This window comes from Triturus cristatus, chromosome 10 (genome assembly GCF_964204655.1).
Source record: "Triturus cristatus chromosome 10, aTriCri1.1, whole genome shotgun sequence".
NCBI classification, from domain to species: Eukaryota; Metazoa; Chordata; class Amphibia; order Caudata; family Salamandridae; genus Triturus; species Triturus cristatus.
Genome location: NC_140593.1, coordinates 793947538 through 794235895, shown reverse-complemented (window position 1 = coordinate 794235895; position 288358 = coordinate 793947538).

Sequence of the window (288358 nt, the reverse complement as noted above, 5' to 3'; positions counted from 1 at the left end):
TTTTGTTCCAAAAGTGATAATTTACATGGAATAGTCATTTGCAGTCAAAAAATTAATCATTAAAAAATTTCCATTTCTGACCATCTGGAGAAATTTCGACAGGTCACGGGTCATCGTTTTTCATCAGAAAATTGATTTTTTGGACTGTAGAAAAATTGATTCAAAATGTCATTTGGATTGTGCCTCATGTTGACTAACTACTTTGTAAAGCCTCAATGTGACCAAAATTCCTATTATTACAGAATTTTTCTCCTATTCAGAAGCTTCTATTTCGACCACTTTCAGGCATTAAAGTGACTTTAAACAAACTTATTTTAGTTCCAAAAGTGATAGTTCACATGGAATTGTCATTTACAGTAAAAAACATTAAACATTAAAAAATTTCCATTTCTGACCATCTGGAGAAATTTCGACAGGTCACGGGTCATCGTTTTTCATCAGAAAATTGATTTTTTGGACTGTAGAAAAATTGATTCAAAATGTCATTTGGATTGTGCCTCATGTTGAATAACTATTTTTTGAAGCCTCAATGTGACCAAAATTGCCATTATTACAGACTTTTTCTCCTATTCAGAAGCTTCTATTTCGACCAATTTCAGGCATTAAAATGACTTTAAACACACTTATTTTATTTCCAAAAGTGACAGTTCACATGGAATAGTCATTTACAGTAAAAAACATTAAACATTAAAAAATTTCCATTTCTGACCATCTGGAGAAATTTCGACAGGTCACGGGTCATCGTTTTTCATCAGAAAATTGATTTTTTGGACTGTCGAAAAATTGATTCAAAATGTCATTTGGATTGTGCCTCATGTTGAATAACTACTTTTTGAAGCCTCAATGTGACCAAAATTGCCATTTTTACAGACTTTTTCTTCTATTCAGAAGCTTCTATTTCGACCAATTTCAGGCATTAAAGTGACTCGAAACACACTTATTTTTGTTCCAAAAGTGATAATTTACATGGAATAGTCATTTGCAGTCAAAAAATTAAACATTCAAAAATTTCCATTTCTGACCATCTGGAGAAATTTCGGCAGGTCACGGTTCATCGTTTTTCATCAGAAAATTGTATTTTTGGACTGTAGAAAAATGTATTCAAAATGTCATTCGGAATGTGCCTCATGTTGAATAACTACTTTTTAAAGCCTCAATGTGACCAAAATTGCCATTATTACAGACTTTTTCTCCTATTCAGAAGCTCCTATTTCGACCAATTTCAGGCATTGAAGTGACTCTAAACACACTTATTTTTGTTCCAAAAGTGATAATTTACATGGAATAGTCATTTGCAGTCAAAAAATTAAACATTAAAAAATGTCCATTTCTGACTATCTGGAGAAATTTCGACAGGTCACGGGTCATCGTTTTTCATCAGAAAATTGATTTTTTGGACTGTAGAAAAATTGATTCAAAATGTCATTTGGATTGTGCCTCATGTTGACTAACTACTTTGTAAAGCCTCAATGTGACCAAAATTCCTATTATTACTGAATTTTTCTCCTATTCAGAAGCTTCTATTTCGACCAATTTCAGGCATTAAAGTGACTTTAAACACACTTATTTTAGTTCCAAAAGTGATAGTTCACATGGAATAGTCATTTACAGTAAAAAACATTAAACATTAAAAAATTTCCATTTCTGACCATCTGGAGAAATTTCGACAGGTCACGGGTCATCGTTTTTCATCAGAAAATTGTATTTTTGGACTGTAGAAAAATGTATTCAAAATGTCATTTGGAATGTGCCTCATGTTGAATAACTACTTTTTAAAGCCTCAATGTGACCAAAATTGCCATTATTACAGACTTTTTCTCCTATTCAGAAGCTCCTATTTCCACCAATTTCAGGCATTGAAGTGACTCTAAACACACTTATTTTTGTTCCAAAAGTGATAATTTACATGGAATAGTCATTTGCAGTCAAAAAATTAAACATTAAATAATGTCCATTTCTGACCATCTGGAGAAATTTGGACAGGTCACGGGTCATCGTTTTTCATCAGAAAATTGATTTTTTGGACTGTAGAAAAATGTATTCAAAATGTCATATGGAATGTGCCTCATGTTGAATAACTACTTTTTAAAGCCTCAATGTGACCAAAATTGCCATTATTACAGACTTTTTCTCCTATTCAGAAGCTTCTATTTCGACCACTTTCAGGCATTAAAGTGACTTTAAACACACTTATTTTAGTTCCAAAAGTGATAGTTCACATGGAATAGTCATTTACAGTAAAAAACATTAAACATTAAAAAATTTCCATTTCTGACCATCTGGAGAAATTTCGACAGGTCACGGGTCATCGTTTTTCATCAGAAAATTGATTTTTTGGACTGTAGAAAAATTGATTCAAAATGTCATTTGGATTGTGCCTCATGTTGAATAACTACTTTTTGAAGCCTCAATGTGACCAAAATTGCCATTTTTACAGACTTTTTCTCCTATTCAGAAGCTTCTATTTCAACCAATTTCAGGCATTAAAGTGACTCTAAACACACTTATTTTTGTTCCAAAAGTGATAATTTACATGGAATAGTCATTTGCAGTCAAAAAATAAAACATTCAAAAATTTCGATTTCTGACCATCTGGAGAAATTTCGACAGGTCACGGTTCATCGTTTTTCATCAGAAAATTTTATTTTTGGACTGTAGAAAAATGTATTCAAAATGTCATTTGGATTGTGCCTCATGTTGAATAACTACTTTTTGAAGCCTCAATGTGACCAAAATTGCCATTTTTACAGACTTTTTCTCCTATTCAGAAGCTTCTATTTCGACCAATTTCAGGCATTAAAGTGACTCTAAACACACTTATTTTTGTTCCAAAAGTGATAATTTACATGGAATAGTCATTTGCAGTCAAAAAATTAAACATTCAAAAATTTCCATTTCTGACCATCTGGAGAAATTTCGACAGGTCACGGGTCATCGTTTTTCATCAGAAAATTGTATTTTTGGACTGTAGAAAAATGTATTCAAAATGTCATTTGGAATGTGCCTCATGTTGAATAACTACTTTTTAAAGCCTCAATGTGACCAAAATTGCCATTATTACAGACTTTTTCTCCTATTCAGAAGCTCCTATTTCGACCAATTTCAGGCATTGAAGTGACTCTAAACACACTTATTTTTGTTCCAAAAGTGATAATTTACATGGAATAGTCATTTGCAGTCAAAAAATTAAACATTAAAAAATGTCCATTTCTGACCATCTGGAGAAATTTCGACAGGTCACGGGTCATCGTTTTTCATCAGAAAATTGATTTTTTGGACTGTAGAAAAATTGATTCAAAATGTCATTTGGATTGTGCCTCATGTTGACTAACTACTTTGTAAAGCCTCAATGTGACCAAAATTCCTATTATTACTGAATTTTTCTCCTATTCAGAAGCTTCTATTTCGACCAATTTCAGGCATTAAAGTGACTTTAAACACACTTATTTTAGTTCCAAAAGTGATAGTTCACATGGAATAGTCATTTACAGTAAAAAACATTAAACATTAAAAAATTTCCATTTCTGACCATCTGGAGAAATTTCGACAGGTCACGGGTCATCGTTTTTCATCAGAAAATTGATTTTTTGGACTGTCGAAAAATTGATTCAAAATGTCATTTGGATTGTGCCTCATGTTGAATAACTACTTTTTGAAGCCTCAATGCGACCAAAATTGCCATTTTTACAGACTTTTTCTCCTATTCAGAAGCTTCTATTTCGACCAATTTCAGGCATTAAAGTGACTCTAAACACACTTATTTTTGTTCCAAAAGAGATAATTTACATGGAATAGTCATTTGCAGTCAAAAAATTAAACATTCAAAAATTTCCATTTCTGACCATCTGGAGAAATTTCGACAGGTCACGGGTCATCGTTTTTCATCAGAAAATTGATTTTTTGGACTGTAGAAAAATGTATTCAAAATGTCATATGGAATGTGCCTCATGTTGAATAACTACTTTTTAAAGCCTCAATGTGACCAAAATTGCCATTATTACAGACTTTTTCTCCTATTCAGAAGCTCCTATTTCGACAAATTTCAGGCATTAAAGTGACTCTAAACACACGTATTTTTGTTCCAAAAGTGATAATTGACATGGAATAGTCATTTGCAGTCAAAAAATTAAACATTAAAACATTTCCATGTCTGAGCATCTGGAGAAATTTCGACAGGTCACGGGTCATTGTTTTTCATCAGAAAATTGATTTTTTGGACTGTAGAAAAATTGATTCAAAATGTCATTTGGATTGTGCCTCATGTTGACTAACTACTTTTTAAAGCCTCAATGTGACCAAAATTCCTATTATTGCAGAATTTTTCTCCTATTCAGAAGCTTCTATTTCGACCAATTTCAGGCATTAAGTGACTTTAAACACACTTATTTTAGTTCCAAAATTGATAGTTCACATGGAATAGTCATTTACAGTAAAAAACATTAAACATTAAAAAATTTCCATTTCTGACCATCTGGAGAAATTTCGACAGGTCACGGGTCATCGTTTTTCATCAGAAAATTGATTTTTTGGACTGTAGAAAAATTGATTCAAAATGTCATTTGGATTGTGCCTCATGTTGAATAACTACTTTTTAAAGCCTCAATGTGAACAAAATTGCCATTATTACAGAATTTTTCTCCTATTCAGAAGCTCCTATTTCAACCAATTTCAGGCATTAAAGTGACTCTAAACACACTTATTTTTGTTCCAAAAGTGATAATTTACATGGAATAGTCATTTGCAGTCAAAAAATTAAACATTAAAAAATTTCCATTTCTGACCATCTGGAGAAATTTCAACAGGTCACGGGTCATCGTTTTTCATCAGAAAATTGATTTTTTGGACTGTCAAAAAATTGATTCAAAATGTCATTTGGATTGTGCCTCATGTTGAATAACTACTTTTTGAAGCCTCAATGTGACCAAAATTGCCATTTTTACAGACTTTTTCTCCTATTCAGAAGCTTCTATTTCGACCAATTTCAGGCATTAAAGTGACTCTAAACACACTTATTTTTGTTCCAAAAGTGATAATTTACATGGAATAGTCATTTGCAGTCAAAAAATTAAACATTCAAAAATTTCAATTTCTGACCATCTGGAGAAATTTCGACAGGTCACGGGTCATCGTTTTTCATCAGAAAATTGATTTTTTGGACTGTGGAAAAATTGATTCAAAATGTCATTTGGATTGTGCCTCATGTTGACTAACTACTTTTTAAAGCCTCAATGTGACCAAAATTCCTATTATTACAGAATTTTTCTCCTATTCAGAAGCTTCTATTTCGACCAATTTCAGGCATTAAAGTGACTTTAAACACACTTATTTTAGTTCCAAAAGTGATAGTTCACATGGAATAGTCATTTACAGTAAAAAACATTAAACATTAAAAAATTTCCATTTCTGACCATCTGGACAAATTTCGACAGGTCACGGGTCATTGTTTTTCATCAGAAAATTGATTTTTTGGACTGTCGAAAAATTGATTCAAAATGTCATTTGGATTGTGCTTCATGTTGAATAACTACTTTTTGAGGCCTCAATGTGACCAAAATTGCCATTTTTACAGACTTTTTCTCCTATTCAGAAGCTTCTATTTCGACCAATTTCAGGCATTAAAGTGACTCTAAACACACTTATTTTTGTTCCAAAAGTGATAATTTACATGGAATAGTCATTTGCAGTCAAAAAATTAAACATTCAAAAATTTCCATTTCTGACCATCTGTAGAAATTTCGACAGGTCACGGGTCATCGTTTTTCATCAGAAAATTTTATTTTTGGACTGTAGAAAAATGTATTCAAAATGTCATTTGGAATGTGCCTCATGTTGAATAACTACTTTTTGAAGCCTCAATGTGACCAAAATTGCCATTTTTACAGACTTTTTCTCCTATTCAGAAGCTTCTATTTCGACCAATTTCAGGCATAAAAGTGACTCTAAACACACTTATTTTTGTTCCAAAAGTGATAATGTACATGGAATAGTCATTTGCAGTCAAAAAATTAAACATTCAAAAATTTCAATTTCTGACCATCTGGAGAAATTTCGACAGGTCACGGGTCATCGTTTTTCATCAGAAAATTGATTTTTTGGACTGTAGAAAAATTGATTCAAAATGTCATTTGGATTGTGCCTCATGTTGACTAACTACTTTTTAAAGCCTCAATGTGACCAAAATTCCTATTATTACAGAATTTTTCTCCTATTCAGAAGCTTCTATTTCGACCAATTTCAGGCATTAAAGTGACTTTAAACACACTTATTTTAGTTCCAAAAGTGCTAGTTCACATGGAATAGTCATTTACAGTAAAAAACATTAAACATTAAAAAATTTCCATTTCTGACCATCTGGACAAATTTCGACAGGTCACGGGTCATTGTTTTTCATCAGAAAATTGAATTTTTGGACTGTCGAAAAATTGATTCAAAATGTCATTTGGATTGTGCCTCATGTTGAATAACTACTTTTTGAGGCCTCAATGTGACCAAAATTGCCATTTTTACAGACTTTTTCTCCTATTCAGAAGCTTCTATTTCGACCAATTTCAGGCATTAAAGTGATTCTAAACACACTTATTTTTGTTCCAAAAGTGATAATTTACATGGAATAGTCATTTGCAGTCAAAAAATTAAACATTCAAAAATTTCCATTTCTGACCATCTGTAGAAATTTCGACAGGTCACGGGTCATCGTTTTTCATCAGAAAATTTTATTTTTGGACTGTAGAAAAATGTATTCAAAATGTCAGTTGGAATGTGCCTCATGTTGAATAACTACTTTTTAAAGCCTCAATGTGACCAAAATTGCCATTATTACAGACTTTTTCTCCTATTCAGAAGCTCCTATTTCGACCAATTTCAGGCATTGAAGTGACTCTAAACACACTTATTTTTGTTCCAAAAGTGATAATTTACATGGAATAGTCATTTGCAGTCAAAAAATTAATCATTAAAAAATTTCCATTTCTGACCATCTGGAGAAATTTCGACAGGTCACGGGTCATCGTTTTTCATCAGAAAATTGATTTTTTGGACTGTAGAAAAATTGATTCAAAATGTCATTTGGATTGTGCCTCATGTTGACTAACTACTTTGTAAAGCCTCAATGTGACCAAAATTCCTATTATTACAGAATTTTTCTCCTATTCAGAAGCTTCTATTTCGACCACTTTCAGGCATTAAAGTGATTTTAAACAAACCTATTTTAGTTCCAAAAGTGATAGTTCACATGGAATTGTCATTTACAGTAAAAAACATTAAACATTAAAAAATTTCCATTTCTGACCATCTGGAGAAATTTCGACAGGTCACGGGTCATCGTTTTTCATCAGAAAATTGATTTTTTGGACTGTAGAAAAATTGATTCAAAATGTCATTTGGATTGTGCCTCATGTTGAATAACTATTTTTTGAAGCCTCAATGTGACCAAAATTGCCATTATTACAGACTTTTTCTCCTATTCAGAAGCTTCTATTTCGACCAATTTCAGGCATTAAAATGACTTTAAACACACTTATTTTATTTCCAAAAGTGACAGTTCACATGGAATAGTCATTTACAGTAAAAAACATTAAACATTAAAAAATTTCCATTTCTGACCATCTGGAGAAATTTCGACAGGTCACGGGTCATCGTTTTTCATCAGAAAATTGATTTTTTGGACTGTCGAAAAATTGATTCAAAATGTCATTTGGATTGTGCCTCATGTTGAATAACTACTTTTTGAAGCCTCAATGTGACCAAAATTGCCATTTTTACAGACTTTTTCTCCTATTCAGAAGCTTCTATTTCGACCAATTTCAGGCATTAAAGTGACTCGAAACACACTTATTTTTGTTCCAAAAGTGATAATTTACATGGAATAGTCATTTGCAGTCAAAAAATTAAACATTCAAAAATTTCCATTTCTGACCATCTGGAGAAATTTCGGCAGGTCACGGTTCATCGTTTTTCATCAGAAAATTATATTTTTGGACTGTAGAAAAATGTATTCAAAATGTCATTTGGAATGTGCCTCATGTTGAATAACTACTTTTTAAAGCCTCAATGTGACCAAAATTGCCATTATTACAGACTTTTTCTCCTATTCAGAAGCTCCTATTTCGACCAATTTCAGGCATTGAAGTGACTCTAAACACACTTATTTTTGTTCCAAAAGTGATAATTTACATGGAATAGTCATTTGCAGTCAAAAAATTAAACATTAAAAAATGTCCATTTCTGACTATCTGGAGAAATTTCGACAGGTCACGGGTCATCGTTTTTCATCAGAAAATTGATTTTTTGGACTGTAGAAAAATTGATTCAAAATGTCATTTGGATTGTGCCTCATGTTGACTAACTACTTTGTAAAGCCTCAATGTGACCAAAATTCCTATTATTACTGAATTTTTCTCCTATTCAGAAGCTTCTATTTCGACCAATTTCAGGCATTAAAGTGACTTTAAACACACTTATTTTAGTTCCAAAAGTGATAGTTCACATGGAATAGTCATTTACAGTAAAAAACATTAAACATTAAAAAATTTCCATTTCTGACCATCTGGAGAAATTTCGACAGGTCACGGGTCATCGTTTTTCATCAGAAAATTGATTTTTTGGACTGTCGAAAAATTGATTCAAAATGTCATTTGGATTGTGCCTCATGTTGAATAACTACTTTTTGAAGCCTCAATGTGACCAAAATTGCCATTTTTACAGACTTTTTCTCCTATTCAGAAGCTTCTATTTCGACCAATTTCAGGCATTAAAGTGACTCGAAACACACTTATTTTTGTTCCAAAAGTGATAATTTACATGGAATAGTCATTTGCAGTCAAAAAATTAAACATTCAAAAATTTCCATTTCTGACCATCTGGAGAAATTTCGACAGGTCACGGGTCATCGTTTTTCATCAGAAAATTGTATTTTTGGACTGTAGAAAAATGTATTCAAAATGTCATTTGGAATGTGCCTCATGTTGAATAACTACTTTTTAAAGCCTCAATGTGACCAAAATTGCCATTATTACAGACTTTTTCTCCTATTCAGAAGCTCCTATTTCGACCAATTTCAGGCATTGAAGTGACTCTAAACACACTTATTTTTGTTCCAAAAGTGATAATTTACATGGAATAGTCATTTGCAGTCAAAAAATTAAACATTAAAAAATGTCCATTTCTGACCATCTGGAGAAATTTCGACAGGTCACGGGTCATCGTTTTTCATCAGAAAATTGATTTTTTGGACTGTAGAAAAATTGATTCAAAATGTCATTTGGATTGTGCCTCATGTTGACTAACTACTTTGTAAAGCCTCAATGTGACCAAAATTCCTATTATTACTGAATTTTTCTCCTATTCAGAAGCTTCTATTTCGACGAATTTCAGGCATTAAAGTGACTTTAAATACACTTATTTTAGTTCCAAAAGTGATAGTTCACATGGAATATTCATTTACAGTAAAAAACATTAAACATTAAAAAATGTCCATTTCTGACCATCTGGATAAATTTCAACAGGTCACGGGTCATCGTTTTTCATCAGAAAATTGATTTTTTGGACTGTCGAAAAATTGATTCAAAATGTCATTTGGATTGTGCCTCATGTTGAATAACTACTTTTTGAAGCCTCAATGTGACCAAAATTGCCATTATTACAGACTTTTTCTCCTATTCAGAAGCTCCTATTTCGACCAATTTCAGGCATTGAAGTGACTCTAAACACACTTATTTTTGTTCCAAAAGTGATAATTTACATGGAATAGTCATTTGCAGTCAAAAAATTAAACATTAAAAAATTTCCATTTCTGACCATCTGGAGAAATTTCGACAGGTCACGGGTCATCGTTTTTCATCAGAAAATTGATTTTTTGGACTGTAGAAAAATTGATTCAAAATGTCATTTGGATTGTGCCTCATGTTGACTAACTACTTTGTAAAGCCTCAATGTGACCAAAATTCCTATTATTACAGAATTTTTCTCCTATTCAGAAGCTTCTATTTCGACCACTTTCAGGCATTAAAGTGACTTTAAACACACTTATTTTAGTTCCAAAAGTGATAGTTCACATGGAATAGTCATTTACAGTAAAAAAACATTAAACATTAAAAAAATTCCATTTCTGACCATCTGGAGAAATTTCGACAGGTCACGGGTCATCGTTTTTCATCAGAAAATTGATTTTTTGGACTGTAGAAAAATTGATTCAAAATATCATTTGGATTGTGCCTCATGTTGAGTAACTACTTTTTGAAGCCTCAATGTGACCAAAATTGCCATTATTACAGACTTTTTCTCCTATTCAGAAGCTTCTATTTCGACCAATTTCAGGCATTAAAATGACTTTAAACACACTTATTTTAGTTCCAAAAGTGATAGTTCACATGGAATAGTCATTTACAGTAAAAAACATTAAACATTAAAAAATTTCCATTTCTGACCATCTGGAGAAATTTCGACAGGTCACGGGTCATCGTTTTTCATCAGAAAATAGATTTTTTGGACTGTAGAAAAATTGATTCAAAATGTCATTTGGATTGTGCCTCATGTTGAATAACTACTTTTTAAAGCCTCAATGTGACCAAAATTGCCATTATTACAGAATTTTTCTCCTATTCAGAAGCTTCTATTTCGACCACTTTCAGGCATTAAAGTGACTTTAAACACACTTATTTTAGTTCCAAAAGTGATAGTTCACATGGAATTGTCATTTACAGTAAAAAATATTAAACATTAAAAAATTTCCATTTCTGACCATCTGGAGAAATTTCGACAGGTCACGGGTCATCGTTTTTCATCAGAAAATTGATTTTTTGGACTGTAGAAAAATTGATTCAAAATGTCATTTGGATTGTGCCTCATGTTGAATAACTACTTTTTGAAGCCTCAATGTGACCAAAATTGCCATTTTTACAGACTTTTTCTCCTATTCAGAAGCTTCTATTTCGACCAATTTCAGGCATTAAAGTGACTCTAAACACACTTATTTTTGTTCCAAAAGTGATAATTTACATGGAATAGTCATTTGCAGTCAAAAAATTAAACATTCAAAAATTTCCATTTCTGACCATCTGGAGAAATTTCGACAGGTCACGGGTCATCGTTTTTCATCAGAAAATTGATTTTTTGGACTGTAGAAAAATTGATTCAAATTGTCATTTGGATTGTGCCTCATGTTGACTAACTACTTTGTAAAGCCTCAATGTGACCAAAATTCCTATTATTACAGAATTTTTCTCCTATTCAGAAGCTTCTATTTCGACCACTTTCAGGCATTAAAGTGACTTTAAACACACTTATTTTAGTTCCAAAAGTGACAGTTCACATGGAATAGTCATTTACAGTAAAAAACATTAAACATTAAAAAATTTCCATTTCTGACCATCTGGAGAAATTTCGACAGGTCACGGGTCATCGTTTTTCATCAGAAAATTGATTTTTTGGACTGTAGAAAAATTGATTCAAAATGTCATTTGGATTGTGCCTCATGTTGAATAACTACTTTTTGAAGCCTCAATGTGACCAAAATTGCCATTATTACAGACTTTTTCTCCTATTCAGAAGCTTCTATTTCGACCAATTTCAGGCATTAAAATGACTTTAAACACACTTATTTTACTTCCAAAAGTGACAGTTCACATGGAATAGTCATTTACAGTAAAAAACATTAAACATTAAAAAATTTCCATTTCTGACCATCTGGAGAAATTTCGACAGGTCACGGGTCATTGTTTTTCATCAGAAAATTGATTTTTTGGACTGTCAAAAAATTGATTCAAAATGTCATTTGGATTGTGCCTCATGTTGAATAACTACTTTTTGAAGCCTCAATGTGACCAAAATTGCCATTTTTACAGACTTTTTCTCCTATTCAGAAGCTTCTATTTCGACCAATTTCAGGCATTAAAGTGACTCTAAACACACTTATTTTTGTTCCAAAAGTGATAATTTACATGGAATAGTCATTTGCAGTCAAAAAATTAAACATTCAAAAATTTCCATTTCTGACCATCTGGAGAAATTTCGACAGGTCACGGGTCATCGTTTTTCATCAGAAAATTGTATTTTTGGACTGTAGAAAAATGTATTCAAAATGTCATTTGGAATGTGCCTCATGTTGAATAACTACTTTTTAAAGCCTCAATGTGACCAAAATTGCCATTATTACAGACTTTTTCTCCTATTCAGAAGCTCCTATTTCGACCAATTTCAGGCATTGAAGTGACTCTAAACACACTTATTTTTGTTCCAAAAGTGATAATTTACATGGAATAGTCATTTGCAGTCAAAAAATTAAACATTAAAAAATGTCCATTTCTGACCATCTGGAGAAATTTCGACAGGTCACGGGTCATCGTTTTTTATCAGAAAATTGATTTTTTGGACTGTAGAAAAATTGATTCAAAATGTCATTTGGATTGTGCCTCATGTTGACTAACTACTTTGTAAAGCCTCAATGTGACCAAAATTCCTATTATTACAGAATTTTTCTCCTATTCAGAAGCTTCTATTTCGACCACTTTCAGGCATTAAAGTGACTTTAAACACACTTATTTTAGTTCCAAAAGTGATAGTTCACATGGAATAGTCATTTACAGTAAAAAACATTAAACATTAAAAAATTTCCATTTCTGACCATCTAGAGAAATTTCGACAGGTCACGGGTCATCGTTTTTCATCAGAAAATTGATTTTTTGGACTGTCGAAAAATTGATTCAAAATGTCATTTGGATTGTGCCTCATGTTGAATAACTACTTTTTGAAGCCTCAATGTGACCAAAATTGCCATTTTTACAGACTTTTTCTCCTATTCAGAAGCTTCTATTTCAACCAATTTCAGGCATTAAAGTGACTCTAAACACACTTATTTTTGTTCCAAAAGTGATAATTTACATGGAATAGTCATTTGCAGTCAAAAAATAAAACATTCAAAAATTTCGATTTCTGACCATCTGGAGAAATTTCGACAGGTCACGGTTCATCGTTTTTCATCAGAAAATTTTATTTTTGGACTGTAGAAAAATGTATTCAAAATGTCATTTGGATTGTGCCTCATGTTGAATAACTACTTTTTGAAGCCTCAATGTGACCAAAATTGCCATTTTTACAGACTTTTTCTCCTATTCAGAAGCTTCTATTTCGACCAATTTCAGGCATTAAAGTGACTCTAAACACACTTATTTTTGTTCCAAAAGTGATAATTTACATGGAATAGTCATTTGCAGTCAAAAAATTAAACATTCAAAAATTTCCATTTCTGACCATCTGGAGAAATTTCGACAGGTCACGGGTCATCGTTTTTCATCAGAAAATTGTATTTTTGGACTGTAGAAAAATGTATTCAAAATGTCATTTGGAATGTGCCTCATGTTGAATAACTACTTTTTAAAGCCTCAATGTGACCAAAATTGCCATTATTACAGACTTTTTCTCCTATTCAGAAGCTCCTATTTCGACCAATTTCAGGCATTGAAGTGACTCTAAACACACTTATTTTTGTTCCAAAAGTGATAATTTACATGGAATAGTCATTTGCAGTCAAAAAATTAAACATTAAAAAATGTCCATTTCTGACCATCTGGAGAAATTTCGACAGGTCACGGGTCATCGTTTTTCATCAGAAAATTGATTTTTTGGACTGTAGAAAAATTGATTCAAAATGTCATTTGGATTGTGCCTCATGTTGACTAACTACTTTGTAAAGCCTCAATGTGACCAAAATTCCTATTATTACTGAATTTTTCTCCTATTCAGAAGCTTCTATTTCGACCAATTTCAGGCATTAAAGTGACTTTAAACACACTTATTTTAGTTCCAAAAGTGATAGTTCACATGGAATAGTCATTTACAGTAAAAAACATTAAACATTAAAAAATTTCCATTTCTGACCATCTAGAGAAATTTCGACAGGTCACGGGTCATCGTTTTTCATCAGAAAATTGATTTTTTGGACTGTCGAAAAATTGATTCAAAATGTCATTTGGATTGTGCCTCATGTTGAATAACTACTTTTTGAAGTCTCAATGTGACCAAAATTGCCATTTTTACAGACTTTTTCTCCTATTCAGAAGCTTCTATGTCGACCAATTTCAGGCATTAAAGTGACTCTAAACACACTTATTTTTGTTCCAAAAGTGATAATTTACATGGAATAGTCATTTGCAGTCAAAAAATTAAACATTCAAAAATTTCCATTTCTGACCATCTGGAGAAATTTCGACAGGTCACGGGTCATCGTTTTTCATCAGAAAATTGTATTTTTGGACTGTAGAAAAATGTATTCAAAATGTCATTTGGAATGTGCCTCATGTTGAATAACTACTTTTTAAAGCCTCAATGTGACCAAAATTGCCATTATTACAGACTTTTTCTCCTATTCAGAAGCTCCTATTTCGACCAATTTCAGGCATTGAAGTGACTCTAAACACACTTATTTTTGTTCCAAAAGTGATAATTTACATGGAATAGTCATTTGCAGTCAAAAAATTAAACATTAAAAAATGTCCATTTCTGACCATCTGGAGAAATTTCGACAGGTCACGGGTCATCGTTTTTCATCAGAAAATTGATTTTTTGGACTGTAGAAAAATGTATTCAAAATGTCATATGGAATGTGCCTCATGTTGAATAACTACTTTTTAAAGCCTCAATGTGACCAAAATTGCCATTATTACAGACTTTTTCTCCTATTCAGAAGCTTCTATTTCGACCACTTTCAGGCATTAAAGTGACTTTAAACACACTTATTTTAGTTCCAAAAGTGATAGTTCACATGGAATAGTCATTTACAGTAAAAAACATTAAACATTAAAAAATTTCCATTTCTGACCATCTGGAGAAATTTCGACAGGTCACGGGTCATCGTTTTTCATCAGAAAATTGATTTTTTGGACTGTAGAAAAATTGATTCAAAATGTCATTTGGATTGTGCCTCATGTTGAATAACTACTTTTTGAAGCCTCAATGTGACCAAAATTGCCATTTTTACAGACTTTTTCTCCTATTCAGAAGCTTCTATTTCAACCAATTTCAGGCATTAAAGTGACTCTAAACACACTTATTTTTGTTCCAAAAGTGATAATTTACATGGAATAGTCATTTGCAGTCAAAAAATTAAACATTCAAAAATTTCCATTTCTGACCATCTGGAGAAATTTCGACAGGTCACGGGTCATCGTTTTTCATCAGAAAATTATATTTTTGGACTGTAGAAAAATGTATTCAAAATGTCATTTGGAATGTGCCTCATGTTGAATAACTACTTTTTAAAGCCTCAATGTGACCAAAATTGCCATTATTACAGACTTTTTCTCCTATTCAGAAGCTCCTATTTCGACCAATTTCAGGCATTGAAGTGACTCTAAACACACCTATTTTTGTTCCAAAAGTGATAATTTACATGGAATAGTCATTTGCAGTCAAAAAATTAAACATTAAAAAATGTCCATTTCTGACCATCTGGAGAAATTTCGACAGGTCACGGGTCATCGTTTTTCATCAGAAAATTGATTTTTTGGACTGTAGAAAAATTGATTCAAAATGTCATTTGGATTGTGCCTCATGTTGACTAACTACTTTGTAAAGCCTCAATGTGACCAAAATTCCTATTATTACTGAATTTTTCTCCTATTCAGAAGCTTCTATTTCGACCAATTTCAGGCATTAAAGTGACTTTAAACACACTTATTTTAGTTCCAAAAGTGATAGTTCACATGGAATAGTCATTTACAGTAAAAAACATTAAACATTAAAAAATTTCCATTTCTGACCATCTGGAGAAATTTCGACAGGTCACGGGTCATCGTTTTTCATCAGAAAATTGATTTTTTGGACTGTCGAAAAATTGATTCAAAATGTCATTTGGATTGTGCCTCATGTTGAATAACAACTTTTTGAAGCCTCAATGTGACCAAAATTGCCATTTTTACAGACTTTTTCTCCTATTCAGAAGCTTCTATTTCGACCAATTTCAGGCATTAAAGTGACTCTAAACACACTTATTTTTGTTCCAAAAGTGATAATTTACATGGAATAGTCATTTGCAGTCAAAAAATTAAACATTCAAAAATTTCCATTTCTGACCATCTGGAGAAATTTCGACAGGTCACGGGTCATCGTTTTTCATCAGAAAATTGTATTTTTGGACTGTAGAAAAATGTATTCAAAATGTCATTTGGAATGTGCCTCATGTTGAATAACTACTTTTTAAAGCCTCAATGTGACCAAAATTGCCATTATTACAGACTTTTTCTCCTATTCAGAAGCTCCTATTTCGACCAATTTCAGGCATTGAAGTGACTCTAAACACACTTATTTTTGTTCCAAAAGTGATAATTTACATGGAATAGTCATTTGCAGTCAAAAAATTAAACATTAAAAAATGTCCATTTCTGACCATCTGGAGAAATTTCGACAGGTCACGGGTCATCGTTTTTCATCAGAAAATTGATTTTTTGGACTGTAGAAAAATGTATTCAAAATGTCATATGGAATGTGCCTCATGTTGAATAACTACTTTTTAAAGCCTCAATGTGACCAAAATTGCCATTATTACAGACTTTTTCTCCTATTCAGAAGCTCCTATTTCGACAAATTTCAGGCATTAAAGTGACTCTAAACACACGTATTTTTGTTCCAAAAGTGATAATTTACATGGAATAGTCATTTGCAGTCAAAAAATTAAACATTAAAAAATTTCCATTTCTGAGCATCTGGAGAAATTTCGACAGGTCACGGGTCATTGTTTTTCATCAGAAAATTGATTTTTTGGACTGTAGAAAAATTGATTCAAAATGTCATTTGGATTGTGCCTCATGTTGACTAACTACTTTTTAAAGCCTCAATGTGACCAAAATTCCTATTATTACAGAATTTTTCTCCTATTCAGAAGCTTCTATTTCGACCAATTTCAGGCATTAAAGTGACTTTAAACACACTTATTTTAGTTCCAAAAGTGATAGTTCACATGGAATAGTCATTTACAGTAAAAAACATTAAACATTAAAAAAATTCCATTTCTGACCATCTGGACAAATTTCGACAGGTCACGGGTCATTGTTTTTCATCAGAAAATTGATTTTTTGGACTGTCGAAAAATTGATTCAAAATGTCATTTGGATTGTGCCTCATGTTGAATAACTACTTTTTGAGGCCTCAATGTGACCAAAATTGCCATTTTTACAGACTTTTTCTCCTATTCAGAAGCTTCTATTTCGACGAATTTCAGGCATTAAAGTGACTCTAAACACACTTATTTTTGTTCCAAAAGTGATAATTTACATGGAATAGTCATTTGCAGTCAAAAAATTCAACATTAAAAAATTTCCATTTCTGAGCATCTGGAGAAATTTCGACAGGTCACGGGTCATCGTTTTTCATCAGAAAATTGATTTTTTGGACTGTAGAAAAATTGATTCAAAATGTCATTTGGATTGTGCCTCATGTTGACTAACTACTTTTTAAAGCCTCAATGTGACCAAAATTCCTATTATTACAGAATTTTTCTCCTATTCAGAAGCTTCTATTTCGACCAATTTCAGGCATTAAAGTGACTTTAAACACACTTATTTTAGTTCCAAAAGTGATAGTTCACATGGAATAGTCATTTACAGTAAAAAACATTAAACATTAAAAAATTTCCATTTCTGACCATCTGGAGAAATTTCGACAGGTCACGGGTCATCGTTTTTCATCAGAAAATTTTATTTTTGGACTGTAGAAAAATGTATTCAAAATGTCATTTGGAATGTGCCTCATGTTGAATAACTACTTTTTAAAGCCTCAATGTGACCAAAATTGCCATTATTACAGACTTTTTCTCCTATTCAGAAGCTCCTATTTCGACCAATTTCAGGCATTGAAGTGACTCTAAACACACTTATTTTTGTTCCAAAAGTGATAATTTACATGGAATAGTCATTTGCAGTCAAAAAATTAATCATTAAAAAATTTCCATTTCTGACCATCTGGAGAAATTTCGACAGGTCACGGGTCATCGTTTTTCATCAGAAAATTGATTTTTTGGACTGTAGAAAAATTGATTCAAAATGTCATTTGGATTGTGCCTCATGTTGAATAACTACTTTTTGAAGCCTCAATGTGACCAAAATTGCCATTATTACAGACTTTTTCTCCTATTCAGAAGCTTCTATTTCGACCAATTTCAGGCATTAAAATGACTTTAAACACACTTATTTTAGTTCCAAAAGTGACAGTTCACATGGAATAGTCATTTACAGTAAAAAACATTAAACATTAAAAAATTTCCATTTCTGACCATCTGGAGAAATTTCGACAGGTCACGGGTCATCGTTTTTCATCAGAAAATTGATTTTTTGGACTGTAGAAAAATGTATTCAAAATGTCATTTGGAATGTGCCTCATGTTGAATAACTACTTTTTAAAGCCTCAATGTGACCAAAATTGCCATTATTACAGACTTTTTCTCCTATTCAGAAGCTCCTATTTCGACCAATTTCAGGCATTAAAGTGACTCTAAACACACTTATTTTTGTTCCAAAAGTGATAATTTACATGGAATAGTCATTTGCAGTCAAAAAAATAAACATTAAAAAATTTCCATTTCTGACCATCTGGAGAAATTTCGACAGGTCACGGGTCATCGTTTTTCATCAGAAAATTGATTTTTTGGACTGTCGAAAAATTGATTCAAAATGTCATTTGGATTGTGCCTCATGTTGAATAACTACTTTTTGAAGCCTCAATGTGACCAAAATTGCCATTTTTACAGACTTTTTCTCCTATTCAGAAGCTTCTATTTCGACCAATTTCAGGCATTAAAGTGACTCTAAACACACTTATTTTTGTTCCAAAAGTGATAATTTACATGGAATAGTCATTTGCAGTCAAAAAATTAAACATTAAAAAATTTCCATTTCTGACCATCTGGAGAAATTTCGACAGGTCACGGGTCATCGTTTTTCATCAGAAAATTGATTTTTTGGACTGTAGAAAAAGGTATTCAAAATGTCATATGGAATGTGCCTCATGTTGAATAACTACTTTTTAAAGCCTCAATGTGACCAAAATTGCCATTATTACAGACTTTTTCTCCTATTCAGAAGCTCCTATTTCGACCAATTTCAGGCATTAAAGTGACTCTAAACACACGTATTTTTGTTCCAAAAGTGATAATTTACATGGAATAGTCATTTGCAGTCAAAAAATTCAACATTAAAAAATTTCCATTTCTGAGCATCTGGAGAAATTTCGACAGGTCACGGGTCATCGTTTTTCATCAGAAAATTGATTTTTTGGACTGTAGAAAAATTGATTCAAAATGTCATTTGGATTGTGCCTCATGTTGACTAACTACTTTTTAAAGCCTCAATGTGACCAAAATTCCTATTATTGCAGAATTTTTCTCCTATTCAGAAGCTTCTATTTCGACCAATTTCAGGCATTAAAGTGACTTTAAACACACTTATTTTAGTTCCAAAATTGATAGTTCACATGGAATAGTCATTTACAGTAAAAAACATTAAACATTAAAAAATTTCCATTTCTGACCATCTGGAGAAATTTCGACAGGTCACGGGTCATCGTTTTTCATCAGAAAATTGATTTTTTGGACTGTAGAAAAATTGATTCAAAATGTCATTTGGATTGTGCCTCATGTTGAATAACTACTTTTTAAAGCCTCAATGTGACCAAAATTGCCATTATTACAGAATTTTTATCCTATTCAGAAGCTCCTATTTCGACCAATTTCAGGCATTAAAGTGACTCTAAACACACTTATTTTTGTTCCAAAAGTGATAATTTACATGGAATAGTCATTTGCAGTCAAAAAATTAAACATTAAAAAATGTCCATTTCTGACCATCTGGAGAAATTTCGACAGGTCACGGGTCATCGTTTTTCATCAGAAAATTGATTTTTTGGACTGTAGAAAAATTGATTCAAAATGTCATTTGGATTGTGCCTCATGTTGACTAACTACTTTGTAAAGCCTCAATGTGACCAAAATTCCTATTATTACTGAATTTTTCTCCTATTCAGAAGCTTCTATTTCGACCAATTTCAGGCATTAAAGTGACTTTAAACACACTTATTTTAGTTCCAAAAGTGATAGTTCACATGAAATAGTCATTTACAGTAAAAAACATTAAACATTAAAAAATTTCCATTTCTGACCATCTGGAGAAATTTCGACAGGTCACGGGTCATCGTTTTTCATCAGAAAATTGATTTTTTGGACTGTAGAAAAATGTATTCAAAATGCCATTTGAAATGTGCCTCATGTTGACTAACTACGTTTTAAAGCCTCAATGTGACCAAAATTGCCATTATTACAGAATTTTTCTCCTATTCAGAAGCTCCTATTTCGACCAATTTCAGGCATTAAAGTGACTCTAAACACACTTATTTTTGTTCCAAAAGTGATAATTTACATGGAATAGTCATTTGCAGTCAAAAAATTAAACATTAAAAAATTTCCATTTCTGACCATCTGGAGAAATTTCAACAGGTCACGGGTCATCGTTTTTCATCCGAAAATTGATTTTTTGGACTGTCGAAAAATTGATTCAAAATGTCATTTGGATTGTGCCTCATGTTGAATAACTACTTTTTGAAGCCTCAATGTGACCAAAATTGCCATTTTTACAGACTTTTTCTCCTATTCAGAAGCTTCTATTTCGACCAATTTCAGGCATTAAAGTGACTTTAAACACACTTATTTTTGTTCCAAAAGTGATAATTTACATAGAATAGTCATTTGCAGTCAAAAAATTAAACATTCAAAAATTTCCATTTCTGACCATCTGGAGAAATTTCGACAGGTCACGGGTCATCGTTTTTCATCAGAAAATTGTATTTTTGGACTGTAGAAAAATGTATTCAAAATGTCATTTGGAATGTGCCTCATGTTGAATAACTACTTTGTAAAGCCTCAATGTGACCAAAATTCCTATTATTACTGAATTTTTCTCCTATTCAGAAGCTTCTATTTCGACCAATTTCAGGCATTAACGTGACTTTAAATACACTTATTTTAGTTCCAAAAGTGATAGTTCACATGGAATAGTCATTTACAGTAAAAAACATTAAACATTAAAAAATTTCCATTTCTGACCATCTGGAGGAATTTCGACAGGTCACGGGTCATCGTTTTTCATCAGAAAATTGATTTTTTGGACTATAGAAAAATTGATTCAAAATGTCATTTGGATTGTGCCTCATGTTGAATAACTACTTTTTGAAGCCTCAATGTGACCAAAATTGCCATTTTTGCAGACTTTTTCTCCTATTCAGAAGCTTCTTTTTCGACCAATTTCAGGCATTAAAGTGACTCTAAACACACTTATTTTTGTTCCAAAAGTGATAATTTACATGGAATAGTCATTTGCAGTCAAAAAATTAAACATTAAAAAATTTCCATTTCTGACCATCTCGAGAAATTTCGACAGGTCACGGGTCATCGTTTTTCATCAGAAAATTGATTTTTTGGACTGTAGAAAAATGTATTCAAAATGTCATATGGAATGTGCCTCATGTTGAATAACTACTTTTTAAAGCCTCAATGTGACCAAAATTGCCATTATTACAGACTTTTTCTCCTATTCAGAAGCTCCTATTTCGACCAATTTCAGGCATTAAAGTGACTCTAAACACACGTATTTTTGTTCCAAAAGTGATAATTTACATGGAATAGTCATTTGCAGTCAAAAAATTAAACATTAAAAAATTTCCATTTCTGAGCATCTGGAGAAATTTCGACAGGTCACGGGTCATCGTTTTTCATCAGAAAATTGATTTTTTGGACTGTAGAAAAATTGATTCAAAATGTCATTTGGATTGTGCCTCATGTTGACTAACTACTTTTTAAAGCCTCAATGTGACCAAAATTCCTATTATTGCAGAATTTTTCTCCTATTCAGAAGCTTCTATTTCGACCAATTTCAGGCATTAAGTGACTTTAAACACACTTATTTTAGTTCCAAAATTGATAGTTCACATGGAATAGTCATTTACAGTAAAAAACATTAAACATTAAAAAATTTCCATTTCTGACCATCTGGAGAAATTTCGACAGGTCACGGGTCATCGTTTTTCATCAGAAAATTGATTTTTTGGACTGTAGAAAAATTGATTCAAAATGTCATTTGGATTGTGCCTCATGTTGAATAACTACTTTTTAAAGCCTCAATGTGACCAAAATTGCCATTATTACAGAATTTTTCTCCTATTCAGAAGCTCCTATTTCGACCAATTTCAGGCATTAAAGTGACTCTAAACACACTTATTTTTGTTCCAAAAGTGATAATTTACATGGAATAGTCATTTGCAGTCAAAAAATTAAACATTCAAAAATTTCAATTTCTGACCATCTGGAGAAATTTCGACAGGTCACGGGTCATCATTTTTCATCAGAAAATTGTATTTTTGGACTGTAGAAAAATGTATTCAAAATGTCATTTGGAATGTGCCTCATGTTGAATAACTACTTTTTAAAGCCTCAATGTGACCAAAATTGCCATTATTACAGACTTTTTCTCCTATTCAGAAGCTCCTATTTCGACCAATTTCAGGCATTGAAGTGACTCTAAACACACTTATTTTTGTTCCAAAAGTGATAATTTACATGGAATAGTCATTTGCAGTCAAAAAATTAAACATTAAAAAATGTCCATTTCTGACCATCTGGAGAAATTTCGACAGGTCACGGGTCATTGTTTTTCATCAGAAAATTGATTTTTTGGACTGTAGAAAAATTGATTCAAAATGTCATTTGGATTGTGCCTCATGTTGACTAACTACTTTGTAAAGCCTCAATGTGACCAAAATTCCTATTATTACTGAATTTTTCTCCTATTCAGAAGCTTCTATTTCGACCAATTTCAGGCATTAAAGTGACTTTAAACACACTTATTTTAGTTCCAAAAGTGATAGTTCACATGGAATAGTCATTTACAGTAAAAAACATTAAACATTAAAAAATTTCCATTTCTGACCATCTAGAGAAATTTCGACAGGTCACGGGTCATCGTTTTTCATCAGAAAATTGATTTTTTGGACTGTCGAAAAATTGATTCAAAATGTCATTTGGATTGTGCCTCATGTTGAATAACTACTTTTTGAAGCCTCAATGTGACCAAAATTGCCATTTTTACAGACTTTTTCTCCTATTCAGAAGCTTCTATGTCGACCAATTTCAGGCATTAAAGTGACTCTAAACACACTTATTTTTGTTCCAAAAGTGATAATTTACATGGAATAGTCATTTGCAGTCAAAAAATTAAACATTCAAAAATTTCCGTTTCTGACCATCTGGAGAAATTTCGACAGGTCACGGGTCATCGTTTTTCATCAGAAAATTGTATTTTTGGACTGTAGAAAAATGTATTCAAAATGTCATTTGGAATGTGCCTCATGTTGAATAACTACTTTTTAAAGCCTCAATGTGACCAAAATTGCCATTATTACAGACTTTTTCTCCTATTCAGAAGCTCCTATTTCCACCAATTTCAGGCATTGAAGTGACTCTAAACACACTTATTTTTGTTCCAAAAGTGATAATTTACATGGAATAGTCATTTGCAGTCAAAAAATTAAACATTAAATAATGTCCATTTCTGACCATCTGGAGAAATTTGGACAGGTCACGGGTCATCGTTTTTCATCAGAAAATTGATTTTTTGGACTGTAGAAAAATGTATTCAAAATGTCATATGGAATGTGCCTCATGTTGAATAACTACTTTTTAAAGCCTCAATGTGACCAAAATTGCCATTATTACAGACTTTTTCTCCTATTCAGAAGCTTCTATTTCGACCACTTTCAGGCATTAAAGTGACTTTAAACACACTTATTTTAGTTCCAAAAGTGATAGTTCACATGGAATAGTCATTTACAGTAAAAAACATTAAACATTAAAAAATTTCCATTTCTGACCATCTGGAGAAATTTCGACAGGTCACGGGTCATCGTTTTTTATCAGAAAATTGATTTTTTGGACTGTAGAAAAATTGATTCAAAATGTCATTTGGATTGTGCCTCATGTTGAATAACTACTTTTTGAAGCCTCAATGTGACCAAAATTGCCATTTTTACAGACTTTTTCTCCTATTCAGAAGCTTCTATTTCAACCAATTTCAGGCATTAAAGTGACTCTAAACACACTTATTTTTGTTCCAAAAGTGATAATTTACATGGAATAGTCATTTGCAGTCAAAAAATAAAACATTCAAAAATTTCGATTTCTGACCATCTGGAGAAATTTCGACAGGTCACGGTTCATCGTTTTTCATCAGAAAATTTTATTTTTGGACTGTAGAAAAATGTATTCAAAATGTCATTAGGATTGTGCCTCATGTTGAATAACTACTTTTTGAAGCCTCAATGTGACCAAAATTGCCATTTTTACAGACTTTTTCTCCTATTCAGAAGCTTCTATTTCGACCAATTTCAGGCATTAAAGTGACTCTAAACACACTTATTTTTGTTCCAAAAGTGATAATTTACATGGAATAGTCATTTGCAGTCAAAAAATTAAACATTCAAAAATTTCCATTTCTGACCATCTGGAGAAATTTCGACAGGTCACGGGTCATCGTTTTTCATCAGAAAATTGTATTTTTGGACTGTAGAAAAATGTATTCAAAATGTCATTTGGAATGTGCCTCATGTTGAATAACTACTTTTTAAAGCCTCAATGTGACCAAAATTGCCATTATTACAGACTTTTTCTCCTATTCAGAAGCTCCTATTTCGACCAATTTCAGGCATTGAAGTGACTCTAAACACACTTATTTTTGTTCCAAAAGTGATAATTTACATGGAATAGTCATTTGCAGTCAAAAAATTAAACATTAAAAAATGTCCATTTCTGACCATCTGGAGAAATTTCGACAGGTCACGGGTCATCGTTTTTCATCAGAAAATTGATTTTTTGGACTGTAGAAAAATTGATTCAAAATGTCATTTGGATTGTGCCTCATGTTGACTAACTACTTTGTAAAGCCTCAATGTGACCAAAATTCCTATTATTACTGAATTTTTCTCCTATTCAGAAGCTTCTATTTCGACCAATTTCAGGCATTAAAGTGACTTTAAACACACTTATTTTAGTTCCAAAAGTGATAGTTCACATGGAATAGTCATTTACAGTAAAAAACATTAAACATTAAAAAATTTCCATTTCTGACCATCTGGAGAAATTTCGACAGGTCACGGGTCATCGTTTTTCATCAGAAAATTGATTTTTTGGACTGTCGAAAAATTGATTCAAAATGTCATTTGGATTGTGCCTCATGTTGAATAACTACTTTTTGAAGCCTCAATGCGACCAAAATTGCCATTTTTACAGACTTTTTCTCCTATTCAGAAGCTTCTATTTCGACCAATTTCAGGCATTAAAGTGACTCTAAACACACTTATTTTTGTTCCAAAAGAGATAATTTACATGGAATAGTCATTTGCAGTCAAAAAATTAAACATTCAAAAATTTCCATTTCTGACCATCTGGAGAAATTTCGACAGGTCACGGGTCATCGTTTTTCATCAGAAAATTGATTTTTTGGACTGTAGAAAAATGTATTCAAAATGTCATATGTAATGTGCCTCATGTTGAATAACTACTTTTTAAAGCCTCAATGTGACCAAAATTGCCATTATTACAGACTTTTTCTCCTATTCAGAAGCTCCTATTTCGACAAATTTCAGGCATTAAAGTGACTCTAAACACACGTATTTTTGTTCCAAAAGTGATAATTGACATGGAATAGTCATTTGCAGTCAAAAAATTAAACATTAAAAAATTTCCATGTCTGAGCATCTGGAGAAATTTCGACAGGTCACGGGTCATTGTTTTTCATCAGAAAATTGATTTTTTGGACTGTAGAAAAATTGATTCAAAATGTCATTTGGATTGTGCCTCATGTTGACTAACTACTTTTTAAAGCCTCAATGTGACCAAAATTCCTATTATTGCAGAATTTTTCTCCTATTCAGAAGCTTCTATTTCGACCAATTTCAGGCATTAAGTGACTTTAAACACACTTATTTTAGTTCCAAAATTGATAGTTCACATGGAATAGTCATTTACTGTAAAAAACATTAAACATTAAAAAATTTCCATTTCTGACCATCTGGAGAAATTTCGACAGGTCACGGGTCATCGTTTTTCATCAGAAAATTGATTTTTTGGACTGTAGAAAAATTGATTCAAAATGTCATTTGGATTGTGCCTCATGTTGAATAACTACTTTTTAAAGCCTCAATGTGAACAAAATTGCCATTATTACAGAATTTTTCTCCTATTCAGAAGCTCCTATTTCAACCAATTTCAGGCATTAAAGTGACTCTAAACACACTTATTTTTGTTCCAAAAGTGATAATTTACATGGAATAGTCATTTGCAGTCAAAAAATTAAACATTAAAAAATTTCCATTTCTGACCATCTGGAGAAATTTCAACAGGTCACGGGTCATCGTTTTTCATCAGAAAATTGATTTTTTGGACTGTCAAAAAATTGATTCAAAATGTCATTTGGATTGTGCCTCATGTTGAATAACTACTTTTTGAAGCCTCAATGTGACCAAAATTGCCATTTTTACAGACTTTTTCTCCTATTCAGAAGCTTCTATTTCGACCAATTTCAGGCATTAAAGTGACTCTAAACACACTTATTTTTGTTCCAAAAGTGATAATTTACATGGAATAGTCATTTGCAGTCAAAAAATTAAACATTCAAAAATTTCAATTTCTGACCATCTGGAGAAATTTCGACAGGTCACGGGTCATCGTTTTTCATCAGAAAATTGATTTTTTGGACTGTAGAAAAATTGATTCAAAATGTCATTTGGATTGTGCCTCATGTTGACTAACTACTTTTTAAAGCCTCAATGTGACCAAAATTCCTATTATTACAGAATTTTTCTCCTATTCAGAAGCTTCTATTTCGACCAATTTCAGGCATTAAAGTGACTTTAAACACACTTATTTTAGTTCCAAAAGTGATAGTTCACATGGAATAGTCATTTACAGTAAAAAACATTAAACATTAAAAAATTTCCATTTCTGACCATCTGGACAAATTTCGACAGGTCACGGGTCATTGTTTTTCATCAGAAAATTGATTTTTTGGACTGTCGAAAAATTGATTCAAAATGTCATTTGGATTGTGCTTCATGTTGAATAACTACTTTTTGAGGCCTCAATGTGACCAAAATTGCCATTTTTACAGACTTTTTCTCCTATTCAGAAGCTTCTATTTCGACCAATTTCAGGCATTAAAGTGACTCTAAACACACTTATTTTTGTTCCAAAAGTGATAATTTACATGGAATAGTCATTTGCAGTCAAAAAATTAAACATTCAAAAATTTCCATTTCTGACCATCTGTAGAAATTTCGACAGGTCACGGGTCATCGTTTTTCATCAGAAAATTTTATTTTTGGACTGTAGAAAAATGTATTCAAAATGTCATTTGGAATGTGCCTCATGTTGAATAACTACTTTTTGAAGCCTCAATGTGACCAAAATTGCCATTTTTACAGACTTTTTCTCCTATTCAGAAGCTTCTATTTCGACCAATTTCAGGCATAAAAGTGACTCTAAACACACTTATTTTTGTTCCAAAAGTGATAATGTACATGGAATAGTCATTTGCAGTCAAAAAATTAAACATTCAAAAATTTCAATTTCTGACCATCTGGAGAAATTTCGACAGGTCACGGGTCATCGTTTTTCATCAGAAAATTGATTTTTTGGACTGTAGAAAAATTGATTCAAAATGTCATTTGGATTGTGCCTCATGTTGACTAACTACTTTTTAAAGCCTCAATGTGACCAAAATTCCTATTATTACAGAATTTTTCTCCTATTCAGAAGCTTCTATTTCGACCAATTTCAGGCATTAAAGTGACTTTAAACACACTTATTTTAGTTCCAAAAGTGCTAGTTCACATGGAATAGTCATTTACAGTAAAAAACATTAAACATTAAAAAATTTCCATTTCTGACCATCTGGACAAATTTCGACAGGTCACGGGTCATTGTTTTTCATCAGAAAATTGAATTTTTGGACTGTCGAAAAATTGATTCAAAATGTCATTTGGATTGTGCCTCATGTTGAATAACTACTTTTTGAGGCCTCAATGTGACCAAAATTGCCATTTTTACAGACTTTTTCTCCTATTCAGAAGCTTCTATTTCGACCAATTTCAGGCATTAAAGTGATTCTAAACACACTTATTTTTGTTCCAAAAGTGATAATTTACATGGAATAGTCATTTGCAGTCAAAAAATTAAACATTCAAAAATTTCCATTTCTGACCATCTGTAGAAATTTCGACAGGTCACGGGTCATCGTTTTTCATCAGAAAATTTTATTTTTGGACTGTAGAAAAATGTATTCAAAATGTCAGTTGGAATGTGCCTCATGTTGAATAACTACTTTTTAAAGCCTCAATGTGACCAAAATTGCCATTATTACAGACTTTTTCTCCTATTCAGAAGCTCCTATTTCGACCAATTTCAGGCATTGAAGTGACTCTAAACACACTTATTTTTGTTCCAAAAGTGATAATTTACATGGAATAGTCATTTGCAGTCAAAAAATTAATCATTAAAAAATTTCCATTTCTGACCATCTGGAGAAATTTCGACAGGTCACGGGTCATCGTTTTTCATCAGAAAATTGATTTTTTGGACTGTAGAAAAATTGATTCAAAATGTCATTTGGATTGTGCCTCATGTTGACTAACTACTTTGTAAAGCCTCAATGTGACCAAAATTCCTATTATTACAGAATTTTTCTCCTATTCAGAAGCTTCTATTTCGACCACTTTCAGGCATTAAAGTGACTTTAAACAAACTTATTTTAGTTCCAAAAGTGATAGTTCACATGGAATTGTCATTTACAGTAAAAAACATTAAACATTAAAAAATTTCCATTTCTGACCATCTGGAGAAATTTCGACAGGTCACGGGTCATCGTTTTTCATCAGAAAATTGATTTTTTGGACTGTAGAAAAATTGATTCAAAATGTCATTTGGATTGTGCCTCATGTTGAATAACTATTTTTTGAAGCCTCAATGTGACCAAAATTGCCATTATTACAGACTTTTTCTCCTATTCAGAAGCTTCTATTTCGACCAATTTCAGGCATTAAAATGACTTTAAACACACTTATTTTATTTCCAAAAGTGACAGTTCACATGGAATAGTCATTTACAGTAAAAAACATTAAACATTAAAAAATTTCCATTTCTGACCATCTGGAGAAATTTCGACAGGTCACGGGTCATCGTTTTTCATCAGAAAATTGATTTTTTGGACTGTCGAAAAATTGATTCAAAATGTCATTTGGATTGTGCCTCATGTTGAATAACTACTTTTTGAAGCCTCAATGTGACCAAAATTGCCATTTTTACAGACTTTTTCTTCTATTCAGAAGCTTCTATTTCGACCAATTTCAGGCATTAAAGTGACTCGAAACACACTTATTTTTGTTCCAAAAGTGATAATTTACATGGAATAGTCATTTGCAGTCAAAAAATTAAACATTCAAAAATTTCCATTTCTGACCATCTGGAGAAATTTCGGCAGGTCACGGTTCATCGTTTTTCATCAGAAAATTGTATTTTTGGACTGTAGAAAAATGTATTCAAAATGTCATTCGGAATGTGCCTCATGTTGAATAACTACTTTTTAAAGCCTCAATGTGACCAAAATTGCCATTATTACAGACTTTTTCTCCTATTCAGAAGCTCCTATTTCGACCAATTTCAGGCATTGAAGTGACTCTAAACACACTTATTTTTGTTCCAAAAGTGATAATTTACATGGAATAGTCATTTGCAGTCAAAAAATTAAACATTAAAAAATGTCCATTTCTGACTATCTGGAGAAATTTCGACAGGTCACGGGTCATCGTTTTTCATCAGAAAATTGATTTTTTGGACTGTAGAAAAATTGATTCAAAATGTCATTTGGATTGTGCCTCATGTTGACTAACTACTTTGTAAAGCCTCAATGTGACCAAAATTCCTATTATTACTGAATTTTTCTCCTATTCAGAAGCTTCTATTTCGACCAATTTCAGGCATTAAAGTGACTTTAAACACACTTATTTTAGTTCCAAAAGTGATAGTTCACATGGAATAGTCATTTACAGTAAAAAACATTAAACATTAAAAAATTTCCATTTCTGACCATCTGGAGAAATTTCGACAGGTCACGGGTCATCGTTTTTCATCAGAAAATTGTATTTTTGGACTGTAGAAAAATGTATTCAAAATGTCATTTGGAATGTGCCTCATGTTGAATAACTACTTTTTAAAGCCTCAATGTGACCAAAATTGCCATTATTACAGACTTTTTCTCCTATTCAGAAGCTCCTATTTCCACCAATTTCAGGCATTGAAGTGACTCTAAACACACTTATTTTTGTTCCAAAAGTGATAATTTACATGGAATAGTCATTTGCAGTCAAAAAATTAAACATTAAATAATGTCCATTTCTGACCATCTGGAGAAATTTGGACAGGTCACGGGTCATCGTTTTTCATCAGAAAATTGATTTTTTGGACTGTAGAAAAATGTATTCAAAATGTCATATGGAATGTGCCTCATGTTGAATAACTACTTTTTAAAGCCTCAATGTGACCAAAATTGCCATTATTACAGACTTTTTCTCCTATTCAGAAGCTTCTATTTCGACCACTTTCAGGCATTAAAGTGACTTTAAACACACTTATTTTAGTTCCAAAAGTGATAGTTCACATGGAATAGTCATTTACAGTAAAAAACATTAAACATTAAAAAATTTCCATTTCTGACCATCTGGAGAAATTTCGACAGGTCACGGGTCATCGTTTTTCATCAGAAAATTGATTTTTTGGACTGTAGAAAAATTGATTCAAAATGTCATTTGGATTGTGCCTCATGTTGAATAACTACTTTTTGAAGCCTCAATGTGACCAAAATTGCCATTTTTACAGACTTTTTCTCCTATTCAGAAGCTTCTATTTCAACCAATTTCAGGCATTAAAGTGACTCTAAACACACTTATTTTTGTTCCAAAAGTGATAATTTACATGGAATAGTCATTTGCAGTCAAAAAATAAAACATTCAAAAATTTCGATTTCTGACCATCTGGAGAAATTTCGACAGGTCACGGTTCATCGTTTTTCATCAGAAAATTTTATTTTTGGACTGTAGAAAAATGTATTCAAAATGTCATTTGGATTGTGCCTCATGTTGAATAACTACTTTTTGAAGCCTCAATGTGACCAAAATTGCCATTTTTACAGACTTTTTCTCCTATTCAGAAGCTTCTATTTCGACCAATTTCAGGCATTAAAGTGACTCTAAACACACTTATTTTTGTTCCAAAAGTGATAATTTACATGGAATAGTCATTTGCAGTCAAAAAATTAAACATTCAAAAATTTCCATTTCTGACCATCTGGAGAAATTTCGACAGGTCACGGGTCATCGTTTTTCATCAGAAAATTGTATTTTTGGACTGTAGAAAAATGTATTCAAAATGTCATTTGGAATGTGCCTCATGTTGAATAACTACTTTTTAAAGCCTCAATGTGACCAAAATTGCCATTATTACAGACTTTTTCTCCTATTCAGAAGCTCCTATTTCGACCAATTTCAGGCATTGAAGTGACTCTAAACACACTTATTTTTGTTCCAAAAGTGATAATTTACATGGAATAGTCATTTGCAGTCAAAAAATTAAACATTAAAAAATGTCCATTTCTGACCATCTGGAGAAATTTCGACAGGTCACGGGTCATCGTTTTTCATCAGAAAATTGATTTTTTGGACTGTAGAAAAATTGATTCAAAATGTCATTTGGATTGTGCCTCATGTTGACTAACTACTTTGTAAAGCCTCAATGTGACCAAAATTCCTATTATTACTGAATTTTTCTCCTATTCAGAAGCTTCTATTTCGACCAATTTCAGGCATTAAAGTGACTTTAAACACACTTATTTTAGTTCCAAAAGTGATAGTTCACATGGAATAGTCATTTACAGTAAAAAACATTAAACATTAAAAAATTTCCATTTCTGACCATCTGGAGAAATTTCGACAGGTCACGGGTCATCGTTTTTCATCAGAAAATTGATTTTTTGGACTGTCGAAAAATTGATTCAAAATGTCATTTGGATTGTGCCTCATGTTGAATAACTACTTTTTGAAGCCTCAATGCGACCAAAATTGCCATTTTTACAGACTTTTTCTCCTATTCAGAAGCTTCTATTTCGACCAATTTCAGGCATTAAAGTGACTCTAAACACACTTATTTTTGTTCCAAAAGAGATAATTTACATGGAATAGTCATTTGCAGTCAAAAAATTAAACATTCAAAAATTTCCATTTCTGACCATCTGGAGAAATTTCGACAGGTCACGGGTCATCGTTTTTCATCAGAAAATTGATTTTTTGGACTGTAGAAAAATGTATTCAAAATGTCATATGGAATGTGCCTCATGTTGAATAACTACTTTTTAAAGCCTCAATGTGACCAAAATTGCCATTATTACAGACTTTTTCTCCTATTCAGAAGCTCCTATTTCGACAAATTTCAGGCATTAAAGTGACTCTAAACACACGTATTTTTGTTCCAAAAGTGATAATTGACATGGAATAGTCATTTGCAGTCAAAAAATTAAACATTAAAACATTTCCATGTCTGAGCATCTGGAGAAATTTCGACAGGTCACGGGTCATTGTTTTTCATCAGAAAATTGATTTTTTGGACTGTAGAAAAATTGATTCAAAATGTCATTTGGATTGTGCCTCATGTTGACTAACTACTTTTTAAAGCCTCAATGTGACCAAAATTCCTATTATTGCAGAATTTTTCTCCTATTCAGAAGCTTCTATTTCGACCAATTTCAGGCATTAAGTGACTTTAAACACACTTATTTTAGTTCCAAAATTGATAGTTCACATGGAATAGTCATTTACAGTAAAAAACATTAAACATTAAAAAATTTCCATTTCTGACCATCTGGAGAAATTTCGACAGGTCACGGGTCATCGTTTTTCATCAGAAAATTGATTTTTTGGACTGTAGAAAAATTGATTCAAAATGTCATTTGGATTGTGCCTCATGTTGAATAACTACTTTTTAAAGCCTCAATGTGAACAAAATTGCCATTATTACAGAATTTTTCTCCTATTCAGAAGCTCCTATTTCAACCAATTTCAGGCATTAAAGTGACTCTAAACACACTTATTTTTGTTCCAAAAGTGATAATTTACATGGAATAGTCATTTGCAGTCAAAAAATTAAACATTAAAAAATTTCCATTTCTGACCATCTGGAGAAATTTCAACAGGTCACGGGTCATCGTTTTTCATCAGAAAATTGATTTTTTGGACTGTCAAAAAATTGATTCAAAATGTCATTTGGATTGTGCCTCATGTTGAATAACTACTTTTTGAAGCCTCAATGTGACCAAAATTGCCATTTTTACAGACTTTTTCTCCTATTCAGAAGCTTCTATTTCGACCAATTTCAGGCATTAAAGTGACTCTAAACACACTTATTTTTGTTCCAAAAGTGATAATTTACATGGAATAGTCATTTGCAGTCAAAAAATTAAACATTCAAAAATTTCAATTTCTGACCATCTGGAGAAATTTCGACAGGTCACGGGTCATCGTTTTTCATCAGAAAATTGATTTTTTGGACTGTGGAAAAATTGATTCAAAATGTCATTTGGATTGTGCCTCATGTTGACTAACTACTTTTTAAAGCCTCAATGTGACCAAAATTCCTATTATTACAGAATTTTTCTCCTATTCAGAAGCTTCTATTTCGACCAATTTCAGGCATTAAAGTGACTTTAAACACACTTATTTTAGTTCCAAAAGTGATAGTTCACATGGAATAGTCATTTACAGTAAAAAACATTAAACATTAAAAAATTTCCATTTCTGACCATCTGGACAAATTTCGACAGGTCACGGGTCATTGTTTTTCATCAGAAAATTGATTTTTTGGACTGTCGAAAAATTGATTCAAAATGTCATTTGGATTGTGCTTCATGTTGAATAACTACTTTTTGAGGCCTCAATGTGACCAAAATTGCCATTTTTACAGACTTTTTCTCCTATTCAGAAGCTTCTATTTCGACCAATTTCAGGCATTAAAGTGACTCTAAACACACTTATTTTTGTTCCAAAAGTGATAATTTACATGGAATAGTCATTTGCAGTCAAAAAATTAAACATTCAAAAATTTCCATTTCTGACCATCTGTAGAAATTTCGACAGGTCACGGGTCATCGTTTTTCATCAGAAAATTTTATTTTTGGACTGTAGAAAAATGTATTCAAAATGTCATTTGGAATGTGCCTCATGTTGAATAACTACTTTTTGAAGCCTCAATGTGACCAAAATTGCCATTTTTACAGACTTTTTCTCCTATTCAGAAGCTTCTATTTCGACCAATTTCAGGCATAAAAGTGACTCTAAACACACTTATTTTTGTTCCAAAAGTGATAATGTACATGGAATAGTCATTTGCAGTCAAAAAATTAAACATTCAAAAATTTCAATTTCTGACCATCTGGAGAAATTTCGACAGGTCACGGGTCATCGTTTTTCATCAGAAAATTGATTTTTTGGACTGTAGAAAAATTGATTCAAAATGTCATTTGGATTGTGCCTCATGTTGACTAACTACTTTTTAAAGCCTCAATGTGACCAAAATTCCTATTATTACAGAATTTTTCTCCTATTCAGAAGCTTCTATTTCGACCAATTTCAGGCATTAAAGTGACTTTAAACACACTTATTTTAGTTCCAAAAGTGCTAGTTCACATGGAATAGTCATTTACAGTAAAAAACATTAAACATTAAAAAATTTCCATTTCTGACCATCTGGACAAATTTCGACAGGTCACGGGTCATTGTTTTTCATCAGAAAATTGAATTTTTGGACTGTCGAAAAATTGATTCAAAATGTCATTTGGATTGTGCCTCATGTTGAATAACTACTTTTTGAGGCCTCAATGTGACCAAAATTGCCATTTTTACAGACTTTTTCTCCTATTCAGAAGCTTCTATTTCGACCAATTTCAGGCATTAAAGTGATTCTAAACACACTTATTTTTGTTCCAAAAGTGATAATTTACATGGAATAGTCATTTGCAGTCAAAAAATTAAACATTCAAAAATTTCCATTTCTGACCATCTGTAGAAATTTCGACAGGTCACGGGTCATCGTTTTTCATCAGAAAATTTTATTTTTGGACTGTAGAAAAATGTATTCAAAATGTCAGTTGGAATGTGCCTCATGTTGAATAACTACTTTTTAAAGCCTCAATGTGACCAAAATTGCCATTATTACAGACTTTTTCTCCTATTCAGAAGCTCCTATTTCGACCAATTTCAGGCATTGAAGTGACTCTAAACACACTTATTTTTGTTCCAAAAGTGATAATTTACATGGAATAGTCATTTGCAGTCAAAAAATTAATCATTAAAAAATTTCCATTTCTGACCATCTGGAGAAATTTCGACAGGTCACGGGTCATCGTTTTTCATCAGAAAATTGATTTTTTGGACTGTAGAAAAATTGATTCAAAATGTCATTTGGATTGTGCCTCATGTTGACTAACTACTTTGTAAAGCCTCAATGTGACCAAAATTCCTATTATTACAGAATTTTTCTCCTATTCAGAAGCTTCTATTTCGACCACTTTCAGGCATTAAAGTGATTTTAAACAAACCTATTTTAGTTCCAAAAGTGATAGTTCACATGGAATTGTCATTTACAGTAAAAAACATTAAACATTAAAAAATTTCCATTTCTGACCATCTGGAGAAATTTCGACAGGTCACGGGTCATCGTTTTTCATCAGAAAATTGATTTTTTGGACTGTAGAAAAATTGATTCAAAATGTCATTTGGATTGTGCCTCATGTTGAATAACTATTTTTTGAAGCCTCAATGTGACCAAAATTGCCATTATTACAGACTTTTTCTCCTATTCAGAAGCTTCTATTTCGACCAATTTCAGGCATTAAAATGACTTTAAACACACTTATTTTATTTCCAAAAGTGACAGTTCACATGGAATAGTCATTTACAGTAAAAAACATTAAACATTAAAAAATTTCCATTTCTGACCATCTGGAGAAATTTCGACAGGTCACGGGTCATCGTTTTTCATCAGAAAATTGATTTTTTGGACTGTCGAAAAATTGATTCAAAATGTCATTTGGATTGTGCCTCATGTTGAATAACTACTTTTTGAAGCCTCAATGTGACCAAAATTGCCATTTTTACAGACTTTTTCTCCTATTCAGAAGCTTCTATTTCGACCAATTTCAGGCATTAAAGTGACTCGAAACACACTTATTTTTGTTCCAAAAGTGATAATTTACATGGAATAGTCATTTGCAGTCAAAAAATTAAACATTCAAAAATTTCCATTTCTGACCATCTGGAGAAATTTCGGCAGGTCACGGTTCATCGTTTTTCATCAGAAAATTATATTTTTGGACTGTAGAAAAATGTATTCAAAATGTCATTTGGAATGTGCCTCATGTTGAATAACTACTTTTTAAAGCCTCAATGTGACCAAAATTGCCATTATTACAGACTTTTTCTCCTATTCAGAAGCTCCTATTTCGACCAATTTCAGGCATTGAAGTGACTCTAAACACACTTATTTTTGTTCCAAAAGTGATAATTTACATGGAATAGTCATTTGCAGTCAAAAAATTAAACATTAAAAAATGTCCATTTCTGACTATCTGGAGAAATTTCGACAGGTCACGGGTCATCGTTTTTCATCAGAAAATTGATTTTTTGGACTGTAGAAAAATTGATTCAAAATGTCATTTGGATTGTGCCTCATGTTGACTAACTACTTTGTAAAGCCTCAATGTGACCAAAATTCCTATTATTACTGAATTTTTCTCCTATTCAGAAGCTTCTATTTCGACCAATTTCAGGCATTAAAGTGACTTTAAACACACTTATTTTAGTTCCAAAAGTGATAGTTCACATGGAATAGTCATTTACAGTAAAAAACATTAAACATTAAAAAATTTCCATTTCTGACCATCTGGAGAAATTTCGACAGGTCACGGGTCATCGTTTTTCATCAGAAAATTGATTTTTTGGACTGTCGAAAAATTGATTCAAAATGTCATTTGGATTGTGCCTCATGTTGAATAACTACTTTTTGAAGCCTCAATGTGACCAAAATTGCCATTTTTACAGACTTTTTCTCCTATTCAGAAGCTTCTATTTCGACCAATTTCAGGCATTAAAGTGACTCGAAACACACTTATTTTTGTTCCAAAAGTGATAATTTACATGGAATAGTCATTTGCAGTCAAAAAATTAAACATTCAAAAATTTCCATTTCTGACCATCTGGAGAAATTTCGACAGGTCACGGGTCATCGTTTTTCATCAGAAAATTGTATTTTTGGACTGTAGAAAAATGTATTCAAAATGTCATTTGGAATGTGCCTCATGTTGAATAACTACTTTTTAAAGCCTCAATGTGACCAAAATTGCCATTATTACAGACTTTTTCTCCTATTCAGAAGCTCCTATTTCGACCAATTTCAGGCATTGAAGTGACTCTAAACACACTTATTTTTGTTCCAAAAGTGATAATTTACATGGAATAGTCATTTGCAGTCAAAAAATTAAACATTAAAAAATGTCCATTTCTGACCATCTGGAGAAATTTCGACAGGTCACGGGTCATCGTTTTTCATCAGAAAATTGATTTTTTGGACTGTAGAAAAATTGATTCAAAATGTCATTTGGATTGTGCCTCATGTTGACTAACTACTTTGTAAAGCCTCAATGTGACCAAAATTCCTATTATTACTGAATTTTTCTCCTATTCAGAAGCTTCTATTTCGACGAATTTCAGGCATTAAAGTGACTTTAAATACACTTATTTTAGTTCCAAAAGTGATAGTTCACATGGAATATTCATTTACAGTAAAAAACATTAAACATTAAAAAATGTCCATTTCTGACCATCTGGATAAATTTCAACAGGTCACGGGTCATCGTTTTTCATCAGAAAATTGATTTTTTGGACTGTCGAAAAATTGATTCAAAATGTCATTTGGATTGTGCCTCATGTTGAATAACTACTTTTTGAAGCCTCAATGTGACCAAAATTGCCATTATTACAGACTTTTTCTCCTATTCAGAAGCTCCTATTTCGACCAATTTCAGGCATTGAAGTGACTCTAAACACACTTATTTTTGTTCCAAAAGTGATAATTTACATGGAATAGTCATTTGCAGTCAAAAAATTAAACATTAAAAAATTTCCATTTCTGACCATCTGGAGAAATTTCGACAGGTCACGGGTCATCGTTTTTCATCAGAAAATTGATTTTTTGGACTGTAGAAAAATTGATTCAAAATGTCATTTGGATTGTGCCTCATGTTGACTAACTACTTTGTAAAGCCTCAATGTGACCAAAATTCCTATTATTACAGAATTTTTCTCCTATTCAGAAGCTTCTATTTCGACCACTTTCAGGCATTAAAGTGACTTTAAACACACTTATTTTAGTTCCAAAAGTGATAGTTCACATGGAATAGTCATTTACAGTAAAAAAACATTAAACATTAAAAAAATTCCATTTCTGACCATCTGGAGAAATTTCGACAGGTCACGGGTCATCGTTTTTCATCAGAAAATTGATTTTTTGGACTGTAGAAAAATTGATTCAAAATATCATTTGGATTGTGCCTCATGTTGAGTAACTACTTTTTGAAGCCTCAATGTGACCAAAATTGCCATTATTACAGACTTTTTCTCCTATTCAGAAGCTTCTATTTCGACCAATTTCAGGCATTAAAATGACTTTAAACACACTTATTTTAGTTCCAAAAGTGATAGTTCACATGGAATAGTCATTTACAGTAAAAAACATTAAACATTAAAAAATTTCCATTTCTGACCATCTGGAGAAATTTCGACAGGTCACGGGTCATCGTTTTTCATCAGAAAATAGATTTTTTGGACTGTAGAAAAATTGATTCAAAATGTCATTTGGATTGTGCCTCATGTTGAATAACTACTTTTTAAAGCCTCAATGTGACCAAAATTGCCATTATTACAGAATTTTTCTCCTATTCAGAAGCTTCTATTTCGACCACTTTCAGGCATTAAAGTGACTTTAAACACACTTATTTTAGTTCCAAAAGTGATAGTTCACATGGAATTGTCATTTACAGTAAAAAATATTAAACATTAAAAAATTTCCATTTCTGACCATCTGGAGAAATTTCGACAGGTCACGGGTCATCGTTTTTCATCAGAAAATTGATTTTTTGGACTGTAGAAAAATTGATTCAAAATGTCATTTGGATTGTGCCTCATGTTGAATAACTACTTTTTGAAGCCTCAATGTGACCAAAATTGCCATTTTTACAGACTTTTTCTCCTATTCAGAAGCTTCTATTTCGACCAATTTCAGGCATTAAAGTGACTCTAAACACACTTATTTTTGTTCCAAAAGTGATAATTTACATGGAATAGTCATTTGCAGTCAAAAAATTAAACATTCAAAAATTTCCATTTCTGACCATCTGGAGAAATTTCGACAGGTCACGGGTCATCGTTTTTCATCAGAAAATTGATTTTTTGGACTGTAGAAAAATTGATTCAAATTGTCATTTGGATTGTGCCTCATGTTGACTAACTACTTTGTAAAGCCTCAATGTGACCAAAATTCCTATTATTACAGAATTTTTCTCCTATTCAGAAGCTTCTATTTCGACCACTTTCAGGCATTAAAGTGACTTTAAACACACTTATTTTAGTTCCAAAAGTGACAGTTCACATGGAATAGTCATTTACAGTAAAAAACATTAAACATTAAAAAATTTCCATTTCTGACCATCTGGAGAAATTTCGACAGGTCACGGGTCATCGTTTTTCATCAGAAAATTGATTTTTTGGACTGTAGAAAAATTGATTCAAAATGTCATTTGGATTGTGCCTCATGTTGAATAACTACTTTTTGAAGCCTCAATGTGACCAAAATTGCCATTATTACAGACTTTTTCTCCTATTCAGAAGCTTCTATTTCGACCAATTTCAGGCATTAAAATGACTTTAAACACACTTATTTTACTTCCAAAAGTGACAGTTCACATGGAATAGTCATTTACAGTAAAAAACATTAAACATTAAAAAATTTCCATTTCTGACCATCTGGAGAAATTTCGACAGGTCACGGGTCATTGTTTTTCATCAGAAAATTGATTTTTTGGACTGTCAAAAAATTGATTCAAAATGTCATTTGGATTGTGCCTCATGTTGAATAACTACTTTTTGAAGCCTCAATGTGACCAAAATTGCCATTTTTACAGACTTTTTCTCCTATTCAGAAGCTTCTATTTCGACCAATTTCAGGCATTAAAGTGACTCTAAACACACTTATTTTTGTTCCAAAAGTGATAATTTACATGGAATAGTCATTTGCAGTCAAAAAATTAAACATTCAAAAATTTCCATTTCTGACCATCTGGAGAAATTTCGACAGGTCACGGGTCATCGTTTTTCATCAGAAAATTGTATTTTTGGACTGTAGAAAAATGTATTCAAAATGTCATTTGGAATGTGCCTCATGTTGAATAACTACTTTTTAAAGCCTCAATGTGACCAAAATTGCCATTATTACAGACTTTTTCTCCTATTCAGAAGCTCCTATTTCGACCAATTTCAGGCATTGAAGTGACTCTAAACACACTTATTTTTGTTCCAAAAGTGATAATTTACATGGAATAGTCATTTGCAGTCAAAAAATTAAACATTAAAAAATGTCCATTTCTGACCATCTGGAGAAATTTCGACAGGTCACGGGTCATCGTTTTTTATCAGAAAATTGATTTTTTGGACTGTAGAAAAATTGATTCAAAATGTCATTTGGATTGTGCCTCATGTTGACTAACTACTTTGTAAAGCCTCAATGTGACCAAAATTCCTATTATTACAGAATTTTTCTCCTATTCAGAAGCTTCTATTTCGACCACTTTCAGGCATTAAAGTGACTTTAAACACACTTATTTTAGTTCCAAAAGTGATAGTTCACATGGAATAGTCATTTACAGTAAAAAACATTAAACATTAAAAAATTTCCATTTCTGACCATCTAGAGAAATTTCGACAGGTCACGGGTCATCGTTTTTCATCAGAAAATTGATTTTTTGGACTGTCGAAAAATTGATTCAAAATGTCATTTGGATTGTGCCTCATGTTGAATAACTACTTTTTGAAGCCTCAATGTGACCAAAATTGCCATTTTTACAGACTTTTTCTCCTATTCAGAAGCTTCTATTTCAACCAATTTCAGGCATTAAAGTGACTCTAAACACACTTATTTTTGTTCCAAAAGTGATAATTTACATGGAATAGTCATTTGCAGTCAAAAAATAAAACATTCAAAAATTTCGATTTCTGACCATCTGGAGAAATTTCGACAGGTCACGGTTCATCGTTTTTCATCAGAAAATTTTATTTTTGGACTGTAGAAAAATGTATTCAAAATGTCATTTGGATTGTGCCTCATGTTGAATAACTACTTTTTGAAGCCTCAATGTGACCAAAATTGCCATTTTTACAGACTTTTTCTCCTATTCAGAAGCTTCTATTTCGACCAATTTCAGGCATTAAAGTGACTCTAAACACACTTATTTTTGTTCCAAAAGTGATAATTTACATGGAATAGTCATTTGCAGTCAAAAAATTAAACATTCAAAAATTTCCATTTCTGACCATCTGGAGAAATTTCGACAGGTCACGGGTCATCGTTTTTCATCAGAAAATTGTATTTTTGGACTGTAGAAAAATGTATTCAAAATGTCATTTGGAATGTGCCTCATGTTGAATAACTACTTTTTAAAGCCTCAATGTGACCAAAATTGCCATTATTACAGACTTTTTCTCCTATTCAGAAGCTCCTATTTCGACCAATTTCAGGCATTGAAGTGACTCTAAACACACTTATTTTTGTTCCAAAAGTGATAATTTACATGGAATAGTCATTTGCAGTCAAAAAATTAAACATTAAAAAATGTCCATTTCTGACCATCTGGAGAAATTTCGACAGGTCACGGGTCATCGTTTTTCATCAGAAAATTGATTTTTTGGACTGTAGAAAAATTGATTCAAAATGTCATTTGGATTGTGCCTCATGTTGACTAACTACTTTGTAAAGCCTCAATGTGACCAAAATTCCTATTATTACTGAATTTTTCTCCTATTCAGAAGCTTCTATTTCGACCAATTTCAGGCATTAAAGTGACTTTAAACACACTTATTTTAGTTCCAAAAGTGATAGTTCACATGGAATAGTCATTTACAGTAAAAAACATTAAACATTAAAAAATTTCCATTTCTGACCATCTAGAGAAATTTCGACAGGTCACGGGTCATCGTTTTTCATCAGAAAATTGATTTTTTGGACTGTCGAAAAATTGATTCAAAATGTCATTTGGATTGTGCCTCATGTTGAATAACTACTTTTTGAAGTCTCAATGTGACCAAAATTGCCATTTTTACAGACTTTTTCTCCTATTCAGAAGCTTCTATGTCGACCAATTTCAGGCATTAAAGTGACTCTAAACACACTTATTTTTGTTCCAAAAGTGATAATTTACATGGAATAGTCATTTGCAGTCAAAAAATTAAACATTCAAAAATTTCCATTTCTGACCATCTGGAGAAATTTCGACAGGTCACGGGTCATCGTTTTTCATCAGAAAATTGTATTTTTGGACTGTAGAAAAATGTATTCAAAATGTCATTTGGAATGTGCCTCATGTTGAATAACTACTTTTTAAAGCCTCAATGTGACCAAAATTGCCATTATTACAGACTTTTTCTCCTATTCAGAAGCTCCTATTTCGACCAATTTCAGGCATTGAAGTGACTCTAAACACACTTATTTTTGTTCCAAAAGTGATAATTTACATGGAATAGTCATTTGCAGTCAAAAAATTAAACATTAAAAAATGTCCATTTCTGACCATCTGGAGAAATTTCGACAGGTCACGGGTCATCGTTTTTCATCAGAAAATTGATTTTTTGGACTGTAGAAAAATGTATTCAAAATGTCATATGGAATGTGCCTCATGTTGAATAACTACTTTTTAAAGCCTCAATGTGACCAAAATTGCCATTATTACAGACTTTTTCTCCTATTCAGAAGCTTCTATTTCGACCACTTTCAGGCATTAAAGTGACTTTAAACACACTTATTTTAGTTCCAAAAGTGATAGTTCACATGGAATAGTCATTTACAGTAAAAAACATTAAACATTAAAAAATTTCCATTTCTGACCATCTGGAGAAATTTCGACAGGTCACGGGTCATCGTTTTTCATCAGAAAATTGATTTTTTGGACTGTAGAAAAATTGATTCAAAATGTCATTTGGATTGTGCCTCATGTTGAATAACTACTTTTTGAAGCCTCAATGTGACCAAAATTGCCATTTTTACAGACTTTTTCTCCTATTCAGAAGCTTCTATTTCAACCAATTTCAGGCATTAAAGTGACTCTAAACACACTTATTTTTGTTCCAAAAGTGATAATTTACATGGAATAGTCATTTGCAGTCAAAAAATTAAACATTCAAAAATTTCCATTTCTGACCATCTGGAGAAATTTCGACAGGTCACGGGTCATCGTTTTTCATCAGAAAATTATATTTTTGGACTGTAGAAAAATGTATTCAAAATGTCATTTGGAATGTGCCTCATGTTGAATAACTACTTTTTAAAGCCTCAATGTGACCAAAATTGCCATTATTACAGACTTTTTCTCCTATTCAGAAGCTCCTATTTCGACCAATTTCAGGCATTGAAGTGACTCTAAACACACCTATTTTTGTTCCAAAAGTGATAATTTACATGGAATAGTCATTTGCAGTCAAAAAATTAAACATTAAAAAATGTCCATTTCTGACCATCTGGAGAAATTTCGACAGGTCACGGGTCATCGTTTTTCATCAGAAAATTGATTTTTTGGACTGTAGAAAAATTGATTCAAAATGTCATTTGGATTGTGCCTCATGTTGACTAACTACTTTGTAAAGCCTCAATGTGACCAAAATTCCTATTATTACTGAATTTTTCTCCTATTCAGAAGCTTCTATTTCGACCAATTTCAGGCATTAAAGTGACTTTAAACACACTTATTTTAGTTCCAAAAGTGATAGTTCACATGGAATAGTCATTTACAGTAAAAAACATTAAACATTAAAAAATTTCCATTTCTGACCATCTGGAGAAATTTCGACAGGTCACGGGTCATCGTTTTTCATCAGAAAATTGATTTTTTGGACTGTCGAAAAATTGATTCAAAATGTCATTTGGATTGTGCCTCATGTTGAATAACAACTTTTTGAAGCCTCAATGTGACCAAAATTGCCATTTTTACAGACTTTTTCTCCTATTCAGAAGCTTCTATTTCGACCAATTTCAGGCATTAAAGTGACTCTAAACACACTTATTTTTGTTCCAAAAGTGATAATTTACATGGAATAGTCATTTGCAGTCAAAAAATTAAACATTCAAAAATTTCCATTTCTGACCATCTGGAGAAATTTCGACAGGTCACGGGTCATCGTTTTTCATCAGAAAATTGTATTTTTGGACTGTAGAAAAATGTATTCAAAATGTCATTTGGAATGTGCCTCATGTTGAATAACTACTTTTTAAAGCCTCAATGTGACCAAAATTGCCATTATTACAGACTTTTTCTCCTATTCAGAAGCTCCTATTTCGACCAATTTCAGGCATTGAAGTGACTCTAAACACACTTATTTTTGTTCCAAAAGTGATAATTTACATGGAATAGTCATTTGCAGTCAAAAAATTAAACATTAAAAAATGTCCATTTCTGACCATCTGGAGAAATTTCGACAGGTCACGGGTCATCGTTTTTCATCAGAAAATTGATTTTTTGGACTGTAGAAAAATGTATTCAAAATGTCATATGGAATGTGCCTCATGTTGAATAACTACTTTTTAAAGCCTCAATGTGACCAAAATTGCCATTATTACAGACTTTTTCTCCTATTCAGAAGCTCCTATTTCGACAAATTTCAGGCATTAAAGTGACTCTAAACACACGTATTTTTGTTCCAAAAGTGATAATTTACATGGAATAGTCATTTGCAGTCAAAAAATTAAACATTAAAAAATTTCCATTTCTGAGCATCTGGAGAAATTTCGACAGGTCACGGGTCATTGTTTTTCATCAGAAAATTGATTTTTTGGACTGTAGAAAAATTGATTCAAAATGTCATTTGGATTGTGCCTCATGTTGACTAACTACTTTTTAAAGCCTCAATGTGACCAAAATTCCTATTATTACAGAATTTTTCTCCTATTCAGAAGCTTCTATTTCGACCAATTTCAGGCATTAAAGTGACTTTAAACACACTTATTTTAGTTCCAAAAGTGATAGTTCACATGGAATAGTCATTTACAGTAAAAAACATTAAACATTAAAAAAATTCCATTTCTGACCATCTGGACAAATTTCGACAGGTCACGGGTCATTGTTTTTCATCAGAAAATTGATTTTTTGGACTGTCGAAAAATTGATTCAAAATGTCATTTGGATTGTGCCTCATGTTGAATAACTACTTTTTGAGGCCTCAATGTGACCAAAATTGCCATTTTTACAGACTTTTTCTCCTATTCAGAAGCTTCTATTTCGACGAATTTCAGGCATTAAAGTGACTCTAAACACACTTATTTTTGTTCCAAAAGTGATAATTTACATGGAATAGTCATTTGCAGTCAAAAAATTCAACATTAAAAAATTTCCATTTCTGAGCATCTGGAGAAATTTCGACAGGTCACGGGTCATCGTTTTTCATCAGAAAATTGATTTTTTGGACTGTAGAAAAATTGATTCAAAATGTCATTTGGATTGTGCCTCATGTTGACTAACTACTTTTTAAAGCCTCAATGTGACCAAAATTCCTATTATTACAGAATTTTTCTCCTATTCAGAAGCTTCTATTTCGACCAATTTCAGGCATTAAAGTGACTTTAAACACACTTATTTTAGTTCCAAAAGTGATAGTTCACATGGAATAGTCATTTACAGTAAAAAACATTAAACATTAAAAAATTTCCATTTCTGACCATCTGGAGAAATTTCGACAGGTCACGGGTCATCGTTTTTCATCAGAAAATTTTATTTTTGGACTGTAGAAAAATGTATTCAAAATGTCATTTGGAATGTGCCTCATGTTGAATAACTACTTTTTAAAGCCTCAATGTGACCAAAATTGCCATTATTACAGACTTTTTCTCCTATTCAGAAGCTCCTATTTCGACCAATTTCAGGCATTGAAGTGACTCTAAACACACTTATTTTTGTTCCAAAAGTGATAATTTACATGGAATAGTCATTTGCAGTCAAAAAATTAATCATTAAAAAATTTCCATTTCTGACCATCTGGAGAAATTTCGACAGGTCACGGGTCATCGTTTTTCATCAGAAAATTGATTTTTTGGACTGTAGAAAAATTGATTCAAAATGTCATTTGGATTGTGCCTCATGTTGAATAACTACTTTTTGAAGCCTCAATGTGACCAAAATTGCCATTATTACAGACTTTTTCTCCTATTCAGAAGCTTCTATTTCGACCAATTTCAGGCATTAAAATGACTTTAAACACACTTATTTTAGTTCCAAAAGTGACAGTTCACATGGAATAGTCATTTACAGTAAAAAACATTAAACATTAAAAAATTTCCATTTCTGACCATCTGGAGAAATTTCGACAGGTCACGGGTCATCGTTTTTCATCAGAAAATTGATTTTTTGGACTGTAGAAAAATGTATTCAAAATGTCATTTGGAATGTGCCTCATGTTGAATAACTACTTTTTAAAGCCTCAATGTGACCAAAATTGCCATTATTACAGACTTTTTCTCCTATTCAGAAGCTCCTATTTCGACCAATTTCAGGCATTAAAGTGACTCTAAACACACTTATTTTTGTTCCAAAAGTGATAATTTACATGGAATAGTCATTTGCAGTCAAAAAAATAAACATTAAAAAATTTCCATTTCTGACCATCTGGAGAAATTTCGACAGGTCACGGGTCATCGTTTTTCATCAGAAAATTGATTTTTTGGACTGTCGAAAAATTGATTCAAAATGTCATTTGGATTGTGCCTCATGTTGAATAACTACTTTTTGAAGCCTCAATGTGACCAAAATTGCCATTTTTACAGACTTTTTCTCCTATTCAGAAGCTTCTATTTCGACCAATTTCAGGCATTAAAGTGACTCTAAACACACTTATTTTTGTTCCAAAAGTGATAATTTACATGGAATAGTCATTTGCAGTCAAAAAATTAAACATTAAAAAATTTCCATTTCTGACCATCTGGAGAAATTTCGACAGGTCACGGGTCATCGTTTTTCATCAGAAAATTGATTTTTTGGACTGTAGAAAAAGGTATTCAAAATGTCATATGGAATGTGCCTCATGTTGAATAACTACTTTTTAAAGCCTCAATGTGACCAAAATTGCCATTATTACAGACTTTTTCTCCTATTCAGAAGCTCCTATTTCGACCAATTTCAGGCATTAAAGTGACTCTAAACACACGTATTTTTGTTCCAAAAGTGATAATTTACATGGAATAGTCATTTGCAGTCAAAAAATTCAACATTAAAAAATTTCCATTTCTGAGCATCTGGAGAAATTTCGACAGGTCACGGGTCATCGTTTTTCATCAGAAAATTGATTTTTTGGACTGTAGAAAAATTGATTCAAAATGTCATTTGGATTGTGCCTCATGTTGACTAACTACTTTTTAAAGCCTCAATGTGACCAAAATTCCTATTATTGCAGAATTTTTCTCCTATTCAGAAGCTTCTATTTCGACCAATTTCAGGCATTAAAGTGACTTTAAACACACTTATTTTAGTTCCAAAATTGATAGTTCACATGGAATAGTCATTTACAGTAAAAAACATTAAACATTAAAAAATTTCCATTTCTGACCATCTGGAGAAATTTCGACAGGTCACGGGTCATCGTTTTTCATCAGAAAATTGATTTTTTGGACTGTAGAAAAATTGATTCAAAATGTCATTTGGATTGTGCCTCATGTTGAATAACTACTTTTTAAAGCCTCAATGTGACCAAAATTGCCATTATTACAGAATTTTTATCCTATTCAGAAGCTCCTATTTCGACCAATTTCAGGCATTAAAGTGACTCTAAACACACTTATTTTTGTTCCAAAAGTGATAATTTACATGGAATAGTCATTTGCAGTCAAAAAATTAAACATTAAAAAATGTCCATTTCTGACCATCTGGAGAAATTTCGACAGGTCACGGGTCATCGTTTTTCATCAGAAAATTGATTTTTTGGACTGTAGAAAAATTGATTCAAAATGTCATTTGGATTGTGCCTCATGTTGACTAACTACTTTGTAAAGCCTCAATGTGACCAAAATTCCTATTATTACTGAATTTTTCTCCTATTCAGAAGCTTCTATTTCGACCAATTTCAGGCATTAAAGTGACTTTAAACACACTTATTTTAGTTCCAAAAGTGATAGTTCACATGAAATAGTCATTTACAGTAAAAAACATTAAACATTAAAAAATTTCCATTTCTGACCATCTGGAGAAATTTCGACAGGTCACGGGTCATCGTTTTTCATCAGAAAATTGATTTTTTGGACTGTCGAAAAATTGATTCAAAATGTCATTTGGATTGTGCCTCATGTTGAATAACTACTTTTTGAAGCCTCAATGTGACCAAAATTGCCATTTTTACAGACTTTTTCTCCTATTCAGAAGCTTCTATTTCGACCAATTTCAGGCATTAAAGTGACTCTAAACACACTTATTTTTGTTCCAAAAGTGATAATTTACATGGAATAGTCATTTGCAGTCAAAAAATTAAACATTCAAAAATTTCCATTTCTGACCATCTGGAGAAATTTCGACAGGTCACGGGTCATCGTTTTTCATCAGAAAATTGTATTTTTGGACTGTAGAAAAATGTGTTCAAAATGTCATTTGGAATGTGCCTCATGTTGAATAACTACTTTTTAAAGCCTCAATGTGACCAAAATTGCCATTATTACAGACTTTTTCTCCTATTCAGAAGCTCCTATTTCGACCAATTTCAGGCATTGAAGTGACTCTAAACACACTTATTTTTGTTCCAAAAGTGATAATTTACATGGAATAGTCATTTGCAGTCAAAAAATTAAACATTAAAAAATGTCCATTTCTGACCATCTGGAGAAATTTCGACAGGTCACGGGTCATCGTTTTTCATCAGAAAATTGATTTTTTGGACTGTAGAAAAATTGATTCAAAATGTCATTTGGATTGTGCCTCATGTTGACTAACTACTTTGTAAAGCCTCAATGTGACCAAAATTCCTATTATTACAGAATTTTTCTCCTATTCAGAAGCTTCTATTTCGACCACTTTCAGGCATTAAAGTGACTTTAAACACACTTATTTTAGTTCCAAAAGTGATAGTTCACATGGAATTGTCATTTACAGTAAAAAATATTAAACATTAAAAAATTTCCATTTCTGACCATCTGGAGAAATTTCGACAGGTCACGGGTCATCGTTTTTCATCAGAAAATTGATTTTTTGGACTGTAGAAAAATTGATTCAAAATGTCATTTGGATTGTGCCTCATGTTGAATAACTACTTTTTGAAGCCTCAATGTGACCAAAATTGCCATTTTTACAGACTTTTTCTCCTATTCAGAAGCTTCTATTTCGACCAATTTCAGGCATTAAAGTGACTCTAAACACACTTATTTTTGTTCCAAAAGTGATAATTTACATGGAATAGTCATTTGCAGTCAAAAAATTAAACATTCAAAAATTTCCATTTCTGACCATCTGGAGAAATTTCGACAGGTCACGGGTCATCGTTTTTCATCAGAAAATTGATTTTTTGGACTGTAGAAAAATTGATTCAAATTGTCATTTGGATTGTGCCTCATGTTGACTAACTACTTTGTAAAGCCTCAATGTGACCAAAATTCCTATTATTACAGAATTTTTCTCCTATTCAGAAGCTTCTATTTCGACCACTTTCAGGCATTAAAGTGACTTTAAACACACTTATTTTAGTTCCAAAAGTGACAGTTCACATGGAATAGTCATTTACAGTAAAAAACATTAAACATTAAAAAATTTCCATTTCTGACCATCTGGAGAAATTTCGACAGGTCACGGGTCATCGTTTTTCATCAGAAAATTGATTTTTTGGACTGTAGAAAAATTGATTCAAAATGTCATTTGGATTGTGCCTCATGTTGAATAACTACTTTTTGAAGCCTCAATGTGACCAAAATTGCCATTATTACAGACTTTTTCTCCTATTCAGAAGCTTCTATTTCGACCAATTTCAGGCATTAAAATGACTTTAAACACACTTATTTTACTTCCAAAAGTGACAGTTCACATGGAATAGTCATTTACAGTAAAAAACATTAAACATTAAAAAATTTCCATTTCTGACCATCTGGAGAAATTTCGACAGGTCACGGGTCATTGTTTTTCATCAGAAAATTGATTTTTTGGACTGTCAAAAAATTGATTCAAAATGTCATTTGGATTGTGCCTCATGTTGAATAACTACTTTTTGAAGCCTCAATGTGACCAAAATTGCCATTTTTACAGACTTTTTCTCCTATTCAGAAGCTTCTATTTCGACCAATTTCAGGCATTAAAGTGACTCTAAACACACTTATTTTTGTTCCAAAAGTGATAATTTACATGGAATAGTCATTTGCAGTCAAAAAATTAAACATTCAAAAATTTCCATTTCTGACCATCTGGAGAAATTTCGACAGGTCACGGGTCATCGTTTTTCATCAGAAAATTGTATTTTTGGACTGTAGAAAAATGTATTCAAAATGTCATTTGGAATGTGCCTCATGTTGAATAACTACTTTTTAAAGCCTCAATGTGACCAAAATTGCCATTATTACAGACTTTTTCTCCTATTCAGAAGCTCCTATTTCGACCAATTTCAGGCATTGAAGTGACTCTAAACACACTTATTTTTGTTCCAAAAGTGATAATTTACATGGAATAGTCATTTGCAGTCAAAAAATTAAACATTAAAAAATGTCCATTTCTGACCATCTGGAGAAATTTCGACAGGTCACGGGTCATCGTTTTTTATCAGAAAATTGATTTTTTGGACTGTAGAAAAATTGATTCAAAATGTCATTTGGATTGTGCCTCATGTTGACTAACTACTTTGTAAAGCCTCAATGTGACCAAAATTCCTATTATTACAGAATTTTTCTCCTATTCAGAAGCTTCTATTTCGACCACTTTCAGGCATTAAAGTGACTTTAAACACACTTATTTTAGTTCCAAAAGTGATAGTTCACATGGAATAGTCATTTACAGTAAAAAACATTAAACATTAAAAAATTTCCATTTCTGACCATCTAGAGAAATTTCGACAGGTCACGGGTCATCGTTTTTCATCAGAAAATTGATTTTTTGGACTGTCGAAAAATTGATTCAAAATGTCATTTGGATTGTGCCTCATGTTGAATAACTACTTTTTGAAGCCTCAATGTGACCAAAATTGCCATTTTTACAGACTTTTTCTCCTATTCAGAAGCTTCTATTTCAACCAATTTCAGGCATTAAAGTGACTCTAAACACACTTATTTTTGTTCCAAAAGTGATAATTTACATGGAATAGTCATTTGCAGTCAAAAAATAAAACATTCAAAAATTTCGATTTCTGACCATCTGGAGAAATTTCGACAGGTCACGGTTCATCGTTTTTCATCAGAAAATTTTATTTTTGGACTGTAGAAAAATGTATTCAAAATGTCATTTGGATTGTGCCTCATGTTGAATAACTACTTTTTGAAGCCTCAATGTGACCAAAATTGCCATTTTTACAGACTTTTTCTCCTATTCAGAAGCTTCTATTTCGACCAATTTCAGGCATTAAAGTGACTCTAAACACACTTATTTTTGTTCCAAAAGTGATAATTTACATGGAATAGTCATTTGCAGTCAAAAAATTAAACATTCAAAAATTTCCATTTCTGACCATCTGGAGAAATTTCGACAGGTCACGGGTCATCGTTTTTCATCAGAAAATTGTATTTTTGGACTGTAGAAAAATGTATTCAAAATGTCATTTGGAATGTGCCTCATGTTGAATAACTACTTTTTAAAGCCTCAATGTGACCAAAATTGCCATTATTACAGACTTTTTCTCCTATTCAGAAGCTCCTATTTCGACCAATTTCAGGCATTGAAGTGACTCTAAACACACTTATTTTTGTTCCAAAAGTGATAATTTACATGGAATAGTCATTTGCAGTCAAAAAATTAAACATTAAAAAATGTCCATTTCTGACCATCTGGAGAAATTTCGACAGGTCACGGGTCATCGTTTTTCATCAGAAAATTGATTTTTTGGACTGTAGAAAAATTGATTCAAAATGTCATTTGGATTGTGCCTCATGTTGACTAACTACTTTGTAAAGCCTCAATGTGACCAAAATTCCTATTATTACTGAATTTTTCTCCTATTCAGAAGCTTCTATTTCGACCAATTTCAGGCATTAAAGTGACTTTAAACACACTTATTTTAGTTCCAAAAGTGATAGTTCACATGGAATAGTCATTTACAGTAAAAAACATTAAACATTAAAAAATTTCCATTTCTGACCATCTAGAGAAATTTCGACAGGTCACGGGTCATCGTTTTTCATCAGAAAATTGATTTTTTGGACTGTCGAAAAATTGATTCAAAATGTCATTTGGATTGTGCCTCATGTTGAATAACTACTTTTTGAAGTCTCAATGTGACCAAAATTGCCATTTTTACAGACTTTTTCTCCTATTCAGAAGCTTCTATGTCGACCAATTTCAGGCATTAAAGTGACTCTAAACACACTTATTTTTGTTCCAAAAGTGATAATTTACATGGAATAGTCATTTGCAGTCAAAAAATTAAACATTCAAAAATTTCCATTTCTGACCATCTGGAGAAATTTCGACAGGTCACGGGTCATCGTTTTTCATCAGAAAATTGTATTTTTGGACTGTAGAAAAATGTATTCAAAATGTCATTTGGAATGTGCCTCATGTTGAATAACTACTTTTTAAAGCCTCAATGTGACCAAAATTGCCATTATTACAGACTTTTTCTCCTATTCAGAAGCTCCTATTTCGACCAATTTCAGGCATTGAAGTGACTCTAAACACACTTATTTTTGTTCCAAAAGTGATAATTTACATGGAATAGTCATTTGCAGTCAAAAAATTAAACATTAAAAAATGTCCATTTCTGACCATCTGGAGAAATTTCGACAGGTCACGGGTCATCGTTTTTCATCAGAAAATTGATTTTTTGGACTGTAGAAAAATGTATTCAAAATGTCATATGGAATGTGCCTCATGTTGAATAACTACTTTTTAAAGCCTCAATGTGACCAAAATTGCCATTATTACAGACTTTTTCTCCTATTCAGAAGCTTCTATTTCGACCACTTTCAGGCATTAAAGTGACTTTAAACACACTTATTTTAGTTCCAAAAGTGATAGTTCACATGGAATAGTCATTTACAGTAAAAAACATTAAACATTAAAAAATTTCCATTTCTGACCATCTGGAGAAATTTCGACAGGTCACGGGTCATCGTTTTTCATCAGAAAATTGATTTTTTGGACTGTAGAAAAATTGATTCAAAATGTCATTTGGATTGTGCCTCATGTTGAATAACTACTTTTTGAAGCCTCAATGTGACCAAAATTGCCATTTTTACAGACTTTTTCTCCTATTCAGAAGCTTCTATTTCAACCAATTTCAGGCATTAAAGTGACTCTAAACACACTTATTTTTGTTCCAAAAGTGATAATTTACATGGAATAGTCATTTGCAGTCAAAAAATTAAACATTCAAAAATTTCCATTTCTGACCATCTGGAGAAATTTCGACAGGTCACGGGTCATCGTTTTTCATCAGAAAATTATATTTTTGGACTGTAGAAAAATGTATTCAAAATGTCATTTGGAATGTGCCTCATGTTGAATAACTACTTTTTAAAGCCTCAATGTGACCAAAATTGCCATTATTACAGACTTTTTCTCCTATTCAGAAGCTCCTATTTCGACCAATTTCAGGCATTGAAGTGACTCTAAACACACCTATTTTTGTTCCAAAAGTGATAATTTACATGGAATAGTCATTTGCAGTCAAAAAATTAAACATTAAAAAATGTCCATTTCTGACCATCTGGAGAAATTTCGACAGGTCACGGGTCATCGTTTTTCATCAGAAAATTGATTTTTTGGACTGTAGAAAAATTGATTCAAAATGTCATTTGGATTGTGCCTCATGTTGACTAACTACTTTGTAAAGCCTCAATGTGACCAAAATTCCTATTATTACTGAATTTTTCTCCTATTCAGAAGCTTCTATTTCGACCAATTTCAGGCATTAAAGTGACTTTAAACACACTTATTTTAGTTCCAAAAGTGATAGTTCACATGGAATAGTCATTTACAGTAAAAAACATTAAACATTAAAAAATTTCCATTTCTGACCATCTGGAGAAATTTCGACAGGTCACGGGTCATCGTTTTTCATCAGAAAATTGATTTTTTGGACTGTCGAAAAATTGATTCAAAATGTCATTTGGATTGTGCCTCATGTTGAATAACAACTTTTTGAAGCCTCAATGTGACCAAAATTGCCATTTTTACAGACTTTTTCTCCTATTCAGAAGCTTCTATTTCGACCAATTTCAGGCATTAAAGTGACTCTAAACACACTTATTTTTGTTCCAAAAGTGATAATTTACATGGAATAGTCATTTGCAGTCAAAAAATTAAACATTCAAAAATTTCCATTTCTGACCATCTGGAGAAATTTCGACAGGTCACGGGTCATCGTTTTTCATCAGAAAATTGTATTTTTGGACTGTAGAAAAATGTATTCAAAATGTCATTTGGAATGTGCCTCATGTTGAATAACTACTTTTTAAAGCCTCAATGTGACCAAAATTGCCATTATTACAGACTTTTTCTCCTATTCAGAAGCTCCTATTTCGACCAATTTCAGGCATTGAAGTGACTCTAAACACACTTATTTTTGTTCCAAAAGTGATAATTTACATGGAATAGTCATTTGCAGTCAAAAAATTAAACATTAAAAAATGTCCATTTCTGACCATCTGGAGAAATTTCGACAGGTCACGGGTCATCGTTTTTCATCAGAAAATTGATTTTTTGGACTGTAGAAAAATGTATTCAAAATGTCATATGGAATGTGCCTCATGTTGAATAACTACTTTTTAAAGCCTCAATGTGACCAAAATTGCCATTATTACAGACTTTTTCTCCTATTCAGAAGCTCCTATTTCGACAAATTTCAGGCATTAAAGTGACTCTAAACACACGTATTTTTGTTCCAAAAGTGATAATTTACATGGAATAGTCATTTGCAGTCAAAAAATTAAACATTAAAAAATTTCCATTTCTGAGCATCTGGAGAAATTTCGACAGGTCACGGGTCATTGTTTTTCATCAGAAAATTGATTTTTTGGACTGTAGAAAAATTGATTCAAAATGTCATTTGGATTGTGCCTCATGTTGACTAACTACTTTTTAAAGCCTCAATGTGACCAAAATTCCTATTATTACAGAATTTTTCTCCTATTCAGAAGCTTCTATTTCGACCAATTTCAGGCATTAAAGTGACTTTAAACACACTTATTTTAGTTCCAAAAGTGATAGTTCACATGGAATAGTCATTTACAGTAAAAAACATTAAACATTAAAAAAATTCCATTTCTGACCATCTGGACAAATTTCGACAGGTCACGGGTCATTGTTTTTCATCAGAAAATTGATTTTTTGGACTGTCGAAAAATTGATTCAAAATGTCATTTGGATTGTGCCTCATGTTGAATAACTACTTTTTGAGGCCTCAATGTGACCAAAATTGCCATTTTTACAGACTTTTTCTCCTATTCAGAAGCTTCTATTTCGACGAATTTCAGGCATTAAAGTGACTCTAAACACACTTATTTTTGTTCCAAAAGTGATAATTTACATGGAATAGTCATTTGCAGTCAAAAAATTCAACATTAAAAAATTTCCATTTCTGAGCATCTGGAGAAATTTCGACAGGTCACGGGTCATCGTTTTTCATCAGAAAATTGATTTTTTGGACTGTAGAAAAATTGATTCAAAATGTCATTTGGATTGTGCCTCATGTTGACTAACTACTTTTTAAAGCCTCAATGTGACCAAAATTCCTATTATTACAGAATTTTTCTCCTATTCAGAAGCTTCTATTTCGACCAATTTCAGGCATTAAAGTGACTTTAAACACACTTATTTTAGTTCCAAAAGTGATAGTTCACATGGAATAGTCATTTACAGTAAAAAACATTAAACATTAAAAAATTTCCATTTCTGACCATCTGGAGAAATTTCGACAGGTCACGGGTCATCGTTTTTCATCAGAAAATTTTATTTTTGGACTGTAGAAAAATGTATTCAAAATGTCATTTGGAATGTGCCTCATGTTGAATAACTACTTTTTAAAGCCTCAATGTGACCAAAATTGCCATTATTACAGACTTTTTCTCCTATTCAGAAGCTCCTATTTCGACCAATTTCAGGCATTGAAGTGACTCTAAACACACTTATTTTTGTTCCAAAAGTGATAATTTACATGGAATAGTCATTTGCAGTCAAAAAATTAATCATTAAAAAATTTCCATTTCTGACCATCTGGAGAAATTTCGACAGGTCACGGGTCATCGTTTTTCATCAGAAAATTGATTTTTTGGACTGTAGAAAAATTGATTCAAAATGTCATTTGGATTGTGCCTCATGTTGAATAACTACTTTTTGAAGCCTCAATGTGACCAAAATTGCCATTATTACAGACTTTTTCTCCTATTCAGAAGCTTCTATTTCGACCAATTTCAGGCATTAAAATGACTTTAAACACACTTATTTTAGTTCCAAAAGTGACAGTTCACATGGAATAGTCATTTACAGTAAAAAACATTAAACATTAAAAAATTTCCATTTCTGACCATCTGGAGAAATTTCGACAGGTCACGGGTCATCGTTTTTCATCAGAAAATTGATTTTTTGGACTGTAGAAAAATGTATTCAAAATGTCATTTGGAATGTGCCTCATGTTGAATAACTACTTTTTAAAGCCTCAATGTGACCAAAATTGCCATTATTACAGACTTTTTCTCCTATTCAGAAGCTCCTATTTCGACCAATTTCAGGCATTAAAGTGACTCTAAACACACTTATTTTTGTTCCAAAAGTGATAATTTACATGGAATAGTCATTTGCAGTCAAAAAAATAAACATTAAAAAATTTCCATTTCTGACCATCTGGAGAAATTTCGACAGGTCACGGGTCATCGTTTTTCATCAGAAAATTGATTTTTTGGACTGTCGAAAAATTGATTCAAAATGTCATTTGGATTGTGCCTCATGTTGAATAACTACTTTTTGAAGCCTCAATGTGACCAAAATTGCCATTTTTACAGACTTTTTCTCCTATTCAGAAGCTTCTATTTCGACCAATTTCAGGCATTAAAGTGACTCTAAACACACTTATTTTTGTTCCAAAAGTGATAATTTACATGGAATAGTCATTTGCAGTCAAAAAATTAAACATTAAAAAATTTCCATTTCTGACCATCTGGAGAAATTTCGACAGGTCACGGGTCATCGTTTTTCATCAGAAAATTGATTTTTTGGACTGTAGAAAAAGGTATTCAAAATGTCATATGGAATGTGCCTCATGTTGAATAACTACTTTTTAAAGCCTCAATGTGACCAAAATTGCCATTATTACAGACTTTTTCTCCTATTCAGAAGCTCCTATTTCGACCAATTTCAGGCATTAAAGTGACTCTAAACACACGTATTTTTGTTCCAAAAGTGATAATTTACATGGAATAGTCATTTGCAGTCAAAAAATTCAACATTAAAAAATTTCCATTTCTGAGCATCTGGAGAAATTTCGACAGGTCACGGGTCATCGTTTTTCATCAGAAAATTGATTTTTTGGACTGTAGAAAAATTGATTCAAAATGTCATTTGGATTGTGCCTCATGTTGACTAACTACTTTTTAAAGCCTCAATGTGACCAAAATTCCTATTATTGCAGAATTTTTCTCCTATTCAGAAGCTTCTATTTCGACCAATTTCAGGCATTAAAGTGACTTTAAACACACTTATTTTAGTTCCAAAATTGATAGTTCACATGGAATAGTCATTTACAGTAAAAAACATTAAACATTAAAAAATTTCCATTTCTGACCATCTGGAGAAATTTCGACAGGTCACGGGTCATCGTTTTTCATCAGAAAATTGATTTTTTGGACTGTAGAAAAATTGATTCAAAATGTCATTTGGATTGTGCCTCATGTTGAATAACTACTTTTTAAAGCCTCAATGTGACCAAAATTGCCATTATTACAGAATTTTTATCCTATTCAGAAGCTCCTATTTCGACCAATTTCAGGCATTAAAGTGACTCTAAACACACTTATTTTTGTTCCAAAAGTGATAATTTACATGGAATAGTCATTTGCAGTCAAAAAATTAAACATTAAAAAATGTCCATTTCTGACCATCTGGAGAAATTTCGACAGGTCACGGGTCATCGTTTTTCATCAGAAAATTGATTTTTTGGACTGTAGAAAAATTGATTCAAAATGTCATTTGGATTGTGCCTCATGTTGACTAACTACTTTGTAAAGCCTCAATGTGACCAAAATTCCTATTATTACTGAATTTTTCTCCTATTCAGAAGCTTCTATTTCGACCAATTTCAGGCATTAAAGTGACTTTAAACACACTTATTTTAGTTCCAAAAGTGATAGTTCACATGAAATAGTCATTTACAGTAAAAAACATTAAACATTAAAAAATTTCCATTTCTGACCATCTGGAGAAATTTCGACAGGTCACGGGTCATCGTTTTTCATCAGAAAATTGATTTTTTGGACTGTCGAAAAATTGATTCAAAATGTCATTTGGATTGTGCCTCATGTTGAATAACTACTTTTTGAAGCCTCAATGTGACCAAAATTGCCATTTTTACAGACTTTTTCTCCTATTCAGAAGCTTCTATTTCGACCAATTTCAGGCATTAAAGTGACTCTAAACACACTTATTTTTGTTCCAAAAGTGATAATTTACATGGAATAGTCATTTGCAGTCAAAAAATTAAACATTCAAAAATTTCCATTTCTGACCATCTGGAGAAATTTCGACAGGTCACGGGTCATCGTTTTTCATCAGAAAATTGTATTTTTGGACTGTAGAAAAATGTGTTCAAAATGTCATTTGGAATGTGCCTCATGTTGAATAACTACTTTTTAAAGCCTCAATGTGACCAAAATTGCCATTATTACAGACTTTTTCTCCTATTCAGAAGCTCCTATTTCGACCAATTTCAGGCATTGAAGTGACTCTAAACACACTTATTTTTGTTCCAAAAGTGATAATTTACATGGAATAGTCATTTGCAGTCAAAAAATTAAACATTAAAAAATGTCCATTTCTGACCATCTGGAGAAATTTCGACAGGTCACGGGTCATCGTTTTTCATCAGAAAATTGATTTTTTGGACTGTAGAAAAATTGATTCAAAATGTCATTTGGATTGTGCCTCATGTTGACTAACTACTTTGTAAAGCCTCAATGTGACCAAAATTCCTATTATTACAGAATTTTTCTCCTATTCAGAAGCTTCTATTTCGACCACTTTCAGGCATTAAAGTGACTTTAAACACACTTATTTTAGTTCCAAAAGTGATAGTTCACATGGAATAGTCATTTACAGTAAAAAACATTAAACATTAAAAAATTTCCATTTCTGACCATCTAGAGAAATTTCGACAGGTCACGGGTCATCGTTTTTCATCAGAAAATTGATTTTTTGGACTGTCGAAAAATTGATTCAAAATGTCATTTGGATTGTGCCTCATGTTGAATAACTACTTTTTGAAGCCTCAATGTGACCAAAATTGCCATTTTTACAGACTTTTTCTCCTATTCAGAAGCTTCTATTTCAACCAATTTCAGGCATTAAAGTGACTCTAAACACACTTATTTTTGTTCCAAAAGTGATAATTTACATGGAATAGTCATTTGCAGTCAAAAAATAAAACATTCAAAAATTTCGATTTCTGACCATCTGGAGAAATTTCGACAGGTCACGGTTCATCGTTTTTCATCAGAAAATTTTATTTTTGGACTGTAGAAAAATGTATTCAAAATGTCATTTGGATTGTGCCTCATGTTGAATAACTACTTTTTGAAGCCTCAATGTGACCAAAATTGCCATTTTTACAGACTTTTTCTCCTATTCAGAAGCTTCTATTTCGACCAATTTCAGGCATTAAAGTGACTCTAAACACACTTATTTTTGTTCCAAAAGTGATAATTTACATGGAATAGTCATTTGCAGTCAAAAAATTAAACATTCAAAAATTTCCATTTCTGACCATCTGGAGAAATTTCGACAGGTCACGGGTCATCGTTTTTCATCAGAAAATTGTATTTTTGGACTGTAGAAAAATGTATTCAAAATGTCATTTGGAATGTGCCTCATGTTGAATAACTACTTTTTAAAGCCTCAATGTGACCAAAATTGCCATTATTACAGACTTTTTCTCCTATTCAGAAGCTCCTATTTCGACCAATTTCAGGCATTGAAGTGACTCTAAACACACTTATTTTTGTTCCAAAAGTGATAATTTACATGGAATAGTCATTTGCAGTCAAAAAATTAAACATTAAAAAATGTCCCTTTCTGACCATCTGGAGAAATTTCGACAGGTCACGGGTCATCGTTTTTCATCAGAAAATTGATTTTTTGGACTGTAGAAAAATTGATTCAAAATGTCATTTGGATTGTGCCTCATGTTGACTAACTACTTTGTAAAGCCTCAATGTGACCAAAATTCCTATTATTACTGAATTTTTCTCCTATTCAGAAGCTTCTATTTCGACCAATTTCAGGCATTAAAGTGACTTTAAACACACTTATTTTAGTTCCAAAAGTGATAGTTCACATGGAATAGTCATTTACAGTAAAAAACATTAAACATTAAAAAATTTCCATTTCTGACCATCTAGAGAAATTTCGACAGGTCACGGGTCATCGTTTTTCATCAGAAAATTGATTTTTTGGACTGTCGAAAAATTGATTCAAAATGTCATTTGGATTGTGCCTCATGTTGAATAACTACTTTTTGAAGCCTCAATGTGACCAAAATTGCCATTTTTACAGACTTTTTCTCCTATTCAGAAGCTTCTATGTCGACCAATTTCAGGCATTAAAGTGACTCTAAACACACTTATTTTTGTTCCAAAAGTGATAATTTACATGGAATAGTCATTTGCAGTCAAAAAATTAAACATTCAAAAATTTCCATTTCTGACCATCTGGAGAAATTTCGACAGGTCACGGGTCATCGTTTTTCATCAGAAAATTGTATTTTTGGACTGTAGAAAAATGTATTCAAAATGTCATTTGGAATGTGCCTCATGTTGAATAACTACTTTTTAAAGCCTCAATGTGACCAAAATTGCCATTATTACAGACTTTTTCTCCTATTCAGAAGCTCCTATTTCGACCAATTTCAGGCATTGAAGTGACTCTAAACACACTTATTTTTGTTCCAAAAGTGATAATTTACATGGAATAGTCATTTGCAGTCAAAAAATTAAACATTAAATAATGTCCATTTCTGACCATCTGGAGAAATTTCGACAGGTCACGGGTCATCGTTTTTCATCAGAAAATTGATTTTTTGGACTGTAGAAAAATGTATTCAAAATGTCATATGGAATGTGCCTCATGTTGAATAACTACTTTTTAAAGCCTCAATGTGACCAAAATTGCCATTATTACAGACTTTTTCTCCTATTCAGAAGCTTCTATTTCGACCACTTTCAGGCATTAAAGTGACTTTAAACACACTTATTTTAGTTCCAAAAGTGATAGTTCACATGGAATAGTCATTTACAGTAAAAAACATTAAACATTAAAAAATTTCCATTTCTGACCATCTGGAGAAATTTCGACAGGTCACGGGTCATCGTTTTTCATCAGAAAATTGATTTTTTGGACTGTAGAAAAATTGATTCAAAATGTCATTTGGATTGTGCCTCATGTTGAATAACTACTTTTTGAAGCCTCAATGTGACCAAAATTGCCATTTTTACAGACTTTTTCTCCTATTCAGAAGCTTCTATTTCAACCAATTTCAGGCATTAAAGTGACTCTAAACACACTTATTTTTGTTCCAAAAGTGATAATTTACATGGAATAGTCATTTGCAGTCAAAAAATAAAACATTCAAAAATTTCGATTTCTGACCATCTGGAGAAATTTCAACAGGTCACGGTTCATCGTTTTTCATCAGAAAATTTTATTTTTGGACTGTAGAAAAATGTATTCAAAATGTCATTTGGATTGTGCCTCATGTTGAATAACTACTTTTTGAAGCCTCAATGTGACCAAAATTGCCATTTTTACAGACTTTTTCTCCTATTCAGAAGCTTCTATTTTGACCAATTTCAGGCATTAAAGTGACTCTAAACACACTTATTTTTGTTCCAAAAGTGATAATTTACATGGAATAGTCATTTGCAGTCAAAAAATTAAACATTCAAAAATTTCCATTTCTGACCATCTGGAGAAATTTCGACAGGTCACGGGTCATCGTTTTTCATCAGAAAATTGTATTTTTGGACTGTAGAAAAATGTATTCAAAATGTCATTTGGAATGTGCCTCATGTTGAATAACTACTTTTTAAAGCCTCAATGTGACCAAAATTGCCATTATTACAGACTTTTTCTCCTATTCAGAAGCTCCTATTTCGACCAATTTCAGGCATTGAAGTGACTCTAAACACACTTATTTTTGTTCCAAAAGTGATAATTTACATGGAATAGTCATTTGCAGTCAAAAAATTAAACATTAAAAAATGTCCATTTCTGACCATCTGGAGAAATTTCGACAGGTCACGGGTCATCGTTTTTCATCAGAAAATTGATTTTTTGGACTGTAGAAAAATTGATTCAAAATGTCATTTGGATTGTGCCTCATGTTGACTAACTACTTTGTAAAGCCTCAATGTGACCAAAATTCCTATTATTACTGAATTTTTCTCCTATTCAGAAGCTTCTATTTCGACCAATTTCAGGCATTAAAGTGACTTTAAACACACTTATTTTAGTTCCAAAAGTGATAGTTCACATGGAATAGTCATTTACAGTAAAAAACATTAAACATTAAAAAATTTCCATTTCTGACCATCTGGAGAAATTTCGACAGGTCACGGGTCATCGTTTTTCATCAGAAAATTGATTTTTTGGACTGTCGAAAAATTGATTCAAAATGTCATTTGGATTGTGCCTCATGTTGAATAACTACTTTTTGAAGCCTCAATGTGACCAAAATTGCCATTTTTACAGACTTTTTCTCCTATTCAGAAGCTTCTATTTCGACCAATTTCAGGCATTAAAGTGACTCTAAACACACTTATTTTTGTTCCAAAAGTGATAATTTACATGGAATAGTCATTTGCAGTCAAAAAATTAAACATTCAAAAATTTCCATTTCTGACCATCTGGAGAAATTTCGACAGGTCACGGGTCATCGTTTTTCATCAGAAAATTGTATTTTTGGACTGTAGAAAAATGTATTCAAAATGTCATTTGGAATGTGCCTCATGTTGAATAACTACTTTTTAAAGCCTCAATGTGACCAAAATTGCCATTATTACAGACTTTTTCTCCTATTCAGAAGCTTCTATTTTGACCAATTTCAGGCATTAAAGTGACTCTAAACACACTTATTTTTGTTCCAAAAGTGATAATTTACATGGAATAGTCATTTGCAGTCAAAAAATTAAACATTCAAAAATTTCCATTTCTGACCATCTGGAGAAATTTCGACAGGTCACGGGTCATCGTTTTTCATCAGAAAATTGTATTTTTGGACTGTAGAAAAATGTATTCAAAATGTCATTTGGAATGTGCCTCATGTTGAATAACTACTTTTTAAAGCCTCAATGTGACCAAAATTGCCATTATTACAGACTTTTTCTCCTATTCAGAAGCTCCTATTTCGACCAATTTCAGGCATTGAAGTGACTCTAAACACACTTATTTTTGTTCCAAAAGTGATAATTTACATGGAATAGTCATTTGCAGTCAAAAAATTAAACATTAAAAAATGTCCATTTCTGACCATCTGGAGAAATTTCGACAGGTCACGGGTCATCGTTTTTCATCAGAAAATTGATTTTTTGGACTGTAGAAAAATTGATTCAAAATGTCATTTGGATTGTGCCTCATGTTGACTAACTACTTTGTAAAGCCTCAATGTGACCAAAATTCCTATTATTACTGAATTTTTCTCCTATTCAGAAGCTTCTATTTCGACCAATTTCAGGCATTAAAGTGACTTTAAACACACTTATTTTAGTTCCAAAAGTGATAGTTCACATGGAATAGTCATTTACAGTAAAAAACATTAAACATTAAAAAATTTCCATTTCTGACCATCTGGAGAAATTTCGACAGGTCACGGGTCATCGTTTTTCATCAGAAAATTGATTTTTTGGACTGTCGAAAAATTGATTCAAAATGTCATTTGGATTGTGCCTCATGTTGAATAACTACTTTTTGAAGCCTCAATGTGACCAAAATTGCCATTTTTACAGACTTTTTCTCCTATTCAGAAGCTTCTATTTCGACCAATTTCAGGCATTAAAGTGACTCTAAACACACTTATTTTTGTTCCAAAAGTGATAATTTACATGGAATAGTCATTTGCAGTCAAAAAATTAAACATTCAAAAATTTCCATTTCTGACCATCTGGAGAAATTTCGACAGGTCACGGGTCATCGTTTTTCATCAGAAAATTGTATTTTTGGACTGTAGAAAAATGTATTCAAAATGTCATTTGGAATGTGCCTCATGTTGAATAACTACTTTTTAAAGCCTCAATGTGACCAAAATTGCCATTATTACAGACTTTTTCTCCTATTCAGAAGCTCCTATTTCGACCAATTTCAGGCATTGAAGTGACTCTAAACACACTTATTTTTGTTCCAAAAGTGATAATTTACATGGAATAGTCATTTGCAGTCAAAAAATTAAACATTAAAAAATGTCCATTTCTGACCATCTGGAGAAATTTCGACAGGTCACGGGTCATCGTTTTTCATCAGAAAATTGATTTTTTGGACTGTAGAAAAATGTATTCAAAATGTCATATGGAATGTGCCTCATGTTGAATAACTACTTTTTAAAGCCTCAATGTGACCAAAATTGCCATTATTACAGACTTTTTCTCCTATTCAGAAGCTTCTATTTCGACCAATTTCAGGCATTAAAGTGACATTAAACACACTTATTTTAGTTCCAAAAGTGATAGTTCACATGGAATAGTCATTTACAGTAAAAAACATTAAACATTAAAAAATTTCCATTTCTGACCATCTGGACAAATTTCGACAGGTCACGGGTCATTGTTTTTCATCAGAAAATTGATTTTTTGGACTGTCGAAAAATTGATTCAAAATGTCATTTGGATTGTGCCTCATGTTGAATAACTACTTTTTGAGGCCTCAATGTGTCCAAAATTGCCATTTTTACAGACTTTTTCTCCTATTCAGAAGCTTCTATTTCGACGAATTTCAGGCATTAAAGTGACTCTAAACACACTTATTTTTGTTCCAAAAGTGATAATTTACATGGAATAGTCATTTGCAGTCAAAAAATTCAACATTAAAAAATTTCCATTTCTGAGCATCTGGAGAAATTTCGACAGGTCACGGGTCATCGTTTTTCATCAGAAAATTGATTTTTTGGACTGTAGAAAAATTGATTCAAAATGTCATTTGGATTGTGCCTCATGTTGACTAACTACTTTTTAAAGCCTCAATGTGACCAAAATTCCTATTATTACAGAATTTTTCTCCTATTCAGAAGCTTCTATTTCGACCAATTTCAGGCATTAAAGTGACTTTAAACACACTTATTTTAGTTCCAAAAGTGATAGTTCACATGGAATAGTCATTTACAGTAAAAAACATTAAACATTAAAAAATTTCCATTTCTGACCATCTGGAGAAATTTCGACAGGTCACGGGTCATCGTTTTTCATCAGAAAATTTTATTTTTGGACTGTAGAAAAATGTATTCAAAATGTCATTTGGAATGTGCCTCATGTTGAATAACTACTTTTTAAAGCCTCAATGTGACCAAAATTGCCATTATTACAGACTTTTTCTCCTATTCAGAAGCTCCTATTTCGACCAATTTCAGGCATTGAAGTGACTCTAAACACACTTATTTTTGTTCCAAAAGTGATAATTTACATGGAATAGTCATTTGCAGTCAAAAAATTAATCATTAAAAAATTTCCATTTCTGACCATCTGGAGAAATTTCGACAGGTCACGGGTCATCGTTTTTCATCAGAAAATTGATTTTTTGGACTGTAGAAAAATTGATTCAAAATGTCATTTGGATTGTGCCTCATGTTGAATAACTACTTTTTGAAGCCTCAATGTGACCAAAATTGCCATTATTACAGACTTTTTCTCCTATTCAGAAGCTTCTATTTCGACCAATTTCAGGCATTAAAATGACTTTAAACACACTTATTTTAGTTCCAAAAGTGACAGTTCACATGGAATAGTCATTTACAGTAAAAAACATTAAACATTAAAAAATTTCCATTTCTGACCATCTGGAGAAATTTCGACAGGTCACGGGTCATCGTTTTTCATCAGAAAATTGATTTTTTGGACTGTCGAAAAATTGATTCAAAATGTCATTTGGATTGTGCCTCATGTTGAATAACTACTTTTTGAAGCCTCAATGTGTCCAAAATTGCCATTTTTACAGACTTTTTCTCCTATTCAGAAGCTTCTATTTCGACCAATTTCAGGCATTAAAGTGACTCTAAACACACTTATTTTTGTTCCAAAAGTGATAATTTACATGGAATAGTCATTTGCAGTCAAAAAATTAAACATTCAAAAATTTACATTTCTGACCATCTGGAGAAATTTCGACAGGTCACGGGTCATCGTTTTTCATCAGAAAATTGTATTTTTGGACTGTAGAAAAATGTATTCAAAATGTCATTTGGAATGTGCCTCATGTTGAATAACTACTTTTTAAAGCCTCAATGTGACCAAAATTGCCATTATTACAGACTTTTTCTCCTATTCAGAAGCTCCTATTTCGACCAATTTCAGGCATTGAAGTGACTCTAAACACACTTATTTTTGTTCCAAAAGTGATAGTTCACATGGAATAGTCATTTACAGTAAAAAACATTAAACATTAAAAAATTTCCATTTCTGACCATCTAGAGAAATTTCGACAGGTCACGGGTCATCGTTTTTCATCAGAAAATTGATTTTTTGGACTGTCGAAAAATTGATTCAAAATGTCATTTGGATTGTGCCTCATGTTGAATAACTACTTTTTGAAGCCTCAATGTGACCAAAATTGCCATTTTTACAGACTTTTTCTCCTATTCAGAAGCTTCTATGTCGACCAATTTCAGGCATTAAAGTGACTCTAAACACACTTATTTTTGTTCCAAAAGTGATAATTTACATGGAATAGTCATTTGCAGTCAAAAAATTAAACATTCAAAAATTTCCATTTCTGACCATCTGGAGAAATTTCGACAGGTCACGGGTCATCGTTTTTCATCAGAAAATTGTATTTTTGGACTGTAGAAAAATGTATTCAAAATGTCATTTGGAATGTGCCTCATGTTGAATAACTACTTTTTAAAGCCTCAATGTGACCAAAATTGCCATTATTACAGACTTTTTCTCCTATTCAGAAGCTCCTATTTCGACCAATTTCAGGCATTGAAGTGACTCTAAACACACTTATTTTTGTTCCAAAAGTGATAATTTACATGGAATAGTCATTTGCAGTCAAAAAATTAAACATTAAATAATGTCCATTTCTGACCATCTGGAGAAATTTCGACAGGTCACGGGTCATCGTTTTTCATCAGAAAATTGATTTTTTGGACTGTAGAAAAGTGTATTCAAAATGTCATATGGAATGTGCCTCATGTTGAATAACTACTTTTTAAAGCCTCAATGTGACCAAAATTGCCATTATTACAGACTTTTTCTCCTATTCAGAAGCTGCTATTTCGACCACTTTCAGGCATTAAAGTGACTTTAAACACACTTATTTTAGTTCCAAAAGTGATAGTTCACATGGAATAGTCATTTACAGTAAAAAACATTAAACATTAAAAAATTTCCATTTCTGACCATCTGGAGAAATTTCGACAGGTCACGGGTCATCGTTTTTCATCAGAAAATTGATTTTTTGGACTGTAGAAAAATTGATTCAAAATGTCATTTGGATTGTGCCTCATGTTGAATAACTACTTTTTGAAGCCTCAATGTGACCAAAATTGCCATTTTTACAGACTTTTTCTCCTATTCAGAAGCTTCTATTTCAACCAATTTCAGGCATTAAAGTGACTCTAAACACACTTATTTTTGTTCCAAAAGTGATAATTTACATGGAATAGTCATTTGCAGTCAAAAAATAAAACATTCAAAAATTTCGATTTCTGACCATCTGGAGAAATTTCGACAGGTCACGGTTCATCGTTTTTCATCAGAAAATTTATTTTTGGACTGTAGAAAAATGTATTCAAAATGTCATTTGGATTGTGCCTCATGTTGAATAACTACTTTTTGAAGCCTCAATGTGACCAAAATTGCCATTTTTACAGACTTTTTCTCCTATTCAGAAGCTTCTATTTCGACCAATTTCAGGCATTAAAGTGACTCTAAACACACTTATTTTTGTTCCAAAAGTGATAATTTACATGGAATAGTCATTTGCAGTCAAAAAATTAAACATTCAAAAATTTCCATTTCTGACCATCTGGAGAAATTTCGACAGGTCACGGGTCATCGTTTTTCATCAGAAAATTGTATTTTTGGACTGTAGAAAAATGTATTCAAAATGTCATTTGGAATGTGCCTCATGTTGAATAACTACTTTTTAAAGCCTCAATGTGACCAAAATTGCCATTATTACAGACTTTTTCTCCTATTCAGAAGCTCCTATTTCGACCAATTTCAGGCATTGAAGTGACTCTAAACACACTTATTTTTGTTCCAAAAGTGATAATTTACATGGAATAGTCATTTGCAGTCAAAAAATTAAACATTAAAAAATGTCCATTTCTGACCATCTGGAGAAATTTCGACAGGTCACGGGTCATCGTTTTTCATCAGAAAATTGATTTTTTGGACTGTAGAAAAATTGATTCAAAATGTCATTTGGATTGTGCCTCATGTTGACTAACTACTTTGTAAAGCCTCAATGTGACCAAAATTCCTATTATTACTGAATTTTTCTCCTATTCAGAAGCTCCTATTTCGACCAATTTCAGGCATTAAAGTGACTTTAAACACACTTATTTTAGTTCCAAAAGTGATAGTTCACATGGAATAGTCATTTACAGTAAAAAACATTAAACATTAAAAAATTTCCATTTCTGACCATCTGGAGAAATTTCGACAGGTCACGGGTCATCGTTTTTCATCAGAAAATTGATTTTTTGGACTGTCGAAAAATTGATTCAAAATGTCATTTGGATTGTGCCTCATGTTGAATAACTACTTTTTGAAGCCTCAATGTGACCAAAATTGCCATTTTTACAGACTTTTTCTCCTATTCAGAAGCTTCTATTTCGACCAATTTCAGGCATTAAAGTGACTCTAAACACACTTATTTTTGTTCCAAAAGTGATAATTTACATGGAATAGTCATTTGCAGTCAAAAAATTAAACATTCAAAAATTTCCATTTCTGACCATCTGGAGAAATTTCGACAGGTCACGGGTCATCGTTTTTCATCAGAAAATTGTATTTTTGGACTGTAGAAAAATGTATTCAAAATGTCATTTGGAATGTGCCTCGTGTTGAATAACTACTCTTTAAAGCCTCAATGTGACCAAAATTGCCATTATTACAGACTTTTTCTCCTATTCAGAAGCTCCTATTTCGACCAATTTCAGGCATTGAAGTGACTCTAAACACACTTATTTTTGTTCCAAAAGTGATAATTTACATGGAATAGTCATTTGCAGTCAAAAAATTAAACATTAAAAAATGTCCATTTCTGACCATCTGGAGAAATTTCGACAGGTCACGGGTCATCGTTTTTCATCAGAAAATTGATTTTTTGGACTGTAGAAAAATGTATTCAAAATGTCATATGGAATGTGCCTCATGTTGAATAACTACTTTTTAAAGCCTCAATGTGACCAAAATTGCCATTATTACAGACTTTTTCTCCTATTCAGAAGCTCCTATTTCGACAAATTTCAGGCATTAAAGTGACTCTAAACACACGTATTTTTGTTCCAAAAGTGATAATTTACATGGAATAGTCATTTGCAGTCAAAAAATTAAACATTAAAAAATTTCCATTTCTGAGCATCTGGAGAAATTTCGACAGGTCACGGGTCATTGTTTTTCATCAGAAAATTGATTTTTTGGACTGTAGAAAAATTGATTCAAAATGTCATTTGGATTGTGCCTCATGTTGACTAACTACTTTTTAAAGCCTCAATGTGACCAAAATTCCTATTATTACAGAATTTTTCTCCTATTCAGAAGCTTCTATTTCGACCAATTTCAGGCATTAAAGTGACTTTAAACACACTTATTTCAGTTCCAAAAGTGATAGTTCACATGGAATAGTCATTTACAGTAAAAAACATTAAACATTAAAAAATTTCCATTTCTGACCATCTGGACAAATTTCGACAGGTCACGGGTCATTGTTTTTCATCAGAAAATTGATTTTTTGGACTGTCGAAAAATTGATTCAAAATGTCATTTGGATTGTGCCTCATGTTGAATAACTACTTTTTGAGGCCTCAATGTGACCAAAATTGCCATTTTTACAGACTTTTTCTCCTATTCAGAAGCTTCTATTTCGACGGATTTCAGGCATTAAAGTGACTCTAAACACACTTATTTTTGTTCCAAGAGTGATAATTTACATGGAATAGTCATTTGCAGTCAAAAAATTCAACATTAAAAAATTTCCATTTCTGAGCATCTGGAGAAATTTCGACAGGTCACGGGTCATCGTTTTTCATCAGAAAATTGATTTTTTGGACTGTAGAAAAATTGATTCAAAATGTCATTTGGATTGTGCCTCATGTTGACTAACTACTTTTTAAAGCCTCAATGTGACCAAAATTCCTATTATTACAGAATTTTTCTCCTATTCAGAAGCTTCTATTTCGACCAATTTCAGGCATTAAAGTGACTTTAAACACACTTATTTTAGTTCCAAAAGTGATAGTTCACATGGAATAGTCATTTACAGTAAAAAACATTAAACATTAAAAAATTTCCATTTCTGACCATCTGGAGAAATTTCGACAGGTCACGGGTCATCGTTTTTCATCAGAAAATTGATTTTTTGGACTGTAGAAAAATTGATTCAAAATGTCATTTGGATTGTGCCTCATGTTGAATAACTACTTTTTGAAGCCTCAATGTGACCAAAATTGCCATTTTTACAGACTTTTTCTCCTATTCAGAAGCTTCTATTTCAACCAATTTCAGGCATTAAAGTGACTCTAAACACACTTATTTTTGTTCCAAAAGTGATAATTTACATGGAATAGTCATTTGCAGTCAAAAAATAAAACATTCAAAAATTTCGATTTCTGACCATCTGGAGAAATTTCGACAGGTCACGGTTCATCGTTTTTCATCAGAAAATTTATTTTTGGACTGTAGAAAAATGTATTCAAAATGTCATTTGGATTGTGCCTCATGTTGAATAACTACTTTTTGAAGCCTCAATGTGACCAAAATTGCCATTTTTACAGACTTTTTCTCCTATTCAGAAGCTTCTATTTCGACCAATTTCAGGCATTAAAGTGACTCTAAACACACTTATTTTTGTTCCAAAAGTGATAATTTACATGGAATAGTCATTTGCAGTCAAAAAATTAAACATTCAAAAATTTCCATTTCTGACCATCTGGAGAAATTTCGACAGGTCACGGGTCATCGTTTTTCATCAGAAAATTGTATTTTTGGACTGTAGAAAAATGTATTCAAAATGTCATTTGGAATGTGCCTCATGTTGAATAACTACTTTTTAAAGCCTCAATGTGACCAAAATTGCCATTATTACAGACTTTTTCTCCTATTCAGAAGCTCCTATTTCGACCAATTTCAGGCATTGAAGTGACTCTAAACACACTTATTTTTGTTCCAAAAGTGATAATTTACATGGAATAGTCATTTGCCGTCAAAAAATTAAACATTAAAAAATGTCCATTTCTGACCATCTGGAGAAATTTCGACAGGTCACGGGTCATCGTTTTTCATCAGAAAATTGATTTTTTGGACTGTAGAAAAATTGATTCAAAATGTCATTTGGATTGTGCCTCATGTTGACTAACTACTTTGTAAAGCCTCAATGTGACCAAAATTCCTATTATTACTGAATTTTTCTCCTATTCAGAAGCTTCTATTTCGACCAATTTCAGGCATTAAAGTGACTTTAAACACACTTATTTTAGTTCCAAAAGTGATAGTTCACATGGAATAGTCATTTACAGTAAAAAACATTAAACATTAAAAAATTTCCATTTCTGACCATCTGGAGAAATTTCGACAGGTCACGGGTCATCGTTTTTCATCAGAAAATTGATTTTTTGGACTGTCGAAAAATTGATTCAAAATGTCATTTGGATTGTGCCTCATGTTGAATAACTACTTTTTGAAGCCTCAATGTGACCAAAATTGCCATTTTTACAGACTTTTTCTCCTATTCAGAAGCTTCTATTTCGACCAATTTCAGGCATTAAAGTGACTCTAAACACACTTATTTTTGTTCCAAAAGTGATAATTTACATGGAATAGTCATTTGCAGTCAAAAAATTAAACATTCAAAAATTTCCATTTCTGACCATCTGGAGAAATTTCGACAGGTCACGGGTCATCGTTTTTCATCAGAAAATTGTATTTTTGGACTGTAGAAAAATGTATTCAAAATGTCATTTGGAATGTGCCTCATGTTGAATAACTACTTTTTAAAGCCTCAATGTGACCAAAATTGCCATTATTACAGACTTTTTCTCCTATTCAGAAGCTCCTATTTCGACCAATTTCAGGCATTGAAGTGACTCTAAACACACTTATTTTTGTTCCAAAAGTGATAATTTACATGGAATATTCATTTGCAGTCAAAAAATTAAACATTAAAAAATGTCCATTTCTGACCATCTGGAGAAATTTCGACAGGTCACGGGTCATCGTTTTTCATCAGAAAATTGATTTTTTGGACTGTAGAAAAATGTATTCAAAATGTCATATGGAATGTGCCTCATGTTGAATAACTACTTTTTAAAGCCTCAATGTGACCAAAATTGCCATTATTACAGACTTTTTCTCCTATTCAGAAGCTCCTATTTCGACAAATTTCAGGCATTAAAGTGACTCTAAACACACGTATTTTTGTTCCAAAAGTGATAATTTACATGGAATAGTCATTTGCAGTCAAAAAATTAAACATTAAAAAATTTCCATTTCTGAGCATCTGGAGAAATTTCGACAGGTCACGGGTCATTGTTTTTCATCAGAAAATTGATTTTTTGGACTGTAGAAAAATTGATTCAAAATGTCATTTGGATTGTGCCTCATGTTGACTAACTACTTTTTAAAGCCTCAATGTGACCAAAATTCCTATTATTACAGAATTTTTCTCCTATTCAGAAGCTTCTATTTCGACCAATTTCAGGCATTAAAGTGACTTTAAACACACTTATTTCAGTTCCAAAAGTGATAGTTCACATGGAATAGTCATTTACAGTAAAAAACATTAAACATTAAAAAATTTCCATTTCTGACCATCTGGACAAATTTCGACAGGTCACGGGTCATTGTTTTTCATCAGAAAATTGATTTTTTGGACTGTCGAAAAATTGATTCAAAATGTCATTTGGATTGTGCCTCATGTTGAATAACTACTTTTTGAGGCCTCAATGTGACCAAAATTGCCATTTTTACAGACTTTTTCTCCTATTCAGAAGCTTCTATTTCGACGAATTTCAGGCATTAAAGTGACTCTAAACACACTTATTTTTGTTCCAAGAGTGATAATTTACATGGAATAGTCATTTGCAGTCAAAAAATTCAACATTAAAAAATTTCCATTTCTGAGCATCTGGAGAAATTTCGACAGGTCACGGGTCATCGTTTTTCATCAGAAAATTGATTTTTTGGACTGTAGAAAAATTGATTCAAAATGTCATTTGGATTGTGCCTCATGTTGACTAACTACTTTTTAAAGCCTCAATGTGACCAAAATTCCTATTATTACAGAATTTTTCTCCTATTCAGAAGCTTCTATTTCGACCAATTTCAGGCATTAAAGTGACTTTAAACACACTTATTTTAGTTCCAAAAGTGATAGTTCACATGGAATAGTCATTTACAGTAAAAAACATTAAACATTAAAAAATTTCCATTTCTGACCATCTGGAGAAATTTCGACAGGTCACGGGTCATCGTTTTTCATCAGAAAATTGATTTTTTGGACTGTCGAAAAATTGATTCAAACTGTCATTTGGATTGTGCCTCATGTTGAATAACTACTTTTTGAAGCCTCAATGTGTCCAAAATTGCCATTTTTACAGACTTTTTCTCCTATTCAGAAGCTTCTATTTCGACCAATTTCAGGCATTAAAGTGACTCTAAACACACTTATTTTTGTTCCAAAAGTGATAATTTACATGGAATAGTCATTTGCAGTCAAAAAATTAAACATTCAAAAATTTCCATTTCTGACCATCTGGAGAAATTTCGACAGGTCACGGGTCATCGTTTTTCATCAGAAAATTGTATTTTTGGACTGTAGAAAAATGTATTCAAAATGTCATTTGGAATGTGCCTCATGTTGAATAACTACTTTTTAAAGCCTCAATGTGACCAAAATTGCCATTATTACAGACTTTTTCTCCTATTCAGAAGCTCCTATTTCGACCAATTTCAGGCATTGAAGTGACTCTAAACACACTTATTTTTGTTCCAAAAGTGATAATTTACATGGAATAGTCATTTGCAGTCAAAAAATTAAACATTAAAAAATGTCCATTTCTGACCATCTGGAGAAATTTCGACAGGTCACGGGTCATCGTTTTTCATCAGAAAATTGATTTTTTGGACTGTAGAAAAATTGATTCAAAATGTCATTTGGATTGTGCCTCATGTTGACTAACTACTTTGTAAAGCCTCAATGTGACCAAAATTCCTATTATTACTGATTTTTTCTCCTATTCAGAAGCTTCTATTTCGACCAATTTCAGGCATTAAAGTGACTTTAAACACACTTATTTTAGTTCCAAAAGTGATAGTTCACATGGAATAGTCATTTACAGTAAAAAACATTAAACATTAAAAAATTTCCATTTCTGACCATCTGGAGAAATTTCGACAGGTCACGGGTCATCGTTTTTCATCAGAAAATTGATTTTTTGGACTGTCGAAAAATTGATTCAAAATGTCATTTGGATTGTGCCTCATGTTGAATAACTACTTTTTGAAGCCTCAATGTGACCAAAATTGCCATTTTTACAGACTTTTTCTCCTATTCAGAAGCTTCTATTTCGACCAATTTCAGGCATTAAAGTGACTCTAAACACACTTATTTTTGTTCCAAAAGTGATAATTTACATGGAATAGTCATTTGCAGTCAAAAAATTAAACATTAAAAAATTTCCATTTCTGACCATCTGGAGAAATTTCGACAGGTCACGGGTCATCATTTTTCATCAGAAAATTGATTTTTTGGACTGTAGAAAAAGGTATTCAAAATGTCATATGGAATGTGCCTCATGTTGAATAACTACTTTTTAAAGCCTCAATGTGACCAAAATTGCCATTATTACAGACTTTTTCTCCTATTCAGAAGCTCCTATTTCGACCAATTTCAGGCATTAAAGTGACTCTAAACACACTTATTTTTGTTCCAAAAGTGATAATTTACATGGAATAGTCATTTGCAGTCAAAAAATTCAACATTAAAAAATTTCCATTTCTGAGCATCTGGAGAAATTTCGACAGGTCACGGGTCATCGTTTTTCATCAGAAAATTAATTTTTTGGACTGTAGAAAAATTGATTCAAAATGTCATTTGGATTGTGCCTCATGTTGACTAACTACTTTTTAAAGCCTCAATGTGACCAAAATTCCTATTATTGCAGAATTTTTCTCCTATTCAGAAGCTTCTATTTCGACCAATTTCAGGCATTAAAGTGACTTTAAACACACTTATTTTAGTTCCAAAATTGATAGTTCACATGGAATAGTCATTTACAGTAAAAAACATTAAACATTAAAAAATTTCCATTTCTGACCATCTGGAGAAATTTCGACAGGTCACGGGTCATCGTTTTTCATCAGAAAATTGATTTTTTGGACTGTAGAAAAATTGATTCAAAATGTCATTTGGATTGTGCCTCATGTTGAATAACTACTTTTTAAAGCCTCAATGTGACCAAAATTGCCATTATTACAGAATTTTTATCCTATTCAGAAGCTCCTATTTCGACCAATTTCAGGCATTAAAGTGACTCTAAACACACTTATTTTTGTTCCAAAAGTGATAATTTACATGGAATAGTCATTTGCAGTCAAAAAATTAAACATTCAAAAATTTCCATTTCTGACCATCTGGAGAAATTTCGACAGGTCACGGGTCATCGTTTTTCATCAGAAAATTGTATTTTTGGACTGTAGAAAAATGTATTCAAAATGTCATTTGGAATGTGCCTCATGTTGAATAACTACTTTTTAAAGCCTCAATGTGACCAAAATTGCCATTATTACAGACTTTTTCTCCTATTCAGAAGCTCCTATTTCGACCAATTTCAGGCATTGAAGTGACTCTAAACACACTTATTTTTGTTCCAAAAGTGATAATTTACATGGAATAGTCATTTGCAGTCAAAAAATTAAACATTAAAAAATGTCCATTTCTGACCATCTGGAGAAATTTCGACAGGTCACGGGTCATCGTTTTTCATCAGAAAATTGATTTTTTGGACTGTAGAAAAATTGATTCAAAATGTCATTTGGATTGTGCCTCATGTTGACTAACTACTTTGTAAAGCCTCAATGTGACCAAAATTCCTATTATTACAGAATTTTTCTCCTATTCAGAAGCTTCTATTTCGACCACTTTCAGGCATTAAAGTGACTTTAAACACACTTATTTTAGTTCCAAAAGTGATAGTTCACATGGAATAGTCATTTACAGTAAAAAACATTAAACATTAAAAAATTTCCATTTCTGACCATCTAGAGAAATTTCGACAGGTCACGGGTCATCGTTTTTCATCAGAAAATTGATTTTTTGGACTGTCGAAAAATTGATTCAAAATGTCATTTGGATTGTGCCTCATGTTGAATAACTACTTTTTGAAGCCTCAATGTGACCAAAATTGCCATTTTTACAGACTTTTTCTCCTATTCAGAAGCTTCTATTTCAACCAATTTCAGGCATTAAAGTGACTCTAAACACACTTATTTTTGTTCCAAAAGTGATAATTTACATGGAATAGTCATTTGCAGTCAAAAAATAAAACATTCAAAAATTTCGATTTCTGACCATCTGGAGAAATTTCGACAGGTCACGGTTCATCGTTTTTCATCAGAAAATTTTATTTTTGGACTGTAGAAAAATGTATTCAAAATGTCATTTGGATTGTGCCTCATGTTGAATAACTACTTTTTGAAGCCTCAATGTGACCAAAATTGCCATTTTTACAGACTTTTTCTCCTATTCAGAAGCTTCTATTTCGACCAATTTCAGGCATTAAAGTGACTCTAAACACACTTATTTTTGTTCCAAAAGTGATAATTTACATGGAATAGTCATTTGCAGTCAAAAAATTAAACATTCAAAAATTTCCATTTCTGACCATCTGGAGAAATTTCGACAGGTCACGGGTCATCGTTTTTCATCAGAAAATTGTATTTTTGGACTGTAGAAAAATGTATTCAAAATGTCATTTGGAATGTGCCTCATGTTGAATAACTACTTTTTAAAGCCTCAATGTGACCAAAATTGCCATTATTACAGACTTTTTCTCCTATTCAGAAGCTCCTATTTCGACCAATTTCAGGCATTGAAGTGACTCTAAACACACTTATTTTTGTTCCAAAAGTGATAATTTACATGGAATAGTCATTTGCAGTCAAAAAATTAAACATTAAAAAATGTCCCTTTCTGACCATCTGGAGAAATTTCGACAGGTCACGGGTCATCGTTTTTCATCAGAAAATTGATTTTTTGGACTGTAGAAAAATTGATTCAAAATGTCATTTGGATTGTGCCTCATGTTGACTAACTACTTTGTAAAGCCTCAATGTGACCAAAATTCCTATTATTACTGAATTTTTCTCCTATTCAGAAGCTTCTATTTCGACCAATTTCAGGCATTAAAGTGACTTTAAACACACTTATTTTAGTTCCAAAAGTGATAGTTCACATGGAATAGTCATTTACAGTAAAAAACATTAAACATTAAAAAAATTCCATTTCTGACCATCTAGAGAAATTTCGACAGGTCACGGGTCATCGTTTTTCATCAGAAAATTGATTTTTTGGACTGTCGAAAAATTGATTCAAAATGTCATTTGGATTGTGCCTCATGTTGAATAACTACTTTTTGAAGCCTCAATGTGACCAAAATTGCCATTTTTACAGACTTTTTCTCCTATTCAGAAGCTTCTATGTCGACCAATTTCAGGCATTAAAGTGACTCTAAACACACTTATTTTTGTTCCAAAAGTGATAATTTACATGGAATAGTCATTTGCAGTCAAAAAATAAAACATTCAAAAATTTCGATTTCTGACCATCTGGAGAAATTTCGACAGGTCACGGTTCATCGTTTTTCATCAGAAAATTTTATTTTTGGACTGTAGAAAAATGTATTCAAAATGTCATTTGGATTGTGCCTCATGTTGAATAACTACTTTTTGAAGCCTCAATGTGACCAAAATTGCCATTTTTACAGACTTTTTCTCCTATTCAGAAGCTTCTATTTCGACCAATTTCAGGCATTAAAGTGACTCTAAACACACTTATTTTTGTTCCAAAAGTGATAATTTACATGGAATAGTCATTTGCAGTCAAAAAATTAAACATTCAAAAATTTCCATTTCTGACCATCTGGAGAAATTTCGACAGGTCACGGGTCATCGTTTTTCATCAGAAAATTGTATTTTTGGACTGTAGAAAAATGTATTCAAAATGTCATTTGGAATGTGCCTCATGTTGAATAACTACTTTTTAAAGCCTCAATGTGACCAAAATTGCCATTATTACAGACTTTTTCTCCTATTCAGAAGCTCCTATTTCGACCAATTTCAGGCATTGAAGTGACTCTAAACACACTTATTTTTGTTCCAAAAGTGATAATTTACATGGAATAGTCATTTGCAGTCAAAAAATTAAACATTAAAAAATGTCCCTTTCTGACCATCTGGAGAAATTTCGACAGGTCACGGGTCATCGTTTTTCATCAGAAAATTGATTTTTTGGACTGTAGAAAAATTGATTCAAAATGTCATTTGGATTGTGCCTCATGTTGACTAACTACTTTGTAAAGCCTCAATGTGACCAAAATTCCTATTATTACTGAATTTTTCTCCTATTCAGAAGCTTCTATTTCGACCAATTTCAGGCATTAAAGTGACTTTAAACACACTTATTTTAGTTCCAAAAGTGATAGTTCACATGGAATAGTCATTTACAGTAAAAAACATTAAACATTAAAAAATTTCCATTTCTGACCATCTAGAGAAATTTCGACAGGTCACGGGTCATCGTTTTTCATCAGAAAATTGATTTTTTGGACTGTCGAAAAATTGATTCAAAATGTCATTTGGATTGTGCCTCATGTTGAATAACTACTTTTTGAAGCCTCAATGTGACCAAAATTGCCATTTTTACAGACTTTTTCTCCTATTCAGAAGCTTCTATGTCGACCAATTTCAGGCATTAAAGTGACTCTAAACACACTTATTTTTGTTCCAAAAGTGATAATTTACATGGAATAGTCATTTGCAGTCAAAAAATTAAACATTCAAAAATTTCCATTTCTGACCATCTGGAGAAATTTCGACAGGTCACGGGTCATCGTTTTTCATCAGAAAATTGTATTTTTGGACTGTAGAAAAATGTATTCAAAATGTCATTTGGAATGTGCCTCATGTTGAATAACTACTTTTTAAAGCCTCAATGTGACCAAAATTGCCATTATTACAGACTTTTTCTCCTATTCAGAAGCTCCTATTTCGACCAATTTCAGGCATTGAAGTGACTCTAAACACACTTATTTTTGTTCCAAAAGTGATAATTTACATGGAATAGTCATTTGCAGTCAAAAAATTAAACATTAAATAATGTCCATTTCTGACCATCTGGAGAAATTTCGACAGGTCACGGGTCATCGTTTTTCATCAGAAAATTGATTTTTTGGACTGTAGAAAAATGTATTCAAAATGTCATATGGAATGTGCCTCATGTTGAATAACTACTTTTTAAAGCCTCAATGTGACCAAAATTGCCATTATTACAGACTTTTTCTCCTATTCAGAAGCTTCTATTTCGACCACTTTCAGGCATTAAAGTGACTTTAAACACACTTATTTTAGTTCCAAAAGTGATAGTTCACATGGAATAGTCATTTACAGTAAAAAACATTAAACATTAAAAAATTTCCATTTCTGACCATCTGGAGAAATTTCGACAGGTCACGGGTCATCGTTTTTCATCAGAAAATTGATTTTTTGGACTGTAGAAAAATTGATTCAAAATGTCATTTGGATTGTGCCTCATGTTGAATAACTACTTTTTGAAGCCTCAATGTGACCAAAATTGCCATTTTTACAGACTTTTTCTCCTATTCAGAAGCTTCTATTTCAACCAATTTCAGGCATTAAAGTGACTCTAAACACACTTATTTTTGTTCCAAAAGTGATAATTTACATGGAATAGTCATTTGCAGTCAAAAAATAAAACATTCAAAAATTTCGATTTCTGACCATCTGGAGAAATTTCAACAGGTCACGGTTCATCGTTTTTCATCAGAAAATTTTATTTTTGGACTGTAGAAAAATGTATTCAAAATGTCATTTGGATTGTGCCTCATGTTGAATAACTACTTTTTGAAGCCTCAATGTGACCAAAATTGCCATTTTTACAGACTTTTTCTCCTATTCAGAAGCTTCTATTTTGACCAATTTCAGGCATTAAAGTGACTCTAAACACACTTATTTTTGTTCCAAAAGTGATAATTTACATGGAATAGTCATTTGCAGTCAAAAAATTAAACATTCAAAAATTTCCATTTCTGACCATCTGGAGAAATTTCGACAGGTCACGGGTCATCGTTTTTCATCAGAAAATTGTATTTTTGGACTGTAGAAAAATGTATTCAAAATGTCATTTGGAATGTGCCTCATGTTGAATAACTACTTTTTAAAGCCTCAATGTGACCAAAATTGCCATTATTACAGACTTTTTCTCCTATTCAGAAGCTCCTATTTCGACCAATTTCAGGCATTGAAGTGACTCTAAACACACTTATTTTTGTTCCAAAAGTGATAATTTACATGGAATAGTCATTTGCAGTCAAAAAATTAAACATTAAAAAATGTCCATTTCTGACCATCTGGAGAAATTTCGACAGGTCACGGGTCATCGTTTTTCATCAGAAAATTGATTTTTTGGACTGTAGAAAAATTGATTCAAAATGTCATTTGGATTGTGCCTCATGTTGACTAACTACTTTGTAAAGCCTCAATGTGACCAAAATTCCTATTATTACTGAATTTTTCTCCTATTCAGAAGCTTCTATTTCGACCAATTTCAGGCATTAAAGTGACTTTAAACACACTTATTTTAGTTCCAAAAGTGATAGTTCACATGGAATAGTCATTTACAGTAAAAAACATTAAACATTAAAAAATTTCCATTTCTGACCATCTAGAGAAATTTCGACAGGTCACGGGTCATCGTTTTTCATCAGAAAATTGATTTTTTGGACTGTCGAAAAATTGATTCAAAATGTCATTTGGATTGTGCCTCATGTTGAATAACTACTTTTTGAAGCCTCAATGTGACCAAAATTGCCATTTTTACAGACTTTTTCTCCTATTCAGAAGCTTCTATGTCGACCAATTTCAGGCATTAAAGTGACTCTAAACACACTTATTTTTGTTCCAAAAGTGATAATTTACATGGAATAGTCATTTGCAGTCAAAAAATAAAACATTCAAAAATTTCGATTTCTGACCATCTGGAGAAATTTCGACAGGTCACGGTTCATCGTTTTTCATCAGAAAATTTTATTTTTGGACTGTAGAAAAATGTATTCAAAATGTCATTTGGATTGTGCCTCATGTTGAATAACTACTTTTTGAAGCCTCAATGTGACCAAAATTGCCATTTTTACAGACTTTTTCTCCTATTCAGAAGCTTCTATTTCGACCAATTTCAGGCATTAAAGTGACTCTAAACACACTTATTTTTGTTCCAAAAGTGATAATTTACATGGAATAGTCATTTGCAGTCAAAAAATTAAACATTCAAAAATTTCCATTTCTGACCATCTGGAGAAATTTCGACAGGTCACGGGTCATCGTTTTTCATCAGAAAATTGTATTTTTGGACTGTAGAAAAATGTATTCAAAATGTCATTTGGAATGTGCCTCATGTTGAATAACTACTTTTTAAAGCCTCAATGTGACCAAAATTGCCATTATTACAGACTTTTTCTCCTATTCAGAAGCTCCTATTTCGACCAATTTCAGGCATTGAAGTGACTCTAAACACACTTATTTTTGTTCCAAAAGTGATAATTTACATGGAATAGTCATTTGCAGTCAAAAAATTAAACATTAAAAAATGTCCCTTTCTGACCATCTGGAGAAATTTCGACAGGTCACGGGTCATCGTTTTTCATCAGAAAATTGATTTTTTGGACTGTAGAAAAATTGATTCAAAATGTCATTTGGATTGTGCCTCATGTTGACTAACTACTTTGTAAAGCCTCAATGTGACCAAAATTCCTATTATTACTGAATTTTTCTCCTATTCAGAAGCTTCTATTTCGACCAATTTCAGGCATTAAAGTGACTTTAAACACACTTATTTTAGTTCCAAAAGTGATAGTTCACATGGAATAGTCATTTACAGTAAAAAACATTAAACATTAAAAAATTTCCATTTCTGACCATCTAGAGAAATTTCGACAGGTCACGGGTCATCGTTTTTCATCAGAAAATTGATTTTTTGGACTGTCGAAAAATTGATTCAAAATGTCATTTGGATTGTGCCTCATGTTGAATAACTACTTTTTGAAGCCTCAATGTGACCAAAATTGCCATTTTTACAGACTTTTTCTCCTATTCAGAAGCTTCTATGTCGACCAATTTCAGGCATTAAAGTGACTCTAAACACACTTATTTTTGTTCCAAAAGTGATAATTTACATGGAATAGTCATTTGCAGTCAAAAAATTAAACATTCAAAAATTTCCATTTCTGACCATCTGGAGAAATTTCGACAGGTCACGGGTCATCGTTTTTCATCAGAAAATTGTATTTTTGGACTGTAGAAAAATGTATTCAAAATGTCATTTGGAATGTGCCTCATGTTGAATAACTACTTTTTAAAGCCTCAATGTGACCAAAATTGCCATTATTACAGACTTTTTCTCCTATTCAGAAGCTCCTATTTCGACCAATTTCAGGCATTGAAGTGACTCTAAACACACTTATTTTTGTTCCAAAAGTGATAATTTACATGGAATAGTCATTTGCAGTCAAAAAATTAAACATTAAATAATGTCCATTTCTGACCATCTGGAGAAATTTCGACAGGTCACGGGTCATCGTTTTTCATCAGAAAATTGATTTTTTGGACTGTAGAAAAATGTATTCAAAATGTCATATGGAATGTGCCTCATGTTGAATAACTACTTTTTAAAGCCTCAATGTGACCAAAATTGCCATTATTACAGACTTTTTCTCCTATTCAGAAGCTTCTATTTCGACCACTTTCAGGCATTAAAGTGACTTTAAACACACTTATTTTAGTTCCAAAAGTGATAGTTCACATGGAATAGTCATTTACAGTAAAAAACATTAAACATTAAAAAATTTCCATTTCTGACCATCTGGAGAAATTTCGACAGGTCACGGGTCATCGTTTTTCATCAGAAAATTGATTTTTTGGACTGTAGAAAAATTGATTCAAAATGTCATTTGGATTGTGCCTCATGTTGAATAACTACTTTTTGAAGCCTCAATGTGACCAAAATTGCCATTTTTACAGACTTTTTCTCCTATTCAGAAGCTTCTATTTCAACCAATTTCAGGCATTAAAGTGACTCTAAACACACTTATTTTTGTTCCAAAAGTGATAATTTACATGGAATAGTCATTTGCAGTCAAAAAATAAAACATTCAAAAATTTCGATTTCTGACCATCTGGAGAAATTTCAACAGGTCACGGTTCATCGTTTTTCATCAGAAAATTTTATTTTTGGACTGTAGAAAAATGTATTCAAAATGTCATTTGGATTGTGCCTCATGTTGAATAACTACTTTTTGAAGCCTCAATGTGACCAAAATTGCCATTTTTACAGACTTTTTCTCCTATTCAGAAGCTTCTATTTTGACCAATTTCAGGCATTAAAGTGACTCTAAACACACTTATTTTTGTTCCAAAAGTGATAATTTACATGGAATAGTCATTTGCAGTCAAAAAATTAAACATTCAAAAATTTCCATTTCTGACCATCTGGAGAAATTTCGACAGGTCACGGGTCATCGTTTTTCATCAGAAAATTGTATTTTTGGACTGTAGAAAAATGTATTCAAAATGTCATTTGGAATGTGCCTCATGTTGAATAACTACTTTTTAAAGCCTCAATGTGACCAAAATTGCCATTATTACAGACTTTTTCTCCTATTCAGAAGCTCCTATTTCGACCAATTTCAGGCATTGAAGTGACTCTAAACACACTTATTTTTGTTCCAAAAGTGATAATTTACATGGAATAGTCATTTGCAGTCAAAAAATTAAACATTAAAAAATGTCCATTTCTGACCATCTGGAGAAATTTCGACAGGTCACGGGTCATCGTTTTTCATCAGAAAATTGATTTTTTGGACTGTAGAAAAATTGATTCAAAATGTCATTTGGATTGTGCCTCATGTTGACTAACTACTTTGTAAAGCCTCAATGTGACCAAAATTCCTATTATTACTGAATTTTTCTCCTATTCAGAAGCTTCTATTTCGACCAATTTCAGGCATTAAAGTGACTTTAAACACACTTATTTTAGTTCCAAAAGTGATAGTTCACATGGAATAGTCATTTACAGTAAAAAACATTAAACATTAAAAAATTTCCATTTCTGACCATCTAGAGAAATTTCGACAGGTCACGGGTCATCGTTTTTCATCAGAAAATTGATTTTTTGGACTGTCGAAAAATTGATTCAAAATGTCATTTGGATTGTGCCTCATGTTGAATAACTACTTTTTGAAGCCTCAATGTGACCAAAATTGCCATTTTTACAGACTTTTTCTCCTATTCAGAAGCTTCTATGTCGACCAATTTCAGGCATTAAAGTGACTCTAAACACACTTATTTTTGTTCCAAAAGTGATAATTTACATGGAATAGTCATTTGCAGTCAAAAAATAAAACATTCAAAAATTTCGATTTCTGACCATCTGGAGAAATTTCGACAGGTCACGGTTCATCGTTTTTCATCAGAAAATTTTATTTTTGGACTGTAGAAAAATGTATTCAAAATGTCATTTGGATTGTGCCTCATGTTGAATAACTACTTTTTGAAGCCTCAATGTGACCAAAATTGCCATTTTTACAGACTTTTTCTCCTATTCAGAAGCTTCTATTTCGACCAATTTCAGGCATTAAAGTGACTCTAAACACACTTATTTTTGTTCCAAAAGTGATAATTTACATGGAATAGTCATTTGCAGTCAAAAAATTAAACATTCAAAAATTTCCATTTCTGACCATCTGGAGAAATTTCGACAGGTCACGGGTCATCGTTTTTCATCAGAAAATTGTATTTTTGGACTGTAGAAAAATGTATTCAAAATGTCATTTGGAATGTGCCTCATGTTGAATAACTACTTTTTAAAGCCTCAATGTGACCAAAATTGCCATTATTACAGACTTTTTCTCCTATTCAGAAGCTCCTATTTCGACCAATTTCAGGCATTGAAGTGACTCTAAACACACTTATTTTTGTTCCAAAAGTGATAATTTACATGGAATAGTCATTTGCAGTCAAAAAATTAAACATTAAAAAATGTCCCTTTCTGACCATCTGGAGAAATTTCGACAGGTCACGGGTCATCGTTTTTCATCAGAAAATTGATTTTTTGGACTGTAGAAAAATTGATTCAAAATGTCATTTGGATTGTGCCTCATGTTGACTAACTACTTTGTAAAGCCTCAATGTGACCAAAATTCCTATTATTACTGAATTTTTCTCCTATTCAGAAGCTTCTATTTCGACCAATTTCAGGCATTAAAGTGACTTTAAACACACTTATTTTAGTTCCAAAAGTGATAGTTCACATGGAATAGTCATTTACAGTAAAAAACATTAAACATTAAAAAATTTCCATTTCTGACCATCTAGAGAAATTTCGACAGGTCACGGGTCATCGTTTTTCATCAGAAAATTGATTTTTTGGACTGTCGAAAAATTGATTCAAAATGTCATTTGGATTGTGCCTCATGTTGAATAACTACTTTTTGAAGCCTCAATGTGACCAAAATTGCCATTTTTACAGACTTTTTCTCCTATTCAGAAGCTTCTATGTCGACCAATTTCAGGCATTAAAGTGACTCTAAACACACTTATTTTTGTTCCAAAAGTGATAATTTACATGGAATAGTCATTTGCAGTCAAAAAATTAAACATTCAAAAATTTCCATTTCTGACCATCTGGAGAAATTTCGACAGGTCACGGGTCATCGTTTTTCATCAGAAAATTGTATTTTTGGACTGTAGAAAAATGTATTCAAAATGTCATTTGGAATGTGCCTCATGTTGAATAACTACTTTTTAAAGCCTCAATGTGACCAAAATTGCCATTATTACAGACTTTTTCTCCTATTCAGAAGCTCCTATTTCGACCAATTTCAGGCATTGAAGTGACTCTAAACACACTTATTTTTGTTCCAAAAGTGATAATTTACATGGAATAGTCATTTGCAGTCAAAAAATTAAACATTAAATAATGTCCATTTCTGACCATCTGGAGAAATTTCGACAGGTCACGGGTCATCGTTTTTCATCAGAAAATTGATTTTTTGGACTGTAGAAAAATGTATTCAAAATGTCATATGGAATGTGCCTCATGTTGAATAACTACTTTTTAAAGCCTCAATGTGACCAAAATTGCCATTATTACAGACTTTTTCTCCTATTCAGAAGCTTCTATTTCGACCACTTTCAGGCATTAAAGTGACTTTAAACACACTTATTTTAGTTCCAAAAGTGATAGTTCACATGGAATAGTCATTTACAGTAAAAAACATTAAACATTAAAAAATTTCCATTTCTGACCATCTGGAGAAATTTCGACAGGTCACGGGTCATCGTTTTTCATCAGAAAATTGATTTTTTGGACTGTAGAAAAATTGATTCAAAATGTCATTTGGATTGTGCCTCATGTTGAATAACTACTTTTTGAAGCCTCAATGTGACCAAAATTGCCATTTTTACAGACTTTTTCTCCTATTCAGAAGCTTCTATTTCAACCAATTTCAGGCATTAAAGTGACTCTAAACACACTTATTTTTGTTCCAAAAGTGATAATTTACATGGAATAGTCATTTGCAGTCAAAAAATAAAACATTCAAAAATTTCGATTTCTGACCATCTGGAGAAATTTCAACAGGTCACGGTTCATCGTTTTTCATCAGAAAATTTTATTTTTGGACTGTAGAAAAATGTATTCAAAATGTCATTTGGATTGTGCCTCATGTTGAATAACTACTTTTTGAAGCCTCAATGTGACCAAAATTGCCATTTTTACAGACTTTTTCTCCTATTCAGAAGCTTCTATTTTGACCAATTTCAGGCATTAAAGTGACTCTAAACACACTTATTTTTGTTCCAAAAGTGATAATTTACATGGAATAGTCATTTGCAGTCAAAAAATTAAACATTCAAAAATTTCCATTTCTGACCATCTGGAGAAATTTCGACAGGTCACGGGTCATCGTTTTTCATCAGAAAATTGTATTTTTGGACTGTAGAAAAATGTATTCAAAATGTCATTTGGAATGTGCCTCATGTTGAATAACTACTTTTTAAAGCCTCAATGTGACCAAAATTGCCATTATTACAGACTTTTTCTCCTATTCAGAAGCTCCTATTTCGACCAATTTCAGGCATTGAAGTGACTCTAAACACACTTATTTTTGTTCCAAAAGTGATAATTTACATGGAATAGTCATTTGCAGTCAAAAAATTAAACATTAAAAAATGTCCATTTCTGACCATCTGGAGAAATTTCGACAGGTCACGGGTCATCGTTTTTCATCAGAAAATTGATTTTTTGGACTGTAGAAAAATTGATTCAAAATGTCATTTGGATTGTGCCTCATGTTGACTAACTACTTTGTAAAGCCTCAATGTGACCAAAATTCCTATTATTACTGAATTTTTCTCCTATTCAGAAGCTTCTATTTCGACCAATTTCAGGCATTAAAGTGACTTTAAACACACTTATTTTAGTTCCAAAAGTGATAGTTCACATGGAATAGTCATTTACAGTAAAAAACATTAAACATTAAAAAATTTCCATTTCTGACCATCTGGAGAAATTTCGACAGGTCACGGGTCATCGTTTTTCATCAGAAAATTGATTTTTTGGACTGTCGAAAAATTGATTCAAAATGTCATTTGGATTGTGCCTCATGTTGAATAACTACTTTTTGAAGCCTCAATGTGACCAAAATTGCCATTTTTACAGACTTTTTCTCCTATTCAGAAGCTTCTATTTCGACCAATTTCAGGCATTAAAGTGACTCTAAACACACTTATTTTTGTTCCAAAAGTGATAATTTACATGGAATAGTCATTTGCAGTCAAAAAATTAAACATTCAAAAATTTCCATTTCTGACCATCTGGAGAAATTTCGACAGGTCACGGGTCATCGTTTTTCATCAGAAAATTGTATTTTTGGACTGTAGAAAAATGTATTCAAAATGTCATTTGGAATGTGCCTCATGTTGAATAACTACTTTTTAAAGCCTCAATGTGACCAAAATTGCCATTATTACAGACTTTTTCTCCTATTCAGAAGCTTCTATTTTGACCAATTTCAGGCATTAAAGTGACTCTAAACACACTTATTTTTGTTCCAAAAGTGATAATTTACATGGAATAGTCATTTGCAGTCAAAAAATTAAACATTCAAAAATTTCCATTTCTGACCATCTGGAGAAATTTCGACAGGTCACGGGTCATCGTTTTTCATCAGAAAATTGTATTTTTGGACTGTAGAAAAATGTATTCAAAATGTCATTTGGAATGTGCCTCATGTTGAATAACTACTTTTTAAAGCCTCAATGTGACCAAAATTGCCATTATTACAGACTTTTTCTCCTATTCAGAAGCTCCTATTTCGACCAATTTCAGGCATTGAAGTGACTCTAAACACACTTATTTTTGTTCCAAAAGTGATAATTTACATGGAATAGTCATTTGCAGTCAAAAAATTAAACATTAAAAAATGTCCATTTCTGACCATCTGGAGAAATTTCGACAGGTCACGGGTCATCGTTTTTCATCAGAAAATTGATTTTTTGGACTGTAGAAAAATTGATTCAAAATGTCATTTGGATTGTGCCTCATGTTGACTAACTACTTTGTAAAGCCTCAATGTGACCAAAATTCCTATTATTACTGAATTTTTCTCCTATTCAGAAGCTTCTATTTCGACCAATTTCAGGCATTAAAGTGACTTTAAACACACTTATTTTAGTTCCAAAAGTGATAGTTCACATGGAATAGTCATTTACAGTAAAAAACATTAAACATTAAAAAATTTCCATTTCTGACCATCTGGAGAAATTTCGACAGGTCACGGGTCATCGTTTTTCATCAGAAAATTGATTTTTTGGACTGTCGAAAAATTGATTCAAAATGTCATTTGGATTGTGCCTCATGTTGAATAACTACTTTTTGAAGCCTCAATGTGACCAAAATTGCCATTTTTACAGACTTTTTCTCCTATTCAGAAGCTTCTATTTCGACCAATTTCAGGCATTAAAGTGACTCTAAACACACTTATTTTTGTTCCAAAAGTGATAATTTACATGGAATAGTCATTTGCAGTCAAAAAATTAAACATTCAAAAATTTCCATTTCTGACCATCTGGAGAAATTTCGACAGGTCACGGGTCATCGTTTTTCATCAGAAAATTGTATTTTTGGACTGTAGAAAAATGTATTCAAAATGTCATTTGGAATGTGCCTCATGTTGAATAACTACTTTTTAAAGCCTCAATGTGACCAAAATTGCCATTATTACAGACTTTTTCTCCTATTCAGAAGCTCCTATTTCGACCAATTTCAGGCATTGAAGTGACTCTAAACACACTTATTTTTGTTCCAAAAGTGATAATTTACATGGAATAGTCATTTGCAGTCAAAAAATTAAACATTAAAAAATGTCCATTTCTGACCATCTGGAGAAATTTCGACAGGTCACGGGTCATCGTTTTTCATCAGAAAATTGATTTTTTGGACTGTAGAAAAATGTATTCAAAATGTCATATGGAATGTGCCTCATGTTGAATAACTACTTTTTAAAGCCTCAATGTGACCAAAATTGCCATTATTACAGACTTTTTCTCCTATTCAGAAGCTTCTATTTCGACCAATTTCAGGCATTAAAGTGACATTAAACACACTTATTTTAGTTCCAAAAGTGATAGTTCACATGGAATAGTCATTTACAGTAAAAAACATTAAACATTAAAAAATTTCCATTTCTGACCATCTGGACAAATTTCGACAGGTCACGGGTCATTGTTTTTCATCAGAAAATTGATTTTTTGGACTGTCGAAAAATTGATTCAAAATGTCATTTGGATTGTGCCTCATGTTGAATAACTACTTTTTGAGGCCTCAATGTGTCCAAAATTGCCATTTTTACAGACTTTTTCTCCTATTCAGAAGCTTCTATTTCGACGAATTTCAGGCATTAAAGTGACTCTAAACACACTTATTTTTGTTCCAAAAGTGATAATTTACATGGAATAGTCATTTGCAGTCAAAAAATTCAACATTAAAAAATTTCCATTTCTGAGCATCTGGAGAAATTTCGACAGGTCACGGGTCATCGTTTTTCATCAGAAAATTGATTTTTTGGACTGTAGAAAAATTGATTCAAAATGTCATTTGGATTGTGCCTCATGTTGACTAACTACTTTTTAAAGCCTCAATGTGACCAAAATTCCTATTATTACAGAATTTTTCTCCTATTCAGAAGCTTCTATTTCGACCAATTTCAGGCATTAAAGTGACTTTAAACACACTTATTTTAGTTCCAAAAGTGATAGTTCACATGGAATAGTCATTTACAGTAAAAAACATTAAACATTAAAAAATTTCCATTTCTGACCATCTGGAGAAATTTCGACAGGTCACGGGTCATCGTTTTTCATCAGAAAATTTTATTTTTGGACTGTAGAAAAATGTATTCAAAATGTCATTTGGAATGTGCCTCATGTTGAATAACTACTTTTTAAAGCCTCAATGTGACCAAAATTGCCATTATTACAGACTTTTTCTCCTATTCAGAAGCTCCTATTTCGACCAATTTCAGGCATTGAAGTGACTCTAAACACACTTATTTTTGTTCCAAAAGTGATAATTTACATGGAATAGTCATTTGCAGTCAAAAAATTAATCATTAAAAAATTTCCATTTCTGACCATCTGGAGAAATTTCGACAGGTCACGGGTCATCGTTTTTCATCAGAAAATTGATTTTTTGGACTGTAGAAAAATTGATTCAAAATGTCATTTGGATTGTGCCTCATGTTGAATAACTACTTTTTGAAGCCTCAATGTGACCAAAATTGCCATTATTACAGACTTTTTCTCCTATTCAGAAGCTTCTATTTCGACCAATTTCAGGCATTAAAATGACTTTAAACACACTTATTTTAGTTCCAAAAGTGACAGTTCACATGGAATAGTCATTTACAGTAAAAAACATTAAACATTAAAAAATTTCCATTTCTGACCATCTGGAGAAATTTCGACAGGTCACGGGTCATCGTTTTTCATCAGAAAATTGATTTTTTGGACTGTCGAAAAATTGATTCAAAATGTCATTTGGATTGTGCCTCATGTTGAATAACTACTTTTTGAAGCCTCAATGTGTCCAAAATTGCCATTTTTACAGACTTTTTCTCCTATTCAGAAGCTTCTATTTCGACCAATTTCAGGCATTAAAGTGACTCTAAACACACTTATTTTTGTTCCAAAAGTGATAATTTACATGGAATAGTCATTTGCAGTCAAAAAATTAAACATTCAAAAATTTACATTTCTGACCATCTGGAGAAATTTCGACAGGTCACGGGTCATCGTTTTTCATCAGAAAATTGTATTTTTGGACTGTAGAAAAATGTATTCAAAATGTCATTTGGAATGTGCCTCATGTTGAATAACTACTTTTTAAAGCCTCAATGTGACCAAAATTGCCATTATTACAGACTTTTTCTCCTATTCAGAAGCTCCTATTTCGACCAATTTCAGGCATTGAAGTGACTCTAAACACACTTATTTTTGTTCCAAAAGTGATAGTTCACATGGAATAGTCATTTACAGTAAAAAACATTAAACATTAAAAAATTTCCATTTCTGACCATCTAGAGAAATTTCGACAGGTCACGGGTCATCGTTTTACATCAGAAAATTGATTTTTTGGACTGTCGAAAAATTGATTCAAAATGTCATTTGGATTGTGCCTCATGTTGAATAACTACTTTTTGAAGCCTCAATGTGACCAAAATTGCCATTTTTACAGACTTTTTCTCCTATTCAGAAGCTTCTATGTCGACCAATTTCAGGCATTAAAGTGACTCTAAACACACTTATTTTTGTTCCAAAAGTGATAATTTACATGGAATAGTCATTTGCAGTCAAAAAATTAAACATTCAAAAATTTCCATTTCTGACCATCTGGAGAAATTTCGACAGGTCACGGGTCATCGTTTTTCATCAGAAAATTGTATTTTTGGACTGTAGAAAAATGTATTCAAAATGTCATTTGGAATGTGCCTCATGTTGAATAACTACTTTTTAAAGCCTCAATGTGACCAAAATTGCCATTATTACAGACTTTTTCTCCTATTCAGAAGCTCCTATTTCGACCAATTTCAGGCATTGAAGTGACTCTAAACACACTTATTTTTGTTCCAAAAGTGATAATTTACATGGAATAGTCATTTGCAGTCAAAAAATTAAACATTAAATAATGTCCATTTCTGACCATCTGGAGAAATTTCGACAGGTCACGGGTCATCGTTTTTCATCAGAAAATTGATTTTTTGGACTGTAGAAAAGTGTATTCAAAATGTCATATGGAATGTGCCTCATGTTGAATAACTACTTTTTAAAGCCTCAATGTGACCAAAATTGCCATTATTACAGACTTTTTCTCCTATTCAGAAGCTTCTATTTCGACCACTTTCAGGCATTAAAGTGACTTTAAACACACTTATTTTAGTTCCAAAAGTGATAGTTCACATGGAATAGTCATTTACAGTAAAAAACATTAAACATTAAAAAATTTCCATTTCTGACCATCTGGAGAAATTTCGACAGGTCACGGGTCATCGTTTTTCATCAGAAAATTGATTTTTTGGACTGTAGAAAAATTGATTCAAAATGTCATTTGGATTGTGCCTCATGTTGAATAACTACTTTTTGAAGCCTCAATGTGACCAAAATTGCCATTTTTACAGACTTTTTCTCCTATTCAGAAGCTTCTATTTCAACCAATTTCAGGCATTAAAGTGACTCTAAACACACTTATTTTTGTTCCAAAAGTGATAATTTACATGGAATAGTCATTTGCAGTCAAAAAATAAAACATTCAAAAATTTCGATTTCTGACCATCTGGAGAAATTTCGACAGGTCACGGTTCATCGTTTTTCATCAGAAAATTTATTTTTGGACTGTAGAAAAATGTATTCAAAATGTCATTTGGATTGTGCCTCATGTTGAATAACTACTTTTTGAAGCCTCAATGTGACCAAAATTGCCATTTTTACAGACTTTTTCTCCTATTCAGAAGCTTCTATTTCGACCAATTTCAGGCATTAAAGTGACTCTAAACACACTTATTTTTGTTCCAAAAGTGATAATTTACATGGAATAGTCATTTGCAGTCAAAAAATTAAACATTCAAAAATTTCCATTTCTGACCATCTGGAGAAATTTCGACAGGTCACGGGTCATCGTTTTTCATCAGAAAATTGTATTTTTGGACTGTAGAAAAATGTATTCAAAATGTCATTTGGAATGTGCCTCATGTTGAATAACTACTTTTTAAAGCCTCAATGTGACCAAAATTGCCATTATTACAGACTTTTTCTCCTATTCAGAAGCTCCTATTTCGACCAATTTCAGGCATTGAAGTGACTCTAAACACACTTATTTTTGTTCCAAAAGTGATAATTTACATGGAATAGTCATTTGCAGTCAAAAAATTAAACATTAAAAAATGTCCATTTCTGACCATCTGGAGAAATTTCGACAGGTCACGGGTCATCGTTTTTCATCAGAAAATTGATTTTTTGGACTGTAGAAAAATTGATTCAAAATGTCATTTGGATTGTGCCTCATGTTGACTAACTACTTTGTAAAGCCTCAATGTGACCAAAATTCCTATTATTACTGAATTTTTCTCCTATTCAGAAGCTCCTATTTCGACCAATTTCAGGCATTAAAGTGACTTTAAACACACTTATTTTAGTTCCAAAAGTGATAGTTCACATGGAATAGTCATTTACAGTAAAAAACATTAAACATTAAAAAATTTCCATTTCTGACCATCTGGAGAAATTTCGACAGGTCACGGGTCATCGTTTTTCATCAGAAAATTGATTTTTTGGACTGTCGAAAAATTGATTCAAAATGTCATTTGGATTGTGCCTCATGTTGAATAACTACTTTTTGAAGCCTCAATGTGACCAAAATTGCCATTTTTACAGACTTTTTCTCCTATTCAGAAGCTTCTATTTCGACCAATTTCAGGCATTAAAGTGACTCTAAACACACTTATTTTTGTTCCAAAAGTGATAATTTACATGGAATAGTCATTTGCAGTCAAAAAATTAAACATTCAAAAATTTCCATTTCTGACCATCTGGAGAAATTTCGACAGGTCACGGGTCATCGTTTTTCATCAGAAAATTGTATTTTTGGACTGTAGAAAAATGTATTCAAAATGTCATTTGGAATGTGCCTCGTGTTGAATAACTACTCTTTAAAGCCTCAATGTGACCAAAATTGCCATTATTACAGACTTTTTCTCCTATTCAGAAGCTCCTATTTCGACCAATTTCAGGCATTGAAGTGACTCTAAACACACTTATTTTTGTTCCAAAAGTGATAATTTACATGGAATAGTCATTTGCAGTCAAAAAATTAAACATTAAAAAATGTCCATTTCTGACCATCTGGAGAAATTTCGACAGGTCACGGGTCATCGTTTTTCATCAGAAAATTGATTTTTTGGACTGTAGAAAAATGTATTCAAAATGTCATATGGAATGTGCCTCATGTTGAATAACTACTTTTTAAAGCCTCAATGTGACCAAAATTGCCATTATTACAGACTTTTTCTCCTATTCAGAAGCTCCTATTTCGACAAATTTCAGGCATTAAAGTGACTCTAAACACACGTATTTTTGTTCCAAAAGTGATAATTTACATGGAATAGTCATTTGCAGTCAAAAAATTAAACATTAAAAAATTTCCATTTCTGAGCATCTGGAGAAATTTCGACAGGTCACGGGTCATTGTTTTTCATCAGAAAATTGATTTTTTGGACTGTAGAAAAATTGATTCAAAATGTCATTTGGATTGTGCCTCATGTTGACTAACTACTTTTTAAAGCCTCAATGTGACCAAAATTCCTATTATTACAGAATTTTTCTCCTATTCAGAAGCTTCTATTTCGACCAATTTCAGGCATTAAAGTGACTTTAAACACACTTATTTCAGTTCCAAAAGTGATAGTTCACATGGAATAGTCATTTACAGTAAAAAACATTAAACATTAAAAAATTTCCATTTCTGACCATCTGGACAAATTTCGACAGGTCACGGGTCATTGTTTTTCATCAGAAAATTGATTTTTTGGACTGTCGAAAAATTGATTCAAAATGTCATTTGGATTGTGCCTCATGTTGAATAACTACTTTTTGAGGCCTCAATGTGACCAAAATTGCCATTTTTACAGACTTTTTCTCCTATTCAGAAGCTTCTATTTCGACGGATTTCAGGCATTAAAGTGACTCTAAACACACTTATTTTTGTTCCAAGAGTGATAATTTACATGGAATAGTCATTTGCAGTCAAAAAATTCAACATTAAAAAATTTCCATTTCTGAGCATCTGGAGAAATTTCGACAGGTCACGGGTCATCGTTTTTCATCAGAAAATTGATTTTTTGGACTGTAGAAAAATTGATTCAAAATGTCATTTGGATTGTGCCTCATGTTGACTAACTACTTTTTAAAGCCTCAATGTGACCAAAATTCCTATTATTACAGAATTTTTCTCCTATTCAGAAGCTTCTATTTCGACCAATTTCAGGCATTAAAGTGACTTTAAACACACTTATTTTAGTTCCAAAAGTGATAGTTCACATGGAATAGTCATTTACAGTAAAAAACATTAAACATTAAAAAATTTCCATTTCTGACCATCTGGAGAAATTTCGACAGGTCACGGGTCATCGTTTTTCATCAGAAAATTGATTTTTTGGACTGTAGAAAAATTGATTCAAAATGTCATTTGGATTGTGCCTCATGTTGAATAACTACTTTTTGAAGCCTCAATGTGACCAAAATTGCCATTTTTACAGACTTTTTCTCCTATTCAGAAGCTTCTATTTCAACCAATTTCAGGCATTAAAGTGACTCTAAACACACTTATTTTTGTTCCAAAAGTGATAATTTACATGGAATAGTCATTTGCAGTCAAAAAATAAAACATTCAAAAATTTCGATTTCTGACCATCTGGAGAAATTTCGACAGGTCACGGTTCATCGTTTTTCATCAGAAAATTTATTTTTGGACTGTAGAAAAATGTATTCAAAATGTCATTTGGATTGTGCCTCATGTTGAATAACTACTTTTTGAAGCCTCAATGTGACCAAAATTGCCATTTTTACAGACTTTTTCTCCTATTCAGAAGCTTCTATTTCGACCAATTTCAGGCATTAAAGTGACTCTAAACACACTTATTTTTGTTCCAAAAGTGATAATTTACATGGAATAGTCATTTGCAGTCAAAAAATTAAACATTCAAAAATTTCCATTTCTGACCATCTGGAGAAATTTCGACAGGTCACGGGTCATCGTTTTTCATCAGAAAATTGTATTTTTGGACTGTAGAAAAATGTATTCAAAATGTCATTTGGAATGTGCCTCATGTTGAATAACTACTTTTTAAAGCCTCAATGTGACCAAAATTGCCATTATTACAGACTTTTTCTCCTATTCAGAAGCTCCTATTTCGACCAATTTCAGGCATTGAAGTGACTCTAAACACACTTATTTTTGTTCCAAAAGTGATAATTTACATGGAATAGTCATTTGCCGTCAAAAAATTAAACATTAAAAAATGTCCATTTCTGACCATCTGGAGAAATTTCGACAGGTCACGGGTCATCGTTTTTCATCAGAAAATTGATTTTTTGGACTGTAGAAAAATTGATTCAAAATGTCATTTGGATTGTGCCTCATGTTGACTAACTACTTTGTAAAGCCTCAATGTGACCAAAATTCCTATTATTACTGAATTTTTCTCCTATTCAGAAGCTTCTATTTCGACCAATTTCAGGCATTAAAGTGACTTTAAACACACTTATTTTAGTTCCAAAAGTGATAGTTCACATGGAATAGTCATTTACAGTAAAAAACATTAAACATTAAAAAATTTCCATTTCTGACCATCTGGAGAAATTTCGACAGGTCACGGGTCATCGTTTTTCATCAGAAAATTGATTTTTTGGACTGTCGAAAAATTGATTCAAAATGTCATTTGGATTGTGCCTCATGTTGAATAACTACTTTTTGAAGCCTCAATGTGACCAAAATTGCCATTTTTACAGACTTTTTCTCCTATTCAGAAGCTTCTATTTCGACCAATTTCAGGCATTAAAGTGACTCTAAACACACTTATTTTTGTTCCAAAAGTGATAATTTACATGGAATAGTCATTTGCAGTCAAAAAATTAAACATTCAAAAATTTCCATTTCTGACCATCTGGAGAAATTTCGACAGGTCACGGGTCATCGTTTTTCATCAGAAAATTGTATTTTTGGACTGTAGAAAAATGTATTCAAAATGTCATTTGGAATGTGCCTCATGTTGAATAACTACTTTTTAAAGCCTCAATGTGACCAAAATTGCCATTATTACAGACTTTTTCTCCTATTCAGAAGCTCCTATTTCGACCAATTTCAGGCATTGAAGTGACTCTAAACACACTTATTTTTGTTCCAAAAGTGATAATTTACATGGAATATTCATTTGCAGTCAAAAAATTAAACATTAAAAAATGTCCATTTCTGACCATCTGGAGAAATTTCGACAGGTCACGGGTCATCGTTTTTCATCAGAAAATTGATTTTTTGGACTGTAGAAAAATGTATTCAAAATGTCATATGGAATGTGCCTCATGTTGAATAACTACTTTTTAAAGCCTCAATGTGACCAAAATTGCCATTATTACAGACTTTTTCTCCTATTCAGAAGCTCCTATTTCGACAAATTTCAGGCATTAAAGTGACTCTAAACACACGTATTTTTGTTCCAAAAGTGATAATTTACATGGAATAGTCATTTGCAGTCAAAAAATTAAACATTAAAAAATTTCCATTTCTGAGCATCTGGAGAAATTTCGACAGGTCACGGGTCATTGTTTTTCATCAGAAAATTGATTTTTTGGACTGTAGAAAAATTGATTCAAAATGTCATTTGGATTGTGCCTCATGTTGACTAACTACTTTTTAAAGCCTCAATGTGACCAAAATTCCTATTATTACAGAATTTTTCTCCTATTCAGAAGCTTCTATTTCGACCAATTTCAGGCATTAAAGTGACTTTAAACACACTTATTTCAGTTCCAAAAGTGATAGTTCACATGGAATAGTCATTTACAGTAAAAAACATTAAACATTAAAAAATTTCCATTTCTGACCATCTGGACAAATTTCGACAGGTCACGGGTCATTGTTTTTCATCAGAAAATTGATTTTTTGGACTGTCGAAAAATTGATTCAAAATGTCATTTGGATTGTGCCTCATGTTGAATAACTACTTTTTGAGGCCTCAATGTGACCAAAATTGCCATTTTTACAGACTTTTTCTCCTATTCAGAAGCTTCTATTTCGACGAATTTCAGGCATTAAAGTGACTCTAAACACACTTATTTTTGTTCCAAGAGTGATAATTTACATGGAATAGTCATTTGCAGTCAAAAAATTCAACATTAAAAAATTTCCATTTCTGAGCATCTGGAGAAATTTCGACAGGTCACGGGTCATCGTTTTTCATCAGAAAATTGATTTTTTGGACTGTAGAAAAATTGATTCAAAATGTCATTTGGATTGTGCCTCATGTTGACTAACTACTTTTTAAAGCCTCAATGTGACCAAAATTCCTATTATTACAGAATTTTTCTCCTATTCAGAAGCTTCTATTTCGACCAATTTCAGGCATTAAAGTGACTTTAAACACACTTATTTTAGTTCCAAAAGTGATAGTTCACATGGAATAGTCATTTACAGTAAAAAACATTAAACATTAAAAAATTTCCATTTCTGACCATCTGGAGAAATTTCGACAGGTCACGGGTCATCGTTTTTCATCAGAAAATTGATTTTTTGGACTGTCGAAAAATTGATTCAAACTGTCATTTGGATTGTGCCTCATGTTGAATAACTACTTTTTGAAGCCTCAATGTGTCCAAAATTGCCATTTTTACAGACTTTTTCTCCTATTCAGAAGCTTCTATTTCGACCAATTTCAGGCATTAAAGTGACTCTAAACACACTTATTTTTGTTCCAAAAGTGATAATTTACATGGAATAGTCATTTGCAGTCAAAAAATTAAACATTCAAAAATTTCCATTTCTGACCATCTGGAGAAATTTCGACAGGTCACGGGTCATCGTTTTTCATCAGAAAATTGTATTTTTGGACTGTAGAAAAATGTATTCAAAATGTCATTTGGAATGTGCCTCATGTTGAATAACTACTTTTTAAAGCCTCAATGTGACCAAAATTGCCATTATTACAGACTTTTTCTCCTATTCAGAAGCTCCTATTTCGACCAATTTCAGGCATTGAAGTGACTCTAAACACACTTATTTTTGTTCCAAAAGTGATAATTTACATGGAATAGTCATTTGCAGTCAAAAAATTAAACATTAAAAAATGTCCATTTCTGACCATCTGGAGAAATTTCGACAGGTCACGGGTCATCGTTTTTCATCAGAAAATTGATTTTTTGGACTGTAGAAAAATTGATTCAAAATGTCATTTGGATTGTGCCTCATGTTGACTAACTACTTTGTAAAGCCTCAATGTGACCAAAATTCCTATTATTACTGATTTTTTCTCCTATTCAGAAGCTTCTATTTCGACCAATTTCAGGCATTAAAGTGACTTTAAACACACTTATTTTAGTTCCAAAAGTGATAGTTCACATGGAATAGTCATTTACAGTAAAAAACATTAAACATTAAAAAATTTCCATTTCTGACCATCTGGAGAAATTTCGACAGGTCACGGGTCATCGTTTTTCATCAGAAAATTGATTTTTTGGACTGTCGAAAAATTGATTCAAAATGTCATTTGGATTGTGCCTCATGTTGAATAACTACTTTTTGAAGCCTCAATGTGACCAAAATTGCCATTTTTACAGACTTTTTCTCCTATTCAGAAGCTTCTATTTCGACCAATTTCAGGCATTAAAGTGACTCTAAACACACTTATTTTTGTTCCAAAAGTGATAATTTACATGGAATAGTCATTTGCAGTCAAAAAATTAAACATTAAAAAATTTCCATTTCTGACCATCTGGAGAAATTTCGACAGGTCACGGGTCATCATTTTTCATCAGAAAATTGATTTTTTGGACTGTAGAAAAAGGTATTCAAAATGTCATATGGAATGTGCCTCATGTTGAATAACTATTTTTTAAAGCCTCAATGTGACCAAAATTGCCATTATTACAGACTTTTTCTCCTATTCAGAAGCTCCTATTTCGACCAATTTCAGGCATTAAAGTGACTCTAAACACACTTATTTTTGTTCCAAAAGTGATAATTTACATGGAATAGTCATTTGCAGTCAAAAAATTCAACATTAAAAAATTTCCATTTCTGAGCATCTGGAGAAATTTCGACAGGTCACGGGTCATCGTTTTTCATCAGAAAATTAATTTTTTGGACTGTAGAAAAATTGATTCAAAATGTCATTTGGATTGTGCCTCATGTTGACTAACTACTTTTTAAAGCCTCAATGTGACCAAAATTCCTATTATTGCAGAATTTTTCTCCTATTCAGAAGCTTCTATTTCGACCAATTTCAGGCATTAAAGTGACTTTAAACACACTTATTTTAGTTCCAAAATTGATAGTTCACATGGAATAGTCATTTACAGTAAAAAACATTAAACATTAAAAAATTTCCATTTCTGACCATCTGGAGAAATTTCGACAGGTCACGGGTCATCGTTTTTCATCAGAAAATTGATTTTTTGGACTGTAGAAAAATTGATTCAAAATGTCATTTGGATTGTGCCTCATGTTGAATAACTACTTTTTAAAGCCTCAATGTGACCAAAATTGCCATTATTACAGAATTTTTATCCTATTCAGAAGCTCCTATTTCGACCAATTTCAGGCATTAAAGTGACTCTAAACACACTTATTTTTGTTCCAAAAGTGATAATTTACATGGAATAGTCATTTGCAGTCAAAAAATTAAACATTCAAAAATTTCCATTTCTGACCATCTGGAGAAATTTCGACAGGTCACGGGTCATCGTTTTTCATCAGAAAATTGTATTTTTGGACTGTAGAAAAATGTATTCAAAATGTCATTTGGAATGTGCCTCATGTTGAATAACTACTTTTTAAAGCCTCAATGTGACCAAAATTGCCATTATTACAGACTTTTTCTCCTATTCAGAAGCTCCTATTTCGACCAATTTCAGGCATTGAAGTGACTCTAAACACACTTATTTTTGTTCCAAAAGTGATAATTTACATGGAATAGTCATTTGCAGTCAAAAAATTAAACATTAAAAAATGTCCATTTCTGACCATCTGGAGAAATTTCGACAGGTCACGGGTCATCGTTTTTCATCAGAAAATTGATTTTTTGGACTGTAGAAAAATTGATTCAAAATGTCATTTGGATTGTGCCTCATGTTGACTAACTACTTTGTAAAGCCTCAATGTGACCAAAATTCCTATTATTACTGATTTTTTCTCCTATTCAGAAGCTTCTATTTCGACCAATTTCAGGCATTAAAGTGACTTTAAACACACTTATTTTAGTTCCAAAAGTGATAGTTCACATGGAATAGTCATTTACAGTAAAAAACATTAAACATTAAAAAATTTCCATTTCTGACCATCTGGAGAAATTTCGACAGGTCACGGGTCATCGTTTTTCATCAGAAAATTGATTTTTTGGACTGTCGAAAAATTGATTCAAAATGTCATTTGGATTGTGCCTCATGTTGAATAACTACTTTTTGAAGCCTCAATGTGACCAAAATTGCCATTTTTACAGACTTTTTCTCCTATTCAGAAGCTTCTATTTCGACCAATTTCAGGCATTAAAGTGACTCTAAACACACTTATTTTTGTTCCAAAAGTGATAATTTACATGGAATAGTCATTTGCAGTCAAAAAATTAAACATTAAAAAATTTCCATTTCTGACCATCTGGAGAAATTTCGACAGGTCACGGGTCATCATTTTTCATCAGAAAATTGATTTTTTGGACTGTAGAAAAAGGTATTCAAAATGTCATATGGAATGTGCCTCATGTTGAATAACTACTTTTTAAAGCCTCAATGTGACCAAAATTGCCATTATTACAGACTTTTTCTCCTATTCAGAAGCTCCTATTTCGACCAATTTCAGGCATTAAAGTGACTCTAAACACACTTATTTTTGTTCCAAAAGTGATAATTTACATGGAATAGTCATTTGCAGTCAAAAAATTCAACATTAAAAAATTTCCATTTCTGAGCATCTGGAGAAATTTCGACAGGTCACGGGTCATCGTTTTTCATCAGAAAATTAATTTTTTGGACTGTAGAAAAATTGATTCAAAATGTCATTTGGATTGTGCCTCATGTTGACTAACTACTTTTTAAAGCCTCAATGTGACCAAAATTCCTATTATTGCAGAATTTTTCTCCTATTCAGAAGCTTCTATTTCGACCAATTTCAGGCATTAAAGTGACTTTAAACACACTTATTTTAGTTCCAAAATTGATAGTTCACATGGAATAGTCATTTACAGTAAAAAACATTAAACATTAAAAAATTTCCATTTCTGACCATCTGGAGAAATTTCGACAGGTCACGGGTCATCGTTTTTCATCAGAAAATTGATTTTTTGGACTGTAGAAAAATTGATTCAAAATGTCATTTGGATTGTGCCTCATGTTGAATAACTACTTTTTAAAGCCTCAATGTGACCAAAATTGCCATTATTACAGAATTTTTATCCTATTCAGAAGCTCCTATTTCGACCAATTTCAGGCATTAAAGTGACTCTAAACACACTTATTTTTGTTACAAAAGTGATAATTTACATGGAATAGTCATTTGCAGTCAAAAAATTAAACATTCAAAAATTTCCATTTCTGACCATCTGGAGAAATTTCAACAGGTCACGGGTCATCGTTTTTCATCAGAAAATTGATTTTTTGGACTGTCGAAAAATTGATTCAAAATGTCATTTGGATTGTGCCTCATGTTGAATAACTACTTTTTGAAGCCTCAATGTGACCAAAATTGCCATTTTTACAGACTTTTTCTCCTATTCAGAAGCTTCTATTTCGACCAATTTCAGGCATTAAAGTGACTCTAAACACACTTATTTTTGTTCCAAAAGTGATAATTTACATGGAATAGTCATTTGCAGTCAAAAAATTAAACATTCAAAAATTTCCATTTCTGACCATCTGGAGAAATTTCGACAGGTCACGGGTCATCGTTTTTCATCAGAAAATTGTATTTTTGGACTGTAGAAAAATGTATTCAAAATGTCATTTGGAATGTGCCTCATGTTGAATAACTACTTTTTAAAGCCTCAATGTGACCAAAATTGCCATTATTACAGACTTTTTCTCCTATTCAGAAGCTCCTATTTCGACCAATTTCAGGTATTGAAGTGACTCTAAACACACTTATTGTTGTTCCAAAAGTGATAATTTACATGGAATAGTCATTTGCAGTCAAAAAATTAAACATTAAAAAATTTCCATTTCTGACCATCTGGAGAAATTTCGACAGGTCACGGGTCATCGTTTTTCATCAGAAAATTGATTTTTTGGACTGTAGAAAAATTGATTCAAAATGTCATTTGGATTGTGCCTCATGTTGAATAACTACTTTTTGAAGCCTCAATGTGACCAAAATTGCCATTATTACAGACTTTTTCTCCTATTCAGAAGCTTCTATTTCGACCAATTTCAGGCATTAAAATGACTTTAAACACACTTATTTTAGTTCCAAAAGTGACAGTTCACATGGAATAGTCATTTACAGTAAAAAACATTAAACATTAAAAAATTTCCATTTCTGACCATCTGGAGAAATTTCGACAGGTCACGGGTCATCGTTTTTCATCAGAAAATTGATTTTTTGGACTGTCGAAAAATTGATTCAAAATGTCATTTGGATTGTGCCTCATGTTGAATAACTACTTTTTGAAGCCTCAATGTGACCAAAATTGCCATTTTTACAGACTTTTTCTCCTATTCAGAAGCTTCTATTTCGACCAATTTCAGGCATTAAAGTGACTCTAAACACACTTATTTTTGTTCCACAAGTGATAATTTACATGGAATAGTCATTTGCAGTCAAAAAATTAAACATTCAAAAATTTCCATTTCTGACCATCTGGAGAAATTTCGACAGGTCACGGGTCATCGTTTTTCATCAGAATATTGTATTTTTGGACTGTAGAAAAATGTATTCAAAATGTCATTTGGAATGTGCCTCATGTTGAATAACTACATTTTAAAGCCCCAATGTGACCAAAATTGCCATTATTACAGACTTTTTCTCCTATTCAGAAGCTCCTATTTCGACCAATTTCAGGCATTGAAGTGACTCTAAACACACTTATTTTTGTTCCAAAAGTGATAATTTACATGGAATAGTCATTTGCAGTCAAAAAATTAAACATTAAAAAATGTCCATTTCTGACCATCTGGAGAAATTTCGACAGGTCACGGGTCATCGTTTTTCATCAGAAAATTGATTTTTTGGACTGTAGAAAAATTGATTCAAAATGTCATTTGGATTGTGCCTCATGTTGACTAACTACTTTGTAAAGCCTCAATGTGACCAAAATTCCTATTATTACTGATTTTTTCTCCTATTCAGAAGCTTCTATTTCGACCAATTTCAGGCATTAAAGTGACTTTAAACACACTTATTTTAGTTCCAAAAGTGATAGTTCACATGGAATAGTCATTTACAGTAAAAAACATTAAACATTAAAAAATTTCCATTTCTGACCATCTGGAGAAATTTCGACAGGTCACGGGTCATCGTTTTTCATCAGAAAATTGATTTTTTGGACTGTCGAAAAATTGATTCAAAATGTCATTTGGATTGTGCCTCATGTTGAATAACTACTTTTTGAAGCCTCAATGTGACCAAAATTGCCATTTTTACAGACTTTTTCTCCTATTCAGAAGCTTCTATTTCGACCAATTTCAGGCATTAAAGTGACTCTAAACACACTTATTTTTGTTCCAAAAGTGATAATTTACATGGAATAGTCATTTGCAGTCAAAAAATTAAACATTAAAAAATTTCCATTTCTGACCATCTGGAGAAATTTCGACAGGTCACGGGTCATCATTTTTCATCAGAAAATTGATTTTTTGGACTGTAGAAAAAGGTATTCAAAATGTCATATGGAATGTGCCTCATGTTGAATAACTACTTTTTAAAGCCTCAATGTGACCAAAATTGCCATTATTACAGACTTTTTCTCCTATTCAGAAGCTCCTATTTCGACCAATTTCAGGCATTAAAGTGACTCTAAACACACGTATTTTTGTTCCAAAAGTGATAATTTACATGGAATAGTCATTTGCAGTCAAAAAATTCAACATTAAAAAATTTCCATTTCTGAGCATCTGGAGAAATTTCGACAGGTCACGGGTCATCGTTTTTCATCAGAAAATTGATTTTTTGGACTGTCGAAAAATTGATTCAAAATGTCATTTGGATTGTGCCTCATGTTGAATAACTACTTTTTAAAGCCTCAATGTGACCAAAATTGCCATTATTACAGAATTTTTATCCTATTCAGAAGCTCCTATTTCGACCAATTTCAGGCATTAAAGTGACTCTAAACACACTTATTTTTGTTACAAAAGTGATAATTTACATGGAATAGTCATTTGCAGTCAAAAAATTAAACATTCAAAAATTTCCATTTCTGACCATCTGGAGAAATTTCAACAGGTCACGGGTCATCGTTTTTCATCAGAAAATTGATTTTTTGGACTGTCGAAAAATTGATTCAAAATGTCATTTGGATTGTGCCTCATGTTGAATAACTACTTTTTGAAGCCTCAATGTGACCAAAATTGCCATTTTTACAGACTTTTTCTCCTATTCAGAAGCTTCTATTTCGACCAATTTCAGGCATTAAAGTGACTCTAAACACACTTATTTTTGTTCCAAAAGTGATCATTTACATGGAATAGTCATTTGCAGTCAAAAAATTAAACATTCAAAAATTTCCATTTCTGACCATCTGGAGAAATTTCAACAGGTCACGGGTCATCGTTTTTCATCAGAAAATTGATTTTTTGGACTGTCGAAAAATTGATTCAAAATGTCATTTGGATTGTGCCTCATGTTGAATAACTACTTTTTGAAGCCTCAATGTGACCAAAATTGCCATTTTTACAGACTTTTTCTCCTATTCAGAAGCTTCTATTTCGACCAATTTCAGGCATTAAAGTGACTTTAAACACACTTATTTTTGTTCCAAAAGTGATAGTTCACATGGAATAGTCATTTACAGTAAAAAACATTAAACATTAAAAAATTTCCATTTCTGACCATCTGGAGAAATTTCGACAGGTCACGGGTCATCGTTTTTCATCAGAAAATAGATTTTTTGGACTGTGGAAAAATTGATTCAAAATGTCATTTGGATTGTGCCTCATGTTGAATAACTACTTTTTAAAGCCTCAATGTGACCAAAATTGCCATTATTACAGAATTTTTCTCCTATTCAGAAGCTCCTATTTCGACCAATTTCAGGCATTAAAGTGACTCTAAACACACTTATTTTTGTTCCAAAAGTGATAATTTACATGGAATAGTCATTTGCAGTCAAAAAATTAAACATTAAAAAATTTCCATTTCTGATCATCTGGAGAAATTTCAACAGGTCACAGGTCATCGTTTTTCATCAGAAAATTGATTTTTTGGACTGTCGAAAAATTGATTCAAAATGTCATTTGGATTGTGCCTCATGTTGAATAACTACTTTTTGAAGCCTCAATGTGACCAAAATTGCCATTTTTACAGACTTTTTCTCCTATTCAGAAGCTTCTATTTTGACCAATTTCAGGCATTAAAGTGACTCTAAACACACTTATTTTTGTTCCAAAAGTGATAATTTACATGGAATAGTCATTTGCAGTCAAAAAATTAAACATTCAAAAATTTCCATTTCTGACCATCTGGAGAAATTTCGACAGGTCACGGGTCATCGTTTTTCATCAGAAAATTGTATTTTTGGACTGTAGAAAAATGTATTCAAAATGTCATTTGGAATGTGCCTCATGTTGAATAACTACTTTTTAAAGCCTCAATGTGACCAAAATTGCCATTATTACAGACTTTTTCTCCTATTCAGAAGCTCCTATTTCGACCAATTTCAGGTATTGAAGTGACTCTAAACACACTTATTGTTGTTCCAAAAGTGATAATTTACATGGAATAGTCATTTGCAGTCAAAAAATTAAACATTAAAAAATTTCCATTTCTGACCATCTGGAGAAATTTCGACAGGTCACGGGTCATCGTTTTTCATCAGAAAATTGATTTTTTGGACTGTAGAAAAATTGATTCAAAATGTCATTTGGATTGTGCCTCATGTTGACTAACTACTTTGTAAAGCCTCAATGTGACCAAAATTCCTATTATTACAGAATTTATCTCCTATTCAGAAGCTTCTATTTCGACCACTTTCAGGCATTAAAGTGACTTTAAACACACTTATTTTAGTTCCAAAAGTGATAGTTCACATGGAATAGTCATTTACAGTAAAAAACATTAAACATTAAAAAATTTCCATTTCTGACCATCTGGAGAAATTTCGACAGGTCACGGGTCATCGTTTTTCATCAGAAAATTGATTTTTTGGACTGTAGAAAAATTGATTCAAAATGTCATTTGGATTGTGCCTCATGTTGAATAACTACTTTTTGAAGCCTCAATGTGACCCAAATTGCCATTATTACAGACTTTTTCTCCTATTCAGAAGCTTCTATTTCGACCAATTTCAGGCATTAAAATGACTTTAAACACACTTATTTTAGTTCCAAAAGTGATAGTTCACATGGAATAGTCATTTACAGTAAAAAACATTAAACATTAAAAAATTTCCATTTCTGACCATCTGGAGAAATTTCGACAGGTCACGGGTCATCGTTTTTCATCAGAAAATAGATTTTTTGGACTGTGGAAAAATTGATTCAAAATGTCATTTGGATTGTGCCTCATGTTGAATAACTACTTTTTAAAGCCTCAATGTGACCAAAATTGCCATTATTACAGAATTTTTCTCCTATTCAGAAGCTCCTATTTCGACCAATTTCAGGCATTAAAGTGACTCTAAACACACTTATTTTTGTTCCAAAAGTGATAATTTACATGGAATAGTCATTTGCAGTCAAAAAATTAAACATTAAAAAATTTCCATTTCTGATCATCTGGAGAAATTTCAACAGGTCACGGGTCATCGTTTTTCATCAGAAAATTGATTTTTTGGACTGTCGAAAAATTGATTCAAAATGTCATTTGGATTGTGCCTCATGTTGAATAACTACTTTTTGAAGCCTCAATGTGACCAAAATTGCCATTTTACAGACTTTTTCTCCTATTCAGAAGCTTCTATTTTGACCAATTTCAGGCATTAAAGTGACTCTAAACACACTTATTTTTGTTCCAAAAGTGATAATTTACATGGAATAATCATTTGCAGTCAAAAAATTAAACATTCAAAAATTTCAATTTCTGACCATCTGGAGAAATTTCGACAGGTCACGGGTCATCGTTTTTCATCAGAAAATTGATTTTTTGGACTGTAGAAAAATTGATTCAAAATGTCATTTGGATTGTGCCTCATGTTGACTAACTACTTTTTAAAGCCTCAATGTGAACAAAATTCCTATTATTACAGAATTTTTCTCCTATTCAGAAGCTTCTATTTCGACCAATTTCAGGCATTAAAGTGACTTTAAACACACTTATTTTAGTTCCAAAAGTGATAGTTCACATGGAATAGTCATTTACAGTAAAAAACATTAAACATTAAAAAATTTCCATTTCTGACCATCTGGAGAAATTTCGACAGGTCACGGGTCATCGTTTTTCATCAGAAAATTGATTTTTTGGACTGTCGAAAAATGTATTCAAAATGCCATTTGAAATGTGCCTCATGTTGACTAACTACGTTTTAAAGCCTCAATGTGACCAAAATTGCCATTATTACATAATTTTTCTCCTATTCAGAAGCTCCTATTTCGACCAATTTCAGGCATTAAAGTGACTCTAAACACACTTATTTTTGTTCCAAAAGTGATAATTTACATGGAATAGTCATTTGCAGTCAAAAAATTAAACATTAAAAAATTTCCATTTCTGACCATCTGGAGAAATTTCGACAGGTCACGGGTCATCGTTTTTCATCAGAAAATTGATTTTTTGGACTGTCGAAAAATTGATTCGAAATGTCATTTGTAATGTGCCTCATGTTGAATAACTACTTTTTAAAGCCTCAATGTGACCAAAATTGCCATTATTACAGACTTTTTCTCCTATTCAGAAGGTCCTATTCCGACCAATTTCAGGCATTAAAGTGACTCTAAACACACGTATTTTTGTTCCAAAAGTGATAATTTACATGGAATAGTCATTTGCAGTCAAAAAATTAAACATTAAAAAATTTCCATTTCTGACCATCTGGAGAAATTTCGACAGGTCACGGGTCATCGTTTTTCATCAGAAAATTGATTTTTTGGACTGTAGAAAAATTGATTCAAAATGTCATTTGGATTGTGCCTCATGTTGACTAACTACTTTGTAAAGCCTCAATGTGACCAAAATTCCTATTATTACAGAATTTATCTCCTATTCAGAAGCTTCTATTTCGACCACTTTCAGGCATTAAAGTGACTTTAAACACACTTATTTTAGTTCCAAAAGTGATAGTTCACATGGAATAGTCATTTACAGTAAAAAACATTAAACATTAAAAAATTTCCATTTCTGACCATCTGGAGAAATTTCGACAGGTCACGGGTCATCGTTTTTCATCAGAAAATTGATTTTTTGGACTGTAGAAAAATTGATTCAAAATGTCATTTGGATTGTGCCTCATGTTGAATAACTACTTTTTGAAGCCTCAATGTGACCCAAATTGCCATTATTACAGACTTTTTCTCCTATTCAGAAGCTTCTATTTCGACCAATTTCAGGCATTAAAATGACTTTAAACACACTTATTTTAGTTCCAAAAGTGATAGTTCACATGGAATAGTCATTTACAGTAAAAAACATTAAACATTAAAAAATTTCCATTTCTGACCATCTGGAGAAATTTCGACAGGTCACGGGTCATCGTTTTTCATCAGAAAATAGATTTTTTGGACTGTGGAAAAATTGATTCAAAATGTCATTTGGATAGTGCCTCATGTTGAATAACTACTTTTTAAAGCCTCAATGTGACCAAAATTGCCATTATTACAGAATTTTTCTCCTATTCAGAAGCTCCTATTTCGACCAATTTCAGGCATTAAAGTGACTCTAAACACACTTATTTTTGTTCCAAAAGTGATAATTTACATGGAATAGTCATTTGCAGTCAAAAAATTAAACATTAAAAAATTTCCATTTCTGATCATCTGGAGAAATTTCAACAGGTCACGGGTCATCGTTTTTCATCAGAAAATTGATTTTTTGGACTGTCGAAAAATTGATTCAAAATGTCATTTGGATTGTGCCTCATGTTGAATAACTACTTTTTGAAGCCTCAATGTGACCAAAATTGCCATTTTACAGACTTTTTCTCCTATTCAGAAGCTTCTATTTTGACCAATTTCAGGCATTAAAGTGACTCTAAACACACTTATTTTTGTTCCAAAAGTGATAATTTACATGGAATAATCATTTGCAGTCAAAAAATTAAACATTCAAAAATTTCAATTTCTGACCATCTGGAGAAATTTCGACAGGTCACGGGTCATCGTTTTTCATCAGAAAATTGATTTTTTGGACTGTAGAAAAATTGATTCAAAATGTCATTTGGATTGTGCCTCATGTTGACTAACTACTTTTTAAAGCCTCAATGTGAACAAAATTCCTATTATTACAGAATTTTTCTCCTATTCAGAAGCTTCTATTTCGACCAATTTCAGGCATTAAAGTGACTTTAAACACACTTATTTTAGTTCCAAAAGTGATAGTTCACATGGAATAGTCATTTACAGTAAAAAACATTAAACATTAAAAAATTTCCATTTCTGACCATCTGGAGAAATTTCGACAGGTCACGGGTCATCGTTTTTCATCAGAAAATTGATTTTTTGGACTGTCGAAAAATGTATTCAAAATGCCATTTGAAATGTGCCTCATGTTGACTAACTACGTTTTAAAGCCTCAATGTGACCAAAATTGCCATTATTACATAATTTTTCTCCTATTCAGAAGCTCCTATTTCGACCAATTTCAGGCATTAAAGTGACTCTAAACACACTTATTTTTGTTCCAAAAGTGATAATTTACATGGAATAGTCATTTGCAGTCAAAAAATTAAACATTAAAAAATTTCCATTTCTGACCATCTGGAGAAATTTCGACAGGTCACGGGTCATCGTTTTTCATCAGAAAATTGATTTTTTGGACTGTCGAAAAATTGATTCGAAATGTCATTTGTAATGTGCCTCATGTTGAATAACTACTTTTTAAAGCCTCAATGTGACCAAAATTGCCATTATTACAGACTTTTTCTCCTATTCAGAAGGTCCTATTCCGACCAATTTCAGGCATTAAAGTGACTCTAAACACACGTATTTTTGTTCCAAAAGTGATAATTTACATGGAATAGTCATTTGCAGTCAAAAAATTAAACATTAAAAAATTTCCATTTCTGACCATCTGGACAAATTTCTACAGGTCACGGGTCATCGTTTTTCATCAGAAAGTTGATTTTTTGGACTGTAGAAAAATTGATTCAAAATGTCATTTGGATTGTGCCTCATGTTGACTAACTACTTTGTAAAGCCTCAATGTGACCAAAATTCCTATTATTACAGAATTTTTCTCCTATTCAGAAGCTTCTATTTCGACCACTTTCAGGCATTAAAGTGACTTTAAACACACTTATTTTAGTTCCAAAAGTGATAGTTCACATGGAATTGTCATTTACAGTAAAAAACATTAAACATTAAAAAATTTCCATTTCTGACCATCTGGAGAAATTTCGACAGGTCACGGGTCATCGTTTTTCATCAGAAAATTGATTTTTTGGACTGTAGAAAAATTGATTCAAAATGTCATTTGGATTGTGCCTCATGTTGAATAACTACTTTTTGAAGCCTCAATGTGACCAAAATTGCCATTTTTACAGACTTTTTCTCCTATTCAGAAGCTTCTATTTTGACCAATTTCAGGCATTAAAGTGACTCTAAACACACTTATTTTTGTTCCAAAAGTGATAATTTACATGGAATAGTCATTTGCAGTCAAAAAATTAAACATTCAAAAATTTCCATTTCTGACCATCTGGAGAAATTTCGACAGGTCACGGGTCATCGTTTTTCATCAGAAAATTGTATTTTTGGACTGTAGAAAAATGTATTCAAAATGTCATTTGGAATGTGCCTCATGTTGAATAACTACTTTTTAAAGCCTCAATGTGACCAAAATTGCCATTATTACAGACTTTTTCTCCTATTCAGAAGCTCCTATTTCGACCAATTTCAGGTATTGAAGTGACTCTAAACACACTTATTGTTGTTCCAAAAGTGATAATTTACATGGAATAGTCATTTGCAGTCAAAAAATTAAACATTAAAAAATTTCCATTTCTGACCATCTGGAGAAATTTCGACAGGTCACGGGTCATCGTTTTTCATCAGAAAATTGATTTTTTGGACTGTAGAAAAATTGATTCAAAATGTCATTTGGATTGTGCCTCATGTTGACTAACTACTTTGTAAAGCCTCAATGTGACCAAAATTCCTATTATTACAGAATTTATCTCCTATTCAGAAGCTTCTATTTCGACCACTTTCAGGCATTAAAGTGACTTTAAACACACTTATTTTAGTTCCAAAAGTGATAGTTCACATGGAATAGTCATTTACAGTAAAAAACATTAAACATTAAAAAATTTCCATTTCTGACCATCTGGAGAAATTTCGACAGGTCACGGGTCATCGTTTTTCATCAGAAAATTGATTTTTTGGACTGTAGAAAAATTGATTCAAAATGTCATTTGGATTGTGCCTCATGTTGAATAACTACTTTTTCAAGCCTCAATGTGACCCAAATTGCCATTATTACAGACTTTTTCTCCTATTCAGAAGCTTCTATTTCGACCAATTTCAGGCATTAAAATGACTTTAAACACACTTATTTTAGTTCCAAAAGTGATAGTTCACATGGAATAGTCATTTACAGTAAAAAACATTAAACATTAAAAAATTTCCATTTCTGACCATCTGGAGAAATTTCGACAGGTCACGGGTCATCGTTTTTCATCAGAAAATAGATTTTTTGGACTGTGGAAAAATTGATTCAAAATGTCATTTGGATTGTGCCTCATGTTGAATAACTACTTTTTAAAGCCTCAATGTGACCAAAATTGCCATTATTACAGAATTTTTCTCCTATTCAGAAGCTCCTATTTCGACCAATTTCAGGCATTAAAGTGACTCTAAACACACTTATTTTTGTTCCAAAAGTGATAATTTACATGGAATAGTCATTTGCAGTCAAAAAATTAAACATTAAAAAATTTCCATTTCTGATCATCTGGAGAAATTTCAACAGGTCACGGGTCATCGTTTTTCATCAGAAAATTGATTTTTTGGACTGTCGAAAAATTGATTCAAAATGTCATTTGGATTGTGCCTCATGTTGAATAACTACTTTTTGAAGCCTCAATGTGACCAAAATTGCCATTTTACAGACTTTTTCTCCTATTCAGAAGCTTCTATTTTGACCAATTTCAGGCATTAAAGTGACTCTAAACACACTTATTTTTGTTCCAAAAGTGATAATTTACATGGAATAATCATTTGCAGTCAAAAAATTAAACATTCAAAAATTTCAATTTCTGACCATCTGGAGAAATTTCGACAGGTCACGGGTCATCGTTTTTCATCAGAAAATTGATTTTTTGGACTGTAGAAAAATTGATTCAAAATGTCATTTGGATTGTGCCTCATGTTGACTAACTACTTTTTAAAGCCTCAATGTGAACAAAATTCCTATTATTACAGAATTTTTCTCCTATTCAGAAGCTTCTATTTCGACCAATTTCAGGCATTAAAGTGACTTTAAACACACTTATTTTAGTTCCAAAAGTGATAGTTCACATGGAATAGTCATTTACAGTAAAAAACATTAAACATTAAAAAATTTCCATTTCTGACCATCTGGAGAAATTTCGACAGGTCACGGGTCATCGTTTTTCATCAGAAAATTGATTTTTTGGACTGTCGAAAAATGTATTCAAAATGCCATTTGAAATGTGCCTCATGTTGACTAACTACGTTTTAAAGCCTCAATGTGACCAAAATTGCCATTATTACATAATTTTTCTCCTATTCAGAAGCTCCTATTTCGACCAATTTCAGGCATTAAAGTGACTCTAAACACACTTATTTTTGTTCCAAAAGTGATAATTTACATGGAATAGTCATTTGCAGTCAAAAAATTAAACATTAAAAAATTTCCATTTCTGACCATCTGGAGAAATTTCGACAGGTCACGGGTCATCGTTTTTCATCAGAAAATTGATTTTTTGGACTGTCGAAAAATTGATTCGAAATGTCATTTGTAATGTGCCTCATGTTGAATAACTACTTTTTAAAGCCTCAATGTGACCAAAATTGCCATTATTACAGACTTTTTCTCCTATTCAGAAGGTCCTATTCCGACCAATTTCAGGCATTAAAGTGACTCTAAACACACGTATTTTTGTTCCAAAAGTGATAATTTACATGGAATAGTCATTTGCAGTCAAAAAATTAAACATTAAAAAATTTCCATTTCTGACCATCTGGACAAATTTCTACAGGTCACGGGTCATCGTTTTTCATCAGAAAGTTGATTTTTTGGACTGTAGAAAAATTGATTCAAAATGTCATTTGGATTGTGCCTCATGTTGACTAACTACTTTGTAAAGCCTCAATGTGACCAAAATTCCTATTATTACAGAATTTTTCTCCTATTCAGAAGCTTCTATTTCGACCACTTTCAGGCATTAAAGTGACTTTAAACACACTTATTTTAGTTCCAAAAGTGATAGTTCACATGGAATTGTCATTTACAGTAAAAAACATTAAACATTAAAAAATTTCCATTTCTGACCATCTGGAGAAATTTCGACAGGTCACGGGTCATCGTTTTTCATCAGAAAATTGATTTTTTGGACTGTAGAAAAATTGATTCAAAATGTCATTTGGATTGTGCCTCATGTTGAATAACTACTTTTTGAAGCCTCAATGTGACCAAAATTGCCATTTTTACAGACTTTTTCTCCTATTCAGAAGCTTCTATTTCGACCAATTTCAGGCATTAAAGTGACTCTAAACACACTTATTTTTGTTCCAAAAGTGATAATTTACATGGAATAGTCATTTGCAGTCAAAAAATTAAACATTCAAAAATTTCCATTTCTGACCATCTGGAGAAATTTCGACAGGTCACGGGTCATCGTTTTTCATCAGAAAATTGTATTTTTGGACTGTAGAAAAATGTATTCAAAATGTCATTTGGAATGTGCCTCATGTTGAATAACTACTTTTTAAAGCCTCAATGTGACCAAAATTGCCATTATTACAGACTTTTTCTCCTATTCAGAAGCTCCTATTTCGACCAATTTCAGGCATTGAAGTGACTCTAAACACACTTATTTTTGTTCCAAAAGTGATAATTTACATGGAATAGTCATTTGCAGTCAAAAAATTAAACATTAAAAAATGTCCATTTCTGACCATCTGGAGAAATTTCGACAGGTCACGGGTCATCGTTTTTCATCAGAAAATTGATTTTTTGGACTGTAGAAAAATGTATTCAAAATGTCATATGGAATGTGCCTCATGTTGAATAACTACTTTTTAAAGCCTCAATGTGACCAAAATTGCCATTATTACAGACTTTTTCTCCTATTCAGAAGCTCCTATTTCGACAAATTTCAGGCATTAAAGTGACTCTAAACACACGTATTTTTGTTCCAAAAGTGATAATTTACATGGAATAGTCATTTGCAGTCAAAAAATTAAACATTAAAAAATTTCCATTTCTGAGCATCTGGAGAAATTTCGACAGGTCACGGGTCATTGTTTTTCATCAGAAAATTGATTTTTTGGACTGTAGAAAAATTGATTCAAAATGTCATTTGGATTGTGCCTCATGTTGACTAACTACTTTTTAAAGCCTCAATGTGACCAAAATTCCTATTATTACAGAATTTTTCTCCTATTCAGAAGCTTCTATTTCGACCAATTTCAGGCATTAAAGTGACTTTAAACACACTTATTTCAGTTCCAAAAGTGATAGTTCACATGGAATAGTCATTTACAGTAAAAAACATTAAACATTAAAAAATTTCCATTTCTGACCATCTGGACAAATTTCGACAGGTCACGGGTCATTGTTTTTCATCAGAAAATTGATTTTTTGGACTGTCGAAAAATTGATTCAAAATGTCATTTGGATTGTGCCTCATGTTGAATAACTACTTTTTGAGGCCTCAATGTGACCAAAATTGCCATTTTTACAGACTTTTTCTCCTATTCAGAAGCTTCTATTTCGACGAATTTCAGGCATTAAAGTGACTCTAAACACACTTATTTTTGTTCCAAGAGTGATAATTTACATGGAATAGTCATTTGCAGTCAAAAAATTCAACATTAAAAAATTTCCATTTCTGAGCATCTGGAGAAATTTCGACAGGTCACGGGTCATCGTTTTTCATCAGAAAATTGATTTTTTGGACTGTAGAAAAATTGATTCAAAATGTCATTTGGATTGTGCCTCATGTTGACTAACTACTTTTTAAAGCCTCAATGTGACCAAAATTCCTATTATTACAGAATTTTTCTCCTATTCAGAAGCTTCTATTTCGACCAATTTCAGGCATTAAAGTGACTTTAAACACACTTATTTTAGTTCCAAAAGTGATAGTTCACATGGAATAGTCATTTACAGTAAAAAACATTAAACATTAAAAAATTTCCATTTCTGACCATCTGGAGAAATTTCGACAGGTCACGGGTCATCGTTTTTCATCAGAAAATTGATTTTTTGGACTGTCGAAAAATTGATTCAAAATGTCATTTGGATTGTGCCTCATGTTGAATAACTACTTTTTGAAGCCTCAATGTGTCCAAAATTGCCATTTTTACAGACTTTTTCTCCTATTCAGAAGCTTCTATTTCGACCAATTTCAGGCATTAAAGTGACTCTAAACACACTTATTTTTGTTCCAAAAGTGATAATTTACATGGAATAGTCATTTGCAGTCAAAAAATTAAACATTCAAAAATTTCCATTTCTGACCATCTGGAGAAATTTCGACAGGTCACGGGTCATCGTTTTTCATCAGAAAATTGTATTTTTGGACTGTAGAAAAATGTATTCAAAATGTCATTTGGAATGTGCCTCATGTTGAATAACTACTTTTTAAAGCCTCAATGTGACCAAAATTGCCATTATTACAGACTTTTTCTCCTATTCAGAAGCTCCTATTTCGACCAATTTCAGGCATTGAAGTGACTCTAAACACACTTATTTTTGTTCCAAAAGTGATAATTTACATGGAATAGTCATTTGCAGTCAAAAAATTAAACATTAAAAAATGTCCATTTCTGACCATCTGGAGAAATTTCGACAGGTCACGGGTCATCGTTTTTCATCAGAAAATTGATTTTTTGGACTGTAGAAAAATTGATTCAAAATGTCATTTGGATTGTGCCTCATGTTGACTAACTACTTTGTAAAGCCTCAATGTGACCAAAATTCCTATTATTACTGATTTTTCTCCTATTCAGAAGCTTCTATTTCGACCAATTTCAGGCATTAAAGTGACTTTAAACACACTTATTTTAGTTCCAAAAGTGATAGTTCACATGGAATAGTCATTTACAGTAAAAAACATTAAACATTAAAAAATTTCCATTTCTGACCATCTGGAGAAATTTCGACAGGTCACGGGTCATCGTTTTTCATCAGAAAATTGATTTTTTGGACTGTCGAAAAATTGATTCAAAATGTCATTTGGATTGTGCCTCATGTTGAATAACTACTTTTTGAAGCCTCAATGTGACCAAAATTGCCATTTTTACAGACTTTTTCTCCTATTCAGAAGCTTCTATTTTGACCAATTTCAGGCATTAAAGTGACTCTAAACACACTTATTTTTGTTCCAAAAGTGATAATTTACATGGAATAGTCATTTGCAGTCAAAAAATTAAACATTAAAAAATTTCCATTTCTGACCATCTGGAGAAATTTCGACAGGTCACGGGTCATCGTTTTTCATCAGAAAATTGATTTTTTGGACTGTAGAAAAAGGTATTCAAAATGTCATATGGAATGTGCCTCATGTTGAATAACTACTTTTTAAAGCCTCAATGTGACCAAAATTGCCATTATTACAGACTTTTTCTCCTATTCAGAAGCTCCTATTTCGACCAATTTCAGGCATTAAAGTGACTCTAAACACACGTATTTTTGTTCCAAAAGTGATAATTTACATGGAATAGTCATTTGCAGTCAAAAAATTCAACATTAAAAAATTTCCATTTCTGAGCATCTGGAGAAATTTCGACAGGTCACGGGTCATCGTTTTTCATCAGAAAATTGATTTTTTGGACTGTAGAAAAATTGATTCAAAATGTCATTTGGATTGTGCCTCATGTTGACTAACTACTTTTTAAAGCCTCAATGTGACCAAAATTCCTATTATTGCAGAATTTTTCTCCTATTCAGAAGCTTCTATTTCGACCAATTTCAGGCATTAAAGTGACTTTAAACACACTTATTTTAGTTCCAAAATTGATAGTTCACATGGAATAGTCATTTACAGTAAAAAACATTAAACATTAAAAATTTCCATTTCTGACCATCTGGAGAAATTTCGACAGGTCACGGGTCATCGTTTTTCATCAGAAAATTGATTTTTTGGACTGTAGAAAATTGATTCAAAATGTCATTTGGATTGTGCCTCATGTTGAATAACTACTTTTTAAAGCCTCAATGTGACCAAAATTGCCATTATTACAGAATTTTTATCCTATTCAGAAGCTCCTATTTCGACCAATTTCAGGCATTAAAGTGACTCTAAACACACTTATTTTTGTTACAAAAGTGATAATTTACATGGAATAGTCATTTGCAGTCAAAAAATTAAACATTCAAAAATTTCCATTTCTGACCATCTGGAGAAATTTCAACAGGTCACGGGTCATCGTTTTTCATCAGAAAATTGATTTTTTGGACTGTCGAAAAATTGATTCAAAATGTCATTTGGATTGTGCCTCATGTTGAATAACTACTTTTTGAAGCCTCAATGTGACCAAAATTGCCATTTTTACAGACTTTTTCTCCTATTCAGAAGCTTCTATTTCGACCAATTTCAGGCATTAAAGTGACTCTAAACACACTTATTTTTGTTCCAAAAGTGATAATTTACATGGAATAGTCATTTGCAGTCAAAAAATTAAACATTCAAAAATTTCCATTTCTGACCATCTGGAGAAATTTCGACAGGTCACGGGTCATCGTTTTTCATCAGAAAATTGTATTTTTGGACTGTAGAAAAATGTATTCAAAATGTCATTTGGAATGTGCCTCATGTTGAATAACTACTTTTTAAAGCCTCAATGTGACCAAAATTGCCATTATTACAGACTTTTTCTCCTATCAGAAGCTCCTATTTCGACCAATTTCAGGTATTGAAGTGACTCTAAACACACTTATTGTTGTTCCAAAAGTGATAATTTACATGGAATAGTCATTTGCAGTCAAAAAATTAAACATTAAAAAATTTCCATTTCTGACCATCTGGAGAAATTTCGACAGGTCACGGGTCATCGTTTTTCATCAGAAAATTGATTTTTTGGACTGTAGAAAAATTGATTCAAAATGTCATTTGGATTGTGCCTCATGTTGAATAACTACTTTTTGAAGCCTCAATGTGACCAAAATTGCCATTATTACAGACTTTTTCTCCTATTCAGAAGCTTCTATTTCGACCAATTTCAGGCATTAAAATGACTTTAAACACACTTATTTTAGTTCCAAAAGTGACAGTTCACATGGAATAGTCATTTACAGTAAAAAACATTAAACATTAAAAAATTTCCATTTCTGACCATCTGGAGAAATTTCGACAGGTCACGGGTCATCGTTTTTCATCAGAAAATTGATTTTTTGGACTGTCGAAAAATTGATTCAAAATGTCATTTGGATTGTGCCTCATGTTGAATAACTACTTTTTGAAGCCTCAATGTGACCAAAATTGCCATTTTTACAGACTTTTTCTCCTATTCAGAAGCTTCTATTTCGACCAATTTCAGGCATTAAAGTGACTCTAAACACACTTATTTTTGTTCCACAAGTGATAATTTACATGGAATAGTCATTTGCAGTCAAAAAATTAAACATTCAAAAATTTCCATTTCTGACCATCTGGAGAAATTTCGACAGGTCACGGGTCATCGTTTTTCATCAGAAAATTGTATTTTTGGACTGTAGAAAAATGTATTCAAAATGTCATTTGGAATGTGCCTCATGTTGAATAACTACATTTTAAAGCCCCAATGTGACCAAAATTGCCATTATTACAGACTTTTTCTCCTATTCAGAAGCTCCTATTTCGACCAATTTCAGGCATTGAAGTGACTCTAAACACACTTATTTTTGTTCCAAAAGTGATAATTTACATGGAATAGTCATTTGCAGTCAAAAAATTAAACATTAAAAAATGTCCATTTCTGACCATCTGGAGAAATTTCGACAGGTCACGGGTCATCGTTTTTCATCAGAAAATTGATTTTTTGGACTGTAGAAAAATTGATTCAAAATGTCATTTGGATTGTGCCTCATGTTGACTAACTACTTTGTAAAGCCTCAATGTGACCAAAATTCCTATTATTACTGATTTTTTCTCCTATTCAGAAGCTTCTATTTCGACCAATTTCAGGCATTAAAGTGACTTTAAACACACTTATTTTAGTTCCAAAAGTGATAGTTCACATGGAATAGTCATTTACAGTAAAAAACATTAAACATTAAAAAATTTCCATTTCTGACCATCTGGAGAAATTTCGACAGGTCACGGGTCATCGTTTTTCATCAGAAAATTGATTTTTTGGACTGTCGAAAAATTGATTCAAAATGTCATTTGGATTGTGCCTCATGTTGAATAACTACTTTTTGAAGCCTCAATGTGACCAAAATTGCCATTTTTACAGACTTTTTCTCCTATTCAGAAGCTTCTATTTCGACCAATTTCAGGCATTAAAGTGACTCTAAACACACTTATTTTTGTTCCAAAAGTGATAATTTACATGGAATAGTCATTTGCAGTCAAAAAATTAAACATTAAAAAATTTCCATTTCTGACCATCTGGAGAAATTTCGACAGGTCACGGGTCATCGTTTTTCATCAGAAAATTGATTTTTGGACTGTAGAAAAAGGTATTCAAAATGTCATATGGAATGTGCCTCATGTTGAATAACTACTTTTTAAAGCCTCAATGTGACCAAAATTGCCATTATTACAGACTTTTTCTCCTATTCAGAAGCTCCTATTTCGACCAATTTCAGGCATTAAAGTGACTCTAAACACACGTATTTTTGTTCCAAAAGTGATAATTTACATGGAATAGTCATTTGCAGTCAAAAAATTCAACATTAAAAAATTTCCATTTCTGAGCATCTGGAGAAATTTCGACAGGTCACGGGTCATCGTTTTTCATCAGAAAATTGATTTTTTGGACTGTCGAAAAATTGATTCAAAATGTCATTTGGATTGTGCCTCATGTTGAATAACTACTTTTTAAAGCCTCAATGTGACCAAAATTGCCATTATTACAGAATTTTTATCCTATTCAGAAGCTCCTATTTCGACCAATTTCAGGCATTAAAGTGACTCTAAACACACTTATTTTTGTTACAAAAGTGATAATTTACATGGAATAGTCATTTGCAGTCAAAAAATTAAACATTCAAAAATTTCCATTTCTGACCATCTGGAGAAATTTCAACAGGTCACGGGTCATCGTTTTTCATCAGAAAATTGATTTTTTGGACTGTCGAAAAATTGATTCAAAATGTCATTTGGATTGTGCCTCATGTTGAATAACTACTTTTTGAAGCCTCAATGTGACCAAAATTGCCATTTTTACAGACTTTTTCTCCTATTCAGAAGCTTCTATTTCGACCAATTTCAGGCATTAAAGTGACTCTAAACACACTTATTTTTGTTCCAAAAGTGATCATTTACATGGAATAGTCATTTGCAGTCAAAAAATTAAACATTCAAAAATTTCCATTTCTGACCATCTGGAGAAATTTCAACAGGTCACGGGTCATCGTTTTTCATCAGAAAATTGATTTTTTGGACTGTCGAAAAATTGATTCAAAATGTCATTTGGATTGTGCCTCATGTTGAATAACTACTTTTTGAAGCCTCAATGTGACCAAAATTGCCATTTTTACAGACTTTTTCTCCTATTCAGAAGCTTCTATTTCGACCAATTTCAGGCATTAAAGTGACTTTAAACACACTTATTTTTGTTCCAAAAGTGATAGTTCACATGGAATAGTCATTTACAGTAAAAAACATTAAACATTAAAAAATTTCCATTTCTGACCATCTGGAGAAATTTCGACAGGTCACGGGTCATCGTTTTTCATCAGAAAATAGATTTTTTGGACTGTGGAAAAATTGATTCAAAATGTCATTTGGATTGTGCCTCATGTTGAATAACTACTTTTTAAAGCCTCAATGTGACCAAAATTGCCATTATTACAGAATTTTTCTCCTATTCAGAAGCTCCTATTTCGACCAATTTCAGGCATTAAAGTGACTCTAAACACACTTATTTTTGTTCCAAAAGTGATAATTTACATGGAATAGTCATTTGCAGTCAAAAAATTAAACATTAAAAAATTTCCATTTCTGATCATCTGGAGAAATTTCAACAGGTCACAGGTCATCGTTTTTCATCAGAAAATTGATTTTTTGGACTGTCGAAAAATTGATTCAAAATGTCATTTGGATTGTGCCTCATGTTGAATAACTACTTTTTGAAGCCTCAATGTGACCAAAATTGCCATTTTTACAGACTTTTTCTCCTATTCAGAAGCTTCTATTTTGACCAATTTCAGGCATTAAAGTGACTCTAAACACACTTATTTTTGTTCCAAAAGTGATAATTTACATGGAATAGTCATTTGCAGTCAAAAAATTAAACATTCAAAAATTTCCATTTCTGACCATCTGGAGAAATTTCGACAGGTCACGGGTCATCGTTTTTCATCAGAAAATTGTATTTTGGACTGTAGAAAAATGTATTCAAAATGTCATTTGGAATGTGCCTCATGTTGAATAACTACTTTTTAAAGCCTCAATGTGACCAAAATTGCCATTATTACAGACTTTTTCTCCTATTCAGAAGCTCCTATTTCGACCAATTTCAGGTATTGAAGTGACTCTAAACACACTTATTGTTGTTCCAAAAGTGATAATTTACATGGAATAGTCATTTGCAGTCAAAAAATTAAACATTAAAAAATTTCCATTTCTGACCATCTGGAGAAATTTCGACAGGTCACGGGTCATCGTTTTTCATCAGAAAATTGATTTTTTGGACTGTAGAAAAATTGATTCAAAATGTCATTTGGATTGTGCCTCATGTTGACTAACTACTTTGTAAAGCCTCAATGTGACCAAAATTCCTATTATTACAGAATTTATCTCCTATTCAGAAGCTTCTATTTCGACCACTTTCAGGCATTAAAGTGACTTTAAACACACTTATTTTAGTTCCAAAAGTGATAGTTCACATGGAATAGTCATTTACAGTAAAAAACATTAAACATTAAAAAATTTCCATTTCTGACCATCTGGAGAAATTTCGACAGGTCACGGGTCATCGTTTTTCATCAGAAAATTGATTTTTTGGACTGTAGAAAAATTGATTCAAAATGTCATTTGGATTGTGCCTCATGTTGAATAACTACTTTTTGAAGCCTCAATGTGACCCAAATTGCCATTATTACAGACTTTTTCTCCTATTCAGAAGCTTCTATTTCGACCAATTTCAGGCATTAAAATGACTTTAAACACACTTATTTTAGTTCCAAAAGTGATAGTTCACATGGAATAGTCATTTACAGTAAAAAACATTAAACATTAAAAAATTTCCATTTCTGACCATCTGGAGAAATTTCGACAGGTCACGGGTCATCGTTTTTCATCAGAAAATAGATTTTTTGGACTGTGGAAAAATTGATTCAAAATGTCATTTGGATTGTGCCTCATGTTGAATAACTACTTTTTAAAGCCTCAATGTGACCAAAATTGCCATTATTACAGAATTTTTCTCCTATTCAGAAGCTCCTATTTCGACCAATTTCAGGCATTAAAGTGACTCTAAACACAACTTATTTTTGTTCCAAAAGTGATAATTTACATGGAATAGTCATTTGCAGTCAAAAAATTAAACATTAAAAAATTTCCATTTCTGATCATCTGGAGAAATTTCAACAGGTCACGGGTCATCGTTTTTCATCAGAAAATTGATTTTTTGGACTGTCGAAAAATTGATTCAAAATGTCATTTGGATTGTGCCTCATGTTGAATAACTACTTTTTGAAGCCTCAATGTGACCAAAATTGCCATTTTACAGACTTTTTCTCCTATTCAGAAGCTTCTATTTTGACCAATTTCAGGCATTAAAGTGACTCTAAACACACTTATTTTTGTTCCAAAAGTGATAATTTACATGGAATAATCATTTGCAGTCAAAAAATTAAACATTCAAAAATTTCAATTTCTGACCATCTGGAGAAATTTCGACAGGTCACGGGTCATCGTTTTTCATCAGAAAATTGATTTTTTGGACTGTAGAAAAATTGATTCAAAATGTCATTTGGATTGTGCCTCATGTTGACTAACTACTTTTTAAAGCCTCAATGTGAACAAAATTCCTATTATTACAGAATTTTTCTCCTATTCAGAAGCTTCTATTTCGACCAATTTCAGGCATTAAAGTGACTTTAAACACACTTATTTTAGTTCCAAAAGTGATAGTTCACATGGAATAGTCATTTACAGTAAAAAACATTAAACATTAAAAAATTTCCATTTCTGACCATCTGGAGAAATTTCGACAGGTCACGGGTCATCGTTTTTCATCAGAAAATTGATTTTTTGGACTGTCGAAAAATGTATTCAAAATGCCATTTGAAATGTGCCTCATGTTGACTAACTACGTTTTAAAGCCTCAATGTGACCAAAATTGCCATTATTACATAATTTTTCTCCTATTCAGAAGCTCCTATTTCGACCAATTTCAGGCATTAAAGTGACTCTAAACACACTTATTTTTGTTCCAAAAGTGATAATTTACATGGAATAGTCATTTGCAGTCAAAAAATTAAACATTAAAAAATTTCCATTTCTGACCATCTGGAGAAATTTCGACAGGTCACGGGTCATCGTTTTTCATCAGAAAATTGATTTTTTGGACTGTCGAAAAATTGATTCGAAATGTCATTTGTAATGTGCCTCATGTTGAATAACTACTTTTTAAAGCCTCAATGTGACCAAAATTGCCATTATTACAGACTTTTTCTCCTATTCAGAAGGTCCTATTCCGACCAATTTCAGGCATTAAAGTGACTCTAAACACACGTATTTTTGTTCCAAAAGTGATAATTTACATGGAATAGTCATTTGCAGTCAAAAAATTAAACATTAAAAAATTTCCATTTCTGACCATCTGGACAAATTTCTACAGGTCACGGGTCATCGTTTTTCATCAGAAAGTTGATTTTTTGGACTGTAGAAAAATTGATTCAAAATGTCATTTGGATTGTGCCTCATGTTGACTAACTACTTTGTAAAGCCTCAATGTGACCAAAATTCCTATTATTACAGAATTTTTCTCCTATTCAGAAGCTTCTATTTCGACCACTTTCAGGCATTAAAGTGACTTTAAACACACTTATTTTAGTTCCAAAAGTGATAGTTCACATGGAATTGTCTTACAGTAAAAAACATTAAACATTAAAAAATTTCCATTTCTGACCATCTGGAGAAATTTCGACAGGTCACGGGTCATCGTTTTTCATCAGAAAATTGATTTTTTGGACTGTAGAAAAATTGATTCAAAATGTCATTTGGATTGTGCCTCATGTTGAATAACTACTTTTTGAAGCCTCAATGTGACCAAAATTGCCATTTTTACAGACTTTTTCTCCTATTCAGAAGCTTCTATTTCGACCAATTTCAGGCATTAAAGTGACTCTAAACACACCTATTTTTGTTCCAAAAGTGATAATTTACATGGAATAGTCATTTGCAGTCAAAAAATTAAACATTCAAAAATTTCCATTTCTGACCATCTGGAGAAATTTCGACAGGTCACGGGTCATCGTTTTTCATCAGAAAATTGTATTTTTGGACTGTAGAAAAATGTATTCAAAATGTCATTTGGAATGTGCCTCATGTTGAATAACTACTTTTTAAAGCCTCAATGTGACCAAAATTGCCATTATTACAGACTTTTTCTCCTATTCAGAAGCTCCTATTTCGACCAATTTCAGGCATTGAAGTGACTCTAAACACACTTATTTTTGTTCCAAAAGTGATAATTTACATGGAATAGTCATTTGCAGTCAAAAAATTAAACATTAAAAAATGTCCATTTCTGACCATCTGGAGAAATTTCGACAGGTCACGGGTCATCGTTTTTCATCAGAAAATTGATTTTTGGACTGTAGAAAAATTGATTCAAAATGTCATTTGGATTGTGCCTCATGTTGACTAACTACTTTGTAAAGCCTCAATGTGACCAAAATTCCTATTATTACTGAATTTTTCTCCTATTCAGAAGCTTCTATTCCGACCAATTTCAGGCATTAAAGTGACTTTAAACACACTTATTTTAGTTCCAAAAGTGATAGTTCATATGGAATAGTCATTTACAGTAAAAAACATTAAACATTAAAAAATTTCCATTTCTGACCATCTGGAGAAATTTCGACAGGTCACGGGTCATCGTTTTTCATCAGAAAATTAATTTTTTATACTGTCGAAAAATTGATTCAAAATGTCATTTGGATTGTGCCTCATGTTGAATAACTACTTTTTGAAGCCTCAATGTGACCAAAATTGCCATTTTTACAGACTTTTTCTCCTATTCAGAAGCTTCTATTTCGACCAATTTCAGGCCTTAAAGTGACTCTAAACACACTTATTTTTGTTCCAAAAGTGATAATTTACATGGAATAGTCATTTGCAGTCAAAAAATTAAACATTAAAAAATTTCCATTTCTGACCATCTGGAGAAATTTCGACAGGTCACGGGTCATCGTTTTTCATCAGAAAATTGATTTTTTGGACTGTAGAAAAATGTATTCAAAATGTCATATGGAATGTGCCTCATGTTGAATAACTACTTTTTAAAGCCTCAATGTGACCAAAATTGCCATTATTACAGACTTTTTCTCCTATTCAGAAGCTCCTATTTCGACCAATTTCAGGCATTAAAGTGACTCTAAACACACGTATTTTTGTTCCAAAAGTGATAATTTACATGGAATAGTCATTTGCAGTCAAAAAATTCAACATTAAAAAATTTCCATTTCTGATCATCTGGAGAAATTTCGACAGGTCACGGGTCATCGTTTTTCATCAGAAAATTGATTTTTTGGACTGTAGAAAAATTGATTCAAAATGTCATTTGGATTGTGCCTCATGTTGACTAACTACTTTTTAAAGCCTCAATGTGACCAAAATTCCTATTATTGCAGAATTTTTCTCCTATTCAGAAGCTTCTATTTCGACCAATTTCAGGCATTAAAGTGACTTTAAACACACTTATTTTAGTTCCAAAATTGATAGTTCACATGGAATAGTCATTTACAGTAAAAAACATTAAACATTAAAAAATTTCCATTTCTGACCATCTGGAGAAATTTCGACTGGTCACGGGTCATCGTTTTTCATCAGAAAATTGATTTTTTGGACTGTAGAAAAATTGATTCAAAATGTCATTTGGATTGTGCCTCATGTTGAATAACTACTTTTTAAAGCCTCAATGTGACCAAAATTGCCATTATTACAGAATTTTTCTCCTATTCAGAAGCTCCTATTTCGACCAATTTCAGGCATTAAAGTGACTCTAAACACACTTATTTTTGTTCCAAAAGTGATAATTTACATGGAATAGTCATTTGCAGTCAAAAAATTAAACATTAAAAAATTTCCATTTCTGACCATCTGGAGAAATTTTAACAGGTCACGGGTCATCGTTTTTCATCAGAAAATTGATTTTTTGGACTGTCGAAAAATTGATTCAAAATGTCATTTGGATTGTGCCTCATGTTGAATAACTACTTTTTGAAGCCTCAATGTGACCAAAATTGCCATTTTTACGGACTTTTTCTCCTATTCAGAAGCTTCTATTTCGACCAATTTCAGGCATTAAAGTGACTCTAAACACACTTATTTTTGTTCCAAAAGTGATAATTTACATGGAATAGTCATTTGCAGTCAAAAAATTAAACATTCAAAAATTTCCATTTCTGACCATCTGGAGAAATTTCGACAGGTCACGGGTCATCGTTTTTCATCAGAAAATTGTATTTTTGGACTGTAGAAAAATGTATTCAAAATGTCATTTGGAATGTGCCTCATGTTGAATAACTACTTTTTAAAGCCTCAATGTGACCAAAATTGCCATTATTACAGACTTTTTCTCCTATTCAGAAGCTCCTATTTCGACCAATTTCAGGTATTGAAGTGACTCTAAACACACTTATTGTTGTTCCAAAAGTGATAATTTACATGGAATAGTCATTTGCAGTCAAAAAATTAAACATTAAAAAATTTCCATTTCTGACCATCTGGAGAAATTTCGACAGGTCACGGGTCATCGTTTTTCATCAGAAAATTGATTTTTTGGACTGTAGAAAAATTGATTCAAAATGTCATTTGGATTGTGCCTCATGTTGAATAACTACTTTTTGAAGCCTCAATGTGACCAAAATTGCCATTATTACAGACTTTTTCTCCTATTCAGAAGCTTCTATTTCGACCAATTTCAGGCATTAAAATGACTTTAAACACACTTATTTTAGTTCCAAAAGTGATAGTTCACATGGAATAGTCATTTACAGTAAAAAACATTAAACATTAAAAAATTTCCATTTCTGACCATCTGGAGAAATTTCGACAGGTCACGGGTCATCGTTTTTTATCAGAAAATTGATTTTTTGGACTGTAGAAAAATTGATTCAAAATGTCATTTGGATTGTGCCTCATGTTGAATAACTACTTTTTAAAGCCTCAATGTGACCAAAATTGCCATTATTACAGAATTTTTCTCCTATTCAGAAGCTCCTATTTCGACCAATTTCAGGCATTAAAGTGACTCTAAACACACTTATTTTTGTTCCAAAAGTGATAATTTACATGGAATAGTCATTTGCAGTCAAAAAATTAAACATTAAAAAATTTCCATTTCTGATCATCTGGAGAAATTTCAACAGGTCACGGGTCATCGTTTTTCATCAGAAAATTGATTTTTTGGACTGTCGAAAAATTGATTCAAAATGTCATTTGGATTGTGCCTCATGTTGAATAACTACTTTTTGAAGCCTCAATGTGACCAAAATTGCCATTTTACAGACTTTTTCTCCTATTCAGAAGCTTCTATTTTGACCAATTTCAGGCATTAAAGTGACTCTAAACACACTTATTTTTGTTCCAAAAGTGATAATTTACATGGAATAATCATTTGCAGTCAAAAAATTAAACATTCAAAAATTTCAATTTCTGACCATCTGGAGAAATTTCGACAGGTCACGGGTCATCGTTTTTCATCAGAAAATTGATTTTTTGGACTGTAGAAAAATTGATTCAAAATGTCATTTGGATTGTGCCTCATGTTGACTAACTACTTTTTAAAGCCTCAATGTGAACAAAATTCCTATTATTACAGAATTTTTCTCCTATTCAGAAGCTTCTATTTCGACCAATTTCAGGCATTAAAGTGACTTTAAACACACTTATTTTAGTTCCAAAAGTGATAGTTCACATGGAATAGTCATTTACAGTAAAAAACATTAAACATTAAAAAATTTCCATTTCTGACCATCTGGAGAAATTTCGACAGGTCACGGGTCATCGTTTTTCATCAGAAAATTGATTTTTTGGACTGTCGAAAAATGTATTCAAAATGCCATTTGAAATGTGCCTCATGTTGACTAACTACGTTTTAAAGCCTCAATGTGACCAAAATTGCCATTATTACATAATTTTTCTCCTATTCAGAAGCTCCTATTTCGACCAATTTCAGGCATTAAAGTGACTCTAAACACACTTATTTTTGTTCCAAAAGTGATAATTTACATGGAATAGTCATTTGCAGTCAAAAAATTAAACATTAAAAAATTTCCATTTCTGACCATCTGGAGAAATTTCGACAGGTCACGGGTCATCGTTTTTCATCAGAAAATTGATTTTTTGGACTGTCGAAAAATTGATTCGAAATGTCATTTGTAATGTGCCTCATGTTGAATAACTACTTTTTAAAGCCTCAATGTGACCAAAATTGCCATTATTACAGACTTTTTCTCCTATTCAGAAGGTCCTATTCCGACCAATTTCAGGCATTAAAGTGACTCTAAACACACGTATTTTTGTTCCAAAAGTGATAATTTACATGGAATAGTCATTTGCAGTCAAAAAATTAAACATTAAAAAATTTCCATTTCTGACCATCTGGACAAATTTCTACAGGTCACGGGTCATCGTTTTTCATCAGAAAATAGATTTTTTGGACTGTAGAAAAATTGATTCAAAATGTCATTTGGATTGTGCCTCATGTTGAATAACTACTTTTTGAAGCCTCAATGTGACCAAAATTGCCATTTTTACAGACTTTTTCTCCTATTCAGAAGCTTCTATTTCGACCAATTTCAGGCATTAAAGTTACTCTAAACACACTTATTTTTGTTCCAAAAGTGATAATTTACATGGAATAGTCATTTGCAGTCAAAAAATTAAACATTCAAAAATTTCAATTTCTGACCATCTGGAGAAATTTCGACAGGTCACGGGTCATCGTTTTTCATCAGAAAATTGATTTTTTGGACTGTAGAAAAATTGATTCAAAATGTCATTTGGATTGTGCCTCATGTTGACTAACTACTTTTTAAAGCCTCAATGTGACCAAAATTCCTATTATTACAGAATTTTTCTCCTATTCAGAAGCTTCTATTTCGACCAATTTCAGGCATTAAAGTGACTTTAACCACACTTATTTTAGTTCCAAAAGTGATAGTTCATATGGAATAGTCATTTACAGTAAAAAACATTAAACATTAAAAAATTTCCATTTCTGACCATCTGGAGAAATTTCGACAGGTCACGGGTCATCGTTTTTCATCAGAAAATTAATTTTTTATACTGTCGAAAAATTGATTCAAAATGTCATTTGGATTGTGCCTCATGTTGAATAACTACTTTTTGAAGCCTCAATGTGACCAAAATTGCCATTTTTACAGACTTTTTCTCCTATTCAGAAGCTTCTATTTCGACCAATTTCAGGCCTTAAAGTGACTCTAAACACACTTATTTTTGTTCCAAAAGTGATAATTTACATGGAATAGTCATTTGCAGTCAAAAAATTAAACATTAAAAAATTTCCATTTCTGACCATCTGGAGAAATTTCGACAGGTCACGGGTCATCGTTTTTCATCAGAAAATTGATTTTTTGGACTGTAGAAAAATGTATTCAAAATGTCATATGGAATGTGCCTCATGTTGAATAACTACTTTTTAAAGCCTCAATGTGACCAAAATTGCCATTATTACAGACTTTTTCTCCTATTCAGAAGCTCCTATTTCGACCAATTTCAGGCATTAAAGTGACTCTAAACACACGTATTTTTGTTCCAAAAGTGATAATTTACATGGAATAGTCATTTGCAGTCAAAAAATTCAACATTAAAAAATTTCCATTTCTGATCATCTGGAGAAATTTCGACAGGTCACGGGTCATCGTTTTTCATCAGAAAATTGATTTTTTGGACTGTAGAAAAATTGATTCAAAATGTCATTTGGATTGTGCCTCATGTTGACTAACTACTTTTTAAAGCCTCAATGTGACCAAAATTCCTATTATTGCAGAATTTTTCTCCTATTCAGAAGCTTCTATTTCGACCAATTTCAGGCATTAAAGTGACTTTAAACACACTTATTTTAGTTCCAAAATTGATAGTTCACATGGAATAGTCATTTACAGTAAAAAACATTAAACATTAAAAAATTTCCATTTCTGACCATCTGGAGAAATTTCGACTGGTCACGGGTCATCGTTTTTCATCAGAAAATTGATTTTTTGGACTGTAGAAAAATTGATTCAAAATGTCATTTGGATTGTGCCTCATGTTGAATAACTACTTTTTAAAGCCTCAATGTGACCAAAATTGCCATTATTACAGAATTTTTCTCCTATTCAGAAGCTCCTATTTCGACCAATTTCAGGCATTAAAGTGACTCTAAACACACTTATTTTTGTTCCAAAAGTGATAATTTACATGGAATAGTCATTTGCAGTCAAAAAATTAAACATTAAAAAATTTCCATTTCTGACCATCTGGAGAAATTTTAACAGGTCACGGGTCATCGTTTTTCATCAGAAAATTGATTTTTTGGACTGTCGAAAAATTGATTCAAAATGTCATTTGGATTGTGCCTCATGTTGAATAACTACTTTTTGAAGCCTCAATGTGACCAAAATTGCCATTTTTACGGACTTTTTCTCCTATTCAGAAGCTTCTATTTCGACCAATTTCAGGCATTAAAGTGACTCTAAACACACTTATTTTTGTTCCAAAAGTGATAATTTACATGGAATAGTCATTTGCAGTCAAAAAATTAAACATTCAAAAATTTCCATTTCTGACCATCTGGAGAAATTTCGACAGGTCACGGGTCATCGTTTTTCATCAGAAAATTGTATTTTTGGACTGTAGAAAAATGTATTCAAAATGTCATTTGGAATGTGCCTCATGTTGAATAACTACTTTTTAAAGCCTCAATGTGACCAAAATTGCCATTATTACAGACTTTTTCTCCTATTCAGAAGCTCCTATTTCGACCAATTTCAGGTATTGAAGTGACTCTAAACACACTTATTGTTGTTCCAAAAGTGATAATTTACATGGAATAGTCATTTGCAGTCAAAAAATTAAACATTAAAAAATTTCCATTTCTGACCATCTGGAGAAATTTCGACAGGTCACGGGTCATCGTTTTTCATCAGAAAATTGATTTTTTGGACTGTAGAAAAATTGATTCAAAATGTCATTTGGATTGTGCCTCATGTTGAATAACTACTTTTTGAAGCCTCAATGTGACCAAAATTGCCATTATTACAGACTTTTTCTCCTATTCAGAAGCTTCTATTTCGACCAATTTCAGGCATTAAAATGACTTTAAACACACTTATTTTAGTTCCAAAAGTGATAGTTCACATGGAATAGTCATTTACAGTAAAAAACATTAAACATTAAAAAATTTCCATTTCTGACCATCTGGAGAAATTTCGACAGGTCACGGGTCATCGTTTTTTATCAGAAAATTGATTTTTTGGACTGTAGAAAAATTGATTCAAAATGTCATTTGGATTGTGCCTCATGTTGAATAACTACTTTTTAAAGCCTCAATGTGACCAAAATTGCCATTATTACAGAATTTTTCTCCTATTCAGAAGCTCCTATTTCGACCAATTTCAGGCATTAAAGTGACTCTAAACACACTTATTTTTGTTCCAAAAGTGATAATTTACATGGAATAGTCATTTGCAGTCAAAAAATTAAACATTAAAAAATTTCCATTTCTGACCATCTGGAGAAATTTCAACAGGTCACGGGTCATCGTTTTTCATCAGAAAATTGATTTTTTGGACTGTCGAAAAATTGATTCAAAATGTCATTTGGATTGTGCCTCATGTTGAATAACTACTTTTTGAAGCCTCAATGTGACCAAAATTGCCATTTTTACAGACTTTTTCTCCTATTCAGAAGCTTCTATTTCGACCAATTTCAGGCATTAAAGTGACTCTAAACACACTTATTTTTGTTCCAAAAGTGATAATTTACATGGAATAGTCATTTGCAGTCAAAAAATTAAACATTCAAAAATTTCAATTTCTGACCATCTGGAGAAATTTCGACAGGTCACGGGTCATCGTTTTTCATCAGAAAATTGATTTTTTGGACTGTAGAAAAATTGATTCAAAATGTCATTTGGATTGTGCCTCATGTTGACTAACTACTTTTTAAAGCCTCAATGTGACCAAAATTCCTATTATTACAAAATTTTTCTCCTATTCAGAAGCTTCTATTTCGACCAATTTCAGGCATTAAAGTGACTTTAACCACACTTATTTTAGTTCCAAAAGTGACAGTTCACATGGAATAGTCATTTACAGTAAAAAACATTAAACATTAAAACATTTCCATTTCTGACCATCTGGAGAAATTTCGACAGGTCACGGGTCATCGTTTTTCATCAGAAAATTGATTTTTTGGACTGTCGAAAAATTGATTCAAAATGTCATTTGGATTGTGCCTCATGTTGAATAACTACTTTTTAAAGCCTCAATGTGACCAAAATTGCCATTATTACAGACTTTTTCTCCTATTCAGAAGCTCCTATTTCGACCAATTTCAGGCATTGAAGTGACTCTAAACACACTTATTTTTGTTCCAAAAGTGATAATTTACATGGAATAGTCATTTGCAGTCAAAAAATTAAACATTAAAAAATGTCCATTTCTGACCATCTGGAGAAATTTCGACAGGTCACGGGTCATCGTTTTTCATCAGAAAATTGATTTTTTGGACTGTAGAAAAATTGATTCAAAATGTCATTTGGATTGTGCCTCATGTTGACTAACTACTTTGTAAAACCTCAATGTGACCAAAATTCCTATTATTACTGAATTTTTCTCCTATTCAGAAGCTTCTATTCCGACCAATTTCAGGCATTAAAGAGACTTTAAACACACTTATTTTAGTTCCAAAAGTGATAGTTCACATGGAATAGTCATTTACAGTAAAAAACATTAAACATTAAAAAATTTCCATTTCTGACCATCTGGAGAAATTTCGACAGGTCACGGGTCATCGTTTTTCATCAGAAAATAGATTTTTTGGACTGTCGAAAAATTGATTCAAAATGTCATTTGGATTGTGCCTCATGTTGAATAACTACTTTTTGAAGCCTCAATGTGACCAAAATTGCCATTTTTACAGACTTTTTCTCCTATTCAGAAGCTTCTATTTCGACCAATTTCAGGCATTAAAGTGACTCTAAACACACTTATTTTTGTTCCAAAAGTGATAATTTACATGGAATAGTCATTTGCAGTCAAAAAATTAAACATTAAAAAATTTCCATTTCTGACCATCTGGAGAAATTTCGACAGGTCACGGGTCATCGTTTTTCATCAGAAAATTGATTTTTTGGACTGTAGAAAAATGTATTCAAAATGTCATATGGAATGTGCCTCATGTTGAATAACTACTTTTTAAAGCCTCAATGTGACCAAAATTGCCATTATTACAGACTTTTTCTCCTATTCAGAAGCTCCTATTTCGACCAATTTCAGGCATTAAAGTGACTCTAAACACACGTATTTTTGTTCCAAAAGTGATAATTTACATGGAATAGTCATTTGCAGTCAAAAAATTCAACATTAAAAAATTTCCATTTCTGAGCATCTGGAGAAATTTCGACAGGTCACGGGTCATCGTTTTTCATCAGAAAATTGATTTTTTGGACTGTAGAAAAATTGATTCAAAATGTCATGTGGATTGTGCCTCATGTTGACTAACTACTTTTTAAAGCCTCAATGTGACCAAAATTCCTATTATTGCAGAATTTTTCTCCTATTCAGAAGCTTCTATTTCGACCAATTTCAGGCATTAAAGTGACTTTAAACACACTTATTTTAGTTCCAAAAGTGATAGTTCACATGGAATAGTCATTTACAGTAAAAAACATTAAACATTAAAAAATTTCCATTTCTGACCATCTGGAGAAATTTCGACAGGTCACGGGTCATCGTTTTTCATCAGAAAATTGATTTTTTGGACTGTCGAAAAATTGATTCAAAATGTCATTTGGATTGTGCCTCATGTTGAATAACTACTTTTTGAAGCCTCAATGTGACCAAAATTGCCATTTTTACAGACTTTTTCTCCTATTCAGAAGCTTCTATTTCGACCAATTTCAGGCATTAAAGTTACTCTAAACACACTTATTTTTGTTCCAAAAGTGATAATTTACATGGAATAGTCATTTGCAGTCAAAAAATTAAACATTCAAAAATTTCAATTTCTGACCATCTGGAGAAATTTCGACAGGTCACGGGTCATCGTTTTTCATCAGAAAATTGATTTTTTGGACTGTAGAAAAATTGATTCAAAATGTCATTTGGATTGTGCCTCATGTTGACTAACTACTTTTTAAAGCCTCAATGTGACCAAAATTCCTATTATTACAGAATTTTTCTCCTATTCAGAAGCTTCTATTTCGACCAATTTCAGGCATTAAAGTGACTTTAACCACACTTATTTTAGTTCCAAAAGTGACAGTTCACATGGAATAGTCATTTACAGTAAAAAACATTAAACATTAAAAAATTTCCATTTCTGACCATCTGGAGAAATTTCGACAGGTCACGGGTCATCGTTTTTCATCAGAAAATTGATTTTTTGGACTGTCGAAAAATTGATTCAAAATGTCATTTGGATTGTGCCTCATGTTGAATAACTACTTTTTGAAGCCTCAATGTGACCAAAATTGCCATTTTTACAGACTTTTTCTCCTATTCAGAAGCTTCTATTTCGACCAATTTCAGGCATTAAAGTGACTCTAAACACACTTATTTTTGTTCCAAAAGTGATAATTTACATGGAATAGTCATTTGCAGTCAAAAAATTAAACATTCAAAAATTTCCATTTCTGACCATCTGGAGAAATTTCGACAGGTCACGGGTCATCGTTTTTCATCAGAAAATTGTATTTTTGGACTGTAGAAAAATGTATTCAAAATGTCATTTGGAATGTGCCTCATGTTGAATAACTACTTTTTAAAGCCTCAATGTGACCAAAATTGCCATTATTACAGACTTTTTCTCCTATTCAGAAGCTCCTATTTCGACCAATTTCAGGCATTGAAGTGACTCTAAACACACTTATTTTTGTTCCAAAAGTGATAATTTACATGGAATAGTCATTTGCAGTCAAAAAATTAAACATTAAAAAATTTCCATTTCTGACCATCTGGAGAAATTTCAACAGGTCACGGGTCATCGTTTTTCATCAGAAAATTGATTTTTTGGACTGTCGAAAAATTGATTCAAAATGTCATTTGGATTGTGCCTCATGTTGAATAACTACTTTTTGAAGCCTCAATGTGACCAAAATTGCCATTTTTACAGACTTTTTCTCCTATTCAGAAGCTTCTATTTCGACCAATTTCAGGCATTAAAGTGACTCTAAACACACTTATTTTTGTTCCAAAAGTGATAATTTACATGGAATAGTCATTTGCAGTCAAAAAATTAAACATTCAAAAATTTCAATTTCTGACCATCTGGAGAAATTTCGACAGGTCACGGGTCATCGTTTTTCATCAGAAAATTGATTTTTTGGACTGTAGAAAAATTGATTCAAAATGTCATTTGGATTGTGCCTCATGTTGACTAACTACTTTTTAAAGCCTCAATGTGACCAAAATTCCTATTATTACAAAATTTTTCTCCTATTCAGAAGCTTCTATTTCGACCAATTTCAGGCATTAAAGTGACTTTAACCACACTTATTTTAGTTCCAAAAGTGACAGTTCACATGGAATAGTCATTTACAGTAAAAAACATTAAACATTAAAACATTTCCATTTCTGACCATCTGGAGAAATTTCGACAGGTCACGGGTCATCGTTTTTCATCAGAAAATTGATTTTTTGGACTGTCGAAAAATTGATTCAAAATGTCATTTGGATTGTGCCTCATGTTGAATAACTACTTTTTGAAGCCTCAATGTGACCAAAATTGCCATTTTTACAGACTTTTTCTCCTATTCAGAAGCTTCTATTTCGACCAATTTCAGGCATTAAAGTGACTCTAAACACACTTATTTTTGTTCCAAAAGTGATAATTTACATGGAATAGTCATTTGCAGTCAAAAAATTAAACATTCAAAAATTTCCATTTCTGACCATCTGGAGAAATTTCGACAGGTCACGGGTCATCGTTTTTCATCAGAAAATTGTATTTTTGGACTGTAGAAAAATGTATTCAAAATGTCATTTGGAATGTGCCTCATGTTGAATAACTACTTTTTAAAGCCTCAATGTGACCAAAATTGCCATTATTACAGACTTTTTCTCCTATTCAGAAGCTCCTATTTCGACCAATTTCAGGCATTGAAGTGACTCTAAACACACTTATTTTTGTTCCAAAAGTGATAATTTACATGGAATAGTCATTTGCAGTCAAAAAATTAAACATTAAAAAATGTCCATTTCTGACCATCTGGAGAAATTTCGACAGGTCACGGGTCATCGTTTTTCATCAGAAAATTGATTTTTTGGACTGTAGAAAAATTGATTCAAAATGTCATTTGGATTGTGCCTCATGTTGACTAACTACTTTGTAAAGCCTCAATGTGACCAAAATTCCTATTATTACTGAATTTTTCTCCTATTCAGAAGCTTCTATTCCGACCAATTTCAGGCATTAAAGTGACTTTAAACACACTTATTTTAGTTCCAAAAGTGATAGTTCACATGGAATAGTCATTTACAGTAAAAAACATTAAACATTAAAAAATTTCCATTTCTGACCATCTGGAGAAATTTCGACAGGTCACGGGTCATCGTTTTTCATCAGAAAATTGTATTTTTGGACTGTAGAAAAATGTATTCAAAATGTCATTTGGAATGTGCCTCATGTTGAATAACTACTTTTTAAAGCCTCAATGTGACCAAAATTGCCATTATTACAGACTTTTTCTCCTATTCAGAAGCTCCTATTTCGACCAATTTCAGGCATTGAAGTGACTCTAAACACACTTATTTTTGTTCCAAAAGTGATAATTTACATGGAATAGTCATTTGCAGTCAAAAAATTAAACATTAAAAAATGTCCATTTCTGACCATCTGGAGAAATTTCGACAGGTCACGGGTCATCGTTTTTCATCAGAAAATTGATTTTTTGGACTGTAGAAAAATTGATTCAAAATGTCATTTGGATTGTGCCTCATGTTGACTAACTACTTTGTAAAACCTCAATGTGACCAAAATTCCTATTATTACTGAATTTTTCTCCTATTCAGAAGCTTCTATTCCGACCAATTTCAGGCATTAAAGAGACTTTAAACACACTTATTTTAGTTCCAAAAGTGATAGTTCACATGGAATAGTCATTTACAGTAAAAAACATTAAACATTAAAAAATTTCCATTTCTGACCATCTGGAGAAATTTCGACAGGTCACGGGTCATCGTTTTTCATCAGAAAATAGATTTTTTGGACTGTCGAAAAATTGATTCAAAATGTCATTTGGATTGTGCCTCATGTTGAATAACTACTTTTTGAAGCCTCAATGTGACCAAAATTGCCATTTTTACAGACTTTTTCTCCTATTCAGAAGCTTCTATTTCGACCAATTTCAGGCATTAAAGTGACTCTAAACACACTTATTTTTGTTCCAAAAGTGATAATTTACATGGAATAGTCATTTGCAGTCAAAAAATTAAACATTAAAAAATTTCCATTTCTGACCATCTGGAGAAATTTCGACAGGTCACGGGTCATCGTTTTTCATCAGAAAATTGATTTTTTGGACTGTAGAAAAATGTATTCAAAATGTCATATGGAATGTGCCTCATGTTGAATAACTACTTTTTAAAGCCTCAATGTGACCAAAATTGCCATTATTACAGACTTTTTCTCCTATTCAGAAGCTCCTATTTCGACCAATTTCAGGCATTAAAGTGACTCTAAACACACGTATTTTTGTTCCAAAAGTGATAATTTACATGGAATAGTCATTTGCAGTCAAAAAATTCAACATTAAAAAATTTCCATTTCTGAGCATCTGGAGAAATTTCGACAGGTCACGGGTCATCGTTTTTCATCAGAAAATTGATTTTTTGGACTGTAGAAAGATTGATTCAAAATGTCATGTGGATTGTGCCTCATGTTGACTAACTACTTTTTAAAGCCTCAATGTGACCAAAATTCCTATTATTGCAGAATTTTTCTCCTATTCAGAAGCTTCTATTTCGACCAATTTCAGGCATTAAAGTGACTTTAAACACACTTATTTTAGTTCCAAAAGTGATAGTTCACATGGAATAGTCATTTACAGTAAAAAACATTAAACATTAAAAAATTTCCATTTCTGACCATCTGGAGAAATTTCGACAGGTCACGGGTCATCGTTTTTCATCAGAAAATTGATTTTTTGGACTGTCGAAAAATTGATTCAAAATGTCATTTGGATTGTGCCTCATGTTGAATAACTACTTTTTGAAGCCTCAATGTGACCAAAATTGCCATTTTTACAGACTTTTTCTCCTATTCAGAAGCTTCTATTTCGACCAATTTCAGGCATTAAAGTTACTCTAAACACACTTATTTTTGTTCCAAAAGTGATAATTTACATGGAATAGTCATTTGCAGTCAAAAAATTAAACATTCAAAAATTTCAATTTCTGACCATCTGGAGAAATTTCGACAGGTCACGGGTCATCGTTTTTCATCAGAAAATTGATTTTTTGGACTGTAGAAAAATTGATTCAAAATGTCATTTGGATTGTGCCTCATGTTGACTAACTACTTTTTAAAGCCTCAATGTGACCAAAATTCCTATTATTACAGAATTTTTCTCCTATTCAGAAGCTTCTATTTCGACCAATTTCAGGCATTAAAGTGACTTTAACCACACTTATTTTAGTTCCAAAAGTGACAGTTCACATGGAATAGTCATTTACAGTAAAAAACATTAAACATTAAAAAATTTCCATTTCTGACCATCTGGAGAAATTTCGACAGGTCACGGGTCATCGTTTTTCATCAGAAAATTGATTTTTTGGACTGTCGAAAAATTGATTCAAAATGTCATTTGGATTGTGCCTCATGTTGAATAACTACTTTTTGAAGCCTCAATGTGACCAAAATTGCCATTTTTACAGACTTTTTCTCCTATTCAGAAGCTTCTATTTCGACCAATTTCAGGCATTAAAGTGACTCTAAACACACTTATTTTTGTTCCAAAAGTGATAATTTACATGGAATAGTCATTTGCAGTCAAAAAATTAAACATTCAAAAATTTCCATTTCTGACCATCTGGAGAAATTTCGACAGGTCACGGGTCATCGTTTTTCATCAGAAAATTGTATTTTTGGACTGTAGAAAAATGTATTCAAAATGTCATTTGGAATGTGCCTCATGTTGAATAACTACTTTTTAAAGCCTCAATGTGACCAAAATTGCCATTATTACAGACTTTTTCTCCTATTCAGAAGCTCCTATTTCGACCAATTTCAGGCATTGAAGTGACTCTAAACACACTTATTTTTGTTCCAAAAGTGATAATTTACATGGAATAGTCATTTGCAGTCAAAAAATTAAACATTAAAAAATGTCCATTTCTGACCATCTGGAGAAATTTCGACAGGTCACGGGTCATCGTTTTTCATCAGAAAATTGATTTTTTGGACTGTAGAAAAATTGATTCAAAATGTCATTTGGATTGTGCCTCATGTTGACTAACTACTTTGTAAAGCCTCAATGTGACCAAAATTCCTATTATTACTGAATTTTTCTCCTATTCAGAAGCTTCTATTCCGACCAATTTCAGGCATTAAAGTGACTTTAAACACACTTATTTTAGTTCCAAAAGTGATAGTTCACATGGAATAGTCATTTACAGTAAAAAACATTAAACATTAAAAAATTTCCATTTCTGACCATCTGGAGAAATTTCGACAGGTCACGGGTCATCGTTTTTCATCAGAAAATTAATTTTTTATACTGTCGAAAAATTGATTCAAAATGTCATTTGGATTGTGCCTCATGTTGAATAACTACTTTTTGAAGCCTCAATGTGACCAAAATTGCCATTTTTACAGACTTTTTCTCCTATTCAGAAGCTTCTATTTCGACCAATTTCAGGCATTAAAGTGACTCTAAACACACTTATTTTTGTTCCAAAAGTGATAATTTACATGGAATAGTCATTTGCAGTCAAAAAATTAAACATTAAAAAATTTCCATTTCTGACCATCTGGAGAAATTTCGACAGGTCACGGGTCATCGTTTTTCATCAGAAAATTGATTTTTTGGACTGTAGAAAAATGTATTCAAAATGTCATATGGAATGTGCCTCATGTTGAATAACTACTTTTTAAAGCCTCAATGTGACCAAAATTGCCATTATTACAGACTTTTTCTCCTATTCAGAAGCTCCTATTTCGACCAATTTCAGGCATTAAAGTGACTCTAAACACACATATTTTTGTTCCAAAAGTGATAATTTACATGGAATAGTCATTTGCAGTCAAAAAATTCAACATTAAAAAATTTCCATTTCTGATCATCTGGAGAAATTTCGACAGGTCACGGGTCATCGTTTTTCATCAGAAAATTGATTTTTTGGACTGTAGAAAAATTGATTCAAAATGTCATTTGGATTGTGCCTCATGTTGACTAACTACTTTTTAAAGCCTCAATGTGACCAAAATTCCTATTATTGCAGAATTTTTCTCCTATTCAGAAGCTTCTATTTCGACCAATTTCAGGCATTAAAGTGACTTTAAACACACTTATTTTAGTTCCAAAATTGATAGTTCACATGGAATAGTCATTTACAGTAAAAAACATTAAACATTAAAAAATTTCCATTTCTGACCATCTGGAGAAATTTCGACTGGTCACGGGTCATCGTTTTTCATCAGAAAATTGATTTTTTGGACTGTAGAAAAATTGATTCAAAATGTCATTTGGATTGTGCCTCATGTTGAATAACTACTTTTTAAAGCCTCAATGTGACCAAAATTGCCATTATTACAGAATTTTTCTCCTATTCAGAAGCTCCTATTTCGACCAATTTCAGGCATTAAAGTGACTCTAAACACACTTATTTTTGTTCCAAAAGTGATAATTTACATGGAATAGTCATTTGCAGTCAAAAAATTAAACATTAAAAAATTTCCATTTCTGACCATCTGGAGAAATTTTAACAGGTCACGGGTCATCGTTTTTCATCAGAAAATTGATTTTTTGGACTGTCGAAAAATTGATTCAAAATGTCATTTGGATTGTGCCTCATGTTGAATAACTACTTTTTGAAGCCTCAATGTGACCAAAATTGCCATTTTTACGGACTTTTTCTCCTATTCAGAAGCTTCTATTTCGACCAATTTCAGGCATTAAAGTGACTCTAAACACACTTATTTTTGTTCCAAAAGTGATAATTTACATGGAATAGTCATTTGCAGTCAAAAAATTAAACATTCAAAAATTTCCATTTCTGACCATCTGGAGAAATTTCGACAGGTCACGGGTCATCGTTTTTCATCAGAAAATTGTATTTTTGGACTGTAGAAAAATGTATTCAAAATGTCATTTGGAATGTGCCTCATGTTGAATAACTACTTTTTAAAGCCTCAATGTGACCAAAATTGCCATTATTACAGACTTTTTCTCCTATTCAGAAGCTCCTATTTCGACCAATTTCAGGTATTGAAGTGACTCTAAACACACTTATTGTTGTTCCAAAAGTGATAATTTACATGGAATAGTCATTTGCAGTCAAAAAATTAAACATTAAAAAATTTCCATTTCTGACCATCTGGAGAAATTTCGACAGGTCACGGGTCATCGTTTTTCATCAGAAAATTGATTTTTTGGACTGTAGAAAAATTGATTCAAAATGTCATTTGGATTGTGCCTCATGTTGAATAACTACTTTTTGAAGCCTCAATGTGACCAAAATTGCCATTATTACAGACTTTTTCTCCTATTCAGAAGCTTCTATTTCGACCAATTTCAGGCATTAAAATGACTTTAAACACACTTATTTTAGTTCCAAAAGTGATAGTTCACATGGAATAGTCATTTACAGTAAAAAACATTAAACATTAAAAAATTTCCATTTCTGACCATCTGGAGAAATTTCGACAGGTCATGGGTCATCGTTTTTTATCAGAAAATTGATTTTTTGGACTGTAGAAAAATTGATTCAAAATGTCATTTGGATTGTGCCTCATGTTGAATAACTACTTTTTAAAGCCTCAATGTGACCAAAATTGCCATTATTACAGAATTTTTCTCCTATTCAGAAGCTCCTATTTCGACCAATTTCAGGCATTAAAGTGACTCTAAACACACTTATTTTTGTTCCAAAAGTGATAATTTACATGGAATAGTCATTTGCAGTCAAAAAATTAAACATTAAAAAATTTCCATTTCTGACCATCTGGAGAAATTTCAACAGGTCACGGGTCATCGTTTTTCATCAGAAAATTGATTTTTTGGACTGTCGAAAAATTGATTCAAAATGTCATTTGGATTGTGCCTCATGTTGAATAACTACTTTTTGAAGCCTCAATGTGACCAAAATTGCCATTTTTACAGACTTTTTCTCCTATTCAGAAGCTTCTATTTCGACCAATTTCAGGCATTAAAGTGACTCTAAACACACTTATTTTTGTTCCAAAAGTGATAATTTACATGGAATAGTCATTTGCAGTCAAAAAATTAAACATTCAAAAATTTCAATTTCTGACCATCTGGAGAAATTTCGACAGGTCACGGGTCATCGTTTTTCATCAGAAAATTGATTTTTTGGACTGTAGAAAAATTGATTCAAAATGTCATTTGGATTGTGCCTCATGTTGACTAACTACTTTTTAAAGCCTCAATGTGACCAAAATTCCTATTATTACAAAATTTTTCTCCTATTCAGAAGCTTCTATTTCGACCAATTTCAGGCATTAAAGTGACTTTAACCACACTTATTTTAGTTCCAAAAGTGACAGTTCACATGGAATAGTCATTTACAGTAAAAAACATTAAACATTAAAAAATTTCCATTTCTGACCATCTGGAGAAATTTCGACAGGTCACGGGTCATCGTTTTTCATCAGAAAATTGATTTTTTGGACTGTCGAAAAATTGATTCAAAATGTCATTTGGATTGTGCCTCATGTTGAATAACTACTTTTTGAAGCCTCAATGTGACCAAAATTGCCATTTTTACAGACTTTTTCTCCTATTCAGAAGCTTCTATTTCGACCAATTTCAGGCATTAAAGTGACTCTAAACACACTTATTTTTGTTCCAAAAGTGATAATTTACATGGAATAGTCATTTGCAGTCAAAAAATTAAACATTCAAAAATTTCCATTTCTGACCATCTGGAGAAATTTCGACAGGTCACGGGTCATCGTTTTTCATCAGAAAATTGTATTTTTGGACTGTAGAAAAATGTATTCAAAATGTCATTTGGAATGTGCCTCATGTTGAATAACTACTTTTTAAAGCCTCAATGTGACCAAAATTGCCATTATTACAGACTTTTTCTCCTATTCAGAAGCTCCTATTTCGACCAATTTCAGGCATTGAAGTGACTCTAAACACACTTATTTTTGTTCCAAAAGTGATAATTTACATGGAATAGTCATTTGCAGTCAAAAAATTAAACATTAAAAAATGTCCATTTCTGACCATCTGGAGAAATTTCGACAGGTCACGGGTCATCGTTTTTCATCAGAAAATTGATTTTTTGGACTGTAGAAAAATTGATTCAAAATGTCATTTGGATTGTGCCTCATGTTGACTTACTACTTTGTAAAGCCTCAATGTGACCAAAATTCCTATTATTACTGAATTTTTCTCCTATTCAGAAGCTTCTATTCCGACCAATTTCAGGCATTAAAGTGACTTTAAACACACTTATTTTAGTTCCAAAAGTGATAGTTCACATGGAATAGTCATTTACAGTAAAAAACATTAAACATTAAAAAATTTCCATTTCTGACCATCTGGAGAAATTTCGACAGGTCACGGGTCATCGTTTTTCATCAGAAAATTGTATTTTTGGACTGTAGAAAAATGTATTCAAAATGTCATTTGGAATGTGCCTCATGTTGAATAACTACTTTTTAAAGCCTCAATGTGACCAAAATTGCCATTATTACAGACTTTTTCTCCTATTCAGAAGCTCCTATTTCGACCAATTTCAGGCATTGAAGTGACTCTAAACACACTTATTTTTGTTCCAAAAGTGATAATTTACATGGAATAGTCATTTGCAGTCAAAAAATTAAACATTAAAAAATGTCCATTTCTGACCATCTGGAGAAATTTCGACAGGTCACGGGTCATCGTTTTTCATCAGAAAATTGATTTTTTGGACTGTAGAAAAATTGATTCAAAATGTCATTTGGATTGTGCCTCATGTTGACTAACTACTTTGTAAAGCCTCAATGTGACCAAAATTCCTATTATTACTGAATTTTTCTCCTATTCAGAAGCTTCTATTCCGACCAATTTCAGGCATTAAAGAGACTTTAAACACACTTATTTTAGTTCCAAAAGTGATAGTTCACATGGAATAGTCATTTACAGTAAAAAACATTAAACATTAAAAAATTTCCATTTCTGACCATCTGGAGAAATTTCGACAGGTCACGGGTCATCGTTTTTCATCAGAAAATAGATTTTTTGGACTGTCGAAAAATTGATTCAAAATGTCATTTGGATTGTGCCTCATGTTGAATAACTACTTTTTGAAGCCTCAATGTGACCAAAATTGCCATTTTTACAGACTTTTTCTCCTATTCAGAAGCTTCTATTTCGACCAATTTCAGGCATTAAAGTGACTCTAAACACACTTATTTTTGTTCCAAAAGTGATAATTTACATGGAATAGTCATTTGCAGTCAAAAAATTAAACATTAAAAAATTTCCATTTCTGACCATCTGGAGAAATTTCGACAGGTCACGGGTCATCGTTTTTCATCAGAAAATTGATTTTTTGGACTGTAGAAAAATGTATTCAAAATGTCATATGGAATGTGCCTCATGTTGAATAACTACTTTTTAAAGCCTCAATGTGACCAAAATTGCCATTATTACAGACTTTTTCTCCTATTCAGAAGCTCCTATTTCGACCAATTTCAGGCATTAAAGTGACTCTAAACACACGTATTTTTGTTCCAAAAGTTATAATTTACATGGAATAGTCATTTGCAGTCAAAAAATTCAACATTAAAAAATTTCCATTTCTGAGCATCTGGAGAAATTTCGACAGGTCACGGGTCATCGTTTTTCATCAGAAAATTGATTTTTTGGACTGTAGAAAAATTGATTCAAAATGTCATGTGGATTGTGCCTCATGTTGACTAACTACTTTTTAAAGCCTCAATGTGACCAAAATTCCTATTATTGCAGAATTTTTCTCCTATTCAGAAGCTTCTATTTCGACCAATTTCAGGCATTAAAGTGACTTTAAACACACTTATTTTAGTTCCAAAAGTGATAGTTCACATGGAATAGTCATTTACAGTAAAAAACATTAAACATTAAAAAATTTCCATTTCTGACCATCTGGAGAAATTTCGACAGGTCACGGGTCATCGTTTTTCATCAGAAAATTGATTTTTTGGACTGTCGAAAAATTGATTCAAAATGTCATTTGGATTGTGCCTCATGTTGAATAACTACTTTTTGAAGCCTCAATGTGACCAAAATTGCCATTTTTACAGACTTTTTCTCCTATTCAGAAGCTTCTATTTCGACCAATTTCAGGCATTAAAGTTACTCTAAACACACTTATTTTTGTTCCAAAAGTGATAATTTACATGGAATAGTCATTTGCAGTCAAAAAATTAAACATTCAAAAATTTCAATTTCTGACCATCTGGAGAAATTTCGACAGGTCACGGGTCATCGTTTTTCATCAGAAAATTGATTTTTTGGACTGTAGAAAAATTGATTCAAAATGTCATTTGGATTGTGCCTCATGTTGACTAACTACTTTTTAAAGCCTCAATGTGACCAAAATTCCTATTATTACAGAATTTTTCTCCTATTCAGAAGCTTCTATTTCGACCAATTTCAGGCATTAAAGTGACTTTAACCACACTTATTTTAGTTCCAAAAGTGACAGTTCACATGGAATAGTCATTTACAGTAAAAAACATTAAACATTAAAAAATTTCCATTTCTGACCATCTGGAGAAATTTCGACAGGTCACGGGTCATCGTTTTTCATCAGAAAATTGATTTTTTGGACTGTCGAAAAATTGATTCAAAATGTCATTTGGATTGTGCCTCATGTTGAATAACTACTTTTTGAAGCCTCAATGTGACCAAAATTGCCATTTTTACAGACTTTTTCTCCTATTCAGAAGCTTCTATTTCGACCAATTTCAGGCATTAAAGTGACTCTAAACACACTTATTTTTGTTCCAAAAGTGATAATTTACATGGAATAGTCATTTGCAGTCAAAAAATTAAACATTCAAAAATTTCCATTTCTGACCATCTGGAGAAATTTCGACAGGTCACGGGTCATCGTTTTTCATCAGAAAATTGTATTTTTGGACTGTAGAAAAATGTATTCAAAATGTCATTTGGAATGTGCCTCATGTTGAATAACTACTTTTTAAAGCCTCAATGTGACCAAAATTGCCATTATTACAGACTTTTTCTCCTATTCAGAAGCTCCTATTTCGACCAATTTCAGGCATTGAAGTGACTCTAAACACACTTATTTTTGTTCCAAAAGTGATAATTTACATGGAATAGTCATTTGCAGTCAAAAAATTAAACATTAAAAAATGTCCATTTCTGACCATCTGGAGAAATTTCGACAGGTCACGGGTCATCGTTTTTCATCAGAAAATTGATTTTTTGGACTGTAGAAAAATTGATTCAAAATGTCATTTGGATTGTGCCTCATGTTGACTAACTACTTTGTAAAGCCTCAATGTGACCAAAATTCCTATTATTACTGAATTTTTCTCCTATTCAGAAGCTTCTATTCCGACCAATTTCAGGCATTAAAGTGACTTTAAACACACTTATTTTAGTTCCAAAAGTGATAGTTCACATGGAATAGTCATTTACAGTAAAAAACATTAAACATTAAAAAATTTCCATTTCTGACCATCTGGAGAAATTTCGACAGGTCACGGGTCATCGTTTTTCATCAGAAAATTGATTTTTTGGACTGTAGAAAAATTGATTCAAAATGTCATTTGGATTGTGCCTCATGTTGAATAACTACTTTTTGAAGCCTCAATGTGACCAAAATTGCCATTTTTAAAGACTTTTTCTCCTATTCAGAAGCTTCTATTTCGACCAATTTCAGGCATTAAAGTGACTCTAAACACACTTATTTTTGTTCCAAAAGTGATAATTTACATGGAATAGTCATTTGCAGCCAAAAAATTAAACATTCAAAAATTTCCATTTCTGACCATCTGGAGAAATTTCGACAGGTCACGGGTCATCGTTTTTCATCAGAAAATTGTATTTTTGGACTGTAGAAAAATGTATTCAAAATGTCATTTGGAATGTGCCTCATGTTGAATAACTACTTTTTAAAGCCTCAATGTGACCAAAATTGCCATTATTACAGACTTTTTCTCCTATTCAGAAGCTCCTATTTCGACCAATTTCAGGCATTGAAGTGACTCTAAACACACTTATTTTTGTTCCAAAAGTGATAATTTACATGGAATAGTCATTTGCAGTCAAAAAATTAAACATTAAAAAATGTCCATTTCTGACCATCTGGAGAAATTTCGACAGGTCACGGGTCATCGTTTTTCATCAGAAAATTGATTTTTTGGACTGTAGAAAAATTGATTCAAATTGTCATTTGGATTGTGCCTCATGTTGACTAACTACTTTGTAAAGCCTCAATGTGACCAAAATTCCTATTATTACTGAATTTTTCTCCTATTCAGAAGCTTCTATTCCGACCAATTTCAGGCATTAAAGTGACTTTAAACACACTTATTTTAGTTCCAAAAGTGATAGTTCACATGGAATAGTCATTTACAGTAAAAAACATTAAACATTAAAAAATTTCCATTTCTGACCATCTGGAGAAATTTCGACAGGTCACGGGTCATCGTTTTTCATCAGAAAATAGATTTTTTGGACTGTCGAAAAATTGATTCAAAATGTCATTTGGATTGTGCCTCATGTTGAATAACTACTTTTTGAAGCCTCAATGTGACCAAAATTGCCATTTTTACAGACTTTTTCTCCTATTCAGAAGCTTCTATTTCGACCAATTTCAGGCATTAAAGTGACTCTAAACACACTTATTTTTGTTCCAAAAGTGATAATTTACATGGAATAGTCATTTGCAGTCAAAAAATTAAACATTAAAAAATTTCCATTTCTGACCATCTGGAGAAATTTCGACAGGTCACGGGTCATCGTTTTTCATCAGAAAATTGATTTTTTGGACTGTAGAAAAATGTATTCAAAATGTCATATGGAATGTGCCTCATGTTGAATAACTACTTTTTAAAGCCTCAATGTGACCAAAATTGCCATTATTACAGACTTTTTCTCCTATTCAGAAGCTCCTATTTCGACCAATTTCAGGCATTAAAGTGACTCTAAACACACGTATTTTTGTTCCAAAAGTGATAATTTACATGGAATAGTCATTTGCAGTCAAAAAATTCAACATTAAAAAATTTCCATTTCTGAGCATCTGGAGAAATTTCGACAGGTCACGGGTCATCGTTTTTCATCAGAAAATTGATTTTTTGGACTGTAGAAAAATTGATTCAAAATGTCATGTGGATTGTGCCTCATGTTGACTAACTACTTTTTAAAGCCTCAATGTGACCAAAATTCCTATTATTGCAGAATTTTTCTCCTATTCAGAAGCTTCTATTTCGACCAATTTCAGGCATTAAAGTGACTTTAAACACACTTATTTTAGTTCCAAAAGTGATAGTTCACATGGAATAGTCATTTACAGTAAAAAACATTAAACATTAAAAAATTTCCATTTCTGACCATCTGGAGAAATTTCGACAGGTCACGGGTCATGGTTTTTCATCAGAAAATTGATTTTTTGGACTGTCGAAAAATTGATTCAAAATGTCATTTGGATTGTGCCTCATGTTGAATAACTACTTTTTGAAGCCTCAATGTGACCCAAATTGCCATTTTTACAGACTTTTTCTCCTATTCAGAAGCTTCTATTTCGACCAATTTCAGGCATTAAAGTGACTCTAAACACACTTATTTTTGTTCCAAAAGTGATAATTTACATGGAATAGTCATTTGCAGTCAAAAAATTAAACATTAAAAAATTTCCATTTCTGACCATCTGGAGAAATTTCGACAGGTCACGGGTCATCGTTTTTCATCAGAAAATTGATTTTTTGGACTGTAGAAAAAGGTATTCAAAATGTCATATGGAATGTGCCTCATGTTGAATAACTACTTTTTAAAGCCTCAATGTGACCAAAATTGCCATTATTACAGACTTTTTCTCCTATTCAGAAGCTCCTATTTCGACCAATTTCAGGCATTAAAGTGACTCTAAACTCACGTATTTTTGTTCCAAAAGTGATAATTTACATGGAATAGTCATTTGCAGTCAAAAAATTCAACATTAAAAAATTTCCATTTCTGAGCATCTGGAGAAATTTCGACAGGTCACGGGTCATCGTTTTTCATCAGAAAATTGATTTTTTGGACTGTAGAATAATTGATTCAAAATGTCATTTGGATTGTGCCTCATGTTGACTAACTACTTTTTAAAGCCTCAATGTGACCAAAATTCCTATTATTGCAGAATTTTTCTCCTATTCAGAAGCTTCTATTTCGACCAATTTCAGGCATTAAAGTGACTTTAAACACACTTATTTTAGTTCCAAAATTGATAGTTCACATGGAATAGTCATTTACAGTAAAAAACATTAAACATTAAAAAAATTTCATTTCTGACCATCTGGAGAAATTTCGACAGGTCACGGGTCATCGTTTTTCATCAGAAAATTGATTTTTTGGACTGTAGAAAAATTGATTCAAAATGTCATTTGGATTGTGCCTCATGTTGAATAACTACTTTTTAAAGCCTCAATGTGACCAAAATTGCCATTATTACAGAATTTTTATCCTATTCAGAAGCTCCTATTTCGACCAATTTCAGGCATTAAAGTGACTCTAAACACACTTATTTTTGTTACAAAAGTGATAATTTACATGGAATAGTCATTTGCAGTCAAAAAATTAAACATTAAAAAATTTCCATTTCTGACCATCTGGAGAAATTTCAACAGGTCACGGGTCATCGTTTTTCATCAGAAAATTGATTTTTTGGACTGTCGAAAAATTGATTCAAAATGTCATTTGGATTGTGCCTCATGTTGAATAACTACTTTTTGAAGCCTCAATGTGACCAAAATTGCCATTTTTACAGACTTTTTCTCCTATTCAGAAGCTTCTATTTCGACCAATTTCAGGCATTAAAGTGACTCTAAACACACTTATTTTTGTTCCAAAAGTGATAATTTACATGGAATAGTCATTTGCAGTCAAAAAATTAAACATTCAAAAATTTCCATTTCTGACCATCTGGAGAAATTTCGACAGGTCACGGGTCATCGTTTTTCATCAGAAAATTGTATTTTTGGACTGTAGAAAAATGTATTCAAAATGTCATTTGGAATGTGCCTCATGTTGAATAACTACTTTTTAAAGCCTCAATGTGACCAAAATTGCCATTATTACACACTTTTTCTCCTATTCAGAAGCTCCTATTTCGACCAATTTCAGGTATTGAAGTGACTCTAAACACACTTATTGTTGTTCCAAAAGTGATAATTTACATGGAATAGTCATTTGCAGTCAAAAAATTAAACATTAAAAAATTTCCATTTCTGACCATCTGGAGAAATTTCGACAGGTCACGGGTCATCGTTTTTCATCAGAAAATTGATTTTTTGGACTGTAGAAAAATTGATTCAATATGTCATTTGGATTGTGCCTCATGTTGACTAACTACTTTGTAAAGCCTCAATGTGACCAAAATTCCTATTATTACAGAATTTTTCTCCTATTCAGAAGCTTCTATTTCGACCACTTTCAGGCATTAAAGTGACTTTAAACACACTTATTTTAGTTCCAAAAGTGATAGTTCACATGGAATAGTCATTTACAGTAAAAAACATTAAACATTAAAAAATTTCCATTTCTGACCATCTGGAGAAATTTCGACAGGTCACGGGTCATCGTTTTTCATCAGAAAATTGATTTTTTGGACTGTAGAAAAATTGATTCAAAATGTCATTTGGATTGTGCCTCATGTTGAATAACTACTTTTTGAAGCCTCAATGTGACCAAAATTGCCATTATTACAGACTTTTTCTCCTATTCAGAAGCTTCTATTTCGACCAATTTCAGGCATTAAAATGACTTTAAACACACTTATTTTAGTTCCAAAAGTGATAGTTCACATGGAATAGTCATTTACAGTAAAAAACATTAAACATTAAAAAATTTCCATTTCTGACCATCTGGAGAAATTTCGACAGGTCACGGGTCATCGTTTTTCATCAGAAAATAGATTTTTTGGACTGTGGAAAAATTGATTCAAAATGTCATTTGGATTGTGCCTCATGTTGAATAACTACTTTTTAAAGCCTCAATGTGACCAAAATTGCCATTATTACATAATTTTTCTCCTATTCAGAAGCTCCTATTTCGACCAATTTCAGGCATTAAAGTGACTCTAAACACACTTATTTTTGTTCCAAAAGTGATAATTTACATGGAATAGTCATTTGCAGTCAAAAAATTAAACATTAAAAAATTTCCATTTCTGACCATCTGGAGAAATTTCGACAGGTCACGGGTCATCGTTTTTCATCAGAAAATTGATTTTTTGGACTGTCGAAAAATTGATTCGAAATGTCATTTGTAATGTGCCTCATGTTGAATAACTACTTTTTAAAGCCTCAATGTGACCAAAATTGCCATTATTACAGACTTTTTCTCCTATTCAGAAGGTCCTATTCCGACCAATTTCAGGCATTAAAGTGACTCTAAACACACGTATTTTTGTTCCAAAAGTGATAATTTACATGGAATAGTCATTTGCAGTCAAAAAATTAAACATTAAAAAATTTCCATTTCTGACCATCTGGACAAATTTCTACAGGTCACGGGTCATCGTTTTTCATCAGAAAGTTGATTTTTTGGACTGTAGAAAAATTGATTCAAAATGTCATTTGGATTGTGCCTCATGTTGACTAACTACTTTGTAAAGCCTCAATGTGACCAAAATTCCTATTATTACTGAATTTTTCTCCTATTCAGAAGCTTCTATTTCGACCACTTTCAGGCATTAAAGTGACTTTAAACACACTTATTTTAGTTCCAAAAGTGATAGTTCACATGGAATTGTCATTTACAGTAAAAAACATTAAACATTAAAAAATTTCCATTTCTGACCATCTGGAGAAATTTCGACAGGTCACGGGTCATCGTTTTTCATCAGAAAATTAATTTTTTATACTGTCGAAAAATTGATTCAAAATGTCATTTGGATTGTGCCTCATGTTGAATAACTACTTTTTGAAGCCTCAATGTGACCAAAATTGCCATTTTTACAGACTTTTTCTCCTATTCAGAAGCTTCTATTTCGACCAATTTCAGGCATTAAAGTGACTCTAAACACACTTATTTTTGTTCCAAAAGTGATAATTTACATGGAATAGTCATTTGCAGTCAAAAAATTAAACATTAAAAAATTTCCATTTCTGACCATCTGGAGAAATTTCGACAGGTCACGGGTCATCGTTTTTCATCAGAAAATTGATTTTTTGGACTGTAGAAAAATGTATTCAAAATGTCTTATGGAATGTGCCTCATGTTGAATAACTACTTTTTAAAGCCTCAATGTGACCAAAATTGCCATTATTACAGACTTTTTCTCCTATTCAGAAGCTCCTATTTCGACCAATTTCAGGCATTAAAGTGACTCTAAACACACGTATTTTTGTTCCAAAAGTGATAATTTACATGGAATAGTCATTTGCAGTCAAAAAATTCAACATTAAAAAATTTCCATTTCTGAGCATCTGGAGAAATTTCGACAGGTCACGGGTCATCGTTTTTCATCAGAAAATTGATTTTTTGGACTGTAGAAAAATTGATTCAAAATGTCATTTGGATTGTGCCTCATGTTGACTAACTACTTTTTAAAGCCTCAATGTGACCAAAATTCCTATTATTGCAGAATTTTTCTCCTATTCAGAAGCTTCTATTTCGACCAATTTCAGGCATTAAAGTGACTTTAAACACACTTATTTTAGTTCCAAAATTGATAGTTCACATGGAATAGTCATTTACAGTAAAAAACATTAAACATTAAAAAATTTCCATTTCTGACCATCTGGAGAAATTTCGACTGGTCACGGGTCATCGTTTTTCATCAGAAAATTGATTTTTTGGACTGTAGAAAAATTGATTCAAAATGTCATTTGGATTGTGCCTCATGTTGAATAACTACTTTTTAAAGCCTCAATGTGACCAAAATTGCCATTATTACAGAATTTTTCTCCTATTCAGAAGCTCCTATTTCGACCAATTTCAGGCATTAAAGTGACTCTAAACACACTTATTTTTGTTACAAAAGTGATCATTTACATGGAATAGTCATTTGCAGTCAAAAAATTAAACATTAAAAAATTTCCATTTCTGACCATCTGGAGAAATTTCAACAGGTCACGGGTCATCGTTTTTCATCAGAAAATTGATTTTTTGGACTGTCGAAAAATTGATTCAAAATGTCATTTGGATTGTGCCTCATGTTGAATAACTACTTTTTGAAGCCTCAATGTGACCAAAATTGCCATTTTTACAGACTTTTTCTCCTATTCAGAAGCTTCTATTTCGACCAATTTCAGGCATTAAAGTGACTCTAAACACACTTATTTTTGTTCCAAAAGTGATAATTTACATGGAATAGTCATTTGCAGTCAAAAAATTAAACATTCAAAAATTTCCATTTCTGACCATCTGGAGAAATTTCGACAGGTCACGGGTCATCGTTTTTCATCAGAAAATTGTATTTTTGGACTGTAGAAAAATGTATTCAAAATGTCATTTGGAATGTGCCTCATGTTGAATAACTACTTTTTAAAGCCTCAATGTGACCAAAATTGCCATTATTACAGACTTTTTCTCCTATTCAGAAGCTCCTATTTCGACCAATTTCAGGTATTGAAGTGACTCTAAACACACTTATTGTTGTTCCAAAAGTGATAATTTACATGGAATAGTCATTTGCAGTCAAAAAATTAAACATTAAAAAATTTCCATTTCTGACCATCTGGAGAAATTTCGACAGGTCACGGGTCATCGTTTTTCATCAGAAAATTGATTTTTTGGAATGTAGAAAAATTGATTCAAAATGTCATTTGGATTGTGCCTCATGTTGACTAACTACTTTGTAAAGCCTCAATGTGACCAAAATTCCTATTATTACAGAATTTTTCTCCTATTCAGAAGCTTCTATTTCGACCACTTTCAGGCATTAAAGTGACTTTAAACACACTTATTTTAGTTCCAAAAGTGATAGTTCACATGGAATAGTCATTTACAGTAAAAAACATTAAACATTAAAAAATTTCCATTTCTGACCATCTGGAGAAATTTCGACAGGTCACGGGTCATCGTTTTTCATCAGAAAATTGATTTTTTGGACTGTAGAAAAATTGATTCAAAATGTCATTTGGATTGTGCCTCATGTTGAATAACTACTTTTTGAAGCCTCAATGTGACCAAAATTGCCATTATTACAGACTTTTTCTCCTATTCAGAAGCTTCTATTTCGACCAATTTCAGGCATTAAAATGACTTTAAACACACTTATTTTAGTTCCAAAAGTGATAGTTCACATGGAATAGTCATTTACAGTAAAAAACATTAAACATTAAAAAATTTCCATTTCTGACCATCTGGAGAAATTTCTACAGGTCACGGGTCATCGTTTTTTATCAGAAAATTGATTTTTTGGACTGTAGAAAAATTGATTCAAAATGTCATTTGGATTGTGCCTCATGTTGAATAACTACTTTTTAAAGCCTCAATGTGACCAAAATTGCCATTATTACAGAATTTTTCTCCTATTCAGAAGCTCCTATTTCGACCAATTTCAGGCATTAAAGTGACTCTAAACACACTTATTTTTGTTCCAAAAGTGATAATTTACATGGAATAGTCATTTGCAGTCAAAAAATTAAACATTAAAAAATTTCCATTTCTGACCATCTGGAGAAATTTCAACAGGTCACGGGTCATCGTTTTTCATCAGAAAATTGATTTTTTGGACTGTCGAAAAATTGATTCAAAATGTCATTTGGATTGTGCCTCATGTTGAATAACTACTTTTTGAAGCCTCAATGTGACCAAAATTGCCATTTTTACAGACTTTTTCTCCTATTCAGAAGCTTCTATTTCGACCAATTTCAGGCATTAAAGTGACTCTAAACACACTTATTTTTGTTCCAAAAGTGATAATTTACATGGAATAGTCATTTGCAGTCAAAAAATTAAACATTCAAAAATTTCAATTTCTGACCATCTGGAGAAATTTCGACAGGTCACGGGTCATCGTTTTTCATCAGAAAATTGATTTTTTGGACTGTAGAAAAATTGATTCAAAATGTCATTTGGATTGTGCCTCATGTTGACTAACTACTTTTTAAAGCCTCAATGTGACCAAAATTCCTATTATTACAGAATTTTTCTCCTATTCAGAAGCTTCTATTTCGACCAATTTCAGGCATTAAAGTGACTTTAACCACACTTATTTTAGTTCCAAAAGTGACAGTTCACATGGAATAGTCATTTACAGTAAAAAACATTAAACATTAAAAAATTTCCATTTCTGACCATCTGGAGAAATTTCGACAGGTCACGGGTCATCGTTTTTCATCAGAAAATTGATTTTTTGGACTGTCGAAAAATTGATTCAAAATGTCATTTGGATTGTGCCTCATGTTGAATAACTACTTTTTGAAGCCTCAATGTGACCAAAATTGCCATTTTTACAGACTTTTTCTCCTATTCAGAATCTTCTATTTCGACCAATTTCAGGCATTAAAGTGACTCTAAACACACTTATTTTTGTTCCAAAAGTGATAATTTACATGGAATAGTCATTTGCAGTCAAAAAATTAAACATTCAAAAATTTCCATTTCTGACCATCTGGAGAAATTTCGACAGGTCACGGGTCATCGTTTTTCATCAGAAAATTGTATTTTTGGACTGTAGAAAAATGTATTCAAAATGTCATTTGGAATGTGCCTCATGTTGAATAACTACTTTTTAAAGCCTCAATGTGACCAAAATTGCCATTATTACAGACTTTTTCTCCTATTCAGAAGCTCCTATTTCGACCAATTTCAGGCATTGAAGTGACTCTAAACACACTTATTTTTGTTCCAAAAGTGATAATTTACATGGAATAGTCATTTGCAGTCAAAAAATTAAACATTAAAAAATGTCCATTTCTGACCATCTGGAGAAATTTCGACAGGTCACGGGTCATCGTTTTTCATCAGAAAATTGATTTTTTGGACTGTAGAAAAATTGATTCAAAATGTCATTTGGATTGTGCCTCATGTTGACTAACTACTTTGTAAAGCCTCAATGTGACCAAAATTCCTATTATTACTGAATTTTTCTCCTATTCAGAAGCTTCTATTCCGACCAATTTCAGGCATTAAAGTGACTTTAAACACACTTATTTTAGTTCCAAAAGTGATAGTTCACATGGAATAGTCATTTACAGTAAAAAACATTAAACATTAAAAAATGTCCATTTCTGACCATCTGGAGAAATTTCGACAGGTCACGGGTCATCGTTTTTCATCAGAAAATTGATTTTTTGGACTGTAGAAAAATGTATTCAAAATGTCATATGGAATGTGCCTCATGTTGAATAACTACTTTTTAAAGCCTCAATGTGACCAAAATTGCCATTATTACAGACTTTTTCTCCTATTCAGAAGCTCCTATTTCGACCAATTTCAGGCATTAAAGTGACTCTAAACACACGTATTTTTGTTCCAAAAGTGATAATTTACATGGAATAGTCATTTGCAGTCAAAAAATTCAACATTAAAAAATTTCCATTTCTGAGCATCTGGAGAAATTTCGACAGGTCACGGGTCATCGTTTTTCATCAGAAAATTGATTTTTTGGACTGTAGAAAAATTGATTCAAAATGTCATGTGGATTGTGCCTCATGTTGACTAACTACTTTTTAAAGCCTCAATGTGACCAAAATTCCTATTATTGCAGAATTTTTCTCCTATTCAGAAGCTTCTATTTCGACCAATTTCAGGCATTAAAGTGACTTTAAACACACTTATTTTAGTTCCAAAAGTGATAGTTCACATGGAATAGTCATTTACAGTAAAAAACATTAAACATTAAAAAATTTCCATTTCTGACCATCTGGAGAAATTTCGACAGGTCACGGGTCATCGTTTTTCATCAGAAAATTGATTTTTTGGACTGTCGAAAAATTGATTCAAAATGTCATTTGGATTGTGCCTCATGTTGAATAACTACTTTTTGAAGCCTCAATGTGACCAAAATTGCCATTTTTACAGACTTTTTCTCCTATTCAGAAGCTTCTATTTCGACCAATTTCAGGCATTAAAGTGACTCTAAACACACTTATTTTTGTTCCAAAAGTGATAATTTACATGGAATAGTCATTTGCAGTCAAAAAATTAAACATTAAAAAATTTCCATTTCTGACCATCTGGAGAAATTTCAACAGGTCACGGGTCATCGTTTTTCATCAGAAAATTGATTTTTTGGACTGTCGAAAAATTGATTCAAAATGTCATTTGGATTGTGCCTCATGTTGAATAACTACTTTTTGAAGCCTCAATGTGACCAAAATTGCCATTTTTACAGACTTTTTCTCCTATTCAGAAGCTTCTATTTCGACCAATTTCAGGCATTAAAGTGACTCTAAACACACTTATTTTTGTTCCAAAAGTGATAATTTACATGGAATAGTCATTTGCAGTCAAAAAATTAAACATTCAAAAATTTCAATTTCTGACCATCTGGAGAAATTTCGACAGGTCACACGGGTCATCGTTTTTCATCAGAAAATTGATTTTTTGGACTGTAGAAAAATTGATTCAAAATGTCATTTGGATTGTGCCTCATGTTGACTAACTACTTTTTAAAGCCTCAAAGTGACCAAAATTCCTATTATTACAGAATTTTTCTCCTATTCAGAAGCTTCTATTTCGACCAATTTCAGGCATTAAAGTGACTTTAACCACACTTATTTTAGTTCCAAAAGTGACAGTTCACATGGAATAGTCATTTACAGTAAAAAACATTAAACATTAAAAAATTTCCATTTCTGACCATCTGGAGAAATTTCGACAGGTCACGGGTCATGGTTTTTCATCAGAAAATTGATTTTTTGGACTGTCGAAAAATTGATTCAAAATGTCATTTGGATTGTGCCTCATGTTGAATAACTACTTTTTGAAGCCTCAATGTGACCAAAATTGCCATTTTTACAGACTTTTTCTCCTATTCAGAAGCTTCTATTTCGACCAATTTCAGGCATTAAAGTGACTCTAAACACACTTATTTTTGTTCCAAAAGTGATAATTTACATGGAATAGTCATTTGCAGTCAAAAAATTAAACATTCAAAAATTTCCATTTCTGACCATCTGGAGAAATTTCGACAGGTCACGGGTCATCGTTTTTCATCAGAAAATTGTATTTTTGGACTGTAGAAAAATGTATTCAAAATGTCATTTGGAATGTGCCTCATGTTGAATAACTACTTTTTAAAGCCTCAATGTGACCAAAATTGCCATTATTACAGACTTTTTCTCCTATTCAGAAGCTCCTATTTCGACCAATTTCAGGCATTGAAGTGACTCTAAACACACTTATTTTTGTTCCAAAAGTGATAATTTACATGGAATAGTCATTTGCAGTCAAAAAATTAAACATTAAAAAATGTCCATTTCTGACCATCTGGAGAAATTTCGACAGGTCACGGGTCATCGTTTTTCATCAGAAAATTGATTTTTTGGACTGTAGAAAAATTGATTCAAAATGTCATTTGGATTGTGCCTCATGTTGACTAACTACTTTGTAAAGCCTCAATGTGACCAAAATTCCTATTATTACTGAATTTTTCTCCTATTCAGAAGCTTCTATTCCGACCAATTTCAGGCATTAAAGTGACTTTAAACACACTTATTTTAGTTCCAAAAGTGATAGTTCACATGGAATAGTCATTTACAGTCAAAAAATTAAACATTCAAAAATTTCCATTTCTGACCATCTGGAGAAATTTCGACAGGTCACGGGTCATCGTTTTTCATCAGAAAATTGTATTTTTGGACTGTAGAAAAATGTATTCAAAATGTCATTTGGAATGTGCCTCATGTTGAATAACTACTTTTTAAAGCCTCAATGTGACCAAAATTGCCATTATTACAGACTTTTTCTCCTATTCAGAAGCTCCTATTTCGACCAATTTCAGGCATTGAAGTGACTCTAAACACACTTATTTTTGTTCCAAAAGTGATAATTTACATGGAATAGTCATTTGCAGTCAAAAAATTAAACATTAAAAAATGTCCATTTCTGACCATCTGGAGAAATTTCGACAGGTCACGGGTCATCGTTTTTCATCAGAAAATTGATTTTTTGGACTGTAGAAAAATTGATTCAAAATGTCATTTGGATTGTGCCTCATGTTGACTAACTACTTTGTAAAGCCTCAATGTGACCAAAATTCCTATTATTACTGAATTTTTCTCCTATTCAGAAGCTTCTATTCCGACCAATTTCAGGCATTAAAGTGACTTTAAACACACTTATTTTAGTTCCAAAAGTGATAGTTCACATGGAATAGTCATTTACAGTAAAAAACATTAAACATTAAAAAATTTCCATTTCTGACCATCTGGAGAAATTTCGACAGGTCACGGGTCATCGTTTTTCATCAGAAAATTGTATTTTTGGACTGTAGAAAAATGTATTCAAAATGTCATTTGGAATGTGCCTCATGTTAAATAACTACTTTTTAAAGCCTCAATGTGACCAAAATTGCCATTATTACAGACTTTTTCTCCTATTCAGAAGCTCCTATTTCGACCAATTTCAGGCATTGAAGTGACTCTAAACACACTTATTTTTGTTCCAAAAGTGATAATTTACATGGAATAGTCATTTGCAGTCAAAAAATTAAACATTAAAAAATGTCCATTTCTGACCATCTGGAGAAATTTCGACAGGTCACGGGTCATCGTTTTTCATCAGAAAATTGATTTTTTGGACTGTAGAAAAATTGATTCAAAATGTCATTTGGATTGTGCCTCATGTTGACTAACTACTTTGTAAAGCCTCAATGTGACCAAAATTCCTATTATTACTGAATTTTTCTCCTATTCAGAAGCTTCTATTCCGACCAATTTCAGGCATTAAAGAGACTTTAAACACACTTATTTTAGTTCCAAAAGTGATAGTTCACATGGAATAGTCATTTACAGTAAAAAACATTAAACATTAAAAAATTTCCATTTCTGACCATCTGGAGAAATTTCGACAGGTCACGGGTCATCGTTTTTCATCAGAAAATAGATTTTTTGGACTGTCGAAAAATTGATTCAAAATGTCATTTGGATTGTGCCTCATGTTGAATAACTACTTTTTGAAGCCTCAATGTGACCAAAATTGCCATTTTTACAGACTTTTTCTCCTATTCAGAAGCTTCTATTTCGACCAATTTCAGGCATTAAAGTGACTCTAAACACACTTATTTTTGTTCCAAAAGTGATAATTTACATGGAATAGTCATTTGCAGTCAAAAAATTAAACATTAAAAAATTTCCATTTCTGACCATCTGGAGAAATTTCGACAGGTCACGGGTCATCGTTTTTCATCAGAAAATTGATTTTTTGGACTGTAGAAAAATGTATTCAAAATGTCATATGGAATGTGCCTCATGTTGAATAACTACTTTTTAAAGCCTCAATGTGACCAAAATTGCCATTATTACAGACTTTTTCTCCTATTCAGAAGCTCCTATTTCGACCAATTTCAGGCATTAAAGTGACTCTAAACACACGTATTTTTGTTCCAAAAGTGATAATTTACATGGAATAGTCATTTGCAGTCAAAAAATTCAACATTAAAAAATTTCCATTTCTGAGCATCTGGAGAAATTTCGACAGGTCACGGGTCATCGTTTTTCATCAGAAAATTGATTTTTTGGACTGTAGAAAAATTGATTCAAAATGTCATGTGGATTGTGCCTCATGTTGACTAACTACTTTTTAAAGCCTCAATGTGACCAAAATTCCTATTATTGCAGAATTTTTCTCCTATTCAGAAGCTTCTATTTCGACCAATTTCAGGCATTAAAGTGACTTTAAACACACTTATTTTAGTTCCAAAAGTGATAGTTCACATGGAATAGTCATTTACAGTAAAAAACATTAAACATTAAAAAATTTCCATTTCTGACCATCTGGAGAAATTTCGACAGGTCACGGGTCATCGTTTTTCATCAGAAAATTGATTTTTTGGACTGTCGAAAAATTGATTCAAAATGTCATTTGGATTGTGCCTCATGTTGAATAACTACTTTTTGAAGCCTCAATGTGACCAAAATTGCCATTTTTACAGACTTTTTCTCCTATTCAGAAGCTTCTATTTCGACCAATTTCAGGCATTAAAGTGACTCTAAACACACTTATTTTTGTTCCAAAAGTGATAATTTACATGGAATAGTCATTTGCAGTCAAAAAATTAAACATTAAAAAATTTCCATTTCTGACCATCTGGAGAAATTTCAACAGGTCACGGGTCATCGTTTTTCATCAGAAAATTGATTTTTTGGACTGTCGAAAAATTGATTCAAAATGTCATTTGGATTGTGCCTCATGTTGAATAACTACTTTTTGAAGCCTCAATGTGACCAAAATTGCCATTTTTACAGACTTTTTCTCCTATTCAGAAGCTTCTATTTCGACCAATTTCAGGCATTAAAGTGACTCTAAACACACTTATTTTTGTTCCAAAAGTGATAATTTACATGGAATAGTCATTTGCAGTCAAAAAATTAAACATTCAAAAATTTCAATTTCTGACCATCTGGAGAAATTTCGACAGGTCACGGGTCATCGTTTTTCATCAAAAAATTGATTTTTTGGACTGTAGAAAAATTGATTCAAAATGTCATTTGGATTGTGCCTCATGTTGACTAACTACTTTTTAAAGCCTCAATGTGACCAAAATTCCTATTATTACAGAATTTTTCTCCTATTCAGAAGCTTCTATTTCGACCAATTTCAGGCATTAAAGTGACTTTAACCACACTTATTTTAGTTCCAAAAGTGACAGTTCACATGGAATAGTCATTTACAGTAAAAAACATTAAACATTAAAAAATTTCCATTTCTGACCATCTGGAGAAATTTCGACAGGTCACGGGTCATGGTTTTTCATCAGAAAATTGATTTTTTGGACTGTCGAAAAATTGATTCAAAATGTCATTTGGATTGTGCCTCATGTTGAATAACTACTTTTTGAAGCCTCAATGTGACCAAAATTGCCATTTTTACAGACTTTTTCTCCTATTCAGAAGCTTCTATTTCGACCAATTTCAGGCATTAAAGTGACTCTAAACACACTTATTTTTGTTCCAAAAGTGATAATTTACATGGAATAGTCATTTGCAGTCAAAAAATTAAACATTCAAAAATTTCCATTTCTGACCATCTGGAGAAATTTCGACAGGTCACGGGTCATCGTTTTTCATCAGAAAATTGTATTTTTGGACTGTAGAAAAATGTATTCAAAATGTCATTTGGAATGTGCCTCATGTTGAATAACTACTTTTTAAAGCCTCAATGTGACCAAAATTGCCATTATTACAGACTTTTTCTCCTATTCAGAAGCTCCTATTTCGACCAATTTCAGGCATTGAAGTGACTCTAAACACACTTATTTTTGTTCCAAAAGTGATAATTTACATGGAATAGTCATTTGCAGTCAAAAAATTAAACATTAAAAAATGTCCATTTCTGACCATCTGGAGAAATTTCGACAGGTCACGGGTCATCGTTTTTCATCAGAAAATTGATTTTTTGGACTGTAGAAAAATTGATTCAAAATGTCATTTGGATTGTGCCTCATGTTGACTAACTACTTTGTAAAGCCTCAATGTGACCAAAATTCCTATTATTACTGAATTTTTCTCCTATTCAGAAGCTTCTATTCCGACCAATTTCAGGCATTAAAGTGACTTTAAACACACTTATTTTAGTTCCAAAAGTGATAGTTCACATGGAATAGTCATTTACAGTAAAAAACATTAAACATTAAAAAATTTCCATTTCTGACCATCTGGAGAAATTTCGACAGGTCACGGGTCATCGTTTTTCATCAGAAAATTGATTTTTTGGACTGTAGAAAAATTGATTCAAAATGTCATTTGGATTGTGCCTCATGTTGAAAAACTACTTTTTGAAGCCTCAATGTGACCAAAATTGCCATTTTTACAGACTTTTTCTCCTATTCAGAAGCTTCTATTTCGACCAATTTCAGGCATTAAAGTGACTCTAAACACACTTATTTTTGTTCCAAAAGTGATAATTTACATGGAATAGTCATTTGCAGTCAAAAAATTAAACATTCAAAAATTTCCATTTCTGACCATCTGGAGAAATTTCGACAGGTCACGGGTCATCGTTTTTCATCAGAAAATTGTATTTTTGGACTGTAGAAAAATGTATTCAAAATGTCATTTGGAATGTGCCTCATGTTGAATAACTACTTTTTAAAGCCTCAATGTGACCAAAATTGCCATTATTACAGACTTTTTCTCCTATTCAGAAGCTCCTATTTCGACCAATTTCAGGCATTGAAGTGACTCTAAACACACTTATTTTTGTTCCAAAAGTGATAATTTACATGGAATAGTCATTTGCAGTCAAAAAATTAAACATTAAAAAATGTCCATTTCTGACCATCTGGAGAAATTTCGACAGGTCACGGGTCATCGTTTTTCATCAGAAAATTGATTTTTTGGACTGTAGAAAAATTGATTCAAAATGTCATTTGGATTGTGCCTCATGTTGACTAACTACTTTGTAAAGCCTCAATGTGACCAAAATTCCTATTATTACTGAATTTTTCTCCTATTCAGAAGCTTCTATTCCGACCAATTTCAGGCATTAAAGTGACTTTAAACACACTTATTTTAGTTCCAAAAGTGATAGTTCACATGGAATAGTCATTTACAGTAAAAAACATTAAACATTAAAAAATTTCCATTTCTGACCATCTGGAGAAATTTCGACAGGTCACGGGTCATCGTTTTTCATCAGAAAATAGATTTTTTGGACTGTCGAAAAATTGATTCAAAATGTCATTTGGATTGTGCCTCATGTTGAATAACTACTTTTTGAAGCCTCAATGTGACCAAAATTGCCATTTTTACAGACTTTTTCTCCTATTCAGAAGCTTCTATTTCGACCAATTTCAGGCATTAAAGTGACTCTAAACACACTTATTTTTGTTCCAAAAGTGATAATTTACATGGAATAGTCATTTGCAGTCAAAAAATTAAACATTAAAAAATTTCCATTTCTGACCATCTGGAGAAATTTCGACAGGTCACGGGTCATCGTTTTTCATCAGAAAATTGATTTTTTGGACTGTAGAAAAATGTATTCAAAATGTCATATGGAATGTGCCTCATGTTGAATAACTACTTTTTAAAGCCTCAATGTGACCAAAATTGCCATTATTACAGACTTTTTCTCCTATTCAGAAGCTCCTATTTCGACCAATTTCAGGCATTAAAGTGACTCTAAACACACGTATTTTTGTTCCAAAAGTGATAATTTACATGGAATAGTCATTTGCAGTCAAAAAATTCAACATTAAAAAATTTCCATTTCTGAGCATCTGGAGAAATTTCGACAGGTCACGGGTCATCGTTTTTCATCAGAAAATTGATTTTTTGGACTGTAGAAAAATTGATTCAAAATGTCATGTGGATTGTGCCTCATGTTGACTAACTACTTTTTAAAGCCTCAATGTGACCAAAATTCCTATTATTGCAGAATTTTTCTCCTATTCAGAAGCTTCTATTTCGACCAATTTCAGGCATTAAAGTGACTTTAAACACACTTATTTTAGTTCCACAAGTGATAGTTCACATGGAATAGTCATTTACAGTAAAAAACATTAAACATTAAAAAATTTCCATTTCTGACCATCTGGAGAAATTTCGACAGGTCACGGGTCATCGTTTTTCATCAGAAAATTGATTTTTTGGACTGTCGAAAAATTGATTCAAAATGTCATTTGGATTGTGCCTCATGTTGAATAACTACTTTTTGAAGCCTCAATGTGACCAAAATTGCCATTTTTACAGACTTTTTCTCCTATTCAGAAGCTTCTATTTCGACCAATTTCAGGCATTAAAGTGACTCTAAACACACTTATTTTTGTTCCAAAAGTGATAATTTACATGGAATAGTCATTTGCAGTCAAAAAATTAAACATTAAAAAATTTCCATTTCTGACCATCTGGAGAAATTTCGACAGGTCACGGGTCATCGTTTTTCATCAGAAAATTGATTTTTTGGACTGTAGAAAAAGGTATTCAAAATGTCATATGGAATGTGCCTCATGTTGAATAACTACTTTTTAAAGCCTCAATGTGACCAAAATTGCCATTATTACAGACTTTTTCTCCTATTCAGAAGCTCCTATTTCGACCAATTTCAGGCATTAAAGTGACTCTAAACACACGTATTATTGTTCCAAAAGTGATAATTTACATGGAATAGTCATTTGCAGTCAAAAAATTCAACATTAAAAAATTTCCATTTCTGAGCATCTGGAGAAATTTCGACAGGTCACGGGTCATCGTTTTTCATCAGAAAATTGATTTTTTGGACTGTAGAAAAATTGATTCAAAATGTCATTTGGATTGTGCCTCATGTTGACTAACTACTTTTTAAAGCCTCAATGTGACCAAAATTCCTATTATTGCAGAATTTTTCTCCTATTCAGAAGCTTCTATTTCGACCAATTTCAGGCAATAAAGTGACTTTAAACACACTTATTTTAGTTCCAAAATTGATAGTTCACATGGAATAGTCATTTACAGTAAAAAACATTAAACATTAAAAAATTTTCATTTCTGACCATCTGGAGAAATTTCGACAGGTCACGGGTCATCGTTTTTCATCAGAAAATTGATTTTTTGGACTGTAGAAAAATTGATTCAAAATGTCATTTGGATTGTGCCTCATGTTGAATAACTACTTTTTAAAGCCTCAATGTGACCAAAATTGCCATTATTACAGAATTTTTATCCTATTCAGAAGCTCCTATTTCGACCAATTTCAGGCATTAAAGTGACTCTAAACACACTTATTTTTGTTACAAAAGTGATAATTTACATGGAATAGTCATTTGCAGTCAAAAAATTAAACATTAAAAAATTTCCATTTCTGACCATCTGGAGAAATTTCAACAGGTCACGGGTCATCGTTTTTCATCAGAAAATTGATTTTTTGGACTGTCGAAAAATTGATTCAAAATGTCATTTGGATTGTGCCTCATGTTGAATAACTACTTTTTGAAGCCTCAATGTGACCAAAATTGCCATTTTTACAGACTTTTTCTCCTATTCAGAAGCTTCTATTTCGACCAATTTCAGGCATTAAAGTGACTCTAAACACACTTATTTTTGTTCCAAAAGTGATAATTTACATGGAATAGTCATTTGCAGTCAAAAAATTAAACATTCAAAAATTTCCATTTCTGACCATCTGGAGAAATTTCGACAGGTCACGGGTCATCGTTTTTCATCAGAAAATTGTATTTTTGGACTGTAGAAAAATGTATTCAAAATGTCATTTGGAATGTGCCTCATGTTGAATAACTACTTTTTAAAGCCTCAATGTGACCAAAATTGCCATTATTACACACTTTTTCTCCTATTCAGAAGCTCCTATTTCGACCAATTTCAGGTATTGAAGTGACTCTAAACACACTTATTGTTGTTCCAAAAGTGATAATTTACATGGAATAGTCATTTGCAGTAAAAAAATTAAACATTAAAAAATTTCCATTTCTGACCATCTGGAGAAATTTCGACAGGTCACGGGTCATCGTTTTTCATCAGAAAATTGATTTTTTGGACTGTAGAAAAATTGATTCAAAATGTCATTTGGATTGTGCCTCATGTTGACTAACTACTTTGTAAAGCCTCAATGTGACCAAAATTCCTATTATTACAGAATTTTTCTCCTATTCAGAAGCTTCTATTTCGACCACTTTCAGGCATTAAAGTGACTTTAAACACACTTATTTTAGTTCCAAAAGTGATAGTTCACATGGAATAGTCATTTACAGTAAAAAACATTAAACATTAAAAAATTTCCATTTCTGACCATCTGGAGAAATTTCGACAGGTCACGGGTCATCGTTTTTCATCAGAAAATTGATTTTTTGGACTGTAGAAAAATTGATTCAAAATGTCATTTGGATTGTGCCTCATGTTGAATAACTACTTTTTGAAGCCTCAATGTGACCAAAATTGCCATTATTACAGACTTTTTCTCCTATTCAGAAGCTTCTATTTCGACCAATTTCAGGCATTAAAATGACTTTAAACACACTTATTTTAGTTCCAAAAGTGATAGTTCACATGGAATAGTCATTTACAGTAAAAAACATTAAACATTAAAAAATTTCCATTTCTGACCATCTGGAGAAATTTCGACAGGTCACGGGTCATCGTTTTTCATCAGAAAATAGATTTTTTGGACTGTGGAAAAATTGATTCAAAATGTCATTTGGATTGTGCCTCATGTTGAATAACTACTTTTTAAAGCCTCAATGTGACCAAAATTGCCATTATTACAGAATTTTTCTCCTATTCAGAAGCTCCTATTTCGACCAATTTCAGGCATTAAAGTGACTCTAAACACACTTATTTTTGTTCCAAAAGTGATAATTTACATGGAATAGTCATTTGCAGTCAAAAAATTAAACATTAAAAAATTTCCATTTCTGATCATCTGGAGAAATTTCAACAGGTCACGGGTCATCGTTTTTCATCAGAAAATTGATTTTTTGGACTGTCGAAAAATTGATTCAAAATGTCATTTGGATTGTGCCTCATGTTGAATAACTACTTTTTGAAGCCTCAATGTGACCAAAATTGCCATTTTTACAGACTTTTTCTCCTATTCAGAAGCTTCTATTTTGACCAATTTCAGGCATTAAAGTGACTCTAAAGACACTTATTTTTGTTCCAAAAGTGATAATTTACATGGAATAGTCATTTGCAGTCAAAAAATTAAACATTCAAAAATTTCCATTTCTGACCATCTGGAGAAATTTCGACAGGTCACGGGTCATCGTTTTTCATCAGAAAATTGTATTTTTGGACTGTAGAAAAATGTATTCAAAATGTCATTTGGAATGTGCCTCATGTTGAATAACTACTTTTTAAAGCCTCAATGTGACCAAAATTGCCATTATTACAGACTTTTTCTCCTATTCAGAAGCTCCTATTTCGACCAATTTCAGGTATTGAAGTGACTCTAAACACACTTATTGTTGTTCCAAAAGTGATAATTTACATGGAATAGTCATTTGCAGTCAAAAAATTAAACATTAAAAAATTTCCATTTCTGACCATCTGGAGAAATTTCGACAGGTCACGGGTCATCGTTTTTCATCAGAAAATTGATTTTTTGGACTGTAGAAAAATTGATTCAAAATGTCATTTGGATTGTGCCTCATGTTGACTAACTACTTTGTAAAGCCTCAATGTGACCAAAATTCCTATTATTACAGAATTTTTCTCCTATTCAGAAGCTTCTATTTTGACCACTTTCAGGCATTAAAGTGACTTTAAACACACTTATTTTAGTTCCAAAAGTGATAGTTCACATGGAATAGTCATTTACAGTAAAAAACATTAAACATTAAAAAATTTCCATTTCTGACCATCTGGAGAAATTTCGACAGGTCACGGGTCATCGTTTTTCATCAGAAAATTGATTTTTTGGACTGTAGAAAAATTGATTCAAAATGTCATTTGGATTGTGCCTCATGTTGAATAACTACTTTTTGAAGCCTCAATGTGACCAAAATTGCCATTATTACAGACTTTTTCTCCTATTCAGAAGCTTCTATTTCGACCAATTTCAGGCATTAAAATGACTTTAAACACACTTATTTTAGTTCCAAAAGTGATAGTTCACATGGAATAGTCATTTACAGTAAAAAACATTAAACATTAAAAAATTTCCATTTCTGACCATCTGGAGAAATTTCGACAGGTCACGGGTCATCGTTTTTCATCAGAAAATAGATTTTTTGGACTGTGGAAAAATTGATTCAAAATGTCATTTGGATTGTGCCTCATGTTGAATAACTACTTTTTAAAGCCTCAATGTGACCAAAATTGCCATTATTACAGAATTTTTCTCCTATTCAGAAGCTCCTATTTCGACCAATTTCAGGCATTAAAGTGACTCTAAACACACTTATTTATGTTCCAAAAGTGATAATTTACATGGAATAGTCATTTGCAGTCAAAAAATTAAACATTAAAAAATTTCCATTTCTGATCATCTGGAGAAATTTCGACAGGTCACGGGTCATCGTTTTTCATCAGAAAATTGATTTTTTGGACTGTAGAAAAATTGATTCAAAATGTCATTTGGATTGTGCCTCATGTTGACTAACTACTTTGTAAAGCCTCAATGTGACCAAAATTCCTATTATTACAGAATTTTTCTCCTATTCAGAAGTTTCTATTTCGACCACTTTCAGGCATTAAAGTGACTTTAAACACACTTATTTTAGTTCCAAAAGTGATAGTTCACATGGAATAGTCATTTACAGTAAAAAACATTAAACATTAAAAAATTTCCATTTCTGACCATCTGGAGAAATTTCGACAGGTCACGGGTCATCGTTTTTCATCAGAAAATTGATTTTTTGGACTGTAGAAAAATTGATTCAAAATGTCATTTGGATTGTGCCTCATGTTGACTAACTACTTTGTAAAGCCTCAATGTGACCAAAATTCCTATTATTACTGAATTTTTCTCCTATTCAGAAGCTTCTATTCCGACCAATTTCAGGCATTAAAGTGACTTTAAACACACTTATTTTAGTTCCAAAAGTGATAGTTCACATGGAATAGTCATTTACAGTAAAAAACATTAAACATTAAAAAATTTCCATTTCTGACCATCTGGAGAAATTTCGACAGGTCACGGGTCATCGTTTTTCATCAGAAAATTGATTTTTTGGACTGTCGAAAAATTGATTCAAAATGTCATTTGGATTGTGCCTCATGTTGAATAACTACTTTTTGAAGCCTCAATGTGACCAAAATTGCCATTTTTACAGACTTTTTCTCCTATTCAGAAGCTTCTATTTCGACCAATTTCAGGCATTAAAGTGACTCTAAACACACTTATTTTTGTTCCAAAAGTGATAATTTACATGGAATAGTCATTTGCAGTCAAAAAATTAAACATTAAAAAATTTCCATTTCTGACCATCTGGAGAAATTTCGACAGGTCACGGGTCATCGTTTTTCATCAGAAAATTGATTTTTTGGACTGTAGAAAAATGTATTCAAAATGTCATATGGAATGTGCCTCATGTTGAATAACTACTTTTTAAAGCCTCAATGTGACCAAAATTGCCATTATTACAGACTTTTTCTCCTATTCAGAAGCTCCTATTTCGACCAATTTCAGGCATTAAAGTGACTCTAAACACACGTATTTTTGTTCCAAAAGTGATAATTTACATGGAATAGTCATTTGCAGTCAAAAAATTCAACATTAAAAAATTTCCATTTCTGAGCATCTGGAGAAATTTCGACAGGTCACGGGTCATCGTTTTTCATCAGAAAATTGATTTTTTGGACTGTAGAAAAATTGATTCAAAATGTCATTTGGATTGTGCCTCATGTTGACTAACTACTTTTTAAAGCCTCAATGTGACCAAAATTCCTATTATTGCAGAATTTTTCTCCTATTCAGAAGCTTCTATTTCGACCAATTTCAGGCATTAAAGTGACTTTAAACACACTTATTTTAGTTCCAAAATTGATAGTTCACATGGAATAGTCATTTACAGTAAAAAACATTAAACAATAAAAAATTTCCATTTCTGACCATCTGGAGAAATTTCGACAGGTCACGGGTCATCGTTTTTCATCAGAAAATTGATTTTTTGGACTGTAGAAAAATTGATTCAAAATGTCATTTGGATTGTGCCTCATGTTGAATAACTACTTTTTAAAGCCTCAATGTGACCAAAATTGCCATTATTACAGAATTTTTCTCCTATTCAGAAGCTCCTATTTCGACCAATTTCAGGCATTAAAGTGACTCTAAACACACTTAATTTTGTTCCAAACGTGATAATTTACATGGAATAGTCATTTGCAGTCAAAAAATTAAACATTAAAAAATTTCCATTTCTGACCATCTGGAGAAATTTCAACAGGTCACGGGTCATCGTTTTTCATCAGAAAATTGATTTTTTGGACTGTCGAAAAATTGATTCAAAATGTCATTTGGATTGTGCCTCATGTTGAATAACTACTTTTTGAAGCCTCAATGTGACCAAAATTGCCATTTTTACAGACTTTTTCTCCTATTCAGAAGCTTCTATTTCGACCAATTTCAGGCATTAAAGTGACTCTAAACACACTTATTTTTGTTCCAAAAGTGATAATTTACATGGAATAGTCATTTGCAGTCAAAAAATTAAACATTCAAAAATTTCCATTTCTGACCATCTGGAGAAATTTCGACAGGTCACGGGTCATCGTTTTTCATCAGAAAATTGTATTTTTGGACTGTAGAAAAATGTATTCAAAATGTCATTTGGAATGTGCCTCATGTTGAATAACTACTTTTTAAAGCCTCAATGTGACCAAAATTGCCATTATTACAGACTTTTTCTCCTATTCAGAAGCTCCTATTTCGACCAATTTCAGGTATTGAAGTGACTCTAAACACACTTATTGTTGTTCCAAAAGTGATAATTTACATGGAATAGTCATTTGCAGTCAAAAAATTAAACATTAAAAAATTTCCATTTCTGACCATCTGGAGAAATTTCGACAGGTCACGGGTCATCGTTTTTCATCAGAAAATTGATTTTTTGGAATGTAGAAAAATTGATTCAAAATGTCATTTGGATTGTGCCTCATGTTGACTAACTACTTTGTAAAGCCTCAATGTGACCAAAATTCCTATTATTACAGAATTTTTCTCCTATTCAGAAGCTTCTATTTCGACCACTTTCAGGCATTAAAGTGACTTTAAACACACTTATTTTAGTTCCAAAAGTGATAGTTCACATGGAATAGTCATTTACAGTAAAAAACATTAAACATTAAAAAATTTCCATTTCTGACCATCTGGAGAAATTTCGACAGGTCACGGGTCATCGTTTTTCATCAGAAAATTGATTTTTTGGACTGTAGAAAAATTGATTCAAAATGTCATTTGGATTGTGCCTCATGTTGAATAACTACTTTTTGAAGCCTCAATGTGACCAAAATTGCCATTATTACAGACTTTTTCTCCTATTCAGAAGCTTCTATTTCGACCAATTTCAGGCATTAAAATGACTTTAAACACACTTATTTTAGTTCCAAAAGTGATAGTTCACATGGAATAGTCATTTACAGTAAAAAACATTAAACATTAAAAAATTTCCATTTCTGACCATCTGGAGAAATTTCGACAGGTCACGGGTCATCGTTTTTCATCAGAAAATTGATTTTTTGGACTGTAGAAAAATTGATTCAAAATGTCATTTGGAGTGTGCCTCATGTTGAATAACTACTTTTTAAAGCCTCAATGTGACCAAAATTGCCATTATTACAGAATTTTTCTCCTATTCAGAAGCTCCTATTTCGACCAATTTCAGGCATTAAAGTGACTCTAAACACACTTATTTTTGTTCCAAAAGTGATAATTTACATGGAATAGTCATTTGCAGTCAAAAAATTAAACATTAAAAAATTTCCATTTCTGACCATCTGGAGAAATTTCAACAGGTCACGGGTCATCGTTTTTCATCAGAAAATTGATTTTTTGGACTGTCGAAAAATTGATTCAAAATGTCATTTGGATTGTGCCTCATGTTGAATAACTACTTTTTGAAGCCTCAATGTGACCAAAATTGCCATTTTTACAGACTTTTTCTCCTATTCAGAAGCTTCTATTTCGACCAATTTCAGGCATTAAAGTGACTCTAAACACACTTATTTTTGTTCCAAAAGTGATAATTTACATGGAATAGTCATTTGCAGTCAAAAAATTAAACATTCAAAAATTTCAATTTCTGACCATCTGGAGAAATTTCGACAGGTCACGGGTCATCGTTTTTCATCAGAAAATTGATTTTTTGGACTGTAGAAAAATTGATTCAAAATGTCATTTGGATTGTGCCTCATGTTGACTAACTACTTTTTAAAGCCTCAATGTGACCAAAATTCCTATTATTACAGAATTTTTCTCCTATTCAGAAGCTTCTATTTCGACCAATTTCAGGCATTAAAGTGACTTTAACTACACTTATTTTAGTTCCAAAAGTGACAGTTCACATGGAATAGTCATTTACAGTAAAAAACATTAAACATTAAAAAATTTCCATTTCTGACCATCTGGAGAAATTTCGACAGGTCACGGGTCATCGTTTTTCATCAGAAAATTGATTTTTTGGACTGTCGAAAAATTGATTCAAAATGTCATTTGGATTGTGCCTCATGTTGAATAACTACTTTTTGAAGCCTCAATGTGACCAAAATTGCCATTTTTACAGACTTTTTCTCCTATTCAGAAGCTTCTATTTCGACCAATTTCAGGCATTAAAGTGACTCTAAACACACTTATTTTTGTTCCAAAAGTGATAATTTACATGGAATAGTCATTTGCAGTCAAAAAATTAAACATTCAAAAATTTCCATTTCTGACCATCTGGAGAAATTTCGACAGGTCACGGGTCATCGTTTTTCATCAGAAAATTGTATTTTTGGACTGTAGAAAAATGTATTCAAAATGTCATTTGGAATGTGCCTCATGTTGAATAACTACTTTTTAAAGCCTCAATGTGACCAAAATTGCCATTATTACAGACTTTTTCTCCTATTCAGAAGCTCCTATTTCGACCAATTTCAGGCATTGAAGTGACTCTAAACACACTTATTTTTGTTCCAAAAGTGATAATTTACATGGAATAGTCATTTGCAGTCAAAAAATTAAACATTAAAAAATGTCCATTTCTGACCATCTGGAGAAATTTCGACAGGTCACGGGTCATCGTTTTTCATCAGAAAATTGATTTTTTGGACTGTAGAAAAATTGATTCAAAATGTCATTTGGATTGTGCCTCATGTTGACTAACTACTTTGTAAAGCCTCAATGTGACCAAAATTCCTATTATTACTGAATTTTTCTCCTATTCAGAAGCTTCTATTCCGACCAATTTCAGGCATTAAAGTGACTTTAAACACACTTATTTTAGTTCCAAAAGTGATAGTTCACATGGAATAGTCATTTACAGTAAAAAACATTAAACATTAAAAAATTTCCATTTCTGACCATCTGGAGAAATTTCGACAGGTCACGGGTCATCGTTTTTCATCAGAAAATTGATTTTTTGGACTGTAGAAAAATTGATTCAAAATGTCATTTGGATTGTGCCTCATGTTGAATAACTACTTTTTGAAGCCTCAATGTGACCAAAATTGCCATTTTTACAGACTTTTTCTCCTATTCAGAAGCTTCTATTTCGACCAATTTCAGGCATTAAAGTGACTCTAAACACACTTATTTTTGTTCCAAAAGTGATAATTTACATGGAATAGTCATTTGCAGTCAAAAAATTAAACATTCAAAAATTTCCATTTCTGACCATCTGGAGAAATTTCGACAGGTCACGGGTCATCGTTTTTCATAAGAAAATTGTATTTTTGGACTGTAGAAAAATGTATTCAAAATGTCATTTGGAATGTGCCTCATGTTGAATAACTACTTTTTAAAGCCTCAATGTGACCAAAATTGCCATTATTACAGACTTTTTCTCCTATTCAGAAGCTCCTATTTCGACCAATTTCAGGCATTGAAGTGACTCTAAACACACTTATTTTTGTTCCAAAAGTGATAATTTACATGGAATAGTCATTTGCAGTCAAAAAATTAAACATTAAAAAATGTCCATTTCTGACCATCTGGAGAAATTTCGACAGGTCACGGGTCATCGTTTTTCATCAGAAAATTGATTTTTTGGACTGTAGAAAAATTGATTCAAAATGTCATTTGGATTGTGCCTCATGTTGACTAACTACTTTGTAAAGCCTCAATGTGACCAAAATTCCTATTATTACTGAATTTTTCTCCTATTCAGAAGCTTCTATTCCGACCAATTTCAGGCATTAAAGTGACTTTAAACACACTTATTTTAGTTCCAAAAGTGATAGTTCACATGGAATAGTCATTTACAGTAAAAAACATTAAACATTAAAAAATTTCCATTTCTGACCATCTGGAGAAATTTCGACAGGTCACGGGTCATCGTTTTTCATCAGAAAATAGATTTTTTGGACTGTCGAAAAATTGATTCAAAATGTCATTTGGATTGTGCCTCATGTTGAAAAACTACTTTTTGAAGCCTCAATGTGACCAAAATTGCCATTTTTACAGACTTTTTCTCCTATTCAGAAGCTTCTATTTCGACCAATTTCAGGCATTAAAGTGACTCTAAACACACTTATTTTTGTTCCAAAAGTGATAATTTACATGGAATAGTCATTTGCAGTCAAAAAATTAAACATTAAAAAATTTCCATTTCTGACCATCTGGAGAAATTTCGACAGGTCACGGGTCATCGTTTTTCATCAGAAAATTGATTTTTTGGACTGTAGAAAAATGTATTCAAAATGTCATATGGAATGTGCCTCATGTTGAATAACTACTTTTTAAAGCCTCAATGTGACCAAAATTGCCATTATTACAGACTTTTTCTCCTATTCAGAAGCTCCTATTTCGACCAATTTCAGGCATTAAAGTGACTCTAAACACACGTATTTTTGTTCCAAAAGTGATAATTTACATGGAATAGTCATTTGCAGTCAAAAAATTCAACATTAAAAAATTTCCATTTCTGAGCATCTGGAGAAATTTCGACAGGTCACGGGTCATCGTTTTTCATCAGAAAATTGATTTTTTGGACTGTAGAAAAATTGATTCAAAATGTCATTTGGATTGTGCCTCATGTTGACTAACTACTTTTTAAAGCCTCAATGTGACCAAAATTCCTATTATTGCAGAATTTTTCTCCTATTCAGAAGCTTCTATTTCGACCAATTTCAGGCATTAAAGTGACTTTAAACACACTTATTTTAGTTCCAAAATTGATAGTTCACATGGAATAGTCATTTACAGTAAAAAACATTAAACAATAAAAAATTTCCATTTCTGACCATCTGGAGAAATTTCGACAGGTCACGGGTCATCGTTTTTCATCAGAAAATTGATTTTTTGGACTGTAGAAAAATTGATTCAAAATGTCATTTGGATTGTGCCTCATGTTGAATAACTACTTTTTAAAGCCTCAATGTGACCAAAATTGCCATTATTACAGAATTTTTCTCCTATTCAGAAGCTCCTATTTCGACCAATTTCAGGCATTAAAGTGACTCTAAACACACTTAATTTTGTTCCAAACGTGATAATTTACATGGAATAGTCATTTGCAGTCAAAAAATTAAACATTAAAAAATTTCCATTTCTGACCATCTGGAGAAATTTCAACAGGTCACGGGTCATCGTTTTTCATCAGAAAATTGATTTTTTGGACTGTCGAAAAATTGATTCAAAATGTCATTTGGATTGTGCCTCATGTTGAATAACTACTTTTTGAAGCCTCAATGTGACCAAAATTGCCATTTTTACAGACTTTTTCTCCTATTCAGAAGCTTCTATTTCGACCAATTTCAGGCATTAAAGTGACTCTAAACACACTTATTTTTGTTCCAAAAGTGATAATTTACATGGAATAGTCATTTGCAGTCAAAAAATTAAACATTCAAAAATTTCCATTTCTGACCATCTGGAGAAATTTCGACAGGTCACGGGTCATCGTTTTTCATCAGAAAATTGTATTTTTGGACTGTAGAAAAATGTATTCAAAATGTCATTTGGAATGTGCCTCATGTTGAATAACTACTTTTTAAAGCCTCAATGTGACCAAAATTGCCATTATTACAGACTTTTTCTCCTATTCAGAAGCTCCTATTTCGACCAATTTCAGGTATTGAAGTGACTCTAAACACACTTATTGTTGTTCCAAAAGTGATAATTTACATGGAATAGTCATTTGCAGTCAAAAAATTAAACATTAAAAAATTTCCATTTCTGACCATCTGGAGAAATTTCGACAGGTCACGGGTCATCGTTTTTCATCAGAAAATTGATTTTTTGGAATGTAGAAAAATTGATTCAAAATGTCATTTGGATTGTGCCTCATGTTGACTAACTACTTTGTAAAGCCTCAATGTGACCAAAATTCCTATTATTACAGAATTTTTCTCCTATTCAGAAGCTTCTATTTCGACCACTTTCAGGCATTAAAGTGACTTTAAACACACTTATTTTAGTTCCAAAAGTGATAGTTCACATGGAATAGTCATTTACAGTAAAAAACATTAAACATTAAAAAATTTCCATTTCTGACCATCTGGAGAAATTTCGACAGGTCACGGGTCATCGTTTTTCATCAGAAAATTGATTTTTTGGACTGTAGAAAAATTGATTCAAAATGTCATTTGGATTGTGCCTCATGTTGAATAACTACTTTTTGAAGCCTCAATGTGACCAAAATTGCCATTATTACAGACTTTTTCTCCTATTCAGAAGCTTCTATTTCGACCAATTTCAGGCATTAAAATGACTTTAAACACACTTATTTTAGTTCCAAAAGTGATAGTTCACATGGAATAGTCATTTACAGTAAAAAACATTAAACATTAAAAAATTTCCATTTCTGACCATCTGGAGAAATTTCGACAGGTCACGGGTCATCGTTTTTCATCAGAAAATTGATTTTTTGGACTGTAGAAAAATTGATTCAAAATGTCATTTGGAGTGTGCCTCATGTTGAATAACTACTTTTTAAAGCCTCAATGTGACCAAAATTGCCATTATTACAGAATTTTTCTCCTATTCAGAAGCTCCTATTTCGACCAATTTCAGGCATTAAAGTGACTCTAAACACACTTATTTTTGTTCCAAAAGTGATAATTTACATGGAATAGTCATTTGCAGTCAAAAAATTAAACATTAAAAAATTTCCATTTCTGACCATCTGGAGAAATTTCAACAGGTCACGGGTCATCGTTTTTCATCAGAAAATTGATTTTTTGGACTGTCGAAAAATTGATTCAAAATGTCATTTGGATTGTGCCTCATGTTGAATAACTACTTTTTGAAGCCTCAATGTGACCAAAATTGCCATTTTTACAGACTTTTTCTCCTATTCAGAAGCTTCTATTTCGACCAATTTCAGGCATTAAAGTGACTCTAAACACACTTATTTTTGTTCCAAAAGTGATAATTTACATGGAATAGTCATTTGCAGTCAAAAAATTAAACATTCAAAAATTTCAATTTCTGACCATCTGGAGAAATTTCGACAGGTCACGGGTCATCGTTTTTCATCAGAAAATTGATTTTTTGGACTGTAGAAAAATTGATTCAAAATGTCATTTGGATTGTGCCTCATGTTGACTAACTACTTTTTAAAGCCTCAATGTGACCAAAATTCCTATTATTACAGAATTTTTCTCCTATTCAGAAGCTTCTATTTCGACCAATTTCAGGCATTAAAGTGACTTTAACTACACTTATTTTAGTTCCAAAAGTGACAGTTCACATGGAATAGTCATTTACAGTAAAAAACATCAAACATTAAAAAATTTCCATTTCTGACCATCTGGAGAAATTTCGACAGGTCACGGGTCATCGTTTTTCATCAGAAAATTGATTTTTTGGACTGTCGAAAAATTGATTCAAAATGTCATTTGGATTGTGCCTCATGTTGAATAACTACTTTTTGAAGCCTCAATGTGACCAAAATTGCCATTTTTACAGACTTTTTCTCCTATTCAGAAGCTTCTATTTCGACCAATTTCAGGCATTAAAGTGACTCTAAACACACTTATTTTTGTTCCAAAAGTGATAATTTACATGGAATAGTCATTTGCAGTCAAAAAATTAAACATTCAAAAATTTCCATTTCTGACCATCTGGAGAAATTTCGACAGGTCACGGGTCATCGTTTTTCATCAGAAAATTGTATTTTTGGACTGTAGAAAAATGTATTCAAAATGTCATTTGGAATGTGCCTCATGTTGAATAACTACTTTTTAAAGCCTCAATGTGACCAAAATTGCCATTATTACAGACTTTTTCTCCTATTCAGAAGCTCCTATTTCGACCAATTTCAGGCATTGAAGTGACTCTAAACACACTTATTTTTGTTCCAAAAGTGATAATTTACATGGAATAGTCATTTGCAGTCAAAAAATTAAACATTAAAAAATGTCCATTTCTGACCATCTGGAGAAATTTCGACAGGTCACGGGTCATCGTTTTTCATCAGAAAATTGATTTTTTGGACTGTAGAAAAATTGATTCAAAATGTCATTTGGATTGTGCCTCATGTTGACTAACTACTTTGTAAAGCCTCAATGTGACCAAAATTCCTATTATTACTGAATTTTTCTCCTATTCAGAAGCTTCTATTCCGACCAATTTCAGGCATTAAAGTGACTTTAAACACACTTATTTTAGTTCCAAAAGTGATAGTTCACATGGAATAGTCATTTACAGTAAAAAACATTAAACATTAAAAAATTTCCATTTCTGACCATCTGGAGAAATTTCGACAGGTCACGGGTCATCGTTTTTCATCAGAAAATTGATTTTTTGGACTGTAGAAAAATTGATTCAAAATGTCATTTGGATTGTGCCTCATGTTGAATAACTACTTTTTGAAGCCTCAATGTGACCAAAATTGCCATTTTTACAGACTTTTTCTCCTATTCAGAAGCTTCTATTTCGACCAATTTCAGGCATTAAAGTGACTCTAAACACACTTATTTTTGTTCCAAAAGTGATAATTTACATGGAATAGTCATTTGCAGTCAAAAAATTAAACATTCAAAAATTTCCATTTCTGACCATCTGGAGAAATTTCGACAGGTCACGGGTCATCGTTTTTCATAAGAAAATTGTATTTTTGGACTGTAGAAAAATGTATTCAAAATGTCATTTGGAATGTGCCTCATGTTGAATAACTACTTTTTAAAGCCTCAATGTGACCAAAATTGCCATTATTACAGACTTTTTCTCCTATTCAGAAGCTCCTATTTCGACCAATTTCAGGCATTGAAGTGACTCTAAACACACTTATTTTTGTTCCAAAAGTGATAATTTACATGGAATAGTCATTTGCAGTCAAAAAATTAAACATTAAAAAATGTCCATTTCTGACCATCTGGAGAAATTTCGACAGGTCACGGGTCATCGTTTTTCATCAGAAAATTGATTTTTTGGACTGTAGAAAAATTGATTCAAAATGTCATTTGGATTGTGCCTCATGTTGACTAACTACTTTGTAAAGCCTCAATGTGACCAAAATTCCTATTATTACTGAATTTTTCTCCTATTCAGAAGCTTCTATTCCGACCAATTTCAGGCATTAAAGTGACTTTAAACACACTTATTTTAGTTCCAAAAGTGATAGTTCACATGGAATAGTCATTTACAGTAAAAAACATTAAACATTAAAAAATTTCCATTTCTGACCATCTGGAGAAATTTCGACAGGTCACGGGTCATCGTTTTTCATCAGAAAATAGATTTTTTGGACTGTCGAAAAATTGATTCAAAATGTCATTTGGATTGTGCCTCATGTTGAAAAACTACTTTTTGAAGCCTCAATGTGACCAAAATTGCCATTTTTACAGACTTTTTCTCCTATTCAGAAGCTTCTATTTCGACCAATTTCAGGCATTAAAGTGACTCTAAACACACTTATTTTTGTTCCAAAAGTGATAATTTACATGGAATAGTCATTTGCAGTCAAAAAATTAAACATTAAAAAATTTCCATTTCTGACCATCTGGAGAAATTTCGACAGGTCACGGGTCATCGTTTTTCATCAGAAAATTGATTTTTTGGACTGTAGAAAAATGTATTCAAAATGTCATATGGAATGTGCCTCATGTTGAATAACTACTTTTTAAAGCCTCAATGTGACCAAAATTGCCATTATTACAGACTTTTTCTCCTATTCAGAAGCTCCTATTTCGACCAATTTCAGGCATTAAAGTGACTCTAAACACACGTATTTTTGTTCCAAAAGTGATAATTTACATGGAATAGTCATTTGCAGTAAAAAAATTCAACATTAAAAAATTTCCATTTCTGAGCATCTGGAGAAATTTCGACAGGTCACGGGTCATCGTTTTTCATCAGAAAATTGATTTTTTGGACTGTAGAAAAATTGATTCAAAATGTCATTTGGATTGTGCCTCATGTTGACTAACTACTTTTTAAAGCCTCAATGTGACCAAAATTCCTATTATTGCAGAATTTTTCTCCTATTCAGAAGCTTCTATTTCGACCAATTTCAGGCATTAAAGTGACTTTAAACACACTTATTTTAGTTCCAAAATTGATAGTTCACATGGAATAGTCATTTACAGTAAAAAACATTAAACATTAAAAAATTTCCATTTCTGACCATCTGGAGAAATTTCGACAGGTCACGGGTCATCGTTTTTCATCAGAAAATTGATTTTTTGGACTGTAGAAAAATTGATTCAAAATGTCATTTGGATTGTGCCTCATGTTGAATAACTACTTTTTAAAGCCTCAATGTGACCAAAATTGCCATTATTACAGAATTTTTCTCCTATTCAGAAGCTCCTATTTCGACCAATTTCAGGCATTAAAGTGACTCTAAACACACTTATTTTTGTTACAAAAGTGATAATTTACATGGAATAGTCATTTGCAGTCAAAAAATTAAACATTAAAAAATTTCCATTTCTGACCATCTGGAGAAATTTCAACAGGTCACGGGTCATCGTTTTTCATCAGAAAATTGATTTTTTGGACTGTCGAAAAATTGATTCAAAATGTCATTTGGATTGTGCCTCATGTTGAATAACTACTTTTTGAAGCCTCAATGTGACCAAAATTGCCATTATTACAGACTTTTTCTCCTATTCAGAAGCTCCTATTTCGACCAATTTCAGGTATTGAAGTGACTCTAAACACACTTATTGTTGTTCCAAAAGTGATAATTTACATGGAATAGTCATTTGCAGTCAAAAAATTAAACATTAAAAAATTTCCATTTCTGACCATCTGGAGAAATTTCGACAGGTCACGGGTCATCGTTTTTCATCAGAAAATTGATTTTTTGGAATGTAGAAAAATTGATTCAAAATGTCATTTGGATTGTGCCTCATGTTGAATAACTACTTTGTAAAGCCTCAATGTGACCAAAATTCCTATTATTACAGAATTTTTCTCCTTTTCAGAAGCTTCTATTTCGACCACTTTCAGGCATTAAAGTGACTTTAAACACACTTATTTTAGTTCCAAAAGTGATAGTTCACATGGAATAGTCATTTACAGTAAAAAACATTAAACATTAAAAAATTTCCATTTCTGACCATCTGGAGAAATTTCGACAGGTCACGGGTCATCGTTTTTCATCAGAAAATTGATTTTTTGGACTGTAGAAAAATTGATTCAAAATGTCATTTGGATTGTGCCTCATGTTGAATAACTACTTTTTGAAGCCTCAATGTGACCAAAATTGCCATTATTACAGACTTTTTCTCCTATTCAGAAGCTTCTATTTCGACCAATTTCAGGCATTAAAATGACTTTAAACACACTTATTTTAGTTCCAAAAGTGATAGTTCACATGGAATAGTCATTTACAGTAAAAAACATTAAACATTAAAAAATTTCCATTTCTGACCATCTGGAGAAATTTCGACAGGTCACGGGTCATCGTTTTTCATCAGAAAATTGATTTTTTGGACTGTAGAAAAATTGATTCAAAATGTCATTTGGATTGTGCCTCATGTTGAATAACTACTTTTTAAAGCCTCAATGTGACCAAAATTGCCATTATTACAGAATTTTTCTCCTATTCAGAAGCTCCTATTTCGACCAATTTCAGGCATTAAAGTGACTCTAAACACACTTATTTTTGTTCCAAAAGTGATAATTTACATGGAATAGTCATTTGCAGTCAAAAAATTAAACATTAAAAAATTTCCATTTCTGATCATCTGGAGAAATTTCAACAGGTCACGGGTCATCGTTTTTCATCAGAAAATTGATTTTTTGGACTGTCGAAAAATTGATTCAAAATGTCATTTGGATTGTGCCTCATGTTGAATAACTACTTTTTGAAGCCTCAATGTGACCAAAATTGCCATTTTTACAGACTTTTTCTCCTATTCAGAAGCTTCTATTTCGACCAATTTCAGGCATTAAAGTGACTCTAAACACACTTATTTTTGTTCCAAAAGTGATAATTTACATGGAATAGTCATTTGCAGTCAAAAAATTAAACATTCAAAAATTTCAATTTCTGACCATCTGGAGAAATTTCGACAGGTCACGGGTCATCGTTTTTCATCAGAAAATTGATTTTTTGGACTGTAGAAAAATTGATTCAAAATGTCATTTGGATTGTGCCTCATGTTGACTAACTACTTTTTAAAGCCTCAATGTGACCAAAATTCCTATTATTACAGAATTTTTCTCCTATTCAGAAGCTTCTATTTCGACCAATTTCAGGCATTAAAGTGACTTTAAACACACTTATTTTAGTTCCAAAAGTGACAGTTCACATGGAATAGTCATTTACAGTAAAAAACATTAAACATTAAAAAATGTCCATTTCTGACCATCTGGAGAAATTTCGACAGGTCACGGGTCATCGTTTTTCATCAGAAAATTGATTTTTTGGACTGTCGAAAAATTGATTCAAAATGTCATTTGGATTGTGCCTCATGTTGAATAACTACTTTTTGAAGCCTCAATGTGACCAAAATTGCCATTTTTACAGACTTTTTCTCCTATTCAGAAGCTTCTATTTCGACCAATTTCAGGCATTAAAGTGACTCTAAACACACTTATTTTTGTTCCAAAAGTGATAATTTACATGGAATAGTCATTTGCAGTCAAAAAATTAAACATTCAAAAATTTCCATTTCTGACCATCTGGAGAAATTTCGACAGGTCACGGGTCATCGTTTTCCATCAGAAAATTGTATTTTTGGACTGTAGAAAAATGTATTCAAAATGTCATTTGGAATGTGCCTCATGTTGAATAACTACTTTTTAAAGCCTCAATGTGACCAAAATTGCCATTATTACAGACTTTTTCTCCTATTCAGAAGCTCCTATTTCGACCAATTTCAGGCATTGAAGTGACTCTAAACACACTTATTTTTGTTCCAAAAGTGATAATTTACATGGAATAGTCATTTGCAGTCAAAAAATTAAACATTAAAAAATGTCCATTTCTGACCATCTGGAGAAATTTCGACAGGTCACGGGTCATCGTTTTTCATCAGAAAATTGATTTTTTGGACTGTAGAAAAATTGATTCAAAATGTCATTTGGATTGTGCCTCATGTTGACTAACTACTTTGTAAAGCCTCAATGTGACCAAAATTCCTATTATTACTGAATTTTTCTCCTATTCAGAAGCTTCTATTTCGACCAATTTCAGGCATTAAAGTGACTTTAAACACACTTATTTTAGTTCCAAAAGTGATAGTTCACATGGAATAGTCATTTACAGTAAAAAAACATTAAACATTAAAAAATTTCCATTTCTGACCATCTGGAGAAATTTCGACAGGTCACGGGTCATCGTTTTTCATCAGAAAATTGATTTTTTGGACTGTCGAAAAATTGATTCAAAATGTCATTTGGATTGTGCCTCATGTTGAATAACTACTTTTTGAAGCCTCAATGTGACCAAAATTGCCATTTTTACAGACTTTTTCTCCTATTCAGAAGCTTCTATTTCGACCAATTTCAGGCATTAAAGTGACTCTAAACACACTTATTTTTGTTCCAAAAGTGATAATTTACATGGAATAGTCATTTGCAGTCAAAAAATTAAACATTAAAAAATTTCCATTTCTGACCATCTGGAGAAATTTCGACAGGTCACGGGTCATCGTTTTTCATCAGAAAATTGATTTTTTGGACTGTAGAAAAATGTATTCAAAATGTCATATGGAATGTGCCTCATGTTGAATAACTACTTTTTAAAGCCTCAATGTGACCAAAATTGCCATTATTACAGACTTTTTCTCCTATTCAGAAGCTCCTATTTCGACCAATTTCAGGCATTAAAGTGACTCTAAACACACGTATTTTTGTTCCAAAAGTGATAATTTACATGGAATAGTCATTTGCAGTCAAAAAATTCAACATTAAAAAATTTCCATTTCTGAGCATCTGGAGAAATTTCGACAGGTCACGGGTCATCGTTTTTCATCAGAAAATTGATTTTTTGGACTGTAGAAAAATTGATTCAAAATGTCATTTGGATTGTGCCTCATGTTGACTAACTACTTTTTAAAGCCTCAATGTGACCAAAATTCCTATTATTGCAGAATTTTTCTCCTATTCAGAAGCTTCTATTTCGACCAATTTCAGGCATTAAAGTGACTTTAAACACACTTATTTTAGTTCCAAAATTGATAGTTCACATGGAATAGTCATTTACAGTAAAAAACATTAAACATTAAAAAATTTCCATTTCTGACCATCTGGAGAAATTTCGACAGGTCACGGGTCATCGTTTTTCATCAGAAAATTGATTTTTTGGACTGTAGAAAAATTGATTCAAAATGTCATTTGGATTGTGCCTCATGTTGAATAACTACTTTTTAAAGCCTCAATGTGACCAAAATTGCCATTATTACAGAATTTTTCTCCTATTCAGAAGCTCCTATTTCGATCAATTTCAGGCATTAAAGTGACTCTAAACACACTTATTTTTGTTACAAAAGTGATAATTTACATGGAATAGTCATTTGCAGTCAAAAAATTAAACATTAAAAAATTTCCATTTCTGACCATCTGGAGAAATTTCAACAGGTCACGGGTCATCGTTTTTCATCAGAAAATTGATTTTTTGGACTGTCGAAAAATTGATTCAAAATGTCATTTGGATTGTGCCTCATGTTGAATAACTACTTTTTGAAGCCTCAATGTGACCAAAATTGCCATTTTTACAGACTTTTTCTCCTATTCAGAAGCTTCTATTTCGACCAATTTCAGGCATTAAAGTGACTCTAAACACACTTATTTTTGTTCCAAAAGTGATAATTTACATGGAATAGTCATTTGCAGTCAAAAAATTAAACATTCAAAAATTTCCATTTCTGACCATCTGGAGAAATTTCGACAGGTCACGGGTCATCGTTTTTCATCAGAAAATTGTATTTTTGGACTGTAGAAAAATGTATTCAAAATGTCATTTGGAATGTGCCTCATGTTGAATAACTACTTTTTAAAGCCTCAATGTGACCAAAATTGCCATTATTACAGACTTTTTCTCCTATTCAGAAGCTCCTATTTCGACCAATTTCAGGTATTGAAGTGACTCTAAACACACTTATTGTTGTTCCAAAAGTGATAATTTACATGGAATAGTCATTTGCAGTCAAAAAATTAAACATTAAAAAATTTCCATTTCTGACCATCTGGAGAAATTTCGACAGGTCACGGGTCATCGTTTTTCATCAGAAAATTGATTTTTTGGAATGTAGAAAAATTGATTCAAAATGTCATTTGGATTGTGCCTCATGTTGACTAACTACTTTGTAAAGCCTCAATGTGACCAAAATTCCTATTATTACAGAATTTTTCTCCTATTCAGAAGCTTCTATTTCGACCACTTTCAGGCATTAAAGTGACTTTAAACACACTTATTTTAGTTCCAAAAGTGATAGTTCACATGGAATAGTCATTTACAGTAAAAAACATTAAACATTAAAAAATTTCCATTTCTGACCATCTGGAGAAATTTCGACAGGTCACGGGTCATCGTTTTTCATCAGAAAATTGATTTTTTGGACTGTAGAAAAATTGATTCAAAATGTCATTTGGATTGTGCCTCATGTTGAATAACTACTTTTTGAAGCCTCAATGTGACCAAAATTGCCATTTTTACAGACTTTTTCTCCTATTCAGAAGCTTCTATTTCGACCAATTTCAGGCATTAAAGTGACTCTAAACACACTTATTTTTGTTCCAAAAGTGATAATTTACATGGAATAGTCATTTGCAGTCAAAAAATTAAACATTAAAAAATTTCCATTTCTGACCATCTGGAGAAATTTCGACAGGTCACGGGTCATCGTTTTTCATCAGAAAATAGATTTTTTGGACTGTAGAAAAATTGATTCAAAATGTCATTTGGATTGTGCCTCATGTTGAATAACTACTTTTTAAAGCCTCAATGTGACCAAAATTGCCATTATTACAGAATTTTTCTCCTATTCAGAAGCTCCTATTTCGACCAATTTCAGGCATTAAAGTGACTCTAAACACACTTATTTTTGTTCCAAAAGTGATAATTTACATGGAATAGTCATTTGCAGTCCAAAAATTAAACATTGAAAAATTTCCATTTCTGATCATCTGGAGAAATTTCAACAGGTCACGGGTCATCGTTTTTCATCAGAAAATTGATTTTTTGGACTGTCGAAAAATTGATTCAAAATGTCATTTGGATTGTGCCTCATGTTGAATAACTACTTTTTGAAGCCTCAATGTGACCAAAATTGCCATTTTTACAGACTTTTTCTCCTATTCAGAAGCTTCTATTTCGACCAATTTCAGGCATTAAAGTGACTCTAAACACACTTATTTTTGTTCCAAAAGTGATAATTTACATGGAATAGTCATTTGCAGTCAAAAAATTAAACATTCAAAAATTTCAATTTCTGACCATCTGGAGAAATTTCGACAGGTCACGGGTCATCGTTTTTCATCAGAAAATTGATTTTTTGGACTGTAGAAAAATTGATTCAAAATGTCATTTGGATTGTGCCTCATGTTGACTAACTACTTTTTAAAGCCTCAATGTGACCAAAATTCCTATTATTACAGAATTTTTCTCCTATTCAGAAGCTTCTATTTCGACCAATTTCAGGCATTAAAGTGACTTTAAACACACTTATTTTAGTTCCAAAAGTGACAGTTCACATGGAATAGTCATTTACAGTAAAAAACATTAAACATTAAAAAATTTCCATTTCTGACCATCTGGAGAAATTTCGACAGGTCACGGGTCATCGTTTTTCATCAGAAAATTGATTTTTTGGACTGTCGAAAAATTGATTTAAAATGTCATTTGGATTGTGCCTCATGTTGAATAACTACTTTTTGAAGCCTCAATGTGACCAAAATTGCCATTTTTACAGACTTTTTCTCCTTTTCAGAAGCTTCTATTTCGACCAATTTCAGGCATTAATGTGACTCTAAACACACTTATTTTTGTTCCAAAAGTGATAATTTACATGGAATAGTCATTTGCAGTCAAAAAATTAAACATTCAAAAATTTCCATTTCTGACCATCTGCAGACATTTCGACAGGTCACGGGTCATCGTTTTTCATCAGAAAATTGTATTTTTGGACTGTAGAAAAATGTATTCAAAATGTCATTTGGAATGTGCCTCATGTTGAATAACTACTTTTTAAAGCCTCAATGTGACCAAAATTGCCATTATTACAGACTTTTTCTCCTATTCAGAAGCTCCTATTTCGACCAATTTCAGGCATTGAAGTGACTCTAAACACACTTATTTTTGTTCCAAAAGTGATAATTTACATGGAATAGTCATTTGCAGTCAAAAAATTAAACATTCAAAAATTTCCATTTCTGACCATCTGGAGAAATTTCGACAGGTCACGGGTCATCGTTTTTCATCAGAAAATTGATTTTTTGGACTGTTGAAAAATTGATTCAAAATGTCATTTGGATTGTGCCTCATGTTGAATAACTACTTTTTAAAGCCTCAATGTGACCAAAATTGCCATTATTACAGAATTTTTCTCCTATTCAGAAGCTCCTATTTCGACCAATTTCAGGCATTAAAGTGACTCTAAACACACTTATTTTTGTTACAAAAGTGATAATTTACATGGAATAGTCATTTGCAGTCAAAAAATTAAACATTAAAAAATTTCCATTTCTGACCATCTGGAGAAATTTCAACAGGTCACGGGTCATCGTTTTTCATCAGAAAATTGATTTTTTGGACTGTCGAAAAATTGATTCAAAATGTCATTTGGATTGTGCCTCATGTTGAATAACTACTTTTTGAAGCCTCAATGTGACCAAAATTGCCATTTTTACAGACTTTTTCTCCTATTCAGAAGCTTCTATTTCGACCAATTTCAGGCATTAAAGTTTGTTCCAAAAGTGATAATTTACATGGAATAGTCATTTGCAGTCAAAAAATTAAACATTCAAAAATTTCCATTTCTGACCATCTGGAGAAATTTCGACAGGTCACGGGTCATCGTTTTTCATCAGAAAATTGTATTTTTGGACTGTAGAAAAATGTATTCAAAATGTCATTTGGAATGTGCCTCATGTTGAATAACTACTTTTTAAAGCCTCAATGTGACCAAAATTGCCATTATTACAGACTTTTTCTCCTATTCAGAAGCTCCTATTTCGACCAATTTCAGGCATTGAAGTGACTCTAAACACACTTATTGTTGTTCCAAAAGTGATAATTTACATGGAATAGTCATTTGCAGTCAAAAAATTAAACATTAAAAAATTTCCATTTCTGACCATCTGGAGAAATTTCGACAGGTCACGGGTCATCGTTTTTCATCAGAAAATGGATTTTTTGAACTGTAGAAAAATTGATTCAAAATGTCATTTGGATTGTGCCTGATGTTGAATAACTACTTTTTAAAGCCTCAATGTGACCAAAATTGCCATTATTACAGAATTTTTCTCCTATTCAGAAGCTGCTATTTTGACCAATTTCAGGCGTTAAAGTGACTCTAAACACACTTATTTTTGTTCCAAAACTGATAATTTACATGGAATAGTCATTTGCAGTCAAAAAATTAAACATTAAAAAATTTCCATTTCTGACCATCTGGAGAAATTTCGACAGGTGACGGGTCATCGTTTTTCATCAGAAAATTGATTTTTTGGACTGTAGAAAAATTGATTCAAAATGTCATTTGGATTGTGCCTCATGTTGAATAACTACTTTTTGAAGCCTCAATGTGACCAAAATTGCCATTTTTACAGACTTTTTCTCCTATTCAGAAGCTTCTATTTCAACCAATTTCAGGCATTAAAGTGACTCTAAACACACTTATTTGTGTTCCAAAAGTGATAATTTACATGGAATAGTCATTTGCAGTCAAAAAATTAAACATTCAAAAATTTCCATTTCTGACCATCTGGAGAAATTTCGACAGGTCACGGGTCATCGTTTTTCATCAGAAAATTGTATTTTTGGACTGTAGAAAAATGTATTCAAAATGTCATTTGGAATGTGCCTCATGTTGAATAACTACTTTTTAAAGCCTCAATGTGACCAAAATTGCCATTATTACAGAATTTTTCTCCTATTCAGAAGCTCCTATTTCGACCAATTTCAGGCATTAAAGTGACTCTAAACACACTTATTTTTGTTCCAAAAGTGATAATTTACATGGAATAGTCATTTGCAGTCAAAAAATTAAACATTAAAAAATTTCCATTTCTGATCATCTGGAGAAATTTCAACAGGTCACGGGTCATCGTTTTTCATCAGAAAATTGATTTTTTGGACTGTCGAAAAATTGATTCAAAATGTCATTTGGATTGTGCCTCATGTTGAATAACTACTTTTTGAAGCCTCAATGTGACCAAAATTGCCATTTTTACAGACTTTTTCTCCTATTCAGAAGCTTCTATTTCGACCAATTTCAGGCATTAAAGTGACTCTAAACACACTTATTTTTGTTCCAAAAGTGATAATTTACATGGAATAGTCATTTGCAGTCAAAAAATTAAACATTCAAAAATTTCAATTTCTGACCATCTGGAGAAATTTCGACAGGTCACGGGTCATCGTTTTTCATCAGAAAATTGATTTTTTGGACTGTAGAAAAATTGATTCAAAATGTCATTTGGATTGTGCCTCATGTTGACTAACTACTTTTTAAAGCCTCAATGTGACCAAAATTCCTATTATTACAGAATTTTTCTCCTATTCAGAAGCTTCTATTTCGACCAATTTCAGGCATTAAAGTGACTTTAAACACACTTATTTTAGTTCCAAAAGTGACAGTTCACATGGAATAGTCATTTACAGTAAAAAACATTAAACATTAAAAAATTTCCATTTCTGACCATCTGGAGAAATTTCGACAGGTCACGGGTCATCGTTTTTCATCAGAAAATTGATTTTTTGGACTGTCGAAAAATTGATTCAAAATGTCATTTGGATTGTGCCTCATGTTGAATAACTACTTTTTGAAGCCTCAATGTGACCAAAATTGCCATTTTTACAGACTTTTTCTCCTATTCAGAAGCTTCTATTTCGACCAATTTCAGGCATTAAAGTGACTCTAAACACACTTATTTTTGTTCCAAAAGTGATAATTTACATGGAATAGTCATTTGCAGTCAAAAAATTAAACATTCAAAAATTTCCATTTCTGACCATCTGGAGAAATTTCGACAGGTCACGGGTCATCGTTTTCCATCAGAAAATTGTATTTTTGGACTGTAGAAAAATGTATTCAAAATGTCATTTGGAATGTGCCTCATGTTGAATAACTACTTTTTAAAGCCTCAATGTGACCAAAATTGCCATTATTACAGACTTTTTCTCCTATTCAGAAGCTCCTATTTCGACCAATTTCAGGCATTGAAGTGACTCTAAACACACTTATTTTTGTTCCAAAAGTGATAATTTACATGGAATAGTCATTTGCAGTCAAAAAATTAAACATTAAAAAATGTCCATTTCTGACCATCTGGAGAAATTTCGACAGGTCACGGGTCATCGTTTTTCATCAGAAAATTGATTTTTTGGACTGTAGAAAAATTGATTCAAAATGTCATTTGGATTGTGCCTCATGTTGACTAACTACTTTGTAAAGCCTCAATGTGACCAAAATTCCTATTATTACTGAATTTTTCTCCTATTCAGAAGCTTCTATTTCGACCAATTTCAGGCATTAAAGTGACTTTAAACACACTTATTTTAGTTCCAAAAGTGATAGTTCTTATGGAATAGTCATTTACAGTAAAAAAACATTAAACATTAAAAAATTTCCATTTCTGACCATCTGGAGAAATTTCGACAGGTCACGGGTCATCGTTTTTCATCAGAAAATTGATTTTTTGGACTGTAGAAAAATTGATTCAAAATGTCATTTGGATTGTGCCTCATGTTGAATAACTACTTTTTGAAGCCTCAATGTGACCAAAATTGCCATTTTTACAGACTTTTTCTCCTATTCAGAAGCTTCTATTTCAACCAATTTCAGGCATTAAAGTGACTCTAAACACACTTATTTTTGTTCCAAAAGTGATAATTTACATGGAATAGTCATTTGCAGTCAAAAAATTAAACATTCAAAAATTTCCATTTCTGACCATCTGGAGAAATTTCGACAGGTCACGGGTCATCGTTTTTCATCAGAAAATTGTATTTTTGGACTGTAGAAAAATGTATTCAAAATGTCATTTGGAATGTGCCTCATGTTGAATAACTACTTTTTAAAGCCTCAATGTGACCAAAATTGCCATTATTACAGACTTTTTCTCCTATTCAGAAGCTCCTATTTCGACCAATTTCAGGCATTGAAGTGACTCTAAACACACTTATTTTTGTTCCAAAAGTGATAATTTACATGGAATAGTCATTTGCTGTCAAAAAATTAAACATTAAAAAATGTCCATTTCTGACCATCTGGAGAAATTTCGACAGGTCACGGGTCATCGTTTTTCATCAGAAAATTGATTTTTTGGACTGTAGAAAAATTGATTCAAAATGTCATTTGGATTGTGCCTCATGTTGACTAACTACTTTGTAAAGCCTCAATGTGACCAAAATTCCTATTATTACTGAATTTTTCTCCTATTCAGAAGCTTCTATTTCGACCAATTTCAGGCATTAAAGTGACTTTAAACACACTTATTTTAGTTCCAAAAGTGATAGTTCACATGGAATAGTCATTTACAGTAAAAAACATTAAACATTAAAAAATTTCCATTTCTGACCATCTGGAGAAATTTCGACAGGTCACGGGTCATCGTTTTTCATCAGAAAATTGATTTTTTGGACTGTCGAAAAATTGATTCAAAATGTCATTTGGATTGTGCCTCATGTTGAATAACTACTTTTTGAAGCCTCAATGTGACCAAAATTGCCATTTTTACAGACTTTTTCTCCTATTCAGAAGCTTCTATTTCGACCAATTTCAGGCATTAAAGTGACTCTAAACACACTTATTTTTGTTCCAAAAGTGATAATTTACATGGAATAGTCATTTGCAGTCAAAAAATTAAACATTAAAAAATTTCCATTTCTGACCATCTGGAGAAATTTCGACAGGTCACGGGTCATCGTTTTTCATCAGAAAATTGATTTTTTGGACTGTAGAAAAATGTATTCAAAATGTCATATGGAATGTGCCTCATGTTGAATAACTACTTTTTAAAGCCTCAATGTGACCAAAATTGCCATTATTACAGACTTTTTCTCCTATTCAGAAGCTCCTATTTCGACCAATTTCAGGCATTAAAGTGACTCTAAACACACGTATTTTTGTTCCAAAAGTGATAATTTACATGGAATAGTCATTTGCAGTCAAAAAATTCAACATTAAAAAATTTCCATTTCTGAGCATCTGGAGAAATTTCGACAGGTCACGGGTCATCGTTTTTCATCAGAAAATTGATTTTTTGGACTGTAGAAAAATTGATTCAAAATGTCATTTGGATTGTGCCTCATGTTGACTAACTACTTTTTAAAGCCTCAATGTGACCAAAATTCCTATTATTGCAGAATTTTTCTCCTATTCAGAAGCTTCTATTTCGACCAATTTCAGGCATTAAAGTGACTTTAAACACACTTATTTTAGTTCCAAAATTGATAGTTCACATGGAATAGTCATTTACAGTAAAAAACATTAAACATTAAAAAATTTCCATTTCTGACCATCTGGAGAAATTTCGACAGGTCACGGGTCATCGTTTTTCATCAGAAAATTGATTTTTTGGACTGTAGAAAAATTGATTCAAAATGTCATTTGGATTGTGCCTCATGTTGAATAACTACTTTTTAAAGCCTCAATGTGACCAAAATTGCCATTATTACAGAATTTTTCTCCTATTCAGAAGCTCCTATTTCGATCAATTTCAGGCATTAAAGTGACTCTAAACACACTTATTTTTGTTACAAAAGTGATAATTTACATGGAATAGTCATTTGCAGTCAAAAAATTAAACATTAAAAAATTTCCATTTCTGACCATCTGGAGAAATTTCAACAGGTCACGGGTCATCGTTTTTCATCAGAAAATTGATTTTTTGGACTGTCGAAAAATTGATTCAAAATGTCATTTGGATTGTGCCTCATGTTGAATAACTACTTTTTGAAGCCTCAATGTGACCAAAATTGCCATTTTTACAGACTTTTTCTCCTATTCAGAAGCTTCTATTTCGACCAATTTCAGGCATTAAAGTGACTCTAAACACACTTATTTTTGTTCCAAAAGTGATAATTTACATGGAATAGTCATTTGCAGTCAAAAAATTAAACATTCAAAAATTTCCATTTCTGACCATCTGGAGAAATTTCGACAGGTCACGGGTCATCGTTTTTCATCAGAAAATTGTATTTTTGGACTGTAGAAAAATGTATTCAAAATGTCATTTGGAATGTGCCTCATGTTGAATAACTACTTTTTAAAGCCTCAATGTGACCAAAATTGCCATTATTACAGACTTTTTCTCCTATTCAGAAGCTCCTATTTCGACCAATTTCAGGTATTGAAGTGACTCTAAACACACTTATTGTTGTTCCAAAAGTGATAATTTACATGGAATAGTCATTTGCAGTCAAAAAATTAAACATTAAAAAATTTCCATTTCTGACCATCTGGAGAAATTTCGACAGGTCACGGGTCATCGTTTTTCATCAGAAAATTGATTTTTTGGAATGTAGAAAAATTGATTCAAAATGTCATTTGGATTGTGCCTCATGTTGACTAACTACTTTGTAAAGCCTCAATGTGACCAAAATTCCTATTATTACAGAATTTTTCTCCTATTCAGAAGCTTCTATTTCGACCACTTTCAGGCATTAAAGTGACTTTAAACACACTTATTTTAGTTCCAAAAGTGATAGTTCACATGGAATAGTCATTTACAGTAAAAAACATTAAACATTAAAAAATTTCCATTTCTGACCATCTGGAGAAATTTCGACAGGTCACGGGTCATCGTTTTTCATCAGAAAATTGATTTTTTGGACTGTAGAAAAATTGATTCAAAATGTCATTTGGATTGTGCCTCATGTTGAATAACTACTTTTTGAAGCCTCAATGTGACCAAAATTGCCATTTTTACAGACTTTTTCTCCTATTCAGAAGCTTCTATTTCGACCAATTTCAGGCATTAAAGTGACTCTAAACACACTTATTTTTGTTCCAAAAGTGATAATTTACATGGAATAGTCATTTGCAGTCAAAAAATTAAACATTAAAAAATTTCCATTTCTGACCATCTGGAGAAATTTCGACAGGTCACGGGTCATCGTTTTTCATCAGAAAATAGATTTTTTGGACTGTAGAAAAATTGATTCAAAATGTCATTTGGATTGTGCCTCATGTTGAATAACTACTTTTTAAAGCCTCAATGTGACCAAAATTGCCATTATTACAGAATTTTTCTCCTATTCAGAAGCTCCTATTTCGACCAATTTCAGGCATTAAAGTGACTCTAAACACACTTATTTTTGTTCCAAAAGTGATAATTTACATGGAATAGTCATTTGCAGTCCAAAAATTAAACATTGAAAAATTTCCATTTCTGATCATCTGGAGAAATTTCAACAGGTCACGGGTCATCGTTTTTCATCAGAAAATTGATTTTTTGGACTGTCGAAAAATTGATTCAAAATGTCATTTGGATTGTGCCTCATGTTGAATAACTACTTTTTGAAGCCTCAATGTGACCAAAATTGCCATTTTTACAGACTTTTTCTCCTATTCAGAAGCTTCTATTTCGACCAATTTCAGGCATTAAAGTGACTCTAAACACACTTATTTTTGTTCCAAAAGTGATAATTTACATGGAATAGTCATTTGCAGTCAAAAAATTAAACATTCAAAAATTTCAATTTCTGACCATCTGGAGAAATTTCGACAGGTCACGGGTCATCGTTTTTCATCAGAAAATTGATTTTTTGGACTGTAGAAAAATTGATTCAAAATGTCATTTGGATTGTGCCTCATGTTGACTAACTACTTTTTAAAGCCTCAATGTGACCAAAATTCCTATTATTACAGAATTTTTCTCCTATTCAGAAGCTTCTATTTCGACCAATTTCAGGCATTAAAGTGACTTTAAACACACTTATTTTAGTTCCAAAAGTGACAGTTCACATGGAATAGTCATTTACAGTAAAAAACATTAAACATTAAAAAATTTCCATTTCTGACCATCTGGAGAAATTTCGACAGGTCACGGGTCATCGTTTTTCATCAGAAAATTGATTTTTTGGACTGTCGAAAAATTGATTCAAAATGTCATTTGGATTGTGCCTCATGTTGAATAACTACTTTTTGAAGCCTCAATGTGACCAAAATTGCCATTTTTACAGACTTTTTCTCCTTTTCAGAAGCTTCTATTTCGACCAATTTCAGGCATTAATGTGACTCTAAACACACTTATTTTTGTTCCAAAAGTGATAATTTACATGGAATAGTCATTTGCAGTCAAAAAATTAAACATTCAAAAATTTCCATTTCTGACCATCTGCAGACATTTCGACAGGTCACGGGTCATCGTTTTTCATCAGAAAATTGTATTTTTGGACTGTAGAAAAATGTATTCAAAATGTCATTTGGAATGTGCCTCATGTTGAATAACTACTTTTTAAAGCCTCAATGTGACCAAAATTGCCATTATTACAGACTTTTTCTCCTATTCAGAAGCTCCTATTTCGACCAATTTCAGGCATTGAAGTGACTCTAAACACACTTATTTTTGTTCCAAAAGTGATAATTTACATGGAATAGTCATTTGCAGTCAAAAAATTAAACATTCAAAAATTTCCATTTCTGACCATCTGGAGAAATTTCGACAGGTCACGGGTCATCGTTTTTCATCAGAAAATTGATTTTTTGGACTGTAGAAAAATTGATTCAAAATGTCATTTGGATTGTGCCTCATGTTGAATAACTACTTTTTAAAGCCTCAATGTGACCAAAATTGCCATTATTACAGAATTTTTCTCCTATTCAGAAGCTCCTATTTCGACCAATTTCAGGCATTAAAGTGACTCTAAACACACTTATTTTTGTTACAAAAGTGATAATTTACATGGAATAGTCATTTGCAGTCAAAAAATTAAACATTAAAAAATTTCCATTTCTGACCATCTGGAGAAATTTCAACAGGTCACGGGTCATCGTTTTTCATCAGAAAATTGATTTTTTGGACTGTCGAAAAATTGATTCAAAATGTCATTTGGATTGTGCCTCATGTTGAATAACTACTTTTTGAAGCCTCAATGTGACCAAAATTGCCATTTTTACAGACTTTTTCTCCTATTCAGAAGCTTCTATTTCGACCAATTTCAGGCATTAAAGTGACTCTAAACACACTTATTTTTGTTCCAAAAGTGATAATTTACATGGAATAGTCATTTGCAGTCAAAAAATTAAACATTCAAAAATTTCCATTTCTGACCATCTGGAGAAATTTCGACAGGTCACGGGTCATCGTTTTTCATCAGAAAATTGTATTTTTGGACTGTAGAAAAATGTATTCAAAATGTCATTTGGAATGTGCCTCATGTTGAATAACTACTTTTTAAAGCCTCAATGTGACCAAAATTGCCATTATTACAGACTTTTTCTCCTATTCAGAAGCTCCTATTTCGACCAATTTCAGGTATTGAAGTGACTCTAAACACACTTATTGTTGTTCCAAAAGTGATAATTTACATGGAATAGTCATTTGCAGTCAAAAAATTAAACATTAAAAAATTTCCATTTCTGACCATCTGGAGAAATTTCGACAGGTCACGGGTCATCGTTTTTCATCAGAAAATTGATTTTTTGGAATGTAGAAAAATTGATTCAAAATGTCATTTGGATTGTGCCTCATGTTGACTAACTACTTTGTAAAGCCTCAATGTGACCAAAATTCCTATTATTACAGAATTTTTCTCCTATTCAGAAGCTTCTATTTCGACCACTTTCAGGCATTAAAGTGACTTTAAACACACTTATTTTAGTTCCAAAAGTGATAGTTCACATGGAATAGTCATTTACAGTAAAAAACATTAAACATTAAAAAATTTCCATTTCTGACCATCTGGAGAAATTTCGACAGGTCACGGGTCATCGTTTTTCATCAGAAAATTGATTTTTTGGACTGTAGAAAAATTGATTCAAAATGTCATTTGGATTGTGCCTCATGTTGAATAACTACTTTTTGAAGCCTCAATGTGACCAAAATTGCCATTATTACAGACTTTTTCTCCTATTCAGAAGCTTCTATTTCGACCAATTTCAGGCATTAAAATGACTTTAAACACACTTATTTTAGTTCCAAAAGTGATAGTTCACATGGAATAGTCATTTACAGTAAAAAACATTAAACATTAAAAAATTTCCATTTCTGACCATCTGGAGAAATTTCGACAGGTCACGGGTCATCGTTTTTCATCAGAAAATAGATTTTTTGGACTGTAGAAAAATTGATTCAAAATGTCATTTGGATTGTGCCTCATGTTGAATAACTACTTTTTAAAGCCTCAATGTGACCAAAATTGCCATTATTGCAGAATTTTTCTCCTATTCAGAAGCTCCTATTTCGACCAATTTCAGGCATTAAAGTGACTCTAAACACACTTATTTTTGTTCCAAAAGTGATAATTTACATGGAATAGTCATTTGCAGTCAAAAAATTAAACATTGAAAAATTTCCATTTCTGATCATCTGGAGAAATTTCAACAGGTCACGGGTCATCGTTTTTCATCAGAAAATTGATTTTTTGGACTGTTGAAAAATTGATTCAAAATGTCATTTGGATTGTGCCTCATGTTGAATAACTACTTTTTGAAGCCTCAATGTGACCAAAATTGCCATTTTTACAGACTTTTTCTCCTATTCAGAAGCTTCTATTTCGACCAATTTCAGGCATTAAAGTGACTCTAAACACACTTATTTTTGTTCCAAAAGTGATAATTTACATGGAATAGTCATTTGCAGTCAAAAAATTAAACATTCAAAAATTTCAATTTCTGACCATCTGGAGAAATTTCGACAGGTCACGGGTCATCGTTTTTCATCAGAAAATTGATTTTTTGGACTGTAGAAAAATTGATTCAAAATGTCATTTGGATTGTGCCTCATGTTGACTAACTACTTTTTAAAGCCTCAATGTGACCAAAATTCCTATTATTACAGAATTTTTCTCCTATTCAGAAGCTTCTATTTCGACCAATTTCAGGCATTAAAGTGACTTTAAACACACTTATTTTAGTTCCAAAAGTGACAGTTCACATGGAATAGTCATTTACAGTAAAAAACATTAAACATTAAAAAAATTCCATTTCTGACCATCTGGAGAAATTTCGACAGGTCACGGGTCATCGTTTTTCATCAGAAAATTGATTTTTTGGACTGTCGAAAAATTGATTCAAAATGTCATTTGGATTGTGCCTCATGTTGAATAACTACTTTTTGAAGCCTCAATGTGACCAAAATTGCCATTTTTACAGACTTTTTCTCCTATTCAGAAGCTTCTATTTCGACCAATTTCAGGCATTAAAGTGACTCTAAACACACTTATTTTTGTTCCAAAAGTGATAATTTACATGGAATAGTCATTTGCAGTCAAAAAATTAAACATTCAAAAATTTCCATTTCTGACCATCTAGAGAAATTTCGACAGGTCACGGGTCATCATTTTTCATCAGAAAATTTTATTTTTGGACTGTAGAAAAATGTATTCAAAATGTCATTTGGAATGTGCCTCATGTTGAATAACTACTTTTTAAAGCCTCAATGTGACCAAAATTGCCATTATTACAGACTTTTTCTCCTATTCAGAAGCTCCTATTTCGACCAATTTCAGGCATTGAAGTGACTCTAAACACACTTATTTTTGTTCCAAAAGTGATAATTTACATGGAATAGTCATTTGCAGTCAAAAAATTAAACATTAAAAAAATTCCATTTCTGACCATCTGGAGAAATTTCGACAGGTCACGGGTCATCGTTTTTCATCAGAAAATGGATTTTTTGAACTGTAGAAAAATTGATTCAAAATGTCATTTGGATTGTGCCTGATGTTGAATAACTACTTTTTAAAGCCTCAATGTGACCAAAATTGCCATTATTACAGAATTTTTCTCCTATTCAGAAGCTGCTATTTTGACCAATTTCAGGCGTTAAAGTGACTCTAAACACACTTATTTTTGTTCCAAAACTGATAATTTACATGGAATAGTCATTTGCAGTCAAAAAATTAAACATTAAAAAATTTCCATTTCTGACCATCTGGAGAAATTTCGACAGGTGACGGGTCATCGTTTTTCATCAGAAAATTGATTTTTTGGACTGTAGAAAAATTGATTCAAAATGTCATTTGGATTGTGCCTCATGTTGACTAACTACTTTGTAAAGCCTCAATGTGACCAAAATTCCTATTATTACAGAATTTTTCTCCTATTCAGAAGCTTCTATTTCGACCAATTTCAGGCATTAAAATGACTTTAAACACACTTATTTTAGTTACAAAAGTGATAGTTCACATGAAATAGTCATTTACAGTAAAAAACATTAAACGTTAAAAAATGTCCATTTCTGACCATCTGGAGAAATTTCGACAGGTCACGGGTCATCGTTTTTCATCAGAAAATTGATTTTTTGGACTGTAGAAAAATTGATTCAAAATGTCATTTGGATTGTGCCTCATGTTGAATAACTACTTTTTGAAGCCTTAATGTGACCAAAATTGCCATTATTACAGACTTTTTCTCCTATTCAGAAGCTTCTATTTCGACCAATTTTAGGCATTAAAATTACTTTAAACACACTTATTTTAGTTACAAAAGTGATAGTTCACATGGAATAGTCATTTACAGTAAAAAACATTAAACATTAAAAAATTTCCATTTCTGACCATCTGGAGAAATTTCGACAGGTCAAGAGTCATCGTTTTTCATCAGAAAATTGATTTTTTGGACTGTAGAAAAATGTATTCAAAATGCCATTTGAAATGTGCCTCATGTTGACTAACTACGTTTTAAAGCCTCAATGTGACCAAAATTGCCATTATTACATAATTTTTCTCCTATTCAGAAGCTCCTATTTCGACCAATTTGAGGCATTAAAGTGACTTTAAACACACTTATTTTAGTTCCAAAAGTGATAGTTCACATGGAATAGTCATTTACAGTAAAAAACATTAAACATTAAAAATTTCCATTTCTGACCATCTGGAGAAATTTCAACAGGTCACGGGTCATCGTTTTTTATCAGAAAATTGATTTTTTGGACTGTAGAAAAATTGATTCAAAATGTCATTTGGATTGTGCCTCATGTTGAATAACTACTTTTTAAAGCCTCAATGTGACCAAAATTGCCATTATTACAGAATTTTTCTCCTATTCAGAAGCTCCTATTTCGACCAATTTCAGGCATTAAAGTGACTCTAAACACACTTATTTTTGTTCCAAAAGTGATAATTTACATGGAATAGTCATTTGCAGTCAAAAAAATTAAACATTAAAACATTTCCATTTCTTACCATCTGGAGAAATTTCAACAGGTCATGGGTCATTGTTTTTCATCAGAAAATTGATTTTTTAAACTGTCGAAAAATTGATTCAAAATGTCATTTGGATTGTGCCTCATGTTGAATAACTACTTTTTGAAGCCTCAATGTGACCAAAATTGCCATTTTTACAGACTTTTTCTCCTATTCAGAAGCTTCTATTTCGACCAATTTCAGGCATTAAAGTGACTCTAAACACACTTATTTTTGTTCCAAAAGTGATAATTTACATGGAATAGTCATTTGCAGTCAAAAAACTAAAACATTCAAAAATTTCCATTTCTGACCATCTGGAGAAATTTCGACAGGTCACGGGTCATCGTTTTTCATCAGAAAATTGTATTTTTGGACCGAAGAAAAATGTATTCAAAATGTCATTTGGAATGTGCCTCATGTTGAATAACTACTTTTTGAAGCCTCAATGTGACCAATATTGCCATTTTTACAGACTTTTTCTCCTATCCAGAAGCTTCTATTTCGACCAATTTCAGGCATTAAAGTGACTCTAAACACACTTATTTTTGTTCCAAAAGTGATAATTTACATGGAATAGTCATTTGCAGTCAAAAAATAAAACATTCAAAAATTTCCATTTCTGACCATCTGGAGAAATTTCGACAGGTCACGGGTCATCGTTTTTCATCAGAAAATTGTATTTTTGGACTGAAGAAAAATGTATTCAAAATGTCATTTGGAATGTGCCTCATGTTGAATAACTACTTTTTAAAGCCTCAATGTGACCAAAATTGCCATTATTACAGACTTTTTCTCCTATTCAGAAGCTTCTATTTCGACCAATTTCAGGCATTAAAGTGACTCTAAACACACTTATTTTTGTTCCAAAAGTGATAATTTACATGGAATAGTCATTTGCAGTCAAAAAACTAAAACATTCAAAAATTTCCATTTCTGACCATCTGGAGAAATTTCGACAGGTCACGGGTCATCGTTTTTCATCAGAAAATTGTATTTTTGGACTGAAGAAAAATGTATTCAAAATGTCATTTGGAATGTGCCTCATGTTGAATAACTACTTTTTAAAGCCTCAATGTGACCAAAATTGCCATTATTACAGACTTTTTCTCCTATTCAGAAGCTCCTATTTCGACCAATTTCAGGCATTGAAGTGACTCTAAACACACTTATTTTTGTTCCAAAAGTGATAATTTACATGGAATAGTCATTTGCAGTCAAAAAATTAAACATTAAAAAATTTCCATTTCTGACCATCTGGAGAAATTTCGACAGGTCACGGGTCATCGTTTTTCATCAGAAAATTGATTGTTTGGACTGTAGAAAAATTGATTCAAAATGTCATTTGGATTGTGCCTCATGTTGACTAACTACTTTGTAAAGCTTCAATGTGACCAAAATTCCTATTATTACAGAATTTTTCTCCTATTCAGAAGCTTCTATTTCAACCACTTTCAGGCATTAAAGTGACTTTAAACACACTTATTTTAGTTCCAAAAGTGATAGTTCACATGGAATAGTCATTTACAGTAAAAAACATTAAACATTAAAAAATTTCCATTTCTGACCATCTGGAGAAATTTCGACAGGTCATGGGTCATCATTTTTCATCAGAAAATTGATTTTTTGGACTGTCAAAAAATTGATTCAAAATGTCATTTGGAATGTGCCTCATGTTGAATAACTACTTTTTGAGGCCTCAATGTGACCAAAATTGCCATTTTTACAGACATTTTCTCCTACTCAGAAGCTACTTTTTCGACCAATTTCAGTCATTAAAATTACTCTAAACACACTTATTGTAATTCCAAAAGTGATAATTCACATGGAATAGTCATTTACAGTAAAAAACACTTAAACATTAAAAATGTTCAACCTCTGACCATCTGGAGAAATTTCGACAGGTCACGGGTCATCGTTTTTCATCAGAAAATTGATTTTTTTGGACTATAGAAAAATTGATTCAAAATGTCATTTGGATTGTGCCTCATGTTGAATAACTACTTTTTGAAGCCTCAATGTGTCCAAAATTGCCATTTTTGCAGACTTTTTCTCCTATTCAGAAGCTTCTTTTTCGACCAATTTCAGGCATTAAAGTGACTCTAAACACACTTATTTTTGTTCCAAAAGTGATAATTTACATGGTATAGTCATTTGCAGTCAAAAAATTAAACATTAAAAAATTTCTATTTCTGACCATCTGGAGAAATTTCGACAGGTCACGGGTCATCGTTTTTCATCAGAAAATTGATTTTTTGGACTGTAGAAAAATGTATTCAAAATGTCATATGGAATGTGCCTCATGTTGAATAACTACTTTTTAAAGCCTCAATGTGACCAAAATTGCCATTATTACAGACTTTTTCTCCTATTCAGAAGCTCCTATTTCGACCAATTTCAGGCATTAAAGTGACTCTAAACACACGTATTTTTGTTCCAAAAGTGATAATTTACATGGAATAGTCATTTGCAGTCAAAAAATTAAACATTAAAAAATTTCCATTTCTGAGCATCTGGAGAAATTTCGACAGGTCACGGGTCATCGTTTTTCATCAGAAAATTGATTTTTTGGACAGTAGAAAAATTGATTCAAAATGTCATTTGGATTGTGCCTCATGTTGACTAACTACTTTTTAAAGCCTCAATGTGACCAAAATTCCTATTATTACAAAATTTTTTTCCTATTCAGAAGCTTCTATTTCGACCAATTTCAGGCATTAAAGTGACTTTAAACACACTTATTTTAGTTCCAAAAGTGATAGTTCACATGGAATAGTCATTTACAGTAAAAAACATTAAACATTAAAAAATTTCCATTTCTGACCATCTGGAGAAGTTTCGATAGGTCACGGGTCATCGTTTTTCCTCAGAAAATTGATTTTTTGGACTGTAGAAAAATTGATTCAAAATGTCATTTGGATTGTGCCTCATGTTGAATAACTACTTTTTAAAGCCTCAATGTGACCAAAATTGCCATTATTACAGAATTTTTCTCCTATTCAGAAGCTCCTATTTCGACCAATTTCAGGCATTAAAGTGACTCTAAACACACTTATTTTTGTTCCAAAAGTGATAATTTACATGGAATAGTCATTTGCAGTCAAAAAATTAAACATTAAAAAATTTCCATTTCTTACCATCTGGAGAAATTTCAACAGGTCACGGGTCATTGTTTTTCATCAGAAAATTGATTTTTTGGACTGTCGAAAAATTGATTCAAAATGTCATTTGGATTGTGCCTCATGTTGAATAACTACTTTTTGAAGCCTCAATGTGACCAAAATTGCCATTTTTACAGACTTTTTCTCCTATCCAGAAGCTTCTATTTCGACCAATTTCAGGCATTAAAGTGACTCTAAACACACTTATGTTTGTTCCAAAAGTGATAATTTACATGGAATAGTCATTTGCAGTCAAAAAATAAAACATTCAAAAATTTCCATTTCTGACCATCTGGAGAAATTTCGACAGGTCACGGGTCATCGTTTTTCATCAGAAAATTGATTGTTTGGACTGTAGAAAAATTGATTCAAAATGTCATTTGGATTGTGCCTCATGTTGACTAACTACTTTGTAAAGCCTCAATGTGACCAAAATTCCTATTATTACAGAATTTTTCTCCTATTCAGAAGCTTCTATTTCGACCACTTTCAGGCATTAAAGTGACTTTAAACACACTCATTATAGTTCCAAAAGTGATAGTTCACATGGAATAGTCATTTACAGTAAAAAACATTAAACATTAAAAAATTTCCATTTCTGACCATCTGGAGAAATTTCGACAGGTCACGGGTCATCGGTTTTCATCAGAAAATTGATTTTTTGAACTGTAGAAAAATTGATTCAAAATGTCATTTGGATTGTGCCTGATGTTGAATAACTACTTTTTAATGCCTCAATGTGACCAAAATTGCCATTATTACAGAATTTTTCTCCTATTCAGAAGCTCCTATTTCGACCAATTTCAGGCGTTAAAGTGACTCTAAACACACGTATTTTTGTTCCAAAAGTGATAATTTACATGGAATAGTCATTTGCAGTCAAAAAATTAAACAAATAAAAAATTTCCGTTTCTGACCATCTGGAGAAATTTCGACAGGTCACGGGTCATCGTTTTTCATCAGAAAATTGATTTTTTGGACTGTAGAAAAATTGATTCAAAATGTCATTTGGATTGTGCCTCATGTTGACTAACTACTTTTTAAAGCCTCAATGTGACCAAAATTCCTATTATTACAGAATTTTTCTCCTATTCAGAAACTTCTATTTCGGCCAATTTGAGGCATTAAAGTGACTTTAAACACACTTATTTTAGTTCCAAAAGTGATAGTTCACATGGAATAGTCATTTACAGTAAAAAACATTAAACATTAAAAAATGTCCATTTCTGACCATCTGGAGAAATTTCGACAGGTCACGGGTCATCGTTTTTCATCAGAAAATTGATTTTTTGGACTGTGGAAAAATTGATTCAAAATGTCATTTGGATTGTGCCTCATGTTGAATAACTACTTTTTAAAGCCTCAATGTGACCAAAATTGCCATTATTACAGAATTTTTCTCCTATTCAGAAGCTCCTATTTCGACCAATTTCAGGCATTAAAGTGACTCTAAACACACTTATTTTTGTTCCAAAAGTGATAATTTACATGGAATAGTCATTTGCAGTCAAAAAATTAAACATTAAAAAATGTCCATTTCTGACCATCTGGAGAAATTTCGACAGGTCACGGGTCATCGTTTTTCATCAGAAAATTTATTTTTTGGACTGTAGAAAAATTGATTCAAAATGTCATTTGGATTGTGCCTCATGTTGACTAACTACTTTGTAAAGCCTCAATGTGACCAAAATTCCTATTATTACAGAATTTTTCTCCTATTCAGAAGCTTCTATTTCGACCAATTTCAGGCATTAAAATGACTTTAAACACACTTATTTTAGTTACAAAAGTGATAGTTCACATGAAATAGTCATTTACAGTAAAAAACATTAAACGTTAAAAAATGTCCATTTCTGACCATCTGGAGAAATTTCGACAGGTCACGGGTCATCGTTTTTCATCAGAAAATTGATTTTTTGGACTGTAGAAAAATTGATTCAAAATGTCATTTGGATTGTGCCTCATGTTGAATAACTACTTTTTGAAGCCTTAATGTGACCAAAATTGCCATTATTACAGACTTTTTCTCCTATTCAGAAGCTTCTATTTCGACCAATTTTAGGCATTAAAATTACTTTAAACACACTTATTTTAGTTACAAAAGTGATAGTTCACATGGAATAGTCATTTACAGTAAAAAACATTAAACATTAAAAAATTTCCATTTCTGACCATCTGGAGAAATTTCGACAGGTCAAGAGTCATCGTTTTTCATCAGAAAATTGATTTTTTGGACTGTAGAAAAATGTATTCAAAATGCCATTTGAAATGTGCCTCATGTTGACTAACTACGTTTTAAAGCCTCAATGTGACCAAAATTGCCATTATTACATAATTTTTCTCCTATTCAGAAGCTCCTATTTCGACCAATTTGAGGCATTAAAGTGACTTTAAACACACTTATTTTAGTTCCAAAAGTGATAGTTCACATGGAATAGTCATTTACAGTAAAAAACATTAAACATTAAAAATTTCCATTTCTGACCATCTGGAGAAATTTCAACAGGTCACGGGTCATCGTTTTTTATCAGAAAATTGATTTTTTGGACTGTAGAAAAATTGATTCAAAATGTCATTTGGATTGTGCCTCATGTTGAATAACTACTTTTTAAAGCCTCAATGTGACCAAAATTGCCATTATTACAGAATTTTTCTCCTATTCAGAAGCTCCTATTTCGACCAATTTCAGGCATTAAAGTGACTCTAAACACACTTATTTTTGTTCCAAAAGTGATAATTTACATGGAATAGTCATTTGCAGTCAAAAAAATTAAACATTAAAACATTTCCATTTCTTACCATCTGGAGAAATTTCAACAGGTCATGGGTCATTGTTTTTCATCAGAAAATTGATTTTTTAAACTGTCGAAAAATTGATTCAAAATGTCATTTGGATTGTGCCTCATGTTGAATAACTACTTTTTGAAGCCTCAATGTGACCAAAATTGCCATTTTTACAGACTTTTTCTCCTATTCAGAAGCTTCTATTTCGACCAATTTCAGGCATTAAAGTGACTCTAAACACACTTATTTTTGTTCCAAAAGTGATAATTTACATGGAATAGTCATTTGCAGTCAAAAAACTAAAACATTCAAAAATTTCCATTTCTGACCATCTGGAGAAATTTCGACAGGTCACGGGTCATCGTTTTTCATCAGAAAATTGTATTTTTGGACCGAAGAAAAATGTATTCAAAATGTCATTTGGAATGTGCCTCATGTTGAATAACTACTTTTTGAAGCCTCAATGTGACCAATATTGCCATTTTTACAGACTTTTTCTCCTATCCAGAAGCTTCTATTTCGACCAATTTCAGGCATTAAAGTGACTCTAAACACACTTATTTTTGTTCCAAAAGTGATAATTTACATGGAATAGTCATTTGCAGTCAAAAAATAAAACATTCAAAAATTTCCATTTCTGACCATCTGGAGAAATTTCGACAGGTCACGGGTCATCGTTTTTCATCAGAAAATTGTATTTTTGGACTGAAGAAAAATGTATTCAAAATGTCATTTGGAATGTGCCTCATGTTGAATAACTACTTTTTAAAGCCTCAATGTGACCAAAATTGCCATTATTACAGACTTTTTCTCCTATTCAGAAGCTTCTATTTCGACCAATTTCAGGCATTAAAGTGACTCTAAACACACTTATTTTTGTTCCAAAAGTGATAATTTACATGGAATAGTCATTTGCAGTCAAAAAACTAAAACATTCAAAAATTTCCATTTCTGACCATCTGGAGAAATTTCGACAGGTCACGGGTCATCGTTTTTCATCAGAAAATTGTATTTTTGGACTGAAGAAAAATGTATTCAAAATGTCATTTGGAATGTGCCTCATGTTGAATAACTACTTTTTAAAGCCTCAATGTGACCAAAATTGCCATTATTACAGACTTTTTCTCCTATTCAGAAGCTCCTATTTCGACCAATTTCAGGCATTGAAGTGACTCTAAACACACTTATTTTTGTTCCAAAAGTGATAATTTACATGGAATAGTCATTTGCAGTCAAAAAATTAAACATTAAAAAATTTCCATTTCTGACCATCTGGAGAAATTTCGACAGGTCACGGGTCATCGTTTTTCATCAGAAAATTGATTGTTTGGACTGTAGAAAAATTGATTCAAAATGTCATTTGGATTGTGCCTCATGTTGACTAACTACTTTGTAAAGCCTCAATGTGACCAAAATTCCTATTATTACAGAATTTTTCTCCTATTCAGAAGCTTCTATTTCAACCACTTTCAGGCATTAAAGTGACTTTAAACACACTTATTTTAGTTCCAAAAGTGATAGTTCACATGGAATAGTCATTTACAGTAAAAAACATTAAACATTAAAAAATTTCCATTTCTGACCATCTGGAGAAATTTCGACAGGTCATGGGTCATCATTTTTCATCAGAAAATTGATTTTTTGGACTGTCAAAAAATTGATTCAAAATGTCATTTGGAATGTGCCTCATGTTGAATAACTACTTTTTGAGGCCTCAATGTGACCAAAATTGCCATTTTTACAGACATTTTCTCCTACTCAGAAGCTACTTTTTCGACCAATTTCAGTCATTAAAATTACTCTAAACACACTTATTGTAATTCCAAAAGTGATAATTCACATGGAATAGTCATTTACAGTAAAAAACACTTAAACATTAAAAATGTTCAACCTCTGACCATCTGGAGAAATTTCGACAGGTCACGGGTCATCGTTTTTCATCAGAAAATTGATTTTTTTGGACTATAGAAAAATTGATTCAAAATGTCATTTGGATTGTGCCTCATGTTGAATAACTACTTTTTGAAGCCTCAATGTGTCCAAAATTGCCATTTTTGCAGACTTTTTCTCCTATTCAGAAGCTTCTTTTTCGACCAATTTCAGGCATTAAAGTGACTCTAAACACACTTATTTTTGTTCCAAAAGTGATAATTTACATGGTATAGTCATTTGCAGTCAAAAAATTAAACATTAAAAAATTTCTATTTCTGACCATCTGGAGAAATTTCGACAGGTCACGGGTCATCGTTTTTCATCAGAAAATTGATTTTTTGGACTGTAGAAAAATGTATTCAAAATGTCATATGGAATGTGCCTCATGTTGAATAACTACTTTTTAAAGCCTCAATGTGACCAAAATTGCCATTATTACAGACTTTTTCTCCTATTCAGAAGCTCCTATTTCGACCAATTTCAGGCATTAAAGTGACTCTAAACACACGTATTTTTGTTCCAAAAGTGATAATTTACATGGAATAGTCATTTGCAGTCAAAAAATTAAACATTAAAAAATTTCCATTTCTGAGCATCTGGAGAAATTTCGACAGGTCACGGGTCATCGTTTTTCATCAGAAAATTGATTTTTTGGACAGTAGAAAAATTGATTCAAAATGTCATTTGGATTGTGCCTCATGTTGACTAACTACTTTTTAAAGCCTCAATGTGACCAAAATTCCTATTATTACAAAATTTTTCTCCTATTCAGAAGCTTCTATTTCGACCAATTTCAGGCATTAAAGTGACTTTAAACACACTTATTTTAGTTCCAAAAGTGATAGTTCACATGGAATAGTCATTTACAGTAAAAAACATTAAACATTAAAAAATTTCCATTTCTGACCATCTGGAGAAGTTTCGATAGGTCACGGGTCATCGTTTTTCCTCAGAAAATTGATTTTTTGGACTGTAGAAAAATTGATTCAAAATGTCATTTGGATTGTGCCTCATGTTGAATAACTACTTTTTAAAGCCTCAATGTGACCAAAATTGCCATTATTACAGAATTTTTCTCCTATTCAGAAGCTCCTATTTCGACCAATTTCAGGCATTAAAGTGACTCTAAACACACTTATTTTTGTTCCAAAAGTGATAATTTACATGGAATAGTCATTTGCAGTCAAAAAATTAAACATTAAAAAATTTCCATTTCTTACCATCTGGAGAAATTTCAACAGGTCACGGGTCATTGTTTTTCATCAGAAAATTGATTTTTTGGACTGTCGAAAAATTGATTCAAAATGTCATTTGGATTGTGCCTCATGTTGAATAACTACTTTTTGAAGCCTCAATGTGACCAAAATTGCCATTTTTACAGACTTTTTCTCCTATCCAGAAGCTTCTATTTCGACCAATTTCAGGCATTAAAGTGACTCTAAACACACTTATGTTTGTTCCAAAAGTGATAATTTACATGGAATAGTCATTTGCAGTCAAAAAATAAAACATTCAAAAATTTCCATTTCTGACCATCTGGAGAAATTTCGACAGGTCACGGGTCATCGTTTTTCATCAGAAAATTGATTGTTTGGACTGTAGAAAAATTGATTCAAAATGTCATTTGGATTGTGCCTCATGTTGACTAACTACTTTGTAAAGCCTCAATGTGACCAAAATTCCTATTATTACAGAATTTTTCTCCTATTCAGAAGCTTCTATTTCGACCACTTTCAGGCATTAAAGTGACTTTAAACACACTCATTATAGTTCCAAAAGTGATAGTTCACATGGAATAGTCATTTACAGTAAAAAACATTAAACATTAAAAAATTTCCATTTCTGACCATCTGGAGAAATTTCGACAGGTCACGGGTCATCGGTTTTCATCAGAAAATTGATTTTTTGAACTGTAGAAAAATTGATTCAAAATGTCATTTGGATTGTGCCTGATGTTGAATAACTACTTTTTAATGCCTCAATGTGACCAAAATTGCCATTATTACAGAATTTTTCTCCTATTCAGAAGCTCCTATTTCGACCAATTTCAGGCGTTAAAGTGACTCTAAACACACGTATTTTTGTTCCAAAAGTGATAATTTACATGGAATAGTCATTTGCAGTCAAAAAATTAAACAAATAAAAAATTTCCGTTTCTGACCATCTGGAGAAATTTCGACAGGTCACGGGTCATCGTTTTTCATCAGAAAATTGATTTTTTGGACTGTAGAAAAATTGATTCAAAATGTCATTTGGATTGTGCCTCATGTTGACTAACTACTTTTTAAAGCCTCAATGTGACCAAAATTCCTATTATTACAGAATTTTTCTCCTATTCAGAAACTTCTATTTCGGCCAATTTGAGGCATTAAAGTGACTTTAAACACACTTATTTTAGTTCCAAAAGTGATAGTTCACATGGAATAGTCATTTACAGTAAAAAACATTAAACATTAAAAAATGTCCATTTCTGACCATCTGGAGAAATTTCGACAGGTCACGGGTCATCGTTTTTCATCAGAAAATTGATTTTTTGGACTGTGGAAAAATTGATTCAAAATGTCATTTGGATTGTGCCTCATGTTGAATAACTACTTTTTAAAGCCTCAATGTGACCAAAATTGCCATTATTACAGAATTTTTCTCCTATTCAGAAGCTCCTATTTCGACCAATTTCAGGCATTAAAGTGACTCTAAACACACTTATTTTTGTTCCAAAAGTGATAATTTACATGGAATAGTCATTTGCAGTCAAAAAATTAAACATTAAAAAATGTCCATTTCTGACCATCTGGAGAAATTTCGACAGGTCACGGGTCATCGTTTTTCATCAGAAAATTTATTTTTTGGACTGAAGAAAAATGTATTCAAAATGTCATTTGGAATGTGCCTCATGTTGAATAACTACTTTTTAAAGCCTCAATGTGACCAAAATTGCCATTATTACAGACTTTTTCTCCTATTCAGAAGCTTCTATTTCGACCAATTTCAGGCATTAAAGTGACTCTAAACACACTTATTTTTGTTCCAAAAGTGATAATTTACATGGAATAGTCATTTGCAGTCAAAAAACTAAAACATTCAAAAATTTCCATTTCTGACCATCTGGAGAAATTTCGACAGGTCACGGGTCATCGTTTTTCATCAGAAAATTGTATTTTTGGACTGAAGAAAAATGTATTCAAAATGTCATTTGGAATGTGCCTCATGTTGAATAACTACTTTTTAAAGCCTCAATGTGACCAAAATTGCCATTATTACAGACTTTTTCTCCTATTCAGAAGCTCCTATTTCGACCAATTTCAGGCATTGAAGTGACTCTAAACACACTTATTTTTGTTCCAAAAGTGATAATTTACATGGAATAGTCATTTGCAGTCAAAAAATTAAACATTAAAAAATTTCCATTTCTGACCATCTGGAGAAATTTCGACAGGTCACGGGTCATCGTTTTTCATCAGAAAATTGATTGTTTGGACTGTAGAAAAATTGATTCAAAATGTCATTTGGATTGTGCCTCATGTTGACTAACTACTTTGTAAAGCCTCAATGTGACCAAAATTCCTATTATTACAGAATTTTTCTCCTATTCAGAAGCTTCTATTTCAACCACTTTCAGGCATTAAAGTGACTTTAAACACACTTATTTTAGTTCCAAAAGTGATAGTTCACATGGAATAGTCATTTACAGTAAAAAACATTAAACATTAAAAAATTTCCATTTCTGACCATCTGGAGAAATTTCGACAGGTCATGGGTCATCATTTTTCATCAGAAAATTGATTTTTTGGACTGTCAAAAAATTGATTCAAAATGTCATTTGGAATGTGCCTCATGTTGAATAACTACTTTTTGAGGCCTCAATGTGACCAAAATTGCCATTTTTACAGACATTTTCTCCTACTCAGAAGCTACTTTTTCGACCAATTTCAGTCATTAAAATTACTCTAAACACACTTATTGTAATTCCAAAAGTGATAATTCACATGGAATAGTCATTTACAGTAAAAAACACTTAAACATTAAAAATGTTCAACCTCTGACCATCTGGAGAAATTTCGACAGGTCACGGGTCATCGTTTTTCATCAGAAAATTGATTTTTTTGGACTATAGAAAAATTGATTCAAAATGTCATTTGGATTGTGCCTCATGTTGAATAACTACTTTTTGAAGCCTCAATGTGTCCAAAATTGCCATTTTTGCAGACTTTTTCTCCTATTCAGAAGCTTCTTTTTCGACCAATTTCAGGCATTAAAGTGACTCTAAACACACTTATTTTTGTTCCAAAAGTGATAATTTACATGGTATAGTCATTTGCAGTCAAAAAATTAAACATTAAAAAATTTCTATTTCTGACCATCTGGAGAAATTTCGACAGGTCACGGGTCATCGTTTTTCATCAGAAAATTGATTTTTTGGACTGTAGAAAAATGTATTCAAAATGTCATATGGAATGTGCCTCATGTTGAATAACTACTTTTTAAAGCCTCAATGTGACCAAAATTGCCATTATTACAGACTTTTTCTCCTATTCAGAAGCTCCTATTTCGACCAATTTCAGGCATTAAAGTGACTCTAAACACACGTATTTTTGTTCCAAAAGTGATAATTTACATGGAATAGTCATTTGCAGTCAAAAAATTAAACATTAAAAAATTTCCATTTCTGAGCATCTGGAGAAATTTCGACAGGTCACGGGTCATCGTTTTTCATCAGAAAATTGATTTTTTGGACAGTAGAAAAATTGATTCAAAATGTCATTTGGATTGTGCCTCATGTTGACTAACTACTTTTTAAAGCCTCAATGTGACCAAAATTCCTATTATTACAAAATTTTTCTCCTATTCAGAAGCTTCTATTTCGACCAATTTCAGGCATTAAAGTGACTTTAAACACACTTATTTTAGTTCCAAAAGTGATAGTTCACATGGAATAGTCATTTACAGTAAAAAACATTAAACATTAAAAAATTTCCATTTCTGACCATCTGGAGAAGTTTCGATAGGTCACGGGTCATCGTTTTTCCTCAGAAAATTGATTTTTTGGACTGTAGAAAAATTGATTCAAAATGTCATTTGGATTGTGCCTCATGTTGAATAACTACTTTTTAAAGCCTCAATGTGACCAAAATTGCAATTATTACAGAATTTTTCTCCTATTCAGAAGCTCCTATTTCGACCAATTTCAGGCATTAAAGTGACTCTAAACACACTTATTTTTGTTCCAAAAGTGATAATTTACATGGAATAGTCATTTGCAGTCAAAAAATTAAACATTAAAAAATTTCCATTTCTTACCATCTGGAGAAATTTCAACAGGTCACGGGTCATTGTTTTTCATCAGAAAATTGATTTTTTGGACTGTCGAAAAATTGATTCAAAATGTCATTTGGATTGTGCCTCATGTTGAATAACTACTTTTTGAAGCCTCAATGTGACCAAAATTGCCATTTTTACAGACTTTTTCTCCTATCCAGAAGCTTCTATTTCGACCAATTTCAGGCATTAAAGTGACTCTAAACACACTTATGTTTGTTCCAAAAGTGATAATTTACATGGAATAGTCATTTGCAGTCAAAAAATAAAACATTCAAAAATTTCCATTTCTGACCATCTGGAGAAATTTCGACAGGTCACGGGTCATCGTTTTTCATCAGAAAATTGATTGTTTGGACTGTAGAAAAATTGATTCAAAATGTCATTTGGATTGTGCCTCATGTTGACTAACTACTTTGTAAAGCCTCAATGTGACCAAAATTCCTATTATTACAGAATTTTTCTCCTATTCAGAAGCTTCTATTTCGACCACTTTCAGGCATTAAAGTGACTTTAAACACACTCATTATAGTTCCAAAAGTGATAGTTCACATGGAATAGTCATTTACAGTAAAAAACATTAAACATTAAAAAATTTCCATTTCTGACCATCTGGAGAAATTTCGACAGGTCACGGGTCATCGGTTTTCATCAGAAAATTGATTTTTTGAACTGTAGAAAAATTGATTCAAAATGTCATTTGGATTGTGCCTGATGTTGAATAACTACTTTTTAATGCCTCAATGTGACCAAAATTGCCATTATTATAGAATTTTTCTCCTATTCAGAAGCTCCTATTTCGACCAATTTCAGGCGTTAAAGTGACTCTAAACACACGTATTTTTGTTCCAAAAGTGATAATTTACATGGAATAGTCATTTGCAGTCAAAAAATTAAACAAATAAAAAATTTCCGTTTCTGACCATCTGGAGAAATTTCGACAGGTCACGGGTCATCGTTTTTCATCAGAAAATTGATTTTTTGGACTGTAGAAAAATTGATTCAAAATGTCATTTGGATTGTGCCTCATGTTGACTAACTACTTTTTAAAGCCTCAATGTGACCAAAATTCCTATTATTACAGAATTTTTCTCCTATTCAGAAACTTCTATTTCGGCCAATTTGAGGCATTAAAGTGACTTTAAACACACTTATTTTAGTTCCAAAAGTGATAGTTCACATGGAATAGTCATTTACAGTAAAAAACATTAAACATTAAAAAATGTCCATTTCTGACCATCTGGAGAAATTTCGACAGGTCACGGGTCATCGTTTTTCATCAGAAAATTGATTTTTTGGACTGTGGAAAAATTGATTCAAAATGTCATTTGGATTGTGCCTCATGTTGAATAACTACTTTTTAAAGCCTCAATGTGACCAAAATTGCCATTATTACAGAATTTTTCTCCTATTCAGAAGCTCCTATTTCGACCAATTTCAGGCATTAAAGTGACTCTAAACACACTTATTTTTGTTCCAAAAGTGATAATTTACATGGAATAGTCATTTGCAGTCAAAAAATTAAACATTAAAAAATGTCCATTTCTGACCATCTGGAGAAATTTCGACAGGTCACGGGTCATCGTTTTTCATCAGAAAATTTATTTTTTGGACTGTAGAAAAATTGATTCAAAATGTCATTTGGATTGTGCCTCATGTTGACTAACTACTTTGTAAAGCCTCAATGTGACCAAAATTCCTATTATTACAGAATTTTTCTCCTATTCAGAAGCTTCTATTTCGACCAATTTCAGGCATTAAAGTGACTTTAAACACACTTATTTTAGTTCCAAAAGTGATAGTTCACATGGAATAGTCATTTACAGTAAAAAACATTAAACATTCAAAAATTTCCATTTCTGACCATCTGGAGAAATTTCGACAGGTCACGGGTCATCGTTTTTCATCAGAAAATTGTATTTTTGGACTGAAGAAAAATGTATTCAAAATGTCATTTGGAATGTGCCTCATGTTGAATAACTACTTTTTAAAGCCTCAATGTGACCAAAATTGCCATTATTACAGACTTTTTCTCCTATTCAGAAGCTTCTATTTCGACCAATTTCAGGCATTAAAGTGACTCTAAACACACTTATTTTTGTTCCAAAAGTGATAATTTACATGGAATAGTCATTTGCAGTCAAAAAACTAAAACATTCAAAAATTTCCATTTCTGACCATCTGGAGAAATTTCGACAGGTCACGGGTCATCGTTTTTCATCAGAAAATTGTATTTTTTGACTGAAGAAAAATGTATTCAAAATGTCATTTGGAATGTGCCTCATGTTGAATAACTACTTTTTAAAGCCTCAATGTGACCAAAATTGCCATTATTACAGACTTTTTCTCCTATTCAGAAGCTCCTATTTCGACCAATTTCAGGCATTGAAGTGACTCTAAACACACTTATTTTTGTTCCAAAAGTGATAATTTACATGGAATAGTCATTTGCAGTCAAAAAATTAAACATTAAAAAATTTCCATTTCTGACCATCTGGAGAAATTTCGACAGGTCACGGGTCATCGTTTTTCATCAGAAAATTGATTGTTTGGACTGTAGAAAAATTGATTCAAAATGTCATTTGGATTGTGCCTCATGTTGACTAACTACTTTGTAAAGCCTCAATGTGACCAAAATTCCTATTATTACAGAATTTTTCTCCTATTCAGAAGCTTCTATTTCGACCACTTTCAGGCATTAAAGTGACTTTAAACACACTTATTTTAGTTCCAAAAGTGATAGTTCACATGGAATAGTAATTTACAGTAAAAAACATTAAACATTAAAAAATTTCCATTTCTGACCATCTGGAGAAATTTCGACAGGTCATGGGTCATCGTTTTTCATCAGAAAATTGATTTTTTTGGACTATAGAAAAATTGATTCAAAATGTCATTTGGATTGTGCCTCATGTTGAATAACTACTTTTTGAAGCCTCAATGTGACCAAAATTGCCATTTTTGCAGACTTTTTCTCCTATTCAGAAGCTTCTTTTTCGACCAATTTCAGGCATTAAAGTGACTCTAAACACACTTATTTTTGTTCCAAAAGTGATAATTTACATGGTATAGTCATTTGCAGTCAAAAAATTAAACATTAAAAAATTTCTATTTCTGACCATCTGGAGAAATTTCGACAGGTCACGGGTCATCGTTTTTCATCAGAAAATTGATTTTTTGGACTGTAGAAAAATGTATTCAAAATGTCATATGGAATGTGCCTCATGTTGAATAACTACTTTTTAAAGCCTCAATGTGACCAAAATTGCCATTATTACAGACTTTTTCTCCTATTCAGAAGCTCCTATTTCGACCAATTTCAGGCATTAAAGTGACTCTAAACACACGTATTTTTGTTCCAAAAGTGATAATTTACATGGAATAGTCATTTGCAGTCAAAAAATTAAACATTAAAAAATTTCCATTTCTGAGCATCTGGAGAAATTTCGACAGGTCACGGGTCATCGTTTTTCATCAGAAAATTGATTTTTTGGACAGTAGAAAAATGTATTCAAAATGTCATTTGGATTGTGCCTCATGTTGACTAACTACTTTTTAAAGCCTCAATGTGACCAAAATTGCCATTATTACAGACTTTTTCTCCTATTCAGAAGCTTCTATTTCGACCAATTTCAGGCATTAAAGTGACTCTAAACACACTTATTTTTGTTCCAAAAGTGATAATTTACATGGAATAGTCATTTGCAGTCAAAAAATTAAACATTCAAAAATTTCCATTTCTGACCATCTGGAGAAATTTCGACAGGTCACGGGTCATCGTTTTTCATCAGAAAATTGATTGTTTGGACTGTAGAAAAATTGATTCAAAATGTCATTTGGATTGTGCCTCATGTTGACTAACTACTTTGTAAAGCCTCAATGTGACCAAAATTCCTATTATTACAGAATTTTTCTCCTATTCAGAAGCTTCTATTTCGACCACTTTCAGGCATTAAAGTGACTTTAAACACACTTATTTTAGTTCCAAAAGTGATAGTTCACATGGAATAGTAATTTACAGTAAAAAACATTAAACATTAAAAAATTTCCATTTCTGACCATCTGGAGAAATTTCGACAGGTCATGGGTCATCGTTTTTCATCAGAAAATTGATTTTTTTGGACTATAGAAAAATTGATTCAAAATGTCATTTGGATTGTGCCTCATGTTGAATAACTACTTTTTGAAGCCTCAATGTGACCAAAATTGCCATTTTTGCAGACTTTTTCTCCTATTCAGAAGCTTCTTTTTCGACCAATTTCAGGCATTAAAGTGACTCTAAACACACTTATTTTTGTTCCAAAAGTGATAATTTACATGGTATAGTCATTTGCAGTCAAAAAATTAAACATTAAAAAATTTCTATTTCTGACCATCTGGAGAAATTTCGACAGGTCACGGGTCATCGTTTTTCATCAGAAAATTGATTTTTTGGACTGTAGAAAAATGTATTCAAAATGTCATATGGAATGTGCCTCATGTTGAATAACTACTTTTTAAAGCCTCAATGTGACCAAAATTGCCATTATTACAGACTTTTTCTCCTATTCAGAAGCTCCTATTTCGACCAATTTCAGGCATTAAAGTGACTCTAAACACACGTATTTTTGTTCCAAAAGTGATAATTTACATGGAATAGTCATTTGCAGTCAAAAAATTAAACATTAAAAAATTTCCATTTCTGAGCATCTGGAGAAATTTCGACAGGTCACGGGTCATCGTTTTTCATCAGAAAATTGATTTTTTGGACAGTAGAAAAATTGATTCAAAATGTCATTTGGATTGTGCCTCATGTTGACTAACTACTTTTTAAAGCCTCAATGTGACCAAAATTCCTATTATTATAAAATTTTTCTCCTATTCAGAAGCTTCTATTTCGACCAATTTCAGGCATTAAAGTGACTTTAAACACACTTATTTTAGTTCCAAAAGTGATAGTTCACATGGAATAGTCATTTACAGTAAAAAACATTAAACATTAAAAAATTTCCATTTCTGACCATCTGGAGAAGTTTCGACAGGTCACGGTTCATCGTTTTTCATCAGAAAATTGATTTTTTAGGCTGTCGAAAAATTGATTCAAAATGTCATTTGGATTGTGCCTCATGTTGAATAACTACTTTTTGAGGCCTCAATGTGACCAAAATTGCCATTTTTACAGACTTTTTCTCCTATTCAGAAGCTTCTATTTCGACCAATTTCAGGCATTAAAGTGACTCTAAACACGCTTATTTTTGTTCCAAAAGTGATAATTTACATGGAATAGTCATTTGCAGTCAAAAAATTAAACATTAAAAAATTTCCATTTCTTACCATCTGGAGAAATTTCAACAGGTCACGGGTCATTGTTTTTCATCAGAAAATTGATTTTTTGGACTGTCGAAAAATTGATTCAAAATGTCATTTGGATTGTGCCTCATGTTGAATAACTACTTTTTGAAGCCTCAATGTGACCAAAATTGCCATTTTTACAGACTTTTTCTCCTATCCAGAAGCTTCTATTTCGACCAATTTCAGGCATTAAAGTGACTCTAAACACACTTATGTTTGTTCCAAAAGTGATAATTTACATGGAATAGTCATTTGCAGTCAAAAAATAAAACATTCAAAAATTTCCATTTCTGACCATCTGGAGAAATTTCGACAGGTCACGGGTCATCGTTTTTCATCAGAAAATTGTATTTTTGGACTGAAGAAAAATGTATTCAAAATGTCATTTGGAATGTGCCTCATGTTGAATAACTACTTTTTAAAGCCTCAATGTGACCAAAATTGCCATTATTACAGACTTTTTCTCCTATTCAGAAGCTCCTATTTTGACCAATTTCAGGCATTGAAGTGACTCTAAACACACTTATTTTTGTTCCAAAAGTGATAATTTACATGGAATAGTCATTTGCAGTCAAAAAATTAAACATTAAAAAATTTCCATTTCTGACCATCTGGAGAAATTTCGACAGGTCACGGGTCATCGTTTTTCATCAGAAAATTGATTGTTTGGACTGTAGAAAAATTGATTCAAAATGTCATTTGGATTGTGCCTCATGTTGACTAACTACTTTGTAAAGCCTCAATGTGACCAAAATTCCTATTATTACAGAATTTTTCTCCTATTCAGAAGCTTCTATTTCGACCACTTTCAGGCATTAAAGTGACTTTAAACACACTCATTATAGTTCCAAAAGTGATAGTTCACATGGAATAGTCATTTACAGTAAAAAACATTAAACATTAAAAAATTTCCATTTCGGACCATCTGGAGAAATTTCGACAGGTCACGGGTCATCGGTTTTCATCAGAAAATTGATTTTTTGGAATGTAGAAAAATTGATAAAAAAAGGCATTTGGATTGTGCCTCATGTTGAATAACTACTTTTTGAAGCCTCAATGTTACCAAAATTGCCATTTTTACAGACTTTTTATCCTATTCAGAAGCTTCTATTTCGACCAATTTCAGGTATTAAAGTGACTCTAAACACACTTATTTTTAATCCAAAAGTGATAATTTACATGGAATAGTCATTTGCAGTCAAAAAATTAAACATTAAAAAATTTCCATTTCTGACCATCTGGAGAAATTTCGACAGGTCACGGGTCATCGTTTTTCATCAGAAAATGGATTTTTTGAACTGTAGAAAAATTGATTCAAAATGTCATTTGGATTGTGCCTGATGTTGAATAACTACTTTTTAATGCCTCAATGTGACCAAAATTGCCATTATTACAGAATTTTTCTCCTATTCAGAAGCTCCTATTTCGACCAATTTCAGGCGTTAATGTGACTCTAAACACACGTATTTTTGTTCCAAAAGTGATAATTTACATGGAATACTCATTTGCAGTCAAAAAATTAAACATTAAAAAATTTCCGTTTCTGACCATCTGGAGAAATTTCGACAGGTCACGGGTCATCGTTTTTCATCAGAAAATTGATTTTTTGGACTGTAGAAAAATTGATTCAAAATGATATTTGGATTGTGCCTCATGTTGACTAACTACTTTTTAAAGCCTCAATGTGACCAAAATTCCTATTATTACAGAATTTTTCTCCTATTCAGAAACTTCTATTTCGGCCAATTTGAGGCATTAAAGTGACTTTAAACACACTTATTTTAGTTCCAAAAGTGATAGTTCACATGGAATAGTCATTTACAGTAAAAAACATTAAACATTAAAAAATGTCCATTTCTGACCATCTGGAGAAATTTCGACAGGTCACGGGTCATCGTTTTTCATCAGAAAATTGATTTTTTGGACTGTGGAAAAATTGATTCAAAATGTCATTTGGATTGTGCCTCATGTTGAATAACTACTTTTTGAGGCCTCAATGTGACCAAAATTGCCATTTTTACAGACTTTTTCTCCTATTCAGAAGCTTCTATTTCGACCAATTTCAGGCATTAAAGTGACTCTAAACACACTTATTTTTGTTCCAAAAGTGATAATTTACATGGAATAGTCATTTGCAGTCAAAAAATTAAACATTCAAAAATTTCCATTTCTGACCATCTGGAGAAATTTCGACAGGTCACGGGTCATCGTTTTTCATCAGAAAATTGTATTTTTGGACTGAAGAAAAATGTATTCAAAATGTCATTTGGAATGTGCCTCATGTTGAATAACTACTTTTTAAAGCCTCAATGTGACCAAAATTGCCATTATTACAGACTTTTTCTCCTATTCAGAAGCTTCTATTTCGACCAATTTCAGGCATTAAAGTGACTCTAAACACACTTATTTTTGTTCCAAAAGTGATAATTTACATGGAATAGTCATTTGCAGTCAAAAAATTAAACATTCAAAAATTTCCATTTCTGACCATCTGGAGAAATTTCGACAGGTCACGGGTCATCGTTTTTCATCAGAAAATTGATTGTTTGGACTGTAGAAAAATTGATTCAAAATGTCATTTGGATTGTGCCTCATGTTGACTAACTACTTTGTAAAGCCTCAATGTGACCAAAATTCCTATTATTACAGAATTTTTCTCCTATTCAGAAGCTTCTATTTCGACCACTTTCAGGCATTAAAGTGACTTTAAACACACTTATTTTAGTTCCAAAAGTGATAGTTCACATGGAATAGTAATTTACAGTAAAAAACATTAAACATTAAAAAATTTCCATTTCTGACCATCTGGAGAAATTTCGACAGGTCATGGGTCATCGTTTTTCATCAGAAAATTGATTTTTTTGGACTATAGAAAAATTGATTCAAAATGTCATTTGGATTGTGCCTCATGTTGAATAACTACTTTTTGAAGCCTCAATGTGACCAAAATTGCCATTTTTGCAGACTTTTTCTCCTATTCAGAAGCTTCTTTTTCGACCAATTTCAGGCATTAAAGTGACTCTAAACACACTTATTTTTGTTCCAAAAGTGATAATTTACATGGTATAGTCATTTGCAGTCAAAAAATTAAACATTAAAAAATTTCTATTTCTGACCATCTGGAGAAATTTCGACAGGTCACGGGTCATCGTTTTTCATCAGAAAATTGATTTTTTGGACTGTAGAAAAATGTATTCAAAATGTCATATGGAATGTGCCTCATGTTGAATAACTACTTTTTAAAGCCTCAATGTGACCAAAATTGCCATTATTACAGACTTTTTCTCCTATTCAGAAGCTCCTATTTCGACCAATTTCAGGCATTAAAGTGACTCTAAACACACGTATTTTTGTTCCAAAAGTGATAATTTACATGGAATAGTCATTTGCAGTCAAAAAATTAAACATTAAAAAATTTCCATTTCTGAGCATCTGGAGAAATTTCGACAGGTCACGGGTCATCGTTTTTCATCAGAAAATTGATTTTTTGGACAGTAGAAAAATTGATTCAAAATGTCATTTGGATTGTGCCTCATGTTGACTAACTACTTTTTAAAGCCTCAATGTGACCAAAATTCCTATTATTATAAAATTTTTCTCCTATTCAGAAGCTTCTATTTCGACCAATTTCAGGCATTAAAGTGACTTTAAACACACTTATTTTAGTTCCAAAAGTGATAGTTCACATGGAATAGTCATTTACAGTAAAAAACATTAAACATTAAAAAATTTCCATTTCTGACCATCTGGAGAAGTTTCGACAGGTCACGGTTCATCGTTTTTCATCAGAAAATTGATTTTTTGGACTGTCGAAAAATTGATTCAAAATGTCATTTGGATTGTGCCTCATGTTGAATAACTACTTTTTGAGGCCTCAATGTGACCAAAATTGCCATTTTTACAGACTTTTTCTCCTATTCAGAAGCTTCTATTTCGACCAATTTCAGGCATTAAAGTGACTCTAAACACGCTTATTTTTGTTCCAAAAGTGATAATTTACATGGAATAGTCATTTGCAGTCAAAAAATTAAACATTAAAAAATTTCCATTTCTTACCATCTGGAGAAATTTCAACAGGTCACGGGTCATTGTTTTTCATCAGAAAATTGATTTTTTGGACTGTCGAAAAATTGATTCAAAATGTCATTTGGATTGTGCCTCATGTTGAATAACTACTTTTTGAAGCCTCAATGTGACCAAAATTGCCATTTTTACAGACTTTTTCTCCTATCCAGAAGCTTCTATTTCGACCAATTTCAGGCATTAAAGTGACTCTAAACACACTTATGTTTGTTCCAAAAGTGATAATTTACATGGAATAGTCATTTGCAGTCAAAAAATAAAACATTCAAAAATTTCCATTTCTGACCATCTGGAGAAATTTCGACAGGTCACGGGTCATCGTTTTTCATCAGAAAATTGTATTTTTGGACTGAAGAAAAATGTATTTAAAATGTCATTTGGAATGTGCCTCATGTTGAATAACTACTTTTTAAAGCCTCAATGTGACCAAAATTGCCATTATTACAGACTTTTTCTCCTATTCAGAAGCTCCTATTTTGACCAATTTCAGGCATTGAAGTGACTCTAAACACACTTATTTTTGTTCCAAAAGTGATAATTTACATGGAATAGTCATTTGCAGTCAAAAAATTAAACATTAAAAAATTTCCATTTCTGACCATCTGGAGAAATTTCGACAGGTCACGGGTCATCGTTTTTCATCAGAAAATTGATTGTTTGGACTGTAGAAAAATTGATTCAAAATGTCATTTGGATTGTGCCTCATGTCGACTAACTACTTTGTAAAGCCTCAATGTGACCAAAATTCGTATTATTACAGAAATTTTCTCCTATTCAGAAGCTTCTATTTCGACCACTTTCAGGCATTAAAGTGACTTTAAACACACTCATTATAGTTCCAAAAGTGATAGTTCACATGGAATAGTCATTTACAGTAAAAAACATTAAACATTAAAAAATTTCCATTTCGGACCATCTGGAGAAATTTCGACAGGTCACGGGTCATCGGTTTTCATCAGAAAATTGATTTTTTGGAATGTAGAAAAATTGATAAAAAAAGGCATTTGGATTGTGCCTCATGTTGAATAACTACTTTTTGAAGCCTCAATGTTACCAAAATTGCCATTTTTACAGACTTTTTATCCTATTCAGAAGCTTCTATTTCGACCAATTTCAGGTATTAAAGTGACTCTAAACACACTTATTTTTAATCCAAAAGTGATAATTTACATGGAATAGTCATTTGCAGTCAAAAAATTAAACATTAAAAAATTTCCATTTCTGACCATCTGGAGAAATTTCGACAGGTCACGGGTCATCGTTTTTCATCAGAAAATGGATTTTTTGAACTGTAGAAAAATTGATTCAAAATGTCATTTGGATTGTGCCTGATGTTGAATAACTACTTTTTAATGCCTCAATGTGACCAAAATTGCCATTATTACAGAATTTTTCTCCTATTCAGAAGCTCCTATTTCGACCAATTTCAGGCGTTAAAGTGACTCTAAACACACGTATTTTTGTTCCAAAAGTGATAATTTACATGGAATAGTCATTTGCAGTCAAAAAATTAAACATTAAAAAATTTCCGTTTCTGACCATCTGGAGAAATTTCGACAGGTCACGGGTCATCGTTTTTCATCAGAAAATTGATTTTTTGGACTGTAGAAAAATTGATTCAAAATGTCATTTGGATTGTGCCTCATGTTGACTAACTACTTTTTAAAGCCTCAATGTGACCAAAATTCCTATTATTACAGAATTTTTCTCCTATTCAGAAACTTCTATTTCGGCCAATTTGAGGCATTAAAGTGACTTTAAACACACTTATTTTAGTTCCAAAAGTGATAGTTCACATGGAATAGTCATTTACAGTAAAAAACATTAAACATTAAAAAATGTCCATTTCTGACCATCTGGAGAAATTTCGACAGGTCACGGGTCATCGTTTTTCATCAGAAAATTGATTTTTTGGACTGTGGAAAAATTGATTCAAAATGTCATTTGGATTGTGCCTCATGTTGAATAACTACTTTTTGAGGCCTCAATGTGACCAAAATTGCCATTTTTACAGACTTTTTCTCCTATTCAAAAGCTTCTATTTCGACCAATTTCAGGCATTAAAGTGACTCTAAACACACATATTTTTGTTCCAAAAGTGATAATTTACATGGAATAGTCATTTGCAGTCAAAAAATTAAACATTCAAAAATTTCCATTTCTGACCATCTGGAGAAATTTCGACAGGTCACGGGTCATCGTTTTTCATCAGAAAATTGTATTTTTGGACTGTAGAAAAATGTATTCAAAATGTCATTTGGAATGTGCCTCATGTTGAATAACTACTTTTTAAAGCCTCAATGTGACCAAAATTGCCATTATTACAGACTTTTTCTCCTATTCAGAAGCTCCTATTTCGACCAATTTCAGGCATTGAAGTGACTCTAAACACACTTATTTTTGTTCCAAAAGTGATAATTTACATGGAATAGTCATTTGCAGTCAAAAAATTAAACATTAAAAAATTTCCATTTCTGACCATCTGGAGAAATTTCGACAGGTCACGGGTCATCGTTTTTCATCAGAAAATTGATTTTTTGGACTGTAGAAAAATTGATTCAAAATGTCATTTGGATTGTGCCTCATGTTGACTAACTACTTTGTAAAGCCTCAATGTGACCAAAATTCCTATTATTACAGAATTTTTCTCCTATTCAGAAGCTTCTATTTCGACCACTTTCAGGCATTAAAGTGACTTTAAACACACTTATTTTAGTTCCAAAAGTGATAGTTCACATGGAATAGTCATTTACAGTAAAAAACATTAAACATTAAAAAATTTCCATTTCTGACCATCTGGAGAAATTTCGACAGGTCACGGGTCATCGTTTTTCATCAGAAAATTGATTTTTTGGACTGTAGAAAAATTGATTCAAAATGTCATTTGGATTGTGCCTCATGTTGAATAACTACTTTTTGAAGCCTCAATGTGACCAAAATTGCCATTATTACAGACTTTTTCTCCTATTCAGAAGCTTCTATTTCGACCAATTTCAGGCATTAAAATGACTTTAAACACACTTATTTTAGTTCCAAAAGTGATAGTTCACATGGAATAGTCATTTACAGTAAAAAACATTAAACATTAAAAAATGTCCATTTCTGACCATCTGGAGAAATTTCGACAGGTCACGGGTCATCGTTTTTCATCAGAAAATTGATTTTTTGGACTGTGGAAAAATTGATTCAAAATGTCATTTGGATTGTGCCTCATGTTGAATAACTACTTTTTGAGGCCTCAATGTGACCAAAATTGCCATTTTTACAGACTTTTTCTCCTATTCAGAAGCTTCTATTTCGACCAATTTCAGGCATTAAAGTGACTCTAAACACACTTATTTTTGTTCCAAAAGTGATAATTTACATGGAATAGTCATTTGCAGTCAAAAAATTAAACATTCAAAAATTTCCATTTCTGACCATCTGGAGAAATTTCGACAGGTCACGGGTCATCGTTTTTCATCAGAAAATTGTATTTTTGGACTGTAGAAAAATGTATTCAAAATGTCATTTGGAATGTGCCTCATGTTGAATAACTACTTTTTAAAGCCTCAATGTGACCAAAATTGCCATTATTACAGACTTTTTCTCCTATTCAGAAGCTCCTATTTCGACCAATTTCAGGCATTGAAGTGACTCTAAACACACTTATTTTTGTTCCAAAAGTGATAATTTACATGGAATAGTCATTTGCAGTCAAAAAATTAAACATTAAAAAATTTCCATTTCTGACCATCTGGAGAAATTTCGACAGGTCACGGGTCATCGTTTTTCATCAGAAAATTGATTTTTTGGACTGTAGAAAAATTGATTCAAAATGTCATTTGGATTGTGCCTCATGTTGACTAACTACTTTGTAAAGCCTCAATGTGACCAAAATTCCTATTATTACAGAATTTTTCTCCTATTCAGAAGCTTCTATTTCGACCACTTTCAGGCATTAAAGTGACTTTAAACACACTTATTTTAGTTCCAAAAGTGATAGTTCACATGGAATAGTCATTTACAGTAAAAAACATTAAACATTAAAAAATTTCCATTTCTGACCATCTGGAGAAATTTCGACAGGTCACGGGTCATCGTTTTTCATCAGAAAATTGATTTTTTGGACTGTAGAAAAATTGATTCAAAATGTCATTTGGATTGTGCCTCATGTTGAATAACTACTTTTTGAAGCCTCAATGTGACCAAAATTGCCATTATTACAGACTTTTTCTCCTATTCAGAAGCTTCTATTTCGACCAATTTCAGGCATTAAAATGACTTTAAACACACTTATTTTAGTTCCAAAAGTGATAGTTCACATGGAATAGTCATTTACAGTAAAAAACATTAAACATTAAAAAATTTCCATTTCTGACCATCTGGAGAAATTTCGACAGGTCACGGGTCATCGTTTTTCATCAGAAAATTGATTTTTTGGACTGTAGAAAAATGTATTCAAAATGCCATTTGGAATGTGCCTCATGTTGACTAACTACTTTTTAAAGCCTCAATGTGACCAAAATTGCCATTATTACAGAATTTTTCTCCTATTCAGAAGCTCCTATTTCGACCAATTTCAGGCATTAAAGTGACTCTAAACACAATTATTTTTGTTCCAAAAGTGATAATTAACATGGAATAGTCATTTGCAGTCAAAAAATTAAACATTAAAAAATTTCCATTTCTGACCATCTGGAGAAATTTCAACAGGTCACGGGTCATCGTTTTTCATCAGAAAATTGATTTTTTGGACTGTCGAAAAATTGATTCGAAATGTCATTTGGATTGTGCCTCATGTTGAATAACTACTTTTTAAAGCATCAATGTGACCAAAATTGCTATTTTTACAGACTTTTTCTCCTATTCAGAAGCTTCTATTTTGACCAATTTCAGGCATTAAAGTGACTCTAAACACACCTATTTTTGTTCCAAAAGTGATAATTTACATGGAATAGTCATTTGCAGTCAAAAAATTAAACATTAAAAAATTTCCATTTCTGAGCATCTGGAGAAATTTCGACAGGTCACGGGTCATCGTTTTTCATCAGAAAATTGATTTTTTGGACTGTAGAAAAATTGATTCAAAATGTCATTTGGATTGTGCCTCATGTTGACTAACTACTTTTTAAAGCCTCAATGTGACCAAAATTCCTATTATTACAGAATTTTTCTCCTATTCAGAAACTTCTATTTCGGCCAATTTGAGGCATTAAAGTGACTTTAAACACACTTATTTTAGTTCCAAAAGTGATAGTTCACATGGAATAGTCATTTACAGTAAAAAACATTAAACATTAAAAAATGTCCATTTCTGACCATCTGGAGAAATTTCGACAGGTCACGGGTCATCGTTTTTCATCAGAAAATTGATTTTTTGGACTGTGGAAAAATTGATTCAAAATGTCATTTGGATTGTGCCTCATGTTGAATAACTACTTTTTGAGGCCTCAATGTGACCAAAATTGCCATTTTTACAGACTTTTTCTCCTATTCAAAAGCTTCTATTTCGACCAATTTCAGGCATTAAAGTGACTCTAAACACACATATTTTTGTTCCAAAAGTGATAATTTACATGGAATAGTCATTTGCAGTCAAAAAATTAAACATTCAAAAATTTCCATTTCTGACCATCTGGAGAAATTTCGACAGGTCACGGGTCATCGTTTTTCATCAGAAAATTGTATTTTTGGACTGTAGAAAAATGTATTCAAAATGTCATTTGGAATGTGCCTCATGTTGAATAACTACTTTTTAAAGCCTCAATGTGACCAAAATTGCCATTATTACAGACTTTTTCTCCTATTCAGAAGCTCCTATTTCGACCAATTTCAGGCATTGAAGTGACTCTAAACACACTTATTTTTGTTCCAAAAGTGATAATTTACATGGAATAGTCATTTGCAGTCAAAAAATTAAACATTAAAAAATTTCCATTTCTGACCATCTGGAGAAATTTCGACAGGTCACGGGTCATCGTTTTTCATCAGAAAATTGATTTTTTGGACTGTAGAAAAATTGATTCAAAATGTCATTTGGATTGTGCCTCATGTTGACTAACTACTTTGTAAAGCCTCAATGTGACCAAAATTCCTATTATTACAGAATTTTTCTCCTATTCAGAAGCTTCTATTTCGACCACTTTCAGGCATTAAAGTGACTTTAAACACACTTATTTTAGTTCCAAAAGTGATAGTTCACATGGAATAGTCATTTACAGTAAAAAACATTAAACATTAAAAAATTTCCATTTCTGACCATCTGGAGAAATTTCGACAGGTCACGGGTCATCGTTTTTCATCAGAAAATTGATTTTTTGGACTGTAGAAAAATTGATTCAAAATGTCATTTGGATTGTGCCTCATGTTGAATAACTACTTTTTGAAGCCTCAATGTGACCAAAATTGCCATTATTACAGACTTTTTCTCCTATTCAGAAGCTTCTATTTCGACCAATTTCAGGCATTAAAATGACTTTAAACACACTTATTTTAGTTCCAAAAGTGATAGTTCACATGGAATAGTCATTTACAGTAAAAAACATTAAACATTAAAAAATGTCCATTTCTGACCATCTGGAGAAATTTCGACAGGTCACGGGTCATCGTTTTTCATCAGAAAATTGATTTTTTGGACTGTGGAAAAATTGATTCAAAATGTCATTTGGATTGTGCCTCATGTTGAATAACTACTTTTTGAGGCCTCAATGTGACCAAAATTGCCATTTTTACAGACTTTTTCTCCTATTCAGAAGCTTCTATTTCGACCAATTTCAGGCATTAAAGTGACTCTAAACACACTTATTTTTGTTCCAAAAGTGATAATTTACATGGAATAGTCATTTGCAGTCAAAAAATTAAACATTCAAAAATTTCCATTTCTGACCATCTGGAGAAATTTCGACAGGTCACGGGTCATCGTTTTTCATCAGAAAATTGTATTTTTGGACTGTAGAAAAATGTATTCAAAATGTCATTTGGAATGTGCCTCATGTTGAATAACTACTTTTTAAAGCCTCAATGTGACCAAAATTGCCATTATTACAGACTTTTTCTCCTATTCAGAAGCTCCTATTTCGACCAATTTCAGGCATTGAAGTGACTCTAAACACACTTATTTTTGTTCCAAAAGTGATAATTTACATGGAATAGTCATTTGCAGTCAAAAAATTAAACATTAAAAAATTTCCATTTCTGACCATCTGGAGAAATTTCGACAGGTCACGGGTCATCGTTTTTCATCAGAAAATTGATTTTTTGGACTGTAGAAAAATTGATTCAAAATGTCATTTGGATTGTGCCTCATGTTGACTAACTACTTTGTAAAGCCTCAATGTGACCAAAATTCCTATTATTACAGAATTTTTCTCCTATTCAGAAGCTTCTATTTCGACCACTTTCAGGCATTAAAGTGACTTTAAACACACTTATTTTAGTTCCAAAAGTGATAGTTCACATGGAATAGTCATTTACAGTAAAAAACATTAAACATTAAAAAATTTCCATTTCTGACCATCTGGAGAAATTTCGACAGGTCACGGGTCATCGTTTTTCATCAGAAAATTGATTTTTTGGACTGTAGAAAAATTGATTCAAAATGTCATTTGGATTGTGCCTCATGTTGAATAACTACTTTTTGAAGCCTCAATGTGACCAAAATTGCCATTATTACAGACTTTTTCTCCTATTCAGAAGCTTCTATTTCGACCAATTTCAGGCATTAAAATGACTTTAAACACACTTATTTTAGTTCCAAAAGTGATAGTTCACATGGAATAGTCATTTACAGTAAAAAACATTAAACATTAAAAAATTTCCATTTCTGACCATCTGGAGAAATTTCGACAGGTCACGGGTCATCGTTTTTCATCAGAAAATTGATTTTTTGGACTGTAGAAAAATGTATTCAAAATGCCATTTGGAATGTGCCTCATGTTGACTAACTACTTTTTAAAGCCTCAATGTGACCAAAATTGCCATTATTACAGAATTTTTCTCCTATTCAGAAGCTCCTATTTCGACCAATTTCAGGCATTAAAGTGACTCTAAACACAATTATTTTTGTTCCAAAAGTGATAATTAACATGGAATAGTCATTTGCAGTCAAAAAATTAAACATTAAAAAATTTCCATTTCTGACCATCTGGAGAAATTTCAACAGGTCACGGGTCATCGTTTTTCATCAGAAAATTGATTTTTTGGACTGTCGAAAAATTGATTCGAAATGTCATTTGGATTGTGCCTCATGTTGAATAACTACTTTTTAAAGCATCAATGTGACCAAAATTGCTATTTTTACAGACTTTTTCTCCTATTCAGAAGCTTCTATTTTGACCAATTTCAGGCATTAAAGTGACTCTAAACACACCTATTTTTGTTCCAAAAGTGATAATTTACATGGAATAGTCATTTGCAGTCAAAAAATTAAACATTAAAAAATTTCCATTTCTGAGCATCTGGAGAAATTTCGACAGGTCACGGGTCATCGTTTTTCATCAGAAAATTGATTTTTTGGACTGTAGAAAAATTGATTCAAAATGTCATTTGGATTGTGCCTCATGTTGACTAACTACTTTGTAAAGCCTCAATGTGACAAAAATTCCTATTATTACAGAATTTTTCTCCTATTCAGAAGCTTCTATTTCGACCAATTTCAGGCATTAAAGTGACTTTAAACACACTTATTTTAGTTCCAAAAGTGATAGTTCACATGGAATAGTCATTTACAGTAAAAAACATTAAACATTAAAAAATTTCCATTTCTGACCATCTGGAGGAATTTCAACAGGTCACGGGTCATCGTTTTTCATCAGAAAATTGATTTTTTGGACTGTAGAAAAATTGATTCAAAATGTCATTTGGATTGTGCCTGATGTTGAATAACTACTTTTTAAAGACTCAATGTGACCAAAATTGCCATTATTACAGAATTTTTCTCCTATTCAGAAGCTCCTATTTCAACCAAATTCAGGCGTTAAAGTGACTCTAAACACACTTATTTGTGTTCCAAAAGTGATAATTTACATGGAATAGTCATTTGCAGTCAAAAAATTAAACATTAAAAAATGTCCATTTCTGACCATCTGGAGAAATTTCGACAGGTCACGGGTCATCGTTTTTCATCAGAAAATTGATTTTTTGGACTGTAGAAAAATTGATTCAAAATGTCATTTGGATTGTGCCTCATGTTGACTAACTACTTTGTAAAGCCTCAATGTGACCAAAATTCCTATTATTACAGAATTTTTCTCCTATTCAGAAGCTTCTATTTCGACCAATTTCAGGCATTAAAGTGACTTTAAACACACTTATTTTAGTTCCAAAAGTGATAGTTCACATGGAATAGTCATTTACAGTAAAAAACATTAAACATTAAAAAATTTCCATTTCTGACCATCTGGAGCAATTTCGACAGGTCACGGGTCATCGTTTTTCATCAGAAAATTGATTTTTTGGACTATAGAAAAATTGATTCAAAATGTCATATGGAATGTGCCTCATGTTGAATAACTACTTTTTAAAGCCTCAATGTGACCAAAATTGCCATTATTACAGGCATTTTTCTCCTATTCAGAAGCTCCTATTTCGACCAATTTCAGGCATTAAAGTGACTCTAAACACACGTATTTTTGTTCCAAAAGTGATAATTTACATGGAATAGTCATTTGCAGTCAAAAAATTAAACATTAAAAAATTTCCATTTCTGAACATCTGGAGAAATTTCGACAGGTCACGGGTCATCGTTTTTCATCAGAAAATTGATTTTTTGGACTGTAGAAAAATTGATTCAAAATGTCATTTGGATTGTGCCTCATGTTGACTAACTACTTTTTAAAGCCTCAATGTGACCAAAATTCCTATTATTACAGAATTTTTCTCCTATTCAGAAGCTTCTATTTCAACCAATTTGAGGCATTAAAGTGACTTTAAACACACTTATTTTAGTTCCAAAAGTGATAGTTCACATGGAATAGTCATTTACAGTAAAAAACATTAAACATTAAAAAATTTCAATTTCTGACCATCTGGAGAAATTTCGACAGGTCACGGGTCATCGTTTTTCATCAGAAAATTGATTTTTTGGACTGTAGAAAAATTGATTCAAAATGTCATTTGGATTGTGCCTCATGTTGAATAACTACTTTTTAAAGCCTCAATGTGACCAAAATTGCCATTATTACAGAATTTTTCTCCTATTCAGAAGCTCCTATTTCGACCAATTTCAGGCATTAAAGTGACTCTAAACACACTTATTTTTGTTCCAAAAGTGATAATTTACATGGAATAGTCATTTGCAGTCAAAAAATTAAACATTAAAAAATTTCCATTTCTGACCATCTGGAGAAATTTCAACAGGTCACGGGTCATCGTTTTTCAACAGAAAATTGATTTTTTACACTGTCGAAAAATGGATTCAAAATGTCATTTGGATTGTGCCTCATGTTGAATAACTACTTTTTGAAGCCTGAATATGACCAAAATTGCCATTTTTACAGACTTTTTCTCCTATTCAGAAGCTTCTATTTCAACCAATTTCAGGCATTAAAGTGACTCTAAACACACTTATTTTTGTTCCAAAAGTGATAATTTACATGGAATAGTCATTTGCAGTCAAAACATTAAACATTAAAAAATTTCCATTTCTGACCATCTGGAGAAATTTCGACAGGTCATGGGTCATCGTTTTTCATCAGAAAATTTTATTTTTGGACTGTAAAAAAATGAATTCAAAATGTCATTTGGAATGTGCCTCATGTTGAATAACTACTTTTTAAAGCCTCAATGTGACCAAAATTGCCATTATTATAGACTTTTTCTCCTATTCAGAAGCTCCTATTTCGACCAATTTCAGGCATTGAAGTGACTCTAAACACACTTATTTTTGTTCCAAAAGTGATAATTTACATGGAATAGTCGTTTCCAGTCAAAAAATTAAACATGAAAAAATTACCATTTCTGACCATCTGGAGAAATTTCGACAGGTCACGGGTCATCGTTTTTCATCAGAAAATTGATTTTTTGGACTGTAGAAAAATTGATTCAAAATGTCATTTGGATTGTGCCTCATGTTGACTAACTACTTTGTAAAGCCTCAATGTGACCAAAATTCCTATTATTACAGAATTTTTCTCCTATTCAGAAGCTTCTATTTCGACCAATTTCAGGCATTAAAGTGACTTTAAACACACTTATTTTAGTTCCAAAAGTGATAGTTCACATGGAATAGTCATTTACAGTAAAAAACATTAAACATTAAAAAATTTCCATTTCTGACCATCTGGAGGAATTTCGACAGGTCACGGGTCATCGTTTTTCATCAGAAAATTGATTTTTTGGACTGTAGAAAAATGTATTCAAAATGTCATATGGAATGTGCCTCATGTTGAATAACTACTTTTTAAAGCCTCAATGTGACCAAAATTGCCATTATTACAGACTTTTTCTCCTATTCAGGAGCTCCTATTTCGACCAATTTCAGGCATTAAAGTGACTCTAAACACACGTATTTTTGTTCCAAAAGTGATAATTTACATGGAATAGTCATTTGCAGTCAAAAAATTAAACATTAAAAAATTTCCATTACTGACCATCTGGAGAAATTTCGACAGGTCACGGGTCATCGTTTTTCATCAGAAAATTGATTTTTTGGACTGTAGAAAAATTGATTCAAAATGTCATTTGTATTGTGCCTCATGTTGAATAACTACTTTTTAAAGCCTCAATGTGACCAAAATTGCCATTATTACAGAATTTTTCTCCTATTCAGAAGCTCCTATTTCGACCAATTTCAGGCATTAAAGTGACTCTAAACACACTTATTTTTGTTCCAAAAGTGATAATTTACATGGAATAGTCATTTGCAGTCAAAAAATTAAACATTAAAAAATTTCCATTTCTGACCATCTGGAGAAATTTCAACAGGTCACGGGTCATCGTTTTTCATCAGAAAATTGATTTTTTACACTGTCGAAAAATTGATTCAAAATGTCATTTGGATTGTGCCTCATGTTGAATAACTACTTTTTGAAGACTGAATATGACCAAAATTGCCATTTTTACAGACTTTTTCTCCTATTCAGAAGCTTCTATTTCAACCAATTTCAGTCATTAAAGTGACTCTAAACACACTTATTTTTGTTCCAAAAGTGATAATTTACATGGAATAGTCATTTGCAGTCAAAAAATAAAACATTCAAAAATTTCGATTTCTGACCATCTGGAGAAATTTCGACAGGTCACGGGTCATCGTTGTTCATCAGAAAATTTTATTTTTGGACTGTAGAAAAATGTATTCAAAATGTCATTTGGAATGTGCCTCATGTTGAATAACTACTTTTTAAAGCCTCAATGTGACCAAAATTGCCATTATTATAGACTTTTTCTCCTATTCAGAAGCTCCTATTTCGACCAATTTCAGGCATTGAAGTGACTCTAAACACACTTATTTTTGTTCCAAAAGTGATAATTTACATGGAATAGTCATTTGCAGTCAAAAAATTAAACATTAAAAAATTACCATTTCTGACCATCTGGAGAAATTTCGACAGGTCACGGGTCATCGTTTTTCATCAGAAAATTGATTTTTTGGACTGTAGAAAAATTGATTCAAAATGTCATTTGGATTGTGCCTCATGTTGACTAACTACTTTGTAAAGCCTCAATGTGACCAAAATTCCTATTATTACAGAATTTTTCTCCTATTCAGAAGCTTCTATTTCGACCAATTTCAGGCATTAAAGTGACTTTAAACACACTTATTTTAGTTCCAAAAGTGATAGTTCACATGGAATAGTCATTTACAGTAAAAAACATTAAACATTAAAAAATTTCCATTTCTGACCATCTGGAGAAATTTCGACAGGTCACGGGTCATCGTTTTTCATCAGAAAATTGATTTTTTGGACTGTAGAAAAATTGATTCAAAATGTCATTTGGATTGTGCCTCATGTTGACTAACTACTTTTTAAAGCCTCAATGTGACCAAAATTGCCATTATTACAGAATTTTTCTCCTATTCAGAAGCTCCATTTTCGACCAATTTCAGGCATTAAAGTGACTCTAAACACACGTATTTTTGTTCCAAAAGTGATAATTTACATGGAATAGTCATTTGCAGTCAAAAAATTAAACATTAAAAAATTTCCATTTCTGACCATCTGGAGAAATTTCGACAGGTCACGGGTCATCGTTTTTCATCAGAAAATTGTTTTTTTGGACTGTAGAAAAATTGATTCAAAATGTCATTTGTATTGTGCCTCATGTTGAATAACTACTTTTTAAAGCCTCAATGTGACCAAAATTGCCATTTTTACAGACTTTTTCTCCTATTCAGAAGCTTCTATTTCGACCAATTTCAGGCATTAAAGTGACTCTAAACACACTTATTTTTGTTCCAAAAGTGATAATTTACATGGAATAGTCATTTGCAGTCACAAAATTAAACATTCAAAAATTTCCATTTCTGACCATCTGGAGAAATTTCGACAGGTCACGGGTCATCGTTTTTAATCAGAAAATTGTATTTTTGGACTGTAGAAAAATGTATTCAAAATGTCATTTGGAATGTGCCTCATGTTGAATAACTACTTTTTAAAGCCTCAATGTGACCAAAATTGCCATTATTACAGACTTTTTCTCCTATTCAGAAGCTCCTATTTCGACTAATTTCAGGCATTGAAGTGACTCTAAACACACTTATTTTTGTTCCAAAAGTGATAATTTACATGGAATAGTCATTTGCAGTCAAAAAATTAAACATTAAAAAATTTCCATTTCTGACCATCTGGAGAAATTTCGACAGGTCACGGGTCATCGTTTTTCATCAGAAAATTGATTTTTTGGACAGTAGAAAAATTGATTCAAAATGTCATTTGGATTGTGCCTCATGTTGACTAACTACTTTTTAAAGCCTCAATGTGACCAAAATTCCTATTATTACAGAATTTTTCTCCTATTCAGAAGCTTCTATTTCGACCAATTTCAGGTATTAAAGTGACTTTAAACACACTTATTTTAGTTCCAAAAGTGATAGTTCACATGGAATAGTCATTTACAGTAAAAAACATTAAACATCAAAACATTTCCATTTCTGACCATCTGGAGGAATTTCGACAGGTCATGGGTCATCGTTTTTCATCAGAAAATTGATTTTTTGGACTGTAGAAAAATTGATTCAAAATGTCATTTGGATTGTGCCTCATGTTGAATAACTACTTTTTGAAGCCTCAATGTGACCAAAATTGCAATTATTACAGACTTTTTCTCCTATTCAGAAGCTTCTATTTCGACCAATTTCAGGCATTAAAATGACTTTAAACACACTTATTTTAGTTCCAAAAGTGATAGTTCACATGGAATAGTCATTTACAGTAAAAAACATTAAACATTAAAAAATTTCCATTTCTGACCATCTGGAGAAATTTCGACAGGTTACGGGTCATCGTTTTTCATCAGAAAATGGATTTTTTGAACTGTAGAAAAATTGATTCAAAATGTCATTTGGATTGTGCCTCATGTTGACTAACTACTTTTTAAAGCCTCAATGTGACCAAAATTCCTATTATTACAGAATTTTTCTCCTATTCAGAAGCTTCTATTTCGACCAATTTGAGGCATTAAAGTGACTTTAAACACACTTATTTTAGTTCCAAAAGTGATAGTTCACATGGAATAGTCATTTACAGTAAAAAACATTAAACATTAAAAAATTTCCATTTCTGACCATCTGGAGAAATTTCGACAGGTCAAGGGTCATCGTTTTTCATCAGAAAATTGATTTTTTGGACTGTAGAAAAATTGATTCAAAATGTCATTTGGATTGTGCCTCATGTTGAATAACTACTTTTTGAAGCCTCAATGTGACCAAAATTGCCATTATTACAGACTTTTTCTCCTTTTCAGAAGCTTCTATTTCGACCAATTTCAGGCATTAAAATGACTTTAAACACACTTATTTTAGTTCCAAAAGTGATAGTTCACATGGAATAGTCATTTACAGTAAAAAACATTAAACATTAAAAAATTTCCATTTCTGACCATCTGGAGAAATTTCGACAGGTCACGGGTCATCGTTTTTCATCAGAAAATTGATTTTTTGGACTGTAGAGAAATGTATTCAAATGCCATTTGGAATGTGCCTCATGTTGACTAACTACTTTTTAAAGCCTCAATGTGACCAAAATTGCCATTATTACAGAATTTTTCTCCTATTCAGAAGCTCCTATTTCGACCAATTTCAGGCATTAAAGTGACTCTAAACACACTTATTTTTGTTCCAAAAGTGATAATTTACATGGAATAGTCATTTGCAGTCAAAAAATTAAACATTAAAAAAATTTCATTTCTGACCATCTGGAGAAATTTCAACAGGTCACGGGTCATCGTTTTTCATCAGAAAATTGATTTTTTGGACTGTCGAAAAATTGATTCGAAATGTCATTTGGATTGTGCCTCATGTTGAATAACTACTTTGTAAAGCCTCAATGTGACAAAAATTCCTATTATTACAGAATTTTTCTCCTATTCAGAAGCTTCTATTTCGACCAATTTCAGGTATTAAAGTGACTTTAAACACACTTATTTTAGTTCCAAAAGTGATAGTTCACATGGAATAGTCATTTACAGTAAAAAACATTAAACATCAAAACATTTCCATTTCTGACCATCTGGAGGAATTTCGACAGGTCATGGGTCATCGTTTTTCATCAGAAAATTGATTTTTTGGACTGTAGAAAAATTGATTCAAAATGTCATTTGGATTGTGCCTCATGTTGAATAACTACTTTTTGAAGCCTCAATGTGACCAAAATTGCAATTATTACAGACTTTTTCTCCTATTCAGAAGCTTCTATTTCGACCAATTTCAGGCATTAAAATGACTTTAAACACACTTATTTTAGTTCCAAAAGTGATAGTTCACATGGAATAGTCATTTACAGTAAAAAACATTAAACATTAAAAAATTTCCATTTCTGACCATCTGGAGAAATTTCGACAGGTTACGGGTCATCGTTTTTCATCAGAAAATGGATTTTTTGAACTGTAGAAAAATTGATTCAAAATGTCATTTGGATTGTGCCTGATGTTGAATAACTACTTTTTAAAGACTCAATGTGACCAAAATTGCCATTATTACAGAATTTTTCTCCTATTTAGAAGCTCCTATTTCAACCAATTTCAGGCGTTAAAGTGACTCTAAACACACTTATTTTTGTTCCAAAAGTGATAATTTACATGGAATAGTCATTTGCAGTCAAAAAATTAAACATTAAAAAATGTCCATTTCTGGCCATCTGGAGAAATTTCGACAGGTCACGGGTCATCGTTTTTCATCAGAAAATTGATTTTTTGGACTGTAGAAAAATTGATTCAAAATGTCATTTGGATTGTGCCTCATGTTGACTAACTACTTTGTAAAGCCTCAATGTGACCAAAATTCCTATTATTACAGAATTTTTCTCCTATTCAGAAGCTTCTATTTCGACCAATTTCAGGCATTAAAGTGACTTTAAACACACTTATTTTAGTTCCAAAAGTGATAGTTCACATGGAATAGTCATTTACAGTAAAAAACATTAAACATTAAAAAATTTCCATTTCTGACCATCTGGAGAAATTTCGACAGGTCACGGGTCATCGTTTTTCATCAGAAAATTGATTTTTTGGACTGTAGAAAAATTGATTCAAAATGTCATTTGGATTGTGCCTCATGTTGACTAACTACTTTTTAAAGCCTCAATGTGACCAAAATTGCCATTATTACAGAATTTTTCTCCTATTCAGAAGCTCCATTTTCGACCAATTTCAGGCATTAAAGTGACTCTAAACACACGTATTTTTGTTCCAAAAGTGATAATTTACATGGAATAGTCATTTGCAGTCAAAAAATTAAACATTAAAAAATTTCCATTTCTGACCATCTGGAGAAATTTCGACAGGTCACGGGTCATCGTTTTTCATCAGAAAATTGTTTTTTTGGACTGTAGAAAAATTGATTCAAAATGTCATTTGTATTGTGCCTCATGTTGAATAACTACTTTTTAAAGCCTCAATGTGACCAAAATTGCCATTTTTACAGACTTTTTCTCCTATTCAGAAGCTTCTATTTCGACCAATTTCAGGCATTAAAGTGACTCTAAACACACTTATTTTTGTTCCAAAAGTGATAATTTACATGGAATAGTCATTTGCAGTCACAAAATTAAACATTCAAAAATTTCCATTTCTGACCATCTGGAGAAATTTCGACAGGTCACGGGTCATCGTTTTTAATCAGAAAATTGTATTTTTGGACTGTAGAAAAATGTATTCAAAATGTCATTTGGAATGTGCCTCATGTTGAATAACTACTTTTTAAAGCCTCAATGTGACCAAAATTGCCATTATTACAGACTTTTTCTCCTATTCAGAAGCTCCTATTTCGACTAATTTCAGGCATTGAAGTGACTCTAAACACACTTATTTTTGTTCCAAAAGTGATAATTTACATGGAATAGTCATTTGCAGTCAAAAAATTAAACATTAAAAAATTTCCATTTCTGACCATCTGGAGAAATTTCGACAGGTCACGGGTCATCGTTTTTCATCAGAAAATTGATTTTTTGGACAGTAGAAAAATTGATTCAAAATGTCATTTGGATTGTGCCTCATGTTGACTAACTACTTTTTAAAGCCTCAATGTGACCAAAATTCCTATTATTACAGAATTTTTCTCCTATTCAGAAGCTTCTATTTCGACCAATTTCAGGTATTAAAGTGACTTTAAACACACTTATTTTAGTTCCAAAAGTGATAGTTCACATGGAATAGTCATTTACAGTAAAAAACATTAAACATCAAAACATTTCCATTTCTGACCATCTGGAGGAATTTCGACAGGTCATGGGTCATCGTTTTTCATCAGAAAATTGATTTTTTGGACTGTAGAAAAATTGATTCAAAATGTCATTTGGATTGTGCCTCATGTTGAATAACTACTTTTTGAAGCCTCAATGTGACCAAAATTGCAATTATTACAGACTTTTTCTCCTATTCAGAAGCTTCTATTTCGACCAATTTCAGGCATTAAAATGACTTTAAACACACTTATTTTAGTTCCAAAAGTGATAGTTCACATGGAATAGTCATTTACAGTAAAAAACATTAAACATTAAAAAATTTCCATTTCTGACCATCTGGAGAAATTTCGACAGGTTACGGGTCATCGTTTTTCATCAGAAAATGGATTTTTTGAACTGTAGAAAAATTGATTCAAAATGTCATTTGGATTGTGCCTCATGTTGACTAACTACTTTTTAAAGCCTCAATGTGACCAAAATTCCTATTATTACAGAATTTTTCTCCTATTCAGAAGCTTCTATTTCGACCAATTTGAGGCATTAAAGTGACTTTAAACACACTTATTTTAGTTCCAAAAGTGATAGTTCACATGGAATAGTCATTTACAGTAAAAAACATTAAACATTAAAAAATTTCCATTTCTGACCATCTGGAGAAATTTCGACAGGTCAAGGGTCATCGTTTTTCATCAGAAAATTAATTTTTTGGACTGTAGAAAAATTGATTCAAAATGTCATTTGGATTGTGCCTCATGTTGAATAACTACTTTTTGAAGCCTCAATGTGACCAAAATTGCCATTATTACAGACTTTTTCTCCTTTTCAGAAGCTTCTATTTCGACCAATTTCAGGCATTAAAATGACTTTAAACACACTTATTTTAGTTCCAAAAGTGATAGTTCACATGGAATAGTCATTTACAGTAAAAAACATTAAACATTAAAAAATTTCCATTTCTGACCATCTGGAGAAATTTCGACAGGTCACGGGTCATCGTTTTTCATCAGAAAATTGATTTTTTGGACTGTAGAGAAATGTATTCAAATGCCATTTGGAATGTGCCTCATGTTGACTAACTACTTTTTAAAGCCTCAATGTGACCAAAATTGCCATTATTACAGAATTTTTCTCCTATTCAGAAGCTCCTATTTCGACCAATTTCAGGCATTAAAGTGACTCTAAACACACTTATTTTTGTTCCAAAAGTGATAATTTACATGGAATAGTCATTTGCAGTCAAAAAATTAAACATTAAAAAAATTTCATTTCTGACCATCTGGAGAAATTTCAACAGGTCACGGGTCATCGTTTTTCATCAGAAAATTGATTTTTTGGACTGTCGAAAAATTGATTCGAAATGTCATTTGGATTGTGCCTCATGTTGAATAACTACTTTGTAAAGCCTCAATGTGACAAAAATTCCTATTATTACAGAATTTTTCTCCTATTCAGAAGCTTCTATTTCGACCAATTTCAGGTATTAAAGTGACTTTAAACACACTTATTTTAGTTCCAAAAGTGATAGTTCACATGGAATAGTCATTTACAGTAAAAAACATTAAACATCAAAACATTTCCATTTCTGACCATCTGGAGGAATTTCGACAGGTCATGGGTCATCGTTTTTCATCAGAAAATTGATTTTTTGGACTGTAGAAAAATTGATTCAAAATGTCATTTGGATTGTGCCTCATGTTGAATAACTACTTTTTGAAGCCTCAATGTGACCAAAATTGCAATTATTACAGACTTTTTCTCCTATTCAGAAGCTTCTATTTCGACCAATTTCAGGCATTAAAATGACTTTAAACACACTTATTTTAGTTCCAAAAGTGATAGTTCACATGGAATAGTCATTTACAGTAAAAAACATTAAACATTAAAAAATTTCCATTTCTGACCATCTGGAGAAATTTCGACAGGTTACGGGTCATCGTTTTTCATCAGAAAATGGATTTTTTGAACTGTAGAAAAATTGATTCAAAATGTCATTTGGATTGTGCCTGATGTTGAATAACTACTTTTTAAAGACTCAATGTGACCAAAATTGCCATTATTACAGAATTTTTCTCCTATTTAGAAGCTCCTATTTCAACCAATTTCAGGCGTTAAAGTGACTCTAAACACACTTATTTTTGTTCCAAAAGTGATAATTTACATGGAATAGTCATTTGCAGTCAAAAAATTAAACATTAAAAAATGTCCATTTCTGGCCATCTGGAGAAATTTCGACAGGTCACGGGTCATCGTTTTTCATCAGAAAATTGATTTTTTGGACTGTAGAAAAATTGATTCAAAATGTCATTTGGATTGTGCCTCATGTTGACTAACTACTTTGTAAAGCCTCAATGTGACCAAAATTCCTATTATTACAGAATTTTTCTCCTATTCAGAAGCTTCTATTTCGACCAATTTCAGGCATTAAAGTGCCTTTAAACACACTTATTTTAGTTCCAAAAGTGATAGTTCACATGGAATAGTCATTTACAGTAAAAAACATTAAACATTAAAAAATTTCCATTTCTGACCATCTGGAGGAATTTCGACAGGTCACGGGTCATCGTTTTTCATCAGAAAATTGATTTTTTGGACTATAGAAAAATTGATTCAAAATGTCATTTGGATTGTGCCTCATGTTGAATAACTACTTTTTGAAGCCTCAATGTGACCAAAATTGCCATTTTTGCAGACTTTTTCTCCTATTCAGAAGCTTCTTTTTCGACCAATTTCAGGCATTAAAATGACTTTAAACACATTTATTTTAGTTCCAAAAGTGATAGTTCACATGGAATAGTCATTTACAGTAAAAAACATTAAACATTAAAAAATTTCCATTTCTGACCATCTGGAGAAATTTCGACAGGTTACGGGTCATCGTTTTTCATCAGAAAATGGATTTTTTGAACTGTAGAAAAATTGATTCAAAATGTCATTTGGATTGTGCCTGATGTTGAATAACTACTTTTTAAAGACTCAATGTGACCAAAATTGCCATTATTACAGAATTTTTCTCCTATTTAGAAGCTCCTATTTCAACCAATTTCAGGCGTTAAAGTGACTCTAAACACACTTATTTTTGTTCCAAAAGTGATAATTTACATGGAATAGTAATTTGCAGTCAAAAAATTAAACATTAAAAAATGTCAATTTCTGGCCATCTGGAGAAATTTCGACAGGTCACGGGTCATCGTTTTTCATCAGAAAATTGATTTTTTGGACTGTAGAAAAATTGATTCAAAATGTCATTTGGATTGTGCCTCATGTTGACTAACTACTTTGTAAAGCCTCAATGTGACCAAAATTCCTATTATTACAGAATTTTTCTCCTATTCAGAAGCTTCTATTTCGACCAATTTCAGGCATTAAAGTGCCTTTAAACACACTTATTTTAGTTCCAAAAGTGATAGTTCACATGGAATAGTCATTTACAGTAAAAAACATTAAACATTAAAAAATTTCCATTTCTGACCATCTGGAGGAATTTCGACAGGTCACGGGTCATCGTTTTTCATCAGAAAATTGATTTTTTGGACTATAGAAAAATTGATTCAAAATGTCATTTGGATTGTGCCTCATGTTGAATAACTACTTTTTGAAGCCTCAATGTGACCAAAATTGCCATTTTTGCAGACTTTTTCTCCTATTCAGAAGCTTCTTTTTCGACCAATTTCAGGCATTAAAGTGACTCTAAACACACGTATTTTTGTTCCAAAAGTGATAATTTACATGGAATAGTCATTTGCAGTCAAAAAATTAAACATTAAAAAATTTCCATTTCTGACCATCTGGAGAAATTTCGACAGGTCACGGGTCATCGTTTTTCATCAGAAAATTGATTTTTTGGACTGTAGAAAAATTGATTCAAAATGTCATTTGGATTGTGCCTCATGTTGACTAACTACTTTTTAAAGCCTCAATGTGACCAAAATTCCTATTATTACAGAATTTTTCTCCTTTTCAGAAGCTTCTATTTCGACCAATTTGAGGCATTAAAGTGACTTTAAACACACTTATTTTAGTTCCAAAAGTGATAGTTCACATGGAATAGTCATTTACAGTAAAAAACATTAAACATTAAAAAATTTCCATTTCTGACCATCTGGAGAAATTTCGACAGGTCACGGGTCATCGTTTTTCATCAGAAAATTGATTTTTTGGACTGTAGAAAAATGTATTCAAAATGTCATATGGAATGTGCCTCATGTTGAATAACTACTTTTTAAAGCCTCAATGTGACCAAAATTGCCATTATTACAGACTTTTTCTCCTATCCAGAAGCTTCTATTTCGACCAATTTCAGGCATTAAAGTGACTCTAAACACACTTATTTTTGTTCCAAAAGTGATAATTTACATGGAATAGTCATTTACAGTAAAAAACATTAAACATCAAAACATTTCCATTTCTGACTATCTGGAGGAATTTCGACAGGTCATGGGTCATCGTTTTTCATCAGAAAATTGATTTTTTGGACTGTAGAAAAATTGATTCAAAATGTCATTTGGATTGTGCCTCATGTTGAATAACTACTTTTTGAAGCCTCAATGTGACCAAAATTGCAATTATTACAGACTTTTTCTCCTATTCAGAAGCTTCTATTTCGACCAATTTCAGGCATTAAAATGACTTTAAACACACTTATTTTAGTTCCAAAAGTGATAGTTCACATGGAATAGTCATTTACAGTAAAAAACATTAAACATTAAAAAATTTCCATTTCTGACCATCTGGAGAAATTTCGACAGGTTACGGGTCATCGTTTTTCATCAGAAAATGGATTTTTTGAACTGTAGAAAAATTGATTCAAAATGTCATTTGGATTGTGCCTGATGTTGAATAACTACTTTTTAAAGACTCAATGTGACCAAAATTGCCATTATTACAGAATTTTTCTCCTATTTAGAAGCTCCTATTTCAACCAATTTCAGGCGTTAAAGTGACTCTAAACACACTTATTTTTGTTCCAAAAGTGATAATTTACATGGAATAGTCATTTGCAGTCAAAAAATTAAACATTAAAAAATGTCCATTTCTGGCCATCTGGAGAAATTTCGACAGGTCACGGGTCATCGTTTTTCATCAGAAAATTGATTTTTTGGACTGTAGAAAAATTGATTCAAAATGTCATTTGGATTGTGCCTCATGTTGACTAACTACTTTGTAAAGCCTCAATGTGACCAAAATTCCTATTATTACAGAATTTTTCTCCTATTCAGAAGCTTCTATTTCGACCAATTTCAGGCATTAAAGTGCCTTTAAACACACTTATTTTAGTTCCAAAAGTGATAGTTCACATGGAATAGTCATTTACAGTAAAAAACATTAAACATTAAAAAATTTCCATTTCTGACCATCTGGAGGAATTTCGACAGGTCACTGGTCATCGTTTTTCATCAGAAAATTGATTTTTTGGACTATAGAAAAATTGATTCAAAATGTCATTTGGATTGTGCCTCATGTTGAATAACTACTTTTTGAAGCCTCAATGTGACCAAAATTGCCATTTTTGCAGACTTTTTCTCCTATTCAGAAGCTTCTTTTTCGACCAATTTCAGGCATTAAAATGACTTTAAACACATTTATTTTAGTTCCAAAAGTGATAGTTCACATGGAATAGTCATTTACAGTAAAAAACATTAAACATTAAAAAATTTCCATTTCTGACCATCTGGAGAAATTTCGACAGGTTACGGGTCATCGTTTTTCATCAGAAAATGGATTTTTTGAACTGTAGAAAAATTGATTCAAAATGTCATTTGGATTGTGCCTGATGTTGAATAACTACTTTTTAAAGACTCAATGTGACCAAAATTGCCATTATTACAGAATTTTTCTCCTATTTAGAAGCTCCTATTTCAACCAATTTCAGGCGTTAAAGTGACTCTAAACACACTTATTTTTGTTCCAAAAGTGATAATTTACATGGAATAGTCATTTGCAGTCAAAAAATTAAACATTAAAAAATGTCAATTTCTGGCCATCTGGAGAAATTTCGACAGGTCACGGGTCATCGTTTTTCATCAGAAAATTGATTTTTTGGACTGTAGAAAAATTGATTCAAAATGTCATTTGGATTGTGCCTCATGTTGACTAACTACTTTGTAAAGCCTCAATGTGACCAAAATTCCTATTATTACAGAATTTTTCTCCTATTCAGAAGCTTCTATTTCGACCAATTTCAGGCATTAAAGTGCCTTTAAACACACTTATTTTAGTTCCAAAAGTGATAGTTCACATGGAATAGTCATTTACAGTAAAAAACATTAAACATTAAAAAATTTCCATTTCTGACCATCTGGAGGAATTTCGACAGGTCACGGGTCATCGTTTTTCATCAGAAAATTGATTTTTTGGACTATAGAAAAATTGATTCAAAATGTCATTTGGATTGTGCCTCATGTTGAATAACTACTTTTTGAAGCCTCAATGTGACCAAAATTGCCATTTTTGCAGACTTTTTCTCCTATTCAGAAGCTTCTTTTTCGACCAATTTCAGGCATTAAAATGACTTTAAACACATTTATTTTAGTTCCAAAAGTGATAGTTCACATGGAATAGTCATTTACAGTAAAAAACATTAAACATTAAAAAATTTCCATTTCTGACCATCTGGAGAAATTTCGACAGGTTACGGGTCATCGTTTTTCATCAGAAAATGGATTTTTTGAACTGTAGAAAAATTGATTCAAAATGTCATTTGGATTGTGCCTGATGTTGAATAACTACTTTTTAAAGACTCAATGTGACCAAAATTGCCATTATTACAGAATTTTTCTCCTATTTAGAAGCTCCTATTTCAACCAATTTCAGGCGTTAAAGTGACTCTAAACACACTTATTTTTGTTCCAAAAGTGATAATTTACATGGAATAGTCATTTGCAGTCAAAAAATTAAACATTAAAAAATGTCAATTTCTGGCCATCTGGAGAAATTTCGACAGGTCACGGGTCATCGTTTTTCATCAGAAAATTGATTTTTTGGACTGTAGAAAAATTGATTCAAAATGTCATTTGGATTGTGCCTCATGTTGACTAACTACTTTGTAAAGCCTCAATGTGACCAAAATTCCTATTATTACAGAATTTTTCTCCTATTCAGAAGCTTCTATTTCGACCAATTTCAGGCATTAAAGTGCCTTTAAACACACTTATTTTAGTTCCAAAAGTGATAGTTCACATGGAATAGTCATTTACAGTAAAAAACATTAAACATTAAAAAATTTCCATTTCTGACCATCTGGAGGAATTTCGTTTTTCATCAGAAAATTGATTTTTTGGACTATAGAAAAATTGATTCAAAATGTCATTTGGATTGTGCCTCATGTTGAATAACTACTTTTTGAAGCCTCAATGTGACCAAAATTGCCATTTTTGCAGACTTTTTCTCCTATTCAGAAGCTTCTTTTTCGACCAATTTCAGGCATTAAAATGACTTTAAACACATTTATTTTAGTTCCAAAAGTGATAGTTCACATGGAATAGTCATTTACAGTAAAAAACATTAAACATTAAAAAATTTCCATTTCTGACCATCTGGAGAAATTTCGACAGGTTACGGGTCATCGTTTTTCATCAGAAAATGGATTTTTTGAACTGTAGAAAAATTGATTCAAAATGTCATTTGGATTGTGCCTGATGTTGAATAACTACTTTTTAAAGACTCAATGTGACCAAAATTGCCATTATTACAGAATTTTTCTCCTATTTAGAAGCTCCTATTTCAACCAATTTCAGGCGTTAAAGTGACTCTAAACACACTTATTTTTGTTCCAAAAGTGATAATTTACATGGAATAGTCATTTGCAGTCAAAAAATTAAACATTAAAAAATGTCAATTTCTGGCCATCTGGAGAAATTTCGACAGGTCACGGGTCATCGTTTTTCATCAGAAAATTGATTTTTTGGACTGTAGAAAAATTGATTCAAAATGTCATTTGGATTGTGCCTCATGTTGACTAACTACTTTGTAAAGCCTCAATGTGACCAAAATTCCTATTATTACAGAATTTTTCTCCTATTCAGAAGCTTCTATTTCGACCAATTTCAGGCATTAAAGTGCCTTTAAACACACTTATTTTAGTTCCAAAAGTGATAGTTCACATGGAATAGTCATTTACAGTAAAAAACATTAAACATTAAAAAATTTCCATTTCTGACCATCTGGAGGAATTTCGACAGGTCACGGGTCATCGTTTTTCATCAGAAAATTGATTTTTTGGACTATAGAAAAATTGATTCAAAATGTCATTTGGATTGTGCCTCATGTTGAATAACTACTTTTTGAAGCCTCAATGTGACCAAAATTGCCATTTTTGCAGACTTTTTCTCCTATTCAGAAGCTTCTTTTTCGACCAATTTCAGGCATTAAAGTGACTCTAAACACACGTATTTTTGTTCCAAAAGTGATAATTTACATGGAATAGTCATTTGCAGTCAAAAAATTAAACATTAAAAAATTTCCATTTCTGACCATCTGGAGAAATTTCGACAGGTCACGGGTCATAGTTTTTCATCAGAAAATTGATTTTTTGGACTGTAGAAAAATTGATTCAAAATGTCATTTGGATTGTGCCTCATGTTGACTAACTACTTTTTAAAGCCTCAATGTGACCAAAATTCCTATTATTACAGAATTTTTCTCCTTTTCAGAAGCTTCTATTTCGACCAATTTGAGGCATTAAAGTGACTTTAAACACACTTATTTTAGTTCCAAAAGTGATAGTTCACATGGAATAGTCATTTACAGTAAAAAACATTAAACATTAAAAAATTTCCATTTCTGACCATCTGGAGAAATTTCGACAGGTCACGGGTCATCGTTTTTCATCAGAAAATTGATTTTTTGGACTGTAGAAAAATGTATTCAAAATGTCATATGGAATGTGCCTCATGTTGAATAACTACTTTTTAAAGCCTCAATGTGACCAAAATTGCCATTATTACAGACTTTTTCTCCTATCCAGAAGCTTCTATTTCGACCAATTTCAGGCATTAAAGTGACTCTAAACACACTTATTTTTGTTCCAAAAGTGATAATTTACATGGAATAGTCATTTGCAGTCAAAAAATAAAACATTCAAAAATTTCCATTTCTGACCATCTGGAGAAATTTCGACAGGTCACGGGTCATCGTTTTTCATCAGAAAATTGTATTTTTGGACTGAAGAAAAATGTATTCAAAATGTCATTTGGAATGTGCCTCATGTTGAATAACTACTTTTTAAAGCCTCAATGTGACCAAAATTGCCATTATTACAGACTTTTTCTCCTATTCAGAAGCTTCTATTTCGACCAATTTCAGGCATTAAAGTGACTCTAAACACACTTATTTTTGTTCCAAAAGTGATAATTTACATGGAATAGTCATTTGCAGTCAAAAAACTAAAACATTCAAAAATTTCCATTTCTGACCATCTGGAGAAATTTCGACAGGTCACGGGTCATCGTTTTTCATCAGAAAATTGTATTTTTGGACTGAAGAAAAATGTATTCAAAATGTCATTTGGAATGTGCCTCATGTTGAATAACTACTTTTTAAAGCCTCAATGTGACCAAAATTGCCATTATTACAGACTTTTTCTCCTATTCAGAAGCTCCTATTTCGACCAATTTCAGGCATTGAAGTGACTCTAAACACACTTATTTTTGTTCCAAAAGTGATAATTTACATGGAATAGTCATTTGCAGTCAAAAAATTAAACATTAAAAAATTTCCATTTCTGACCATCTGGAGAAATTTCGACAGGTCACGGGTCATCGTTTTTCATCAGAAAATTGTATTTTTGGACTGAAGAAAAATGTATTCAAAATGTCATTTGGAATGTGCCTCATGTTGAATAACTACTTTTTAAAGCCTCAATGTGACCAAAATTGCCATTATTACAGACTTTTTCTCCTATTCAGAAGCTTCTATTTCGACCAATTTCAGGCATTAAAGTGACTCTAAACACACTTATTTTTGTTCCAAAAGTGATAATTTACATGGAATAGTCATTTGCAGTCAAAAAACTAAAACATTCAAAAATTTCCATTTCTGACCATCTGGAGAAATTTCGACAGGTCACGGGTCATCGTTTTTCATCAGAAAATTGTATTTTTGGACTGAAGAAAAATGTATTCAAAATGTCATTTGGAATGTGCCTCATGTTGAATAACTACTTTTTAAAGCCTCAATGTGACCAAAATTGCCATTATTACAGACTTTTTCTCCTATTCAGAAGCTCCTATTTCGACCAATTTCAGGCATTGAAGTGACTCTAAACACACTTATTTTTGTTCCAAAAGTGATAATTTACATGGAATAGTCATTTGCAGTCAAAAAATTAAACATTAAAAAATTTCCATTTCTGACCATCTGGAGAAATTTCGACAGGTCACGGGTCATCGTTTTTCATCAGAAAATTGATTGTTTGGACTGTAGAAAAATTGATTCAAAATGTCATTTGGATTGTGCCTCATGTTGACTAACTACTTTGTAAAGCCTCAATGTGACCAAAATTCCTATTATTACAGAATTTTTCTCCTATTCAGAAGCTTCTATTTCGACCACTTTCAGGCATTAAAGTGACTTTAAACACACTTATTTTAGTTCCAAAAGTGATAGTTCACATGGAATAGTCATTTACAGTAAAAAACATTAAACATTAAAAAATTTCCATTTCTGACCATCTGGAGAAATTTCGACAGGTCATGGGTCATCATTTTTCATCAGAAAATTGATTTTTTGGACTGTCAAAAAATTGATTCAAAATGTCATTTGGAATGTGCCTCATGTTGAATAACTACTTTTTGAGGCCTCAATGTGACCAAAATTGCCATTTTTACAGACATTTTCTCCTACTCAGAAGCTACTTTTTCGACCAATTTCAGTCATTAAAATTACTCTAAACACACTTATTGTAATTCCAAAAGTGATAATTCACATGGAATAGTCATTTACAGTAAAAAACACTTAAACATTAAAAATGTTCAACCTCTGACCATCTGGAGAAATTTCGACAGGTCACGGGTCATCGTTTTTCATCAGAAAATTGATTTTTTTGGACTATAGAAAAATTGATTCAAAATGTCATTTGGATTGTGCCTCATGTTGAATAACTACTTTTTGAAGCCTCAATGTGTCCAAAATTGCCATTTTTGCAGACTTTTTCTCCTATTCAGAAGCTTCTTTTTCGACCAATTTCAGGCATTAAAGTGACTCTAAACACACTTATTTTTGTTCCAAAAGTGATAATTTACATGGTATAGTCATTTGCAGTCAAAAAATTAAACATTAAAAAATTTCTATTTCTGACCATCTGGAGAAATTTCGACAGGTCACGGGTCATCGTTTTTCATCAGAAAATTGATTTTTTGGACTGTAGAAAAATGTATTCAAAATGTCATATGGAATGTGCCTCATGTTGAATAACTACTTTTTAAAGCCTCAATGTGACCAAAATTGCCATTATTACAGACTTTTTCTCCTATTCAGAAGCTCCTATTTCGACCAATTTCAGGCATTAAAGTGACTCTAAACACACGTATTTTTGTTCCAAAAGTGATAATTTACATGGAATAGTCATTTGCAGTCAAAAAATTAAACATTAAAAAATTTCCATTTCTGAGCATCTGGAGAAATTTCGACAGGTCACGGGTCATCGTTTTTCATCAGAAAATTGATTTTTTGGACAGTAGAAAAATTGATTCAAAATGTCATTTGGATTGTGCCTCATGTTGACTAACTACTTTTTAAAGCCTCAATGTGACCAAAATTCCTATTATTACAAAATTTTTCTCCTATTCAGAAGCTTCTATTTCGACCAATTTCAGGCATTAAAGTGACTTTAAACACACCTATTTTAGTTCCAAAAGTGATAGTTCACATGGAATAGTCATTTACAGTAAAAAACATTAAACATTAAAAAATTTCCATTTCTGACCATCTGGAGAAGTTTCGATAGGTCACGGGTCATCGTTTTTCCACAGAAAATTGATTTTTTGGACTGTAGAAAAATTGATTCAAAATGTCATTTGGATTGTGCCTCATGTTGAATAACTACTTTTTAAAGCCTCAATGTGACCAAAATTGCCATTATTACAGAATTTTTCTCCTATTCAGAAGCTCCTATTTCGACCAATTTCAGGCATTAAAGTGACTCTAAACACACTTATTTTTGTTCCAAAAGTGATAATTTACATGGAATAGTCATTTGCAGTCAAAAAATTAAACATTAAAAAATTTCCATTTCTTACCATCTGGAGAAATTTCAACAGGTCACGGGTCATTGTTTTTCATCAGAAAATTGATTTTTTGGACTGTCGAAAAATTGATTCAAAATGTCATTTGGATTGTGCCTCATGTTGAATAACTACTTTTTGAAGCCTCAATGTGACCAAAATTGCCATTTTTACAGACTTTTTCTCCTATCCAGAAGCTTCTATTTCGACCAATTTCAGGCATTAAAGTGACTCTAAACACACTTATGTTTGTTCCAAAAGTGATAATTTACATGGAATAGTCATTTGCAGTCAAAAAATAAAACATTCAAAAATTTCCATTTCTGACCATCTGGAGAAATTTCGACAGGTCACGGGTCATCGTTTTTCATCAGAAAATTGATTGTTTGGACTGTAGAAAAATTGATTCAAAATGTCATTTGGATTGTGCCTCATGTTGACTAACTACTTTGTAAAGCCTCAATGTGACCAAAATTCCTATTATTACAGAATTTTTCTCCTATTCAGACGCTTCTATTTCGACCACTTTCAGGCATTAAAGTGACTTTAAACACACTCATTATAGTTCCAAAAGTGATAGTTCACATGGAATAGTCATTTACAGTAAAAAACATTAAACATTAAAAAATTTCCATTTCTGACCATCTGGAGAAATTTCGACAGGTCACGGGTCATCGGTTTTCATCAGAAAATTGATTTTTTGGAATGTAGAAAAATTGATAAAAAAAGGCATTTGGATTGTGCCTCATGTTGAATAACTACTTTTTGAAGCCTCAATGTTACCAAAATTGCCATTTTTACAGACTTTTTATCCTATTCAGAAGCTTCTATTTCGACCAATTTCAGGTATTAAAGTGACTCTAAACACACTTATTTTTAATCCAAAAGTGATAATTTACATGGAATAGTCATTTGCAGTCAAAAAATTAAACATTAAAAAATTTCCATTTCTGACCATCTGGAGAAATTTCGACAGGTCACGGGTCATCGTTTTTCATCAGAAAATTGATTTTTTGGACTGTAGAAAAATTGATTCAAAATGTCATTTGGATTGTGCCTCATGTTGACTAACTACTTTTTAAAGCCTCAATGTGACCAAAATTCCTATTATTACAGAATTTTTCTCCTTTTCAGAAGCTTCTATTTCGACCAATTTGAGGCATTAAAGTGACTTTAAACACACTTATTTTAGTTCCAAAAGTGATAGTTCACATGGAATAGTCATTTACAGTAAAAAACATTAAACATTAAAAAATTTCCATTTCTGACCATCTGGAGAAATTTCGACAGGTCACGGGTCATCGTTTTTCATCAGAAAATTGATTTTTTGGACTGTAGAAAAATGTATTCAAAATGTCATATGGAATGTGCCTCATGTTGAATAACTACTTTTTAAAGCCTCAATGTGACCAAAATTGCCATTATTACAGACTTTTTCTCCTATCCAGAAGCTTCTATTTCGACCAATTTCAGGCATTAAAGTGACTCTAAACACACTTATTTTTGTTCCAAAAGTGATAATTTACATGGAATAGTCATTTACAGTAAAAAACATTAAACATCAAAACATTTCCATTTCTGACCATCTGGAGGAATTTCGACAGGTCATGGGTCATCGTTTTTCATCAGAAAATTGATTTTTTGGACTGTAGAAAAATTGATTCAAAATGTCATTTGGATTGTGCCTCATGTTGAATAACTACTTTTTGAAGCCTCAATGTGACCAAAATTGCAATTATTACAGACTTTTTCTCCTATTCAGAAGCTTCTATTTCGACCAATTTCAGGCATTAAAATGACTTTAAACACACTTATTTTAGTTCCAAAAGTGATAGTTCACATGGAATAGTCATTTACAGTAAAAAACATTAAACATTAAAAAATTTCCATTTCTGACCATCTGGAGAAATTTCGACAGGTTACGGGTCATCGTTTTTCATCAGAAAATGGATTTTTTGAACTGTAGAAAAATTGATTCAAAATGTCATTTGGATTGTGCCTGATGTTGAATAACTACTTTTTAAAGACTCAATGTGACCAAAATTGCCATTATTACAGAATTTTTCTCCTATTTAGAAGCTCCTATTTCAACCAATTTCAGGCGTTAAAGTGACTCTAAACACACTTATTTTTGTTCCAAAAGTGATAATTTACATGGAATAGTCATTTGCAGTCAAAAAATTAAACATTAAAAAATGTCCATTTCTGGCCATCTGGAGAAATTTCGACAGGTCACGGGTCATCGTTTTTCATCAGAAAATTGATTTTTTGGACTGTAGAAAAATTGATTCAAAATGTCATTTGGATTGTGCCTCATGTTGACTAACTACTTTGTAAAGCCTCAATGTGACCAAAATTCCTATTATTACAGAATTTTTCTCCTATTCAGAAGCTTCTATTTCGACCAATTTCAGGCATTAAAGTGCCTTTAAACACACTTATTTTAGTTCCAAAAGTGATAGTTCACATGGAATAGTCATTTACAGTAAAAAACATTAAACATTAATAAATTTCCATTTCTGACCATCTGGAGGAATTTCGACAGGTCACGGGTCATCGTTTTTCATCAGAAAATTGATTTTTTGGACTATAGAAAAATTGATTCAAAATGTCATTTGGATTGTGCCTCATGTTGAATAACTACTTTTTGAAGCCTCAATGTGACCAAAATTGCCATTTTTGCAGACTTTTTCTCCTATTCAGAAGCTTCTTTTTCGACCAATTTCAGGCATTAAAATGACTTTAAACACATTTATTTTAGTTCCAAAAGTGATAGTTCACATGGAATAGTCATTTACAGTAAAAAACATTAAACATTAAAAAATTTCCATTTCTGACCATCTGGAGAAATTTCGACAGGTTACGGGTCATCGTTTTTCATCAGAAAATTGATTTTTTGGACTGTAGAAAAATTGATTCAAAATGTCATTTGGATTGTGCCTCATGTTGACTAACTACTTTTTAAAGCCTCAATGTGACCAAAATTCCTATTATTACAGAATTTTTCTCCTTTTCAGAAGCTTCTATTTCGACCAATTTGAGGCATTAAAGTGACTTTAAACACACTTATTTTAGTTCCAAAAGTGATAGTTCACATGGAATAGTCATTTACAGTAAAAAACATTAAACATTAAAAAATTTCCATTTCTGACCATCTGGAGAAATTTCGACAGGTCACGGGTCATCGTTTTTCATCAGAAAATTGATTTTTTGGACTGTAGAAAAATGTATTCAAAATGTCATATGGAATGTGCCTCATGTTGAATAACTACTTTTTAAAGCCTCAATGTGACCAAAATTGCCATTATTACAGACTTTTTCTCCTATCCAGAAGCTTCTATTTCGACCAATTTCAGGCATTAAAGTGACTCTAAACACACTTATTTTTGTTCCAAAAGTGATAATTTACATGGAATAGTCATTTGCAGTCAAAAAATAAAACATTCAAAAATTTCCATTTCTGACCATCTGGAGAAATTTCGACAGGTCACGGGTCATCGTTTTTCATCAGAAAATTGTATTTTTGGACTGAAGAAAAATGTATTCAAAATGTCATTTGGAATGTGCCTCATGTTGAATAACTACTTTTTAAAGCCTCAATGTGACCAAAATTGCCATTATTACAGACTTTTTCTCCTATTCAGAAGCTTCTATTTCGACCAATTTCAGGCATTAAAGTGACTCTAAACACACTTATTTTTGTTCCAAAAGTGATAATTTACATGGAATAGTCATTTGCAGTCAAAAAACTAAAACATTCAAAAATTTCCATTTCTGACCATCTGGAGAAATTTCGACAGGTCACGGGTCATCGTTTTTCATCAGAAAATTGATTGTTTGGACTGTAGAAAAATTGATTCAAAATGTCATTTGGATTGTGCCTCATGTTGACTAACTACTTTGTAAAGCCTCAATGTGACCAAAATTCCTATTATTACAGAATTTTTCTCCTATTCAGAAGCTTCTATTTCGACCACTTTCAGGCATTAAAGTGACTTTAAACACACTTATTTTAGTTCCAAAAGTGATAGTTCACATGGAATAGTCATTTACAGTAAAAAACATTAAACATTAAAAAATTTCCATTTCTGACCATCTGGAGAAATTTCGACAGGTCATGGGTCATCATTTTTCATCAGAAAATTGATTTTTTGGACTGTCAAAAAATTGATTCAAAATGTCATTTGGAATGTGCCTCATGTTGAATAACTACTTTTTGAGGCCTCAATGTGACCAAAATTGCCATTTTTACAGACATTTTCTCCTACTCAGAAGCTACTTTTTCGACCAATTTCAGTCATTAAAATTACTCTAAACACACTTATTGTAATTCCAAAAGTGATAATTCACATGGAATAGTCATTTACAGTAAAAAACACTTAAACATTAAAAATGTTCAACCTCTGACCATCTGGAGAAATTTCGACAGGTCACGGGTCATCGTTTTTCATCAGAAAATTGATTTTTTTGGACTATAGAAAAATTGATTCAAAATGTCATTTGGATTGTGCCTCATGTTGAATAACTACTTTTTGAAGCCTCAATGTGTCCAAAATTGCCATTTTTGCAGACTTTTTCTCCTATTCAGAAGCTTCTTTTTCGACCAATTTCAGGCATTAAAGTGACTCTAAACACACTTATTTTTGTTCCAAAAGTGATAATTTACATGGTATAGTCATTTGCAGTCAAAAAATTAAACATTAAAAAATTTCTATTTCTGACCATCTGGAGAAATTTCGACAGGTCACGGGTCATCGTTTTTCATCAGAAAATTGATTTTTTGGACTGTAGAAAAATGTATTCAAAATGTCATATGGAATGTGCCTCATGTTGAATAACTACTTTTTAAAGCCTCAATGTGACCAAAATTGCCATTATTACAGACTTTTTCTCCTATTCAGAAGCTCCTATTTCGACCAATTTCAGGCATTAAAGTGACTCTAAACACACGTATTTTTGTTCCAAAAGTGATAATTTACATGGAATAGTCATTTGCAGTCAAAAAATTAAACATTAAAAAATTTCCATTTCTGAGCATCTGGAGAAATTTCGACAGGTCACGGGTCATCGTTTTTCATCAGAAAATTGATTTTTTGGACAGTAGAAAAATTGATTCAAAATGTCATTTGGATTGTGCCTCATGTTGACTAACTACTTTTTAAAGCCTCAATGTGACCAAAATTCCTATTATTACAAAATTTTTCTCCTATTCAGAAGCTTCTATTTCGACCAATTTCAGGCATTAAAGTGACTTTAAACACACTTATTTTAGTTCCAAAAGTGATAGTTCACATGGAATAGTCATTTACAGTAAAAAACATTAAACATTAAAAAATTTCCATTTCTGACCATCTGGAGAAGTTTCGATAGGTCACGGGTCATCGTTTTTCCTCAGAAAATTGATTTTTTGGACTGTAGAAAAATTGATTCAAAATGTCATTTGGATTGTGCCTCATGTTGAATAACTACTTTTTAAAGCCTCAATGTGACCAAAATTGCCATTATTACAGAATTTTTCTCCTATTCAGAAGCTCCTATTTCGACCAATTTCAGGCATTAAAGTGACTCTAAACACACTTATTTTTGTTCCAAAAGTGATAATTTACATGGAATAGTCATTTGCAGTCAAAAAATTAAACATTAAAAAATTTCCATTTCTTACCATCTGGAGAAATTTCAACAGGTCACGGGTCATTGTTTTTCATCAGAAAATTGATTTTTTGGACTGTCGAAAAATTGATTCAAAATGTCATTTGGATTGTGCCTCATGTTGAATAACTACTTTTTGAAGCCTCAATGTGACCAAAATTGCCATTTTTACAGACTTTTTCTCCTATCCAGAAGCTTCTATTTCGACCAATTTCAGGCATTAAAGTGACTCTAAACACACTTATGTTTGTTCCAAAAGTGATAATTTACATGGAATAGTCATTTGCAGTCAAAAAATAAAACATTCAAAAATTTCCATTTCTGACCATCTGGAGAAATTTCGACAGGTCACGGGTCATCGTTTTTCATCAGAAAATTGATTGTTTGGACTGTAGAAAAATTGATTCAAAATGTCATTTGGATTGTGCCTCATGTTGACTAACTACTTTGTAAAGCCTCAATGTGACCAAAATTCCTATTATTACAGAATTTTTCTCCTATTCAGAAGCTTCTATTTCGACCACTTTCAGGCATTAAAGTGACTTTAAACACACTCATTATAGTTCCAAAAGTGATAGTTCACATGGAATAGTCATTTACAGTAAAAAACATTAAACATTAAAAAATTTCCATTTCTGACCATCTGGAGAAATTTCGACAGGTCACGGGTCATCGGTTTTCATCAAAAAATTGATTTTTTGGAATGTAGAAAAATTGATAAAAAAAGGCATTTGGATTGTGCCTCATGTTGAATAACTACTTTTTGAAGCCTCAATGTTACCAAAATTGCCATTTTTACAGACTTTTTATCCTATTCAGAAGCTTCTATTTCGACCAATTTCAGGTATTAAAGTGACTCTAAACACACTTATTTTTAATCCAAAAGTGATAATTTACATGGAATAGTCATTTGCAGTCAAAAAATTAAACATTAAAAAATTTCCATTTCTGACCATCTGGAGAAATTTCGACAGGTCACGGGTCATCGTTTTTCATCAGAAAATGGATTTTTTGAACTGTAGAAAAATTGATTCAAAATGTCATTTGGATTGTGCCTGATGTTGAATAACTACTTTTTAATGCCTCAATGTGACCAAAATTGCCATTATTACAGAATTTTTCTCCTATTCAGAAGCTCCTATTTCGACCAATTTCAGGCGTTAAAGTGACTCTAAACACACGTATTTTTGTTCCAAAAGTGATAATTTACATGGAATAGTCATTTGCAGTCAAAAAATTAAACAAATAAAAAATGTCCGTTTCTGACCATCTGGAGAAATTTCGACAGGTCACGGGTCATCGTTTTTCATCAGAAAATTGATTTTTTGGACTGTAGAAAAATTGATTCAAAATGTCATTTGGATTGTGCCTCATGTTGACTAACTACTTTTTAAAGCCTCAATGTGACCAAAATTCCTATTATTACAGAATTTTTCTCCTATTCAGAAACTTCTATTTCGGCCAATTTGAGGCATTAAAGTGACTTTAAACACACTTATTTTAGTTCCAAAAGTGATAGTTCACATGGAATAGTCATTTACAGTAAAAAACATTAAACATTAAAAAATGTCCATTTCTGACCATCTGGAGAAATTTCGACAGGTCACGGGTCATCGTTTTTCATCAGAAAATTGATTTTTTGGACTGTGGAAAAATTGATTCAAAATGTCATTTGGATTGTGCCTCATGTTGAATAACTACTTTTTAAAGCCTCAATGTGACCAAAATTGCCATTATTACAGAATTTTTCTCCTATTCAGAAGCTCCTATTTCGACCAATTTCAGGCATTAAAGTGACTCTAAACACACTTATTTTTGTTCCAAAAGTGATAATTTACATGGAATAGTCATTTGCAGTCAAAAAATTAAACATTAAAAAATGTCCATTTCTGACCATCTGGAGAAATTTCGACAGGTCACGGGTCATCGTTTTTCATCAGAAAATTTATTTTTTGGACTGTAGAAAAATTGATTCAAAATGTCATTTGGATTGTGCCTCATGTTGACTAACTACTTTGTAAAGCCTCAATGTGACCAAAATTCCTATTATTACAGAATTTTTCTCCTATTCAGAAGCTTCTATTTCGACCAATTTCAGGCATTAAAGTGACTTTAAACACACTTATTTTAGTTCCAAAAGTGATAGTTCACATGGAATAGTCATTTACAGTAAAAAACATTAAACATTAAAAAATTTCCATTTCTGACCATCTGGAGAAATTTCGACAGGTCACGGTTCATCGTTTTTCATCAGAAAATTGATTTTTTGGACTGTCGAAAAATTGATTCAAAATGTCATTTGGATTGTGCCTCATGTTGAATAACTACTTTTTGAGGCCTCAATGTGACCAAAATTGCCATTTTTACAGACTTTTTCTCCTATTCAGAAGCTTCTATTTCGACCAATTTCAGGCATTAAAGTGACTCTAAACACGCTTATTTTTGTTCCAAAAGTGATAATTTACATGAAATAGTCATTTGCAGTCAAAAAATTAAACATTAAAAAATTTCCATTTCTTACCATCTGGAGAAATTTCAACAGGTCACGGGTCATTGTTGTTCATCAGAAAATTGATTTTTTGGACTGTCGAAAAATTGATTCAAAATGTCATTTGGATTGTGCCTCATGTTGAATAACTACTTTTTGAAGCCTCAAAGTGACCAAAATTGCCATTATTACAGACTTTTTCTCCTATTCAGAAGCTTCTATTTCGACCAATTTCAGGCATTAAAGTGACTCTAAACACACTTATTTTTGTTCCAAAAGTGATAATTTACATGGAATAGTCATTTGCAGTCAAAAAACTAAAACATTCAAAAATTTCCATTTCTGACCATCTGGAGAAATTTCGACAGGTCACGGGTCATCGTTTTTCATCAGAAAATTGTATTTTTTGACTGAAGAAAAATGTATTCAAAATGTCATTTGGAATGTGCCTCATGTTGAATAACTACTTTTTAAAGCCTCAATGTGACCAAAATTGCCATTATTACAGACTTTTTCTCCTATTCAGAAGCTCCTATTTCGACCAATTTCAGGCATTGAAGTGACTCTAAACACACTTATTTTTGTTCCAAAAGTGATAATTTACATGGAATAGTCATTTGCAGTCAAAAAATTAAACATTAAAAAATTTCCATTTCTGACCATCTGGAGAAATTTCGACAGGTCACGGGTCATCGTTTTTCATCAGAAAATTGATTGTTTGGACTGTAGAAAAATTGATTCAAAATGTCATTTGGATTGTGCCTCATGTTGACTAACTACTTTGTAAAGCCTCAATGTGACCAAAATTCCTATTATTACAGAATTTTTCTCCTATTCAGAAGCTTCTATTTCGACCACTTTCAGGCATTAAAGTGACTTTAAACACACTTATTTTAGTTCCAAAAGTGATAGTTCACATGGAATAGTAATTTACAGTAAAAAACATTAAACATTAAAAAATTTCCATTTCTGACCATCTGGAGAAATTTCGACAGGTCATGGGTCATCGTTTTTCATCAGAAAATTGATTTTTTTGGACTATAGAAAAATTGATTCAAAATGTCATTTGGATTGTGCCTCATGTTGAATAACTACTTTTTGAAGCCTCAATGTGACCAAAATTGCCATTTTTGCAGACTTTTTCTCCTATTCAGAAGCTTCTTTTTCGACCAATTTCAGGCATTAAAGTGACTCTAAACACACTTATTTTTGTTCCAAAAGTGATAATTTACATGGAATAGTCATTTGCAGTCAAAAAATTAAACATTCAAAAATTTCAATTTCTGACCATCTGGAGAAATTTCGACAGGTCACGGGTCATCGTTTTTCATCAGAAAATTGATTTTTTGGACTGTAGAAAAATTGATTCAAAATGTCATTTGGATTGTGCCTCATGTTGACTAACTACTTTTTAAAGCCTCAATGTGACCAAAATTCCTATTATTACAGAATTTTTCTCCTATTCAGAAGCTTCTATTTCGACCACTTTCAGGCATTAAAGTGACTTTAAACACACTCATTATAGTTCCAAAAGTGATAGTTCACATGGAATAGTCATTTACAGTAAAAAACATTAAACATTAAAAAATTTCCATTTCTGACCATCTGGAGAAATTTCGACAGGTCACGGGTCATCGGTTTTCATCAAAAAATTGATTTTTTGGAATGTAGAAAAATTGATAAAAAAAGGCATTTGGATTGTGCCTCATGTTGAATAACTACTTTTTGAAGCCTCAATGTTACCAAAATTGCCATTTTTACAGACTTTTTATCCTATTCAGAAGCTTCTATTTCGACCAATTTCAGGTATTAAAGTGACTCTAAACACACTTATTTTTAATCCAAAAGTGATAATTTACATGGAATAGTCATTTGCAGTCAAAAAATTAAACATTAAAAAATTTCCATTTCTGACCATCTGGAGAAATTTCGACAGGTCACGGGTCATCGTTTTTCATCAGAAAATGGATTTTTTGAACTGTAGAAAAATTGATTCAAAATGTCATTTGGATTGTGCCTGATGTTGAATAACTACTTTTTAATGCCTCAATGTGACCAAAATTGCCATTATTACAGAATTTTTCTCCTATTCAGAAGCTCCTATTTCGACCAATTTCAGGCGTTAAAGTGACTCTAAACACACGTATTTTTGTTCCAAAAGTGATAATTTACATGGAATAGTCATTTGCAGTCAAAAAATTAAACAAATAAAAAATGTCCGTTTCTGACCATCTGGAGAAATTTCGACAGGTCACGGGTCATCGTTTTTCATCAGAAAATTGATTTTTTGGACTGTAGAAAAATTGATTCAAAATGTCATTTGGATTGTGCCTCATGTTGACTAACTACTTTTTAAAGCCTCAATGTGACCAAAATTCCTATTATTACAGAATTTTTCTCCTATTCAGAAACTTCTATTTCGGCCAATTTGAGGCATTAAAGTGACTTTAAACACACTTATTTTAGTTCCAAAAGTGATAGTTCACATGGAATAGTCATTTACAGTAAAAAACATTAAACATTAAAAAATGTCCATTTCTGACCATCTGGAGAAATTTCGACAGGTCACGGGTCATCGTTTTTCATCAGAAAATTGATTTTTTGGACTGTGGAAAAATTGATTCAAAATGTCATTTGGATTGTGCCTCATGTTGAATAACTACTTTTTAAAGCCTCAATGTGACCAAAATTGCCATTATTACAGAATTTTTCTCCTATTCAGAAGCTCCTATTTCGACCAATTTCAGGCATTAAAGTGACTCTAAACACACTTATTTTTGTTCCAAAAGTGATAATTTACATGGAATAGTCATTTGCAGTCAAAAAATTAAACATTAAAAAATGTCCATTTCTGACCATCTGGAGAAATTTCGACAGGTCACGGGTCATCGTTTTTCATCAGAAAATTTATTTTTTGGACTGTAGAAAAATTGATTCAAAATGTCATTTGGATTGTGCCTCATGTTGACTAACTACTTTGTAAAGCCTCAATGTGACCAAAATTCCTATTATTACAGAATTTTTCTCCTATTCAGAAGCTTCTATTTCGACCAATTTCAGGCATTAAAGTGACTTTAAACACACTTATTTTAGTTCCAAAAGTGATAGTTCACATGGAATAGTCATTTACAGTAAAAAACATTAAACATTAAAAAATTTCCATTTCTGACCATCTGGAGAAATTTCGACAGGTCACGGTTCATCGTTTTTCATCAGAAAATTGATTTTTTGGACTGTCGAAAAATTGATTCAAAATGTCATTTGGATTGTGCCTCATGTTGAATAACTACTTTTTGAGGCCTCAATGTGACCAAAATTGCCATTTTTACAGACTTTTTCTCCTATTCAGAAGCTTCTATTTCGACCAATTTCAGGCATTAAAGTGACTCTAAACACGCTTATTTTTGTTCCAAAAGTGATAATTTACATGGAATAGTCATTTGCAGTCAAAAAATTAAACATTAAAAAATTTCCATTTCTTACCATCTGGAGAAATTTCAACAGGTCACGGGTCATTGTTGTTCATCAGAAAATTGATTTTTTGGACTGTCGAAAAATTGATTCAAAATGTCATTTGGATTGTGCCTCATGTTGAATAACTACTTTTTGAAGCCTCAAAGTGACCAAAATTGCCATTATTACAGACTTTTTCTCCTATTCAGAAGCTTCTATTTCGACCAATTTCAGGCATTAAAGTGACTCTAAACACACTTATTTTTGTTCCAAAAGTGATAATTTACATGGAATAGTCATTTGCAGTCAAAAAACTAAAACATTCAAAAATTTCCATTTCTGACCATCTGGAGAAATTTCGACAGGTCACGGGTCATCGTTTTTCATCAGAAAATTGTATTTTTTGACTGAAGAAAAATGTATTCAAAATGTCATTTGGAATGTGCCTCATGTTGAATAACTACTTTTTAAAGCCTCAATGTGACCAAAATTGCCATTATTACAGACTTTTTCTCCTATTCAGAAGCTCCTATTTCGACCAATTTCAGGCATTGAAGTGACTCTAAACACACTTATTTTTGTTCCAAAAGTGATAATTTACATGGAATAGTCATTTGCAGTCAAAAAATTAAACATTAAAAAATTTCCATTTCTGACCATCTGGAGAAATTTCGACAGGTCACGGGTCATCGTTTTTCATCAGAAAATTGATTGTTTGGACTGTAGAAAAATTGATTCAAAATGTCATTTGGATTGTGCCTCATGTTGACTAACTACTTTGTAAAGCCTCAATGTGACCAAAATTCCTATTATTACAGAATTTTTCTCCTATTCAGAAGCTTCTATTTCGACCACTTTCAGGCATTAAAGTGACTTTAAACACACTTATTTTAGTTCCAAAAGTGATAGTTCACATGGAATAGTAATTTACAGTAAAAAACATTAAACATTAAAAAATTTCCATTTCTGACCATCTGGAGAAATTTCGACAGGTCATGGGTCATCGTTTTTCATCAGAAAATTGATTTTTTTGGACTATAGAAAAATTGATTCAAAATGTCATTTGGATTGTGCCTCATGTTGAATAACTACTTTTTGAAGCCTCAATGTGACCAAAATTGCCATTTTTGCAGACTTTTTCTCCTATTCAGAAGCTTCTTTTTCGACCAATTTCAGGCATTAAAGTGACTCTAAACACACTTATTTTTGTTCCAAAAGTGATAATTTACATGGTATAGTCATTTGCAGTCAAAAAATTAAACATTAAAAAATTTCTATTTCTGACCATCTGGAGAAATTTCGACAGGTCACGGGTCATCGTTTTTCATCAGAAAATTGATTTTTTGGACTGTAGAAAAATGTATTCAAAATGTCATATGGAATGTGCCTCATGTTGAATAACTACTTTTTAAAGCCTCAATGTGACCAAAATTGCCATTATTACAGACTTTTTCTCCTATTCAGAAGCTCCTATTTCGACCAATTTCAGGCATTAAAGTGACTCTAAACACACGTATTTTTGTTCCAAAAGTGATAATTTACATGGAATAGTCATTTGCAGTCAAAAAATTAAACATTAAAAAATTTCCATTTCTGAGCATCTGGAGAAATTTCGACAGGTCACGGGTCATCGTTTTTCATCAGAAAATTGATTTTTTGGACAGTAGAAAAATTGATTCAAAATGTCATTTGGATTGTGCCTCATGTTGACTAACTACTTTTTAAAGCCTCAATGTGACCAAAATTCCTATTATTACAAAATTTTTCTCCTATTCAGAAGCTTCTATTTCGACCAATTTCAGGCATTAAAGTGACTTTAAACACACTTATTTTAGTTCCAAAAGTGATAGTTCACATGGAATAGTCATTTACAGTAAAAAACATTAAACATTAAAAAATTTCCATTTCTGACCATCTGGAGAAGTTTCGACAGGTCACGGGTCATCGTTTTTCCTCAGAAAATTGATTTTTTGGACTGTAGAAAAATTGATTCAAAATGTCATTTGGATTGTGCCTCATGTTGAATAACTACTTTTTAAAGCCTCAATGTGACCAAAATTGCCATTATTACAGAATTTTTCTCCTATTCAGAAGCTCCTATTTCGACCAATTTCAGGCATTAAAGTGACTCTAAACACACTTATTTTTGTTCCAAAAGTGATAATTTACATGGAATAGTCATTTGCAGTCAAAAAATTAAACATTAAAAAATTTCCATTTCTGACCATCTGGAGAAATTTCAACAGGTCACGGGTCATCGTTTTTCATCAGAAAATTGATTTTTTGGACTGTAGAAAAATTGATTCAAAATGTCATTTGGATTGTGCCTCATGTTGACTAACTACTTTTTAAAGCCTCAATGTGACCAAAATTCCTATTATTACAGAATTTTTCTCCTATTCAGAAACTTCTATTTCGGCCAATTTGAGGCATTAAAGTGACTTTAAACACACTTATTTTAGTTCCAAAAGTGATAGTTCACATGGAATAGTCATTTACAGTAAAAAACATTAAACATTAAAAAATGTCCATTTCTGACCATCTGGAGAAATTTCGACAGGTCACGGGTCATCGTTTTTCATCAGAAAATTGATTTTTTGGACTGTGGAAAAATTGATTCAAAATGTCATTTGGATTGTGCCTCATGTTGAATAACTACTTTTTAAAGCCTCAATGTGACCAAAATTGCCATTATTACAGAATTTTTCTCCTATTCAGAAGCTCCTATTTCGACCAATTTCAGGCATTAAAGTGACTCTAAACACACTTATTTTTGTTCCAAAAGTGATAATTTACATGGAATAGTCATTTGCAGTCAAAAAATTAAACATTAAAAAATGTCCATTTCTGACCATCTGGAGAAATTTCGACAGGTCACGGGTCATCGTTTTTCATCAGAAAATTTATTTTTTGGACTGTAGAAAAATTGATTCAAAATGTCATTTGGATTGTGCCTCATGTTGACTAACTACTTTGTAAAGCCTCAATGTGACCAAAATTCCTATTATTACAGAATTTTTCTCCTATTCAGAAGCTTCTATTTCGACCAATTTCAGGCATTAAAGTGACTTTAAACACACTTATTTTAGTTCCAAAAGTGATAGTTCACATGGAATAGTCATTTACAGTAAAAAACATTAAACATTAAAAAATTTCCATTTCTGACCATCTGGAGAAATTTCGACAGGTCACGGTTCATCGTTTTTCATCAGAAAATTGATTTTTTGGACTGTCGAAAAATTGATTCAAAATGTCATTTGGATTGTGCCTCATGTTGAATAACTACTTTTTGAGGCCTCAATGTGACCAAAATTGCCATTTTTACAGACTTTTTCTCCTATTCAGAAGCTTCTATTTCGACCAATTTCAGGCATTAAAGTGACTCTAAACACGCTTATTTTTGTTCCAAAAGTGATAATTTACATGGAATAGTCATTTGCAGTCAAAAAATTAAACATTAAAAAATTTCCATTTCTTACCATCTGGAGAAATTTCAACAGGTCACGGGTCATTGTTGTTCATCAGAAAATTGATTTTTTGGACTGTCGAAAAATTGATTCAAAATGTCATTTGGATTGTGCCTCATGTTGAATAACTACTTTTTGAAGCCTCAATGTGACCAATATTGCCATTTTTACAGACTTTTTCTCCTATCCAGAAGCTTCTATTTCGACCAATTTCAGGCATTAAAGTGACTCTAAACACACTTATTTTTGTTCCAAAAGTGATAATTTACATGGAATAGTCATTTGCAGTCAAAAAATAAAACATTCAAAAATTTCCATTTCTGACCATCTGGAGAAATTTCGACAGGTCACGGGTCATCGTTTTTCATCAGAAAATTGTATTTTTGGACTGAAGAAAAATGTATTCAAAATGTCATTTGGAATGTGCCTCATGTTGAATAACTACTTTTTAAAGCCTCAATGTGACCAAAATTGCCATTATTACAGACTTTTTCTCCTATTCAGAAGCTTCTATTTCGACCAATTTCAGGCATTAAAGTGACTCTAAACACACTTATTTTTGTTCCAAAAGTGATAATTTACATGGAATAGTCATTTGCAGTCAAAAAACTAAAACATTCAAAAATTTCCATTTCTGACCATCTGGAGAAATTTCGACAGGTCACGGGTCATCGTTTTTCATCAGAAAATTGTATTTTTGGACTGAAGAAAAATGTATTCAAAATGTCATTTGGAATGTGCCTCATGTTGAATAACTACTTTTTAAAGCCTCAATGTGACCAAAATTGCCATTATTACAGACTTTTTCTCCTATTCAGAAGCTCCTATTTCGACCAATTTCAGGCATTGAAGTGACTCTAAACACACTTATTTTTGTTCCAAAAGTGATAATTTACATGGAATAGTCATTTGCAGTCAAAAAATTAAACATTAAAAAATTTCCATTTCTGACCATCTGGAGAAATTTCGACAGGTCACGGGTCATCGTTTTTCATCAGAAAATTGATTGTTTGGACTGTAGAAAAATTGATTCAAAATGTCATTTGGATTGTGCCTCATGTTGACTAACTACTTTGTAAAGCCTCAATGTGACCAAAATTCCTATTATTACAGAATTTTTCTCCTATTCAGAAGCTTCTATTTCGACCACTTTCAGGCATTAAAGTGACTTTAAACACACTTATTTTAGTTCCAAAAGTGATAGTTCACATGGAATAGTAATTTACAGTAAAAAACATTAAACATTAAAAAATTTCCATTTCTGACCATCTGGAGAAATTTCGACAGGTCATGGGTCATCGTTTTTCATCAGAAAATTGATTTTTTTGGACTATAGAAAAATTGATTCAAAATGTCATTTGGATTGTGCCTCATGTTGAATAACTACTTTTTGAAGCCTCAATGTGACCAAAATTGCCATTTTTGCAGACTTTTTCTCCTATTCAGAAGCTTCTTTTTCGACCAATTTCAGGCATTAAAGTGACTCTAAACACACTTATTTTTGTTCCAAAAGTGATAATTTACATGGTATAGTCATTTGCAGTCAAAAAATTAAACATTAAAAAATTTCTATTTCTGACCATCTGGAGAAATTTCGACAGGTCACGGGTCATCGTTTTTCATCAGAAAATTGATTTTTTGGACTGTAGAAAAATGTATTCAAAATGTCATATGGAATGTGCCTCATGTTGAATAACTACTTTTTAAAGCCTCAATGTGACCAAAATTGCCATTATTACAGACTTTTTCTCCTATTCAGAAGCTCCTATTTCGACCAATTTCAGGCATTAAAGTGACTCTAAACACACGTATTTTTGTTCCAAAAGTGATAATTTACATGGAATAGTCATTTGCAGTCAAAAAATTAAACATTAAAAAATTTCCATTTCTGAGCATCTGGAGAAATTTCGACAGGTCACGGGTCATCGTTTTTCATCAGAAAATTGATTTTTTGGACAGTAGAAAAATTGATTCAAAATGTCATTTGGATTGTGCCTCATGTTGACTAACTACTTTTTAAAGCCTCAATGTGACCAAAATTCCTATTATTACAAAATTTTTCTCCTATTCAGAAGCTTCTATTTCGACCAATTTCAGGCATTAAAGTGACTTTAAACACACTTATTTTAGTTCCAAAAGTGATAGTTCACATGGAATAGTCATTTACAGTAAAAAACATTAAACATTAAAAAATTTCCATTTCTGACCATCTGGAGAAGTTTCGACAGGTCACGGGTCATCGTTTTTCCTCAGAAAATTGATTTTTTGGACTGTAGAAAAATTGATTCAAAATGTCATTTGGATTGTGCCTCATGTTGAATAACTACTTTTTAAAGCTTCAATGTGACCAAAATTGCCATTATTACAGAATTTTTCTCCTATTCAGAAGCTCCTATTTCGACCAATTTCAGGCATTAAAGTGACTCTAAACACACTTATTTTTGTTCCAAAAGTGATAATTTACATGGAATAGTCATTTGCAGTCAAAAAATTAAACATTAAAAAATTTCCATTTCTTACCATCTGGAGAAATTTCAACAGGTCACGGGTCATTGTTTTTCATCAGAAAATTGATTTTTTGGACTGTCGAAAAATTGATTCAAAATGTCATTTGGATTGTGCCTCATGTTGAATAACTACTTTTTGAAGCCTCAATGTGACCAAAATTGCCATTTTTACAGACTTTTTCTCCTATCCAGAAGCTTCTATTTCGACCAATTTCAGGCATTAAAGTGACTCTAAACACACTTATGTTTGTTCCAAAAGTGATAATTTACATGGAATAGTCATTTGCAGTCAAAAAATAAAACATTCAAAAATTTCCATTTCTGACCATCTGGAGAAATTTCGACAGGTCACGGGTCATCGTTTTTCATCAGAAAATTGTATTTTTGGACTGAAGAAAAATGTATTCAAAATGTCATTTGGAATGTGCCTCATGTTGAATAACTACTTTTTAAAGCCTCAATGTGACCAAAATTGCCATTATTACAGACTTTTTCTCCTATTCAGAAGCTCCTATTTTGACCAATTTCAGGCATTGAAGTGACTCTAAACACACTTATTTTTGTTCCAAAAGTGATAATTTACATGGAATAGTCATTTGCAGTCAAAAAATTAAACATTAAAAAATTTCCATTTCTGACCATCTGGAGAAATTTCGACAGGTCACGGGTCATCGTTTTTCATCAGAAAATTGATTGTTTGGACTGTAGAAAAATTGATTCAAAATGTCATTTGGATTGTGCCTCATGTTGACTAACTACTTTGTAAAGCCTCAATGTGACCAAAATTCCTATTATTACAGAATTTTTCTCCTATTCAGAAGCTTCTATTTCGACCACTTTCAGGCATTAAAGTGACTTTAAACACACTCATTATAGTTCCAAAAGTGATAGTTCACATGGAATAGTCATTTACAGTAAAAAACATTAAACATTAAAAAATTTCCATTTCTGACCATCTGGAGAAATTTCGACAGGTCACGGGTCATCGGTTTTCATCAGAAAATTGATTTTTTGGAATGTAGAAAAATTGATAAAAAAAGGCATTTGGATTGTGCCTCATGTTGAATAACTACTTTTTGAAGCCTCAATGTTACCAAAATTGCCATTTTTACAGACTTTTTATCCTATTCAGAAGCTTCTATTTCGACCAATTTCAGGTATTAAAGTGACTCTAAACACACTTATTTTTAATCCAAAAGTGATAATTTACATGGAATAGTCATTTGCAGTCAAAAAATTAAACATTAAAAAATTTCCATTTCTGACCATCTGGAGAAATTTCGACAGGTCACGGGTCATCGTTTTTCATCAGAAAATGGATTTTTTGAACTGTAGAAAAATTGATTCAAAATGTCATTTGGATTGTGCCTGATGTTGAATAACTACTTTTTAATGCCTCAATGTGACCAAAATTGCCATTATTACAGAATTTTTCTCCTATTCAGAAGCTCCTATTTCGACCAATTTCAGGCGTTAATGTGACTCTAAACACACGTATTTTTGTTCCAAAAGTGATAATTTACATGGAATAGTCATTTGCAGTCAAAAAACTAAACATTAAAAAATTTCCGTTTCTGACCATCTGGAGAAATTTCGACAGGTCACGGGTCATCGTTTTTCATCAGAAAATTGATTTTTTGGACTGTAGAAAAATTGATTCAAAATGTCATTTGGATTGTGCCTCATGTTGACTAACTACTTTTTAAAGCCTCAATGTGACCAAAATTCCTATTATTACAGAATTTTTCTCCTATTCAGAAACTTCTATTTCGGCCAATTTGAGGCATTAAAGTGACTTTAAACACACTTATTTTAGTTCCAAAAGTGATAGTTCACATGGAATAGTCATTTACAGTAAAAAACATTAAACATTAAAAAATGTCCATTTCTGACCATCTGGAGAAATTTCGACAGGTCACGGGTCATCGTTTTTCATCAGAAAATTGATTTTTTGGACTGTGGAAAAATTGATTCAAAATGTCATTTGGATTGTGCCTCATGTTGAATAACTACTTTTTGAGGCCTCAATGTGACCAAAATTGCCATTTTTACAGACTTTTTCTCCTATTCAGAAGCTTCTATTTCGACCAATTTCAGGCATTAAAGTGACTCTAAACACACTTATTTTTGTTCCAAAAGTGATAATTTACATGGAATAGTCATTTGCAGTCAAAAAATTAAACATTCAAAAATTTCCATTTCTGACCATCTGGAGAAATTTCGACAGGTCACGGGTCATCGTTTTTCATCAGAAAATTGTATTTTTGGACTGTAGAAAAATGTATTCAAAATGTCATTTGGAATGTGCCTCATGTTGAATAACTACTTTTTAAAGCCTCAATGTGACCAAAATTGCCATTATTACAGACTTTTTCTCCTATTCAGAAGCTCCTATTTCGACCAATTTCAGGCATTGAAGTGACTCTAAACACACTTATTTTTGTTCCAAAAGTGATAATTTACATGGAATAGTCATTTGCAGTCAAAAAATTAAACATTAAAAAATTTCTATTTCTGACCATCTGGAGAAATTTCGACAGGTCACGGGTCATCGTTTTTCATCAGAAAATTGATTTTTTGGACTGTAGAAAAATGTATTCAAAATGTCATATGGAATGTGCCTCATGTTGAATAACTACTTTTTAAAGCCTCAATGTGACCAAAATTGCCATTATTACATACTTTTTCTCCTATTCAGAAGCTCCTATTTCGACCAATTTCAGGCATTAAAGTGACTCTAAACACACGTATTTTTGTTCCAAAAGTGATAATTTACATGGAATAGTCATTTGCAGTCAAAAAATTAAACATTAAAAAATTTCCATTTCTGAGCATCTGGAGAAATTTCGACAGGTCACGGGTCATCGTTTTTCATCAGAAAATTGATTTTTTGGACAGTAGAAAAATTGATTCAAAATGTCATTTGGATTGTGCCTCATGTTGACTAACTACTTTTTAAAGCCTCAATGTGACCAAAATTCCTATTATTACAAAATTTTTCTCCTATTCAGAAGCTTCTATTTCGACCAATTTCAGGCATTAAAGTGACTTTAAACACACTTATTTTAGTTCCAAAAGTGATAGTTCACATGGAATAGTCATTTACAGTAAAAAACATTAAACATTAAAAAATTTCCATTTCTGACCATCTGGAGAAGTTTCGACAGGTCACGGGTCATCGTTTTTCCTCAGAAAATTGATTTTTTGGACTGTAGAAAAATTGATTCAAAATGTCATTTGGATTGTGCCTCATGTTGAATAACTACTTTTTAAAGCCTCAATGTGACCAAAATTGCCATTATTACAGAATTTTTCTCCTATTCAGAAGCTCCTATTTCGACCAATTTCAGGCATTAAAGTGACTCTAAACACGCTTATTTTTGTTCCAAAAGTGATAATTTACATGGAATAGTCATTTGCAGTCAAAAAATTAAACATTAAAAAATTTCCATTTCTTACCATCTGGAGAAATTTCAACAGGTCACGGGTCATTGTTGTTCATCAGAAAATTGATTTTTTGGACTGTCGAAAAATTGATTCAAAATGTCATTTGGATTGTGCCTCATGTTGAATAACTACTTTTTGAAGCCTCAATGTGACCAATATTGCCATTTTTACAGACTTTTTCTCCTATCCAGAAGCTTCTATTTCGACCAATTTCAGGCATTAAAGTGACTCTAAACACACTTATTTTTGTTCCAAAAGTGATAATTTACATGGAATAGTCATTTGCAGTCAAAAAATAAAACATTCAAAAATTTCCATTTCTGACCATCTGGAGAAATTTCGACAGGTCACGGGTCATCGTTTTTCATCAGAAAATTGTATTTTTGGACTGAAGAAAAATGTATTCAAAATGTCATTTGGAATGTGCCTCATGTTGAATAACTACTTTTTAAAGCCTCAATGTGACCAAAATTGCCATTATTACAGACTTTTTCTCCTATTCAGAAGCTTCTATTTCGACCAATTTCAGGCATTAAAGTGACTCTAAACACACTTATTTTTGTTCCAAAAGTGATAATTTACATGGAATAGTCATTTGCAGTCAAAAAACTAAAACATTCAAAAATTTCCATTTCTGACCATCTGGAGAAATTTCGACAGGTCACGGGTCATCGTTTTTCATCAGAAAATTGTATTTTTGGACTGAAGAAAAATGTATTCAAAATGTCATTTGGAATGTGCCTCATGTTGAATAACTACTTTTTAAAGCCTCAATGTGACCAAAATTGCCATTATTACAGACTTTTTCTCCTATTCAGAAGCTCCTATTTCGACCAATTTCAGGCATTGAAGTGACTCTAAACACACTTATTTTTGTTCCAAAAGTGATAATTTACATGGAATAGTCATTTGCAGTCAAAAAATTAAACATTAAAAAATTTCCATTTCTGACCATCTGGAGAAATTTCGACAGGTCACGGGTCATCGTTTTTCATCAGAAAATTGATTGTTTGGACTGTAGAAAAATTGATTCAAAATGTCATTTGGATTGTGCCTCATGTTGACTAACTACTTTGTAAAGCCTCAATGTGACCAAAATTCCTATTATTACAGAATTTTTCTCCTATTCAGAAGCTTCTATTTCGACCACTTTCAGGCATTAAAGTGACTTTAAACACACTTATTTTAGTTCCAAAAGTGATAGTTCACATGGAATAGTAATTTACAGTAAAAAACATTAAACATTAAAAAATTTCCATTTCTGACCATCTGGAGAAATTTCGACAGGTCATGGGTCATCGTTTTTCATCAGAAAATTGATTTTTTTGGACTATAGAAAAATTGATTCAAAATGTCATTTGGATTGTGCCTCATGTTGAATAACTACTTTTTGAAGCCTCAATGTGACCAAAATTGCCATTTTTGCAGACTTTTTCTCCTATTCAGAAGCTTCTTTTTCGACCAATTTCAGGCATTAAAGTGACTCTAAACACACTTATTTTTGTTCCAAAAGTGATAATTTACATGGTATAGTCATTTGCAGTCAAAAAATTAAACATTAAAAAATTTCTATTTCTGACCATCTGGAGAAATTTCGACAGGTCACGGGTCATCGTTTTTCATCAGAAAATTGATTTTTTGGACTGTAGAAAAATGTATTCAAAATGTCATATGGAATGTGCCTCATGTTGAATAACTACTTTTTAAAGCCTCAATGTGACCAAAATTGCCATTATTACAGACTTTTTCTCCTATTCAGAAGCTCCTATTTCGACCAATTTCAGGCATTAAAGTGACTCTAAACACACGTATTTTTGTTCCAAAAGTGATAATTTACATGGAATAGTCATTTGCAGTCAAAAAATTAAACATTAAAAAATTTCCATTTCTGAGCATCTGGAGAAATTTCGACAGGTCACGGGTCATCGTTTTTCATCAGAAAATTGATTTTTTGGACAGTAGAAAAATTGATTCAAAATGTCATTTGGATTGTGCCTCATGTTGACTAACTACTTTTTAAAGCCTCAATGTGACCAAAATTCCTATTATTACAAAATTTTTCTCCTATTCAGAAGCTTCTATTTCGACCAATTTCAGGCATTAAAGTGACTTTAAACACACTTATTTTAGTTCCAAAAGTGATAGTTCACATGGAATAGTCATTTACAGTAAAAAACATTAAACATTAAAAAATTTCCATTTCTGACCATCTGGAGAAGTTTCGACAGGTCACGGGTCATTGTTTTTCATCAGAAAATTGATTTTTTGGACTGTCGAAAAATTGATTCAAAATGTCATTTGGATTGTGCCTCATGTTGAATAACTACTTTTTGAAGCCTCAATGTGACCAAAATTGCCATTTTTACAGACTTTTTCTCCTATCCAGAAGCTTCTATTTCGACCAATTTCAGGCATTAAAGTGACTCTAAACACACTTATGTTTGTTCCAAAAGTGATAATTTACATGGAATAGTCATTTGCAGTCAAAAAATAAAACATTCAAAAATTTCCATTTCTGACCATCTGGAGAAATTTCGACAGGTCACGGGTCATCGTTTTTCATCAGAAAATTGTATTTTTGGACTGAAGAAAAATGTATTCAAAATGTCATTTGGAATGTGCCTCATGTTGAATAACTACTTTTTAAAGCCTCAATGTGACCAAAATTGCCATTATTACAGACTTTTTCTCCTATTCAGAAGCTCCTATTTTGACCAATTTCAGGCATTGAAGTGACTCTAAACACACTTATTTTTGTTCCAAAAGTGATAATTTACATGGAATAGTCATTTGCAGTCAAAAAATTAAACATTAAAAAATTTCCATTTCTGACCATCTGGAGAAATTTCGACAGGTCACGGGTCATCGTTTTTCATCAGAAAATTGATTGTTTGGACTGTAGAAAAATTGATTCAAAATGTCATTTGGATTGTGCCTCATGTTGACTAACTACTTTGTAAAGCCTCAATGTGACCAAAATTCCTATTATTACAGAATTTTTCTCCTATTCAGAAGCTTCTATTTCGACCACTTTCAGGCATTAAAGTGACTTTAAACACACTCATTATAGTTCCAAAAGTGATAGTTCACATGGAATAGTCATTTACAGTAAAAAACATTAAACATTAAAAAATTTCCATTTCTGACCATCTGGAGAAATTTCGACAGGTCACGGGTCATCGGTTTTCATCAGAAAATTGATTTTTTGGAATGTAGAAAAATTGATAAAAAAAGGCATTTGGATTGTGCCTCATGTTGAATAACTACTTTTTGAAGCCTCAATGTTACCAAAATTGCCATTTTTACAGACTTTTTATCCTATTCAGAAGCTTCTATTTCGACCAATTTCAGGTATTAAAGTGACTCTAAACACACTTATTTTTAATCCAAAAGTGATAATTTACATGGAATAGTCATTTGCAGTCAAAAAATTAAACATTAAAAAATTTCCGTTTCTGACCATCTGGAGAAATTTCGACAGGTCACGGGTCATCGTTTTTCATCAGAAAATTGATTTTTTGGACTGTAGAAAAATTGATTCAAAATGTCATTTGGATTGTGCCTCATGTTGACTAACTACTTTTTAAAGCCTCAATGTGACCAAAATTCCTATTATTACAGAATTTTTCTCCTATTCAGAAACTTCTATTTCGGCCAATTTGAGGCATTAAAGTGACTTTAAACACACTTATTTTAGTTCCAAAAGTGATAGTTCACATGGAATAGTCATTTACAGTAAAAAACATTAAACATTAAAAAATGTCCATTTCTGACCATCTGGAGAAATTTCGACAGGTCACGGGTCATCGTTTTTCATCAGAAAATTGATTTTTTGGACTGTGGAAAAATTGATTCAAAATGTCATTTGGATTGTGCCTCATGTTGAATAACTACTTTTTGAGGCCTCAATGTGACCAAAATTGCCATTTTTACAGACTTTTTCTCCTATTCAGAAGCTTCTATTTCGACCAATTTCAGGCATTAAAGTGACTCTAAACACACTTATTTTTGTTCCAAAAGTGATAATTTACATGGAATAGTCATTTGCAGTCAAAAAATTAAACATTCAAAAATTTCCATTTCTGACCATCTGGAGAAATTTCGACAGGTCACGGGTCATCGTTTTTCATCAGAAAATTGTATTTTTGGACTGTAGAAAAATGTATTCAAAATGTCATTTGGAATGTGCCTCATGTTGAATAACTACTTTTTAAAGCCTCAATGTGACCAAAATTGCCATTATTACAGACTTTTTCTCCTATTCAGAAGCTCCTATTTCGACCAATTTCAGGCATTGAAGTGACTCTAAACACACTTATTTTTGTTCCAAAAGTGATAATTTACATGGAATAGTCATTTGCAGTCAAAAAATTAAACATTAAAAAATTTCTATTTCTGACCATCTGGAGAAATTTCGACAGGTCACGGGTCATCGTTTTTCATCAGAAAATTGATTTTTTGGACTGTAGAAAAATGTATTCAAAATGTCATATGGAATGTGCCTCATGTTGAATAACTACTTTTTAAAGCCTCAATGTGACCAAAATTGCCATTATTACAGACTTTTTCTCCTATTCAGAAGCTCCTATTTCGACCAATTTCAGGCATTAAAGTGACTCTAAACACACGTATTTTTGTTCCAAAAGTGATAATTTACATGGAATAGTCATTTGCAGTCAAAAAATTTTAACATTAAAAAATTTCCATTTCTGAGCATCTGGAGAAATTTCGACAGGTCACGGGTCATCGTTTTTCATCAGAAAATTGATTTTTTGGACAGTAGAAAAATTGATTCAAAATGTCATTTGGATTGTGCCTCATGTTGACTAACTACTTTTTAAAGCCTCAATGTGACCAAAATTCCTATTATTACAAAATTTTTCTCCTATTCAGAAGCTTCTATTTCGACCAATTTCAGGCATTAAAGTGACTTTAAACACACTTATTTTAGTTCCAAAAGTGATAGTTCACATGGAATAGTCATTTACAGTAAAAAACATTAAACATTAAAAAATTTCCATTTCTGACCATCTGGAGAAGTTTCGACAGGTCACGGGTCATCGTTTTTCCTCAGAAAATTGATTTTTTGGACTGTAGAAAAATTGATTCAAAATGTCATTTGGATTGTGCCTCATGTTGAATAACTACTTTTTAAAGCCTCAATGTGACCAAAATTGCCATTATTACAGAATTTTTCTCCTATTCAGAAGCTCCTATTTCGACCAATTTCAGGCATTAAAGTGACTCTAAACACACTTATTTTTGTTCCAAAAGTGATAATTTACATGGAATAGTCATTTGCAGTCAAAAAATTAAACATTAAAAAATTTCCATTTCTGACCATCTGGAGAAATTTCAACAGGTCACGGGTCATCGTTTTTCATCAGAAAATTGATTTTTTGGACTGTAGAAAAATTGATTCAAAATGTCATTTGGATTGTGCCTCATGTTGACTAACTACTTTTTAAAGCCTCAATGTGACCAAAATTCCTATTATTACAGAATTTTTCTCCTATTCAGAAACTTCTATTTCGGCCAATTTGAGGCATTAAAGTGACTTTAAACACACTTATTTTAGTTCCAAAAGTGATAGTTCACATGGAATAGTCATTTACAGTAAAAAACATTAAACATTAAAAAATGTCCATTTCTGACCATCTGGAGAAATTTCGACAGGTCACGGGTCATCGTTTTTCATCAGAAAATTGATTTTTTGGACTGTGGAAAAATTGATTCAAAATGTCATTTGGATTGTGCCTCATGTTGAATAACTACTTTTTAAAGCCTCAATGTGACCAAAATTGCCATTATTACAGAATTTTTCTCCTATTCAGAAGCTCCTATTTCGACCAATTTCAGGCATTAAAGTGACTCTAAACACACTTATTTTTGTTCCAAAAGTGATAATTTACATGGAATAGTCATTTGCAGTCAAAAAATTAAACATTAAAAAATGTCCATTTCTGACCATCTGGAGAAATTTCGACAGGTCACGGGTCATCGTTTTTCATCAGAAAATTTATTTTTTGGACTGTAGAAAAATTGATTCAAAATGTCATTTGGATTGTGCCTCATGTTGACTAACTACTTTGTAAAGCCTCAATGTGACCAAAATTCCTATTATTACAGAATTTTTCTCCTATTCAGAAGCTTCTATTTCGACCAATTTCAGGCATTAAAGTGACTTTAAACACACTTATTTTAGTTCCAAAAGTGATAGTTCACATGGAATAGTCATTTACAGTAAAAAACATTAAACATTAAAAAATTTCCATTTCTGACCATCTGGAGAAATTTCGACAGGTCACGGTTCATCGTTTTTCATCAGAAAATTGATTTTTTGGACTGTCGAAAAATTGATTCAAAATGTCATTTGGATTGTGCCTCATGTTGAATAACTACTTTTTGAGGCCTCAATGTGACCAAAATTGCCATTTTTACAGACTTTTTCTCCTATTCAGAAGCTTCTATTTCGACCAATTTCAGGCATTAAAGTGACTCTAAACACGCTTATTTTTGTTCCAAAAGTGATAATTTACATGGAATAGTCATTTGCAGTCAAAAAATTAAACATTAAAAAATTTCCATTTCTTACCATCTGGAGAAATTTCAACAGGTCACGGGTCATTGTTGTTCATCAGAAAATTGATTTTTTGGACTGTCGAAAAATTGATTCAAAATGTCATTTGGATTGTGCCTCATGTTGAATAACTACTTTTTGAAGCCTCAATGTGACCAATATTGCCATTTTTACAGACTTTTTCTCCTATCCAGAAGCTTCTATTTCGACCAATTTCAGGCATTAAAGTGACTCTAAACACACTTATTTTTGTTCCAAAAGTGATAATTTACATGGAATAGTCATTTGCAGTCAAAAAATAAAACATTCAAAAATTTCCATTTCTGACCATCTGGAGAAATTTCGACAGGTCACGGGTCATCGTTTTTCATCAGAAAATTGATTGTTTGGACTGTAGAAAAATTGATTCAAAATGTCATTTGGATTGTGCCTCATGTTGACTAACTACTTTGTAAAGCCTCAATGTGACCAAAATTCCTATTATTACAGAATTTTTCTCCTATTCAGAAGCTTCTATTTCGACCACTTTCAGGCATTAAAGTGACTTTAAACACACTTATTTTAGTTCCAAAAGTGATAGTTCACATGGAATAGTAATTTACAGTAAAAAACATTAAACATGAAAAAATTTCCATTTCTGACCATCTGGAGAAATTTCGACAGGTCATGGGTCATCGTTTTTCATCAGAAAATTGATTTTTTTGGACTATAGAAAAATTGATTCAAAATGTCATTTGGATTGTGCCTCATGTTGAATAACTACTTTTTGAAGCCTCAATGTGACCAAAATTGCCATTTTTGCAGACTTTTTCTCCTATTCAGAAGCTTCTTTTTCGACCAATTTCAGGCATTAAAGTGACTCTAAACACACTTATTTTTGTTCCAAAAGTGATAATTTACATGGTATAGTCATTTGCAGTCAAAAAATTAAACATTAAAAAATTTCTATTTCTGACCATCTGGAGAAATTTCGACAGGTCACGGGTCATCGTTTTTCATCAGAAAATTGATTTTTTGGACTGTAGAAAAATGTATTCAAAATGTCATATGGAATGTGCCTCATGTTGAATAACTACTTTTTAAAGCCTCAATGTGACCAAAATTGCCATTATTACAGACTTTTTCTCCTATTCAGAAGCTCCTATTTCGACCAATTTCAGGCATTAAAGTGACTCTAAACACACGTATTTTTGTTCCAAAAGTGATAATTTACATGGAATAGTCATTTGCAGTCAAAAAATTAAACATTAAAAAATTTCCATTTCTGAGCATCTGGAGAAATTTCGACAGGTCACGGGTCATCGTTTTTCATCAGAAAATTGATTTTTTGGACAGTAGAAAAATTGATTCAAAATGTCATTTGGATTGTGCCTCATGTTGACTAACTACTTTTTAAAGCCTCAATGTGACCAAAATTCCTATTATTACAAAATTTTTCTCCTATTCAGAAGCTTCTATTTCGACCAATTTCAGGCATTAAAGTGACTTTAAACACACTTATTTTAGTTCCAAAAGTGATAGTTCACATGGAATAGTCATTTACAGTAAAAAACATTAAACATTAAAAAATTTCCATTTCTGACCATCTGGAGAAGTTTCGACAGGTCACGGGTCATTGTTTTTCATCAGAAAATTGATTTTTTGGACTGTCGAAAAATTGATTCAAAATGTCATTTGGATTGTGCCTCATGTTGAATAACTACTTTTTGAAGCCTCAATGTGACCAAAATTGCCATTTTTACAGACTTTTTCTCCTATCCAGAAGCTTCTATTTCGACCAATTTCAGGCATTAAAGTGACTCTAAACACACTTATGTTTGTTCCAAAAGTGATAATTTACATGGAATAGTCATTTGCAGTCAAAAAATAAAACATTCAAAAATTTCCATTTCTGACCATCTGGAGAAATTTCGACAGGTCACGGGTCATCGTTTTTCATCAGAAAATTGTATTTTTGGACTGAAGAAAAATGTATTCAAAATGTCATTTGGAATGTGCCTCATGTTGAATAACTACTTTTTAAAGCCTCAATGTGACCAAAATTGCCATTATTACAGACTTTTTCTCCTATTCAGAAGCTCCTATTTTGACCAATTTCAGGCATTGAAGTGACTCTAAACACACTTATTTTTGTTCCAAAAGTGATAATTTACATGGAATAGTCATTTGCAGTCAAAAAATTAAACATTAAAAAATTTCCATTTCTGACC